This window comes from Taudactylus pleione, unplaced genomic scaffold, assembly GCF_031769625.1.
Source record: "Taudactylus pleione unplaced genomic scaffold, aTauple2 ptg000016l, whole genome shotgun sequence".
Lineage (NCBI taxonomy): Eukaryota > Metazoa > Chordata > Amphibia > Anura > Myobatrachidae > Taudactylus > Taudactylus pleione.
In genome coordinates this window covers 29,534,542-29,822,899 of record NW_028284418.1, presented here as the reverse complement: position 1 = coordinate 29,822,899, position 288,358 = coordinate 29,534,542, and the positions used below count along the sequence as shown (strand labels likewise).

Here is a 288,358-nt window from a genome sequence, read left to right as displayed (position 1 = left end):
ACTCTTGAACCTGCCCCGCCATCACCTGAAGCAAGAGGTTGTGACACAGTGGAACTCAACCCTCTATATGCTTCAGAGGATGGAGGAGCAGCAAAAGGCCATTCAAACCTATACATCCACCTATGACATAGGCATAGGAGGGGGTATGCACCTGACTCAAGCGCAGTGGAGAATGATTTCCGTGTTGTGCAAGGTTCTCCAGCCCTTTGAACTGACTTCACGTGTGGCAAGTTCGGACACTGCCAGCTTGAGTCAGGTCATTCCCCTCATCAGGCTTTTGCAGAAGCAGCTGGAGAAAGTGAAGGAGGAGCTAAGACGGAGCGATTCCGCTCGGCATGAGGGACTTGTGGATGAAGCCCTTCATTCGCTTTGCCAGGATTCCAGGGTGGTCAATCTGTTGAAATCAGACCACTACATTTTGGCCACCGTGCTCGATCCTAGGTTTAAAGCCTATGTGGTGTCTCTCTTTCCGGCCGACACAAGCCTGCAGTGGTGCAAAGACCTGCTGGTGAAAACACTGTCAGCTGAAGCGGAACGTGACACGTCAACAGCTCCTTCTTCATTTTCTCCCGCAACTGGGGCTGCCAGGAAAAAACTTAGGTATCCTAAGCAACCCTCTGGTGGTGATGCAGGGCAGGCAGGACCAAGTTTGGACATCTGGTCCGGACTGAAGGACCTGCCAACAATTTCTGACATGTCTACTGTCACTGCATATGATACTGTCACCATTGACAGAATGGTGGAGGATTACATCGGTGACAGCATCCAAGTAGGCATGTCTGTCAGACAGTCCGTACCTGTACTGGCAGGAAAAAGAGGCAATTTGGAGGCCCCTGTACAAACTGGCTCTATTTTACCTGAGTTGCCCCCCCTCCAGTGTGTACTCCGAAAGAGTGTTTAGTGCAGCTGGGAACCTTGTCAGCGAAAGGTGTAGGAGGTTGCTTCCACAAAATGTGGAGAAGATGATGTTCATAAAAATGAATTATCAACTCTTCCAGGGAGACCAGCCTCCAGAAAGTACAGAGGGACCTGTGGTGGTGGATTCCAGCGGGGACAAATTAATACTCTGTGAGGATGAGGATGTACACAACACTGAAGAGGATGAGGAATCGGTGGATTAGGAGGATGAGGACGACATCTTGCCTCTGTAGAGACAGTTTGTGCAGGGACAGATTAATTGCCAGCTTGTTTTGTAGGGGCCCAAACGAACCAATCATTTCAGCCACAGTAGTGTGGCAGAACCTGGCGCTGAAATGATTAGTTTGTTAAAGTGTGCATGTCCTGTTTATACAACATACCCAAGGACAATTCCATCTTGCACCTCTTTTTTTTCTTTGCAGTATGTACTGTTTGGGGCCTAGTTTTTCAAACTGCCATCCTGTCTGCCACTGCAGTGTCACTCCTAGATGGGCCACATGTTTGTGCCGCCCACTTGTATCGCTTAGCATAGTCATCCAGCTACCTCGGTGCAACCTTTTGGACATAAAAACACTATTGTGAGGTGTTCAGAATAGACTGGAAATAAGTGGAAATTAAGGTTATTGAGGCTAATAATAGCATAGGAGCAGAAAAACCCACAAATTCTGTGATTTTAGCTGTTTTTATGCTTTTTTAAAAAAAAATACAGATCCAAAACCCAGAACCCAAAACACGGAAGGGTGGTTTTGGCAAAACCAATCCAGATCCAAAACCAAAACATGAAAAGTGGCCGGTGCACACCCCTAGTTAATAGACACTCTAAACTGTCTTTAATGCTGTAAGTATTGAAATTACTGATGCAATAGAACAATAGCTTGCACTCTGCAAAATAGCAAATGTTATTTCAATGGGAAATAGCTAATATGTTGTAAAAGTGTTGGAACATTTGCATATATACCTTTTGAATGGTATTAAAAGATTCTTTATGCAAAATAAGTTGTTTTACGTTTAAAGGGCTTGTGCATCCTATGTCCCCTCTGAGCTGTGCTCACTGCTTGGTGACTGTAGCATAATCAGTACTTCATATATACAAGGCCACTGAATGCTTTAAAGCCGGGGTGGCCAAAACATCGATTGCAGTGGACGTCCGGGAGCAACCAGCAGCAGCCAATAAGAGCCAGGCAGATTCTTATTGGCTGCTGCACCGAAGCTGAAGCCACAGCTGACATGTCAGGTGTATCACCAGCAGCCAATAAGAATCACCCTGATTCTTATTGGCTGCTGGCGGTACACCTGACTGCAGATGTTACATGTCAGTGGTTACTGCTGGATGAAGCGTGATGCATCGGTCAGTGGTTACTACTGGATGAAGCGTCGGTGGTCACGTCAGTGATCATGTGCATCAGCACCGGCCACTATGACTACTTGAGAGATTTAAACACGTTAGCTGAATGAAGCACCCTTGTAACACCACACTTAAGGTACACTGTGCCCACTACTCTATGCTGGAGCCTGATATTTCAAGGCAATTTATAATTCTGTGTCTACTGCATTATACATAAATAATGAGGAAATTAAAATGTAAATTCTGTTACTAGGAATAGATCAGTATTCTGTGTAATGTATTTTTTTTCATGTGAGGGACAATGTTTTGTTTTTTCCTGTGGGAGGACATGGTGTTTGGGGTTTTTGTTGAAAGGGCCAATGGGTGTGTAGTATTTATCCCGTGGGAGCCAATGAGTGATTTCAGCAGGACACTCCCCATGCTCCTTGCTGTGAGGTCACACCCCCTTTTTTGCATGTCATGTCCCCTTTTTCAGGAGTGCGCCTATGGCGAGAGCAAATATAGATATTTTGTAGATGACAGAAAATGTTTAGCTTTAAAAGTAGATCACCGAGTCCAAATGTCTGGCCACCCCTGCTTTAAAGAATGAACAGACAGTACACACGAGCCTTCAGAGAATGTATGTGGATAGGCCATGATTGGAGAATATCCTTGTGTCTTGCATCCTCCTGCGCTCACTATCACGAGAACTAGCTACTGTTGCCAGTCAGGAGGTGTCACTATGTCGACCTCACTGTGCCAGTAGCCCAACACAGGTGAATGGCATTTTACCACTACGGGCGATATAACACTAAACATGCACCCCAGCATGTTTAAAGTTATAACACCCACACGGGTGACTGGTGACGTTGTCAGTGTCAACCTCCTGTACCTAACCACTATTATAAAAATTTTGGAAAAAACGTTTTTAAATTTTCATCAACATGACATTATTTTGCTTGATATTAATATAATTTTACTATTTTAATAAGTTGCATACAGTATATTTAGTTATAGTAAACTACACGTATTGCTAACATCATGACTATGCCACTGGCGCCCTCATGTGGCAGCAGGGGAGTAATGCTCAATAGTAAAAAATAAAATAATAATATGGCGTTTCTCAAAAAAGATACTGCTTAGTACGGCCCTATTTATGGCTTAAATATTGCAAGTGATTGTGAAGTCCTTTAACATTTTAAGGAGACCTGATGGGAGGAGAAGGGCAGTTGCACTCACCACCTTTTTAGAGTAGGGCTAATAAGTTCTGGGAAAGACACTAGCCCTACACTGACCAGCCTGAGGGGAGATGTATCAAACCTCGGAGAGAGAGAAAGTGCCAACCAATCAGCTTCTAGCTGTCATTTTTCGAACACAGCCTGTAAATTAGAATTTAGAAGCGTATTGTTTGAGATGTTTACCTCTCTCCAAGGTTTGATACATCTTCCCCGGTGTCTAGTGTTCCTTATAGCAAGGGGAACCCAAAGTTTGTGGCCTCCCTGTTGTAATGGAAACCTGGTTTACTAGCACTGTGGCTTGTTGAGGGGGCTAACATATGCTAATGCAGCAGGAGGCACCTGGTGTAAATAGACGCCTCCTGCATGCTTGTGTGATCTGCAGCCGTGCCCAAGGATACAACCATTAAATCACAAGACCATCGGCCATCTAAGTAACCTTCAGAAAATGGGAGTGTGCCGGGAACGCAAGCCGCCCTCTCCCCCACCCCCAAACAGCCACAGCCTGCCAATCAGGCTTCGGCTTTAGGGAACTGCGAGAGATCTAGCAGTAGAAGACCATCGCATGCGCAGCACAGATCCTGCACATGCGCCTATCTCCTAACATTGGAGTAGTATGCAAACCATTGGGTTTACTACTCTGAATCAGGCCCATAGTGTACCCTTCATCCCACTATAACTTCACTCTGCAGGATAAAACCTTGCTCAGCACTGCTCAGCAAAATTAAGAGCACATTGACGTATTTTTTAAACTTTAGTGGAAACGCATTCACTCAGCCCACTCATGCTCGGTATAGAGGTCGACATTTCAGTCCAAGAAGGACCTTTCTCAAGACCAGTGAACGTAGCAGAATAGCAAATCCACATTTCACCATCTTACCTGAGATTCCTTAAATAGCCCTGAGCACGCTGGTTTCCCTGCAACTCAACCAGCTACTGGAACTTCCTTGCATTTCATCAGACTGCGGACTGGAAGTGAACTGCATTCCATCACTTATTAGAGGGAAATCACTCCCACAATTGCTGCGACTAGTAGGCGGCTAAAGAGGTTGGAGATCCGGCACCACCCAATACAGGAAATGCAATGTGTTCCAACACACAGGAGATCCCTGCATCCCACCAACTCGAAGGGGATGTGCAAGCCCTCTGTTAGCAAATAAGGGGAAAATAAGAGCCTTAGGGCGGCCGCTTTTTTGTTTTTTCCCAGCCTCCTGGCCACTCGCTAAGCTGTGGGTGACCACCCACAGCTTTTGTGAGTGGTCAGGTGAAGGTCGCGATGGTCATGACCATTGAGACCATCGGGCTTGCGACGAGACCCTTGTGGTAAGGTCTCGTTCCCGCAAGCCCCAGTGAGCTTCCTACTCCAATAGAGCAGGAAGCTCACTACTGCCGAGTAATGTCAATAGGGCCGCCCACAAACGTCAGGTGTTCCTTCAGGAATGCCTCCATTTGACCAGTCACCCCCCTCCCCGCCTACAAAATGGGGCGAGCTGTCGACAGCCACCCTGTTTGTAGTGAGCCCCGGAGTGAGTGAATTTCTCACTCGCTCCGGGGCTCACGCCGCACGTGCGCAGTGCCCCACCATCGACCCGCTTGCAAGCGGGTCTGAATCAGGTCCTTAGTGCATAGAGAACTTATAATAAACACCCCACAACAAACAAAACTCCAGACTATTTTAAAAAGGGGACAATTGTGATCCATGTAAGGCAAACAGGAAACATGATCAAATCATCTCAATAATCTTAAAGGGTGCAGCACCCTCTAGTGGATGCTGGTCAGAACCCACTATTCAGATTAATATGTACAGCTCTCCTTATAAATGCCAAGAAATCTCAGTATATAATAAAACACTAAAATAATCACAGAGCAAAGTTACTTTAAGGAACCCCAAGTAAGTCTTACAAAAATTCAATTAATACAATACTATCAAGTTCCAAAAATACATGCATACACACAAATACAAAAAATACAAAAATTGAAAATGGCAAAAAATAAAAAAAAATTAATCCAATTAAAAAAATTGGAGACAACAAGCCTGTAATAAGATATCTGAAAAATACATTGAGGGTTGTGTTCATTCAAGCTTCTTGGGGCAAATGTGTTGAGATTATGAATCAATCAGGACTCCAGACATCTCGCTATCATTGCGTGATCCCCAGCCCTGGGCACCCAATCAATAATGTGACATTTAAGGGAAGATATTTAATATCCCCATGACACAAAATACATAGTCACAGGCTTATCAGCTGTGCCTGTAGCAATAGACTGTTTGAATGTACTGCGATGATTTGCCATTCTCTCACGGAAGGTGCAGGTCATCATGACAACACATGTAAGGCCACAAGGGCAGACCAATTGATAGATGACATGATCTAACAAGCAATGCAATCTAAAGGGAATCCTGATGGCTCCCCTTGTATGAGGATGTAGGAATGTAGGGCTAGTCAGAAGAGACCTGCAAGTAACGCAGACGGGTTTAGCTCATTAGCTTTGAAATCTCTCTTTCTGTGGTTTACTAGTCTGACAGGGGCAGTTGCTTCAGTTTCTGTCATTGACAATATGCCATCAGTGGGGGTTCATGTAACTCATTCTTAAAAGTAGGGTCTGAAGACACCAATGTGCCAATTGTCACTCAGTACACTTCTAATGTCATTAGAGGTATGATCAAACTAACTCACAAATGTCATCCTTTTCTGTAGGTTTCTAGCATGCTTTTGGAGCAATCTCTGTCTCTCTCGTGCCAAGCATCCTTCAATAATACGGTGAGAGTACCCTCTTTCCTTGAAATGTGCCTTCATCTCTTCAATTTGTTTCTTCATCCCTGAGAGGATTTGAGTTGTTTCTCAGGACACTCAAAAATTGGGAAATAGGTAGACTGTTATATTACCCAGGGGGATGGTTACTAGTGGCATATAACATAGAGTTCCTTAGCGAAAAATGGTAATATCAAGAAAAAATTTATAGGTGAATCTCACAATGGACACCAAAGAATTTAAACACTGAACCATCTGCCCTAAAGACTCCTCTTTGACCCCCCCAAATCAGGAACACATCATCAATATATCATTTGTAATGGAGAATTTCACTCTCAAATACAGATATGATGTGTCTTTTCATATACATGCATAAATATATTCCCATATGCTGGCATTAGGTTTGAACCCATCGCGGTCCTCATGACTTGCAAATAGAATTTGTCATTATACATAAGTGGTTATTCTTCAATACCAGGTTAAGGAGATCAATAATTCTATTTAAAAATGTGAATTGTCTCAATTCCGGCAGCTTCAAAACACGCCTAACCCTGAAAAACATTTAAAAAAGTGTCAACCAGTTTTGTGTTGACCATGTCGACCTTTTGTACTTGTCGACATTTGTCAATGTCGACCTTTTCTGTGTGAACATTTTGTCCCTGTTGACCTAATGCCTGTCTAACATCTGTTGTCTATCTAGGCATTGTTGCCCTTTTTACTGTCTATCTATTGACTGGAATACCTGTCATATTACTGCCTCATACAGATATGTCCATTCAACAAAAAATCTTCTTGAATATATGAAAGTATATTAACCACTCCATGATCAAAGTTACTTTTTGTTACACTTTTGGGGTCTTATTTTTATTCTTCACAAGCAAGTTAAATATTGCTTTCCCAGCATTTACAGTGCTTTCTCTTAGTAGCATATTAGGAGATATATTAACTAAAGGAAGAAAATACCTGGGGCTCACTAAAGGCCCAGGCTTGCCATAGAGGCATAACATAAGTTTTCTTTTCTCTTTATTCTGAACCTGGTCAGTTCTCCAATACTTGTAGCAGGAATTCAAGACCTTTTTTTAACTCCTACAAGTAGGTGGATGCTGCTGTGGTACCCTGGGTATTGTAGTGGGCACAGATAAGTTAGGTGTAGATGGTACCTTACAGCTGACACCACATCTCCAGTGCATCTTCCTTCTCCTTAGGCAATTGCTCCTAGAGCTTTTCCATCTCAGTCTATAGTAGAGAGGCTAGGCCCATACACACAGTAAAATCACATAACCTGACAGCCTTGGTAAATAGAATAGGTAGGTAGATTTATTAATTGGAGAAGGGGAAGGACATAGGTCCTGGGCAGGTCACTGTATAAAAACAATAATTACCATAAATATAACAGAATGGGATTTAGCAATTTCAACATAGTAGTTAGCAATACAGTTATGATTAGGCAATGGGCATTCACTTTTTCCAATAGTTAAATGGACTTCTTTATTGTAGCTGCTGCAGCACTTCTTTTGCTATAACTAGGGAAAATGCAATTTCTTGGTTGTCTCAATACATTATACTTTAAACACAAACTTTTGTCATTGGAGTACTCTTGCTAGATGATCGCTGACCTATAACATGCATGTATTTGTAATCCACAATTGGTTATACCAATAAGATTAGGATCTAATGCTGTTCTTTCTTAATTCCAGGGAGCAATAGATTTGGCTTTCTAATAATAAGGAACAATAAGCACAGTTCTGCTTGCAATATATCACAATTAACTTCAACACATAACAGTAGCAATGACCCAAAGTGCTCTTTAACTTGGCTTAGTATTCACACAAAATGACTGCCACTCTTTACACTGTAAACTCATTGAACTTGTTTGAGCTACTAGAGAAACCATGCCTATCATGCTGTTTACTCAAACTCAGTCTCTTGCACAAGTCAGGATTACATAGTATTTATATAGCAGATCTGATCTCTCAGCAATTCCCTGTATATGTCAATATCTGTCAATAATTCTCAGTATCTCTTATACACTCCCACAATAGCTCTGAAACAGTTCTCAATAGCGTCTCCCTTTGTTGCAGCAGCACTACGTGGATTCTGTCACCTAATTTTTTAAGCGATAATGCTTAGTCCAGTCTCTTGTATCTCACAGAAGACTAGCAGCAGCTCATCCTGCTTTTCACTTCACTCCTCTGCATCTCCAGGTCTCAACTGCGCATGTGCAACCACAAACACACTGTCCTGTTGCTGGCTTTTCTCAGTTTTGCTAGAAGGGCCCTGTGGGGCCTGGATTCGGTGCCACCCCCCCCCCTCCCTCACAGCAGCTCAGCACACAGCTTGTGCTATGCTGCAGTGCGAGCAGTCTCCTATGGCTGTGGGGGGGCGATCACACTGATCGCGCCCCCTCTGCTTAGCGCCGGGCTGGGGGGCTTACAGTGCCCCCCTCCCCAGCGCGCAGCAGTGCTGCAAAGGTGATTTATTTTTTACTTTTTTGTCAAGGAATCGTGGCCATGCCTCCTTCGATTAGGCCACCCCACCTCCTTTACCTGGGCCCAGCCGGGCTCTCTACGGCCCTGATGGTGTCACTACACATGGTGTGCCACTATGAACCCCTTGTCGCATGATAGGGGGCATGGCCTTGTGACTGCATAGCTATGGCCCTTTCCTGTCTAGGTTTGGGGGCATGGTCTTGTGTTCACAAGATCACACCCCCTGTTCTGTGCAGTTTCAGGGGCGTGACTGCACGTTGCCTCCATTCACATCATGCTAGGGGCTTTCCCAGTGCTCTGGGAGCTGTTGGGCAGCCCCCAGCCTCTTCTGACACAGGGGGGGTTGTAATGGATAATGCTCACAGGCATGCATCATCCATAACTGGTGCTTGCTGTTCGGTGACACCATCCGACGAGGTAACACAGAAATAACAGAGCAGCTCTGCTGTTTTAATGTCACCTCCTTGTCAGCTCCTTGTTCTGGTACACATATACGAGAGTAGTGGCATTAGCAAATGTTTTGGCACAAAGTGTGGTCAAGGGTTGTACCAGGGGTCTGGTACACAAATGAACAATGTAGTTAAGCAAGGGATCAGACAGCATGGTGACCAGCCATAGCAAAGATCTGTTTCACTAGGCAGAGCGAGATAGAGAAATGAATAAGGAGGTTTCCCAAAGAACGCTTAGGCTCACCAGCTGGCTACATTGTCCTGCATGGAGATGTGAGCAGTTTATAGATACTGTATATCCACTAAATAGCTGCACTACTATGGAGATTACCAGCAGCTGGAGGGACACTGCATTTCTGCTTTATATCACACAGAGGACTTTTTATAGGAGCTGAATTTATACTTTTTCTAGGTTACATTGCCTGTCCATGAATGGATACCGAGTTGGATTGGTAAATAAATAATCTCTTCAATTAATCAACTAACACCAGGATTACTACATGTAGACACTAATTTGCTTTTTAAGTGACTTTACTAATCCTAATATCTTCCTGTATATGGACAATGAACTTATATGTTTGTCTCTATTTTTATGAAGAATTAGTTATTAATCTATTTTTATTGTGATTTAATGAATTATTCCAGCCATTGTTATATTGTATTAATATAATGTGTATATTAAAAGGAAATTTCTGCTATCCAGCACTTTTTAATTCCTATTTTTCTGTAAACAGTATAGGGAGCAGCCAGATAGCTAGGAACTCACATTACTTATGACCCAGGTGACATAATGTCCATGTGCTGGTGGCCACTATCAGGGAAGGATTCTTCAGTTCACTTTCCAGGGATTGTGGAATTGTAGCCAAAAGGCTAGAATAGCTAAAGATGTTTAATAATGGCATTAGCTATTGAGCAGAAGCCACAGAAAGTTATGCTTTACAGAGCTTGCTGAATTCTAACTCATACAGCCCCATAGAATCCTATGTGGACTGTTGTGCCATGTGACAGCAGCAGATATTTCCTATATTTGCTGCAGCCTCTGTTCTTACTAGGGGTGTGAATCGGCCACTTTTCGTGTTTTGGATCTGGATCTTTCTTCGTGTTTTGGATCTGGATTGGTTTTGCCAAAACCACCCTTCCGTGTTTTTTGTTCTGGGTTTTGTGTTTTGGATCTGGATTTTTTCTTAAAAAATAAATAAAAACGCTAAAATCACATAAAATGGGTCTTTTTTTGTTCCTACGCTATTAATAACCCCAATAACATTAATTTCCACTCATTTCCACTCTATTCTGAACACCTCACAATATTGTTTTTAGGCCAAAAGGTTGCACCGAGGTAGCTGGATGACTATGCTAAGCGACACAAGTGGGCGGCACAAACATGTGGCCCATCTAGGAGTGGCACTGCAGTGGCAGACAGGAAGCCAATCAGCGTTATGGTGCCCATTTGCATGTAGCACGAACCCGGGAGATCCGTGCTACATACATCTGTGTCATTGACACAGAGCACTGACGGGTCCGTGAGACCCGTCTGTGCTGCTGTGGTAAAAAAAAAAAAAACCTGTGTAAAAAAAGAAAAAAATGGCGTGCACCCCTCCAAAAAAGAGCAACCAGCCCCGGGCATTAGTAACCCAGTGCTGGGTGTGCTTAAATACAGGGGACAAACGACGTAGGGGTCCCCCGTATTCTGCGCAACCAGCTCTGGGCTCTGATCCGGTCCTGGTTCTGGAAATACAGGGGAAAAAAATTAGTAGGGTTCCCCTGTATGTTCCAGAACCAGCACTGGACTTTTTCTAGCGGGGGGCTGATGCCACAGCCAGGGGAGCCCTTTCACCGGGCCCCCCAGCCGCAGCATCAGCCCTGACCGCTAGTCAGCCCAGGCCGGGGATCCCTGGAGAGCTGGGGACCCCCCCAATAAAGGGGTCACCCTCTCCAGGGCACCCCAGGCCCAGGCTGATAGCCCGGGGCTATCCCCGCCACCCCTGGTGGCGGTGGGTGGCGGGTTGATTGTGTGGTGTGGTGTAAATAAAGAATATCAAACATTGTCTTTACAAGTAGAACTGCAAGTCTCAGCTAGCCTGCCCCGCATGCTGGTACTTGGAGAACCACAAGTACCAGCATGCAGGGCATTAAGGGCCCACTAGTACCTGTAGTTCACCTGTAAAAATTTTTTTTAAAAAAACACAGGACACACACACCGTGACAGTATGTTTATTAAACATACATACATACACACACACACACACACACACACGTACACATACTCACCTATGTAACCTGTAGCATCGGTCCACTTGTCCGGTAAAGTATCCATAGGGGACCTGTGAAAAAAAACATACTCACCATCTCCTATGCGAGGTTCTGTCCTCTTCGTTCCAAAGTAGGCATCCCCGGACTTGGCAAAAAAACAAAACGAAAACGCGATCCACGAACTTAGTACCGTTCTATAGAACGGTACTTCCCGAATGAGAGCTTAGCGGCGGGGTATCACCATGGAAACCCCGCTGCTAAGCGTTCATTGGCTGAGAGAGGCCATCTCCCGTCTCTCAGCCAATGAACGGCTCCCTCCATTGTAGTCAATGGTGGGAACCGCAGGGTAAACTTTAATAACCTTGCGGCTCTCACCATTGACTACAATGGAGGGAGCCGTTCATTGGCTGAGAGACGGGAGATGGCCTCTCTCAGCCAATGAACGCTTAGCAGCGGGGTTTCCATGGTGATACCCCGCCGCTAAGCTCTCATTCGGGAAGTACCGTTCTATAGAACAGTACTAAGTTCGTGGATCGCGTTTTCTTTTTTTTTTTTTGCCAAGTCCGGGGATGCCTACTTTGGAACGAAGAGGACAGAACCTCGCATAGGAGATGGTGAGTATGTTTTTTTTCACAGGTCCCCTATGGATACTTTACCGGACAAGTGGACCGATGTTACAGGGTTACATAGGTGAGTATGTGTACATGTGTGTGTGTGTGTGTGTGTGTGTGTGTTTATGTATGTTTAATAAACTTATACTGTCACGGTGTGTCCTGTGTTTTTTTTAAACATTTTTTTACAGGTGAACTACAGGTACTAGTGGGCCCTTAATGCCCTGCATGCTGGTACTTGTGGTTCTCCAAGTACCAGCATGCGGGGCAGGCTTGCTGGGACTTGCAGTTCTACTTGTAAAGACAATGTTTGTGTGGTGTGGTGTAAATAAAGAATATCAATCAACCCGCCACCAAGGGTGGCGGGGATAGCCCCGAGCTATCAGCCTGGGCCTGGGGTGCCCTGGAGAGGGTGACCCCTTTATTGGGGGGGTCCCCAGCTCTCCAGGGATCCCCGGCCTGGGCTGACTAGCGGTCAGGGCTGATGCTGCGGCTGGGGGGCCGGTGAAAGGGTTCCCCTGGCTGTGGCATCAGCCCCCCGCTAGAAAAAGTCCAGTGCTGGTTCTGGAACATACAGGGGAACCCTACTAATTTTTTCCCCCTGTATTTCCAGAACCAGGACCGGATCAGAGCCCAGAGCTGGTTGCGCAGAATACGGGGGACCCCTACGTCGTTTGTCCCCGTATTTTGGCAACCAGCGCTGGTTCTGACTAGCCCGGTGCTGGTTGTGCTTAAGTACAGGGGACCCCTACGTCATTTGTCCCCTGTATTTAAGCACACCCAGCACTGGGTCACTAATGTCCGGGGCTGGTTGCTCTTTTTTTTTTTGGGGGGGGGGGGGCACGCCATTTTTTTCTTTTTTTACACAGGTTTTTTTTTTTTACCACAGCAGCACAGACGGGTCTCACGGACCCGTCAGTGCTCTGTGTCAATGACAAAGATGCAAGTAGCACGGATCTCCTGGTCCGTGCGTGCATCTGTGTCATTGAAATACACAGCAGCACAGACGGGTCTCACTGACCCATCTGTGCTCTGTGTCACTGTCAATCACACAGATGCATGTAGCACGGACCTCACGAGTCCGTGCTACATGCAAATGAGCACCATAATGCTGATTGGCTGAGAGCCATGACAGACGGCTCTGTCAGCCAATCAGCACTTTGCCCATTAAAGGCAAAGGCATTTTTTTTAAAATGGCCGCTCGAGGCAAAACCTCGAGATCCGACAGCAGATCTCGAGGTTTTGCCTCGGGAGAGGGATCCGGGGCAGACAGGGAGATCCGAGCTTGGGCTCGGATTGCCCCGGATCGCCGAAGTTCGGGTGGGTTCGGTTCTCAGGGAACCGAACCCGCTCATCCCTAGTTCTTACATATGTAGATGTGTATAGATGTGGTAAAACCTCAGAAAACTGCATTTTTTCTGGAGATTTTACTGCAAAATGGCCATTATACATCCTGTAAGGTCACTTTTTTTTACAGCATTTACATAATTCCCCCATATTTAAGAAAAGAGTCTGCAGCAAATATAGTAAGCCCCATAAGATTGTATTGGGCTGCGATTTGGCCACATGTATCAAGCTCTAAAAACGTAACTTTCCAGAGCTTGTGTCCTCTAGCCAACGCCATCATCGGGTGGCTTTGGCTCTAGAAGTGTATTGGTTTCTTTTTGCAACAATCCACAGAGAGGACAATGGTCAAGCATACGCATTTGAACCAATAGGCTTTCCTGGCATAATACATAAGCAGTGTCTGCATTCTGGATGCAATGTAGATAAGCGATGTGGTATTGGAGTTATAAATTGGAGCTAGTTGGATGAATAGCCTTGGACGCAGGCAAAATGTATGTAGCTGCTTGAGCAGAGGGGGCTGGGACATGACCCAGACCATACATGGTTAAAGTTACTAACGAGATGAAAGATCCAGTCTCAGAGGAGGAGAAGTGGGAGGAATCGGGATCAACAAAAGACAACGCAGAGGAGGATGCTTTCTCTTTTTAGGTATGAGGGATTCCCTTGTGCCTACTTCCTGGTCTTTTATGCACTCTTATATGACCATCTCTGATATCCCATTGAATAAAGAGACAACACACTATAGCTGGCGGAAGAAGATCCAATTTATTTAACACTTCCATACAGTTGGTGGGCCAGGAAAAAGCAATTGCTAACATACTACTCAATTTGTTAATTGGGGTGGATACTCCTACCCACCCCCTTCACAGTTGGGCCCATCTGAACCCACCCAGTTCCAACGGACTGGGTTCTCCAATTCTATTGACCGTGAAGCCAAGACCTCAGTCACTCCTCCCTCACTAGCGGGGTGGTGGTCCGAGTTTGGGCCTAGTGTCCCCGCTATGGTCAACTTGGGAGGAGCCTTCACGTCCCATCATCTAACAAAAGGGGGCCATGACACTACTAGCAGCACTGCTGCCCACATCGGCACAGGTGTCATACACCGACATAGGTGTGTTCTGCCCATCATGAGGCAATCCATTCCAGGAAGCATGCTCAATCACTACACGGCCCCGAGGGACATATCATCCTCCATCATGTCATTGACAACGTACCTTGATTATCTTAAGTTTGCAATTGTGTGTCCCACCACAGCTAGGCCTAACCACGTCCTAGCCCACATGAAAATGCTGCATTCCGGCTGAAAGTTCCATAGGTAAGTATGTGAATATGTTATAAATGTGATCATTAATATATCTTAACCTCAATGCTTCAACCCCTAAACTTGAGTATTGAGCAACTAACTAGGTATGCATAGTGATAGTCCTGGATCTGCATTGTATACACTTTCAGAAGACACAAATGTATATTACTTTATCCAACATTACCATATTTATACACTGAGAAAATATTTTTATTTATTTTCTCTGTTTAGTATATATTGGTATTATACTATTTTGTGTATGAAAATCACGTCTAACAAGCTATTTTGACTTAATTTACAAATGTGGCTGTTTTATTTTTATTAGCATCTTTAAACTGAAGTGTAGTTGCTAAATAAGTGCCGTTTGTTGCATTAAAAGGATTATGTAAATGAATACTGGATTCCACTTTTACTGTTAAAACAAGTTGATTGTATTAAATGTTTGATCCTAATCGGCAAAATCCCTCCCAGAGCGACTGGGTGTTGTGCTAAATTCCAAGCAAATGTTTTACTGCATCTCCATTAGAGCAAAGTATAGTATAAAAGGACATTTATTAAGCAACGCTTCCTAGCCTAGAGCTTCAAAGAAACGGCATGACCGTTATGGCTAATTGGATACGCAGTGAACACTTAATACTTGTGAAGATTGCTTTTAAATATTTTTATTGTGACCTGTAGGAACTTGTTGGGAAAACATTAATGGCTTCTACACTATGAAACACAACTTTTTTGAATGAGCATAGTTATATATTTTGATTGCTGCTCACTACTCCTCTGCATGTCACCTGTACAATACACAAAAACAGCAGATACAATGACTATGCAGGAATAATAGACAGCAATGCAAAAAAAATAAAAAGCATACAGGAAGTCACCCAACAGCATACCTTTAATGGGGGGAACTATCTGCTCAATGAAAAAGTTACTATCTAGAGTTACCACCTTTTTTAATTTTTTAAATTCCTGGACGTGGGGGTGGGCAAAGTGACAACCCGCTGTAGGGTTGCAACTTGCAAACATTTTATGTTTCAGATTTCAGACCTGCACATGCCCCTTTATATGCCATGTACTTCACATGCACTGTATATGCAATCAGAGCCCCTAAATGCCCCTTTATATGCCTCATAGCTCCTTTTATGCTTTTATATGCCAGCCCAGCACACTCTCATACCACTATATATGTCTCAGAGCCACCTCAGGGACCTTTATATGCTATCAGTGACCCCTTGGGCACATTTTACATTTTATCGGTACCCGCACATGACCCTTTTATATGTCATCACTGCCTGCACACGCCCTTTTATTCAATCAGTGGCCCAAATATACATTTTCTATGTCTTCAGTGACCATACAGACTCTTAACATACCTTCTCTAAGACAGTGAGGCAGAGTCCCATTGCTGGCGCTGGCAGAACTGGGCTGGTTGCAGAGGTTCTTGTAGCACTGCACTGAGCAGCTTTAGCCAGATGGGATGAAGTAGCCTTTAGATAGACTTGTGCTGTCTGGGGTAAGTATACTGTAGCATTCCTCCCAACATTCTGTGATCCAGAGTCTAGACCTCCGCACGCCCAAAAAGGGGCATGGCCTGACTGTAAAGGAGGCGTGGTCTGATGACATGCCCCATTTACATCACTAATGGCGTGTGTCCGGCTTCTTCCCCCCCGTACAGTGAATATCTATTCTCGCTGTGCATACCCGCTGCTCTCCTATGCAGAGCAGCGGTGTATGCTTCCCCCAACTTCCCTCCCACTGTGGGACACTGAGGCCCGCGGGTGAGACAGTCCCAGAGAAACGGGACTGTCTCGCTGAATGTGGGACAGTTGGGGAGGTATGCTGTAGGTAGGATACACTGAACTCCACTGCAGCAACACACCATCACAAAGTGACTGCAGTCCAGACAGACGTAGGCAGGCTCTAAGAGAAGGGTTAGAGCTGGATTAAGGGGGGAGCACAGGGGGTAAGTGCCCCCTTGCCCCCCCTCTCTCAGAAGCCCATCCAGCCTTTGATTGCAGCTACAATGTTTAGTAAAGAGCAGCAATATGAAAAAAATTGATGAGAGGAATAATGGAGGTGAAGTCCGAGTAGGGGGCGGGGCTACACAGCACTGCCTGAAGTCAGGGCCAGGAGCAGCATGGATGGGAGAACTGAGGGGAGGAGCAGCAGCTGCAAAGTTAAAGGTGACTGGGAGAGAGGACACTATGGGGTCTATTTACTAAGCTGTGTTAGGAAAAAAAGTGAACGGAGGTAAGATACCAGCCAATCAGCATCTAACTGCCATGTCACAGGCTGTGTTTGAAAAATGGCAGTTAGAAGCTGATTGGCTGGTACCTGATCACCGTTCACTTTATCTCCTAACGCAGCTTAGTAAATAGACCCCTATTGTCTGTATGTACTGTAGATTTGTGACAAGTGTGATGTCAGTATGTATGTGTGACTATGTGATGACTGTGTGTATGTGACTGTATACATTACATGTATGTATGAGTATATGTGTGTAACAGTATGTATGTGTACAATTGTGTGACTGCATATGTGTGTGACAGTATGTATGTGTGTGACTATATACTTAAGTATATAAGTGTGGCTATGTGTACAAAAGTACAGGGGCAGCTGGGGTTAAAAGCACCAAGTGTTAAATGCACAAAGTGTGATTACATAACAGTTAATCAAACAGTTATCCTGCATGAATATGGACTAATCATCTGTTTATTTCATTTCATCCCTCAGGTATGTGACTGTCTCATCCTGCTTATTGCACCTATATTCTGCATAGAACCTCATGCTTGCAATCCTGTGTGGATTTAAATGTATGTGACTGTCTCATCCTGCTTATTGCACCTATATTCTGCATAGAACCTCATGCTTGCAATTGTGTGTGGATTTAAATGTATGTGACTGTCTCTCTTGCATAGATTTTTTTTTTTTTTTTTCCTTTTATAGTCTGTATTGGTCAGTGAAGCATAGTTTATGGTATATATCTGGCCTGGTTTTTGCTCCAACTCAGAGCAAGTTATCTCCTTTGATCAGCAGACCAATTGAGTCAGTTGTAGCCTGTCTTAATCAAGGGATACCACTCCTTTATATTCAGTCTAGGGGCAGCTGGGGCTGTTTGCAGCTGGGGTTAAAAGCACAAAGTGTTAAAAGCACTAAGTGTGATTACATAACAGTTAATCAAGCAGTTGAACAAACATTGACCAACATCTAAGGTAATTTCAGATTAAGAAACTGATTGCTTTAAAATTTGTCTAAAAATAACAAACCTAAAACTCATTAATCCCTAAGTCTCCCTGCATCTCACCTCTCTGGGCACACTGCCGCCCTATTGAGTCACTCAGCTCCTCTAAAAACTAATGCGCTTTCTTTTCATCAAAAATTGACTATTACAGCCTCATTGTGTCACTATAAAAAACTTTTACACACCTACAACTATATCTACTTCTCCATCCTTCTGCTTTTATTATCTGGTGACATATCACCAAATCCCGGCCCCACACACACACACAGCGGTTTTACTATGGAATAAATATCCTGCAAACCTCACATCTCCCATCACCCTCCAAATCAATAAATGTGCCTTATAGAATTGACACTTGATCACAACTTATTATTTTACATCTAAACATCTCTTTACAATAACTACTTTCACCAATTTCTTCATTTACCTAAGACTGCTGGTTCACACGTTAACCAAACGCTCTAAATAGCCCTTCATGAAGTGGCTTCAGCTACCCGTCAGACTTCACGTAAACTGATATAACAGCCATGGCTTTCCACAGACACCTACAAAAACTGCCTCTTAAAGTAGAATGTCAGTGGCGTAAATCTTAATTCAAATGACTTCCACACATACTGTAAAATAGGAATCCAGCCATCTGTCATCCTAACCCTCTGTCCCATGCTCACTGTCTTCCCCATCCGTGTCACCCCTGTCTGTTTGCCCATCCCCTCTAGAATGTAAGCTCTCACGAGCAGGGCCCTCTTTCCTCTTGTGCTTATCCTTTCTTTACTTATATTATCTGCTTTATACTCAGTCACCTAACCCGTGAGTTTTGCCATCCTGCTTCTGTTGCAGCTGTGTTTATATACCATGTACTTGTCTTGTAGTGTCTTAAACTGTATGACACTGTTTTCTTGTTCTGCTCAACTGTTTATGTACTATGTTTATGTACTATGTAAGGCGCTGTGGAACCCTTGTAGCGCCATATAAATAAAGGATAATAATAATATGTAAGTGTATGTTTGACTATATACTGTATGTATGTGTATAAGTGTGGCTATATGTACAATAGTACATATGTAAGTGTATATGTGTGACCATATATGTATGTGTATAAGTGTGGCTATGTGTACAACAGTATTTATGTAAGTGTATATGTGTGTGACTATATATGTATGTGTGTGACTGTATATGTATGTGTATAAGTGTGGCTATGTGTACAACAGTACAAATGTGTTTGACCATATATGTATGTGTAGAAGTGTGGCTATATGTACAACAGTATTTATATAAGTGTATATGTGTGTGACTATATGTGTGCCTATGTGTACAACAGTACGAATGTAAGTGTATATGTTTGACTATGTATGCGTATAAGTGTGGCTATGTGTACAACAGTATGTATGTGTCTATGTGTGTGACCATATATGTATGTGTACAAGTGTGGCTATGTGTACAATAGTACGTAAGCAAGTGTATATGTGTGTGACTATACGTATGTGTATAAGTGTGACTATGTGTACAACAGTATGTATGTGTCTGTGTGTGACTATATATGTATGTGTACAAGTGTGGCTATGTGTACAATAGTACGTATGTATGTGTGTGACTATATGTATGTGTATAAGTATAGCTATGTGTACAACAGTATGTATGTGTATATGCAGTGTAGGTGTGCATAACCCCCAACCATCACGACTGAGATGCGACAGTCCTGTTTATTGGGTGCTGTCACACCTGTAGGCTGGAGGAAAGGTAGGGAGGGCACTCCAGCATCTAGGAAAGCAATGTGCATGCCCCCAGCATGAAATTAATTGGGGACATGCTATGTGGCCATACGCCATTTTCATTAGCGTATCCAAGGTTTGCACACAAGGACTTGATCCCCGTTTCCCAAATGTGGCCCTCTAGGGCCCCTAGTCTTAAGTGCCCCGGGTCCCCCAAAGCCTTAATCCAGCTCTAGGCAGGGTCACTGGCGGGTCACATCACAGACAAGCAACATCGCAGCAGACAGTGAGGGTGAATTCTGCAGAACTCGCAAAACACACAAGCAGGCAACGCATGCTCAGATCTGCAGAAGACAATATGAACATATTTTCTGGATTCTGCCTGTGCAAGATTACTGTCAGTACGGACTCAAGACAGATGTCCTGAATTCAAAACTGTCCAAAGTAGTCCCGGAGGGGTGGCAATCCCATTACTATCTCCTATCTGCCTACTTGAAAACTAGAAATGGAAATATCCCTTCAGTACCCAGCCACGTAACAGGGCTTCAGTGCTCCATGTGCGCTGTCGACCCCTTCCACTGAGAGCATGCTGTCATAAGACTGTTCCCCAAGGGGTGGGTAGGCGGGGGAGCCATTGCCAGAGCACCACATCACTAGTTGAAGCGTCCTCGGGACACTCCGATCAGCTGTACAGGCTGTAGAGTGCGTAACTGGAGCTCCTGAAGAACGCTTTGACTGGCACTGCAGTACTGATACTGGCTGCGGGGTGCCATTTAAGGCACCCTGCTAGCCAGATGCAGGTGCTGAGGGGCTGTGACGATACTGCCCCATGTGTAGGTACCGGTCGCACCGCCCTACCTACAGCCCTGCTAACTCCGCCATTGTGACATCAAAAATACAACCTTGGCTCTTGATGTTACAGTGCTGGTGTAAATCCTTCCCTTTCAATTACTTGCATGTAAACTTTTAATGGATTAAGCACAACACTCTGAATATTTTTTGTTTGGTATGTCTTTCCCCTATCTTGACTAATATACACAAAGGGCAAAATTTTACTAAGCGGTGGGTTCTAAACCCCGATGGCGGGTTCTATTCTGTTCTAAACCCCAGGGTTTCTATTCTAAAATGTGTTTTGACGGCGGTTTTGCAGCAGTTTTGGCCTTAGTAACTCTGCAGATAGCAAAACCGCCACCAATCCCTCAGGGTTTAGAACCTGCCGTCAAACAGCCACTTAGTAAATTTTGCCCATAGTCTTGACCGGACACTCCATCTCCAGAAATATTTAATGCCCAGGTGTGCAATCCATAATGAATCCAAACATGTATCAAATAAGAACAATACTACAGGTTTTCTTTCAAATAGATAATGTGTTAGAAGTACATCATGATTATACAGTAGTGCAATTTCCAACATTTCTGTGCGGCATGCGCACCATTTTCAAGGCAATGCACCCACAAACATGTAAACAGGTTGACAAACACAGAAGCATAACTCACAACATGACCCTCTCCAGGAGGGACACAATGCTCTGGTCCTGGACTTCCCTGGTAATTTATGATTGGTGGTGGCTCCAGGGTTGGGGCTGCAGCACAGACCAAAATTCAAATAGGGGAGTCACACCAACTGCCAGTGAGTCCCAGCCAGTGATGTTTGGCAGCGTGTGAAATGACAGTTGGTGTGGCTCCCCTAATTGAATTTTGAACTGCGCTGTAGCCCCGCCTCTTACCAGGGAAGTCCAGAACCAGAGCATTGTGTCCCTCCTGGAGAGGGTCATGTTGGGAGGTATGCAGAAGTAAACTTACCATAAGGAGCTGTTGACTGCATGTGCATATCAGGTGCTGGGAGAAGTGGACACAGACTGATGATGTCAGGACATGTTGTCTAGGTAACCTTCCAAGCGTCCAGTCTGGGTGCCCCCTCCTCCGTCACTGTCATGCTGTGGAGAAAAGAAAATACAGCAGACTGAAAGGAACCTGCTGGTAAGTCCTAGATAAATTTATATAATGTGTCAGTATTAGGGATGTTAGGGACCCACCTGATGAGGTCACCGTGACGTGGTAGGTGGGCAAACGTACTAAGAACCTCAATAGAATACCATGTTAATTGATAATTTATTATATATAATTTGATATTTATTATTCTTGGTGCTCAGAGTGTGCATCTGCAGCCTCCCCTTTTTTCTGCATTAGAACTACAGGTCTCAGCATGGTAGCACCTCTTATTATGTTTAAATTAGGATGTGCAGCCCAACCCCACCCCCCTTTTCCTATGTATGTGTGTATTTAAGGTACACTTGAAGGTGTGAGACCCCTTCTCCTGGGCTAGCACTTCTACCTGCCCCAGGTGATTTTAATTAGTATGGGCAGGGCAGTTTCTAGGGTCTGAGGCTCCCAGTGCGAGCAGTCAAAATGCGCCCCCCCCCCTCGAAGCAGTAATATTGTGGAGTGGGCGTGGCGTCATCATGAGGGGGTGTGGTATCACAGTAAGGGAGCGTGATCTAGAAAGACCACAGAATGACAGCCACCGTGACTACTGAGTACAAGGATGTCTAACCTGTCAGAGGCAAAGCGCTGAAAAATATATGTAGCTAAATAAAAGATAGACAGCATGCGCGCGCCGGAGGCGAGCGCTCAAAAAATGAGGTGTGGCCTAGCTGTCACAAGTCCACGCCGCATTTCTGTGTGCATGCCTGTGGTGTGACATTTGCAGAAGTATGACCTTGCATCACACCCGGTTTTAGTCGCGTTGGGAGCGAGCCCAGCCAGATCCACATAAAATACACTGCAACAAACCACTTCCACATAAAATATATTGGAAAAGCCAGAGGCACATAAACTACGTTTTAAAACCACATCCACCTCAAATACATTATTAAATCCAGAACCACATAAAACACATTGAAAAAACATGATTCACATAATACACACTTCATTCCAGCCCCCTCCCTTACCATTCCAGCCCCCTCCCTTACCATTCTCTACCCTCCCTTACCATTCTCTCCCCTCCCTTACCATTCCAGCCCCCTCCCTTACCATTCCAGCCCCCTCCCTTACCATTCTCTCCCCTCCCTTACCATTCCAGCCCCCTCCCTTACCATTCTCTCCCCTCCCTTACCATTCCAGCCCCCTCCCTTACCATTCCAGCCCCCTCCCTTACCATTCCAGCCCCCTCCCTTGCCATTCCATCCCGACAGGTCTTAGGCTTCCCCCCCACTGGCTCTCAGGCAAAAGTGCCCATTATGCAGTGCCCCCTGTAGTTGTCCCCATATGCAGTGTCCCCTGTATTTATGCCCCTTATGCAGTGCCCACAGTGGTAGTGTAACTTATGCAGTGCCCCCTGTAGTCATGTCCCCTGTAGTCATGCCCCCATCAGTAATGCCCCCAATAGTAATGGTTCCTGTTGTAGTGCCCCAGTAGTAGTGTCCCCAGTTGTATTGCCCCCAATAGTAATGCCCCCTGTACTAGTGTCCCCTTTATAAATTCCCCAGTATTAATGCCCCTGTATTAGTGCCCCTGGCCCCTGAGTAATGCACCCAGTAGTGGTGCCTCCTAAGCAATAACCCCAGTAGAAGTGCCCCCAGAGTAATGTCCCTAGTAGCTGTGCCCAGGTGCCCCCAGTAGTGGTGGCTCCCCCCAAGTATTGTCCAGGCTGCCTGCACACACACACAAAAAAAAAAAAAACCAGTAACACTTACCTTCAGCCCCGCTCTGGCCCCAGCTCTGGCGTCCGCTCCGCTCGGCTGCTCCTCTCTCTGCACTATGGGAAAGACGTCATGACGTCCTCCCATAGTGCACATTGTGGGAGCCGGAAGCCAGAGCCTCCGTCTCCGTCTCCGGCTGCTCTGCTCTGCCGGGCGCCCGCTGGTAACTGAATCTCAGCGGGCGCCCGGCAGTTAACATGCTGTTTCTACAGCAGGGGTAGGAGGCAGCGCGCCCCGTGCGATTGCACGGGTTGCCTGCCCCTAGAAACGGCCCTGAGTATGGGTCCTGTGCATTGCAGCACACACATGTAATGGGCACTATTTCAGGTAAGTCCTAGATAAATGTATATAATGTGTCAGTATTAGGGATGTTAGGGACCCACTTGGATGAGGTCACCGTGACATGGTAGGTGAGCAAACATCTTTGGCCAAACATGTACTAAGAACCTCAATAGAAAACCATGTCAATTGATAATTTATTACATATATTTAGTATTCTTAGTGCTTAGTGTGCATCTGCATCCCCCCTTTTTTCTGCATAAGACATTTGAAATGGACAGGGTAACAGATTTTCATAAATTGGACGTAATTGCTTATCGCGCAGTCATCCACTACCTCAGCAATCTATGACGACATGGTTATGACACTAAGGGAGGCTGCTCCTTCTTACAGCATGTTTAAGAAATGGGCAGTAGAATTAGAACGCGGAAGGGAGAGCCTTGAAGATGATTCCCGTCTTGTGAGGCCAGTCACCTTTACCACACAAGAAACCATTGACAAAATCCATGACATGATATTGGAAAACATCTGTGTATCTCCCAGGAATGTGATCATGCTGTTATTCACATTGAACTCTGAATGACAAAGGTCACAGCTCGATGGGTCCCAAAACTTCTTAGTGTTGATCACAGGCGGGAACGTCTCACCATGGCAAAGACCAATCGAGCTCTGTTTGATGCAGATCCCGAGAGGTTTCTTCAGTAATTTGTAACCATGGATGAGACTTCCAACCAGAGACTAAAGAATCAAAACAGTGGAAGCATCAGGGATCTCCTGCTCCAAAGAAGGCAAAGTCAGTGCTGTCTGCTGGAAAGGTGATGACCTCCATCTTTTGGGATGCAGAATGAGTACTGCTGGTGGATTATCTTGAAAAGGGTAAAACTATCACCAGGACATACGACGTTGATCTTTTGAAGCAGCAACGACAAAAAAAATCAGAAGAATCGATGTGGGAGGTTGACAAGAGGGGCACTATTCCACCAAGATAATGCTCCAGCTCACAAGTCACTGGTGGCCATGACTACCATCCAGAATTGTGGATGCCAACTGCTTGAACACACTCATTATTCACCTGATTTGGCACCCTCTGACTCCTATGTCATTCCCAAATTGATGAAAGAGCTTGGTGGTTTATTGTGAGCCAGTAGACTCTTAAAGTACATTTTTAAGTTCATAATTTATTATTTGAAAAATGATGCTTGCATAAGTATTCAACTCATGTGCTGTGGAAGCTCCAAGTTTAAACAGATGAAAAATATTGCCCCGAAAATTGTCTTTCATTTACCTGTGAATTACAAAAAAGTCAGTGTTTTATGGCTAAAAAAAATCCCTAAGTCAGAAAATGAAAAAGCTACAAAATAGTATTCAAGTGCCTGGATGGATATAACAGTGAGCACTGTTGGATCAGTTGTGAGGAAATGGAAGCTGCATTATACCACCGTGGCACTGCCTAAACTAGGCCATTCCTCAAAATGCTGCTTCAGAGCAACAAGGAGACTTGTGAGAGAAGAGACAGAGGTCAACTGTCACTTTGAAGGAGCTACAGAGTTTAGTTGCTGAGACTGCAGTGAAGGTGAACTAACCAACCATATCAGAGCTCTGCATACAACTGACCTGTATGGGAGGATGTCTAGAAACTAAGATGCCATTAATGAAGAAAACCCACATCAACACAAATCTGGAGTTTGCCAGAGAATATCAGAGATACACTTTAAAATGTGGGATAGGGTTTTGTGATCAGATGAGACAAAAATAGGTCAATTCAAAACGCCATGTCTGAGGCACACCTAATACTGCCCATTCCTCAGCAAACGCCATCCTAACAGTGAAGTATGAAGGTTATAATATCATGCTGTGGGGGAGTGGACATCAACAATGGATGGTGCAAAATTCAAGACAACCTGCTTCAATCTACTAGAAAACCAAAGTTTGGGAGTAAGATCCTGATTCAGAGAAGGATGCAGTGTTTATGTTTACAAAATTGAGTGATGTTTTGCTACTGTGCATGCATTAAAACTAGGGGTGAGCGGGTTCGGATTTCTGAAATCCGAACCCCCCCGAGCCCCCCCGATCCGAGTCCGATCCGAGTCAGGCTCGACTTTTCCCGCCTGACTCGGATCTGAAATCGAGGCAAAACGTCATCATCCCGCCTTCCGAGTCTCGCGGGTTTTGGATCCTATATAAGGTACCCGCGTCGGCGCCATTTTCTCACTCGGCTGTGGACAGCGAAGAGGGAGGGTGGGAGTTAGGGCTGTGTAGTGTAGTGTAGTGTAGTGTAGTGTAGTGCTGCTGTTGTCCACTACTTCAAAGTCCATAGGGGCTGGCTGTGTTGTGCTGTGCTGCTGTTGTTAATAGGGGCTGTGTCCACTACTTCAAAGTCCATAGGGGCTGGCTGGACTGTGTTGTGCAGTCAGTTCTCCATAGGGGCTGTGTCCACTCCAAAGTCCTGTGCAGTGTCCCAGTCCTAAAGGAGTGCTGTAGTGTTGTCCAGGGGGTGCTCTGTCCATCAGGGGTGCTCCCCCCAAGTGCTAAAAAAATAATATATTTTCTGTGTTTGTGAATTGTGTGCGCAGTAGCCGCACGTGCATCAACAAAGTAGTGCCAAGCGTGCGCCTGTGTCATAAGTAAAGGGCCGGCTGGCTTGACCGTTAAGGGTGCTGTAACCCCCGAAAGTACACTCCAGTCCAAACCAAAAAAAAAATTATTTTCTGTGTTTGTGAATTGTGTGCGCAGTAGCCGCACGTGCATCAACAAAGTAGTGCCAAGCGTGCGCCTGTGTCATAAGTAAAGGGCCGGTTGGCTTGACCGTTAAAGGGTGCTGTAACCCCCGAAAGTACACTCCAGTCCAAACCAAAAAAAAATTATTTTCTGTGTTTGTGAATTGTGTGCGCAGTAGCCGCACGTGCATCAGTAGTGCCAAGCGTGCGCCTGTGTCATAAGTAAAGGGCCGGCTGGCTTGACCGTTAAGGGTGCTGTAACCCCCGAAAGTACACTCCAGTCCAAACCAAAAAAAAATTATTTTCTGTGTTTGTGAATTGTGTGCGCAGTAGCCGCACGTGCATCAACAAAGTAGTGCCAAGCGTGCGCCTGTGTCATAAGTAAAGGGCCGGCTGGCTTGACCGTTAAAGGGTGCTGTAACCCCCGAAAGTACACTCCAGTCCAAACCAAAAAAAAATTATTTTCTGTGTTTGTGAATTGTGTGCGCAGTAGCCGCACGTGCATCAACAAAGTAGTGCCAAGCGTGCGCCTGTGTCATAAGTAAAGGGCCGGCTGGCTTGACCGTTAAAGGGTGCTGTAACCCCCGAAAGTACACTCCAGTCCAAACCAAAAAAAAATTATTTTCTGTGTTTGTGAATTGTGTGCGCAGTAGCCGCACGTGCATCAACAAAGTAGTGCCAAGCGTGCGCCTGTGTCATAAGTAAAGGGCCGGCTGGCTTGACCGTTAAAGGGTGCTGTAACCCACAAAGTACACTCCAGTCCAAACCAAAAAAAAATTTATTTTCTGTGTTTAGCCGCACGTATATATCAAATCGATATAACATAAATGGAGGACCAAACTTTCTCCGATAAAAATAAAATAGAGAAAGATCAAGAACCACTTCCTCCTAGTGCTGAAGCTGCTGCCACTAGTCATGACATAGACGATAACATGCCATCAACGTCGTCTGCCAAGGCCGATGCCCAATGTCATAGTAGAGGGCACATACAATCCCAAATGGCAAAGTTCAGGAAAATGACCTTGAAAAAGACATTTAAATCAGCTGAAGAGAAACGTAAACTTGCCAATATGCCATTTACGACACGGAGTGGCAAGGAACGGCTAAGGTCGATCCCTAGTATGTTCATGACTAGTGGTTCAGCTTCACATGACGATGGAAGCCCTCCTCCCACTAAAAAAATCAAAAGAGTTAAGCTGGCAAAAGCACAGCGAAGAACTGTGCTTTCTAAGAAGATATCACAAATCCCCAAGGAGAGTCCAAGTGTGGTGGTGGTTGCGATGCCTGACCTTCCCAGCACTGGACGGGAAGAGGTGGCTCTTTCCACCATTTGCACGCCCCCTGCAAGTGCTGAAAGGAGCACCCACAGTCCACTTGCTGATATGCAAATTGAAGATGTCACTGTTGAAGTACAACAGGATGAGGATACTGGTGTAGCTGGCGCTGAGGAGGAAGTTGGCGAGGAGGATTCTGATGGTGATGTGGTTTGTTTAAATCAGGCTCCGGGGGAGACAGTTGTTGTCCGTGGGATGAAAAAGCCCATCACGGTCATGCCTGGGCAGAAGACCAAACATTCCACCTCTTTGGTCTGGCAATATTTCTATCCAAATCCGGACAACAACTGTCTTGCCATATGTACCATATGTAAAGGTGAAATAAGTAGGGGTAGGGACGTCAACCACCTAGGAAAATCCTCCCTTATACGGCACCTGCAGCGCGTTCATAAAAAGTTACTGTCAAGTTCAGAAACTTTGGCTAAGACCGTAAGCAGTCCAGGGACACCTAAATCCCATTGTCCTGTTGTATCCAAGCGCCTGCAAACCACACCGTCAACTCCCTCCTCGTCAATTTCCTCCTTAGTCAGGATCGGAAGTAGTCCTGCAGGCCATGTCACTGGCATGACTGACTCTCCTATCCGGGATTCCTCTGGAGGATCCTGCATTGCTACGCCTACTGCTGCCGCTGCTGCTGTTGCTGCTGCTGGGAGTCGTTCATCATCCCAGAGAGGAAGTAGGAACACCACTACTTTTACTAAACAATTGACCCTCCAACAGTCCTTAGCGAGGAGGATGAAGTACGACAGCAGTCATCCTGAAGCAAAACGTATAACTGAGGCCTTGACTGCTATGTTGGTGTTAGACGTGCGTCCGGTATCCGCCATTAGTGCAGTGGGATTTAGACAATTGATGGAGGTAGTGTGTCCCCGGTTCCAAATCCCGTCTAGATTCCACTTCACTAGGCAGGCGATACCGAGACTGTACAGAAACGTCAGAAAAAGTGTCCTCAGTGTCCTGAAAAATGCCGTTGTACACAATGTCCACTTAACCACGGACATGTGGACAAGTGGAACAGGGCAGACTAAGGACTATATGACTGTGACAGCCCACTGGGTAGATGTATCACCTTACGCAGCAACAGCAGCAGCGTCACCAGTAGCAGCATCTCAGAAATGCCAGCTCGTTACAAGGCAGGCTACGCTGTGTATCACCGGTTTCAGTAAGAGGCACACCGCCGACAACCTCTTAGAGAAACTGAGGGAAATCATCGCCCAGTGGCTTACCCCACTTAGACTCTCCTGGGGATTTGTGATATCTGACAATGCCACCAATATTGTGCGGGCATTACATCTGGGCAAATTCCAGCACGTCCCATGTTTTGCTCACACAATAAACTTGGTGGTGCAGAATTTTCTGAAAAGCGACAGGGGCGTGCAGGAGACGCTTTGGGTGGCCCGAAAAATTTCTGGCCACTTTCGCCATTCAGCGACTGCGTGCCGAAGACTTGAGCGCCAGCAAACACTCTTGAACCTGCCCCGCCATCACCTGAAGCAAGAGGTTGTGACGCGGTGGAACTCAACCCTCTATATGCTTCAGAGGATGGAGGAGCAGCAAAAGGCCATACAAGCCTATACATCCACCTATGACATAGGCAAAGGAGGGGGTATGCACCTGACTCAAGCGCAGTGGAGAATGATTTCCGTGTTGTGCAAGGTTCTCCAGCCCTTCGAACTTGCCACACGTGAAGTCAGTTCAGACACTGCCAGCTTGAGTCAGGTCATTCCCCTCATCAGGCTTTTGCAGAAGCAGCTGGAGAAAGTGAAGGAGGAGCTAAGACGGAGCGATTCCGCTCGGCATGTGGGACTTGTGGATGAAGCCCTTCATTCGCTTTGCCAGGATTCCAGGGTGGTCAATCTGTTGAAATCAGACCACTACGTTTTGGCCACCGTGCTCGATCCTAGGTTTAAAGCCTATGTGGTGTCTCTCTTTCCGGCCGACACAAGCCTGCAGAGGTGCAAAGACCTGCTGGTGAACACACTGTCAGCTGAAGCGGAACGTGACACGTCAACGGCTCCTTCTTCATTTTCTCCTGCAACTGGGGCTGCCAGGAAAAAACTTAGGTATCCTAAGCAACCCGCTGGCGGTGATGCAGGGCAGGCAGGACCAAGTTTGGACATCTGGTCCGGACTGAAGGACCTGGCAACAATTTCTGACATGTCTACTGTCACTGCATATGATACTGTCACCATTGACAGAATGGTGGAGGATTACATCGGTGACAGCATCCAAGTAGGCATGGCAGACAGTCCATACCTGTACTGGCAGGAAAAAGAGGCAATTTGGAGGCCCCTGTACAAACTGGCTCTATTTTACCTGAGTTGCCCCCCCTCCAGTGTGTACTCCGAAAGAGTGTTTAGTGCAGCCGGGAACCTTGTCAGCGAAAGGCGTAGGAGGTTGCTTCCACAGAATGTGGAGAAGATGATGTTCATCAAAATGAATTATCAGCTCTTCCAGGGAGACCAGCCTCCAGAAGGTACAGAGGGACCTGTGGTGGTGGATTCAAGTGGGGACGAGTTAATACTTTGTGAGGATGAGGATGTACACACTGAAGAGGGTGAGGAATCGGTGGATGAGGAGGATGAGGATGACATCTTGCCTCCATAGAGCCAGTTTGTGCAGGGACACATTAATTGCCAGCTTGTTTTGTGGGGGCCCAAACGAACCAATCATTTCAGCCACAGTTGTGTGGCAGACCCTGGCGCTGAAATGATTGGTTTGTTAAAGTGTGCATGTCCTGTTTATACAACATAAGGGTGGGTGGGAGGGCCCAAGGACAATTCCATCTTGCACCTCTTTTTTTTCTTTGCATTATGTACAGTTTGGGGCCTAGTTTTTCAAACTGCCATCCTGTCTGCCACTGCAGTTTCACGCCTAGATGGGTCACGTGTTTGTGCCGCCCACTCGTGTCGCTTAGCATAGTCATCCAGCTACCTCGGTGCAACCTTTTGGACATAAAAACACTATTGTGAGGTGTGAGGTGTTCAGAATAGACTGGAAATGAGTGGAAATTAAGGTTATTGAGGTTAATAATAGCATAGGAGCAGAAAAACCTACAAATTCTGTGATTTTAGCTGTTTTTATGCTTTTTTTAAAAAAAATACAGATCCAAAACACAAAACCCAGAACCCAAAACACGGAAGGGTGGTTTTGGCAAAACCAATCCAGATCCAAAACACGAAGAAAGATCCAGATCCAAAACCAAAACACAAAACACGAAAAGTGGCCGGTGCACACCCCTAATTAAAACCCTTCATGTGTCCATGCGAACCCATGTCCTATGCCATTCACAATTGCGAACGGTATCGCTAACACTTGAGAAGGGTGGAGACTGGGAAGTGATTTAAATGGATCGCAAGAATATAATAAATTTTTAAAAAATAAACTTTAATTCCATCATTAAAAAAAAAAAAATCCCATCTCAGTTTTTACATATTTATCAAGATTTTTACCTTGATACATCAAATAACTCTGTTTTTAGGTTGTTCTTGTATTAATTACAAAAATACATATCTATTAATAAAGAAAAAAATGTGAAAAGGACTTAAGGTGCCCATACACAGTACGATATATAGCAGCCAATCCGATGGATTGGTACGATTTCACCGCTATATTGTACCATGTATAGGCATGATATCGGCCAGTGCGTGCACCCGTTGGGTCGTACATCGCACCTCCAGATCTTATTGCAGGTTCATTTGATCTGGGGATGCGATGTGCGATACCGATAGCAATGTGTGTGGGGACCGCCCGATATGTCGGCCGGCGGATCCCCTGTTGCGTTGTAATGTGCATATCGCATCATGCATGGGCGGCTTTAGAGTGATTAAAATTGTTGAATGTATTACCCTCACTGTTCCTTATGTTCTTATTTTTATTTCGAGAGCATGTGTTAGGGTTTTTAGGTGGCACTCCAGTTATTGTTGTGAGTAAACATGTCACCTTGTGCGCTTCTGTGATAAAGGGGTAGAATCGTAACAGAGGTTAATGACAGTTATGATACTGCAGTGTTGGCTATAGAGCGACTACCTCCCTGATCTTAGTAATGACTAATAGTTCCATCCTGGAATCATTAGGGTCTGAGCACTTTAATACGAATGTCTTCTGGATACCAAGAGGTCGTGTCATGTCATAGAATTTATTGGAACGCTATAATCATACTTGCCTACCCTCCCGATTCGGCTGGGAGCCTCCCAAAAATCGGGTACCGCTCCCGGCCCCCCGGAAAGGCAGGCAGGCAAGCCTCCAGTTACACTATAAACCCGGGTAGCGTAGGGGCAGGTGACGCGATTCGCGCTGGATCGTGTCATCGTGACCCCGCCCCCTGCTTCACATTGACGTTAATATTGGCATTGAGAGGAGGGGGTGGGGCCACGATGATGCGATCGCGCTATCACGCCCCCATGCCGATCCCCTTTTGATGCGACACGCCCCCCGCAGTGGAAGCCCGACAGCTTGCCCCCGGAAGGAGGAAGCTAAAAGTCGGTAAGTATGGTTATAATGCAAACTCTATGACAGGACATGACCTCTTATGTTTTCTATAATATTTATTATTTGTATATTTATTGAATCATTATTTAGTAATTTCATTTATTTAGTTGAGTAATAGTAAGTAATTTATAAAATAGTGAGTTGATTTTTTTTTTTTTTTTAATTTATTAAATTATTTTGTGCATTACATGTCTTGTTGTTTTTTTATATTATTTGTTCTGATGTCAGACCAGGGCCGAAACTAGCATATCTGTCACCCTGTGTAAGGTAGTGATTTTGCGCCCCCTCCCTTCTTGTACATGGATTTTGTCCTTGCTCCTCCATAAGGCAGTGCACTAGTCAAACGTCCCTGGTATAGTGACTTACATTATTCCACACACCATAATGCCCATTACACATTATGCCACACATTGTAATGCCTATTACCAAAGTGCCACTTACATATTTCCCTGACACCATTTTATGCCCCACAGTAAGGCTTCTAATTACTTTAAAATTACCTGCTCGTTGTCAGGGGTTTTATGCTCGTTGCCAGGGGGTTTCATGCTCGTTGCCAGGGGGTTTCATGCTCGTTGCCAGGGGGTTTCATGCTCGTTGCCAGGGGGTTTCATGCTCGTTGCCAGGGGGTTCCATGCTCATTGCCAGGGGGTTCCATGCTCGTTGCCAGGGGGTTTCATGCTAGTTGCCAGGGGGTTTCATGCTAGTTGCCAGGGGGTTTCATGCTAGTTGCCAGAGGGTTTCAGGCTAGTTGCCAGGGGGATCCATGCTTGTTGCTATGGGGTTTATGCTCGTTGCTATGGGGTTTATGCTTGTTGCCATGGGGTTTATGCTCGTTGCCAGAGGGTTTCATGGGAGAAGATGCAGCTTTCAGCATCTTCTCCCGGCCCTTGCGCTGGCCTAACAGACACTAGAGGTGCGCATGGAATCTGCTGAAAATGACCATCCAAAAATGGCCGCCGCCAAGGAGGAGACAGACACTAGAGGTCCAGTAAGGACCTCTAGCATCTGTCTCCTACTTGGCAGTGGCCATTTGTGGATGGCCATTTTCTGACTGCAGCCCCCCAGCCACCGTGAGTCATCCCTTTTTCACCCCCTGCATTCCGGCACCCAGTGCATGTGCACCTCTAACCCCCCCCCTAGTTGTGGCCCTGTGTCAGACTTCCAGCAGCCTTATAATGCCCATCGCCAGGGCTATAGAGAGCTTTCCAGGGGGAGTGGCCTAATGTAAGTGTGATCGCTCCCCCCCTACATTCTGCACAGCCAGAGGAGACTGTTACTGCTGCTGATCAGTGGCAGCAGCCTCCCTGGTCCCACCACAGCCCAGCACACAGCAGGGTGTGCTGGGATGGGGAGACACAGGCTGCTGCTGCTGACAGGTAAAGGAGGGGTAGGATATGCAGGCCAGACCCTCCTTTTTTTCCTCTGTGTATGTGTGTATTTATTTTTAAGGTACATTTGAACTGAAGGTGAGAACCTTCTCTTAGGCTGGAACTCCTCTTACCTGCCCCAGGTGATTGTAAATGGTATGGGTCCTTTACATTGCAGCACACACATTTAATGGGCTTTATTAAAGGTAAGTCCTAGATACATTATTTAATGTGTCAGTATTAGGTATGTTAGGGACCCTCCTTTTGAGAATTACAGGTCTCTGCCTACTCTCCCGGGAGTTGCGGGAGGTTCCCCCGGGAGAGTAGGCATATCCTACATAAGCACAGCCCCCCCCCCCCCCTTTTTAATTACGGCAGTCTATAGAGACTGCTTCTGCTGTCAGAGAGAGCACAGCAAACGTTGGAGATATCTGCTGCGGCCACTCCATTGTATATGCAAAGGATCCTTAATATTTATTGGTGCCCCCTAAAAACTGGTGTTTTCGGGGGATATCCCGCAAATATTATTTGATAAATAGGTCCCTTTGCCTCAGTGCCACACAAACACAGGACATGGTATAAAACATATACTACATTACCTGCTGTTCATTAGAGGGGATTCTGTTCTGCTATCAGAAGTGTTTCAGGCTATATACATTTTGTTCCACCATTAGCAGGTTTACGGCTAGTAGATTTACTCAACATATTTTGTTAAAAGTCTAGTACTGCATTAATATAAGACCATGTCAAAGATGTAGCAGTAGTTGTAACTAAAAAAAAATTATTAGAGATTATTTACTAAATTTGCTCAAAAGCGCAATTGTTTGTTAATCCATAGCAGCCACTTTTGCTGCCATTATGTAAGCTTTGGGTATGGTGCCGTTTTTCGCCTTTTGGGTTTAGTAAATAACAGTCATCGTGGCTTCATTCCAATAATCTAACTGTGATTTACTGGTGCACAATGCAGGCCTGATCAGTCATACATATTGTTACTTTCACACTCTCTTGCATGATTTTTGTAAGCCAGAAGGTGGCAGTGATGGCAATGAAATAACAGTCATGCAGTAAGTCATAGCCTACAGGTATTAATTATTGTTTTCACGCTCAGTACATCAAGCTGCTGGAGGACCATACAGAGTCGGGAAACAGAAATCTGACACTATTTATGATTAAGGCATATTTCACTGTGCAATCCAATATTAGTCTGTATGCATTTAGCAGACCCTCCAACATGACCCATTCCAACCTGTACAAATGCTCTTATCATGAACGTCCCAACTAATTTGCTATTTTGTTACATTGGTTGAATTAATTTGCTGATTTTTAATTTATTAATTCAGCACAGCTAACTGCAATAGGGTAAACGTTCAATAATCTTTTGAAAATCGTTTGCAGATTGTTTAAAAAATTGGTCTTTTAGACATCTATCATCATGCAAACATGCTGGTCAACCTGACAATAACGTCAGGTTCTACATGTTTGCGGATGATTGATTGTGCCTACACTGAACGACTGCTCGTTCAGTGTAGGCACATCACAGACTGACAAACGACTGCACGATTACAATGTCATAATCGTGCAGTCTTTTGCCTGTCTTCTAGTGGATAGGCACCTTTAGAAACAGAGCATTTTGTCCTGGCCAGGAGGGGTCATGGTGGTTGGTCTGTAGCCAACCGAGTTCCAGCTTCAGATTATCTGATTATTTTTACATTTAGTCAATGTCCTTGCTTAGTGTATGGATCTTTGCATACAGTAACTGTGCACAGCCTGCAGTTGCATCTACATACAATCAATACACCCCCACAAAAGCCTACATATGAACACCCATTTACCAATCAGTTATGCCCATTCAGCCCCAAGCAGAAACTGTGATGGGTACTGCTCACCCGTAGGTGCCTATATATATATATATATATATATATATATATATATATATATATATATATATATTGATACAGATACTGATCACAGCGCTACACCAAACAGATATATAGTCCCAGAGCATCGTCTCTGTATTGCAACTCCACTTTATGACACTACTCCCAATTCAAAAGGCGGCTGCTCGAGGTTCCCCTGTTGTGGCCTTTGTTGTACAGTCCTCAATGATTCTTACAAATATAAAAAAGATGACACTATGAGGCGCTTGTTTCCATCTTTTTTATTTTTATATATATATATATGTGTGTGTGTGTGTGTGTGTGTGTGTGTGTGTGTGTATATATATATATAATATATACATGTAGCAGGCACAGCGCTAAATATCTCGAGTTCTATCTCCAAAATAGACTTGAGGTCAACTCTGAATCAGCACCTACAGCAGATCTGGCCTAGCCATCCTGTGGCTCTTCAGCTGTTGTGAAACTACAGGTCCCAGCATACTCTCCCACCGTTCAGCTGGAAAAGCATGCTGGGACTAGTATTACAACAGCTGGAGAGCCACAGGTTGGCCAGGCCTGACCTAGACCTTAATCTTTCCCTCTCAGCACAGTACAACAGGACATAGCTAGCCTTTATTTTGGAAACTGTATTCCTCTCAAATTGTACTACTCTTTTTTTTTTTTTCAGACAGCAGGGTTCACACTAGAGGAGAGATGTATCAAAGCTTCAAGAGAGTTATTAGAGATGTTACCTATAGCAACCAATCAGCTTCTTGCTATCATTTATCTAGCACCGTCTATAAAAAGACAGGAGCTGATTGGTTGCTATGGGCAACTTCACTTTATCTCTTTTGAAGATTTGATACATTTCCCCCTAGGTAGTCAAAGCATTCAAATTTTTAAAGTCCTGTAATAATAACACTAGTTGTGGTCAAATTGCAATATACCATCTACGATGGGCATAGATTACTCTAAGGCTGGGATGTACTAAAGGAAAAATGCGGTAAAACCCCCGTTTTCTGAGTTTTTACCGCATTTCCATATTTATTAAGCCCCGGCCGCCCTATTATCGCTGTAGAGGGTAACGCCAGAAAAACTTGGCTTTACCCTATAGAAGCCTATGGACTTCTTACCGCACCTGACGCTTCGCTGCCGCCCCGCGGACGCCCAGCACTGGACCCCACTTACCTGCTCTCCATGGTTGCCGTCGCATGCTCCTGCTGGGTCCTCCGCCTCCTCCTAATCTTCTTCCGGGTGCAGGGAGGAGGAGGAGGAGCCCCGGGCTTCCTGCACAGGTCACCAGCAGATATTATCCGTATGTTACATAGATATACAGTATGTATTGGGACTGAATAGAATCATGCACCCCAATAACAAAGCGGTGTAGCTGACAGGAATTGGACCTCCATATCTCAAGTAATGGGGAGCAAGGAAGGTAAGTTGTAATTTTTCCAAAATTTGCACTATAAAGGTGGAAATTAGCCTATGCATTTAATAATTTGTGTAAGAGAATAATAAAGTATTTACATGCCGTAGTTTTGTCATATTTGTTTGGTGAAAACAAACAAAATAACTCCAATTGTTGCGTTATTTATTATACTGAAATTGTAAGGTAAGGCCTATTAAAACTAAAATTCAAGATTCTTTATATAATAGAGGTACTAAGAACATTTTAAAATATACATATTAAAGTTCCCACCTCTTCAAAGGACTTGATCGTAGACATTATATGCTGTTCTCTTGAGTGTGTGATGTCAGCCATTTTGTGTGCAGAAAAGCACATTGAGAACTGTTTCTGAACCATATGCTACATGAGATTGTTTGTTGCTGCTGCTGCTGCTCCTTCCAGTCATCAATCCTTATATCAGGGGTTCCCAACCACGGTCCTCAAGGCACACTAACAGTCCAGGTTTTAAGGATAGCCAAACTTGAGCACAGGTGACTTAATTAGTATTCAGTTATTTTGATTTAACATCTTTGCTCAACCATGGATATCACTAAAACCAGGACCGTTAATGTGCCTTGAGGACCGAGGTTGGGAAACACTGCCTTATATAATGCAGAAACCTCAGCTCCATTAGTAAATTATCTGATTGACAGTTACCAAGACTGTACCTCACCTAAGGAGGAGGCTGACAATGGAATTATTACATTATGTTCAGAATCATCTGTCCATCATCTGTAACTGACAGCCACTTCGGCAATCACGAGTGGGAGGTGATTGGTAAGTGAATAACCAATATCACTCCACCAGTTACAGAAGTTCATTACTGATACTTGGAGGCAAGGTCTCCAACAACCCCACCCCTACTTGTTACTAGTGCATGTAAATGAAAGTGCACTTCCTCTCATATTCCACAGGAAGCACGTGGGCAGACTACAAAGACTAGGTGCCCTAAGCAGAGGGCTCCACATCTTTCACCTGGCACCCATAGGTGAACGCTTCTATTGCTTCTAGGACTTGCACCTTTGATGAGCACAACAATGAGAGCAAAGATAAAATAAATTCTATATTGCTAACCTCACTTGTACACTTCTCAAATGCTGGCTGGTCAGTGAATGACCCAATCACTGTTTACTTCTGCTGATGATCACCCACTTCCTTCTGTCCAGTGTCGGACTGGGGAATGAAGGGCCCACCTGGAAAATGCAGTGATAGGGGCCCATATTTAGAGACATGGCCAGCCTCCACAGAGAGTGCATGGACTGGGCTCCTTAAAAATGTATATATAATGAATACTTCTAGTGCATGCATGATAATGTACAGATTAATAACAGCATGACATTGTAGAAAATACACCATAGTCCTGTGCAGTACAATGTAACATATGTATAATGTATAGCTTAAGTGCACAGTCTTGAACCTGATCCCTAGACGTGGGGATGGCCCACAGGCAGTGGGGCCCACCGGGGAATCCCCTGTGCCCCTGTGGGCCAGTCCAACCCTGCTTCTGTCTGTGGGGGAAATGTATCAAGCAAGAGTGGAGAAGTGGTCAAGTAGAGAAGTTGGCCATAACAACCAATTAGCATCTACCTATACTTTTATAGAATCTACTTGATAAATTCTACCTCAAAGCTGATTGGTTGCTATGAGCACCTACTCTATTTTTCCACTTCTCCACTCTTTAGAAGGCTTGATAAATGTCCCCCTGTGTCTGGGAATTGGAGGCACCTATCAGTTACTACTGGCTAAACCCTGTAGTGTGATCTGCCTCCTGGTCTGACTGCTATGTGTTTCATTGGGATTTCTGAAAAAGTCTGCTGTAAGAAAATGTCACCTCACAAAAAGTTTGTATCAAATATATTTATTTTAATCTCCTGAAAACCTTAAATGTACACTTATGAATATTATTAGTAGCTATTTAAAAACTTGTAGGCTTATGTATATGTCTCTAAATTATAGTACTATTCATGATCTGCTGGTCAGCAACTAAAATGATTATACTGTAACCACAAAGGCAGGCTGACGGAAATTCCTATTGTGGAAAGGCAGCCCTGAGTAACCAAGATTGAATGTAATAGCATGTAATGTGCATTCACCAGTTGTACTAGGTCTGGGACCAGATTCCACTATACCTCAGAGCTGTCTTGTTGTACAAGGCTGGCTCAGGAGTACAGCTCATAAAGAGCACATTGGATTTAATATTTTCTCCGGGATGAAGAGGGTCATGTAGGAAAACTCCCATTGCTTGTGTTCAGTGTTCCATATTACTTTGGGTTGAAAGTTCACAAGATTAAGGATTTATTGACTGTGGGCCTGATAGTAATAGCAAGTAACTATCTACACAGACAAATCATGTTGCAATGCAACAATTGCAAATACATCCTTTTTTTTTGCATGTGGGGTAAATACTGGCTGCATTTGCATATAGCCCACAAATACTGCACAGCTTTATTTTTACACTGCAGTTTAGATTTAAGTTTTAACACCTCCCTCCCAAATCTACATCTCTCTGCACATTTTAAATGTGCTCCACCTGCAGTGCAGCATGGTTTTACAAAGATACACAGTTATTTGCTCTTTCTTACAAGATTCCCATTTCTGAATCAGACCCTACAAGTGCTGAATTAAAAGTGTAGTGATGAGATGTATCAAAGTTTGGAGAGAGATAAAGTTCAAACCAATCAGCACCTAACTGTCATGTTACAGGTTATGGACTCCATGAACTAAAGTCCCGTACACACTGGACGACGTGTGTATTGAGCGATATCGGCAGCATCGGGTGTGCCGGCATCGATAAGTGCATACACACCGATGTCGACAACGACGAACAATGACGGCGGGGGGGGGCATCCCCAGATTGAGCTGCATGTACAGACGACTGGTGGTATAGTTAATGACCCGTGGAAGCAGGCATCGTTCATCGCTTAGTATATACACACTGAATGATTTGAACGATATATCTATCAAAGATGTCGTTATTGTTCAGATCATTCACAAATATCGTCCAGTGTGTGTGGGGATTTAGGGCCTGATTCAGAGCCGCTCGTAAGCGGCCGCTCGTTCGCTCCGAGCGATGTTCGCACAACTGCGCATGTGTATGGGTTGTAATACGCATGCGCAAACCAGTCATTGCGGTCAGAAATTGTGTGCTCGCAAAATAGCGAATGCCTGCTAATTTGAGTGACAGAATGAGGCGTTTGTGGGTGGTAACAGGGGAAGGTGCTTGAAAACGGGGAGTGGTGATCCAAACGCAGGCGTGCCAAACGGTCAAAATGGGCGTTTTAATGGTGTGCATAATTAACAAAGCAGCGTCATCGGCCACGTCACTTGGTTCTCTTTTAGCCTGAACTGCTCGCATGATTGCGGTAGGAAAATCCTACCACAAGCACTGCGAGCAGTTCATACGCCTTTCGATGTACTCGATTAATCTAATAAATACCGGAGATGACGTAGGATGCGAGCGGCCAGGGGGCGTTTTTTACAAAATAGCGAGCGCATGTTTCGTTCGCTCGTTCAGACATAGAGGCGTCAACAGACCGCAAAGAACGAGCGCTCTATTTAAATATCCGGCCCCTTTTTCTGAACGAGCGAGCGCAAATAGCGTCCAGCTCTGAATCATGCCCTTAGATTCCACTTAACATGGAGAAAAAACCTCTCCTGCTTTACCTGTTATCGTGGCAAAGCAGGAGCTGGCTAATGCACTGTGTACTAAGAATAGTCCCGCCAAGGAGAGTGAATGATAAGTCACCACCGCGGCGGTGTCAGCAGACAGCGAAGACTGTGGACCTCCCCCCGTCTCCTATTCACCTGCAGCAGTGACTGCCAGTGACACTATTATTTTCCCAAAACTTTGACAAGCAACCAAAGTGATAGAGAGGTCACTTCCTGCTTTTCCAGCGAGGAGAGGCAGATAACGGCAGCTAGAGGTGATGAGGCCGGGAAGACAGCTGACGGGAAGTGACCTCTCTCCTTCGTAACACTTGGGTCACTTAGCGCTGCCATAGGTTCCTTGCTCTTAGCTCTAGCAGGCTGAAGACAAAGAAAACCCTTTAGTACATATCGAGAAGCAATATGCATACCTCCCAACTGTCCCGAATCCAGCGGGACAGTCCCGTTCTTCTGGGCTGCAGTGTCCCGCGGTGCGAGGGAAGTTGGGGAGAGCACAAACCGCTGCTCTGCAATGCTGAGGGAAAATAAGTTACTTATTATGGTGTTAATGGTCCTTTAAAAAATACCGTGTGGCTGTTGTGTTAAGAATATAACATGTGGAACTCAGCATTGGGAAAGTACAGTATACTATTATAATATGGTAATCTTATATTACGCTAGTATCTTCATAGCCGAGTAAAACACAGTAAGCAGGTTTCAAAAGCAATAAATCAATGTATAGAGCCAGTGCTCTGTATGCCTGATATTGGCTTGTCTTTGTCAGAGACATGTCGCATTTTATAAATGTCACCGTTTGTTTCTAGATTTTTTTAAAAAAATGGAAACAAATTGCTACATGTACAAAAGACTATATTTAAAATAAACAGTAAAATGAGCAAACATAAAAGAGAAATCCCTTAATTTTCTTCTCCGTACTGTTGACAGTAAATGTACCTTATCAGCTGGTGTGCCACTCTTTTAGGTAGTGTGGCTGTGTTCACAGTATTAAAGCTGCAGGGGTCTGATTGTCTGGAAATGAGGTGTTGAAAGTAGATGGTTAAACATATTTAAGGAAATTGTTTGTTATATATATTAACTGAAGCAGCCACAGTTGTTAAACGCTGATTGTAAAATCACACTGCAGACTTGCTGAGGTCCGTAATTCAAACTATATTCTGAACCTTTTGGCGTTGCATTAAAAGTATGTTATAATATGACAGCACAAAGGTATTGCAGTCTGTGTCTAAATATTGGAGATACTATATGCTACAATGGTTAGTTTCATGGAATTGACCAAACTGACCAACCACGCTCGCTCATTGTAATTTTTTGCGTTGCATTAAAAGTATGTTATAATATGACAGCACAAAGACATTGCAGTCTGTGTCTAAATATTGGAGATACTGTATGCTACAATGGTTAGTTTCATGGAATTGACCAAACTGACCAACCACACTCGCTCATTGTAATTTTTTGCTTTCAAGATTTTGACTAGTAGAGATCAATGAAATATCTTCACTCATATTATTGTCACTTGTATTCTGGTTAGGGTTCATGTTCTACCATGCTGTGACTAACATTAAGGCTTAGCTGCTAACAGACAATCCAAGGTTTTGAATATGTCATTATTTCTAGTAGTTTTTGTCTGTGGAAACTTGCATTGTACCACTTCACCTAATGTTATTCTATATGGCGAAATTGAAAATAATACATCTGCCATGCTTCAATCATTGCATGAAAGCATTTCCTCTTATATAGTGGCCTCAGACCCAGTAGTGGTTCCCCCCCATGGAGTGCCCCTTATATAGTGCCCGCAGTAGTCCCCCCTTATGCATTGCCCCCAGTAGCCCACTCCTATTCAGTGCTGCCAGTAGTTGTCCTATGCATTGCCCCCAGTGCCCCCATGAAGCGACCCCCCCTATGCAGTGCCCCTTACACACACACACACAAAAAAAAAACACAACTTACCCGAATCCCCGCTCCTGACGCGACCGCCGCTGTCCGCTCCGGCTCCTCTTCTCCTGCAGTATGGGAGAGATGTCAGCGTCATGACGTCACTCCCATCATCACCCGGGGGGGAGCCAGAAGACGGAGCTCATAAGTGAGCTCCAGCCGGCTCCCTCCGTTGAAGCAGCAGCCAATGAGAGTCTGTGTAACTCTCATCGGCTGCTGTAACAAACACACAGTTGCCGCCGGTCGCTGTGTGTATGTCACTGTGTAGTGTGGCCGCTCTCACTGCCCGGTCTACACTACACTAGCGGCGGGGACACTAGCGGCGAGTGAAGCCACCAGCTGCACCGCTGCTAGTGGGGGCCCCTCTGTGTATGGGGGCCCAGGGACGACCGCCCCTGTCGCCTCCCCCTTAATCCGGCCCTGATGCTAGATAAATGACAGAAGCCAATTACTACATCTACCCCATAGTGAGAAATGTAAATCAGTGTAGCCTTAATTTTTTGACACTTTGTGACTATGGCCAGCAAAGGCTCCCTTGGTGGCCCCCTTCCGATTGGAAGAGGTTTCCCCCCCACCCCATTATTCATTGCTAAAAAAAACAACCCCACTTAGGTTCACTTAGTGGTAGATCCAGACCTAATGATTACTTATGCATATTGTATTTTTAATTTATATATAAATATATTTTTATGACTATAAAATAGTAGTATAATCAGGGGCGGATTGGGATAGAAAGCACCCCGGGAAATTTCTCAAGCAGCCCTCAATGGGAGGAGGTGGAGTCTGTGAAGGGGGCGGGATCTGATGGCACATCTACAGTAAATGGATCTGATGGTATATAAGGGGCATGTGGAGCAGAGAGAGCATGAGATGGTGGAGGGAGGAAGAAAGAGACGAGAGAGAGAGAGAGAGATTAAAGCTGTTTTATTCCTCATAATTTATCAATGTACTGTCCCCTCTCCTCTATATAATAATAATGCCACATATCAGTGTGTGCTGGGAGCTGTTATTCCTCCTCATATACAGTAGCTGTACAGTTCTCTCCCCCTATATAATACCACATATCAGTGTATATCGGGAGCTGTGTTATTCCTCCTCATATATCACTGTACTGTCCCCTCTCCCCTATATAATAATATAACATAGTGTGCTGGGAGCTGTGTTATTCCTCCTCATATAACTGTACTGTCCCCTCTTCTCTATATAATAATACCACATATCATGTGTGCTGGGAGCATTTTTTTCCCACCTTGTATCACTGCATAGTCACTTCTTGATATAATAATAATACCACTTATCAGTGTGTGCTGGGAGCAGTGTTAATCCTCCTCATATATCACTGCATCATCCCCTCTCCTCTATATAATACCACATATCAGTGTGCTGGGAGCTGTTATTCCCCCTCATTTATATATCACTGTACAGTCCCCTCTCTCCCCTATATAATAATACCATATATCAGTGTGTGCTGGGAGCTTTGTTATTCCCCCTCATATATCACTGTACAGTCCCCTCCCCACTATATAATAATACCACATAGTGCGTGCCAGGAGCTGTGTTATTTCCCCTTATATATCACTGTACAGCGTACTTGCCTACTCCAGGGATTGTCGGTAGCCTCCAGAAAATTAGGTGGCGATCCCGGCCCCTTGGAAGAGTGGGCAAGTCTCCCAGCTGGCCGCAACCACCCACAGCCCCTTGCCGTTCGCTCCCCCTTGTAATTGGCCATCTGGGGGAGTCGATGACGTGATTTACGATGAATCGAGTTTTCGTGGCCCTGCCCCCGGCTGCAAATTGCCTGTAATCTTGGCCTTTTGTTGCGGGGGCGTGGCCGCTTTGACGCGATCGTCCAGTCCCCCCATTTCCCCCCCTGCGCTGACAGTCTGGCTGCCTCCTCCCGGAAGAGGCAGCCAGATTGTCGGCAACCCTGCTCTACAGTCCCCTCCTCCCTATATAATAATGATACCACATATCAGTGTGTGCCAGGAGCTGTGATTTTCCCCCTCATATATAACTGTACAGTTCCCTCACCCCTATTTAATAATAATACCACATATCAGTGTGTGCTGGGAGCTGTGTTTTTCCCCCTCATGTATCACTGTACTGCCCCCTCTCCCCTATATAATAATACCACATATCACTGTACAGTACCCTGTCCCCTATATAATAATAATACCACATATCAGTGTGCTTGGAGCATTTTTCCCACCTCATATCAATGCAAGTGCATAGTCCCTTCTCGATATAATAATAATACCACTTATCAGTGTGTGCTGGGAGCAGTGTTAATCCTCCTCATATATCACTGCATCATTGCCTCTCCTCTATATAATACCACATATCAGTGTGCTGGGAGCTGTGTTATTCTCCCTCATTTATCACTGTACGGTGCCCTCTCCCCTATATAATAATAACACCACATATCAGTGTGTCGGGTACCCTCCCCCTATATAATAATAATAACAACACATATCTGTGTGTGCTGGGAGCTGTGTTATTCCCCCTCATATATCACTGTACAGTCTACTCTCCCCTATATAATAACAATATCACATATCAGTGTGCTGGGAGCTGTGTTAGCCCCCTTCATATATAACTGTACAGTCCCCTCTCCCCCTATATAATAATACCATATTTCAGTGTGTGCTGGGAGCGGTGTTATTTCCCCTCATATATCACTGTACAGTCCCCTCCCCCCTATATAATAATAATACCACATAGTGTGTGCCAGTAGCTGTGTTATTTCCTCTCATATATCACTGTACAGGTCTCACAGCCGCCCCCACCCACCGCACCCCCTTGCCATTCGCTTCCCCTTGTAATTGGCCATCTGGGGGAGCCGATGACATGGATCGCGATGAATCGCGTCTTCGTGGCCCTGCCCCCGGCTGCAAAATGCCTGTAATATCGACATTTTGTAGCGGGGGCGTGACCGCTTTAATGTGATCATGCAGTCCCCCCCATGCTGCCCCCCTGCTCTGACAGTCTGGCTGCCTCCTCCCGGAAGAGGCAGCCAGATTGTCGGCAACCCTAATGTACAGTCCCCAGTAATAATACCACATATCAGTGTATGCCAGGAACTGTGTTATTCCACCTCATATATCACTGTACAGTCCCCTCCCCCCTATATAATAATAATTCCACATATCACTGTACAGTGCCCTCTCCCCTATATAATAATAATACCACATATCAGTGTTATGGGAGCTGTGTAATTCCCCCTCATATATCACTGCCAGATCCCCACTACTGTAATTAATAACAATTAACCCCCATTTCCGTGTGTGCTGGGAGTTGATAATTAACACTCCCTCCCTATACCAACCCTAGCAGTCTTCAGTCTGCCCAGAGGGTCACTTACCAGCTGTTTTCCAATGCTGGTCTCACTGCTCCCACAGTCACAGCATGTCCTTGGTGAAAGAGGAGTGGTTTCCTTCTGCACTTGGAGGGAGGAGAGTCTCGCTGATGGTTCCTCAGTGTCTCGACTGCCGTGTTCTGACCGAAGAGCAGGAATAGTCCGGTGATGCTGCTATGCTGTCTAATGATGAGGAGGTTGCATTGTGATGAGTGTCAAAAATGGGCTCTGGTGGTGGGAAGAGGCAACTAGTAGGCAGTGTGTCTGGCAGCTGTGAGAGACTGTGCTGCCTCTACGCGGCCCAGCCAGCCCCAGTAACATGACATTTCCAGCCCTCTCCGCTGCTGCTTACACATATATGGTTGCACAGGCATCGCTCCGAGAGCGGTGCCCTATGCGCGGCCACGGCATGAAAAATGACATTTTGCTTTGTTCTGAGATCCAAACTTGTCAGGAAGATCCGAGCCAAAACCAAACTGCTCAACGCTAATAGATACGCTAATAGATACGCCACTGCATGCAAGGCAATTAAATACTATAAGCAACATTGATCAAATGACCAAAATCACTGCACTGTTGTTATTATAAATTACTTGTGCAGAACAGGTGATCAAAAACTATTACAAAGCGAGCAGTTGCAGTTAAAACCATGTTGCAATGCAGGTAGGGCAGATTTACATGTGCAGAGAGATATATAGGGCCATATTCAATTAGAGGCGAAAAGTCGGTCATCCTAAGGACATGCAGGTGCGAAAAGTCTTTGTAAAAAAACGGGGATAAGTTCTCACCACTGTTTAGGTGGCGAAAAAAAGTTAAGAATTGGGGTTTTGGGGTGCACAATAAAAAAAAAATAGCCTGCAGCCTTTGGAATGTCCCCTTAATGTAATGTGTTTAAAAAAAAAAAAAGAAAAAAAAAATCCTTAAGACACCCCAAAAAAGATACTTTCTTTTTGGGGTTGAAAAAAAAATGTTGGGAAACAAACTTTAAAATTGGCGAAATTGAGTCAGGGGGGGGGGTCCCCAAGTATGCGGCAGGTGTTTTCTAGAATGTGGGTGGAGCGGCAGGTGGATTTTTGAAGATTTTTAAAAAAATGACTTTAGGGACTTAAATATGCCTTCATGTACCCCAAATTTGAGCGCTGGGTCGATGTTGCCCTAGTGCGCATGCGCACGACGGAGGGAGCTCCGTTGTGCGCATGCGCAAGACCCGAATAGCACCAAAGGGGTCTCGCACCAAAGGGGGCATGCTGTCGATGGTGAGTGACAGCACGCCCCTTTTGGTGGGCGTGCTGGGGGCGTTGCTGCCCAGACGGAAGCGTTCCCATGGGAACGCCTACCGTCTGGGTCCGGGCCCCACTGACATCACTAGTGATGTCAGTGGGAGTGCTTTTGGCTCTGATAGAGCCAAAAGCACTCCTGGGCTTGCGGCAGCGAGCCCCTTATGCAGGGTCTCGTCGCAAGCCCGAAGGTCGTGATGGTCTTGACCATCGCGACCATCTTTTTGGCCGCTCACATAAGCTGTGGGTGGTCACCCACAGCTATGCGACCGGCCAGTAGGCCGCTCCAATAATAGGTAGGACGGCCCTGATTCAGAGCAAGCGCTCTTGTCAGAGCGTCCGGCTCTGAATCAGGCCCAGAGTTCCCAGTAATGCACTGCGCGGGTGACGTCATGACGTCACCCGTAATGTGAGGAGCCTGCTGGATCTAGACAGATCCAGTCAGGCAGAGGCAGTGGTGCAGCGGGAGCCAGCCGGAGTGGTAGCAGCATGGTGAGGTAAGTACTGGGCGCATGGGGTGGGCACTACTTAACGGGCACTACTTTAGGGGGCCCTGCATATTGGGACTGCATAAGGGGCACTATTTTAGGGGGACCTGCATATGGGTCAAAACTACAGCGGACATGCCATAAGGGGAGCTGCATTTGGGGCAAAACTACTGGGGGCACTGCATATAAGGCACAATACAGATACACATAACTAAAAATGGGGGTGTATCACACATATATATATATAATATGTATGCATATATGTGTGTGTGTATATATATATATATATATATATATAATTTGAACCCCCCCCCTAAAAATCCTGCATTTGCCACTGTATCCCCCATGTCAGGACATCTTTTGGGGGGTGACAGCATGATTTCCCAAAAAACTGACAGGACTTTTCGATACCTATCTTTCCGCCAGGTCCCGTTTTCGCCGGATCCTAATTGAATATGGGTATAAGCGGCATGCGCCCGATACTTTATCCTTGAAAAAAACAGCGATGATGGCGAAAAGTCCGACCTCGGACTTTTCGCCTGAAATTGAATATGGCCCATAGTTGGGAAGGGCCATACTTTCCTACTCTGTTGGGACTTCTGGGAAATTCTCAAATTTGCAGGGAGTCCCCTGGACTCCCTGCAAAAGTGGGTATCTCTCCCACACCCTGGCCACTTCCTAATCAAGTTGGCTGGATGGGGGTGGGTGGCAGTTGGCATAATACCATGTATCATCGGTCTGTGAGAAGGGGATGGGGCCTATATGACTTGTTTCTGTGAGAATGGCCTGGCCCCACCCCCATCTGTGGTAATTTGCATTTCCCCTCCAGACGTATCCCGCAGGAATGAAATCATATCTAGGTAAGTATGGGAAGGGTGTGTCCGAGCTTAATTCTAAATTTCAATTTAAAAATAAAGCTGCCCATTATTTGTTCACTACATTAAAAGGCAATCACTATTTTCTGTGCATGCAGAAACAAAACAAAAAATGCATTTGCATCCCTTGCATTGCTAAATGGTTTGTTCCAGGAGTAACTTGCTCCTTCCTTTTGAATTCCTACTAACCGAATCTTGCCCTGTATGTCTTATAGGATGTATAAATTTAATTTGACCCACTGTTTGGGTCAAATGGGATACGTTAAAATAATTTGATCATTGTATGTTGTACATAAGGGATCAGTAATCTAATTTGGTAGTGTATGTCTTACATAAGAGATAATTAGATCCAATTTGAACATTGTATATCATACACATGGGCTAAATAGATATACTGTATTTAATCTGCATGCTTATTATAAATGTGATTTTGCATTTCATAGAAGAGTCAGCAAACTGTCTAATGCAGAACTTTCAGCAAAATATAAATTGTTGGACTGTTTCCAAAACATTTCTTCCCAACTGTGTGTGACGATACATGGCTCCAATGGCCTTTTATTTGGATTTAATATGAAACCATGGTGGCTATGCATAAAAATCATTAATTTGAATGCAATGGATATACAAGTACTATTTCCTGGAGGAACTGAATAACCTCTTATACAAATGCAAATGTGTTATTTCAAACACTTCTTTAGTTCCTGCTACTTGCATCAGCTCAATCCTCCAAGCATAATTGAGGCAGAATATAATTGAATCATCAGAACAGGACGATACATCTGGTTTTGCATTTGCATGAGGTTCAAGTAAATAAATTGTATACCTTCAATATTGTACTTTTTACAAAATTGTTTATTTGTGTCCGAGTTATTCCATTCCAAATCAACACAGGGTTTCAACATGACCATTTCAGATTGTAATGAAATTTGATATATTAATTCATGCCTTTGGTGCAAAGAAACCCCCCAAAATCTTTGGTTGATAAGTACACTGGTTTTGAAATTATATTTCTTTAAAGTGGCTTTTTGTTAATGAAAAATTTGCTATTAACATTTGTTTTAATACTATTGCATCTCACCTAATTGAGCTAAAGAGTTGGACAAGGTCTCATTTTAAACCTCTTTTTATGAGCTTTCATATGATATATGACATAGCAGTGTGTTTCAATAAAAATGAAAAATGTAAAATTTTCAAAATACATTTTTTTGTTTTCTCAAAAAGCCAATTTTTTACATTTTTGAAAAAACTCTCAAAAATTGTTCATACTGTTGTTAATAAATCCACAAAGTTTTATTTTGGGATCATGATGGGATCATCTGCTACAAGAGGTTATAATTTGGGCTGTTTGTTAAAATAATGAAAATAAGATCTAGGCCTGTTCATTACTTATAAATTATCTCCTTGAACAATCCTTTTGATGTATATTATGTACAATGACAGAGTATGTTAATACTAAAATATGTAAAACTTTTGTGATTTTATGTTTTTCACATATTAGGGGAGACGTATCAAGCCTTGGAGAGAGAGAAAGTGGAGCACTTGCCCAAAGCAACCAATTAGCACATAGCTTTCATTTAAAACCCTACGCTAGATAAATCACAGTTGGAAGCTGATTGGCTGCTTTGGGCAACTTCTCCACTTTTCTCTCTACAAGGCTTGATACATCTCACCCATTGTAAGAGAGCTTATTCCAGATCATTACCATTTGGTGCTGCTGCCCTGGATGGATGGATCACCTTGATTGGTTGTAACTAGCTGAATGCCTCATTTGTTTTTAGACGGCAGTGACATACCCTCTATGGGACTATGACGACAGCTCTGTTCGCTTAATCAGAGCTCAGTGTGCAGTGCAGCTGCTTGCCAGGTCAGGGCTGTTTTGACTGTGTCGGTGGCAGCTAGAGGTGGCGGGAGGGTTATTGGTGCCTACCAGTTACTGGGGCAATGCACTACTGGGAAATAATTCCCATGAGACTCTGTTGAGAGGTGAGAGGAGCATGTTCTCAGCTTTGATTGCAGGAGCCCATTACATTCTCCTCTGACCCATGTAGATCAGCAGCAGCCCCATGGTCTGTGCCTTCTCTGCCTGGCCGGGTGACTGAGGCTTCTTTTTGTGAGTACAATGTTGCTCCCAGTCTGCTGTGTCCCTCCAAGCACTCCTTCTCCAAGTTGCTGTTCCTACCTGCTCCCAGCACACATTTGCCCAGTCTGATACTCCACTGTAATGAAACAGTCCGCTTTTTCAAATGTGACACAAATGGTCCAGAGACAGGTTAGGTTTGGCTGGGCTTAAATTAATGACCATGGGGCTTTTCTTCACTAATTAAAGCCCACCCAAACCTAACCTGTCCCTGGACAACTTATTGTGGTCAAATGAAATGTAAAAGGAGGCCTATTCAACACAATTGCAGTGTCTTTCCACATTGAGGGGTCTAGTTACTAAGCAGTGTTAAGAGACAGAGTGAAAAGTGATAAGAAAGTGAATAAGGTGCCAGCCAATCAGCTCCCAACTGTCATTTTTCAAACACAGCTTGTGAGATGACAGTTGGGAGCTGATTGGTTGGCACCTTATCACTTTTCACTCTGTCAATTAACACTGCTTAGTAACTAGACCCCTGAGTATCTTTCCACTTAAGTTTGAACACCTGCACAGAAGTGGGAGCAGGCGCTGTCTGTAGAATCTCGTCCCCAAACACACCTGAAGTGGAATGTGCATTCCTCTAATGAAGTGAACTAGAAAATTTTTGAATTTCTCAGATGTGTAGTGTCTCAATAAATACAATTTTCATGAATCATTCAAAAATAAACGCTCTTATAGCAAGTGAACCCATCATGATCCCAAAATAAAAATTTTGGGATTTATTAACAACAGTATGAACAATTTTTGAAATTTTTGTCAAAAATGTAAAGCATTGGCTTTCTGGGGAAATCTAAATTTTGATTTTGAAAATGTTAATTTTTATTGAGAAACATACTGCTATGTGGGATGCAGTTTATAGACTGGCGGATTAAATGCCGCCGGTCTATGTCCCAACATGAGAAGTCCGATAGAGACTTCAGATAGGCGTCAAAATACCGACGCCTATCTGAATCCTGATGTCGGAACGCCGAAGGATGACAGCCCAAACGAGGTAAGTCCAGGGTGTCCTTAGCGTTAGCCGCAGGGGGGGAGGGTTAGTTTTAGGGAGTGTAGCTTGGTTAGGTTTTGGGGGGAAGGTTAGGGTTAGGCACCCCTAGGGGGAGGGTTAGGGTTAGGCACCCCCTAGGTAGGTTAGGGTTAGGGACCCCCCGGGAGCTTTAGGGTGTGGGAAGGAGGGGTTAGGTTTATGCACCCGGGGGGCACTTACCAGCCAGTGTCGGGATTTGAGAAAGCCGCCGGTATTACATACTGATTCCTGCTATGTTATATATTATATAAAAAAGAGGTTTAAAATGAGACTAAAGCTGGCCACACATCTAAAGATTATCTGTCCAACCAGCCAACTAGTAGATTGGTTGGAATGAAAATCTGGTAAGGAATGCAATCAGCAACTTCCTCCCAGATGCTGAAAAATGGACCAAAACTGTTGTATAAACAAATAGTTTAAATCAAACATTTAACAAACTTGTCTGACGACCATTTTCATCTGTTTTCTGGCATTTAGGAGTAAATTTCTGATCATCATTTACTCCAATTCCTTACCAGATTTTCATTCCAACCAATCAACAAGTTGGCTGGTTGGATGTAAGTTGTTCTAGTGTGTGGCCAGCTTTACTCCCTAGCTCAATTAGGTGAGCTACAAGTGCAAGTTAAATCGTTAATAGACAATTTTTCATTAAAATATTGCAACTTTAAAGGCATATAACTTCAAAACCAGTGTAGTTATCAGCCTAAGATTTGGGGGTTTTCTTTACACCCATGACAAAATGTATTATACCAAATTGAATTAAGATTAGAGAATGTAAGATAGAATTTGTTCTGAAATTGTGTTGATTTGATGCGGAATGACCCATCCTTAATATTACCTTTTCTCTATTTACAGGGAGACGTTTAAGAAAATAAATTATGGTAATTGGAAAATCGTTCTGCACTTTATATCAAGAAATCAAAAACAATTTAGGTTGCTATCTTTAAAAAAAAAAAAAGCATGAAAAATGTACTGTGTAACCCATAGCAACCTGGATAATTATTAGTAGGAAAATAGTTCAACAAAGTATAAATCTACATGTGGCTGCAACTTATTTTAGTTTATTTCTATAGCACCACCACTTTTGTAGCGCTTTATAGAGAGGATTTGTCATTCACAACTCATTCAAAGTGAAACACTCCAGGGCTGACATCTGTTAGCAGGGAATCCTTCATTGAATTGGAGGCCAGACTAATACCCCTTTTACACCACAGCTAAAACCCGGGTTATTCCCCTGATTAACCCGGGTTGCTGCTATGTGTAAAAGGGGCCAGGGTTGGATTCCCGGGTCAAATGACCCGCCAATCCAACACTGGTATTTTGCAGGGTTTAACATGGGAACGAACCATGTAAACCTGCAGTGTATACGGGTCACCTGGGTCCCATTTACAAGATAGAGAGGTCTGGAACTTTCGGTGCTCAGAGATGATGTCATCTCCAAACACTGGCAGGCCAGTTCCACTGCACCCGTGTACACTGAGAATGGCGCTGACCCAGGAATAACCTGGGTTGGCGCCGCAGTCTGTAGGGGATCTGTCCGGGGTCTTACCCGTTTTTAAACCTTGTTCCAAATACCGGGTCAGGTGTTAAAGAGGTATAATTAACTTAAGTATTTCCAAACACATTTCTTATACATGTAGATCTAATTCAGTGGATCTTGGAAGGTTTTCCTGTAGACGCCAATGTTGTGAGAGTCACACTTTAGTGGTCACATGATACATTTAAATATACAAATAAATGAATATAAGACAGACTCAGAATCTAATGTATTTATTAAGTAAAGAAATGCAGTAGATTTAATTAAAAAAAAATCTTTCAGAATGGCAATGTATTTTTATATCTTCTGGTCCATTCAGGAAAAACAGCCATGAGGAAATCAGTTTTGCAGAGTATTCACAACACAATGACTAAAGTACACATTGCTAATCCATTTTGCAACATGTTGTTTCTCTGTAACCCAGGCCCCTGCATACAATGCATGTAATCGAGCTCCCAGCTAAAAATCAAAATATAGCATGGATGTGTTTGTGTTCTTTATATGTGAGAAGATGCAGGACAAAAATAAAATAGATGGCATGCCCTCGTGTACTCAGATACAGATCTCAATTTCCTCACCTGACAATGAAATTGTTTACTTGCAGGTCAATTGGTTTATTGATGTAATGGTGCGCAGGCAAGAGATCTGCATTGGGATTACTCATTGTGCCAAGGCAAATCTCTATTTCCATCATTAAATAAGTAGACACTATAAAGCAGAGCTGGAATTGGGGGTTGGGGGCACAACAACACTTTAGATCTAAGCAGAGTACTGGCCTTATCTCTGCTACGTTTCATCAATTTGTGTGACCTGTCAGGTGAAATGGAGACCGCAGCTTGTAACCAATAAATCCCAACCACTCAAATGAATAAGCGATCACACTGTTATTTTTGGTATTGAATGGATCCGGTTATGCTGTTGCACTCCCCCTTATAAGCTACTTAGACATGTGTTATTATAGACAATAACAACTTTTTATACATGGCTTATTTTCAAATGGAAATTTAGGGCAATTTTTTATTCTTTGGCTTTTGGTTGGAGTGGGGTTCTGCCAAGTTGTGGACTGTTGCTGAGCTTTTCTTCTTTACTTGACCTCTATATAAACAGCAAATAAATGTGATATCTACAGGCTGTAAGAAAGTGCAGTAATTATTATCTGTACTGTGGATTCCCTTCTAAATTTTAAGATGTAAGAGGTGTTTGGATAATAAAAAAAAAAAGATATTTGGCATAAGACACTGTAGTAACCAGTCAAGTACTAGTTTGACCAAATACACTTTTAATACAGGGAAATATAGGGCCTAATATATATAATTAAAATGTCACACATTTTACTTTCAAAACATGGGTTTCCTACACTTGCTGAACTCGACAAAGGTCATCTAGACAATTGTACTATAGATGCTTCTTCCCTGTTTGAGCTATACAGCGATCATACATATTTCCTAACCATCGCTTTATTGCGAGTCCTTTCTGTTGGACATAACGGATGCAAAGGAAAATAATTTTTCCCAGCCAAGCCTGTACCAAGACACTTTACTGTGGAAAGAAATCAAAGAACACAGCTTTAACTGTGGGTTTTAACTAGAGATGAGCGGGTTCGGATTGCAGAGATCAATGTAGTATATAGGGGCCCACGCAGCGGATGCCATTTCACTCCGGCTGTGGAGACTGAATAGGGAGGGTGGGTAGTGTAGGGCTGGGAGAGTTGCTTGTCTTGCTTGGTGTTGTGCTGTCTGCTGTGTCCTGGGTTGGTGCACTGCTGATCCATTCTGGGCTGATGGTGGCATAGGCAAACGCAAGGGGGGTTTCCATCGGCCTGGAAACGCCCCTCCCCAACCCACACAACCACAATAGAAATAGTAATTTAATTGAATTTTATTAGTGCTGCATATTCTTCAAAGTATCACAAATTAGATAATCAGCACAACCTGTGGATCTTTTAACATGTATCAGTCAGTAATAAATAACCTGTGCACCAACTAGGAGATTTGGAAAACATTGTACATATATGTCCAGGGCAGTGCTAGGTTCTGCTGCTGCTCCCCTAGACTCCTGGACTTCCTCTAATGCTCTGGAATGGTGAAACATCTAAAAATAAAAACATTCAGCTCAGACAGAATGGCCTTACTGCCGCATCTAATGGCTTACTGTGATCGCTGGTCCTGTATATGCTGGAATTATGGGGTGACACTTAATATACTTTGTATGACGCATATTAAAGCTGGTTAAGTGCTAATTCTACCCTCTTCATGGACTGGCCACACTCACTCTAAAATCAAGCATTTGGAAACCCCCTCTAGAAATCCTGCGTTTGCCACTGGGTGGTGTGCTGTCTGCTGTGTCCTGGGCTGGTGCTGCTGATCCATACTGGGATGTGCTGTCTGTTGTGTCCATCTGGGCTGGTGCTGAATACATCTGGGTTCTGCTGCGTCCATCTGGACCCAAGTTCTGGACTCAAATAAAAAAAAAAAAAACCAATAAAATTGTCTTTTTGTGTAATATATTTATGTGCGTGCGTGTTAGGCTTAACTGCACAAGATCCAGCCAGCAATGGAAGTTGCAACCTAATGCTGCCCAACTCCAGTCGTGATCAATCGGTGCTGTGGGCTCAAGTTCTGGAGCTGAAAAAAAGTAGAAATCAATTGTCTTTTTTTTGTCTAATATTTTTGTGTTTGTGCACGACTGCACGTGTGTGAATTTTGTAACCGCACCTTGGCTACACTATTGGTGCTTGTGACACTGCTTCAAGACCGCAGAAAATATGGAGGGCTGTCACATTACAGGAGAGCAAGGCCAAGAACCACATGTTGTAGCTGCCGCCAGCAGTGCAAGGCTGTCAACTTCCTCGTCCTCTATGAAGGCCCATGCCCCAGGTTTTAAGTCACGCCATCGATATGATAAAACAAGTTTTACGGAAGTTAAGAAAAAAAAATTGAAAGGAAATTTGCCTTTAGATAAACAAAAAATTGGCAATATGCCATTCACTACACGAAGTGGCAAGGAAAGGATAAGGCCTTGGCCTTTCTTTATGAAGACTGCTGATTGTGATAGCCCTTCTGCTTGTAGTGGTAGTGGTGGTGGTCCAATTAAAAATTTGAAAGTTGTTAAGACAGCTCCGGAAAAACCAACTATGTGCCCTGAGAAATCAAAATCACAAATCCCTGAGGGGAGTGCAAGTGTGTCCGCGGTTGCCATGTGTGAGCCAGACCTAAATACTAGTGTACTGGAGGATCCTCCAAGTTCCATCATTTGTGTGCCCTCTGTAAATGTGGGGAAGGGCAGTCAACATCTTGCAGACATAGTCATTGAGGATGCTTCTGTGGAATTGCACATGGAGGAGGATATTTTGGTAGTTGAAGGCGCTAAGGATGATGAGGATGTTGATGATGAAGATGTTGGTGATGAGGATGTTGATGCCGAGGATGTCCTTTGTGTAAGTAAGGCAACAGCTGTTGCCCATGGGTTGAAAAAGCCAAAGCCCATTGTTGTCATGCCATGGCAAAAGACAAAAAAATCCACTTCTCATGTGTGGAATTATTTCCACCCCAATCCGGACAACAGTTGTCAAGCCATATTTAAATGTTGCCTAGCAAGAGTGAGTAGAGGGAGGGACCTGAACCAACTAGGAACCTCCTCCTTGTTAAATCACTTTGAGCGCAGTCATCAAATATCAAAGTGTATTTCACCAAGTTCCAAAACTCAAAATGTAACAAGTCCTGTGTTCCCTACCTACTCCCTCTCTGTGGGATCCAAGCGTCTTCGATCTCCAGCACCAACACCTGCATCATCAACATCCTCATTAGTCATCAGGAGTAGTCCTGCTGCATCCAATGTTGTTATTGGAAGCATGATTGACTCCTCTCCTATACGTGATTCCTCAGAAGGATCCTTGATGACTACGCCTGTTGCTGTCAGTGGATCTTCATCCCAGAAGGGAACCAGGAGGAAGACTACTTGTAGTGTATCCTCCAAAAAACAATTAACTGTCAAACAATCGTTTGCAAGGGCAAACAAGTATGACAGCAATCACACAGTTGTACAGCAGATTACTGATGCCATAACAGCTATGCTGGTATTAGATGTGCGTCCAGCATCCGCCATTACCGCAGTGGGGTTTCAACAGTTAATTGAGGTCATATGTCCTTGCTACCAGATCCCTTCTAGATTCCACTTCGCTAGAACAGCAATTCCAAATCTGTACAAGGACATTAAAAAAAACCTTATTAATGTCCTCAGAAATACCGTTGTACCCATTGTCCACTTGACCACTGATATGTGGACAAGTGGGACAGGGAAAACTAATGATTACATGACTGTGACAGCCCACTGGGTAGGTGTATTGCCTACAACAGCAGCAGCAACATCTACCAAAAGACAGCTGATACAGAGGCAGGCTACTCTTTGTATAACTGGTTTCAGTAAGAGGCATACTGCTGACAACCTCTTAGAAAAACTCAGGGAAATCATTGCTAAATGGCTTACCCCACTTGGACTCTCCTCGGGATTTGTGATTTCGGGCAATGCCACCAATATTGTGAGAGCATTACATCTGGGCGAATTCCAACACGTCCCATGTTTTGCTCACACAATTAATTTGGTGGTGCAACATTTTTTTAAAAATGACAGGGGCATGCAGGAGATGCTCTCGGTGGCCCGCAAAATATCCGGACAGTTTAGACATTCGGCAAACGCTTGTCGAAGATTGCATGACCAGTACTGTTAAATTTGCCCTGCCATCAGGTGAAGCAAGAGGTAGTAACTCGGTGGAATTCTACCCTCTATATGCTTCAGCGGATGGAGGAACAGCAAAAGGCCATCCAGGGCTATACAACGGACTATGACATAGGCCGTGTAGGGGGAATGCACCTTACTCAAGTATAGTGGAGAATAATTTCCGTGTTGTACAAGGTTCTCAAACCCTTTGAACTTGCCACACGTGAAGTTATTTCAGACACTGCCCGCTTGAATTAGGTCATTCCCCTCATCAGACTTTTGCAAAAACAGCTGGAGAAACTGAAGGAGGAGCTGAACGGAGCGATTGTGCAAAGTATGTCGGACTGGTGGATCAAGCAATTGATTCACTTCACCAGGATCCAAGAGCCGTCAATCTATTGAAATCTGAAAAATATATTTTGGCGACCATTCTGGATCCTAGGTTTAAGTCCTACCTTGTGAGTTTTTTTCCAACAGACCGAAATCTAAAACTGTGCAAAGAGATGTTGGTAAAAAAATTGTCAGCTGCAGCCACACGTGAAATGCAATCATCTCCTCCTTCAGTTTCTGCAGCTGCCAGGAAAAGACTAAATTTTCCTTACAGAATGCCTGGTGGTCATGCAGATTGTTCACAAAAAATTACATCTGGTCGGGCCTGAGAGAACTGCCTACTAGTGACATGTCTTCTACCGTAACACTGTGTGATACGGTCTCCATTCACAGAATGGTGTAGGACTATTTCAGAGATAACATCCTAATAGGCATGTCAGACAGTCCCTTTCAGAACTGGCAGGAAAAAGAGGCAATTTGGAGGCCCATACACAAACTGGCTTTGCATTACTTAAGTTGCCCACCCTCCAGTGTGTACTCCGAAAGCGTTTTCAGTGCAGCTGGCAACCTTGTCAGTGATCGGAAAATATGATGTTCATTAAAATGAATTACAAATTTCACGAGGAAGACCTCTACCAACAATTACATGAAAAAATTACAGAGGCGCCTATGGTGGGTTCCAGCGGGGGCAAATTAATATTGTGTGCAGAAGAGGATGTACACACTGATGGGGATGACAAGGATGAGGATGACGACAACTAGTAATGTAAAATCAGTATGTGTATGGGATCATTTTCATTTCCATGTCCATATCACATTGGCAGCTTGTTTTATGGGGGTCCAAACAAACCAATAATTTCAGCCACAATTGGCAGTCCTTGTCGCTGAAATGATTGGTTTGTTAAACTGTGAATGTCCTGTTTCGTGTACAACATAAGGGTGGGTGGGAGGGCCCAAGGATTATTCCATCTTGCACCTTTTTCCTTTCCATTATGTGCTGGTTGGGGCATTGCTGCCTGACATTTTAAATTAATGTTATGGTTGGTTTAGGAGCCAATGATTTGTTTTCAAATTAATTTATTATCAATTTTACAGCCAGGGACTAAACCAATGAATTTCTTTTTATTATTCAGCCAGGGGCTGCACCCAATGAATTGTTTTTTACTTTTTTAATTAAATTATTATTAATTATACGGCCCGGGGCTGCACCAATGAATTGTTTTTTAATCAATTTATTATCAATTTTACAGCCAGGGGCTGCACCAATGAATTTCTTTTTATTAATTATTCAGCCAGGGGCTGCACCCAATGAATTGTTTTTAAATTAATTTATTATCCCTTTTACAGCCAGAGGCTGCACCAATGAAGTTCTTTGTATTAATTATTCAGCCAGGGGCTGCACCCAATTAATTGTTTTTTACTTTTTTAATTTATTAATAATTATTCAGCTTGGGGCTGCACAAATGAATTGTTTTTTCATTCATTTATTATCAATTTTACAGCCAGGGGCTGCACCAACTATCAACTATCAATTCTTCAATCATCAAGGGTATCCCAACCATCATCTTTGCACAGTCCTCAACTCTATTAATAATTATATCAATCAGTTTTGAGCCAGCAAGCTGGATGCAACCTTTTGGCCCTTTAACTAGATGAAAAAAATCAATATTGTGAGCTGTGAGGTGGTCAAAATTGACTGGAAACGAGTGGAAATAAATGTTATTGAGGTTATTAATACTGTTGGAACAAAAAAAGGTCAATTTTATGTGATTTTAGCTGTTTTTTGTATTTTTTAAGAAAAAATCCAGATCCAAAACCAAAACACGAAAACAAAACACGGTGAGGTTTTGGCAAAACCGATCCAGATCCTAAACCAGGGGAGATCCAGATCCAAAACCAAAACATTGGGGTCGGCGCACATCTCTAGTTTTAATACATTGCTAACACAGGCTTCAGTGCTCGTTCCTTAATTGTGTAGCCTGTTATAGGCGATTCAGTGCTGTAGCAGGTTGCCTCTTTGCTCTGGGCCAATACACCACTGGCACACAACAAGATTAGGGCGAGTGCCTTATGGACGCACCACGCACCTTTCCATGATTCAGAGTGCCTCTTCAAGCACCCCACAAGGTGGATAAGAGTGGCAGGCCATGCCATATCAAGGTGCTCTCAGGGCAGCAACCATCCTGCCTCCTCAACTTTGCACAATGGGCGGCACCAGTCATTTAACTATGTCCCTGAGAATTATATTTTTGTTACTGAACCGCCCTGTGCTTTTTTCATCATTAGATTTTCATTTGCAAGCATTAATGATAAATGCTGTAGCGTAGTTCCTCAAGTCAATGGGAGGAATCCTATTAACTGAAGGGTTTACCTATATACCTGTGCCGGACAATTTAATCAGCGGGGTTCATACAGCACATTAAACTACAGAGGTGCACTCCAGAAGCTGCATGGAAAACTCCATGAGAAAAGGCACCCTCTGGGTTTTAACGCGTGGGGAAAACTCATTGATTCCTCTTCTTATGCAGAATCAATGGCTTAGCGTCCATTATATTCTTGTTTACAGTGCGGGGGAAATGCTATTTAATTGAATAGCATTTCCCTGTACACAATCATATAGCTGCTTGGCATATTCGCAGCTAATTGAATTCCCCCACTATTGTACAGATTAATGTCTGTTTTATGAATTTTTATAACCATTTTAATTTTTTTTTTTTTTTTTTTTACGCAATCACGGGTAAATACATTTGTATAGATATTTGATTAGAGGATTAACAGCTGAGTCACTCACTGCAGTGCTGTATTTTGTGTGGGGTAATTAATCTAATTTACTTGTCAGTAATAGCTTTAAATATTCTTGCAGTGGAAACTACAGTAGCAACTAAGAAAACCTGATCTATTGAACTGGCCGGTTACTTGAACCACTGTGGAAGGATGGAGCTACAGTTTGCTGGGATAATTGTGTTTGGAACTATGTAGGCTGTTGCCCTAAGCCATGCTTTTGCCTAATAAATTATCCCAAGGTCATTGGGCCAGATTCAGAGTTGTACGTAAATCCAAAAATGCATTTATAAGCATACGTTGAATAAAGCAACTATAGACTGCACATGCGATGCAACCTGACATATCTCAGGGGAATAAGTTCATACCAGGCACCCGGAGGCAAAATAGATGGTGGTGCCCCCCCAGGTGGTTCCAGCTTGTTCTGTCCCCCCAGTGTCTCTCTGGCGTCAGTCAGCCCCCTTCTGTCTCTCCAGCCAGCACACCAATGTCTCTCCATCCAGCCCCCCTGTCTTTCAAGCCAACTCCCCTCTGTCTCCCCAGCCAGCACCCCACTCTCTCCAGCCAGCCCACCATGGTCTCTCCAGTCATCCCCCACTGTCTCTCCTGCCAGCATCCCCAGTGTCTCTCCAGCCAGCCCTTCTGTCTCTCCAGCTAGTGCCCTTTGTCTCTCCAGCCAACCCTCTGTCTTTCCAGTCAGCCTCCATTGTCCCTCATGCCAGCCCCCACTGTCTCTCAAGCCAGCCCCGTTTCTCCTGCCAGTCTTGCAGTGCCTTTCCACCTCCTGCCCCCACATCCCTCCAGCTCCATTTACTTTCTCCTGGGTCTTCTTGCTGTGCTTGCCTGCTCCTCTACATGTCACAGTCCTCTGCCTGCCACGTTCCATATTTCAGGTACTGCCGGTGGTTGGTGCAATACCAATTTTTTTGTTTATTGCAACTTGCAATAAACTAACTTCATTGCATCAGCCGGCGCCGTGGTGCCTGAAGACAAACAGCGGCTCCCTGGACCCCACAAATAGATCCATCTATAACTGCCGCCTGCACTGCAGACAGTGGTTACAGATGGATTTATCTGTGTGCCCTTGATGCCCCCGACAGCCGGCACCCAGAGGCCAGTGACTCCACTGCCTCCGTGAGTTCCGTTTCTATGTAAATATATGCACACTGAAGTGCCAAAAGTCATGGGATAAATGCCTAGTATTGTGTAGGACCCCTGGAGAGATGTTGACCCATACTATCAGGATAGCTTCCCACAGCTCCCTGATATTTGTAGGTGTAGAATATTTGGTGTGAATAGACCTCTCCAACACATCCCATAAATGCTCAATTGAGATAATGTTGGGCGAAAGTAGTGGCCACATTCCTCTGAACTCTCCAGAATGCTCCTCGAACCAATTCTGGACAACTTGGGACCAATGACACGGTGCGTTATCCTGCTGGAATATTCCATCGTTGTGGGGGTACATAAAATCCATGAAGGGCTGCAAATGGTCATCAAGCAATGCAATGTAGCGGTTACTGGTCAATGACGTGTTCAGACAAACCAGCGGACCCAACCCATGCCACGTGTACACACCCCACACCATTATGGAACCACCACCAGCCTGCACAGTGCCTTGTTGACAAATGGGATCTAAGCCCGATCCCTACCATCAGCCCGAAATAACTGCAACCATGACTTATCAGACATGCCACATGTTGCCAGTCCTCCAGGGTCTAATTGGCACATTACAAGCCCAGGTGAGGCCCTGCGTCCGGTGTCATAGTGTTAACAGATTATGTGTATATATATATATATATATATATATAATTGTAAAATGTGTAAAAGGAATATGTAGTGCAGGCTATTCATGTGGTGCATGATATGTGAAATGTTTTACTGTCAAAGCATGCCATATTTTCTTAATGATTTCTATTTTTCCTACCAACAGAAAGATTACATTGTGACAAGGTTTAACTGACTGTCAGTACATTTACTGAAGATTTGCAACCATGTTACCAGAGATAAACCGTACAGTAGCTGTTGTCAAGTACTAGTGAAATGTATGGCACAATCCCATACAGTATTATGGTTGAATGATAAAGCTGCAGGTCATTAATGCATTGAGTCTTTAGTTGGAAGTAAAAATATATAGCTGCCCCATTTTTATAATGAAAATCTATTTTAATACATACAAACTGTCTCTGTGCATCAAACTGATTATTTCCAGTGAATGCTGATGGCAATGTTTTAGCTAGTGCTACCAGGGCTGAATTAAGGGCCACATGGACCAGTGCTGTGTGGGTGTGGTCATCACCATGTGGGCGTGTACATAGGCAGATTCAGGGAAGGGGGGAGGAACCAGGGCATGTGTCCCCTGGCATTTTTGGTGCATTTGTTCCCAGCCACTCAAGGGCTCGGTGGCTAGGGAATTGGTAATATTACAGACCACAGAGGTGTCAAGTAAGTTCACAGGGTCCATCAAAGTGTCTGGAAAGGGCTAAAAATTTGACAGACTCCATATGGGGGAGATGTATAAAACCATGGAGAGAGATAAAGTGAAGTATCAACTAATCAGCTTCTGTCATTATTCCAACAAAGGCTGTAACATGACCGTTAAAAGCTTATTGGTTTATACTTTAACTTTCTCCACTTTATCTCTCTTTAATAAATGATGTTTGCTATATCTTGTTTGTTTATATTCTACAGAGTGGAATATCATAAAACTCTGTTTAGCATATACAGTATATTCCTCTGCACTTGGCACAGATTAGTAAAGTATGTGTTTGCTGTTACAGTCCACAAAAACATTTTTTTTGTTTGTTTGTTTCTTATAACTGCCCGGCAGTAATCCTCATATGCCTCTCCACACAAAGTAACAGCTGGATGCATCAGTACCAGCTATGTATCTGGTTGCTTAGGTTTTCCACTCAGAGTCCAATCTTTGAAACACATGATTAGAAACCATTGGTGCTGGACACTGTTAGCGAAGGGGAAGATGGCATTATTTTAATTTATTTTATTTATTAATCCTTTTGCCAAAAACATTTTTTAAATCATTTTAAAGGAGGATGTGTTTTCAGTTAACACTATTCAACCAACTTGTTATGCATGAACTTTGTTTTAGAAAGGTGCATTTGATGCCACAAACTTCTGCAGCCATGACAGTTATTACTCTGTGCTATTTGGGTTCCTGCTCCTAGCACTATTAAACTGTCTTCCATTATGACATCACATGCAGTCCTGTACTCACTAATATACCAGCGGCGTATACAGGTCACTGCCTCCCACATGTTCACCATGAGTACACTAATTTCCTGCTGACGTCACTATCCCAGTAATCTGATTGTCAATAAACTGATGGATATTTAGGTGTACTCTGTTTAAGTTTGAATACAACAATGTGCTCAGTTCACTATAAATGGTGTGTGCTGCATTTCATATGATTATGATTACACCATGACAACAGTAAATCTATATAGCCTAGAGCTGCCGGTGAAGTATAATACTGCTTTTATACCTGAATTCCGGGTCTGACCAGGAGGTTGAAACAGGGTTCCAATCCAGATCTGACCCGGAATTTCCCTGGCGCCGACCCAGGATATATCTGAGTTAGCGCCATTCACACCGGAGCCAGGTCTGCAGTGACCCCGCTTTTCCGGCGTTGAAGTGGATGATTGGAGACGACATCTCCAAGTGCCACTGAAGCCGGCCAATCGGCTGGCATTCAGCACGATCCAGGTTATCATGACCCGGATCGCGCCGTTTACACTGCAGGGTTTCATGGGTTATTCCCGTGTTAAACCTGCAAGTTACCTGGGTTGGATTGCAGGGTCACTCGACCCGGGAATCCAACCCTGTCCTCTTTTACACCAAGGAGCTAGCCGGGTTAACCCTGCAATAACCCAGGTTTTAGCTCTGGTGTAAAAGGGGTATAACTGTACAATGCGCATCTGTATGATGCTGTGGCTTGACTCACTGAGGGAAAATTGATGCCTTCTCGGCTTTGCATGTCCCCCATTTCCGGATATAGGTTATGCCATCTGAAGATGGAATTAGCTAGCTGCGAAAAGCAAAGTACTGTAGGCTATGGGAAATTGGTTTGTGGAAATACAGGTGACACAAGAGAACTCAATGATTTCTCTGCAGTGTCCCTGTCGCTAAATGCCTTTCCCTGGTAAAGAAACACTTTCTCTGACTTCTTCTTTTTTTATTACTGTTTCATAAATAGAGCCTTTCATCTAAGTATCCTGGAACTTATCTGGAATTTATACTATTACCATACAATTGAAGCCTCATAGTGACCATCCAGGGCCAAGCTGTTTTGTGCCCATGGGCGTAACTACCATAGATGCAAGCACGGCCGGCCCGAGCCCAATTTTTTAGGTAAGCGATTATCATTTTTGGCGCCCCCAGCGGTACTGTTGCGCACACCCGAAAAGATAAAGGAATGGGATGGGGTAAGAGAGACAGCAAGAACATGAGGGTGGAGGGTGGATAGAGGCAGATAGATAGAGTGGGGGTGGTGTAACAGAGAAAATGGGGAAGGTGCTGTAGAAAAGAGACAGATATCAAAAAATATAAAGCATTTAAAGTAAACTAGATTAAAAATATTTTACAATGTAGTGAGTAGAAAAAATGGGTAGCTGAGTTAGGGAGTTACAGGCACAATTATGGCACCAACAAACATAGACATTTATGAGCTTGGTGCTGCACAAAGAAGTTGACAACAGGACAGCATGCATATTTACAGCCAGCAGAGGCACATACCTTCCCATCTCTGTGACAGTGCAGCTCCAGCTTCTCCTTCTCCCTCCCACATTCCCAGGGCTGGGGAGGCCATTCACCTAAGCAGGGGACGTTGAAGTAGCGTTCCTCCATCACCGTGGCTGCCCCATGCCCAGCTGCAGCCCTATCCATGCTCTCTCCCATCTCCCCCCACCTGAGAAACGGAAGTGACAAAACTGGAAGCTGTGTGCTCAGGGCTGCCAGAGGCTCCCAGTCAGAGCAGTCTCCCGGGAGGAGGAGCTATGAGTGCAAAGCCTCTGAATAGCGGAACAGCTGTCCGCCTGTCAGAGGAGTCTATCAGCGTCCGGTGAGGGCGCCTGCGAGACCAAGTGAGTAACAGTGACTCACTGTATGTGACTGCCGCGGCACCCTCCTCTGTCTGGCGCTCTATGCAGCCGCGTACCTGGTGTAATGGTTGGGCCGGCCCTGGATGCAAGGGGTGCAGCTTCTATGGGGTACAGAGCTGAGGGGGGCTCATCTTCCTTGTTAAAGTTACATGTGTTATATGCATTTTTCACCATTGGGTGTTACATAGGAGCCCTTACAAACTTTTCCTATTAATCCTTAGTTACGCCCCTGTTTGTGCTTTTATACTTACTTGTGTTCCCAAACTTAGTCCTCAAGGCAACCTGGACCGTTAAGGTGCCTTGAGGACAGAGGCCCTGATGCAGAGCCGGACGCTCTGACAGAACGCTCACTCTGAATCAGGGCCATCCTTCTCTTTTTTTCTCTGACAGAGCCAAAAGCACTCCCACTGACATCACTTGTGATGTCAGTGGGGCCGGCCCTAGACAGTAGGCGTTCCCATGGAAACGCCTCCGTCTGGGCAGCCACGCCCCCGGCCCGCCCACCAAAGGGGGCGTGCTGTCACTCCACATCGACAGCACACCCCCTTTGTAGCGAGACCCGGAGCGACGGCTTGCCCGTTGCTATCCGGGTCTCGCACATGCGCACGACGGAGCTGCCTCCGTCGTGCACATGCGCACTGGGCCAATATCGACCCGATTGCGAGCGCTCAGCGCTCGCGAGCGGGTCTGAATCAGGCCCAGAGTTTGGGAACCCCTGACATAGGCAATGACCTATGGGAGACCCCATGCTGCATACTAATCAGCTTAAGCTAGTTATTGCAGGGCATGTTCCAGTAGGTTGGGTACAGGATGCGGCGCTCAGGATCCCGGTGGTCAGAATCTCGAAACCGGCAGCCCATCAGGATTAAGATACAGACACCTGTCAGTAAGTATCATATCCCTACCCCTTAACCCACAGGTTCTCAAACTCGGTCCTCAGGACCCCAAACAGTGCTTGTTTTCCAGGTCTCCTCACAGAATCGCAAGTGAAATAATTAGCTCCACCTGTGGATCTTTTAAAATGTGTTAGTGATTAATGAATACACCTGTGCTCGTGCTGGGTGACCTGCAAAACATGAACTGTGTGGGGTCCTGAGGACAGAGTTTGAGAACCACTGCCTTAACCCAATACTTACTGTCGGGATGTTGGCGGTTGAGATGCTGGTGCCAGGATTCTGACTGGTGTTGGTATTCTGTCGCGGGCATTCTGAGCGCCAGCATCCCTACCGCCGGGATCTGTATCCCGTTCCAGCAACAGATAAATGCTGCGTGTGGCTTTGGTTTCTAAATAGAAAATAGCATCAGGATTAGCACTAGGTTACAACAATACCTTCCTTCTGGAACTAACTCAAAGGTCTTTTTACTTAATAACTCAGGTTAGGGGTAAATTTACTAAAGTGAGAGTTTTTAGAAGTGGAGATGTTGCCAATGGCAACCAGTCAGATCCTAGCTATTATCCTCTAGAAGGTGCTAGTTAAATATTAAGTAGAATCTGATTGGTTGCTATGGGCAACATCTCCACTTATAGTAGTAGAAAATAATGAATTGAACATAACCTGAAGATTTTTAAATAAATGGATGCAAATTAAAAATAACAGCACTACACAGTGTGATAAATAGGATAAGTGTAGCTATTAAATGGAGTTTGCTCAACTTTGTTTTCGATTTGCTTGTATTCAAAAATAAAATCATAAAGTAACACTGGGTGATGGATAGGAAAGTGAGTGCAATCGCAATTTTGCATTTAAATATAACATTCTATAAACTGTAAACACCCCTATGATTTTAGGAACAGAATCTGACATTTAGCAAATCTTTATGTTTACAACATTCTATCCTATACAGCTATATCTCCTTCTCTCAGCCCTTAGAAGAACACATTCAGAAACATTTCCTCATTTCCAGTGAAAAAGACCAGGTACTTTAGTATGTCAGTGTGAAATATTATGAAAAATGGGTCACTCGGTGATCTAAATGAACTTACATCCGCTTTACTTTATGTGCACTGCCTTGATTTCTCACAGTACTAACAAGAAGTGTCATAGTCACATGATTTTTCAATTGCAACTATTCACTGGCACAAAATGCCTCCGCTGGGTCATTATGGAGCAAAATATCCTCCATTTTTGCACTTCGGACAACATAGATCTCTCAAATTATGTGAAAACAAAACATTTAACTAGCAGAGGCAACCTAATGAAATAATCTTCTTTTCACCGGTATAAATGCCTCGCATACATTCAGAAAGGTCATGGGCATTCTTAAGAGAAAACAAGGTTAAAGCAGAAAAGAAAAGAAAAACTATTAAGCACTGCTTAATTTATCCCAGTTTGTTCCTACAAGTTCAAAGAAAAGCACTCCTGAGAAAGTGTTTACACGACCTAACTAAATGGCTGCCATTATGATGCATTGGCATCAGCAAAAACATCCTGGGACAGCCATTCTAACATCGGGAAGCAGAGGCTCTATGTAATGCTCTGGCAATGTTTTCACAATAAGTACATGTTTAATGCTTCCTCTGGTATTTTGTGAGCTGGAATTAACATATATTCTTTTCCATACATGGATCCTTGGAATTTTCTAAACATGATAGCTGAAGCAGCGGTGCTGTAAATGTTTTGTAATCCCGGAAATTAGTGTAAGAAACCCAACGCAAAATAAGGAGGTCATTTTTCCTCAGAAGTTTTTGTCCCATCCTGATAGCTCATCTGGTGGATCTTCTGCTTCAGGGAGAAAACTGTCAAAATAGCTGTGATCTGTGATTCCCTTGATCTATATTTAAAAAAAAAAGCAAATAAATAATGATCCTACTGTATCAGTAATAGAGCATACATATGACATTGATATGTTGTTACTTGTAAATAATTAAATATAATTCTACCATTATTAGTATTTAATACCTAGAGACCCACTATCATTTTTAAATATACATACATAAATGCGTCAGAAGCTCATAAGGGAAAATAAAGAAATGATAGTGAGAACACATCAGTCTTCCTATCTGTAATCCCAGTGTATAGATGCCTCCGCTACCACTATGAGGCAGTCATCATCATCTGCATCCAGCTTGTTGACACACAAAGATACACATCTTAAAAGGTGCATTTAAAAAAATGTGTGACTCTATATAGGATGCATCTCCAAGGAACCTGGTAAACTGGGACGGTTTTTGGGGTGGGCTAACAGGGCCGTCGCCTGGAGCGCGGGCCCCTAGAGGCGCTGCTGAATCCTCCTGTCATTTGCAGGCTTTTTTTTATTTCATTATAATTGCTGGCTACTGCTGCTACTGGCAGATGGATTTATATTGCAGCATACTCGGAGGCTGAGCCTGAGAAGCTTCGCCTCCTCTGCTCTCAGTCAGTGCTATGCTCTGGGAGCTTCCCGCCCGGGCATGACTGCTTACGAGTGTGTGGGAAGATGACAGCAGTTCAGACTAGAGAGCCAACTCGGACCGGAAGACTACCATCAGGTAAGGATTTTTTTTAAACTAGTGTACTGTCGTAAGTGATGCTGGGGTGTTGGTAAGGGGGAGAAATGTGCTGCTGGTGTGATGGTAAAGGGGGGGGTGTGCTGCTGGAGTGTTGGTAAGGGGGGGAAGTGTGCTGCTGGAGTGTTGGTAAGGGGGGGGGAGTGTGCTGCTGTAGTGTTGGTAAGGGGGGGAAGTGTGCTGCTGGGGTGTTGGTAAAGGGGGGGAGTGTGCTGCTGGAGTGTTGGTAAGGGGGGAGTGTGCTGCTGGGGTGTTGGTAAGGTGGGGGGAAATGTGCTGCTAAGGTGTTGGTAAGGGGGGAAAGTGTGCTGGTGGTGCTGGGGTGTTGGTAAGGGGGGGGAATGTGCTGCTGGGGTGTTGGTAAGGGGGGGAGAGTGCTGCTGGGATGTTGGTAAGGGGGGAGTGTGCTGCTGGGGTGTTGATGAGGGGGGAAGTATGCTGCTGGGGTGTTGGTAAGGGGGAGTGTACTGCTGGGGTGTTGCTAAGGTGGGGTGAATATGCTGCTGGTGCTGGGGCATTGGTAATGGGGGGTGTGCTGCTGGGGTGTTGGTAAGGTGTGGGGGGAAAATGTGCTGCTGGTGCTGGGTGTTGGTAAGGGGGGGAGTGTGCTGCTGGGGTGTTGGTAAGGGGGGGAGTGTGCTGCTGGGGTGTTGCTAAGGTGGGGTGAATATGCTGCTGGTGCTGGGGTGTTGGTAATGGGGGGTGTGCTGCTGGGGTGTTGGTAAGGTGTGGGGGGAAAATGTGCTGCTGGTGCTGGGTGTTGGTAAGGGGGGGAGTGTGCTGCTGGGGTGTTGGTAAGGGGGGGAGTGTGCTGCTGGGGTGTTGGTAAGGTTTAGGGGGAAAATGTGCTGCTGGAACTGGGTGTTGGTAAGGGGGGGAGTGTGCTGCTGGGGTGTTGGTAAGTGGGGGGAGTGTGCTGCTGGGGTGTTGGTAAGGGGTGTGTGTGCTGCTGGGGTGTTGGTAAAGGGGAGGGGAGTGTGCTGCTGGGATGTTGGTAAGGGGGTGTGTGCTGATGGGGTGTTGGTAAGGGGGGGAGTGTGCTGCTGGGATGTTGGTAAGTGGGGGGAGTATGCTGCAGGTGCTGGGGTGTTGGTAAGGGGGGGAGTGTGCTGCTGTGGTGTTGGTAAGTGGGGGGAGTGTGCTGGAGGTGCTGGGGTGTTGGTAAGGGGGGCAGTGTGCTGCTGGGGTGTTGGTAAGTGGGGGGGAGTGTGCTGCAGGTGCTGGGTTGTTGGTAAGGGGGGGAGTGTGTAACTGCTGCTGGTGTAAGGGAGTGCGAATGTAACTGTTGCTGGTATTAGGGTGGTGATTAAGGGGAGAGCAAGTAATGGAGGCAGGCTCAGAAACATACCCAGACGGGTACCCCTTACCGCTGAGAGGCATCCATATACACCTGTAGCCCTTATCACTGGGGGGGCATCATAACCAAGGTACTCCTTACCCCTGAGGTAGTAGGCTCCTCCACATACCCAGGTACCACTCACCACTAGAGGCAGTCTCCTCCACATACCCAGGTACCACTCACCACTGGAGGCAGGCTTCACCACCTACCTCTATATCTTTTTCTACTGGAGGCAGACTCCTCCACATTCCCAGATACCACTCTCCACTAGAGGCAGGCTCCTCCACATACCCAGGTACCACTCGCCACTACAGGCAGGCTCCTCCACATACCCAGGTACCACTCACCACTGGAGGCAGGCTTCACCACCTACCTCTATACCTTTTTCTACTGGAGGCAGAATCCTCCACAATCCCAGATACCACTCACCACTAGAGACAGGCTCCTCCACATACCCAGGTATCACTCACCACTAGAGACAGGCTCCTCCGCATACCCAGGTATCACTCACCACTAGAGATAGGCTCAAATGGACTCTTTTGCCCTAGCTCCACAATGTCTACAACCGGCCTTGGTGGTAAACCTGCATCTACACACCCTTACTGTAACGTATTTACACACGAATGCTCCTTACTCGCCACTCCAAGTGCAAGTATAAAACACAGGTGCAGTTGGTGTCTAAGCACAGTGTGACAAATTATATGAAATTGTCACGTAAATTGACTTCCATACAACTCCCAAACATAAAATAATATAAAACACTATACTCTCTATATTCAGCTGACAATAATACACAAAGTGAATACAAATGCTTAGAATACAGTAATGATCTAGGGGGATATCAAGTTTTTGGTGCTTAATTTTGAAATTTCAGCAAATTTGCTATATAGTCAATTGTGTATCAGCCAAAGCAATGCAATAAAATGTAAGAGTAATTATCCTTATGGCAGTTAGAAAAAAAAAATTCTAAACTTGTTAAACTTTTGATTTATTCACAAAGTAGCATATCATGTTTTTTTCCATTTATTAAATCTACAACTGTCGAAAGTGAGAGGTTCTCATATATAAAAGATTAGGGGTGTAAATGTAAGACCCACCTCTCTTTTCAATGGAGAGAGCAGTTTACGATTACGCATTCCTTCCCAGTTAAAGCCTTGGAACCACCTGTAAATTAGAAGATATTTTTATTACTGTACTATATATGTAATTTAGGGCCATTTACAAAGAACATGTTATATTATTATTCCTTAGATAGCATTAGATAAGGCATTTGTCCCACTGTAACACGTCTTTACATGTGTATCTGTACATTCAAATTGGCCACACTCAAAAGTACTTGCGAATTGAGGAGTAAAGGTGGTAAAGTTTAATTTTTTGCATTATTACTGTATATAATTATATAGTTTAATATGTTTTTTTCATGTATAAATCATTATGCAGCCGTTTCAGGTGCATTGGTTTGCAAAAAAAAATTCTGGACCGGGCATTAAAGAGTTAATACCATCATATTTGTTTAGTATGATTTGCAGACCCTCACTCAGTTTAATACAGCAGGTGTTACATGTGCTCAATAAATGGCTATGTACAAGTAAGATCATAGGGCCTGATGCAGAGGTGGACAAAGATGCATTCGCAACTGTGATTGCCAGGGCCGGATTAAGGCTTGTGGGGGCCCTGGAGCAACTAAGTTGTGGGGGCCCGCACCAAGCCACACGGAGCCTACCCTCCCTCCCCCGCCACACAGAGCCTACCCATACCTCCACCCTCCCTGATAACTTACCTTCTGGCTCTGTGTTCTGAATGCAACAGCACAGTCAGTACTGCTGTATAGAGCGCAGAGTGGGTACTGAGGCCTGACATCAGTAATCAGCGTCGGGGATAGGATGTGTCATGTGCAGGGCCGGATTAAGGGGGGGCTACAGGGGCGGTCGTCCAGGGGCCCCCACACACGGGAGTGCCCCCACACACATACCCGGCTGGCGATGTGGGGACTAGGGGCACATGTGGACTGCTGCCTGTGCTGCTGCATGATCAGCAGGGTGCAGGCAGATACCTGTAAGGGGACAGGACAGTAAGGGGATCCGCGTTGCTTAGTAACTTTATTGAACCGGCGGTGTCAGTGGCCGGTGCAATAAAGTTTTTTTTGTTTAATCAGTGCAAATGTGTATACTGTAAGTAAATAGGCATTTAAAAGTCACCTGTCATTTAGTGAAGTCTTCTAATTTTCATAACAATGCATGGTGCGTCACCAAGGCGCTTTACCTATCAATTCACTAGGAACCTCTAAGATTATTTCAAGATTTTTTTTTAATGAGAACAAATACCATAATCATGGGTGTATTAGCGTCAGGGGGGAAGGGGTCCTGTATCACAGCACCCATGCCCCTTCGTGTAGCCCCCCCGCCCCCCCAAGTGTACCTGCTTTGGATAGCGCCATCTTCTAATATTCTGATATTTGGGAGGTGGCTTACACTGCGCAGCACAGTCTTTCAGAAGATATCACTGGAAATATGATACTGCAGCACACTAAATATGGGGAGGGACTTACCACACTAGTGCTGAGTGTTTGGTGCTAGCCCTTGTGCACACGCTACACCCATTATAAATATGCCTGAGAAATTAATGAAAAAATACTGGGTACCAAACATACAAAGGGTTCACTTTGCCCTGCTCACAATCTTACAATCCTGTAAATGAGTGCGCTGCCTACTTCATAAATAATGTGGTTCAGCCCACAAAATGGTTGACTCCACTGTGTGTAGGTAGCCATTTTGTGCTCTTTAATAGTGCAGAAAGATTGTGTTTTCTTGTCAATTTAACAATTTCATTCCTTGTTACCCCCATCAGGAGACAGGAGTACTGTACATCCAGTTATTCCGCTGGCAGAACTGGGAAAACTGCATAGATTATTTAGGTTTGTGAATCGAGAATAGTTTATTAAAGTGGATTCCTTACAAAACTCATTTACTTGATTTATGTCAGGTGAGACCACAGTGGCAGCATCAGCAAGTTCAATGCTTTTATTGTTGTTTCTGGGACCAATTATAGCATTATCTGTCTAACACTTTACACAAGAAACTGTTCTAGACTGTAATTACCAGAAAGGAGTTTCTTTCAGTTTGTATTTATTGCATTATATACTTTTCTTTCTGCTCATCCTAAGCTTTAGAGGTATACCAAATGCAAATAATACATGTTTATGATTAATGTGTGCTTTTATGTACATATGATCTGTGTTTCATGAAAGAAAACTGCAACTTCCTTTCATTAGTTTTTTCCCCCCAAAGCCCTACTCACATCAACTAAATTAACTGAAGTAGGCCCTATGCCAAGGATGCCTGTAGTACACAAAATATGTATGCTTTACACCGCCTGCTAGCCATCTTCTCCCAGCTTATCAACCGAGAGAATTCTGAGTGTGAGTAATAAATTGTTTAAGGAAGCTCATTGGGTGAACTAAGGCCAATGGATACTGTTTTACAATTTGACCATAATGCAGTAACAATGTAACTACTAAAACAGTAAATCTGTCTAGGCATTAATTAAGACTAATCTCTAACAATATACAATCATACTAGGTGCTAGCATTAACCAATATATACAGTACATAGAAACATGGACATACAGAGTCAGCTATATCAAAAAGCTCCTCAGAGATAGCCAATAGAAAGCAGCTCATATCCAAAAGGGGACAGAATTAAAGGTCTCGTGCTCTCCCGACCAAATGACTCTACTGCTGCGACCTGACCTGACACTGCTTTTTCTACTCTCTATCAGGTGACAAAGGGACACAGGACCTCATTTAGAGTCGGTCGAAGCGGCCGCACGGTCGTACGGAAAAAGGGGCCGGATATGCAAATGATTCCCTCGCAAGTTGCGTCCCTAAGTTCGGATCGGTAGTTGACCGACCAAGGGGAGGAAGCGGTCGGAAGACAAAAAAATACGCCCCCTTCTCGTACGCATTGCACGTCATCTCCGGGCATATAAGGATTAATCGAGACCATCGGAACTGGTCGTAGAGCTTAAGGTTGACCATACCCTCTCTTAAGCTCTACGATCATGTCAGTGTAAAAACCTCCCATGTCACATGTGCCATGACGCTACTTTGTTAATTATGCACTCCCATAATCCATATGCACTCCCATAAAACGCCGTTCGCATAATGAGGCACGCCTGCGTTTGGATCTCCACTCCTCCATTTTCAAGCACCTTCCCCTGTTACCACCCACAAACGCCTCCATCTGTCACTCAAACTACCGACCTGGCTGTGTTCAAGGAGAGAGAAATTGCTGATCGTAGCGGCTAGTTTGCGCACGCGCATTGCAAACTTTACGCATGCGCAGTATAGCGAACATCGGTGGCGTACGAAAACGACCGACTCTGAATGAGGTCCACAGTGTTTTCCTTTTTTACACATGCATAGTGCATAAGACTCAAAAATAACTTGAACCCGAGCTGCAGTGGCATATTAACAATAGATACAGGTTGTGCAGTACACATGGGCCCCCAAGCTAAAGGGGGCCCTGTGCCGCCCACCCCTGCACCCATTACTTTCCACTGTAAAGAAGAACAGTGAAACAGGCAAGTGTTCAGTGTCTTCAGACCGCTACCACATTAGTGCAGCATTGCAGGTTCAACCCCATGCTGTGTCATCAGAAAGCCTGTCTGTCATCCCACAGGTATCACTAACGAAGTTCATCCAGTAGCTGCATCCAGAAACACACATGATTCACTCACTAGCATCATGGAAACACCCCTATGCCAACTAAGAGCACTTCTGACAAGGTGTTATGAACTCAAAACCTGGGTACCTTAGCGGGAGCAGCTCCTGGTGCATGTCCCTGAAAATTAGAGACCAAAAACCTCTGTAGGAGCCTTACAAAACTTACACTGTCTCAACTACACTGCACATCAAGAACACTGAACTAAGGTAAGTACTACATGCAGGTGCTTTTACACAACCAAACAACAAGATTCCTATTCTCTTTAAAGGTTGTTGAGGGGGAAGGGGGTGGCACTGTGGTGGTCATTGCACACAGGCCCACTAATTTCTTAAACACCCCCTGCCAAGATGAAATGTTCTCTTTAATTTTCATCAGAAATTAATATTGAAGTAAAAAAAAAATTCCCATATGTGTAAAAGTCTAGAGGGAGCCTAATTACTGGAAATAGTCCACATACAGAAAGGATCTGAGTCCATTGGTTTCGTGCAGATATTTCCAGATTTTAGAACATAGAAAATAAATATATACTTACTTATGTTTTCTTACGTCACTGATGCCATTTTTACGATTTCCAAGTCTCTCTGCTGGATTAATCCTAGAAATATGAGAACAAGTATTTGAACATTAGACAGTGCATACAATTGCCAACCTAATAAATGAGTCCGAAGTTAATATTTTGATCAATTAATTATTTATTTTACATTCAGCCCCTATTAACACTAAACAAAGAATTTTAACAAGCTTGTGAGTTCCATCAGCTATACTGCCTGAAAGTATGCATGCGGGCATATTCTATACATAACTATACATAAAATGACATAGGTACTGGACCCAAAAAATATATTGTATATATTTTGCAAGATGTCAGTCTAAGGAATTCTTCAATTTATGCTAGGTTTATCCCAAAATGCAATCACAGCCTAAGGTAATCGGTTGCTGCAAACCAAACATTCCCTCCATAAATCCAATCCAGTGGGATGCGACTGCAGCCAGCTGGGTTACATTGACATGCGACCATGCCATCTGCATCCGTCCCCTGGCTGTTACTAAGGAAACCATTCCTTGCATGTGCACAATGGATTTTCTCCTGTTGCTCCGGCTGCATGGCAGTTATGTTGCAGTCTATGGGCCTGATTCAGACCCGGTCCCAAGCGCTGAACGCTCGCAACCGGGTCGATGGTGGCCCACAGTGCATGCGCACGACGGAGCCGGCTCCGTCGTGTGCATGCGCGAGTCCCGGCTGGGGTCAATCCGTCGCTCCAGGTCTCGCACCAAAGGGGGTGAGCTGTCGACGTTGAGTGACAGCTCGCCCCCTTTGGTGGGCGGGTCGGGAGGGTGGCTGCCCAAACAGAGGCATTCCCATGGGTTTCGTCGCAAGCCCGATGGTCGCAATGGTCTTGACCATCGCGACCATCATCATGGCCGCTCGCAATAGCTGTGGGTGCTCACTCACAGCTATGCGAGCGGCCAAGAGGCCGATCCCCCCCAAAAAAAGCCCAGCCCTGATTCAGAGCGAGCGCTCTGTCAGAGTGTCCAGCTCTGAATCAGGGCCTATGACCCCAGACATCACTGCTGAAATCGCATGTGCCTGTAGCAAAGTGGGAGAAAGGGAATTTAGTTCCCCCCAAAGGTATACAGTCGGGAAGCCGGCAGACGTAATCCCGACAGCCGGCTTCCCTACTGTCATATACCGGCGAGGGTTAAATGACCAGAGTCTAAATATAGACGCCTGTCACTTTACCAACGCCAGGAGACCGGCCCCCGGCATCCCGATCGAAGGGATATCGGGCGCCGCTGCGGACAGCTGCGGGGGGGGAAGGTTTAGGGCTCCCGGAGGGGAGGGAGGGTTAGGGTTATGCACCCCCGGGGTGGACTTAGGTTTAGGTGGCGGGGAAGGGGGGGTTAGGTTTAGGCACTGGGTGGGGGGAAGGTTAGGGTTAGGCACCCTAAAGGAGGGTTAGGGTTAGGGGGTTAGAATTAGGTTAGTATATACTTACCTTCGACGATCGGGATTTCCTCCTCTGCCAGCCTCCTGCTGTCGGGATTCCAACCGCCTGGCACGGGTCTGGCGGTAAATAATACAGATTCTCCCCCAAAACCCTGTTAGGTTGATGTATGGAAGTGTAGAGATCAGCTGCCACAGATGGGACTGATGATCAGTCCCCACTGACACATGCTCCACTGTGCTCTGTATGATACAGTAGATGAGGGGATGGCTAATGCCACAAAGAGAAACACCACTCAAAGTGTACTAGGGGCACTTTAACCACACAGGAATTAGGGGTCTATGTACTAAGCAGTGATAAGTGACAGAGTGAAAAGTGATAAGTCTGTGATAAGTGCCAGCCAATCAGCTCCCAACTGTCATCTCACAGGCTGTGTTTGAAAAATTACAGTTGGGAGCTGATTGGCTGGCACTTATCACAGACTTATCACTTTTCACTCTGTCACTTATCACTGCTTAGTACATAGACCCCTTAGTTTTAAACACGCACAAAATCACAGCTGAAGCACAACGGAACTTGGGAGCTCATTCAGACCTGCTCGCTAAGATGCATACTCTCGCTGCTGCCGATGGTATGCATTGTGTATGCATTGTGCGCATGCATCGCAGTGAGCATGCACATACGTTAGCGAAAGTTCACAATCCATTTGCTCACTGAGCATAGACAGCCCAGCAGAGTGAGTGACAGGGGAAGCCGTTTGTAGGTGGTAACAGGGGCTGGCCATTAAAAACAGGGGAGTGGTGGTGCAAAAGCAGGCGTGCCTGAGCATCTCAATGGCGTTTTAGAGGTTTGCATAATTATGACAGCATCATAGTACACGTCATCTGGCTTGTTTTTACACTGAAGTGCTCCCAGTGCTTGCGGCAGGGTATGGTCAACCTCAAGCGCTGCGATAGCATCCGATGTACCGATGGTTGCATACACTTCCTGGACATGATGTGCACAAGTGGGCAACTTAAAACAGGCTGGTGGGTGTCTGCATACACTATGTGATCGCTCTTTAAGAAATACTGGGCATGCTAATGCATTGCTGTGCGATAGCACTGCCTACAAAATTTGCATACACATCGTGCGAGTAATCACAGCTAGCAAGCGGCTCTGAATCAGGCCCTTGGTGTGATAAACAGCCGTGGCCGCTGTATCGTAGCACTTTGTATACAGATTCAGACTCATTTGCACACAATGTACAGATATTGCAGTATCATATTGATCAGTGCAGTCTAGCTAACTAGTTTTGTTGCTTCTATTTGTTTTAGAATTTTGAGGGAATCAGATGCTAGGTGCGGCCAAGTCGCTGTGGAAGCCACAGTGTATGAGGATACAACTGTAAGCAGAGCCGGATTAAGGAAGGAGGGCACATGGGTCAAGTTTCCCTCCCCACCTCTTCTCATGGTGTTTCCATCTTTGTTTTCAGCTTTCTTTCTGGTACCCTGTGCGTGTGCAAGCAAAATGGCCATGGGAACGTGTCCGTGCATCAATCTCACATTTCTTGCCACTATAGGGCATGTCCAGTGCTCCAGGAGCTGATGGACTGCCCCCAGTCACTCCCGGGCCGGCCCTGGGTCTGTCTCGCCTGGTCACTCGTGCTGAGTGCTGTGACTTGCTTGGCGGCAGAGGTGTGCAGCTAACTGCAGGACCATATCTGTTAGTGGGCATAAGGAAAGTACTGGAGGTTCTTAAAAGGTTTTAAATGGCTGATTTTTGCACTTTTTAATAATGGTTGAAAAATTATAGGAAGCAAGTGTTTTTCAGCAAATTAAAGTCTTTCCAGCATATTGGGTACAGAAAAATGTGTTTAAATTAGTTTTCCAGTGTTTTTATACTAGGTTTACAGAAAGTTGGAATAAATACTTTTACAATACCTCTCATCTGCAAATTCAAAAACCCCTCTCCCATCAATACAAGACCTCCACATTCCTTACCCACATCATTTACACCTCCACATACCTGTCCCACATCATATACACATCTACATACCTGTCCCACATCATTTACACCTCTACATACCTGTCCCACCTCATTTACACATCTACGTACCTGTCCCACATCATTTACACCTCTACATACCTGCCCCACATCATTTACACCTCCACATACCTGTCCCACGTCACTTGCACCTCCACATACCTGTCCCAAGTCACTTGCACCTCCACATACCTGTCCCACGTCACTTGCACCTCCACATACCTGTCCCACGTCATTTACACCTCCACGTACCTGTCCCACATTATTTACACCTCCACGTACCTGTCCCACATTATTTACATCTCCAATACCTGTCCCACATCATATACACCTCCACATACCTGTCCCACATCATTTACACCTCCACATACATGTCCCACCTCACTTGCACCTCCACGTACCTGTCCCACATCATTTACACCTTCACATACCTGTCCCACCTCACTTGCACCTCCACGTACCTGTCCCACCTCATTTACACCTCTACATACCTGTCCCACCTCATTTACACCTCCACATACCTGTCCCACATCATTTACACCTCTACATACCTGTCCAACACTAGTTACACCTCCACATACCTGTCCCACCTCATTTACACATCTACGTACCTGTCCCACATCATTTACACCTCTACATACCTGTCCCACATCATTTACACCTCTACATACCTGCCCCACATCATTTACACCTCCACATACCTGTCCTACATCATTTACACCTCCACATACCTGTCCCACATCATTTACACCGCCACATACCTGTCCCACCTCATTTACACCTCCACGTACATATCCCACATCATTTACACCTCCAAATACCTGTCCCACCTCATTTACACATCTACATACCTGTCCCATCTCATTTACACCTCCACATACCTGTCCCACCTCATTTACACCTCTACATACCTGTCCCACCTCATTTACACCTCTACATACCTGTCCCACCTCATTTACACCTCTACATACCTGCCCCACATCATTTACACCTCTACATACCTGCCCCACATCATTTACACCTCCACATACCTGTCCTACTTCATTTACACCTCCAAATACCTGTCCCACCTCATTTACACATCCACATACCTGTCCCATCATTTACACCTCTACATACCTGCCCCACATAATTTACACCTCTACATACCTGTCCCACATCATTTACACATCTACATACCTGCCCCACATCATTTACACCTCTACATACCTGTCCCACATCATTTACAGATCTACATACCTGCCCCACATCATTTACACATCTACATACCTGCTCCACATCATTTACACCTCTACATACCTGTCCCGCATCATTTAGCCTTTTATTGAGCTTTTAAAAGAAATTCACCTGAAAACTGCCATGTCTTTATTGGCCAAATTATGCTAGTTAAACCCCTCCAATACCAGGATTATTCAATGGGAGAGGTTCTGCACTGTGTGCCGATAATTTTACCTTAAATTAAAGCTTTTCTCTACCTCCAGTTTTCACCTGCACATTGGGGGTGCGCATAAAACAAAGAAAAGGTTCTCTGAAAAAAATCAATGCAAGTTTGTAATTGGATTGTAAATGAAATTCACTGTGCGAGTTCGCCGTCAGAACGGCTCACATTCCCAACTCGCACCTAATTCTATTGACCCCATATATGTGTATACGTTTTTGACTGTGTGTGACTGGATGTAGTCGGCATCCTGGCGGTTGGGATGCCGGCAGTCAGAATACCGGCGCGGAATTCTGACAGCAGTTGGAATCCTGCTGCAGAATCCTGACCGCTAACATCCCGATGGTAAGTATTATGCTTAGGGTTAGGTTTAGTGGTTAGGCACTAAGGAAAGGGTTAGTGTTAGGCTGCGGTATGGAGGGTTAGTGTTAAAGATAGGCTGCGTGGGAGGAGAGATTTAGAGTTAGGCTGAGGGAGGGTTAGGCTGCGGGAAATGTGGGTTAGGGGGGGTTAGAGGTCAGGATACCTACCTAATTCTGCCGGAATTATGACTGTCAGGATGCCGCTGATGGTATTCTGACCGCCGGCATCCTGTAACCAACCATGTGTGACAGAATGTATATATGTGTATGTGTCTCACTGTGTGTGTGTGTGTGTGTGTGTGTGTGACAGTATGTATGTGCACAAGTGTGTGACTGTATGTATGTACTGTACCACCTGTGGGCTGTAGGAAAGCTAGGGCATGCTACCACCTGCTGTGCTTATGGGATTGAGGGCAGCCCAGCAGCTGGGCAACCAATGTGCACACACCCCAGCGTGAAGTGAAATAAAGTTGGGGAAATAGAAAACAGAAACTGAAGATCTGCACATGCATACTATTTAACATGATCTGCTGTCTGAGGGAAATCTAGAAGTTTTGCAGGTAGATCCTTAAAATCTTTTTACAACATATTTCATTGTTTTTTTTTAAACCGTTTTCTTCATAGGAAAGAATGAGAACAGCGCTGAGATATACCCGAAAACTATTTAAAATTATCAATACTGAATGAATAAATTTAATGGAAAATTAAACTAATAGAATGAGCTATGTCAGTGGATAAAAATCTATTTAGTTGCAAAAATACATAAAGTACAATATATCAAACGTCATTGGCCAATGAAACACATAAAAAATACAATATATGATAAAAAATAACCAATCGATGTTGATCAGTGATACAATGATACACAATGTAGCTAAAAATCATAGGTTATTTGAATCACCACAATGCTTATATCAAGTTATAATCAAGTGCTGGTTATTGAGAGTACTGGTATAGACACCCCCTATATTAATAGATTCATACTTTATGATGATATCTGTAGTGTGTTGTAAATCAGTCGGGAAGCGCAGGGCTTTAGCTATTTTAAACAGACTAGGAGGTCTGTGATGTTCCTTTTAAGCTGAGTCCAGGTTAGAATAGTTTATAGACCCCGAAAGTTAATGAACATGGGGGAAAACCGATACTGCACTGTTAAGTGTAGACAAATGATCCTCGATATGTAAATGTCCCATATAATGGTGATATTACATCACTCGCCAGCACCATCAGCAGGGGCCATGCATTCACTTACAGTCTCGGCTTATAACTCCTTGTGGCAGGCAGGTATTTGGTAAAGCAGTGTCTTTAATGGCAGCAGACACTGCACTTTAACATACACAGGCTTAGGCCTGGACACACAGGCACATAAAATAAACAGGTGAAAGTAAAAGTCCCAGCACTCCCAGTGCTTAATGGTTAGTCTGCTGCAATTGCCTGCAGCCACAGTCTACCATGCTCTACCAGCATAGCCAAGCTCATCAGTCCCTGGCACTACATAGCTTTGAACTACTAACTGGTCGCTTGCCGGCTTCAGTGCCCAGAGCACTGGGTGTATGATAGTTTTAAACTCTTTCTTTCTCTCAGTGATGAGCTGCAGCTGGGCCTGTGCAACTGTGAAAACCCAGAGTTCCAAATCTCCATTGCTTCTGCAAACTGCACAGGCTTCACTCTAGCCTTCCTTGGAGGGACCTGATCCCACAGGAATGTGGGCAATTCAGGTGAGAGACAACCCCTCTCACCACAGTTTCTTTCTGGTTCTGGAATCTAGACAATTACCTAGGGTCCTTTGAGCTCTTAACTGGGTAAAAAATGGTTAATTCCGCCTGGGTATAACTGATTAAACAATTATAGTATGGCAACAGCAGGCATCTGCTGTATACTGTATATGTGTTCTCTATCAAAATGCTTTAACCGCTGGTGTGCTTTAAAAAAAACAAATACAGTACACATCATTTTCATAATTACCCTGATTAGGCTATATTATAATCATGACCTGCAATACTATCTATGAAACTATACATCCTGCCGTCCTGCACGTTTATATGTTCATGCTTTTTCTTAGGCTTTATGTTTTCTATAATTGAAATTTGCATACAAAATACTATTTACTCAAATTTTGCTCTCAATGCTCTTTTTCACAGGCTTGTCATGTTGAATTCCTTTTCCATATAGATACAACTTGCCCATTAAAGTAAAATTAAGAGATAAATTAATTATTTTCTTTATACATACATTTTATATGTACAATATTTATAAATAAAATATAAACTGCTGTAATTTAATGTAAACTAAATATATACGTCATATATGGAGCAGTGAAATCTTATAATAAAAATGCATAATTCTACACCAATATTCTCCATGAGTTTCTGCAAGATTCTAGTCAACATGGCAATAAATTATTTACGACAAGCTTGTTATTTGTTTGACTCTATAAGGGTTATTGCACGTATATACATCAGTCTGCCCCATTATATTTTTATAATGATAAAACCAAACATATTGTTTGAATATATAACATAACTATATCTGTATCTGTAGAGTGTTGATGTCACTTCTGTAAACTAAACCTTGTATCTGGTGACCACTGATGTAACTTGGGTCATGTCACTCTGCTTGAAAGTGTTCTGTGATTGGATGATTAGTGTCAGAGACCACAAAACACACAAAGATATGAACATTGGGCCTGAAGCAGAGCCGGACGCTATTTGCGCTCGCTCGTCCAGAAAATAGGGGTGGCTATTCAAATGAACCGTTCGCTCTTTGCGGTCTGTTCACGCCTCTATGTCTGAACGAGCGAACAAAACTTGCGGCCGTTTTTTGAAAAAATACGCCCCCTGGCCGCTCGCATCCTACGTCATGTCCGCTATTTATTAGATTAATCGAGTACATCGACCAGCGTATGAACTGCTCGCTATTCTTGGGGTTGGTTTTTGCTACCACACTCTTGCGAGCAGTTCTGGCTATAAAATAACCCAGTGACGTGGTCAATGACGCTGCTGTATTAATTATGCACACCCATAAAACGCCCGTTTTGACCTTTAAGCACGCCTGCGTTCGGATCTCCACTCCCCGTTTTCAAGCACCTTCCCCTGTTACCACCCACATACACCTCATTCTGTCACTCAAAATAGCAGGCATTCGCTATTTAGCGAACAATAGATTTTCGGCCGCACTGACTGGTTCGCGCATGCGTATTACGATCCGTACGCATGCGCAGTTGGGCAAACATCGCTCGGAGCGAACGAGCGGCCGCTTACGAGCAGCTCTGAATCAGGCCCATTATCTCTTATGGGGGAGATGTACACTAAGCCCTGGACAGAGGGAAGTGGAGACAGATAAAGTACCAACCAATAAGCTCCTAACTGCCATATTATAGTCTGTGGGCCTGATTCAGAGTTGGGAATAGAGTAAGAAATAGCAAGTAACTGTGGGCCTTATCCAGCAAGGAACACAGGTTCCTGATTCAGAGCCGGACGCTATTTGTGGACGGTCGTTCCAAAAAAGGGGCCGGCTATTTAAATTGAGTGCTCGCTCTTTGCGGTTTGTTGACGCCTCTATGTCTGAGCGAGCAAACGAAAAATGCGCTCGCTATTTTGTAAAGACTCCACTTTGCCGTTCGCATCACACGTCATCTCCGGTATTTATTAGACTAATCGGGTACATCGAAAGGCATTTGAACTGCTCGCAGTGCTTGTGGTAGGTTTTTCTTTCCCCTAATACTGCGAGCAGTTCAGGCTAAAAGACAACCAAGTGACGTGGTCGATGACGCTCCTTTACTAATTATGCACTCCCATTAAACGCCCTATTGACCGTTAGGCACTCCTGCGTACGGATCTCCACTCCCCCGTTTTCAAGCACCTTCCCCTGTTACCACCCACAAACGGTACATTCTGTCAATCAAATTAGCAGCCCCTCGCTGTTTTGCGAGCGCACGATTTCCGACCGCAATGACTGGTTTGCGCATGCGCATTATGACCCATACGCATGCGCAGTTGTGCGAACATCGCTCAGAGCGAACGAGCGGCTGCTTACGAGCGGCTCTGAATCGGGCCCACAGTTGCTTATACGCACGCAATCGGCCGTTTGTTGTGTTCTGCGCATGCGTATGCATCACAGTTCGTGTGCGCAAACCAGTCAATGCGATCAGGACTGACTATGCAGACCAATCGCAGAGTGACTGACAGGAAGTGCCGTTTGTGGGTGGTAAATTATCCACTGCGATACCATACACAGCCTGAGGCCTCATAACGAGCGCTGAGGTAAGAAATTCCTGAGTGAGATCTGACTTGCCTTAACTGTGCGTATGGGGCCGATGGTACTCGATTGTACCGATGTTTTTGCAGTCTTGCTAACCATTACGGATGTGCGTGTAAGGTAAAGTGGTAGTGTGTGCTGGGCCGGGGAGACACAGGCTGCAAAAACTCTAGAGGTTTTGCACGTGCGCAGTAGCAAACATCGTTCAACTCCTCCAGCTATGTGACATGTCTGTCCTTACTGATATATGGGTTTATAAATTGAGATCCCTCTTCTATTCCTATATTACATCCTATATATAATTCTGCATCCTAGCTTTTCAAATATATGTTATATGTAAATGTATGAAGGGGCACCAAGACCATGGAAAGGAGTACATTTTCTGTAACACGTTTTTACTAAACAGCGATATATCCTAATAAATTGTTTAATGCAGTTATTCAGCATCTATGTGACATGCTATTAATAAACCCAACTAATACAAACATTTCCACACCAATTTAGGAAGACCTGTTCAATTCTACAATTCTCATTAAAACATATACGCAGCACAAAACAAGGCATTCAACAGTCTGACAACATGACAATGAGTCAGACGCAGGAGCAGAAATTCCCATGGAACTTTGGCCCTCATTCAGAGCCGTTCGCTATTTGCGGTCGTTCGTTCAAAAACAAGGGGTGGCTATTCAAATGATCCGTTCGCAAATTGCAGTCTGTTCACGCCTCTAAGTCTGAACGAGCGAGCAAAACATACGCTCGTTTATTTATTAAAAACGCCCCCTGGCCGCTCGCATCCTACGTCATGTCCGCTATTTATTAGATTAATCGAGTACATCGACCAGCGTATGAACTGCTCGCTATTCTTGGGGTTGGTGTTTGCTACCACAAATTTGCGAGCAGTTCTGGCTATAAAATAACCCAGTGACGTGGTCAATGACGCTGCTGTATTAATTATGCACACCCATAATACGCCCGTTTTGACCTTTAAGCACGCCTGCGTTCGGATCTCCACTCCCCATTTTCAAGCACCTTCCCCTGTTACCACCCACATACGCCTCATTCTGTCACTCAAAATAGCAGGCACTCGCTATATAGCGTACAAACGATTTTTGGCCGCACTGACTGGTTCGCGCATGCGTACTAAAAACCGTACGCATGCGCAGATGTGCAAACATCGCTCGGAACGAGCGTACTGCCGCTAACGAGCGGCTCTGAATGAGGGCCTTTGTTACTTAGCAGTTGCACACTGATTGCTCATTATTCATGTTGCTATGACTCATGTTTCTAAGTTGTGTCATCTATCGGAAACTTCTGCTTTCCTAAATGAAAAGACATAGGTGTATGGTTAGGGCTACCCATACATGCCTACACTCCCGGTTTTCACGGGAGGCTCCGATTATTCGGGTAACCCCCCGCACCCCCGGAATGGTAGGCATTGCTCCTGCATTCTGCCCACTTCCTTGTGAAGTGGGCAGAATGAGGAGAATGCCCGCACCGATCGCGGCTCCCCGTTTAGGGGGCGGGGCTTAATGATGCGATTCTACATGAATCACGTCATTAGACCCCGGCCCCTATGTAAATTCTATCCAATCACGGTGATTTTACCATGAGGGGGTGGGGCTTAATGACACAATTCATCAGGCCCCGCCCCCATCACCACCCTCCTGCTTCTCTTACCCGAGCTTGTGCCAGGAAGAGAAATTACAAGGTAGGCAAGTATGGGGCTGCCAACTGCAGCTGAAAGGGAATGATCTGAAGATATAGTAAGCTCTAATTACCTGATATGGTCAGAACCGCTATATACTGTACAATAAGTCATTTTATATAGGTGGAAATAAATACTACTACTATACTTCATAGCAGACTGTGGCAATCAATCTAGCTAGTCTTGAGGACTGGTAACTTGGCTAGATGCAGCCTTTGGGCCGAGTAGCAGCCTTTAGGGCTGGTAAACTTGACTAGATGCTGCCTTTGGGCTGAGTAGCAGCCTCTGGGCTGTGTAGCAGCCTTGAGGGCTGGTAAACTTGGCTAGATGTGCTAAGTGCCGCCGGGATGACACTAACAGCAGTCCACAGGATGGCGTACTCAGGATGCTGAGGTGCGCTAAGTGGCGCCGGGATGACACTAGTGGCAGTACACAGGATTGCGTACTCAGGACGCTGAGGTGCGCTTAGTGCCGACGGGATGACACTAACGGCAGTACACAGGATTACGTACTCTGGATGCTAAGGTGCGCTAAGTGCTGCCGGGATAACACTAGAGCTAGTACACAGGATTGCGTACTCAGGACGCTGAGGTGTGCTTAGTGCCGTCGGGATGACACAAAGGGCAGGTAGGAAATATGTGGACCATGCTGCCTAGATGACACAAACTGCAGGGATAACAAAGCTGACTGGATCATTGGAAACTCGACTGGATACAAGAGACAATGCCAGAACTGGAAACATGTGAAATGCTATCACCGGCATTGGAGCAGCCTTCGCACCAGGAGGAAATAGCCGCAGGAGCCAATCCAAAACAAGCCAGCTATTATGGACACTTGATGGAGAGGAGTTCAGCGAATGATCGCCAGGTGTCACTTCGCCCTGCGTTCACAGTGCGGTGGTTTGTGACAGTACCCCCCCCCCCTTGATGAGGGGTTATGAAACCCCCTAAACCCTGGTTTGTTAGGGGAATTCTCAAAAAACCACTTCTTCAGAGTGGGAGCATGTAAAGAATTTTCATGAATCCAGGAGTGCTCCTCCGGACCAGGAATTGAAGACCACCTCAAGAAATTCTGGAGTCAAGGATCTTTTCCACAACAAATTCCTGTTGACCTTGAATGAGCACCGGTGGAGGCCTGACTGGACACCTCGGGGAAAATCTGGAGGAAAGGAAAACCAGTTTCAAGAGAGAACAATGGAAAGTGTTGCTGATCCTGAGAGTCTGAGGTAACTTCAGTTGGAAGGTCACAGGATTCACTTGAGAATTAATTCTAAAAGGGCCAATGAACTTGGGACCCAACTTTTGTGATCTCTGGTGCAGGTTAATGTTTTTGGAGGACAGCCAAACCATGTCTCCCACTTTGAAAAAACAGGGCCTATGATGTCTGTCAGCCAAGAACAACCAGAAGCTTGAAGAAGAGAATGGTGTACTTTCCTCCAGACAGACCGGAACCTGGAAACAGATGAAGCAGAAGGAGTTGTGGTAGGCGTAGTCTCGAAGGAATTACTCCAAGGATGAATCCCAAAATTACAGAGAAAAGGCGACACTGATGAAGCAGAATGGCAGGAGTTGTTGTAAGTAAACTCGGCAAATGGCAAGAGCGTAACCCAGATGTTTTGGCACTTGGAGATGAAGCAGCGGAGGTATTGCTCCAGAGACTGGTTGGCCCGCTCCGTCTGTCCATTGGGCTTTGGGTGGTAACATGATGACAGACTGACATTGATGCCCAGATCTGCAAAGAAGCACCTCCAAAACCGAACAACAAATTGGGAACCACAATCTGAGACAATATCTGATGGAAGTCCATGAAGTCTAAAAACATGATGGATAAAGAGTGCTGCCAATTCTTTAGCTGAAGGCAATTTGCTGAAAGGAACAACATGCACCATCTTCGAAAACCAGTCCACAATGGTCCAGATGACCAAACAGCGAGAAGATGACAGAAGAACCACCATGAGATCCATCACAATATGTGTCCACAGTTTAAGAGGAGTAGGCAGTGGACATAACAGGCCAGAAGGAGTAGTCCAGAGAGTCTTGTTTCTGGAACAGACTTCACAATCCGCCACAAACTCACAAATATCATGAGACATGGACTGCCACCAAACAGAACAGGAGAGTAGCTCAAGAGTCCTCGCGATGCCTGGATAACCAACAGCTTTGGACGAGTGGAAATTGTTCAGGACTGCCTTATGAGATCTCTCCGGGACAAACATCAACCCTGGAGGCATCTCAGGAGGAGCTTCAGACTGATACTGCCTAAGAGAATCAGCCAAGGTTCTTGTCAGAGCTAGATGAATCTGGGATGCTGGAATGATGGTTTTCTTCTTCAACACTAGGACAATAATCAATGGGAAGCTACGTGAAAGGGCATCTGCCTTCACGTTTCTGGAATCTGGTTGATAGGAAATGATAAAATTGCAGGTGAAAAACAGCATCCAACTTGCTTGTCTAACATTCAGTCTCTTGGCAATCTCAATGTAGGCCAGATTTTTATTGTCAGTCAGGACAGAGACAACATGGTTAGCCCCCTCTAACCAGTGTTTCCAATCTTCAAATGCCCACTTAATGGCCAGAAGCTCTCGATTGCCCACATCGCAGTTTTTCTCCACCGAATCAAATTTCCGAGAGAAGAAGGCGCACAGGTGTAGTTTGTTATCCTCCAAATCTTTCTGAGATAGAATGGCTTTAACTCTGATCTCAGAGGTGTCCACTTCAACCACAAAAGGGAGATCTGAGTTAGGGTGTCAAAGAACAGAAGCCGACACAAAAACAATCTTGAGGGAGTTGAATGTGTGAATGGCGCTGACAGACCAATTATCAACATCAGCCCCTTTCAACTCCACGATGGGTGAGACAATTGAGGAGAAGGATCTGATGAAACTGCAGTAATAGTTTGCAAACCCAAGGAACCGCTGAATGGCCTTTAGTGATGTGGGTTGTTCCCAATTTAGGATAGCCTTCACTTTATTAAGATCCATGAAGAAGCCACGAGAGGAGATGATGTAACCTGAGAAGGAGGCCTCTTCCACCTTGAACTCACATTTCTCCAACTTGGCATACAAATCATTATCAAGGAGCCTCTGCAGCACCAGTCTTATGTGCTGTTGATGCTGTTTCACAGATTTAGAGTAGATGAGGATGTCATCTAGGTAGACAACAGCAAAGACTCCCAGGAACTCCCTTAAGACCTCATTAATAAAATCCTGGAAGACGGCTGGGGCGTTGGAGAGACTGACCGGCATAACTAGATATTCAAAATGCCCTGAGTGGGTGTTGAATGCCGTCTTCCATTCATCTTCTTTCTGGATGCCGATAAGGTTGTACGCTCCCCGCAGGTCAATCTTCGAAAAAACAGAAGCTTCCCGCAGTTGATCGAAGAGGACTGAAATGAGAGGCAGAGAATACGCATTCTTGACCGTGATCTTGTTCAATCCCCTTAAGTCAATACAAGGTTGTAGTGATCCATCTTTTTTTTTAACAAAAAAGAAACCTGCTCCTACCGGGGACTTGGATGGTGAAATAAATCCTTTTTCCAGTGCCTCCTGGGTATACTTCTGCACAGATTTATTCTCAGGAACAGATATAGCGTAGAGCCTGTCTTTGGGGAGTCTGGAGCCCGGTAAAAGATCAATGGTACAATCGAAGGACAGATGAGGTGGTAGAACATCGGCCTTCTTCTTAGATAACACCTCAGCCAAGTTACGATAAAGAGCGGGATTTGACAGAGAGACTCTGATGGTATGGCCGCTGCTAGACGAATAGAACGAGACAGACAACGGGCAAAACAAGAGGACCCCCACTGCAATATTTCACCAGTTTGCCACTGGATTACCGGGTTATGGTTTTTCAGCCAAGGTAACCCCAGTACAACGGGTAGCAGCGGACATTGGAGAAGAAGAAATTATAGCTCTTCCTGATGCAGAGCTCCAACAGTCAACTGTAATGATGGAGTCCGGAAAGCAATCGGAACCTTGCAAAGATTTCTGCCATCTAGACCAATGACTGTGACTGGACTAAGGGTACACCTGAACCGGGCCCCAAGGCTCAGAGGGCCCCGAAGTACGTAGGGGAAAAATGGGACTGCGAGATATAATTGTAATCTCTAAAGTGATCAGCGAGGTGACCGTCACTGCGCAAGTGGGCAAAATTAAAATACTCTATCAAGCGGCAGCAGGCCAGCCTCTCCTGGCCTCTATTCCCGGTCACCTGTCACATCACATGGTCCGGGGGCATATGCATGACATTGCAACGTCATCACATTGCTGCTGGGTCCTTTGCCGTTCCTTTCTGTCAGCAGCCGAAGTCTACCTACGAGGAGCAAGCAGCCTGATAAGAACCTCCGGGCACCTTCAACAAGCTACAAGTAAGAGAGTCTCTCTCTCTCTCTCTCGCTCTCTCTCTTCCCCCCCTCAGGTGGCTGATAGATTATATCTCTTAATTGTGTTTGGGGCTAACTGTATTTGACAAAGAAAAAGTTGCTTGGTTGGGGGGGCCCCAGAGGTATGCGTGTACCACGCCCCAAGATTTCTGTTGCCGGTCCTGTGTGTAGCAGCCTTGAGGGCTGGTAAACTTGGCTAGATGCGGCCTTTGGGCCGAGTAGCAGCCTTTGGGCTGTGTAGCAGCTTTGAGGGCTGATAAACTTGGCTAGATGTGGCCTTTGGGATGAGTAAGCAGCCTCTGGGCTGTGTAGCAGCCTTGAGGGCTGGTAAACTTGGCTAGATGTGCTAAGTGCTGCCGGGATGACACTAACAGCAGTACACAGGATGGCATACTCAGGATGCTGAGGTGCGCTAAGTGGCGCCGGGATGACACTAGTGGCAGTACACAGGATTGCATACTCAGGACGCTGAGGTGTGCTTAGTGCCGACGGGATGACACTAACGGCAGTACACAGGATTACGTACTCTGGATGCTAAGGTGCGCTAAGTGCTGCCGGGATAACACTAGAGCTAGTACACAGGATTGCGTACTCAGGACGCTGAGGTGTGCTTAGTGCCGTCGGGATGATACAAAGGGCAGGTAGGAAATATGTGGACCATGCTGCCTAGATGACACAAACTGCAGGGATAACAAAGCTGACTGGATCATTGGAAACTCGACTGGATACAAGAGACAATGCCAGAACTGGAAACACGTGAAATGCTATCACCGACATTGGAGCAGCCTTCGCACCAGGAGGAAATAGCCGCAGGAGCCAATCCAAAACAAGCCAGGTATTATGGACACTTGATGGAGAGGAGTTCAGCGAATGATCGCCAGGTGTCACTTCGCCCTGCGTTCACAGTGCGGTGGTTTGTGACAGTACCCCCCCCCTTGATGAGGGGTTATGAAACCCCCTAAACCCTGGTTTGTTAGGGGAATTCTCAAAAAACCACTTCTTCAGAGTGGGAGCATGTAAAGAATTTTCATGAATCCAGGAGTGCTCCTCCGGACCAGGAATTGAAGACCACCTCAAGAAATTCTGGAGTCAAGGATCTTTTCCACAACAAATTCCTGTTGACCTTGAATGAGCACCGGTGGAGGCCTGACTGGACACCTCGGGGAAAATCTGGAGGAAAGGAAAACCAGTTTCAAGAGAGAACAATGGAAAGTGTTGCTGATCCTGAGAGTCTGAGGTAACTTCAGTTGGAAGGTCACAGGATTCACTTGAGAATTAATTCTAAAAGGGCCAATGAACTTGGGACCCAACTTTTGTGATCTCTGGCGCAGGTTAATGTTTTTGGAGGACAGCCAAACCATGTCTCCCACTTTGAAAAAACAGGGCCTATGATGTCTGTCAGCCAAGAACAACCAGAAGCTTGAAGAAGAGAATGGTGTACTTTCCTCCAGACAGACCGGAACCTGGAAACAGATGAAGCAGAAGGAGTTGTGGTAGGCGTAGTCTCGAAGGAATTACTCCAAGGATGAATCCCAAAATTACAGAGAAAAGGCGACACTGATGAAGCAGAATGGCAGGAGTTGTTGTAAGTAAACTCGGCAAATGGCAAGAGCGTAACCCAGATGTTTTGGCACTTGGAGATGAAGCAGCGGAGGTATTGCTCCAGAGACTGGTTGGCCCGCTCCGTCTGTCCATTGGGCTTTGGGTGGTAACATGATGACAGACTGACATTGATGCCCAGATCCGCAAAGAAGCACCTCCAAAACTGAACAACAAATTGGGAACCACAATCTGAGACAATATCTGATGGAAGTCCATGAAGTCTAAAAACATGATGGATAAAGAGTGCTGCCAATTCTTTAGCTGAAGGCAATTTGCTGAAAGGAACAACATGCACCATCTTCGAAAACCAGTCCACAATGGTCCAGATGACCAAACAGCGAGAAGATGACAGAAGAACCACCATGAGATCCATCACAATATGTGTCCACAGTTTAAGAGGAGTAGGCAGTGGACATAACAGGCCAGAAGGAGTAGTCCAGAGAGTCTTGTTTCTGGAACAGACTTCACAATCCGCCACAAACTCACAAATATCATGAGACATGGACTGCCACCAAACAGAACAGGAGAGTAGCTCAAGAGTCCTCGCGATGCCTGGATAACCAACAGCTTTGGACGAGTGGAAATTGTTCAGGACTGCCTTATGAGATCTCTCCGGGACAAACATCAACCCTGGAGGCATCTCAGGAGGAGCTTCAGACTGATACTGCCTAAGAGAATCAGCCAAGGTTCTTGTCAGAGCTAGATGAATCTGGGATGCTGGAATGATGGTTTTCTTCTTCAACACTAGGACAATAATCAATGGGAAGCTACGTGAAAGGGCATCTGCCTTCACGTTTCTGGAATCTGGTTGATAGGAAATGATAAAATTGCAGGTGAAAAACAGCATCCAACTTGCTTGTCTAACATTCAGTCTCTTGGCAATCTCAATGTAGGCCAGATTTTTATTGTCAGTCAGGACAGAGACAACATGGTTAGCCCCCTCTAACCAGTGTTTCCAATCTTCAAATGCCCACTTAATGGCCAGAAGCTCTCGATTGCCCACATCGCAGTTTTTCTCCACCGAATCAAATTTCCGAGAGAAGAAGGCGCACAGGTGTAGTTTGTTATCCTCCAAATCTTTCTGAGATAGAATGGCTTTAACTCTGATCTCAGAGGTGTCCACTTCAACCACAAAAGGGAGATCTGAGTTAGGGTGTCAAAGAATAGAAGCCGACACAAAAACAATCTTGAGGGAGTTGAATGTGTGAATGGCGCTGACAGACCAATTATCAACATCAGCCCCTTTCAACTCCACGATGGGTGAGACAATTGAGGAGAAGGATCTGATGAAACTGCAGTAATAGTTTGCAAACCCAAGGAACCGCTGAATGGCCTTTAGTGATGTGGGTTGTTCCCAATTTAGGATAGCCTTCACTTTATTAGGATCCATGAAGAAGCCACGAGAGGAGTGATGTAACCTGAGAAGGAGGCCTCTTCCACCTTGAACTCACATTTCTCCAACTTGGCATACAAATCATTATCAAGGAGCCTCTGCAGCACCAGTCTTATGTGCTGTTGATGCTGTTTCACAGATTTAGAGTAGATGAGGATATCATCTAGGTAGACAACAGCAAAGACTCCCAGGAACTCCCTTAAGACCTCATTAATAAAATCCTGGAAGACGGCTGGGGCATTGGAGAGACTGACCGGCATAACTAGATATTCAAAATGCCCTGAGTGGGTGTTGAATGCCGTCTTCCATTCATCTTCTTTCTGGATGCCGATAAGGTTGTACGCTCCCCGCAGGTCAATCTTCGAAAAAACAGAAGCTTCCCGCAGTTGATCAAAGAGGACTGAAATGAGTGGCAGAGAATACGCATTCTTGACCGTGATCTTGTTCAATCCCCTTAAGTCAATACAAGGTTGTAGTGATCCATCTTTTTTTTTAACAAAAAAGAAACCTGCTCCTACCGGGGACTTGGATGGTGAAATAAATCCTTTTTCCAGTGCCTCCTGGGTATACTTCTGCACAGATTTATTCTCAGGAACAGATATAGCGTAGAGCCTGTCTTTGGGGAGTCTGGAGCCCGGTAAAAGATCAATGGCACAATCAAAGGACCGATGAGGTGGTAGAACATCGGCCTTCTTCTTAGATAACACCTCAGCCAAGTTACGATAAAGAGCAGGATTTGACAGAGAGACTCTGATGGTATGGCCGCTGCTAGACGAATAGAACGAGACAGACAACGGGCAAAACAAGAGGACCCCCACTGCAATATTTCACCAGTTTGCCACTGGATTACCGGGTTATGGTTTTTCAGCCAAGGTAACCCCAGTACAATGGGTAGCAGCGGACATTGGAGAAGAAGAAATTATAGCTCTTCTTGATGCAGAGCTCCAACAGTCAACTGTAATGGTGGAGTCCGGAAAGCAATCGGAACCTTGTAAAGATTTCTGCCATCTAGACCAATGACTGTGACTGGACTAAGGGTACACCTGAACCGGGCCCCAAGGCTCAGAGGGCCCCGAAGTACGTAGGGGAAAAATGGGACTGCGGGATATAATTGTAATCTCTAAAGTGATCAGCGAGGTGACCGTCACTGCGCAAGTGGGCAAAATTAAAATACTCTATCAAGCGGTAGCTGGCCAGCCTCTCCTGGCCTCTATTCCCGGTCACCTGTCACATCACATGGTCCGGGGGCATATGCATGACGTTGCAACGTCATCACATTGCTGCTGGGTCCTTTGCCGTTCCTTTCTGTCAGCAGCCGAAGTCTACCTACGAGGAGCAAGCAGCCTGATAAGAACCTCCGGGCACCTTCAACAAGCTACAAGTAAGAGAGACTCTCTCTCTCTCTCTCGCTCTCTCTCTTCCCCCCCTCAGGTGGCTGATAGATTATATCTCTTAATTGTGTTTGGGGCTAACTGTATTTGACAAAGAAAAAGTTGCTTGGTTGGGGGGGCCCCAGAGGTATGCGTGTACCACGCCCCAAGATTTCTGTTGCCGGTCCTGTGTGTAGCAGCCTTGAGGGCTGGTAAACTTGGCTAGATGCGGCCTTTGGGCCGAGTAGCAGCCTTTGGGCTGTGTAGCAGCTTTGAGGGCTGGTAAACTTGGCTAGATGTGGCCTTTGGGATGAGTAAGCAGCCTCTGGGCTGTGTAGCAGCCTTGAGGGCTGGTAAACTTGGCTAGATGCGACCTTTGGGCCAAGTTGCAGCCTTTGGGCCAAGTTGCAGCCTTTGGGCTGAGTAGCAGCCTAGGGGCTGAGAAGCAGCCTTGAGTACTGGTAAACTTGGCTAGATGTGCTAAGTGCCGCCGGGATGACACTAGCAGCAGTACACAGGATTGCGTACTCAGGATGCGGAGGTGGGCTTAGTGCTGCCGGGATGACACTAGCAGCAGTACACAGGATTACGTACTTAAGACGCTGCGGTGTGCTTAGTGCCACCTAGATGACACAAATGGCAGGGATAACAAAGATCCTGGGAACTCGACTGGAAACAGGAGTCAATGCCAGAACCGGAAACACGTGAAACGCTATCACCGGCATTGGCCAATCCAAAACAAGCCAGGGATGATGGACACTTGATGGGGAGGAGTTCAGCGAATGACCGCCCAGCATTTGCCTCGCCCTGCATTTGCAGTGCGGCGGCTTCTGACAATAACCACCTATCTTCTTCTTAGCTTGTAGATACATTGTACATTGGGGAACACATCACAGTTATTACTTGAATAATGTTAAGCTAACATCCTTTATTGAAACTGCACTTAGAACGTGCAAGATGCTATTCTCAATGCTATTCTACTCAGTTGTTCACTTCCTTGATTTGTTTTGATAACAGTAAACCACCGCCTCTCCTGGTTCATTCACTGCATTGCTCGGCCTGAGTTCTGAATGCCCCTGTTTCATTCAGTTATTCATTGGAGCCAAACTGGACTTTTATCTTGACAAGCTGTGTCTATATGGCTATCCTTAATCTGTCCATGGGTGTGTTTCAGTGTTCTGTCTCCATCTAACACGCTACAGTACATTGGTTAAACTGGTGTACACTATCAACTTGACCAATATTATATAAAGTTCTTCCTGCCCTCATCTTGTCAGCCTCTTTGGCATCTCAGTATGAATGGGAGATCTCAAAATTAACATTCTGAAACTAAATTGTTCATTATCCCACTCAAGCAATCTTCATAAATATATTTCCTTATTAGAATCAATAATAGAGTGATTCCACATGTAGGGGTGAGTCAATTCTACACAATGACCACAAAGTGCATCAGGTGAAGGCACTTTGCAGCAGATAACATCTCTAATTTCCCTTGCACCCCAGACAGCTGCTCAGGAAAATTCATGGAGTACCATAATATAATAATTGTAGAAGATCTGCCCCAACGGCTCCCACTGCCAGGGACACGGGACAGACCTAGAAGAGGGGGATCAACCACCGGGAACACAGTGAGGATGGGAGCTGTGAAAGAGGGACTGCATGATGGGGGAAAAGAGGGGTTGTGGCAGGACGACGGAGCATCAAGGGGATTGGTGTGGTGGGATGGAGAGACTAGGGGGTGTAGGGACCGATCAGTAGGGGTGAGAACAGTAATGAAGGGCAAGGACGGACAGAGTTGAGGGTGGGACGCGGCAGAGACTGAAGTGAATAGTGCAATACACTACAGTAGTTCTATCAAAATGTGCTCAGCGGCTCATCACGGTGGCATATTGCGGAGATTCTTCACTGTCATTTTGATAACACATACAAACAGGAGCTTCATCTTGCCATTCCTCCTACGTCACATGGCAAAAGTACAATCTGTTTTTTATTTCTCCACGACAAAAATGGTACTGTAAAAGATCTTGCAAGCATCCTCAGACCATCCCCTTCTCTGGTATCTGTTATTATTTTGCTCCAGTCTATGCTTATTCCTATCCAATTTTTAAAAAAACTCATAATCTTAATGGTATAATTCAAGTACCCACTTGCATCTTCAACTTTACACCTCACTCAGGGGCGTATCTATAATGGGTGCAGGGTGTGCGGGTAACACAGGCTCTTGGGTCCAGGGGGGGCCCCGCACCGCACACCCTGCACCCATAATATTACTTACCTCTCTGGAGTCCCACGTCGGCGCGGGGATCCAGCGCTGTAAAATGACTGGAAAATGGCCACGGCGGCCATTTTCCCGCTGGCCTGTGCAGACACTATAGACTCTGGGCACACTCTAGTGGCCAGAGTCTATAACTCCGGCGCTGGTCGCACACAGCTCAGTGTGCTGCCGGCCGCCGGGCGGAGAGGAGGGTGCCTGGGTCAGAGACTGCACATGGGCCCCCTCCTCTTTAGAAACACCCCTGACCTCACTCTTTAAAGTATTTTGTGATTATTTATCATCATATCTTCTATATTAAGGCTTTATTTTATTGCCCTATATACTACCACATATTTCTGGAACCTCTTACATACAATAAAGGTTGTTTTTATTGGTGGGCTATTGAGTGCCAAAACAGTTTGCTCATAGCAATGGATCACCAGGTGGCCCCTAATAATTTCATTTTATTGTCAGATCAGCCAACAAATGTAGAGGTTAATTACATTTGCCATAGAAACAAGAAAAATTAGGAGGCGCTAATAAAAAAGGTATTATAATTATAAATGGATAGCAGCAAAACAAATGAGCCTGTGTAAGCTCAATATGACTAATAATAGTCGCTACAAGTACAAGAAAAGTTTTGCGCTAATATAAGTATATATTCTTAACCAAATATATTGGATGAGGCAGAAAAAAGATCAAGACACCAAAGCTTATAATAACATGATTTATAATATATTAAAAAAGCAATACAATATCATTGATATAGAAGCAATTTCTAAGATCAGAAAATATATACAGTATAAAACAATATGCTTTGGAAAAAATGCATAAAACAGCTATAATTCAGTGTCCCATAAACTCCATGTCCAAACCCTTGATGGATATAATCACAAACCGTCTGTCCACATTTGGAATCTCACCCAGTCTCGTCACATGCAGACTGCATATATCCAATCCTCCACACGCAGGGATCCAAAGACTGCAGCGGCTCAAAGCCAAGCTGCGGCAGCGCTGGTGTAAGTGACACTATGTATCTGTTTGTTCTGGCAGCTTAGCGGGTTGTACTTTAGTCAGCTCATGACAACCCTGTAGGTTGCTGCTTGTATAGGCAGTCCCAAACAAGGTACGCATGTCCAATAGCACCAGGAGCTGATGGTAAAAAGAAGGCACTTGCAGTGCTGTACAAACCTCCGGTTAGGTCCGTTGTTAATATAACGCAGGGATATATGTGGAGTAAAAGCTTGGTTGTCACTTTTCCAATAAAACCCACTGACGCGTTTCGCATCCCAATTGCAAGCTTTATCAAAGAGCGTGGTAAAGCTTCCAATTGGGATATGTTGTACTCATCCATTGTTCATCACGTTGTCCCATCTGCTGTGGTGCATGGCAGATGGGATGACTTGATGAACAATGTGGTGCACATTGTATGGTGCATGCAGCAGTCTTCTTCTGTAAGATCTCTCACAGTTCCCCATGGGGTGGGGAGTGGGCGGAGCCTGCCTCTGATCCGGGAAACTAGAGCGTGTCGCCCCCGTTCTCTGGGAGTTCCGAGGTCAGAGTCTGCCTGGGACAATCTGAGTATCTTCAGGGTTACTCAGATTGCCAGTGGTCTCGCAGGAGATCTAATGCTGCATCTTAGGGAACAGCACTGGGATCTGTTGTGGTGGCAGGAGGCGTCTTTTTTCCTCAGATGCCTCCAGCTGCATTAGCATATTAGTTGTATGGTATTGCACAGCTGCTTCCCTATGGCTGTGCAACATGTACAACTCTGAATCAGACCCTACTGTATATCGTGTGTTGTTGGAGTTAGTGAAATGGGGACGATTATTGCATCATTTGTCACATTGTATAGTGTGTACCCAGCTTTACATAATTTTAACTATTAACTATGTTATTTTCCATAGTTGCAATCATTGTAGGTTGATGTCATAGACAAAAGCCGGTATATGACAGTGGGCCTGATTCAGAGCCTCTCGTAAGCGGCCGCTCGTTTGCTCCGAGCGATGTTTGCCCAACTGCGCATGCGTACGGATCGTTATACGCATACGCAAACCAGTCAGTGCGGTTGAAATTCATGTGCTCGCAAAATAGCGAATGCCTGATAATTTGAGTGACAGAATGAGGCGTATGTGGGTGGTAACAGTGGAAGGTGCTTGAAAACGGGGAGTGGAGATCTGAACACAGGCGTGCTTAAAGGTCAAAACGGGCGTTTTATGGGTCTGCATAATTAAAACAGCACGTCACGTCACTGGGTTATTTTAAAGCCAGAACTGCTCGCAAGATTGTGGTAGGAAAAACCAACCACAAGAATAGCGAGCAGTTCATATGGTGGTTGATGTACTCGATTAATCTAATAAATAGCGGACATGACGTAGGATTCGAGCGGCCAGGGGGCGTATTTATCCAAAAAACAACCGCAAGTTTTGTTCGCTCGTTCAGACCTAGAGGCGTGAACAGACTGCAAAGAGTGAACAGTTCATTTGAATAGCCACCCTTATTTTCTGGACGAGCGAGCGCTAATTGCGTCCGGCTCTGAATCAGGCCCAGTGTTCGCAAATAGTGCATATTTTACTCGGGATTGCAGACAGGAGACTCACTTTTAAAAAGTGGCCGGGTCCCCGGGGATGCGCTGTGCTGTGGACAATCCCTGACAGGGTGTCAGAGATTGGCTGCAGCACATCACGTCCTCAGGGACCTGGCACACCTGCCCTGCAGATTAAAAAAAAAAACAGCGCTGTCATTCAAATAGAAGCCGGACGCAAGCCGATTAGAGCTCGCAGACTGGCAGCCAATCATCATCAGCTGCAAGTACGCGGGCTCTGATTGGCTTGCGGTTGGCGCCAGGTTAGAATGATGGCGGCGCTATCATGAAGTGGTGCTCTCTGCTGCCTGGACTCCTGGAATCTCCACACCAGTCAGAAGCAGCAACCAACGTAGGAACCGGAGCGATGGTTAGTGACAGTGGGGAGCCGCAGCAGCGTCTCATGGGATCGTATCAGCCCATGCAAGAGCCTGCAGGATGGGAGTCTCCCATTGGTTGCCAGCCTTCCATTGGTTGCCAGCCTGCCAGTCAACCCCGGGGGCGGAATTCTTCCTTAATGTAGCGTGCGCTCCTGCGCGCAGCACCCGCCATCTTCACACTGCATGGTCAGCCATATCCCAGCAGCAGATCCTGGTCACCCGTTCCATAACAATGACAGGGTAAACACATTTGACATCTATATCTGCATATATCTATGTAATGATAACATCCAGCCAGCTATACAAGGTTTGCTTTCTTTGAAATTGAGGTGTGGTCACTGTTGTCCTCTCCCTAACCATGCTGCCTGCACCTCTGTGGCTTGATGCATTATACTGCCAGTTACAGGAAAGTAATGTTTGCAGGAGATACCGCCTATTGGAATATATAAGGGACTAGTATTTGACCAGTCATTTCCCAGGTCGTTATATAGTTTGGCCAGTGCTGCAAAGTAGCCCTTTCTGCCCTGGCTGCAAACTTGTCTTGTCCGTCTGTCACAGCAGTGGGAGCCAATGGTGGGACGCTCAACCTGGCTACCACTGTGCATGATGGAGACAGGAAAGGCCAAAGCGGATTTTCATATAGACTAGTATTATGTACTCTGCATATGATGTGTCACCCAAGCCTTAATCCCAGACGCTGCAGGGCTCTCATTTGCAGGTCTATCCACTCACCACTGCGGCAGCAAGAGCCGTTGGCGGTGCATGTATGTCTTTCCTGATTTACATGTCGATCTCAGGATATTTCATAGCGGATTATGATTCTCTCTGCCTTTACCCCGAGCTCTACCTCAACTGCTACCTGCCCATAGACCTGTCCCAACTGCTGCCTGCCCTCACCCCCCATAATGTGTCATGGGACCCAGAAACAGACGTAAAACCCCAATTTTTTAAAGTGAGGGGTCCCCGGGACACGCAATTTTTTTTGCTCAGCGCGATCACTGATATGATAGTGAGCACCAGGGGTTAAAGTAGACCAGAACAGGGCAGAACTGTGTTCCGTCACTTCTATTTGGAGACAGGACCAGTTCCATCTCCCCAGTCCCACCTAACCCAGGAAGGCTCCATTTGCCGGGCGCCCGCTGAGATTTTGCGCCCGGCTCCCTCCCCGCAGCGCCAGCGGAGGCCGGAGGCTGGAGCTAACTCATGAGCTCCGGCTTATGGGTCCCACTGTGTGCAGTGCACCATGGGAGAGACGTCATGACGCGTCAACCATAGTTCACACTGAGGAGCAGCCAGGCGGACCAGACGGCAGCGGACGCGGGCGCGGGGCTTAAGGTAAGTATAAGTTTGTTGTTGTTGTGTAAGCAGCTTCACAATAGGGGGCACTACTACTGGGGGCATTTCTCATGGGACATTACTATTAGGGGCACTACTACTGGGGACATTACTATTGGGGGCACTACTACAGGGGGCATTACTACTATGGGCACTACTATTGGGAGCACCATTAAAGGGGGATTATTAATGGAGGTATTGCATAGGGGGCACTGCATAAGGGGCACCACTCCTGGGGGCATTGCATAAGGGGGGCTCTGCATAAGGGGCACCACTACTGTGGGCACTGCATAAGGGGCACTACCACTATTGGGGGCACTGCATTAGGGACACCACTACTGAGGGCACTGCATAAGGGGCACTACCACTACTGGGGGCACCACTACAGTGGGCATTATGTGTAAGGGGCACCACTATAGTGGGCTTTATATGTAAGGGGAACTACTGCTGTGGGCATTGTATAAGGGGCACTACTGCTGTGGGCATCGTTTAAAGGGCACTGCTGGGTGTCATACATGAATAAGACACTACTATGTGGTGTAATGTGAATCAAGAATGTGCTACTCTGTGGCGTAATTTGTATCGGGAATACTATTATGTGACCACATCCCTTTCTTTTGAGACCACGTCCCTTTTTTCAACGTGCGCTGTCCCTTTATTGTCATTGCACCGAAGGGGGGCGGTGAATTCCACCACTTCTCTAGAACCGCTTTAAGCACTGGTGAGCACTAATGCATTTTTACACAGTAGGGATATGTCTTAATGTAGGTATCATCACGGCATGATTATTACCTGATTTTATAATACTGAACAGTTATGGCTTGAAATTTTGGATTAGCAATGGTTTAGAGGTCTATTTATGATCGACAAAAAGCAAAGAATCCTGTAAAACAGGAATGCCTATTTATCAACTTCCCCTGCTGGTAAGTACGACTGCGAGCTATGGCAGGCGGTAACCTCCTGCAATTCACCCCCCTGTGCAAAGAATGGGAAGGCCTATTTATCATGCACAGTGCCAGTACTGCCACCGTACTTTGATAGCTAGCACCAGTCTGGATGGCGTGAGCTGGGGGTACTCACAGGAAACAATTCTGTACTTACTCTTAAATAAAAGTATTGTTTGCTTTTGTAAATTAATTAACTAATATATATATATATATATATATATATATACAGTCAGGTGCATAAATATTGGGACATTGACAGAATTTTCATATTTTGGCCTCTATTCACCACCACAATGGCTTTGAAATGAAACAAACAAGATGTGCTTTAACTGCAGACTTTCAGATTTAATTTGAGGGAAATTACATCCAAATCAGGTGAACGGTGTAGGAATTACAACGGTTTCTATATGTGCCTCCCACTTTTTAAGGGGCCAAAAGTAATGGGACAAACTAAACAATCCTAAATCTAACTTTCACTTTTTAATACTTTGTTGCAAATCCTTTGCAGGCAATTACAGCCTGAAGTCTGGAACGCATAGACATCACCAGACGCTGGGTTTCATCCCTGGTGATGCTCTGCCAGGCCTCTACTGCAAATGTCTTCAGTTCCTGCTTGTTCTTGGGGCATTTTCTGAAGCATTTTCTGAAGCATTTGACTGAATATGAGCATATAATATTGTCCGAAACACTTCAGAATTCATTCTGCTGCTTTTGTCAGCAGTCACATCATCAATAAATACAAGGGAACAAGTTCCATTGGCAGCCATACATGCCCACGCCATGACACTACCACCACCATGCTTCACTGATGAGGTGGTATGTTTTGGATCATGAGCAGTTCCTTTCCTTCTCCATACTCTTCTCTTCCCATCACTCTGGTACAAGTTGATCTTTGTCTCATCTGTCCATAGGATGTTGTTCCAGAACTGTAATGGCTTTTTTAGATGTTGTTTGGCAAACTCTAATCTGGTCTTCCTGTTTTTGAGGCTCACCAATGGTTTACATCTTGTAGTGAACTCTCTATATTCACTCTTGTGAAGTCTTCTCTTGATTGTTGACTTTGACACATATACACCTACATCCTGGAGAGTGTTCTTGATTTGGCCAACTGTTGTGAAGGGGTTTTTCTTCACAAGGGAAATAATTCTTCTGTCATCCACCACAGTTGTGTTCCGTGGTCTTCCGGGTCTTTTGGTGTTGCTGAGCTCTCCGGTGCGTTCTTTCTTTTTAAGAATGTTCCAAACAGTTGATTTGGCCACACCTAAAGTTTTTGCTATCTCTCTGATGGGTTTGTTTTGATTTTTCAGCCTAATGATGGCTTGCTTCACTGATAGTGACAGCTCTTTGGATCTCATATTGAGAGTCGACAGCAACTGATTCCAAATGCAAATGTCACACCTAGAATCAACTCCGGACCTTTTACCTGCTTAATTGATAATGAAATAACGAGGGAATAGCCCACACCTGTCCATGAAATAGCTATTGAGTTGATAGTCCCATTACTTTTGGCCCCTTAAAAAGTGGGAGGCACATATAGAAACCGTTGTAATTCCTACACCGTTCACCTGATTTGGATGTAATTACCCTCAAATTAAATTTGAAAGTCTGCAGTTAAAGTACATCTTGTTTGTTTCATTTCAAAGCATTGTGGTGGTGAACAGAGGCTAAAATATGAAAATTCTGTCAATGTCCCAATATTTATGCACCTGACTGTATATATATATATATATTTTTCTGGGATTTTTGTGGAATCCAGACCCGGAAGTCTGAGCTTCCAGTTCTAGTGTGCATGTGGGGCCTGTAAGCCGGCATACACATGCACTCCATGACACCTGACTGGTCTGGGAAGCAGAGAGACTGCCGACCAAAGCAGCCAGGTAGTGGAACATCACCCTACTGACCCTTTGACTTGATAAATTGGCCCGAAAGAGATTTTTTATTACTACGATCATCACTAGCGATAGAAAATCTGTTTGTTTTTGTTTGGCCCAATTTGATAAATAAGCCCCTAGATCACTGAAGTTGTCTACTCCATATGTAGAGAGGAAACACAATTACACATCATTATACAAGCTACTATACAGTATTGCTGCCATGAGATGAAAAGATTGATGTCCAGTTCTTGCCTAAGGAAAAAATAAAATAAATAAAAATAGATCATAAACAATAGTATAGTACTGAAGTGGCTTAAAAAATGTAAAAAAAAGCTGCTCTTTGAGTGAGAAATAAAAACCATTCATACGTCAGACTGTATAGGATCTTCATGGCTGTTTTGAAGATAAAACATAACTGAACACTGGCTCATTCTTCTTCAAAACAGTGTATTGCTAATGGATAGATGCTGGTAAAGGTCCCTGGAGTCGCTGTATCGCTTAGAGGAACCGCATAAGATGCACTCAAAGGAGAGAATAAAAGTAATTTTGAATTAACTGAATTTAAAAAACATGTATAGAAATGTAATGTTTAAAGTGAATGAAAAAGAGTGACTGAAAAGTTTCAGATTAAAAAAATGTAATCAGTAAAACCATATTAGGTAAAAGTAAGTGCAGAGCTGAACATACCTGCTTGTATAGTGTATTTCACACTGAGCATGCTCTTATAAGCAGGGGTGCCGAGAGGGGGGGGTGGGTACTAATTACCCGGGTCTGGGCTTGCTGGGGGGACCCGGCACTGCTCCCCCTCCCTCTTACGTCACAGCAGCCCAGCACACTCTGCTGTGTGCTGGGCTGCACTGCGTGACTGCTCATGGCTGCTAAAGTCTCCTATGCCTATGGGGGGAGCGATCACACTGATCGCGCCCCCCATTGGCGGTGCGCAGGCTAAGGGGCACACAGCACCCCCTCCCCAGCGTGCAGCGCCAAAAATTAATTAATTTTTTGTTTCTAAGGGGGCATGGCCATGCCTCCCATGATTAGGCCACGCCCCTGTTACCTGGGCGCGGCTATCGGCGACCCTGCTGATAAGCGCTCGTAAATACGCTTCTGCAGTGGCTTTCTCATGGAGTTTAGTGAGGACACGTTGGATCATACTTGCCTACACTCCTGGAAGTCGCTGGAGGCTCCCAATGTTTCCTTGTAGCCCACGCACCCATGGAAGTGTAGGCAGATCTCACACATCCTGCCCACTTCCTAGTGAAGTGGGCAGGATGGGGAGAATTACTGGGGAATTAGTGCCTACGTGAGAAGGTGGGGCTAAATGGCGCAATTTGCATCATTTAGCCCCGCCCCCTCCTCATGGACCCGCGAACCACGGTCTTTTCCCAGGAAAGAGAAGGGGCCTAATTATGCCACACCCCTGAACCAGCCTGCGGCAGCAGTTCTTTTGGCTGCTCCCGCTAAGGAATCATACAAAGTCGGTAAGTATGTACTTGTGTACTCTCCTTCCGCTCTTTGCCGCCCGGAAGTGGGCAAGTCTCCCAGAGCGGGGTGCCACCCTTCTTCAGCCACCCACTTAGCAAGCGACAGTGGGAGATCCGGGCGGCTGATGATGCAATTTGCGTTGAAACGCATTGTTGTGGCCCCGCCCTGTGCTTTACAATGCCAGTAATTGTGTAAAGGGGTGGGGCTATGACCACCAGCCCACCCACTTTACTGTGACCCATCCCCCTCATGAGCCCGGAGGGGGCAGCCAGGTATTCGGCCAGTATGGAGTTGCACACAAATGTGGGCCATGCAGACTTGCACATGAACATAGTCAGGTGCATAAATATTGGGACATTGACAGAATTTTAATATTTTGGCCTCTATTCACCACCACAATGGCTTTGAAATGAAACAAACAAGATGTGCTTTAACTGCAGACTTTCAGATTTAATTTGAGGGTAATTACATCCAAATCAGGTGAACGGTGTAGGAATTACAACGGTTTCTATATGTGCCTCCCACTTTTTAAGGGGCCAAAAGTAATGGGACTATCAACTCAAAAGCTATTTCATGGACAGGTGTGGGCTATTCCCTCGTTATTTCATTATCAATTAAGCAGGTAAAAGGTCTGGAGTTGATTCTAGCTGTGACATTTGCATTTGGAATCAGTTGCTGTCGACTCTCAATATGAGATCCAAAGAGCTGTCACTATCAGTGAAGCAAGCCATCATTAGGCTGAAAAATCAAACAAACCCATCAGAGATAGCAAAAACTTTAGGTGTGGCCAAATCAACTGTTTGGAACATTCTTCAAAAGAAAGAACGCATCGGAGAGCTCAGCAGCACCAAAAGACCCAGAAGACCACGGAAAACAACTGTGGTGGATGACAGAAGAATTATTTCCCTTGTGAAGAAAAACCCCTTCACAACAGTTGGCCAAATCAAGAACACTCTCCGGGATGTAGGTGTATATGTGTCAAAGTCAACAATCAAGAGAAGACTTCACAAGAGTGAATATAAAGGGTTCACCACAAGATGTAAACCATTGGTGAGCCACAAAAACAGGAAGACCAGATTAGAGTTTGCCAAACAACATCTAAAAAAGCCATTACAGTTCTGGAACAACATCCTATGGACAGATGAGACAAAGATCAACTTGTACCAGAGTGATGGGAAGAGAAGAGTATGGAGAAGGAAAGGAACTGTTCATGATCCAAAACATACCACCTCATCAGTGAAGCATGGTGGTGATAGTGTCATGGCGTGGGCATGTATGGCTGCCAATGGAACTGGTTCCCTTGTATTTAATGATGATGTGACTGCAGACAAAAGCAGCAGAATGAATTCTGAAGTGTTTAGGGCAATATTATATGCTCATATTCAGTCAAATGCTTCAGAACTCATTGGACGGCGCTTCACAGTGCAGATGGACAATGACCCAAAGAATACTGCAAAAGCAACCAAAGAGTTTTTTAAGGCTAAAAAGTGGAATGTTATACAATGGCCAAGTCAATCCCCTGACCTGAATCCGATTGAGCATGCATTTCACTTGATGAAGACAAAACTGAAAGGAAAATGCCACAAGAACAAGCAGGAACTGAAGACATTTGCAGTAGAGGCCTGGCAGAGCATCACCAGGGATGAAACCCAGCGTCTGGTGATGTCTATGCGTTCCAGACTTCAGGCTGTAATTGCCTGCAAAGGATTTGCAACAAAGTATTAAAAAGTGAAAGCTAGATTTAGGATTGTTTAGTTTGTCCCATTACTTTTGGCCCCTTAAAAAGTGGGAGGCACATATAGAAACCATTGTAATTCCTACACCGTTCACCTGATTTGGATGTAATTACCCTCAAATTAAATCTGAAAGTCTGCAGTTAAAGCACATCTTGTTTGTTTCATTTCAAAGTCGTGTTGGTGGTGAATAGAGACCAAAATATGAAAATTCTGTCAATGTCCCAATAGTTATGCACCTGACTGCACATATGCCTTTTACTGTATGAGGCATATATATAACACGTAGCACAGGGCAGGTGCACATACATGTTGCGGAAGATGACTAGTAGAAAGGCAGGCAGATATGCTGCTCACGCAGAGGCGGCTGCACCTGGAGACAGCTCTGCATACTGTATGTACGCTATATTTCCATGGACATTACTTTTGAGTTCTGTATGCCCAAATTACTGCATCAGCCTCTGCTGTACATGTATAACTTTTCTATGTATGAATCACTCTATCATCTGTAAATTATATTTGAATGAGAAAAGCCCCCCCACTTTGCCTATCAGCCACTGAAAGGTGCATATGAAGCCACTCTATGTTGAGAGATTGTATCATGACATTCAGGACAGAGCAGGGGAGAAACTTTCCAAGAGGACTATTTATCAATTTGTGTGATAAAAGGTGTTACATAACATTCCTACTCTACATGACTTGCAATGAGAAGAAAATCTTTTTCAAGCAATTTCTGATGGCTTCCCAGCCGGGGCAGCTAATCTGAAAGGCAGCTGTCCCGACTTTTGTCGCTACCAAGTCCTTTAGGTCATCCATGTGCACCCGAGGAGGCAAGGGGAATCTAAATGGATCCCTCTTCACACTGTGGAATCTTTTTACACTGGAAAGAGAGTGCCAACACCATCTGCAATTTACGTTAGCTGTTAGTCAAGCTGAGAATTAGTTTTTCAGTTTTTGGAGCTTGATAAATAGCACAATTGTAGTATCAAGAAGGAGAGTTGATATCCAATAAACACAAGCATAACAAGGAAATTCTAGAGCCCTAAACTGATCACAGAACAGTGAAGACATACCCTCAATTACGGAAGAGCATTTTATTAGTGTATGTTCTAAATCATTTATTATAATTTATTATAGGTAGCATGTATGCCCTTGTAACAGACAGAGCTCTCATTGTGATGCATCTGTATCCGTCAACCACCAGCAGAGGACTTTCATAAGAAGGGAATTACTATACACTTCAAAAGAAAGCAGTTATAGTATGTAGACACATGTAAGTAGTAAGACAACACAGTTCACAGTGTAATCCAAAAATAGTTTGCATCCCATGCTGGGAAAGCTGTGTATATGGTTACACTCCTCTACATCAGGGGTTCTCAACTCCAATCCTCAAGTACTATTAACAGGTCATGATTTGTGGATTTCTTTAATCATGCACAGGTGAGTTAGGGGCTAATTCCGAGTCGCACGGTGCTGCGACCGCATTAGTGCCTTTTGCTGTAGTAGCGGCTGCAACTTTATGCCAATGCTAGTAAAAGCTGTTCCCCTGTGTGCAAACATGTGTCTAATGTACAAGGGCTGGGATGCCCACTTTCAGTTGCTGCAGCTTTGTGCAACTTTAGACGCAACCATCAGTCACTTCATCGAAACATGCTCCAGCCCCATGCTTGGTACAGATTCTCCAAGTATGGGCAAAAATGTGAGCAATTAAGCGTCTGACACGCCCATGACACTCCCATAAGATGCTCCGTCTCTGTGAGTCTGCAAAGAAACCTCCCAGTCACCAGCCAGGAACGCCCAAAACATTTCCAATACATTTCTGAGATTGAACGCCTCAATTGCTACTGCGACTTTGTGCATAGAAACATAGTTTAACGCATGACCTGTTAGGAAAACTTGAGGGTTGAGGGTGAGAACCACTGCTCTTAATGAAACAAAGTTCATACATCCAAATCATACTTTCTTATTATCCTGAACAAAAAAAGTTTTTTGTAATCCCCCCTCCCCAAATATAGCAAAGCACTGATTTAAGAAGAACTCCAACTTCAAGGGATCTAATGTGTCCTTTGAACGAGGTACAAGTCATCCCCTGGTGGGATGTGGTCTCCAATTACTATGTCAACATTCATAATGTCAAACCACAATGTCGACCGCTATGATATCAACATTGTTAAAATGTTGACAGGCAACGTGTCGACATTCACAGAATGGCAACTTTAGGGATAGGCTGCGGGCAGGAGGGCTAGGCTGTGGGAGGAGGTTAGGAATAGCACTAGAGGGAGGGTTAGGGGGTAGGGGTTAGGGATAGTGGGGAAATACTCATTTGAATGCCGGAGGATCGGAGATCTGACCCCAAAGTCACAGTCACATGATCGCAAGGACCCAGAAGATGCAGATGGAGCCGCTGCAGCAGGTAGGTCGTCACTGGGCCACCAAGGATAATATGTCAACAGTCTAACATGCTGCTATTTCATTACTGTCTACATGATGACTGTCAACATCGACATTCTCATGTCGACATTATGACCCAACTCCACCTGACATTCCTGTCCATGGTGAAGTTGTTAGGGATAGCCAATCATAAAAAGAATATCTAAAATAATAATGCTGGCAAAATCTTCCAAAAAGAGCCCCACATTTTTAAAACCTTTTGTCACTGCAGTGTGACATTGTATTTGTCACTTTCTTATGTGTCCCTAAATCCTTTCCTTTTTTTATGATGACCCACTGAAAACAGTCTGTGTGGAACATTTCCAGATCCCTTGGCTGAATTTGTCTTCACCACCTCCTCAAAGAGACTCTTTGAAGCAACCATTAAGATTTCTTTAGGTGGCACCTTGTACAGTATTTCCCATGGGTGTTACATCCCCCTCCAGCCTCAGTACACACAACAACAACTAATGATCATTACCTGCACAGCCTGCGGATCAGGTCCTCAGAACGCCGTCCAATGCGGTGCGGAAAGTCTACTTTCTCAATTCCTTTCAACACCATGTTATAAATTTTGATGGGATCTGTTCCAGAGAATGGAGGACTAACAATATAAAACACACTTGTCAGAAATGCAGCTCAATGCAGAGATTTATTTTCTAGAACAAAAAATATAAAATTCCTACCTGATTAATAGCTAATTCTATCCCCCTAGCTGTGAGCATCTGAATATGTGGATGTGTGTCTTGTAAATGAAAAGCGATGGCTTCCTGTCTGCTTTATTGCGTGTAAAGGTATTGTCTGGTACTAGTTATAGATGATCTGCATATGGAATTAAATTAAAATGTACTGTATGTACAGTCGTAGAAGGATCAGAGATTCAATTGTCCAAATTAAGCATTTTTGTTCCAGACAAATGTTGTAATGCCATCGATGACAGTGTTGAGATATTTCTTCCAACCAGTGGAGGCTCCAGAGGTGGGGCTGCAGCACAGTCCAAAATTCAAAAAGGGGAGCCACAGCAACTGCTAGTGAGTCCCGGCCGGTGATGTTTGCTAGCATTTGGAAGGGCAGTTGGTGTGGCCCCCCTATTTAAATTTTGGACTGTGCTGCAGCCCCACCCCTGGAGCCGACACTGCTTCCAACCATTCTTAGTAAGGAAACATAGTTGGATGTGAAGCACTGGTTTAAATAACCACACAAATTATAATAACAGTAGATTTATTATATAATATAATTGCATATATCAAACAATAAAATATAAACATATAATATATAAAAAAAGATGATACAGTCCAGTGCTATAATCTGTTCAAGCTCTATAGCTGATAGTTCCCCAGATTCCTTTCTTAAGGGGATAACTTCAAAAATGTACCACATAGTAACATGTATGGATTGATTAGTAATCCTCCGTTAACTCAGTCCTCGTTCTTAATAAATGCACACATGAGCATGAAGGTCCCAAATGACAGTCAAAATTTTAAGTATACACTTCAAAATATTGGAATGGGTATGAAATACCGCCGGCCGCATTCCCGTCAGTGGCAGCCCGACAGGAGCAGAGTGCGACGCAGCGGAAGCCCGACAGCGCTGGAAATCCCGATCGTGGATAGGTAAGTATCCACTAACCTAACCCCCCTAACCCTAACCCTCCTTAGGGGTGCCTAACCCTAACTTCCCCCCAAGTGCCTAACCCTAATCCCCCCTCTAAGTGCCTAACCCTAACCACCCCCTTCCCCGCTACCTAAACCTAAGTCCCCCGGGGGGGTGCCTAACCCTAAGTCCCCCCGGGGGTGCCTAACACTAACCCTCCCTCCCCCTAGCCTAACCCTAACCCTCCCAGGGGGGTGCTTAACCCTAAGTCCCCCCCGGGAGCCCTAAACCTAACCCTCCGCCCCCGCGGCTGTCCGCTCGCGGCGCCCGGCATCACTACGATCGTGATGCCGGGCGCCAGTCTCCCGGTGTCGGGGAAATGCGGGCGTCTACATCTAGACGCCCGGCATTTCACCCTTGCCGGGATAAGACAGTCGGGAAGCCACCTGCCGGTATATAGGCAGTCGGCTTCCCGATTGCTTCCCCAAAATATTGGACTTATCCACTCTTTATGCCGTATTTGGGACATAAATATGCAATGTGGAATCGGTAAGTGATATTGTGTACTCACTGATAGAGGTCTCACACAGGTTTGCTCTCAACCGCTCGTCGGCGGGAGTGCAAACAAGTTCTGGATCCACTGTGCAGTCTGGTAGAGCCGCTGATAAACACAGTCAGCAGGAGTGCAGACAAATTCTGGATCCTCTAGGTAGTCCGGTAAAGCCGCTAATGGACACAGTGAATAGGAGGGTAGCAACGGCGCCACTGCTACCCCAGACTGTGAGGCATTACAGATGTACATAAGCAGTAGTGGGCGTCTCTATGCTGGCTGAGCAGTTGCAAACATTAGCATATTTTCTCAGCAGAACTGTGTGCGTAATCACAGCTGCCATCGCTTTTGTACGCAGTGGCTGTGCTAAAATATGCAAAAGCTGCAGGAGGCGTCTTGTGTTGAAAGACTGCCCGCTTATGTGATCCCATAGCTGCATCCAAAGATGCAGCAACAGATGCGTGAACAATGGGCGGCCATCGGACATTTGAGTAAACCCCCAGGTTACTCAGGATGCCTGACAAAATCATGCTGCCTGTACCAGCGAAGCTGCGTGTGAGGATGCAGCCACTGGCTTCAGCACGCCCAGAAAACTGAGCCTGACGCACCCGTTTTCTGAAATGACTCCCGTCGCCACCCTCAAACGCCATCAGTATATCAATCATGGCATGGCTTTCGGGGCGCTGCACCTGACAGAGCAGGACCAGATCTGCACATGAGCATTGGGCTCCTGCACATGCGCAGATCACAAAATATTGGAGATTTGCGTGAACATTGAAGTTCCGTAAATCTTTGAATCAGGAGCTTCACACCCAAGTGGATTCTGCACAACATACAACTACTGTATCACCACATTTTTCCATTTTTTGTTTATAAACTTTATTTTATTTGGCTAATCCATTTTATTTTAATAAAAAAATATTTTAAACAAATTTCCTAGTTCAAAATCCAGACATTGTTGAATTTTCAGCAACTGTATAGTGTTTAGTACTGCACAAACTAGAATGTCAAGAGACTGTTTTGACCTCACAGCTAGTACATAGTAAGGAAGCCATTCTCTTAAATGAGTCACAGCTCCTGGAGCCTGAAAGTAGTTATTACCAGGGCTATAGTCATTTTGTGAAAACATTTGGGGGTAATCATGTTCCATTTTTATTAAGCCAAATACATGTCCAGGCCATCATTTTTTAGAATGCCTGGAAGCCTGGTCTCTTTATGAATATGGTGCCATATTGAATGCATTTAATTATAGAGATCAGAACAGGCACTGCAGCTCCAGTACAAGGTACTAGAAGGCTGCCCTATCACTGTATAACCACAACTTCATCAAGAAGCCTTCAATAAATTATTTGCTACAGAACCCAAAGCTCAATCCCTGATTGTGATAGCAGATGGCATCAAAGTGGGTGAATGGGGCAACCCCAGTATGTGTAACATGATGGACAATGGGGGTTTATGTCATCTGCTGTACAACTGATTAGAGGACTAAGCAATAGGGTAAGTATGATCTTACTCTCCAAGTAAAAGTTTGCTTGATTTATTCAATCGAATAGCACAAAAAGATCAAAAGATTATTTTGTTTTATCCATACATGACAACCTTTAATTCAGAGTTATGTAGTCTGTGTCCTTCTGGTTTTGCTATTGATCAATAGTTGGACAGCTACAATCATTTACTGATATTATAGTAACATTAGTCCTTGTTGCTAAACCAGTAGTGTAGAATTAACATATTAACCATATACTATTGAAACCCAGGGCCATCATTACTTTCAGAACATGAAATAACTACTCATATCCTCACCTTCCTGTCAATAGTTCATAGATGAGTATTCCAAGAGACCAGTAATCTGCCCCAAAGTCATGTCCTCGGTTCATGATGATCTCTGGGGCCACATATTCCGGAGTTCCGCAGAACGTCCACGTCTTCTTTCCTGGCCCAATCTTTTTTGCAAAGCCAAAGTCTACCTAAAGGACAACAAACACAAAGATTCTCTATAACGGAAAGGTTTGTAACACTAAATCAGTGCTTGACACATCATCTAATACAAGCAACAAATCTAAATTGGAATTTGTTGCACTGTAATATTATTATGTACTATTTCTATACCAAGCTTACATATTTAATGCACACCATTCATTATAAACCGAACTGCCATTTCATGGCCTTGGAGCAGCATGGATAAACTAATCATGTTTCTTTCTGGGTGGCCAGGTAGAACTACAAAGTCTATAACATTACTACATACACAATACCTAGCAATGCATTAAAAATTCATGTGAGTGGACATACCTCCAAAGTTGAGAATTTATTCAGCTCTTTACATGATGCAGTAGCTATGTTACAAAATATATCAGTAATGCAAGTTGGTTTATAACTGTGAAGTGATTTTGATCATGGGAGGCTAAAATAAAACATTTTATAACCCACCATCTTGATGTATCCTTCAGAATCGAGGAGAAGATTCTCTGGTTTGAGGTCTCGGTAGACAATTCCCCGATTGTGCAAGTAGTCAAAGGCTTCCAGAACGCAGCCAATGCAGAACCTGGCGGTCCCTTCTTCAAAAGAGCCCCTGAAGAGATATCAGAACGAAATGCATCTATCTTTTTTCCGTATAAATACTTGGAGTAAAATCCATTTATCCATGACCCTTTGATATGCTAAGTGCCGTCATTATAATATTTGTAACATCGGGCATATATCATCTGTTTGATTTTGAAAGTTAAATTTATTAATTTGTCATATACTGTATATTAGAAAACTATTGCACAATACATAAAACAAATGCATGTGCATTAAATGTGGGAAAACTATATCTAGGCAACAAATATAATCCTTTTCCCAAGTACGGCATTGAAAGCTTTACCAACTATGATGTTTTAATGCTAATGATCACCTGCAGGATATGTGAAATTATTTATAAGATACTGTAAGTATATTTGTGCCTCTTTGCACTGTTTTAGAGCACTGACACCTTAATATTACAGTACATATTGTTTTTATGAATATATCAGAATATAGTGTATATTCTCATTGGATTCAACTTGGGGACCATCATTTTGGCCGCTCGCTATAGCTGTGGGTGGTCACCCACAGCTATGCGAGCGGCCAGGAGGCCGCTCCAAAAGGTAAGAGGGACGGCCCTGATTCAGAGCGAGCGCTCTGTCAGAGCGTCCGGCTCTGAATCAGGGCCACAGTTTTTTTTTAGGGGGGGGGGGCATAAAGTACATGGTTTTCCACATTTTACCATGTTATTTAATAATTCTTGAAAGCAAGGAGTGAAATAGGAAACAATTAAATTTTCACTTCAATGAGTTTAGTATGTTACTAATTACCAGCCTGATGGGTGGGCGTAAATGTTCCTTTATAGCTGTTTCATAGTAAAGTACACCCCTTTCACATCCATATACTTGTGACATGAAGACAATCAATTTGTGTTTGACATACAGTAAGTGGAAAAAGATAAAATAGTTCTTAGACCTTCTGCCTGCTCCTCCTAAAGCTTTCAACTGTCTTTGTTCATTTTATAAGTTGATGTAACTTATAATAGCTTTCATAGAGACTGTCCCTGTTTTACTGACAGTAATCAGAATGCCTGCTGTATATTTAGCAGAGCTCTGAAAATGCAGCCTAGGTAATTGGGGAGATAATACATGATAATACATGCAGGTAAGTACAATTTTAACAATGTCTCTCAACAAATTAAACCAGAAGAAACTTTGTTTTAATTATATGGAGAAACATTATAACTTTTAACAGACTAGTCATAATTAGGTTTTGAATAAAAACACCTGATTTCCCAGCAGTGGGATGAGGTGTACCATGGACCAGCCCCTCACCGTGGGCTTTAACTCTGTAAGAATGCTGCCAATTGGTTCATTATGAGCCTCCACCTTTTGTTTCCAACATGTTCACCTTAATCTAGTTCGCAGGTTCTCAAACTCGGTCCTCAAGACCCCAAACACTGCATGTTTTCCAGGTCTCCTCACAGAATCATTACTGAACTAATTAGCTCCACCTGTGGATCTTTTAAAATGTGTCAGTGAGTAAGGAATACACCTGTGCACCTGCCAGGAGACCTGGAAAATGTGACCTGTGTGGGGTCCTGAGGACCAACCACTGATCTAGTTAGATTTATGTATAGATGTGTCATAATGAATCCTGAATGCTCCTGGTACTGTATTTGCATGTTACAGGAAATAGTAGCAATTTATTACGTCTCAATTTCATATGTAATTCACATGTGAATCAACATGGGAACATACTTGCCGACTTAGGAAAAAAAAAACCCTCTGGGAGAGTCCCGTATGGGGCAGCCATGCCTTAAGTGCGGGATGAGAGAGGTGCGAATGGAACTGGACACTGCATCACGTTATTCCACAATGACTTTACCAGACATTCCGTGAGAGTTGGTAAATAAAAACATGCGTCTTACTAGAAAGCAATGCCCTGAGGGAAAATGCAGTTGAACACTGTAGTGGGCAGGGTCAGGGGCTTATTGCCATAAGGGCTGGGTTGCGGTTCCATTAAAGCATTTGGGGCCAAACTGATGTTATCAGAAGTGGACTGGATGCAGGAAGGTGACGTAGTACCTAGCTACCGTCTGACATGGCTACCGCCAGCGATACTCAGTGACAGCAATCGTCTTCGATAACCTTTATAAAATAGCAAAACAGAACCTACCTCCGCTGAAAACAGATAGTTTTGACAATATGGCTAATTGGAGCTTTATTAATAAGCCCCTAGGTCACTATAACCAATTTATTACAGTCATTTTTTTTTATAAAAAAATAAATAGAAAATGTTGATTTTGTGAATTTCCCCGCAATAAATCATTTTATGAGTATAGAACTGAGCAAAATGTTCTCAAAGGATTTGGTGAAAACAAGATGCAGATTTCTTAAAGCTGTACATTGTATGGGCTGTCCTTAAAAGGATGAGATAGAAACAAAACAGTTTAACCCTTTACAGGGCAGCTTCATCAACAAAACATAAAAATAATCAATACAACTCTAAACCCTCTGAGTAGGTAGAAGTGTCCAAGAATCCATTTCTGAATTTTACAGCATTAACAGTTACGGTAATTTATTACAAGTCTTATATATTACTTGTATTCGTTTTTCATGCAATGCATTCATTGAGTAGTTCTGTAGTAAGGTCTGCTGTTAATGTCATACTCTTTTATACCAAGCTGTGTAACACACTGTAATGAATGCATAAAACTTGGAACAACATAAATATACAACCTCAAGAACCAGTCAAGGAAAGTTTTCAGAATATTTGTGACTACAGCTGTCATTTTTATCAAATAAGCAGAAAAAGCAGAAGTTTAATCTATATTGTTATTATAACATAATATGAAACATGCCCTGAGATCAAAGATTATTCTTAACAATCTCTTGTTTACAAACACATGACAGGACATGAAAGCCTTATAGTTATCTCTGTACACACAACAACAGATTAATGCTTACTTTTGATCATATTTTTAGTCTTACAATGTTTGACAGCAACTTCTCTAATATTGTGGTTCTTTAACATTTAATATTGATTAGTTTGGAAATATTTAGCAGATAATAAAACACCAGACAAAATAACACTTGTAGTCTTTCAGTAGATACTACTTTGCATTAAGAGCAATTTTCTTAATACAAACTATATATATTACATGAACACTGACAGAAAAACACTTCTTACAGGCTTTTAATGAGCCTTCGAAAATAAGTTTATTTATCAGCAGAAAGAGATGTACAATGGTGACTTAGCTGGTGCTTCAGGTAGGATGTAGCTTAAATCCTGCCTGTCTGTCGGGATTCTGACAGGAGGGTTAGGTTTAGGCTGCGGGGGTGTTTAGGTTTAGGGAGGGTTAGGTTTAGGCTGCGGGGAGGGTATCCTAACCCTGTCGGGATGCCGGCATCAGGATTCTGACCTCCGGGATCCTGAGCGACGGCATCCCGAGTCCAACCTCTTCAGGTACTTAATAAGAATATATTATTATAAAAAGAATGAGTGGTTTACCATTGCTATTCAGTAGTACTCTGATACAGTATATTGGGAATGCTTAAATTCTAAGTTATGACTTTGGAAATTCCAAACTTTCATTCTACAACACGGGCGCTGCCTCACTGCTGTTTGTGGGTGAATTTTAATTACAGCACAGCAGAGGTTAAATGTGGCAGTTCTGATTCTTATTTCAAGCATTTATTATTAAGGATCTTTGTCCAGAATAACATTTTTCATTTTAAACAATATTATATAGTAGAGTGATTGTAGAGGAATTATATTGACTCATTGCCATTATAGACTATCTTTAGTTAATATTTTATTACATAATAGTATATTTATTATATTGTGGGTCACATTACTTCACATTTTGTTTAAGCACCTGTTATACCTTTATAAACTTTTTTTTTTTTAAACATGGAGTTATTTCATATAGGCCTATTTCAAGCAGGGACTTAGTAGGGTGCTTTGACGGCGCACCAGAGCAGAGGTAAATCATGGGCCCACATTCAAAACAATAAAATGTCATGTGCTTATTTTTTTTCATACCCAAAGCCTTACTTTAAAGCTTCATCTATCTATAATTGGCCTATACTATTGGCTGTCTCAGAGCACACAAGGCCTGATTCAGAGAAAGACACAAACCCTGAATGCGATTCTGTACACAGCAGACTTGCAAAAATATGCTAATAACTTAGCTGCTGTCTTGTAAACTGAGACCCCAATTCCAGTGTCTGACATCCGCCGCTCATGCACAAAAGTGGGAAACATTGGTTACACATCAGTCGCACATTGAACTTCTGAGTAAGCTTATGCTGTCCGAGACAGAGCTGCTCTCCAACCACGCTGGGGCCTCTGAAGCTCTAGACAAATTTTCAGAGCCTGAATAGAGCACGCCCAGAAAATGGTCCTGACACGCCTGCGTTTTTCTAACCACCCCCGTTACCTCCCCAATCGCTGACTGCCATCACTAATCCATTGCTGCGATTGTGCAGAGCAACTTTAATGCATGTGCAGTGACAAAAAATCGCTCCAAGGTGATCTTGCATCCATCTCTGACCCACAGTCACTACACAGACACAGCTGAGAGGCACAAAGGAACCAGTTCAATTCAGGGCAATGTGTTGCCATACATCACTGTGATGTTCGGCTGAGCACATATTTACCCATTACCGTAGTTCAACATTGCAATTTTTTCCTGCGCACCATTAGGGAATGCAAGGGAAAAATATGATGTTACCGTGCCAACGTAGTCATCACATTTAAATTAATCACCCAGAAAGAGAGCAATACAATTAAAAGCTATGCCCATGATGCATTGCAGGTACAACAGTGCTCCATTAACCTTGCACCCCTACAGGGGTGCCCAGTAAAAGTATCAGTGTTTCTCTGTGATAATTATCCATTATATGATATCTGTGATAATTAAATTGCATCATTAGTACCATAAATAATTAGCAATCAAACGCAGGGCTCCTAAGCAGAATACCATAAATGAGTATTATGTATTAAAAATCTGTATCTGAGGCATAATCTCTCTAACATGAACTCACGTGTCACGTAGGATACTCCAGAGTTCCCCTCCGAGACACACCTCCAGGAGCATGTACACGTACTTGGCATCCCTGAAAGTTCTGTAGAGCCTACAAAACAAGGAGAACAAGCCTGACATCTGTCACTGAAATGAAGCTGCCAAGAAACGAAATTAGCAAAGTGACGTCCTGTTTCAAGTCAGTAACAGCGTGCTGTCTGTGGTATTCACAAGCCGTCTTGTGTATTTACTGTAGCAGATTACAATTATTAGGGATGTCTATTGAAAAAGAATATGTACGTGCTGAAAGTCAATAGATCCTGCTCTCAATAATCTAACAACGCTTGTGTTTGGGGAAACAACATTTTCCAGCACTTTTGTTACATTGTTGCTTAACTGTCCGATCACCTACATAAAATCATACTCTATGAAACACATGGACAAATAGGGCAGCACAAAGATAGCTAAATGTTTAGTGTAATTGTTGATAACATTTGTAAGATTATTAAAAATGGAGATTATAAACACAGAATGCATGCAAGGGCTGGTCCCCCGGGGGACCCCAAGACAATTACAGGCCGTCTGTGCTGTAGAGAGGTAATGCACCTAGGACGTCCCCACTGTATGTTGTCATGGCATCACAGAGTCACAGAGGAGCAGAGTTGGACCAGGAAGCTGAGAATGCACCAGCCGGCTCTTCAGGCTGCAAGCAGGGCCGTGTCTACCTATCACCACCGATCAAACATCGTTTTTTTCCTGTAAATGACCTGTTTTTCTGCCGATACCCAACACCTCCCCTCCCCCCGGCACAGCCTCCACCGATAACATCCAATCCCCCGGTAGAGGATTGTTTAATAGGGGCCTAAGTGCATTGCTTTGCCCAGGGGCCTGCACTGCTGTTAAGACAGCCCTGTCTGCAAGGTGACATTCCAGGCCTTTTTCCCTGGGCAACATCATCACTTGCACACAGCACACTCCTACCTATGGCCCTGGGTCTTTATTGCTATTTTTGTGAAATCATTAGGGCCAAATGTAATAGACAGTGGGGTGCGGGAACCGGTGCAAGATAGTCACTAGACTTAAAGTGGCAACCTGGTTTTGCCATTAAACTAATTTCTGCTTTAAATCTAATGACTATCTTGCCAAAATCGGGCTTGTTCCCACAAATCACAGGCTATTACATTTGACTCTTAGGGGGAGCTGTATCAAACCTTGGAGAGAGATAAATGACCAACCAATCAACTTCTAACTGTCATTTTACAGGCTGTGCTTGAAAAATTACAGAAGATGATTGGTTGGTACTTCTTTCTCTCCACTTTATCTTTCTCCAAGGTTTGATACATCTCCTCCTGTATCTTTTTTTAAAGCGTACCTTTTGTTCACAGTGCAGAGGCAGCCATTTTTGACTGAATATTCATGAGAATGCAGCTTCCTAATTCAATGGGAACCAGTGACAACACTGAGACATGGGCAGCTAGTGAGCCTCTAAGCTACATGCTGGTCCAGCCCATAAAATGTCAGCCTTCACTGTGTGTAGGAAACAGGTACTCTAATATGGAGGAAAGTGTAGAAAAAGTGCACCATGCAGTGGTGGAACTACTGCATGTGGTGGTTATGGGCCACAGAGTTTAGGAAGAACCCAGTTATGCCAGTATACAGTATGTGCTGAAGGGGACTTAGCTGTGCTCATGTAAAACACACCACCCATGGTACATCGGTGCGTAAAATATGGGGACAACGGTCAACCAAATATAGACATTAGTTTTCAGTCATTACAAACATATATTTCCATTCTGTTCCATCTGTTTATAGGATATCCATATGTGGGCAGTATATTACTATTACTAGCAGTAAAACCTCTATGTGCTATACCTGAAAAAAATTCCTTTATTTAATGGATGACGGTGTTATGACCTAGGGATCATAGACTACCAACATTTAACATAACATTGTTACTATTTACTGACATGTTTTGTGGATGAAAGTGCTATGTCCAATCAATGCTTAAATTCTAATAATTTATCTTTTACTGTAAATATATCAGTTTCTACTAAACGTAACATAACACCTTCATCCACTCGCCTCTACAATTGAAGAACATTTTAAACTGATAAACTGGAAATGTCTCTACATAAATAGGCTTCCCATATCATTCCTTTAATTCGGGACACATACGAACTACGCAGGTTCTGTGGCTGTCTGACTTCAAATCTGCATTTCACCTGAATTAATCAGCCACAGAACCTGTGTACTCCATGTGTCCCGAATGAAAGGGATGATATAGCAAGCCTATACAGTAGAACGTCAGTGGCGAAAGTCTCGCACTCCAAGTGACTTCCTCACATATAAGTCTATCTACAACTCTTATCGTACTGCTCTGGACACTGCCAAGCAAATATATTTCCAATCTCTAATCTCTGCTCAAGCCTCTAACCCCAAGCGACTTTTTAATACATTTAAACTGCTTCTTACCCCTCCCTCACCCAAGCCACCTGCTACTATCTGTGCACAAGATCTTGCTTCCTATTTCAAGGACAAGATTGATAATATCCGAAATGAAATGTTATTCTCTTCCTCAGCTAGTGACCTACTCAATTCCCTACCTGAACCCTCTGGCACATTCTCTTCATTTGACCCCACAAATGAAGATGAAGTATCTACACTCTTCTCATCCTCCTACTCTATTACCTCTCCTCTAGATCCTATACCCTCACAAATTAGTAAAGCTCTGTCTCCTATGCTCATCCCAACCCTAACTAAAATCTGTAATCTCTCTCTTTCTACTGGCATCTTTCCATCACTGTTCAAGCATGCAGTGATTACTCCCATTCTGAAAAAACAAAATTCTGACCCTAACACTCTCTCTAATTACCGTCCTATCTCCCAGCTCCCATGCCCCTCCAAGCTACTGGAGAGACTTGTCTACACCCGCCTCACACACTTTCTTAACACCCACAACTTATTGGACCCACTTCAGTCTGGCTTCCGTTCCCAGCACTCCACAGAGACAGCACTGACTAAGGTAGTAAATGATTTGGTCACTGCCAAGGCTAAAGGCCATTACTCACTTCTAATTCTTCTAGATCTCTCTGCTGCTTCTGACACTGTTGACCACTCTCTTCTCGTACAAACATTACAATCCCTAGGTCTTAAGGACACAGCCCTTTCTTGGTTCTCTTCCTACCTATCTGATCGCTCTTTTTCTGTTCGTTTTTCTGATTCTGCCTCCTCTTCGCTACCTCTATCAGTTGGAGTACCGCAAGGCTCTGTCTTAGGTCCTTTGCTATTCTCAATCTATACCACCTCTCTTGGCAAACTATTCCGCTCTTTTGGATTTCAGTACCATCTGTATGCGGATGATACTCAAATCTACCTATCCTCTCCAGATTTATCACCATCTGTATTGGTCCGTGTCACTGAATGTATTTCTGCCATTTCATCTTGGATGTCATCTCGCTACCTGAAACTTAATATTTCTAAAACAGAATTAATTATATTTCCACCGGCCAATAACAGTTACCAATCTGATCTCTTTATCACTGTTGATAACTCAACAATCCACCCCACCCCACAAGCTCGCTGCCTTGGTGTCATCCTTGATTCTGAATTGTCCTTTGTTCCCCACATTCAATCTGTCTCAAAATCATGTTACATACATCTAAAAAACATATACAAAATTCGACCATATCTCACACAAGACACTGCAAAAACTCTAATCCATGCACTCATTATTTCCCGCATTGACTATTGCAATAGTCTCCTTACTGGTCTTCCCAAAAACAGGCTATCGCCATTACAATCCATTATGAATGCAGCTGCGAGGCTTATCTTCCTTGCCAAACGTTCATCGTCTGCTGCCCCGCTCTGTCAGTCCCTCCATTGGTTGCCGGTTTTCTACCGTATTCAATACAAAATACTGTTACTTACACATAAGGCCATTAACCGAATTACACCAACATACATCTCTTCACTCATCTCAAAATATCTCCCAACCCGACCTCTCCGCTCAGCACAAGAACTGCGTCTCTCATCCCCACGCATTACTTGCTCCCATTTACGGTTACAGGACTTTCTTCGGGCTGCACCCACTCTATGGAATGCCTTACCACACACAATAAGACTTACCTCTACTCTTCAATCCTTCAAGCGTTCCCTGAAAACTCACCTCTTCAGACAAGCTTATCAGATTCCAGAACCGACCACATAACCTTCATAGCTTCCATGTCTTATCACATCCCCTCTCACAGTTCACACATAACCTCACATATTGTCTTTCTTTCACATACTCCTGACATTTTGCCGACATTCCTGTGTGACTGGATCATGCAGCCCACCAAGAAACTCTGCATTCTGGCCAGACCAAATTGCAATATATATAGCACCTATCCTTGTGTATCAATGCCTGTTTCCCTATAGATTGTAAGCTTGCAAGCAGGGCCCTCTTACCTCTATGTCTGTCTGTTATTACCCTGTGTTGTTCTATCAATGTTTCCAATTGTAAAGCGCAACGGAATATGCTGCGCTATATAAGAAACTGTTAATAAATAAATAAAATAAATAAATAAATAAACACGGTTATTATAAAAACGATTGGACAGATCTCCACTGCTGCATTCTTTAGTTTTACACCAGCATAAAACAAGTACCACCTGCTGTAACAAATTAGTTTCTCCCCCCCCCCCCACACACCAGATGTATATCAGTCTTCTTACCTGATGATAAAAGGACAGTTGATCTGCTGCAATATGTTCTTCTCCCAGTACACATGTTCTTGTTGGTGTGTGTCTACAATATGTTTCTTCTTAATGCACTTTAGAGCAAAGGTCATATCTTCATCCTTTAGTTTTACCTGAAAAGTACATGAGTATTTTTCATTTTTGTATTGGTGACAGTACATGGACTATTCAGGTGTCTAATTAGCAACTATATGATGTTCAGTTAGATCACAGTTAATTATTATATTATTCTCCAGATGCTGTTAACTCCCATCTTTCAGAATGCTTCTGCAAGATAGTTTTGACTGCTGAATATAACTAGAGCATGCCCGTCTCTACTGTTTCCTGACTACTAATGTCGTTCCTCAGAGATTGTGTCAGGGACCACAGTAGGTATCCCTGAGTTTGCACTGTCTATGGTGAGCGACAGGAATTGAATTCTCCAAACTGTATCACACTGGTCAAGGCAGCAATCGTGCAGATCCCAACGCCCTGATATAGCGAAGGCAGGGCCGAATCCAATACTCACACTGAATATTATAGCTCTCTGCTTTTTGTACCAAACACCTATTTACTTCCACCACCCGTAGAAATTAAAGAGGCCACTCTATCACAATTGCACAGGCTCGGCGACACAAACTATAATGCAATTAGTCTGGTCTCCCCCTGCTTCTAGCAGCAAATAATAGATTTGGCATGACAGTTGTAGCGTGCACTCTATCACAATCTTTAGAGATTGGGTTATTAGAACACATGCTGATCATTCTGGGGCACAACTTTAGAAAGATAATAAAAAATGATGGTGTTACAGCTAGTATACGTTCAATACAAATCTGTTATAAGCATCAAGGCTGTTGTGATGAAAACAGGTTGCTACTTTGTGAGCAAGGAATAAATCATGTTATCATTTTTAATAATAGAAGTGTGTTAGACGTCTCCAAGCTATGGCTTCTTATGGCAGGTCCACATGGATTGTTTCAAGGTCATGTGGGTTATCCTTCATGGCATTAGTTGCAGCATATATGCAGAGTCTAAACCACCCATGACCATCTAGTTGCACTTGGATTACTATTATGTTAGGTCATCGCCCTTTTGCATTAGATTCAAGCTACTAAACAATCAATAGACAAACAAATATATTTTTTACATTGATCATGTTTTCCTATTGAATGATGTAGGCAAATGGGACATATTAAAGGCGTCACACAAGACTACACATAATAATACATTAGTACAAACTAAAGTTGAAACTTGGCAGAGGCATAATTATCCTCAGGTTTTGGGACAAATATAAATATTCTCAAATGACCTTCAAAATGTTTTGGAAAGAAATTGAACTTCTGTCTTTTTCTAGAGTAAAACGTGAATTTAGCATTTTGTTCTTTAAAGCGCGATATTGTCAAATAATGTTTATATTTTATATTTTTCATCGGTCAGTGTTGTGTTAAAGACACATTGATTAATATTGCCATAAAACTAAAGCACATAATTGTTATCACAATGGAACATTGATTTATTTACCCCTTTTAAAGTGAGTTTATATCTACACATCTAAGTACAGAAACAAATTTACCAGCTCAACACGCCCGAATCCTCCGGTCCCAAGTGTTGTGATAACATCCAGGTAACGGAAAGGGGAGGTGCTGGAAAATCTGGATACGAGCTCTCTCAGCTGGTTGACCTCTGAGTTATCTCGTGAAACTGAATGATGAAGGCTCTTTCGCCTGCAGAGAAAAATGTACTATTGAGAATAATTTTCCCTTCATTTTAGAAGAAGCCAGTGTATTTATCTATCAGATAACATAGACAATGTCCTTGCTGGCTGCAGTTTTACAGTAAAATATTCCTCAAGTTTAAGTTGTACATTATATTTAAAAGAATTTTACAAGAAATTAGAGGATTTTTAAAAGTTTTTTAGAAATATGTGAGCCCATGCATCACTAGAAATATTTTCTGGTTATATTAGGAAAGTAAAGGCTACAGATAAGTGATTCTCCAGTAATATAGTATTTAGTGTTCACTCTAGCACCCTGCACCTGTTAAAACCCATGCAGTCCCTCTTTCCTGCCGGAGGTATCACTATCTGCTCTGTTGCTTATAACACACAAAGGGGCCTATTTATCAACGAGTTTTATCATATGCAACGAGTGATAAAACTCGTTGCATATGATAGATGGTGCTCCAGCCAATCAGCTCTCAACTGTCATTTTTCAAACAGAAAACAGTTAGGAGCTGATTGGCTGGAGCACTATTATCATACGCAACAAGTTTTATCAATCCTTGTGAGTGATAAAACTCATTGATAAATGAGGCCCATACTGCTTAATCTCAGCAGTTTGTTACATCAGCTGAGTGTGCTAGAAGCACCAGAGCAGAAAGCAACATCCCTGGCAGGATAGAGAACCTGCATGGGTTGTGACAGGTGCATGGTGCTAGAATAAATGCTACGTAGTATTACTGCAGAAATGATAAAAACTATGACAGGAACCTATACTGTTGATTTTTATATCCATATTAATACTGGTAAATGAGCTGTGCGGCGTCCCGCAGTGTGGGTCACTGTCACCAAAGGGTGGGTGTAGTGCTCCACTACACTCACTATAGTGATCAATAGTCAATCGCAGCGAACATCGCAATGCTGCCTTCAAATGTAATATTTAATTCCATTGTAAAATAAACATTGATGGTCATCACCATCACCTATAAATTTCCATCTCTATTTCTATTTTTTCAGCATTTTTTATGCACATACAGTATAGAAAATCCTCAGGGAATCATTTGGAAATAATTAGGGTATTAAAAGTGATTTCCTTAAATGCACATATGCATGCCCACCTTGAGCATCCTTAAGATGTGTGAGCCTCCTTAATGAATACATCTTGGAGTAATGTATGAGACACTAAATACCATTCCCCAGTGTAGAACATTTAAATTGCAATTTCCAACACAAAATGTGCTAGATGTAAAATGAAGCACAACACATGACAGGAATATTAATGGATTCATATTGTAGCTCCAAGGGGGTCCTTATAAGAACACTACATGTCATAGTACATACTGAGCTATTAAATGAGACACTGGAATACAGCCCAGCTGTTACTAGTGGCATAATCCTCAGACTTTTGTAATCATCATACAAGTATTAAGATCCTTGTGCCCCCAACCAAAATTGAGGTTGCAGAAAAATGTATAGATTATCTACTTCGTATTTAAAAGTTATGAAGAATTTCTTATATTATTTATTTTAACATTTAAATGATAGTGGCTAATGCAGAATGGCACACAAGTTGGCCCTTATTACTCCCTTATTGCTGCACTTATGGTCAGATTCAATTCAATGCAGAGTGCCACTGGCAGCTCCCATGGAACATTTATCTGCTTGTTACCCTAGGCTGATTCTGCTTGCACCTCCATAGGCTGTAAACAGAATCTGTCTTCTGGCGTCTTCCAAACACAATTCAATCTGTCCCTTAAGGTGCATACACACTAGACGATATGCTCCCTGAGCGATATCGTGTAGTGTGTCCCCGGCAGGCTGTGCTCAATGTCGTTTATGACATTGAGCACAGCCGCTGAACGATATCATTAACGATATCGTTCAGCGCCGGGCTCTCTCCCCCATTCCCCGACATGCAGCAACCTGACGAGATCGTCAGGTTGGCCTGCATGTCAGCCCGATGAACGATGATGACGAACGACCCGCGGGAACGCGCGTCGTCGTTATCGTTCATCTTTTTGGGCTTAAAAATGGACGATAAAGTGGACGACGTCCACTTTATCGCCCAGTGTGTACGCACCTTAAGTTTAGTAGCCGTCATCATCATCATCATCAGTGCACACCAGCTCTAAATCATGTGCAAATGATAATCCGGGAAACAGGCGTACATTTCCGTCCAACTCTGCATAGCCCTCAATTCCATCAACACACTTTCTCTGAACTTAGTCTATGTGAGAATGCCCAGTACTACCTAGTTCCTCTTCTGATGTCACACGGATGCGACTGAATTACATACACTCTGCATTGCCTACACTCCACAAGATACACTCTGCAAACGGGCGTACATCAACACTGCACCGACCCAAAGACTCTAAAGTATCACAAATTTGCATACATAATATTAAAGGAAAAAGTTGAAATAAATACAACTTTCTTTGACACATCAAGAGAGTGTGAGGAATGTAATCCGAATACAGAGTTTTAACATGTCTGTTGGATGCGGTGTGAATGGACAGTGGTGAGGGAGCAGCACTAATTGGTTCCTGATGTAACAGCCAGATATATACGTGACTGTGAAAACATAGAAGCTCTCAAGATGTAATTTAGGTAGCAGAGTGTTACAACTCTCTATGGGAATCATAAAACCATTTTACCATAACAGAATATATAATTGATGTGAATTTCCTTCTTTCATACATTAAAAGGTGTAAGAACATTACAAGAAAATATCATATTACTTATGCTGGGCATACACTGCCAGATAAAATGTCTGTCAGACCGACAGACATTTTATCTGGCTGCCTGCCAGCCGCAGATGTCGCCGGCATACACTGTGAGAGAAATCTCACAGTGTATAGCCCGACATCCGCGCTCCGCCCCCGGGGGAGGAGACATTTCCCTGTTCCTTCCGTAGGAAGGAACACAGGAAATGTCTGTCTGTCGGCCGCGCTGGGCATACACTGCCCGATGCGGCCGACAGTTTCCCGGGTAAATATCGCATCGGACGGGCATGCTGGACAATCCTGCATGCCCGACCGAGCAATATTTAACCCTCGGTCGCCCGCATACACGCTGCAATTATCGCAGCGATCCGCCGATATCGGGCGGATCGTCCCGATAATTGCAGAGTGTATGGCCAGCATTAGGGATGCTGGAAAGCAGATATATGGTGTGAAATTAGAGACATTGTTACTCTATATCACTTAGAATGGAAATGAAAGAGAACAGATCACCTCAATTTACATTGTTTTTATGTGTCCATCACTACCTCTCTTAGGGATAAATTTACTAAGAATTGTGTCTGGTTGAGATGTCAATCACGGGTGTGTTTGGCCATTTTTTAAAACTCTGAAAACTCCTAAAGAGAAACACAGGTGCAAAACACAAATAGAAATAAGTACACAATTGGCCAAACTCACAAGTACTTTGCATAGACAGGAATACATCACTGGAATTTACAAAGAATCGTGATCGCAATCACGGGTGTAAATCAGCTAAACTCGGCCCAAAAATAGAAGTTTTAAATAGATCCCCTAATGATCAGCATGTTTATCTGAAACATACACAGATCAGTGTGATCGTGTATGTTTCTGCCTGTAATAAAGCAAAGAAAGGGATAAAATAAAAAAATAAATGACGTGGGGTCCCCCCTCAAAAGCATAATCATCCCCGTGCACTGTGAGCCAGTCCTGGTTCAAAAAATCAGTTTGACAAAATGTGTAGGAGTCCCCTGTACATAATGAACCAGCACTGGGCTCTGTGAGCCAGTCCTGGTTTAAAAATATTGGGGAAAAAGTGGTGTGAGATTCCCTATATTTTTAAAACCAGCACTGGGCTCCACTATCTGGGTTGTAATGCTGCAGCCAGGGGACCCTTTGACAGGGTCTCCCGGACAAAGTATTAACACCTCAAACTAGTAAGCCCAGGCTGGAGATCTTAGGGGAGGTGGTGACCAATAAAAGGGTCCTCTCTCTCCTGAGCACCCCAGGCCTGGGCTGAAGCCTGGGGCTCTTCCCTGGACCCCTGGGCAGTGGGTGCAGGAGTAATAGTGATAACAGTGGGACTACAGGTGCCAGCGTGCCTGCCCTTAGTTCTACTGGCACCGGTACCCTCAGGGCTATTTCACACACAACGATTTTCACTGGCCGGCAAAAAAACTGCTGTTTCTTTTGCCATGTAGTAAATTTATGTAAACGATTGGGTCCTTTCAGAAGTCATGGACATGGCACGGTTGCCGTGTTACAGCCAGGAATATGCACTGACAAGGATGGCTGCTGTGCCATGTCCGTGCTGTCACTGCAAATCAGTGAAGCACAATGAGAGGATATGTGCTCCACGTTAAGTAAATTATAGCTGCTCCATTAGAGAAGAAGATAGCAATAAGTTTATATGGAGCGCTTGTAATGAGTGTATGCAATGTTGAAAACACATAAAAGTACTTAAAAAAAATATAGTAGAGCTTTGTTTTAATAAACAAAAATAATGTTTATGGATCCTTTTGAGCAAGGTGTCGGGACCCGGAGGTGGGAGGTGTAGATGGAATGTGCCCGTGGAGGTGCAGGTAAGTTACTCACTAACTTTCCCTAATCCTACCTGTCTCCTGGCAGTAGTCACATCCTCTGTGTTGCAGCTTTCTTCTCTCTCCCGCCGGCACTTGTTCGGAGTACCAGAAGTGGTGTAGCGCGGTACTTCCGGTTTCAGCGGATGTCTCGGATCCCAGTAACCAACGCGTTTCGTGCTGGCAGGCACTTTGTCAAGGATACCCTTTCCTGTTTATGGTCCATATTTATAGGCAGTGCTCAGATAAAACTTTATTTACATTTTGATTAAAACGGTTTGATTAAAAAGTTCTTTGCCGGATGTTGTTGTTTTCTCTAATAAAAAAGGCGGCAAGCACACTTTATGTGCTTATTAAAAGTGTTCAGCATTGCAATGGAAAAATTGATGTGTATATAAATTATGTGTTAAATGTATACATAATGCTCATAGTATATATTTGAATATGGCAGGTATATTGAAAATTGGTTAATGTATTGTTGGGAATCCGGTTGGGATAAAATAAAGAATAATAGGTAAATTTGAAGATTCCACTGGGAAGATATAAAAAGAATTCATCAGTTGCGGTGCAGATTTTGGAATTTTTGACATATAAAAGGTACGATCTTAGTCAAATTTTGTTAAAGACTGAGATAAGGCAGAAGAGATAAGATGATTCAGTGTGCTCAGAAATTTTATAGGAAAACATTTAGTTCTATATCGATGTTGAGGCCCTTGGGTTTTAATGATCTTAGTTCAAATATCCATCTTGTTTAATTTTTCTTTAGTTCAGTCACCAGATCTTCTCCTCTCCAATGGGGGGTGACCTTTTGTATTGCTGTGAATTTTATTCCACTGGGATCCTTTCCATGGTATTCTGCAAAGTATTGGGATCCGCTGTGTGTATTGAGACCCTTTTTAGTGTTGTAGATATGTTCTGCCAGGCGGATTTTTCATTTTTCTTTTTGTCTGGCCTACACACTGTAGGCCACACAGGTATTCAAGAAGGTAGATTACCCCTTCTGTGCCGCACGTGATTGGTTGTTTTATTTAGTATGCTTTTTCTGTTTGATTTGAATTAAATTCCAAAGTTGGCTTGGTGGTTCTTTGTCCTGTTATTTTACATCCCACACATTTCAGGCATTTATGAAAGCCTTTCGTCTCTTTTGTGTTGTTGTTGTTGCGGTGTTTTTTTTAGATGAAGCTGGATGTCAGTTCTTGCTTTAAATTTTTTGCATGTTTGTAGATAATTTTTGGCCTTTCTGGAGTAATAGATTTAAGGTCCTCATCCAACTTGAGTATGTGTCAGTTTTTTCTCAGTGTGGCTTCTATAAAGTTATGATTGGAGTTGAATTGTGTGATGAAAGCTAGTTGGAGGTCATTGGTATTATGTTTTTCTGTGTATTTAATCATATCTGTTCTTTTTGTTGCTGTTGTTTTCTTTAATTCTTCTTCCAGGAGGTGTTCTTTATAACCTTTTTTGAGGAATTTCTGTTTCAGATTTTGACTTTGTTCTTCGAAGGTTTTTTGACTGGTACAGTTTCTTTTAATCCTTCTACACTGTCCTCCAGGAATGTTATTAAGCCATTTTCTATGATGGTTGCTACTATATGGTAGTATATTGTCTCCATCAACTTCCTTGGTGAAGGTCTTTGTGGTGATTTCATTATTTTCTACATTTATTTCTAGTTCTAGGAAAACTGCCTTTGTTTTGCAAGTTGTGGTGGTGAACTCTGAGCCTAGGTTGTTCTCATTCATGTTTTTGGTGAATTTTTCCAAGTCAGATTGATTACCATTCCATATGAAAAACAGATCGTCAATATATCTGTGCCAGCATATTATGTGATCTTTGTATATATTATCCTGCCAGACCGGCTTTTCAGAGCTTGTACCCGCCCACAACACCATCCTGCTACTGCTGCACATGCCTACTAAATTAAGATAACTAACCACAACATTAAAAATGTCTCAAAGCCATTGCATGTCAAAGAACTGATTGCCGGCAAAGAAACAGCCTGCTTTGGACAGTTTTTTGCTGGACGGTGAAAACCGACGTGTGTGAAATAGCCCTCACTGTAAAAAATTTTTTTAAAATAAAGACAGGACACACACCATACTTGCCTACCCTCCCGATTCGGCCGGGAACCTCCTGAAAATCTGGTGCCGCTCCTGCCCCCCCCCCCCCGGAAAGGCAGGCAAGCCTCCAGAAGGAGGGAGCTAATAGTTGGCAAGTATGATACACACCGTATAAAGTTAATTACATACTGTACACTCACACTATACTCACCTTGTCCCTGTTGTCCAGTCCTCTTCTCCAGTAGCATCCCAGGGGTTGGATTAATTCATTCTCACCTACCCCTAGATGCAGGTTGGTCCTCTTGTGCAGCAGCATCCCAGGAATTAAAAACAAAAAAATGCAATGTCCCGAGCCATTTGGGACTGAAGGGCTGTATACTGTATGTTTACACATACAGCTCTTCTCCGGTAAGTGACGGGTCGACCATACACACCAGCAGATGACTGACATATCTTTAAGATATAGCGGCCATCTGCTATGCTGCAGGGTCGATCCGGTATGTCTGTGAATGACGTCGTTCACAGACATATCTGGTATACACATCTGCTGAAGTACTATAGATATATTGGCCATTCAGTGGAACGGCCGATATATCTACAGTATGTGTGAATGGGTATGAAGTTCCAGGAGCTAAATAGCCGACGGTTCATATCCCGACGCCGGCAGCCTGAAGGGAGAAGATACCGACAGGGCAGGTAAGTACTCTATCCCTACCCCTATCCCCCCCTAACCCTAACCCTCTCTTAGTGGTGCCTAACCCTAACCTCCCCCCTAGTGCCTAACCCTAACCCCCTATCTTAAGTCCCTTGTCGGGTTCCGATGACGGTATTGAGAGCCGGTTTCATAACTATATCCCCTGTCAGTGTGTACCCAGCTTACACCTTTGGTAAGGATCGCATCTCAAAGCTGATAACATTTGCCAGGTCTGAATAAACACTGTAATTATCTAATAACATATATGATGACTGGTGGAGCTCCCTTGTTGTGTTATGACTTGTTACCAAAAAGTATGAGTTTGTTTTTGTAAAATGATAGATTTCTGTAAGGTTTTAAATTAACTAAGCATAGAAAATAAATAAATTACTAAAGGAATAAGTAATGGTTCACATTTGGAATGATGTGTACTGTGTGATTACTTTCATTATGGTCAAGCAGTTTTAAACTGTGTAATTATTCTCTAGGCAGCATTGTTCTACTGTGGGCTATGGTTACAGCCTGCAATTATTTTAATCAAATAACGCAATGCAACATCTCCAAATCATAGTAAACTCAAATATTCAAATAAACACTGTGATTGCAGAGATAAATCAGGGCTAGATTTATACTTTAAACCATCAAGGTAAAGTACCTGTCATGTAACATAACATTGTACCTACAGCCTGAGTAACAGCCTTAATGTGGATGCTATATATTACTCAAAATTTAGACAGGTACATTATTTAGACAACCAAAATGTTGACATGGATTATATGTCCATGTAGACAGTCAAAATGTCAAAAGGGACATAATGTAGACATGGACATAATGTAGACAATAATTTAATGTAGACAGGTTGAAATGTCGACAGTTAAAATGTAGACACAGTCAAAATGGCAACATTTCAATTATAGAAAAAAGCATAAGGTGCAGCACAGATGGTGTAATGGTTAGCATTACTGCCTCACAGCACTGAGGTCATGGTTCCGATTCCCACTTCGGCCCTAACTGTGTGGAGTTTGTATATTCTCCTTGTGCTTGCGTGGGTTTCCTCCAGGTGGTTGCTTTGGTTTCCTCCCACCATCCAAAAATATACTGGTAGCTTAATTGGCTCCCAACAAAAATTAACCATAGTGTACTGTATGTGTGTGAGCATGTGATAGGGAATATAGATTGTAAGCTCCGCTGGGGCAGGGGCTGATGTGACTGGCTAAATATTCTCTGTAAAGCGATGCGGAATATGTGTGCGCAATATAAATAACTAATAATAATAATAAAGTGGACAACAAAATATTGACAGTCATAATGTCGACATAGATAAAATACTTAATAATGGTGACCAGTCATAATGGACAAATGTACAAAATAGTGTACCATTGAGAGGAGTGCACCTCACATGCGCAAACAATGATCCTGTAATGTCCCTAGATGCGTCATAGTAAAACTCATTGGGCCTGAATCAGAGTTGAACGTTATGCCGATTTTCACGCAAATTAATTGTGATCGAGCTCGCTGTGAGGGTTCACTCGCAATTGATTGACAGGAAGAGATCATTTTGTGGGTGGAAACAGGGAGTTCCAGGCGAACTGCAGGAGTGCCGGGGCTGTTTCCTAGGTGTGTACTAGCCAGCATCTGCGATCCCGCATGCAGAGAACAAAGCTCCAGTGTCTCAGTTACCGTGGCCATTCTTAGTGACCATAGACTCACTCGAGATGTCAATGTTTTTAGGATCTACGATCAATGCTGCATTTGTGTATGCAGTTGTGGGCAGCTATGAGGACTCCAGAGGGTGTCTCAGTACAAATTCTGCCGGCTGATGCATTAGCATATTTTAGCACTTGATGCGCAAATGCATTTGCATTAACGTACGTCTCTGAGTCAGGCCCATTGTCACCCCCCCTTTGTCCGACAACTGCGCACAGACTAACTGCTTACTCGTTATGTGCCTCACCACACATTACTTGCTGTGGCTACTGAACCCCATTATTGTAGCGCTAATCCCCATTATTGTTAATTCTCCGCATAGCTGTGCTAAATAGATGACAAGCAAAGCATGTACACCTGCCTATATTCTGACTGCAGGTTGCACTGTGACATCTCAATAGTAACAGTCTTTCTGCAATGTCTGGTTACTAACACACACGCCATTCTTCAAAGAAACAAATGCAACAGTAGAACTGTGCCCTTTCCTCTATGTCTAGTAATTCCTGCTGGAATGCCTTGGGCATTACTGGAATGTGCTCTTAATGCGGGCTGTTTTGCAAAGCGACACTAATCTCATGTGATCATTCAGAGCTGATGGTCGCTAACAGACTTTGGAAACTTTTTAAAATATCACAGCAAGCTTTTTAACAACACATAAAGCATGCCGGTACACGGGCTGCTGAAAATATCTTTCGTGGCCACCTTATGGCTTTATGCACAGGTGCACAGGCTCAGTCCCCAATCTCAGCAGGGCAAATTAACATCCCGAGTTTAAGCATTCTTGTTTCTCTCTACATTTGCTTAGACTCTCCTGCATACGGATGATGTTTTTCATTTTTCTGTTAAGTGGCCGATGTTCCTGTGACTGTACTCAGCCAGGTCCAACATCTCCTGGTTTAAAGTCTGTGGTGTTAGTCAGAAATACAATTATCTTTAAATTCCCTATAGTGACCTACAGATTCAATATATTGTTAGAGAGGAGTATGCCTCCTTATTGGCTTTCCCTACAGCGTGTTCTGGCATTTTCAATCATTCCAGACACCCAGCATTTTCCAATATTGTCGTTTTCAGTTCTTTCTATTTAATACAATGGCTTTCAGTTGCAAGCAGAAATATGCCAGTTGTACATGTAGTAGAAACTGTTCCTGCACCCTATTTAGGCTAGCTGGTCCCTTTAGGAGTTTTTCTCTGTGTGATAGGAGTATATGAATGTTTTAGACTTTTTAGGAACATTTTACAGGATACAGCCATAGAAATGATGTCTTATCACCTGGGAGGAGGATATATGAGCAGGGCCGTAACTAGGGCAGTGCGACCAGTGCCATGGCACAGGGCATCACAGGTTAGGGGGCGCTGTTTGGGCCTGTCAATTTTTTTTGTTTATTATCATTCTCACTTGTAGCTTTCTCTTCCTTTATCCCCAGCATCTCCTGGCCTCCCCTATCTCTTCCCTGGCCCTTCACCATGAGGCCATGGCCCTTTTACAGGGGCACTATCCTGTCTCTATTTTAAAATGGGGGGGGCCATCAATGATGCTCTCTCTGGCACAGGGCACCAAAAAGTCTACTTACGGCTCTGTATATGAGAGGCTCCCACCAAAGAACGTATTTTCCTTATGAATACAGAACGAAGGCTGCCTTCTTGAGACGGGACTCCAGAGTTTTTTTTAGAATTCATCCATTTACACCTGTCTGTTGGATGTCAGAGATTATGGCTTCAATTACTAAAAAGAGAAATCCTACTTCAAAATGTGAGCATCAGTAAGTGAATCCCCTATATCAGAGAGAAGAGCTTCAGGGATGCCATTCACCAATATTTTTGGTGAAGAAAGTATCAGGTGTCTCAGACTTGTTTTGGATCTAATATACCTGAACAAATCCATTAAAGTAAGATATGTTAATGCGATCCTTGGAAATTGTAATCGCTGTAGTAGTAATCAAATTGGTTAGAAATACTAGTGTCTTTGCTAATATCTTGGCACATGTTGAGAATTAAACATGGATTAAACCCTTATTATTACTAGTCTTATCTCCTTTTCTCTGGTAATTTGTCTTTTCTGTATGGCAGGGCAACCTACCCTTATACATTATTGGACAAGATGTGGTTGATTTATGTAGGCCAGTTCTTTGACACTTTTTCTAAAAAGCCTATTACTTTTTGGCTCATGATAGAGAAACATAACATCACTGGCCCTTTCCAAATGGCATTTCTTCAAGCCCAACATTATGAGAGCCATGTGACTTGCATTATACTCCCCACTTGACTGGCATAATCCTTTTGACTCTTTACTCTTCCCACCTACTCATAATATAGTTACTACAGCCTGAGTAACAATTTATCTATATCCATTACACTTTTTGAGGATTATAAAAAAAACTAAGACTGGCCTCATACAATGGCTGGAGTACTTCACTTCCTTATCCCTACTGTATATTTATGGCTACACTTGTACTATGTTTATATTCTAAAACATATTTAACCAATAAGTGAAGAATGCTGTGCAAACTTACAAATTAACATGTTAAAACTTAACTTTTATTATATTAAAGTGTTTTTTTATTCATTTGGAAAATGTCATCATAAATGTTGTAGTATTTTGTTTATTTTGCTGTTTTTGTTCATCGTTCAAGATGCTTTTTCCTGAAGCACTGTATGTTTATTTTGTGTTCTCTTTTTATGCTTTACCTAATATAAAAATGATACAAAAATAAATCAGATTGGTCTAAATTAACCTGCCAAATGCTTTTCTCCTTATGCTCAGGCGTCCTTCTGTTTTGCTGGACAGGATATTCTCCAATTCAGATACCTTCCAAATAGGTCTCTTCAAAGACATTTTCAAAAGTCCTTTCAACTTTAGTTGTGAACCTGATAGAAGTATCTAGATTATATTCTCGTGTTAGTAGGCAGTCCGACTCCGAGACACAGAGAGATTGTGTCATACTGTGCAAGGTTTGCAGCAGGCTGACATATTGACCTTGAAAAGATCCAAACACAACCCTCCAAAAATCTCACTTATTTGAGTAAATAAATACAGGTTGAGTCTCCCATATCTAAAATGCTTGAGCCCAGGTGTATTTTGGATATCGGAATATTCCGTATTTTGGAATATTTGCACAATATAATGAAAAATCTTGGTAAAGGGACCCAAGTCTAAGCACAGTATGCTTTTACGTTCTATATACACCTTATACACAAAGCCTGCAGGTCATTTTATACAATATTTTCAATAATTTTGTGGCTCAAACAAAGTTTGTGTACATACATGAAATTAATTTATGTTTCATATACACCTTTTACACAAGCCTGAAGGCAATTGTATGCAATATTTTTAATAATTTGTGCATTAAACAAGGTCTATGTACATTGAACCATCAAAAAGCAAAGGTGTCACTATCTCAGTCATGCTAAAAAAAAAATCTGTATTTCGGAATATTTGGATATGTATCCTCATTTCCAGACCAAGATAGTTAAACCAAATTAGTAGATATTGGGGAAAATGTATCAAACCTTCGAGAGAGCTAAAGTAGAGAAATTGCCCATAGCAACTATTAGCTTCTGTAATTTTACAGATTGTGCTAGATTACGATCAGTTAGAAGCTGATTGGTTGCTATGGGCAATTTATCCACACTCTCTCTCTCTCTCTCTCTCTGGCTTTATACATCTCCTTTTTTATGAAAAAAAATTTGCTATCATTATGAGATACATAGGGCTTTTTGCCAGCCACAACTGCTTTGGGAAGAAGGGCCTGGTAGCATAGCATACAGAATAACATTAACTCCACAAATAAATATCAGTCTCAGGTGGTGGAGAAAGAGAATAGGTCTGCAGTGCCTGGATGTTGCACGACTCTTAATTCATATGCCAGCAATCAGGGCCGGGGAACTTATCATCTGAAAGCCTAGGTCCAAGGAATAAGGCCCAAATAGCTGGAAATTTAATGGGTATAATATAAGAATAGCCATCAGACATTTTGTTCCGCTTAACAAAAGATACTTAGTGCAAGAGAATGATGAAGGTGGTTGTTTTTCTTGCACTGCAAGAATTTCTGAAGTCAATATGTCCTGGGCTAAAAAAAATTTCAATTGTCTGACAGTCATATACATTTCAAGATAAAAGAAACTTCCATTTAAAAGTTGGGTTGCTGCTGCATGGACTCCCATAAATGTTCTCTGTATAGACATTGCCTCAGTCAGAGAGTACAAGCATCGGGAAAGCTAGAATTAGACCAGATGGCAAATATGAGCAACTGTAAGCCTCCATGCTTCTATTTCTCTATTTTTGTGCCAGTAGCCTGATGAGACAGAAGTTAACAGGGTTCCAAACCGGATCAGCCCTGGAATTTAGCCGGCGCTGACCAAAGAAATTCATCAGCGCCGTTCACACCAGAGCCAGGTCTGCAGTGACCCGGCTCTTCCGGTGTGGAAGTGGACACTTGGAGATGACATCATCTCCAAGCGCCACTGAAGCTGGCCAATTGGTCAGCATGCGGGGAGCTCCAGGTCAGCATGACCCGGATCTCGCCGTTTACAATGCGGGGTTTCACAGATCATTCCCGTATTAAACCCTGCAAGTTGGTTGGATTGCCGGGTCACTCAACCCGGGAATCCAACCCTGTCCCCTTTTACACCAAGGAGCTACCTGGGTGAACCCTGCAATAACCCGGGTTTTAGCTCCTGTGTAAAAGGGGTATTAGTTAGTTAGTAGGTTACATATACTGTATAAAATTAATATAACTGTTGTATGTAGCATTCTCTGCATAAAATAAATATATTAATGTCAGTTTTAATAAAGAAAAATTAAAGGCAAATGTATTTTCCGTTTAAAGAATTTTGATCTCTATAGTGCCTCCCTATTTTATGATTCAGGGTTTCTCACATAAATGAGCTTGCTTTTCAGTAATATTGCTGATGAGGTTTAATGAGAAGCCAAGTGTCAGTTAATAAACAATTCACTTGTGAGGCAATTTAGGGCAATCTGCTTGCTCTGAAAAGAGCACTTATTAAAGCTTTAAAGTGGAAAAGAGATGGAGTTTGTTGCCATGTAACTGGACGTTGGGTGTTGTGCAATGAATTTTTAATGCTGTTCATGGAGACACATTAAATCACATGGAACAATCATGGCCAGCAATAGAAATGAAAATCAGTTGGCAGCAATTGAAAAGCCAGTTTTGTCCATTTACCTGAATTCCAAATGTGGGTTGTGGGAAATAACCATCAGAAAATGGAATTTAATTGAAAATGTATTTCTTGTGCATTGTTGATTGTTCTTTGATATGAAAGCTTAGTATCACCAAACAACCCAGTCAATGAGATATGTTTGTGTCTCCTCTTATTTTATATCATGTCCCACATATCACAGCAAAACTGATTGTTATTGAGGTTCCCAGTCACAGAATCTTCCCATGTGAGTAGTACCCCTATCTCATCGGTATGCCGGGTTGCACCCGGGATTTTGTTCACGTGCCCATCCCTGGTGTGACCCGGCTATGACCCCTTTCAGACTTGTGGCCCTACCCAGCACTAATGCCGGGTCAATGACGTTACCGCCATCACATGCTGAGCCGACCCTTGGAGATGATCTCATCTGGAAATGCCGGCTCTTCCTATGCAGTGAACAGGACCCAGGTTGAATCACACTGCACAGCGAGCCGGGTTACACATGTGTTCAATCCTTCTCGTGACCAGGGTTGAAATGCCGGGTCTCTCAACTCGGCTTATTTCAGCCTGTCCCTTTCAATTTGCACAGTAACCCGGGTTGCTGTGCGTTCATGTGCAATTACCCAGGCTATTCCTTCTAGTGTGAAAGGGGTATCAGACTGTGGTGTGCACAATAACGTAACCCATTTGCAAAACTCCTTTTTAAACCAAAACATTGTGAAGCTGTACTTTAATCACACAACAGGCCTTATTTAGAGTTTAAGGTAAAGCTGAATTGTTTGCTCATTAGCAACTCTGCACACTTGCATTTCCAAATCTGTATTTAAAGTTACACTCATCTTAATACTGCATACATGCAGCCTTAGAACATAGGGATTCTTCAAGAGGAAAGATGCTATAATCATCATCAACTACAAAATTTGCACCCTGTTTTTGTAGGTGCAATAATCACAGCTCGTAACTAATGCTTTTAAATTATATCTCTTTAACTTAAAATAAGATGCATCTCATCAGGGATGTGATTAGCTTACATCTGCACTTCCTTACTCTACTCCATAGGGCCATCAACAGTTCTACCATCGATGGTCTCTATCAATAGTGCCATCTGTGATTTACATTGTTGGCAGGCAACCATCTACGGGAAAGCATCGATAGGTTACCCCATTGATGGCCATCAGCAGCGGCTGGAGGCATGACTTGGAGGGCCAATCGGGGTAGGGGGCAGGGTTTTGTGGGTCACATCGGAGGTGAAGCTAAGCGCTGTGGCCCTGGTGCTGGATGTGGAAAAAAATAAACCATGCAAAATCATGGAGCATCGTCGGCAAACCATTAATGGTTGTTAAACATTGATTATCATCCCTACTACTCCATTTGTGCGGTTCGAGCCACCCCTCCAAGCACAAGGGCCATAAGGGCACGATAAGTGGCACTAAATACAGATACAAGTGATGTGCATGAGCAAATGTACTTTCAGGCTCCAACTCAGGTTCTAGACGGCAGTATGAGGTGGATAATTTAGGGTTATGACATTTTTTCAAATGTAAGACATACTGTGGCATCCTGTGACATTAACTTTGTTTAAACCATAAAATCCACCCCATACTTTTCATTAAAAAATCATTAAGAACTGAAGGTAAAGTTATTACTGTAAGACACATATCCACTAGTATCCATACATACCTTAGAATTCACCCTTTCCTCTGGGCAGCACTGTTTTTTAGAATAGATTAGTAGGTGTTTATTTTGGGTGGGTGACTATGTAAGTCTCTTTGGTACACACACAATCCCTACAGCATTCTCAAGATAGATTACAGTCTTCTGTATATTTCCATCTCTGTGAGATTTCTCCCTATATAAGCATCTTTCTCCTGAGAGTAACATAACAGCTATGACCTCCTAGTAGTTCACTGGGGAGAGGAATAAACATTTATGCCTTGTGTCACATCACTCTCCATCAGGCATGTGATCTTATACCTCTAGATAGGAGGGGGGCTTGGGAGAAACACTGTCAATTCTGCAAAGTGTTCAATTAACAAAACATTGCAGGAGCCTGGCTTTATAAGGTGCTCATCATGAGGCAGTAATACAGTGCCCTCCCGCATTGCCAGGCTTCCTCTTTTGTTTCATCCCTAAAAGGGTGTTTAAGCAAATGTGAGACGTACCATAGTCAGTGTGACTGATGCCAACTGATCTTTAGCGTTGTTGCTGCCAGGGAGCAATTACTGAATTGTGGAGGGTTCTCAGCTCAGGACATACATTTCATTTAGAACTTTACATTGCTTTTTCAGACAGACAAGAAACATTTTTCAAAATATAAGTACCCCAGTCTCTGTATGTATTACAGATATTTGTCTCTACACTGTCTGTTTAACTGAAAGAGTGTTTGCTTGTGATCTGTGCCGAACCCCCAAACTAATATCTATAAAGCCCCATGGTTTTTCGCTGTTTCCCTGCCACCACCTTCTCTTACCCTTGTTATTAATGTTTTACTTTGGAGATTTTAGTTCAACTGTTTCCCAAAGAACAGCACACCTTGAGAGGAAGTATGTTTGCTAGTGATATGAATTTGTGTCTCTAGCGAATACTAAGTATCATCCAACAGAAAGATGTATTTTGGCACTCCTAACACAATAAACCAAAACACATAGCAGGGAAATAAGGGACTAACTGCTTTTAAGAAGTTTATTGTTTTATATTGCGACCCATATATCATACCTGGCATTCCTTCTGTCATGGTCACTAAGCGCAAGCTGGAACACATATTCCCGCAGGTACGTCTGTAGCTCCTGGTATGTTCCAACCATTTGATTGAATGTGCTGTAATGAAAAGTAAAAATACAACACAGGTACACTGGGTATCATAACAAAATGGAAGCAAATGTCAGTTTTGGGGTAAAGTCTATTTAAAAAAGCCCAGTGATGAAGATGTTGTTCTGTCTTCTTGCATCAAAGCCAATCACTACATTCAACAGTGATTGGTCTGGATGTATTATTTTATTTTAAAGGTGGGCAGCACCCAGGACTATAGAGGGTGATTACATATGAGCTGTGGCCAATGCCGTATTACCAAATAGGCAGAGTAGGTGTCAGCCTATGGGCCCCAGTGCTTTTTAGGGGTCCCGCTACAAGGATCAAAATAATATTGATTTGATCTGGAAAGAAAATTACAATCGAGCTTTCTTAAATTGTTTCCAAAAGATAGAAAAATTAATCAACTCAAAGAAACAAACACTTTACATTAAAGACTCTAAGAAAATACTGTATTATTGTAATGTACCCATTAACAACTTAAAGTACATAAAACATAGACATCAGATTCACATTACAATATGTCTCTTAAAAGCTCATCTTCTATCAGTTTGTAAAAAAATTTTGGTGCAATTTACGTACAGTTTATTAAAATTGTTGGTTGGTAAAATTAAAAAAGCTTTAAGAGATCATTTGTAAGGGGGACACCAAAATGTTGACTGTCTAGGGGCCTCCACAAGGCTTAATCCAGCACTGGCTGTGGCTACAAGTCATACCCCTCTTTCTTTGGTTTATATGCTCACTTTTTTTGATACAAAAGAAAGCATGAGAAAATAAAAATCTGCTTTAATACAGGAAGGTAGAATAACTCCTTTAAGTTATCTATTAACTGCCTGCATGTAGACGCTAAATTCAGGAAAAAGTATGAAATTCTGTGAATCAAAGTTGTGCCATGTCTCTCACACCATGTGGCGCAAAAATAATAGGTGAATGAGTACACATCTGTAATATACTGTACATTAGTACATATGATATAGTAGCCAAAAACATACATTGGCCCCCATTTACTAATGAGTTTTATCACCAAATGGTGCTCCAGCCAATCAGCTCCCAACTGTCATTTTTCTAACAGTTGATAGTTGGGAGCTGATTGGCTGGAGCACCATTATCATACACAGTGAAATGTATCACTCGTTTTGGTGATAAAACTCGTTAGTAATTGAGGCCCACTATATTGTGAAACATATTTGACATAATGAAAAGTTAATTTTACTAGTGTGTTTGTTGAAATATACCTGTCATGTACACAAAGGGTGGCCATTTTTAGGACTGAGCAAATTATCAGAAAAAAGTACAGCCTGTCAATTATTTTCTGCAATATCCTGTCTTAATGACTAGCACCTAATTAATTTCTAGCTGCATTCTCATTCCTGGTCTAGTCCCAAAAAGTGGCTTCCTCCAGTACCCGAAGACAGCGTGCACATTTTCAGCACACTAAGGAGTATTCTGTGGCCCAAAGACGTGTCCTCTGATAAACTGAGGGAACAGTCTGAACGTGGGAATGACAAAAATAACCATTTCACATAGAAATTGTATAAAATTCTCTTTGTAGGCACATTCTGAAACCACTGCATCATTTTGTATTGGCTCAGAAGCACAAATGACCTCTAAATCACCAGTGACCTCTGCATCATCAGATATAGATTTAGTGCTACTTCAATGCTTCAATTCATTTATCAGTAAACTAACGTCCAATACTACACTATAGCACTACTACTATGTTGTAGTAATAATCAGATGAGCTATATACAGTACAGTACTAACAGGAGATATAAAAGACAAATAGACCAGACAGCAAAAAGAGCATTGTGCATTATTGTTCATTGGGCCTAGGGATTTTTCATGCTTATGTGTAAATTATACTTTGCCATTTAAACTATAACTGCGGAATTGAGACCTCTCCTTTAGCAAGTCTATAAAAACTGTAATTCAGGAAACAATGCTCTGATAAACAAGAACATGCAGAATGCAACATTAGTGGTAAATGCACAGTACTCACTCTCTGTCAATGACAAGGCAATGCGTGTCATCCTCCTCAGCTATGATGTTGGCAGAGCGGACATCCTCACTAGAAGAGAAGATCAGCATGAGTAATCAGGCATTAGACATTACATTAGTTATGTTTCACATCCTTCAATCATACTATTATTGATCAAATGAGAGCAATGCAGCGGGGAGAATTTGATTTGCCAACTGCATTATAGTACTGCTAGTAAAACCCAAATTGCATAACACCGTAAATGTGATTAATTCTATCTACATCCTTGAGTTATTAACTCTTCTGTAATAGATATGACATCACAGTGCTTAGCACAATTCAGGTCATTAGGCTAAAGCATTTGGTCATTTACTGAGGAGCAACTGACCCTTTTCCTTTGCAGGACTCTGGTTTTATATAATTAATGATATAGAAAAAAAACCTTCTAGTTCTCTAACCGTCTCAATCAATCCACTGAATTTACAGCAGAGAGAATGTTCTCGGATACTTGCTAAATTATCTACAATTTTTACAGTGTACGTTGTTTATTTAATTAAATTCTCAATGAACAAGATGATGGGGCTTATGTAACAGGATGCAAGCTGGCACTGCTGCAGGAATTTATGCTAGTGTTCCCATATCTCTAAAGTGGCAATTATTTTAAAGGTAAAACCAAGTTGGTTCTGCCTTTAAAATTATTGCCGCTTTAAAAATATGGGAACACTCACATGAATTTCCGCAGCGGCACCAGCTTGCACCCTATTACATAAGCCCCAATAAATCATTTGTTATAGTTTGTTGTATCTTATGGTAAATACTCCTTAATCTGTGTCTCAATGCCACAAGCCTTCATGACACTAAAGTCAATTGCAGATGCATAAATATAGTGGGTGTGTACAATCAGCTTTCATCCAGCCTTTACTTACTGGTCCATGTATCACCATGGAAAGACCTTGGGGCTATTTATTAAGCTGCAATTCCTGTGAAAACTGGTGTTTTTGGGGGATTGTTGCCTTTTGAGCATCTGATGTATTTAGCAAAGGGGTACCGCAGCAGATATCGGAGGTCCTTTGTTCCAGAATAATTGTATTTGTGTACCATTTCATATATATAGTGTACATTTGATGCAAATGTAAGTCTGTTTTGAAACAATAAACATAATTTCCAAACTATTATATAATTTATTTACAAAATATGAACTTTTTTTTAAAAGAGAGAGCAAAATAACGTGACCTGATTGAGCTAAATGCATTATATTTTTTAATTCACCATCCACTAAATATAAAAGATCACCTATGAAAACCTTGACCTCAGGAAAGCTAATTGCGTTATATTTTTTAATTCGCCATCCACTAAATATAAAAGATCAGCTATGAAAACCTTGACCTTATGAAAAAAAAAAATCAGAACACAGACGAGTGAAGATACACTTTCCTTACCTACTATTCGAAATGAAAACAAATTGATAGCAATACTATATCATTCTGACATTGATAGCAATACTATACCATTCTGACATTGATAGCAATACTATAGACATTGATAGCAATACTATACCATTCTGACCTATCTGTCCCATTCTTTAAATAAAGTTAACTTGTACTGCCATGCTTAAAACAACATCAGGCACTTAAATGTCAGGAGCTTAACAGACTTAAAAGGTATAGAAAGCTATGATTATTATGCATGGGTTGGGTACAGGAGGCCGGCGCTCAGGATACCGGCGCTCACAATCCAGACACTGGCATCCTGACTGGGTAAGAATGCTGACAGCTACTGGTAAGTACCCTAACCTTAACTCTACCCATAAACCTAACCCTCCCTCTCCACAGCCTAAGCCTCCCCCCTCACAGCCTAAATCTAACCCGCCCCCCACAGTCTGACTCTAACCCTCCCCTCCTATAGGCTAACAAATAACCCTCGCCCTAGGGTCTAACCCTAACCCATAACTCTAATCCTCCCCATAAGCACAATTCTTACCGTTGGGATGTGTCAGCGGACGGGAAGCTGGCGCCGGGATTCTGACTGGGATGCTAACTACATCCCTTATGGACTATATTTTTAATTCAAGCAGTACTGACACCAAATAACAATGCAGTTGGCCAAGCCATTTGAGCCTATGCAATAAGCACCCATCACTGTGACAATAGGTGGCCAAATTTGATGAGATCAAGCCATTGCGTGGTCAAGTTAAATTGACGAATCTGGCATAAGCAGATCACAGCCATCTGCCTGCCAATTATCTATTTTTTGGGCTATGCACAACGCAGACGCCTAATATTGAGCAACTTTTTTTGTCTACAGTTACTGACAACAGCGAGTAATAGCTTGTGGTTGCACAGAAATTTTAAATACAAGGTAAAATATTTTAAGATCAGTTTTGGTTAGATGACACAAATGTCTATTTGTGAATGTTATTATAGCTTTTATTTGTTATTTGTACAGTATATTAAGTTTAGAAGAACATACAATTAAAAATTTGTACCGACGATGCTTTGTCAATCTAGCACAAGAGATTCGCCACATGCCCCACTGAATTATGGAATCACAAGACAGTCACTTTTGTGTTGCTATAATTGCACTGGGCTCAGTCTGACAGCGGTACCGCCACAGGGGATTTCCACTCTTTGCTATGTTATGTGAAATGTGCCAGTTTTATTCGTCCATTTCATTTTATTAACTTGAGTAGCACATTTATGTACAGTATGTCAGATTAAGATGAGAAATGTTTTTAAACTATCATTAAAATATGCGGTTTAGCTTTATATACAAAAAGGCGCAAGGTACTATATAATTTTGGACATTTTTATTTAAATATTTTTTCCCTTCTCTAGCCTTCGATTTCCCACTTGCAAACTTGGCATGAGTGCTCATGTTGCTGTAACATGGGCATAACATTTCCAGCAGTACAGCAATTACTTCATAGAAATAATTGACTAACAAGGAGACATCTAAATGGAATCTGTGTATATCCAACTACTATTCTCTTCCAGATCTGCACAGTTTGAACGTTGATAGCAGGAAGCATTAAAGGAGAAACTGCACTTAGAAATCCATGTTCTCCTATTAAGTCTTTCTCCCTCTAGCTAGTAGAACCATGGGGGTCTCAGGCATTTCCGTCATTACTGATGCTGCCAATGTCAGTCTTACCAGGCTAACAGAAGTTTGAAAGTAAATAGACACTAAAGTGCGGGTTTTTAGAAATGGAGATGTTGCCCATAGCAACCAATCAGATTCTAGTTATTATCTTCTAGAAGGTGCTAGATAAATGTTAAGTAGAATCTAATTGGTTGCTATGGGCAACATCTCCACTACTAAAAACCTGCATTTTAGTAAAAATATCCCCTAAGGGTGCTTTAGAGTCGGATGTAAGTCTATTTCTGTGGCATAACTATACGTATCTCCCCACTGTGAGTGTGCAACAAAATACTTTCCTATATAGATTTGAACATGTCGTAGACCTGCAGCTTCTTACGTTTGGTAAGATGAAACAGAACAGTTAAGCACTGAGTACAGTAAGGGCCTGTTTCTGAGTTGGACACAATGTCGATGTTGGACGTAGTTGAGCAAATTTTTCTACTACGTTTTACGTCGCATTGCGCAAGCATTCAGAGTCCGTGCACACAAAGTCACGGAAGCAATTCAGATGCACGGTCTCAGATATTTCTCTGAAAATTGTTATTATTATCCTTTATTTATCTGGTGCCACAAGGGGTCCACAGCGCCTTATACAGTACATAAACCGAAACAGTATGATAAAACAAGAAAATAGTGACTTGCAGTAAATAACATTGCAGGACATGTACATGGTATAAACACTGTATCAGCAGTCATAATACCCAAATACGTAGCAGGGCAGCAGGACCCAATGATTTGGTGCCATGGAAGGTGTTGGGGAGGAGAGAATGGTATAAGCGAGAGAAGGAAAAGCACATGAGGGAAGAGGGCACTGCTCATGAGAGCTTACAATCTAAAGGGGATGGGCAGACAGCCACAGATGACACAGAGAGGAGAGCTAGTGAACAAGATGCATGGAGCAGTGGATTATGATTAGAGCTGGGAGTCCTTGATAAAGAAGTGGGTCTGGAGAGCCCATTTGAAATTTTGCAGAGCAGTGGAGAGTCTCAAAGGGAGGGGGAGAGAATTCCAGAGGTAGGGAGCAACATGGTCAAAATCTTGGAGGCGGGAGTGGGAGGAAGTACTCATTTGTGGAGTGAAGTGGGCGAACGGGAGTGGGAAGGGAGATAAGGTCAGAGATGTAAATAGAGAATTGGCCGAGGGTTTTGTAAGTGATACTCATGTAAGGACTGTAGGGCACAGCAAGAACCTAATATCAGCACAAGTCTTATAGGTCTGCTCATGTAACAGAGCATGAAACTTATGCTCATTATGTTACGTTCCCAAAATCATGGCAGGTCAACTATAACAAAGGAGGGGCAGTTATACAATCACGAACTGGATGCATGAAGAACACTTACATGGCAAAATATCTTCATATCTGTTCTCATTAGCATTCAGAGTCCATGTTCAGAAAGTCACAGTTGAAACACATGGCCTCAGAAAGGTCTTGAAAATGTATTGGCATTCCTGGGCGATGAGAGGGAGGTGGCCATGCTGGCGTACGGAGATGGTTCGTCTTTTGGGAGTGTCGCAGGTGTTTGTGAACTGAAACGTATAATCGCTTACATTGGAGGCCATACTCTGATGGACAATTTGCACCTAGCATGGGGCTGGTGCACGTTTCAATGGTGCAACAAATGGTTGTGTCTAATAATGTCCCAAGCAGTATTTGAGGGTCTAAAGACACTTAAAGTGGGCGTCTGAGTCCTTGCACATTCAGACACATGATTGTACACGAGGTAAGGGCTTGTAGCAGCATTTGCATAAAGTCGCAGAAGCAAAACTGGCAAAAAACGCACACAGACACTGTAGCATTCAACACAGAATCAGGGCCTAGGCAATATCTTGAAATACTCAACATAGCAGCATAATATAATGAGCTTATTAATTGCAAATTGTTTCAGAATGTGGCTTGCTGTGTGTTTAACAAAAAAAAGGAACTGTTGGGTCATTGGCTACAAGAGAAGTATGTGGATTCACAGCTCATGACCAAGTGTCAGGGGTGGCTGAAATCTACTAGTGTATTTTACCTAATCAATGCTTTCTCCCCAAAGTAATCTCCAACCCCGAGAGTTTTGATTTCATGTGGTTCCTGGGACCCTTCCACAGCTTGTGTCACACAAACCTGGAGAAAGAGATTACAAAACCAACAAGACGGTACAACGTTATGAGTATTCAACAAGTGCCCATCCTATGTCACACATAATATCAGTATGGCTGCAGTAGTTGCAGAATACTAATTTCAAAATAGCAGCTTAATATCATTACAGTTATGAGACTCTCCCAGCCCACTTGTTACCATCATCAGGTCTCCAAGGCTGCTGCAAACCCCAGGTGGAAACATGACAAAGAATCATAGACAAGTCGTTTAGGTTTTTGCTGCCCTCTGCTCGAATAGCTGTTTTGTTCTCTAATGAACAGATTTTATATTTACCTCTCAAGAAAATCAGTTTCTATCAGAACATAGAAGCTGCCAGATGAGCAAGCAACATATTGTTTACAAGGACTCCCGAGAGCCTGCACTTGCAGGTCTGTTCATGCCTATTTGGATCCTTTATTCTCATATAGAAAACGCATCATATGCAACCATACTCTTAATGACTTAAATGAGGAACTGGCATATCACTGGCAAGTGAGAATGCCAACCACATTTAATTTGTGTCAACACCAGAAGGGGCTGTGTCACAATAAGAGCAGCTTTTAAAGCCGATTGTAATTCCAATCACTGCCAACAAATAGGTCTGCGGGAAAGGAGGAGATGCATCTCCTCCATTGTAATAATGATTAGCACGGCCGGGGATAATGTTTGTAAACAAGCAGAGGCTCTAGCTGATGATTTCTGTTGCTCCTGCGTTTGGATTTGGATTCAATTTCAGTGGATATTCATGGATTCAGTTAACAGTAGGAGAGACGCTGGTGAGAAGTCCATATCCATATCTATGTATATCAATCTCCCGGCAAAGACATACAGTAACTGCCATACATACTGCATATGAATCTGCTATTTGGCAGTAGTCCAAATAGGGCCACACATTGTCCATACCAGAATTTTTGTTAATAAAATAATGTAATTTTCCACCACTATGTAACCCACAATCTGGGCTGTCTACACAAAAATGGGAAGAAATAACTTATTATATAAAATATTTTTATTATTGGTGCAGTGAGATTGATCTATGTGATTGTAAATTTAGAAAATGTATAAATGCATTGAGGTATTACTGATGTTGGAAGCCCACTCTCTATATCCGATGTTCTGTAACTCTGTGGCACAGAATAAGGAATTATTTGTTCTGAGTAGATGAAGGGGGATGGTGTTACCTTGACTACCATTTTATTTTATTTTTTTATTTATTTTATATGCAATCATCATTTATTCCAAAAATAAAATATTTTACAACATTCATTGGGTATAAACTCAGCACAGACGGTGTAATGGTTAACAATACTGCCTCACAGCACTGAGGTTGCGGGTTCAATTCCCACTACGGCTCTACCTGTGTGGGAATTGCGTGGGTTTCCTCCCATACTCCAAAAGTATACTTGTAGGTTAATTGGCTCCCAGCAAAATTAACCCTAGTGTGTATGTGTGTGTGTACATATGGTAGGGAATATAGATTGTAAGCTCCACTGGGGCAGGGACTAATGTGAATGGGCAAATATTCTCAGTAAAGCATTGCGGAATATGTGTGCGCTATATAAATAACTGGTAATAATAGTAATAATAATAATAAATAAAATACAAATTAAGCTCAATAACCATATCACATCCACAGTATCCTAGTTAGATAGAACATAGTGTGATGGTATGCATATAAGGATAGGTAAAATAAAGAGAAAATACATTATGGGAGAAGGGGGCAAGGGAGTATAAGTGGAGGGGATAGGGTTGGGACATTCAACGGGGACTTGTCTGTAAAAAATCCTCTGGTGCAGATCACCCAAGGGAAAATAAGCAAAAATAAAATAAAGTAAAAACTGACTATCATTCTCATTCAATATAATAACATATATTAAAATTTAATAACATCAATAAATTATAAAACTGAATATCATATAACAAAAAGAATACAAAAAAAAAATGCAAAGTAATTTTAGGGATACATGGGTATAATGATCCATTTACTTTATTTCCTTTAATTATTGTGAATTTTGTATAAAAACTGGTAATGTACACTTAATGCATTATTCTTCGGATTAATAAATTGTTTACATTTAATATTTACTATGTATATAGTATAGAGAGTACCAATATGGAGGTGCTCTCCCGGTGTTCCAATAGAGTTAGTCAGTCTCCCGGTGACACCCATTTCCCACCTGACGTTGGTGGTCGGGAGATGGGATGACGCAATTTGCATTGAATAGTGTCATCCTATCTCTGACTCCCAATATAAAATATATATATGTTGTATATAGGCACCAGAGTCTTTGCTGTCTTCAGCACATATGACTGCGCTATATTTACAGCGCTCTCTTCTGAGGTGGACACGGGACTAATCAGTGGCCGAGTCTCAGGCAGAGAACTGAACAATTGTTTAAAAGATCTTTACCGGCCATAAGAAATCAAAAATGGTCCATAAGCACTTTCTAGTTTTCTAGCTATAGCCATCGACAGAAAAACCATCGATAGGTGAGCCACCAGTGGTCCTCGGTAGCGCATGCATAGACAGTAGCTGCCATCCGCAACTGGACCTCTACCACTGATATTCACCATCGGTGAACATCCATCCATGGCAAAACTATTTGCAATAGGTATCAGACCATTGATGGTTGCCTGTGAAATAAAGGAAATAAAGTGAATGGGAAAATGATCATGTGGCCCCTTTTACACATTTTGGGACAGTGACTGAATTCCAGGACATCTGGTGCACGTATCACGAACTTTATTAAAATCAACAGCAGTTAAAACAGTGCCTCTGATTCTGAAGGGGGTAACTTTGCTTTATCCATGATGCACTGTTTTGCAATGTATCACCATATTGTACCTCCCAACTGTCCTAAATATTGGACCCCAAAGGGGAATCTTCTACAAGAAAGCGGGGGGCATTTTGCCCATAAGTGGGTAGATTGGGTTGGAGCTTATTTTGTGTCATTTTTGCATGTCCAAATGTTGGGAGGTGTATATAATAGACATATATAAATAACCCCAACAGAGTCCATGCTACCGCTATAGCTTCTAGTTTTATTTATAAAGGTCATTTTACTGCAAACATGAGTAAACAAATTTCATTGTAGTTTTATTGAGATTAAAGTATTGTACATTATTATAAATGTAAAAAAAAAAAAGACAACATAGCAGCAATCAGCATTAGCTTTAGATGGCATATTTTATTCATTCTATAAAACATTTTATGAAATGCTATATAACCTAATATTGTATTAATAATAATAATAATAATAATAATAATGTTTATACTATATTACTATACTTTTCAGCATAAATATTCAAAAAGGTGTATATTGAACATCTAATTGATTTCTAGCTTGCACTACACAGTCAGAGGTCCACAACTGCACAACACAGAAAATCGACTTGGCATTTACTCTGCTTTCCAGTATTAAAAAGAACCTGGGGGAGGGGACACATGAAAGAACGGACAAAGTGGGCCAAGGGTTGTTTCTAGGTAATTGGTCCTTACCTTTCCTTTGGCGAGTATGAAAAATGTGTTGCCCTCTTCTCCTTCTCTAATGATATAATCCCCTTTGTCATAGAAGTCCTGTGGAAGGAAAATATTAAGGTTTGAGTCAGAGATTTGCAATCAGTGTGTCTGTTATAATCAGCACAATGTAGGTTTTCTATGCTGAGTTTTAACCTTTTACCCTAGACCATCCAGGAGCTCGGTTCTAGACATGATTCAGATTATAGTGCACCAGGTGGCGATTACCTCCAGCTATCACTACATGTAATTACCTCCATTACAATTCTCTCCTATTACAATTTTTTTTCTACAAGATGTGTCTTTCATAGTTATTAAAACAAATTGTCTATACTTGGAATTTAGCTGTTTTGAACATGTACATGTATAATCAAAAAATATCTCTATAGTGATTCTTTAAACCTAATGATAATGCATCAAATTGTTTGTTTGTCTATTCTGATTATTTAATAGCCCTATGATTGCTGTAGTCCTGGCTTTTTAAGTTTGGGAATAACCCTTACCAGTAAAATCCAGCACGAATATATGCAATTTGCATTAAGATAAGATGCTGATCACGGCAATAAGAAATTAAGGATCACCGGCATTTACCATAGTTCACATCCAAGGGCTCCTATAGGACCAGGTTGCCCTACTGTGCATGTGCGGTCTGCTGACTGCGCAGGTACGAGAGGAAAGTGCCACGGAGGCCCTCTACTGGTAACTTTTAAGGAATGTAGCCAATAGATGGCACTAGCTACTGAGTCTAATCTCTGGAATGCTTTGCCCCTATAGGGTTTGCTTTTGCGATCGAAAACGGGAGATCTCTGCCATGGTCCCCCGTACATTCATGGGATACTAAGGGGTAAATTTACTAAGAATCGTGAAAGGTCATCGCCATAGCCAATGAGCGGCTCCTCCACGTGGGTCCCAGCCAATGAACTAATGCCATCGCCACTGATTGGCTGGTGGCCGGGAGACTAAACTCATTAGCCAGACTGTAACAGCATGCTGATACATGCTGTTGCAGTGTGTCCGCCCACAGAATTGGATATCTGCGGAGAACGTCGCGGGACATAAGGGTGAGTATTGGCTTTTTCTTTCAGGTTTTTCGCTCGGATACTTTACGCTGACAAGGGGACGTGAACATCTGCCAGCAGGTAAGTCTGTGTGTGTATGTATGTGTGTAATAAAACTTTAACTTCGCGATGTGTGTAGTGTTTTTTTACTCATTTCTTTACAGGTGAACTACAGGTGCCAGCAGGCACTTAATGCCCTGCATGCTGGTACTTGGGGGAGGCTTGCTGGCACCTGTAGTTCGACTGGAAAGACAATGTTGATTTTTCTAATTTTACACAACACCGACACTATCAACCCGCCATTCACCGTCCAAGGGTGGTGGGGATAGCCCCGGGCTATTATCCTAGGCCAGGGATGCCCTGGAGAGGGGTACCCCTTGATTGGAGGGGTACTCAATTCCCCAGGGATCCCTGGCCTGGGCTGACTAGTGGTCAGGACTGATGCTGCGGGTGGGGGACCCGGTGAAAGGGCTCCCCTGGCTGTGGCATCAGCCCCCCCGCTAGTAAGGGTCCAAGGCTGGTTTTAAATATAGGGGTACCCCTATGCAATTTTTTTGCCCCTATAATTAAAACCAGCCCTGTCCCTGCTGCCTGGTGCTGGTACCTAATTTATGGACGAACCCTATTTATTTTGTCCCCCGTAATTTTAGGTACCAGGACAGGCTGCCGAGTCTGGGGCTGGTTGGTGTTTTGGTGGGGACCTCACGTAATTTTTTCCACAAAATAGAAAACATATAACAAGAAAAAAAGAGATTTCTGCATGTTTCTGCAGGCATCTCTCCCGAGATTGTAATTTCGATTCTTGGTAAATTTGCGTGATTAATTTTTTTGGTGAAAAGTACTTACGAGTTTGGCCGATGGTGAGAAGATTTGTGTTTGCAAACTCGCCCGAGTTTTAAGAGTGAATGAACTCTCTCATAAACAAACCCGAGTTTGCCTTTAGTAAATTTGCGAATGAAAAACATGCCTAAAAACACCCGAGATTGTCATCTCGACCAAACTCGATTCTTAGTAAATTTACCCCTACGTATTTGCAGATAACCTGCAAATATTGTTTTAGAAATATGCCCCTCGGGGACAACAGTTTAAATAATCACTAAACCCTAAATTGAAATGTTTAAAAATGAATTAAGAAGGAGAAACACTCTGTTCAGTGTACCCAACCCTTTAGAACAATGTCAAAAAGATTGCAGTCATTTAGAATGTTGTGATTCTGGTGTATTCAGCAGGGGGCACTGTTGTATGCTTCTTGCTTGTGAGACTTGTACTAAGCACAAAAACAGCTGATAAATGTTGATGTTATATAAAAGGCTGATATTCTAGCACTCCACACACAGAAAATATGCTTGCTAATAATAATATATTCCAATTGGAGCTGCAACTATTGCCTTTTTCTGTCTTTAATTAAATTACCAAGAAGAAACTGTTACAAGCAGCCGAAGTGAGTTAAGCTGACAGGCCAAAAACCCAAGTCAGGTCCAATATGTCTGGCTACTGGGGTTAGTCCATCTTATTTGTTGAAGAGAGATCATCCTTTAATCCAGTGGTTCCCAAACGTTCTTGAATCAACAGTTTTATCATGGCACCCCTAGGCCAAAAGTTTCTTATACCTTTTTACACCAGAGCAAAAACCTGGGTTATTGCTGGGTCTACCCTGGTCACAGCTCAGTGTAAAAGGGTCCCTGAAAAATAACCCAGGTCTAATGAGGTAGCTACCAGGGTCGGACCCAGGATGGGCCTTGCTAATGGTGCAGTGCAAACAGCGCAACCCAGGTTATCCGACCTGGGTCATGCCTAAAATTAGCTCATTAGTGGTTGTGGAGCAGTCACCTCCCACAATTTATTACCTCACAAGTTTAGCAGGGTAGACCCAGGTTTAGTGTGAATGGGGCTGACCTGAGAATAACCCAGATCGATGGTGCTGTATAAACGGTGTGTGACCTGGGTTGGAACCATGTCTGAAAACACAGGTCGGACCAGGGTTTTTGGTGAAAAAGAGGTATTACTGAGAAGGTAAAAAAAATTCAGTAAATTGTGCTTATCTATCATCCTTAGGTTCAGTTATGTGGTGGTGGACAGGACTGTGCTTCTATTTGTCCACATATTTTGTGATTGGCAGCCAATAGCACTGGTTTTGCCTATTACATTGACCATAAATTGATTTGGTCCTGGACCACCAACCCGTGGCACCCTGCAAATGCCCCAGTTTGGGAACCACTGCCCTAACATAAACCTCACCTAACATGTTCTACACATACTGTATGTCTTCCTCTAAGCAATAACTTAGAATTAGCATGCAAAGGATAAGGGCTAGGGGTGTACTACCATCATCCCCTCCCCTGGGATATAGACTTACACACATAACCACAGGCATGTTTAGAATCCTGAAAAAACGGCTGAATTGCAGTTATCTTATACATAAAGCCCAACAGCTTTCCACCATAAGATGTTGCCGAACCTTCATTAGAGGCCAATGAAAATGCAACTGAGCCTCAGTGTGTACATCCAAGGCTGCCTGCATTACCAGTTCCAACATAATTTGCAATATAATAAGTCTGTGCTAATAATGAGTTAATTTTAAACTTTTTGTTGTAACAGTGATTAATTCACAGGTTACTGTAAATGGAATATAAGTCATAAGAATGGAAGCAAAACATTAAGGGTCATAACCCTCCCCAAAAGCCCAGACTGGACTCTGTACATTCCATAAAATAAGCAAAATAGTCCATCCGAAATGGCTGGAACTATTTCTAGATTAAATATTGTTCTGCATAGACTTAATATGGGATTTTCTCATGGTTTGGCCTCAAGTAACTGTGAGAAGGCCCCACATTAATAAATGCAATGTTAAAGTATAGGGCTTTCAGCAGCATGAAATATTTCTTTAACTGTCGGACTGTACCTGGTTTACCCACATTTTTTTTTTACGGTGGGGTTCCCTTTGGACTACTAAAGAAGGTTGGGACTAGGTACGTAATGAAAGATTGTTTAGAACTAAAACAGTATCTAAATTTTTATTTATTAGTGTTTTTTTCTTAAACAGTCTGTGTATTTACATTTTTCTTTGGTGAACTACAGGTCCCAGCTTGCCCTGGTGCTAGAACAACCTGGTAAGTGTGATTCCTCAAGTGCCAGTGTACTGTGGCAGCAATGATTAAGCCATGCTGGACTTCTGGGAAACTCATCACAAATCTCGAAAGGTTCTCTTGGATGTCTGGAAAAGTGACAGCACCCCTGGAGGCCACATAGGGCCTCCCACTTCCTGAGTGAAGTGGGCAGTCTGGTGAGTAGATAGAGAACCTCTTTTATTCAAACTTAATTTGACAGGTACCATGCCCCCAACCATGCCCCTAACCCCTCCCCTTGAGACTCCCAGTTTCCCTTCCCTTTTTATAGTGTTTGATATAAATTTGATATCGAATTAATATTAACTTTATATAATTTTTATATACATTTTATATGAAGTTGATATTAATGTGATATCATCTTTATATAAATTTTATAGAAAATTTGTTTTCATTGAAATAATGTGTTGTTAGACAAACAGCCAATGAAAAGACCATATGAACAATCAGTATAATTTGAATATAGCTATAAAAGTAAAAAACAGAAATCTTTTTTCTAGTAGTCTGCTATGCCTACAAACAAAAGATCCAGTGTGTTAAACCGCGCGACTAACTGAAAAAAGTGGATGAAAAAGGCGTATTACACTGTTTTAAACCTCTGCAGTTATATCGGCATTGATAAATATTATAAGGCAAATAAAGGTGCGTTTAAAAGGTCCGATATTAAAAAATGGCTACAGAAACAAGATAGCAAGATACATTACATAAACCAGCCAGGAAAAACTATAAAAGGAGTATGATCTGCGTATCGGATATAAATCAGCAATGGCAATGCAACTTGGTCTCGCTCATAGACCTTGAGAAGTACAACGATGGTTTTAAGTATATATTAACCATTATCGATATATTCAGTAAGAGAGCGTGGGCTGTAAGCCTAACGACTATGAGCGCTACAACAGTCGCTAACGCTTTTGAAAAAATATTCCAGCAGGGTTGCATACCAAAGAAGCTGTAAACTGATCACGGTAAAGAGTTTCCAAACAAAATCCTAAAAAAGTGTTAGAAAAATACGATATACATCATTTCACAACTAATAATGATGTGAAAGCAGCTGTTATAAAATGCTTCAATAGGACTTTTAAAACATGGATGTGGTGCTATTTCACAGCTCAGAATACTAACAGATATATAGATGTTTAACAGGACTTCATATTCAGCTATAATAACACATACCATAGAACGATTAAGTGTATGCCATGTGAAGTGAATGCCTCAAACGCTTTGAGTATTTTACATAGGGATATGCGCATTGGGACTTATTGCACATATCCCTCTGTGGTTTACCAGGCTGGCAAAGCCCAGTGCTGGTTATCCTGAAAGCGACAGTGCTGGTTATTCTTTTGTAACATGCATATCTGAAAAGGGGTCTCAAGTGCCCAGTAGGGTTGGATGTCTGTGACTTACTTGTTTAATATTTCAGGAGAAAGCCCGCCTTTTGGCATAGTATGTCTGACTTTGTTTGAGTTACCCTTAAGGTGCATATACACAGTCAGATTTGGCAGATGTGTCAGATGAATGATTTGAACGATCTGAACAATTTGATAAACGATTGGAACGATTTGAACTATGAATGATTTTTGACTGCATTAAAATGACTGGAATCGTCCAAAACTGACTGCAAACACATCAGATGTCAGATATTGTTATCTGACCATCGGGAATGAGCATCGATCATCGTTCAAACATGTTGGATACTGTATGTCAGATTTTCCTTCAGATATGAACGATTGAATGATTTTTAAAATCGATATCGTTCAGATCTGAAGAAAAATCTGACCATGTGTATGCACCATTACTGCTCTGCGATTAATCACAAAATAAAAAACACACAGAAGTGGCGCTAATAAGTCTACACAATTATATTGAAAAAAATGCAAGCCTTATAGAAACCTTATAAAAAAGAACTGGCAAGAGCCATATAGGTGTCAAACATTAAACAAGATTTTTCCTCATACATTATTCACATATAATATTAAAAATGCATATATCATAGATCACAATTTAAAAAGAAACGCTTGTATAGCCAAATAATGTTTTTAAATACTTAACGGTATTCTAAAACTTAGAACTCCATACAAATGCTACAATCTTGACACAAAGTAATAATAAAGTTGCTATTTGAGTAGAATCAATATTAGCTGCAATTGTAGCTAGCAATAAAATAACCAGAGATCACACAAGAGGTTTAGTGTATATTTAGCTTCATTTTGTCTGATGGTTATGGTGTTTGAAGTGGATAAACTGGGATGTATTTATGAGACTGACAGCTCCATGGCTGCCGGTCTCAGTTCTGACAGCGGAATCCCGGCAAAGGATTTAACATAGGCGTCGAAATACCGGCCGGGAGGGTTAGGTTTAGGGTACTGGAAGGGGGGGGTTAGGTTTAGGCACTCCTGGGGGGAGGTTAGAGTTAGGCACTAGGGGGGGAAGTTACGGTTAGGCACCACTAAAGGAGGGTTAGGGAGGGCACTGGCGTCACTAGGGGGGTGTGGGCCGCACTGGGTGACACGATCTGAGGGGGTGATACCAAAATAGCGGAGCTGCCCCTTCGGATGTTGTCACCGTGAAGCCAAGACATGGAGACAGGCAGGGAGAGACTGTGGGCTGCCCCAGCAGCTGCAGGAGTGCTGGGGAAGCCCACTGTGTGCCGAGAATGGGAGGCGGTAATGCCCCCAAATCTCCCCCAAAAGTGGGCGTGGCTTCATGTGTCCCAGCCACGCCCCTTTTCGTGAAGCTATGCTAATTCCCAGCAACGCGCGTATTTGGTGCGCAAAAGGACACAGGAGACCCGCACCAGGTTTCAGTAAGGTAAGTGACGCCTCTGAGGGGAGGGCTTTTGCTGTTGAGATTTGAACCACCAGCATCTCAATACCATTCCGGATAAATTTAGTCCACTGAAGATGTTATATTGTCTGACTTGTAGATAAATCTTTTTTGGTAGGATATAGTCCCCTATTATAGTCTGACAGCACGAAGGATGTCAAAGGAGCTGCACTGACATCCTCCGTGCTGCCAGATTGATGTCGGGTTGTGGGTGAGTTGGAACACAGACACCACCTGACAGCACTTTTTTCTGGAGTGGGACACTGTACTAATGCACTGATAATACCAACATCGGCGCTGGGAGAGACACATGCTGATCTCATCCAATATCATTGTTCAACTTACCTTAACACAGCTGTAGGATTTCGTATTCACGGAGTTTCAGACAATACTAGGGGACTATGGACCTCATTCAGAGGCGGTCACACGGGAGCGATAGGTCGCACCCAAAGTGATCGAGAATATGCAAAACGAGTGCTCAGTCGCAATGCACATCGTAAGCGCGGAAACACCCACAACAATGAAAGCACACCCCTATCTCTACGGCCTAATTCAGAGTCGGTCGCAGGCGGCAACCTATGTCAGCACGATTAACACCTGTTACACTGTTAATTGCCTACAAACATCGGTTGAGGCAGAAACTATCGCCAGCACTCACAATGCTTAAGGTAGACCCTGGGCTACCCTTAGCTCTGCGAGCAGTAGCGTCGTTATTGCGACGAGATGATGTGTGTGATGACTCACTCAGTAATATATGCACGCCCTTAAAATGCCCTTTTTAAGGTCAACCACGCCTGTGTGCGCACCACCACACCCCCGTTCACAAGCACCTTCCCCTGTAACCACTCAAAAACGGCACGAAATGTCAATCACAGCTACGACCTCGTAGTGACTAGCGAGCAAGAGGATTGCGGTCGGGAAGACAGGCTTGCGCACACGCACTGCCATGTACACGCATGCGCAGTTGAAAAAAACATTGCTCGCTACGACAAATCGCTCCGTGCGACAGCCTCTGAATGAGGTCCTATATCCTACCAATAAACATTTATCTACAAGTCAGACAATATAACATCTTCAGTGGACTAAGTTTATCCACCTCAATCTCCCACATGTAACCATCAGACCAAATGAGGCTAAATTTACACTAAGTGTGATCTCTGGTTATTTTATTGCTAGCTACAATTGTAGCTAATATTGATTCTACTGAAATAGCAACTTTATTATTACTTTGTGTCATGATTGTAGCATGTGTATGGAGCTCTAAGTTTTATACCGTTAAGTGTCTAAAAGCAATATTTGGCTTTACAAGCATTTTTTTTTTAATTGTGATCTATTATATATGCATTTTTAATATTATATGTGTATAATAAATGAGGAAAAATCTTGTTTAATGTTTAACACCTATACGACTCTTGCTAGTTTTATTTTTTATAAGGTTTCTATAAGGCTTGCATTTTTTTCAACATAATTGTGTAGACTTATTAGCGCCACTTCTGTGTATTTTTTATTTTGTTTAGATACCAACCAGGAGACTATCTTTTTTTTATTTTCTTTAGAGTCTGCCCATAAGTACTACATGATAAATTGTATTTCTATTGTATATATTACAACCATTTTGTGTGTCTAAATATTTTATATATTCACCTCTGGAGTGCCCATATCAGCGCCCCTTATATCAAACCTTCCTTTCTACGATAATCATGTCTCGGTTACGAGATGTGGGAAAGGCTACAAGAGGGGATGATGTAGACCTCACTTGTCAGGTAGACAAACAATGTAATTGTGTTTGTTCGCTCTCAGAGATAACTGTGAGTAGCGAGACTGCACTTGTCAATTTAACCAATGTGGCCAGTAACAGAGTTTCAAGGAAGAGGTCTAAAACTGCTGAGAATATGATTTTAGCTTTATCACTAATATTAATGGCCAATCAATATAGATCAATAAAATCTTTATAAATAACCTACTTATTGTAAAATGAATTCCAGACACACCAAAGACAATATCTAAGAGTTCCAAAATGTAAAAAAATTGACTCGGGCCAAGTCACCTGGAACAAGGAAGAAATTAGCGGGTATAAGAAAAGCATATAAGGTGCTATTAAACAAAATCCTTGTAATTGTCAATACCTAAATATGTAGAGGAAACACTTCATAGATTCTGCTAATAAACATGTGTATCAGATAAAGACTGTCATTAGTATTCAAATAACATGTATTTTACTTATTAGAATGTGTTGCAGTATGTAATACTCGTATATTCACAAGATTAAAATAGAATAGAAATGTAGACTACAAGATGACACATAAAAATATGAAAAATACCTGAAATTCCCGATTTACAAGGGCATAGAGCAAGTTACGTCTAATGAAAGTTGGGCAGGGGATGTTGTCATGTCACATCGTGAATATATATATATATATATATATATATATATATTGCTGAGCCACTGGCAAAGTGCTAGCTGGGGAGTGGCCATGACAACTTGGGGGAGCAACTGCACCTCTTAAGCTGAGTACACATCATACTACGGAGAGACCCCGTGATGGTGCTATGCGATGTAACGATACAGTAGGTGCCGCACACACTACACGATCCTTTGTAAGACAACTCAATTTGTCATTACATGATGCATATAACAGGACAACATCGTTCATTGCATCATCCAATCTGGCGTGCAGAATAGCAGATGAGATGATGCGATGAACGACTGCTGTGAACGGCGGATCGAGCATACACACTATACGATGTGTATGATATATTGTTACGATCTGCATCGGTATGATCTATCGTATGAGACATCATATATTATGTGTACCCAGCTGAAGGCTGCGTGGGCCCCAGGACAGTCCAGGTGTTTTGAAACCAACCCTCCTCTCTGTGCCCCGATTATTCAAATCATTATAGAGCCAGAAACTTTTCTGTAATACAGTAAAATACCAGAGTTAGACAACCGCCTACTTCTGTGCTGAAAATCGTTCAGTTGGTGGAAAAGCTTCCAACTTTCCACCTACATTGGAACAAGAATTGGCTGGTTGGGTTGGTTAAACCAAACATGTTTGATTTAACTAACAAGTTGTAACAACAATTTTATTTATTTTAATTTTTTAAATTCAGTATTGTCACACTAATGGACAATTGTCATTCAGAACCTTTCAACTTAAGGAACGACTGCACAATATGTCGTTCACCAGCCACCTCCACAAGCATGGGGTCGTTCATCAAATTCACAGAATGAACAGCATGTAGGCTTGATCTGTTGATGCGATGAACGACCCTCTGGGAGCATGAATGGTCGGTCTTAGTGCATACACACGTGCCCTCATGGACAATATGGCAGATGGATCTGCCGGATTGGGCGACATATCATTTAGTGTGTGCCCAGCTTATGAAATCACAGTTAGAAGCTGATTCTTTACTTTGGACAACTTCTCCATCTTTCTAAAAGGCTTGATACATCTCCCCTGTAGTGATGTATAAATACTCAAGACATTGCATATATATTATTTAGCTTAGTAATACACAGTTTTGGCAGATATTTATGTGAAAAAGTGATGGCTGCGTGGCGAGGTTTTAGTGAGTGAACAGAGCAGGCCACACACATTAGAATGTGGTCTTAAGATCAGACTAATCGAATTGTAAGAAAATTAAAATGTAAGTGTGTGACAATAGCTTAACTACATATGGGGCAGATGTACTAAGCTCTGGAAAGTGATAAAGTGCAGAGTGATAAACGACCAACCACTCAACTCCTAACTGTCATGTTACAGGCTGTGTTTGAAATATGGCAGTTGGGAGCTGAGCGGTTGGTCATTTATCACTCTCCACTTTATCACTTCCCAGAGATTCATACATCTGCTCCACTGTCTGAATTGAGTATACAGTTAGGATTCTTATAATAATATACTATGTGATATGATCATTTATTCCTAACCTGAACGTTTTTGAATAAAATATAATGGTAGCATGAAAACTTGCGGTACCCATGGCTGGCCTAATAGCTACAGGAGGGATGGGCTGAGAAAGTCCTTTTATCTTTTCAAACTCATTTGATAAACATCTGCTGAATACTGCTTCAGATTAGTGAATGTGTGAAACTAGCATTACTGTGATATTCATCTCCAGGCAGCAGGAAAAAAAATGCAGTAAATACTATGTATTTATTTTATTCATTATTTCAATAGATAAGTCCCTTTAAAACTGTGATAGAAGCTTTCGCATACATGATTTGAATATTTTAGAAACTAATCTATTTTATCTCGAACATTTCTCACATCCACTGTGACATAAAATAAAAACGTTGCATTTATATTTACAAATATATAATATAATTGTCCAGCCCCAAGTACGTAACAAAGAACTATAAAATATACAGATCAGTAACCCATTCATTGGATTATTTGCATGTGTCTGATAGAGAATGAATCATTTGCTCAGTGAGAGACAAACAATTAGTCAAGCAACACTGCTCTCACCAGCTACTAAATTGTGATTGCTCTCTTTATTCTTAATGAGGAGTTTGCTGGTGCAGTGCCATGTCAGCAGAACCTCGCTTCTCCACTCTACCAGGACTAGAACTTTAATCACACTTCTTCCTACAGTATCTTGAATAGGATAATGGACTAATGACTAATGGACTAATGACTTAGGGACTACTGAGGGCTACAGCTGGCTTGATCTCACCCAGAGAGAGCAAAGGCATATTTAAGCAGTGATGCCATTCACAGGGGAATTGTGGTGCTACTGACCTTTAAATACCAACATAAACAGTGTGTGTGACAAGAAGAGTTTTGAATAGTATCCACAAGATGTCTCTAAGCAAATTTAAAGCATTGTGTATTTGTAGGGCGTAAAGCACTGTACTCACATAGTGTTCGCTCATAGACAAAACACCTTAGTAAATTATGTGTATCAGTTATAATGCTTAAAGTCACATACTGGAGATATAAATATGTGCTTGGCTGACAGAAAAGTCAGTAACTTTGGAAAGGGGTTGATCATATTGTGACTGAATCATGTAGAGTAGGAGGAATGAAGGGTTCAGGGTTTTGTAAACATGGTTCCATGTTGGGGATCGTACACATGGTGGTTGAATAATAAAGCTGGTTAAAAGCAAAGACAACACCTTGTACTTTTCAGTAGGTTAGTGTGTTCTCAACGCTTCCCTGCATCATAATTTACTATGTACTTACTGGACACTCTCATAAAATGTCATGTAGTTGTACTGAGCGTTAACACTAATAAATACAGTGTTAACATTTACAAAATGGGGTCAATCCAATTAGGTGCATAGAATGGCATAGAAACGTCGCCAGAGGCACCGCAATTTGACCCCCTCGTGGGCTGATCTCACTCCTGACATGTACAGCGGTACCGTAAGTGCGGTAATTCATGTTTATTTGGATTTGACCCCAATGAAGGGAACACTTGTCAGAAAGTGTGGCAAATACAGGTGTATATTTTTTGGCATTAAAGCATAGTTAATAGGCTTTTTGTATGTTAATGAACATGCCTGTGTAGAACCCTTATTTTTTTCTTTTCGTGTCTTTTGCTGGGATACAAGTCCAGATAAAATGCCCGTCAGACCGACAGGTATTTTATCTGACAGTCTGATATCATGGCCATACTATGTGATATATCTCACAGTGTATGGGCCACAATATGTGCTCTCCTCCCAAGGAGAGGAGACATTTTCCTGTTCCTTCTTGCATGCCCAACTGATCGATATTTTCAGATTGATCGCCTGCATACACTGTACAATTATCTGGCCGATCCAAAGATATGGGACGGATCGGCCATATAAGTATATATTGTATGCCCAGCATTGGTTTACATTTTTAATGTGATGTCTTAACTATGTCATTCAGGAGGGGCTGCGGTAAGGCTGGGCATGATTGCGCAAAGTGAGCCCATACTAATGAAGAGTGCAATCATTCTCAATGAGCTAGGATAGCAGAAACTCAAATTACAGCTCATAGAGGTCTACATGGAGGAGATCAGCCACAATCAGAGGATGAGCATATCTCAGTATTGTAATAGTATTTACATTCATCTGACATTCAGGGTAAAACAGATGAGTTATTGAAGATCACCTGTCTGCATAATATCACGCTTAAGACATGAGAACCCATTTTCATCAGGCTTCACTCTATACAGTGTATTGTGAAAGGCCTCTTGTTGAAAAATGTTAATGCTTTAATTTAACCCTCTGGCAGTGGCAGATGTCCCCCTTTTAAAGTGGCTTCTCCCCACCCAAGGTGCTTCTTACCTTAGGAGAGGGTAGCAGCATCTCCTGCTTCAGACTGGGATTGTGACGCCTAACTGATTCATCATCAAGCGCCACACTCCCAGCATAACACTGACATGTAGGAACATCAGCCGACAACTTCACAGCTAATAAGCAGCTGGCTGCTTCCACTTCATTCAGCATCTGGTGCTGCATGTGGGGGAGCCATTAATAACAACGCTGGATGTCACTAGTCTTTTAGGAGACCCCTTAGCAATGGTGCCCTGGGCAACTGCTTAGATTTTCCTGATGGTTGTGGCAGCTCTATGTAGGACTTCTGAGTTTTTAGAGATATTCACATCATGACACTTACTCAATAGTCAATTTGCTTGGTGGAGGACACAAAAGAAATTTGAAATTCAAACACTTTGCTGTTTTCTTGTGTTGAAATCAATTAGTGGATTGCTGATAAAGATCAAAAATTCAAAACTGACCATTGAAACTGGTTATTGAGAATCTTACAAATGGGTAGTGTTATGTGTTGTACACACTTGAACGACAAATGGTTACATTAGTCGACTTACTGACCAATCTAACAATTTGGCAAGATTATGCATAAACGACCTTGTGTATACACACTTACCAGTTGGCTGCCTGGTATGTCTGGCCTGTCATTATCGCTGGTTCCTGTGGCCAGCATACGGGTTAGTTGGTCTGTTAGTTGGTGCACAAGCATTTGAGAAAGCTATAACTTTCAGATATATTGCATCTCTCGTGCAGCACAGCCTATGCAATATATCTGTGAAAGACATCATTCACAGATGTACTGTATTGTGTGTACACATTGCCAGATGGACTGAAAGATATATCGTTCATTGGCAGTACGAATGATATATCACCTAACGTTACAGATACTGGGCCCCAGCATTACAGATATGGCACCTGCCGTGGATGGTTGGGTGTTACACTGTCATTTTATTGTGGCACTTAAGCTGCTTACACATTATATGATGTGCAAATGATGCAATATTGTCAATAATTTCCCTTGAACTCCCGGACAAACGCTACAGTGTATACACACTGTGCAATCTTGAAAGTGATGGAACGATGTATCGTGCATTGTTTGGTGGTTAAATTGTTTACTATATAATGTTAACATATCGCCTGGTCGTTCGGTAGAGCTTACACACTGAACGATGTGGTAAAAATTGTTAACAATATTCTCAGATTGAGCAACATGTAGGGCCAACCAAAAGATGCGATGAACGACTCACGGGAGCGTGCGATACAGCAAAAGTTTTATATGATGTGATCGGCAGGGGATAGTCCAACCCCTTTAAGACACAGTTGGTCTAATTCCATAAAATTACACTAAGCTATATTATATATTAATATATTAAATATATTATCCACACACTGAATGCTCTACTTTGAGATTCCATAATTTCAGAGACTTTTAATCTATTAGTCATGACCAAAGAAATTTGTCCCCATGCTGTTTAAGACAGGTCACCGTGACCCTCTATTTCTAAAACTATTATGTACTACTAATTCGTAAACTCAGTATTACTATTTAAATACTGTTGTATTCAAGTACCTGGTTAACCAACAGTCCCCATTTTGTAATATAGTATAATAACATACGTAAAAGGATATACTGTACAATATTTTAAAACTGGAGCCGGGATCTAAAAGTCAATTCTGAAATGTAATGTGGATAATAGAGTATGAGTCCCAGAGCTATTTCCCAGTGTTTATGTAGATTTTGAGCCAAAAAGGTTAAGAACATCTGACTTAATGTAAGAACAATGCACTGCAGATTATTGCTGTATATATTACAACCACATGCTGTACAAACAACCACAGTATAAGGAAAAATATACGCACGACTTCCAGGCAGTCTACTATCTTGGATAGCTTCTCTTCCGGTAAATCTTTCAGTAGTGAAACACTGAAAAAAAAAATACATTTTAAAAGAAGTTATATTCCTGGATTCAGCATTTCAAATATACTTTGACAGCTCTGTAATACATTTCCCACTCCTGTCTCTGTTAATATAGATTTTCTCCCACTCTTTCCCAGTAATGGAAGTTGCCCACACTTCTTAATGACTTCCTTAGAGTCAGTTCAACTGACTGAGAGACAGCGTTATATCTAATGGCACATGACTTTTCAAATGTAATAGGCCCTTGTCCCAGATACATAGAGATTATCCATAGTCTTTCTCTGCCCAGCATGCCCTTTTTAATTCAGTGCATTGAGACTATCTGCAGAGGGTTTTGAGAATTGTTAATTTTGCCTGTAGCAGTCATTTAAGTAAACGACTTGCCACTCAGTGAAAACTCTATTCCTAAATGAAGGGTTGCTTAGGTGTGCATTACTACAGCAATAATACAATAAATCCCCCCTGTGAGCCTGGCATTGCTAATTTCAAAAACCTGTGGTATCATTAATATCTCATCTGACATTTCACAGATAATGGGAGGGGCTGGGCTGCACATCTTAATATTAAACGTGATAGTAGGTGCTACCATGCTGAGACCAGTAGTTCTACAGCAAAAAGGAGAGGGGGGGGGGGGGAGGAGCAGGTGCACACTATAAGCACTAAGAAAACAAATAATCAAAAATATCTATAATAGACTGTAATAATTAACATGGTTTTAAATGTAAGGTTTCTTAGTACATGTTTGGCCAAAGATGTTTGCCCACCTACCACGTCACGGTGAACCTTATACAGGTGGGTCCCTAACATCTCTAATACTAACACACTAATTAATTTACCTTACATTTAAAACCATGTTAATTATTACAGTCTATTATAGATATTTTTGATTATTTGTTTTCTTAGTGCTTATAGTGTGCACCTGCTCCTCCCCCCCCTCTCCTTTTTGCTGTAGAACTACTGGTCTCAGCATGGTAGCACCTATTATCATGTTTAATATTAAGATGTGCAGCCCAGCCCCTCCCATTTCCTGTGTGTGTGTATTTAAGGTACACTCTGAAGGTGAGACCCCTTCTTTGGGCTAGCACTTTTCCTGCCTGCCCCAGGTGATTTTAACTGGTATGGGTCCTTGCATTGCAGTACACACATCTAATGGGCTCTATGATAGGTAAGTCCTTGATAAATTAATTAGTGTGTTAGTATTAGAGATGTTAGGGACCCACCTGTATAAGGTTCACCGTGACGTGGTAGGTGGGCAAACATCTTTGGCCAAACATGTACTAAGAAACCTTACATTTAAAACCATGTTAATTATTACAGTCTATTATAGATATTTTTGATTATTTGTTTTCTTAGTGCTTATAGTGTGCACCTGCTCCTCCCCCCCCCTCTCCTTTTTGCTGTAGAACTACTGGTCTCAGCATGGTAGCACCTATTATCATGTTTAATATTAAGATGTGCAGCCCAGCCCCTCCCATTTCCTGTGTGTGTGTATTTAAGGTACACTCTGAAGGTGAGACCCCTTCTTTGGGCTAGCACTCTTCCTGCCTGCCCCAGGTGATTTTAACTGGTATGGGTCCTTGCATTGCAGTACACACATCTAATGGGCTCTATGATAGGTAAGTCCTTGATAAATTAATTAGTGTGTTAGTATTAGAGATGTTAGGGACCCACCTGTATAAGGTTCACCGTGACGTGGTAGGTGGGCAAACATCTTTGGCCAAACATGTACTAAGAAACCTTACATTTAAAACCATGTTAATTATTACAGTCTATTATAGATATTTCACAGATAATGGCAGCTTTTAAAAGCTGTAGCTTGTAGACAGGAAAAGAAGTAACGCATGACTTGTAGTACAGGCATCAATATCAGAAGCTAAAAAAATCACGCTGCCGGGGCCAGTGAAGCTGCGTCCAAGGACACAGCCACTGACTTTGGCATGCCCAGAAAATGAGGTCAATGCCCGTTTTCTGGTACGCATCCTATCACCGCCCCTTATCCATCCCCAAACAGCCGTGGCATGTCAATCATGCTGTGGCGTATGGAGCACTGCGAGTGGTCTTGCAGACACTGAGCAGCACATGCGCAGTACGTATACGGTGCATGCGCTGATCTGCCAGCTTTGGAGTTGAACGAAAACCATCAGGTTTGTGTACAACTCTGAACAGGCCCATAGAGAGCTTGTCCGAGCCCCAGTTATTTTCAGGGGCATGGCCTAATTGTGGGGGGACGTGGCCATGCTCCGTTAGGAAAAAAATATTTAAAAAATTGTAGCAGCGCTGCGTGCTGGAGTGGGGGGTGTTGTGAGCCCTTCAGCCAGGGGCAAATCCAGAGAAGGGGGGATGCGATCACTGTGATCGCTCCCCCAAACCCACACACAGGCAAAGGAGACTGCCGCTGTTGCTCAGTGGCAGCAGCCTTCCTAGACACACTGGAGTCCAGCAAACATCAGCATGTTCTGGGCTGGGAATAGAGGCTACTGACAGGTAAGAGGGTGGGGAGGAGGCGGTGAACCCGGACCCTCCCCTGCCCTCTTCCTTTCTAGGCGCCCCTAACTCTGAATCAGGCCCAATGGCCTGATTCACTGCTAGTGGTTATAGCTCATTTACAAAAACTTAATTTTATTATGAATAAATATGCTATACTTTACTGTGTAGTACTTCATAATACAGAAACCTTGCCAATGGGCCACAATCCTCTTTAAATTATTATATAGTCGTCTTTGTGTTTATCTAAACTGAATATATCGATCAAATATATCGATCCCTTCCTTGATCCCAAATGTATAGAATTCTTATTTTAAGTCTGTACTGTAATATTTGTATTGGTTATACACAACCTCTGGATCATTATGCACAGTGGATTTTGTGCCTTTATAAAACTTTATGGCAGCCATAACGTATGGGTTATCTCCTTAGTCAGCTGGCTAAAGTCAGGAAAACGATACAAATAGTGACTCCTCCTTCCTTTTCTGTATTTCAGCTGATTGAGGTAAGTTTGGGATATGACATTAAACCTTGATGTTGAGAATGTTCTACTTCAACATACTAACAAAATGCTGTAGATCGGTAATACACCATCCACAACTTCTCTAGAAGAGTCTTTGTGAGGATCACCAAAGAAAAGGCAGAGTGTTTCTAGAATACCATTATTAACGGTATCATTAGTAAAGAAAGGGAATAGATTGATAGGACTAATTTTAAGACACTAAAACGTATGTATCTTATTCAAAATGAGGTCGCTTCTTAGTGCCTAAAATTGTTGTGGAGAAAGAATACTTTCCCACCTCAACTGATATATATGATGCGTATCTCCATATTCCTATTTTAGCTCAACATCAACTTCTCAGTTTTTTTGTATTAGGCCATGAAGTCCATTACACATGTCTACCATTCAGACTGTCTACTTCTCCAGGAACTTTTACCAGGGTAATTTTTATGGTCACTCCCAGAAAAGAAGGAATCATGGTATGGCTTTATATGGATGACATTCTTGTAACAGAAAACTCAATGCACATCACCAGACACAGAACAGCTCAAACAGTGAAAATTACTACAGGAACATGATTGTATAATCAACACAATGAAAGGTTATTTGAAGCTTTCTTAACAGCTGTTCTTAAGAGTTCAGATAAATAGAAAAAAATCACAAAAAGAGTCTTTATCAGAAGGACAACATGTCAAATTTCAGCCTCAAGCATATCATCTTGTCTTTGAAAATGGTTCCAGTAAGGAATTGTGTCCTTCTCCTAGGAGTGCTGTCATCCACTCTAGGTGTTCATCCATGAGCAACATGGAATATATGAGATCTTCAATTGGACCTACTCAATCAATGGGATGACAATCCAACTTCTCAATATCAAATTATCAGACTTACAAATATTACAAATAAACCCCATAGATGGTGGCAGGATGCAATGCTAAAAGATCATGGAGTCTGTCTCTTACAACCAGAATGAATTGTGCTCACCAAAGACTCCCGGCCTCTCACTAAGGGCGAGATTTATCAAGCAGTGTCATGAGTGGAGGAGTGGACCAATGGAGAAGTTGCACATGTCTACCAATCAGCTTTGAGCATTTATCAAGTACATTCTATAAAATTATAGAAGATGAATGGTGTCAGATGATATAGAGTCCATCCAGGGTTATGGAGATTGCATGGAGCTCAGGTGGCTGCTCCTAGTGGTTTACTCAACAGTCTGATTAATTTATTTTTCACATTTTCAAGCAGTAAAAAGAATTACACCTTGTATCAAGCGTTTTATAGTGCATTGAGATCTTACTCTAGTAATTGTCACATGTAACAGCAGCTGGGGTACTGCAGCAGTGTATTTTTGAAAAGTTGGATCCCATTGGCTGGTAGCTATAGGGTTAAACAATGCAAACGTTGGTATTTGGCACACAGATAATCAAATAGAAGTCCAAAGCAGGGTACCATAGGGATGTCCAAAAAACAGCCAGGAAACAATGCCAGGGATTAAGAGCCAGAGAGGTAATCAAACAAGCCAAGGTTAAAAGTCAAAAAGATCCAAACGTAGAAACAGACACCGGAAGCAGCTGGATTAGAGTGTGCAAGCACAATCAGCAGGTAATGGTTGAGCCTCACTTACATTTCTTCCTACCTTCCATAACTCTGCACAGGATTGGCTGAGGCCAGAAAGTGGGCAGATAGAAAACATGATGCAGAAAGTTCAGATAGTACAGACTCTTGAGTAAACCACAATGACAGTAGTTTAACTGGCTCAATAACAGGTCCACAGTGCATGAGGTCACAAGTGAAGTATTGTACCACAGGGAGTTCAGCATCTTTTCTTGTGTGATTGTGATGGTAATAGCTGCTCTAACATCTGATCCTTTTGCGCCATAGCAAGATGTTTCCCCCAAGTGGATCACACTTAAAATGTTTTTTTTTTTTAGTTTTTTCTGGTGCCAATCTCGTCCATCTGTCAAGTGGGAGAACTTCACACTGTATGGAGTAAGGAGTCTTTTTTGAACATATACGGGATACAGACAAAGTGATGTTGTGAAATAATCCTACGGATTTCAGCAGATGATTTACAGTATGAAAGGCAGTGGTCATCTCTTCATAACATTATCAGACATTATATTTTGCATGTGACATCTTCTGTTGATGCTCAGTTTGGAAGGAAATAACTCAGTTATTCAATAACAATTATTTTGTTGCACTTTTACTTAACCCAGCTTCATTATTTATATATTGCTTGGGTATGTCACATGTTATGGGTGTCATGGAGTTGAAAATAAAAGAGTTATTACTGTTAATTTAATTTCTTTGAAATACTCCATGGTGGCTGTGGTATGATATGTTGACAGTCATCATGTAAACTATGATGAAATGTCAACATGTTAGAATGCAGGAATGCCGTCCCTGGTGGCCCAGCGGTGACTTACCTGCTCCCGACAGCTGCAACGAGTCCAGCGTGGTTTCCAGGTTCCGATGGTCATGTGACTTCCGAGTCAGAGCTGTGTTCAATCGGCGTTCCAGTGAGTATTTATTCCATACAATAATCTCTAGCCCAAAAAAATTAAACCTCCTTCTATTACCTAACTGGAACCCCCCCACAGCTTAACACTAACCTACCCCCGCAGCCTAACCCTAACCCTCCCATCTGCAGTTTAACCCTAATGTCTACATTCTGACAATGTTATGATTTCACCAGTCAATATTCTGAGAATGTCAACATGTTGCCTGTCAACATTGTAACAATATTGACATTATAACTGTCAACACTGTTGCATCGACATTATGAATGTCTACATTATAATTGTCAACCTTTTGACTACATCCCCTCCATGGTAGCTGGATATTTCTATCTATGTTGTTGGTTTATATATTGTAGGACAACTTGAGAAGATTGTAAAGAACACCTAAGGGAAGGAGACCGTATTCTACATACCTTCCGGATGTGTATCTTTGTCCTGTCTCTGCTCAGCTGACTAAGGAATTAACCCATCTTATTGCTGCCATACAGTATTTCAAGGGCGTGAAATTAATGGTAATAATAATTATACTACTTCATGTTCCTGGGTCCAGACATCTGTTAATATATGTTTCATATTAATTACAATATCATTTTATATACCCCTCTTTGTACACTTGTATTACTATGAAAGATTACATTTTTGTCAGCTATGAAAAAATCTATGAGACTAGTGAAACTAATTTGTGCCCCATTTATTGTAGCTGACTTTTAATTGAGACTTCAGATGTCCATTATTAAGAGTCTGCTTGTGTATTCTTTTTTAACCAAAGAGTAGTATTATTGGTTAAACATTTAAACAAAGAGGTTAGTTTGTACAAAATAGAGCAGCGAAGCCATCATGGCACATATAAGGAAAACCACCTATTAGTATAATTAGGTGTTTGTGTATGAGCAGGGACTGAACAATCTTTGGTCAATCAGATCATCATAATCCAAGCAGTACATAGTATTTCATCTAGTGGGAAGCAGTGACTAGTCACGTGTATGACTGTAAAATGAGGACATTGCTTGTTTGGCAGGGGTAATGTCAATATGTGCAGGCATAGGAGAAGGCCCTGTGGATGCTTCAGGACTCCCAATGCTTGGATTGCCACTAACCACTTCTATGCATGGCTTATGGTATTACATTCAGCTTATTACTACAAATCCCTTGTGTGGTCACAGGTTAGTAAGTGATCCATGGGTGGTTGCATAAATGCAAGTTCTAATGGGGAATGTATCAAATTACCTGCGGAGAAAGCTGAAGTATTCCTGATGCTGAGCCTGTGCTGAACTCATCATAATGTTCTGGAAAACCTGCCTGTCCAAGACCCAGATCTTTGAGTCTTTTACAGCTGTATAGGAATAAATAAATAAATGATATCTATATCATCTATATATCATAGAACCACATATTGCAAGACAATACCTTTGCAAGGCAAGAAACCTCATGATAGTTCTTGAAAACTGCTTTACTACTGTAAGTCCTTCATGGAAAGTCAAACATGTACCACTATGCTAGTCTGGATTTCAGTTGGCTTCTTACTTCTGTCATATCAGTAGAAGAGAATACAGCCAGTCTTCTTACATTGCTACTGAAGCCGTATGTTGACGGTAGATGTGCCAACATTGGAAGCTAACTAAAACAGCTGGCCCATAGCCATAGTCGCAAACCGTATATTATTTTGGGCTGTCCCAGACAGGTAGAGCTACTCTCTGCTACCTGGAACTTATAGTTTCTGGAAATTCAGATTTATTGAAGGAGATGGGCTACATTGTAATATATTGCATTACAAACATGCTGCCATATTAGCCACAGGGATGTTTAATAAATGGGCAAATAGACTTCCTAAATGTTACATAGTATTAGCATTAATCCAAAACCACAGTCCCAACATTATATCAAATAGTACATATAGAAAAATCCAAACTAATCAAAGGTTTAAACTGCAAATATTAGGTCAAGTCTTAATTCAAGTGTACGCCCTAGTTCATTCTGTAAAATTACTGTATGCCAGATCCTTAGTAAGCTAGCATCGCACATCTCATCGATATTCAGTCAGTGTAGAAAGTGGCTCTTCACTCTGTGTAGTCACCATGATATTTAAATGATTAACATGGTATCTGTGACCTAATTATCACAGATACACGAGTCACTGTTTCCAGTCTTTCCAGTAAAGAGCAACTTTATTAGTACAATTACAAGTTGCTTAATAATAGAAATGCATTTTGCAGCATCTTCAGATTACTGTTACTTTTTACTAGCGAACTGAAAAACATGTTCAGATAAGGTTAATTAAAATCAAATAGGACTTGATGAAATATGTTATGGGAATTGTAGCCTAACGCACAAAAGGATAACAGGGCATAGATGTTCCTGATGTATTATTTATTGTTTTCTCTGCTGTATACTTACATAGCCGTGATAATGACTCATACCTTTCACAGTGGCTGTTCTTTTGCAGTTATACAGAATTGCTAATTCCCCAAAAGCAGTGCCGGGATGCATCTGCCCTAGCAGCCGGCTATTTTGAATGACATCAAGCAAACCCTCTGCAAGAATGAAAGAATTACATTAACCACAATGTATCTGTTAACCACAATATGATTTCAACTAGAGTATCTACATGCATGAGTAAACAGGTAAGTCTTGAAGGATTCTTGAAAGGAGACTCTTGAACTGTGCGTGGAAGTGAGTACCATAGAGTTGGAGCTGCAAAGCTAAAATCACAACCTCCAAATGAATTAAGGGAGATCTAGGTACTGCTAATAGTCCTTTGTTTACAGATTGCAATTAGTGAGTGGGGCAGTAAGGAATCAGAAGCTTCTTCAGGTACCTTGGACCTGGTTGGAGTAGAGAATGGGTGTTATGTGCAGGCTCGGACTGGGCCACCTGGGAGTTGGGGAGATCCCCGGTGGGCCCCACTGATTCATAGCCAGGTGACAACACCATTCAATCTAGCAGGGCGCAGGGTACAGCACAGCTGCTTGCCGGGTAGTCATCAACTGTTTTGACTGACCCCGCGGCGGCAGCTACTGCACTACTCTGTAAATGCCATGACACTGTGCAAAGCGTTCAGAGGAAAATGTGCTGAGCTCTGATATGGGGGGCCCATCACCCATGGAGATCAGCAGCACAACCTCAAGGGAGTGACTTTGTGTGAGTACATGCAGGAGGGACTGGGAGCTCCTCTCTCTTTTCTGCTACGAACAGGTCAGGTAAGTGTTTTGTGGGGTGGCTGGAGCAGGCCAAAGTGTTTTATTTATTTTTTTACTGTGGGGGCCAATGTGTCTTTGTTTATTGTTTATTCTGTGGAAGCCAATGTCTTTATTTTTTCTCTGTGGGGACCAGTGTGTTTTTTATTTTTTCTGTGTGGGCCAATGTGTGCTTTTTTTCCTGGGGAGGGGGGCCAATGTGTGTGTGTGTGCTTTTCTCCAGTGAGTGCCAATGTGTGTGTTTTAATGACTGGTCATTTCTCTGTGCTAAATGGCCACACCCCTTCCAGCAACTGCCCATACCCCTTAGTGGGCCTCTGTGATTGCATTCCTCTTGTGGGCTCTTCATGCCCAAGTCCAACACTGGTTATGTGGCTGGAGCAAGGCTGGTTAGTTAACAGCTTGGCTGCTGCATTTTGTACCAGCTGCAAGTACATATAGAGGTCTATTTACTAAGCAGTGTTAGGAGACAGAGTGAAAAGTGTTAAGACAGTGATAAGGTGCCAGCCAATCAGCTCCCAACTGCCTTCTCACAGGCTGTGTTTGAAAAATGACAGTTGGGAGCTGATTGGCTGGCACCTTATCACTTTCTTATCACTTTTCACTCTGTCTCCTAACACTGCTTAGTAAATAGACCCCTTAATCTTATAAGTGTCTGCAATGTCTTTTGCTGCATTACATGGTACTATTGGGGAAGTTAGTAGATATATGCTCTGCAATGCCATGTAACCAAGGACTCTATCAATGTATTATTATTATTAGACCTATAGCTTACATCAATCTTTTATATAAAATTAATTTGTCTGTTTGTTTGTCTGGTTATGCATTTGAACACCCCTACACCGATTGGGATGAAACCAACGTGAGGTGGTTTTGTTGGATCCTGGCCAGGTTTCAAGGGGGTTAGGGTCCCAGTTAGACTTCCCGTTAGTGTACGCTGGGCACAACTTGGACCCAGGGAGCCGGTTCTGAGTCTTTCACTGGATGGATTTGGACTAAAAACTTCACAGAGTGGTAACATTGGATCCCAGAAGACATGCTTGGGGGTTGAGGTCCCAGTCAGACCTTCCGTTGGTGTAAGCTGGGCAGAACTTTGACCCGGGGAGCCTGTTCTGAACCTTCCACTGGATTGATTTGGATGAAAACTTCACAGAGTGGTAACATTGGAACCCAGAAGGCATACTAGGGGGGTTAGGGAGCCAGCCGGACCTCCCATTTGTGTATGCTGGGCAGACCTTTGACCTGGGGAGCCTGTTCTGGGCAGTCCACTGGATGGATTTGGATGAAAACTTCACAGAAGTGTGGCAATTGGTCTGGGATGCCTAAATTAATAACTTGAAGATTTAAACCCGGTGTCAGGACTTTGACTATTTCAGTACATAAAGATAAACTACAGTTGCCGAAGTTCCATTGTGGTTGTTGGAGGATCTATCCTGGTTGCTGGCGTTCATCACATGCAGTGTGCAGAGAGTTAAAGTGATCATCTGTTTCTTAGGTGTCGTCAGGTTGTTGGATTCCTTGCTTGCTTATTATTCCAAACCTGATTCTATTTGGGTCACATGTTTTGAACTTCCTATGGATCACAGACCTCTAGTATAAAGCCTGTTACTAACTATGCCTCATTGTCTGTGCAACGTTACTTTCAGGTCTTCTTTGGACTCCGGCCAGATCCCCGCTGTGCCTGGTGTATGCTTTGGACCTCGCTACATTCCTGCTCGTGTTCCGGTTCCGTGTTCCGGTTCAAGTTCTGATACAGGTTATCAGCTGCACTACAGAGCTCAGCATTGCCATTGTCTTTCCGTTGTTATCCTGCTCTATTACTACTACTCCATTCTACGCTACACTATTTGGTTTACTTGTTACTATTGACTCATACGGACACTGGGGTTACCGTTACAGTCTATCCTTACCGGAACCCCATTATGCCGCAGGGCTTAACCCTGATCCAGACCTTCATCACATCGCAGGGCTCAACCCTGCTCCGGACCTTCATCACATCGCAGGGCTCAACCCTGCTCCGGATCTTCGTCCTGCAGCAGGGCTCAACCCTGCTCCGGATATTCTTCCTGCCGCAGGGCTCAGCCATGTTCCGGATCTCCATCACGTCTCAGGGCTCAACCTGTTTCCGGACCCTCATCACGTCTCAGGGCTCAACTGAGACCCTCATTACGTCTCACGGCTCAACCCTGTTCTGGATCTTCAATATGTCTCAGGGCTTAACCTCGTTCTGGATTTTGTTACATCTCAGGGCTCAACCCTGTTCTGGAACTCCGTCACTCTACAGGGCTCTTCCCTGTTATTGACCTCCCTTCTATCCTGAGGCCCTAGCCTCATGTCGGACTCAGGGTTTCACCCCACATCAGTTCAGTGTGTACTTTGAACTTTGTTTCTCACAGGGGCATACCCCTGCACCTGTTAGTGCATGTCATGAACTTTGTGTTATTGAGATTTAATGTGGAACTTTGCCATACAGTTTTTGTTCTTGAATAAATTCTATTTACTTTTATTTCGTGCTAGTGATATTTCATGAAAAGGTAATTAATAAAACCACCTCAGTTCATACTACCTAGTAAGCCTGACTCTTCCCAGGAGTCTCAAGTGTCTGTAGCCGTGACACCCTGGCAATGCCGGGTACTTCAGCTAGTCAGATATAAAATTACATAAAATACATACATTTTTGAAAGGAAAGATCAATTAGATGTAATCAATGCTTGTTTTCTATGAAAAATGGTAGCTGTATTCACCTAACGATACAAGTTGATGCAAGATTTCAGACACTTATTTTATTCATTTCCGAAATTATTTCACTGATTTCTTCCCATTTCTGACACTAGGTTAGAGAATGAAATATTGTACCAAACAAAATGTGCTGGTACTGTGCACCATTGTGTACTATTAGGAACAAAGCACTGGATGCAATGAATAAAGAGAGTGGAGTAATCTTTCTCACAGCTTTACTTATTCCCTGCAAAATGATAAAAAACACTCTGTATTTAAAACTATTGTATTTCTTCGCAAAACAATCATGTGGGCAAACTGTACGTGGCGTTTCAAAATCTAGAGACACTGTATAAGGTTATCTCTGTTCAATCTGGCTGGTTTGAACGAATATCTGGTAATGTACTGTATGGGCAGGGGCATCTTAAGAGAAGAGGGGGCCCGTGTGCATTCCCCGTACTGGGCCCCCTCCTCTCTCCCCGGTGGCCGACAGCTGACTGACGCAGCTGGCCGGCCACCGCAGAGTCAGTAGACTCTGGGCACTAGAGTGTGCCCAGAGTCTACTGCGCATGCACAGAACGCCGGAAAAATGGCGGCGGCGGCCATTTTCCGGTGTTCTGTGCAGCGCAGACACCTGACCTGGGACCACGGACATGTGGGTTTAGATAATATGGATGCAGAGTGTGCGGTGCGGGGCCCCTCCCATTATAGATACGTGTATTATAGTGTATGGGAGCAAATGACCAACAACCATTTTTTCCATGGAACACAACAAAAATGGTCATACAGACAAATTCGTTAAGTCCGTTTGTATGTTTTGGCAGATTGGCATGAATTGGGGCATTACTCGTGTGGATCATTTGCTGGATTAATTTGCTCTGATTTTGCTATTTAAAGTATGTGGAGGATTGTGAGTAAATGGGCTGGTTCATGGTCAATGTCATCACATGGTTTTTACAGATGTCGAGAGGTAAAGTTTAAAGCTGACAGATCCAAAATGGATAGCATGGGAAAAAGCTGCATTACTGGGGACACATGTTCAGTGGACATTACCTGTGTAGGATACAAGGAAAATCCCATTCTCAAAATGCAGTATAGCTTATTATAGAACTTTATATTGACGTTCAAGTTCAGAAGTGACAATTTGATGCTATTGGTATTTAGGCTTTAATGAAGGTATTACTGGCTTGCTGCATATTGAGTTTTTCTTTTCTAGATATCCCCTTCCTTTCGAGCACCTTCTCCAGCTGATACATTTATTTCAGCTACTTCCATTTTGTTTGTCATTGTGTGAGAAGCATATGTGGGATCATTAGAGCGTGTTGGTCAGAGCCGTAACTAGACTTTTTGGTGCCCTGTGCCAGAAAGAGCATTGGCGCCCCTCATTTTTCAAAGGGACATAATGCACCCAAAAAAGGGCCATGGCTTCATGGGGAAGGGCCAGGGAAGAGATAGGAGAGTCCAAGAGATGCTGGGGATGAAATAAGAGGAAGCTACAAGCAAGAATGATAATAAACATACATTTGACAGGCCCAAACAGCGCCCCCTGACCTGTGGTGGTCTGTGCGATGGCACCGGCACTACCCTAGCTACGGCCCTGGTGTTGGTCCTTTTAGTGCCATATTAGGGACTCGTGGAGTACCTCTAGCTCTCAGATTAAAAGCACATGAATCTGTGGGCCTGATTCAGAGAAGGACGGATTTGCAGTGCTGCACTCAAGCGGCTGTACAAATCCGTCCATCTCAGATGCAAATGCAGAAGGAGAAGTCAGACACCTCTTTGCTGCATTTGTGATCCCAGCACTGCGATCGACGTAACAGGCTGGGATCACCATCGCGACCATAGCGACTGGGGTTGCGATTGTTGCTCCTCTGGTCAGGCTGCGGGAGCTGTAGCTTCCCGCAACCTGGCCGGTGCCTGATCACGCAAGAGGCTAAGAATCTGCGTCCGCCGATGCAGACCTTGGCCTCGTCCCTCCCGGAAAACATAGGTGTTACGCCCTGTTTTCTGGGAACAGCGACCAGGCACGCCCCCGCTACGCTGCCCAAAAGCCGCAGCATGTCAATCATGATGCGGCTTGGGGGGGTCTGCGAGCGATATCGCAGGACCCTTTCTGCACATGCGCAGAACGGGTCATAGTCAGACGCAGATCCCTAACCATCGGAGATGTGCGTTTGTCCGCGGTTGAACGTACATCTCTGAATCATGCACCATGACTCAATAGAAGAACTTCGGCATTTTATTTACCAAAAACAAATGTGCCTACCCCTTACCTGCCAAGACATAAAGATGGTTTCCCGCCGCACCTTCCTGAATGACAAGTTGTGATTGGCTGTACAGCCGCTCATACATACAGTCCACCATCCTCCGTACATGTGATGCCTCCAGCTGCCTTAAGAAGTCATTACTCATGATTGCTCCAGTGATTAGCTTCTTGGCACTACAGATAAAAGTAAACAGCTAATTTCTGCTTTATTCACACATATTAACAGAATAATTATAAAATTGCCAGAGAAAAGCAATAAAAAAAGTGTCATCTGTTTAATATATGAGTAATAAATTTAATAGAGGGACTATAACACATTTCTCTGCAGAGAATGTAAATATTTGTGCTGTACTCTCACACAGCCGAGAATAAATGTCATTGTGAATATAATTTTCACAACAGTCTGCCTCAGGATGATACATTTGGATGTGCCTCCATGTGGGAGACTGTACCCAGCAATCATTTTAAGACAAAGACACATATGTTCTCTGCCATATATTTTACCGGTATGAGAAAATTTCTTTGTAGACGCTGGATTAATTCCAAATGGTTTCCTCATGGGAGTCTGACTTTATGGCATTTTGGAAGATAATCATTAAAGTGATAGCAGAAATGCACAGTGGTACTGTAACCTTTTAGCAAGAGGACTAATTGTTTTTCAATTGGGCGGTTGATGGTTTGACAATGTACGATGAGAACTGATGCTGGTAAAAGGGCGACTTAACATTTGTCACAGACAGAATAGAATTTACTGAACGTTTCATTTGTTCAAATCTACAATATTTTTTGTTAAAGGGGAACTAATGCAGTAAATAATATATACACTGGTGAAAGCTCTCTTTGTTTACAAAGCAATGGTTTTCATGGCCCGTATCAAGCAGCATGTACATTCACACAGCCCAAACAGTAGATACACCAATGGTTTGCCAGTCACACATGTGAGAAGATTAGCTAAATACTGTACCTGGCAAATATAATATAGGTTGAGTCTCCCATGTCCAAATATTCCGAAATACAGAAATTCTTTAGCATGACTGAGATAGCGAAACCTTTGCTTTTTGATGGTTCAATATACACAAACTTTGTTTACGGCACAAAATTATTTAAAATATTGTATAACATTACCTTAAAGCTGTGTGTATGAGGTGTATATAAAACATAAATGCATTCTGTGTTTAGATTTGGGTCCTATTCCCAAGATATCTCATTATGGTATGCAAATATTCCAAAATATGGAATATTCCACTATCACAAATACCCCTGGTCCCAAGCATTTTGGATATGGGAGACTCAACCTGTATGAGCACTGTGTGACAATGCAATCCACAGGAGAACTTAAAAAATGGAACTCCTCTGGCCAGGAGAGCCATAGTTGACCCTTCTAAGGAACACACAAGTGGCCTTTGGGCTGCCAATTAAAAGATGAACTGTAAAATTCTTTACAGATATTTGGAAAGAAAAGGGGAACTGAATTTTTTAAGTAACTTTGATACAGTACACTATGCACAATCTCAAATATAATAACCATCTGCCTGAGTGAATAATGCGGGCCATACATTTAAGCGGTGATTCCCAGATTCCCTGATGCCGATTGACATTCTGATTTGCGAACTCTGATGATCGGCAATTTCTCTGGGGATCCAGAAAATACAACATATTAAAATTCCGTGACTCACTGATTCCGATCATTTTTAGGTCGGAATCAGCGAATCGAGATTGTCCATCATATTGGATTTTGACAATCACCCAACCCAGGCATTGGTAGAATGGGAATTAATTGCTATTGTATAGCTAAAACTCAAGTTTTGAGGATTACCCACCCCTGGCTTCAGTTCTGGCAAATAGAAACACATGTGCAACAAAAACTGGCCCAGTCTGTGCTTTAATTTTTGGTGCTGGAGCATTGATAAAGCATGTGAAATAGTTAAACAATCAATGCAAACATGGCAGGGTAATTTTAGCTACTATACTTGTAACGTTAGGATAAATTCAAGCTAGCTGTCAGGGTAGTTTTAAGTTCGTTATCCAGCAGGTTCAGTTTTAGTGAGCTATGTCTACATTGCAGGGTAAAGTTAAGCTAGCTATACTGGTATGGCAAGTAAAAGTAATTTAGCAATGTTTGTATGACTATGTGAAATTGCTTGTTTGGAACAGTAAATGTAACTAACTAAACTTTTATGGCAGGCTACATTTAGCTGCTGTGCTTGCAATGTCATGGCAAATTTGATTTGAGCTATGCTTGAATAGTAAGGATAAATTTAAGCAAGCTATGTCTTCAAGGCAGGGTAAATTGAAACGAGCTATGCCTGCATGACATGGTGCAGTTTACAAAATGACTGTGCTAGAGTTCACATCTGTTCTTACCTAGAGTCCTTACGGATGCAGGTAACATCAGGGTTCTGACAACTGGGACTGTAATAATGCCGTGAAGTTGGCTCTGCTGAGACCCCTTCCTTAGCTTTCTGACGTCGGTGGGCCTCTGGTGCTTTCTCATTGTACTGGGCAGGTCCTTGGTTTATAACACTTAGGAGCTTCTTCTTCTGACTACCCTTCGGGGAAAGCTCGACGTTATTGTACCCGATAGCATCCTGCAGCTTGTCAATCTGAATGGATTTCGTTTCCAGTTCCTTCTCCAACTGTTTGATTTTGTCATCCTTTTCTTGCAGCTCTTTCCATTTCTGTCTCAGCTCCTCTTCTAGAAGCAGCACTGTCTCCTGCAGTTTAGCAAAGGCCCCAGAGGAATGTTCTCTCCTCCTAGAGGAGAGGCAGCTATCCTCCCCTCGTGGGGCTCTAATAGTTCCATTTCCCATGCTGTTCTGATTGTACATCCCGAAGGAAAGGTACTTTTCTCAGTAATGGCTACTTAGATGTATGTTCTTCTCATGATTCTATTTTAAAACTCTCAGAATGTTGGTTAGAACAAAGAATTTATCCAGATCAAATTTTCATTTTGATATTGACTGTTAAATTTATTCATAACCTAAAAATTATAAAAAAAACAAAACGATATTATTTCCAGTATTGATGCATACATTTCAGTCTACTAAGGAGTGGACATTGCAGGCCCAATTGTACCATTATACTCAGTATTCCAGTACTACTATTTTTTTTTATTATAATACTTTATTAGTTTCATGCATTACTTTATATGTCTAGATAAGAGAAGACCTAATATAACACCATCAGAAATATCATTGTTTTTTATATATTAATTTTGTTCACATATTTAAATTTGTTCGAGCCCTGTCAGCTAATTAAAAATATCATTTTTTTCTACAAAAGTTTAGTAAAGGTTCTTCAACTAAATTTTCTATCATTCAGTTTATATACTGTTTTTAGACATTTATAAATGTACAGGACATTATGAAAACTAATCCCCAGGTAACTAGGAAGAAAAGGTTGTGCTGCCCATAGCAACCAATGAAAGGCTGGAGTTAATTTTCTACACTGTGGTAAGAAATGACAGGCAGCATCTGATTGGTTGCTATAAGCAACACCACCTTATCTTCACTGTTAGCTGTCAAAAAATGTTTAAATAATAATTATAACAGAACACTTATTTGGCAAAATAGTACAAACCAAAAACTAAAATAAAGCAACACTAACATGAGTACCATTGTATTAATCACCAAGATTAGCCAGGCAAAATCACACATTATTCAGAAATTAATTATTCATTATAATGTATCTTAAGTCTGAATCACAGAGGACAAGAAATTAAATAGTTATGCATGATAACTTCTGTAACATCCTGTTATTAATTTAAGGTGCTTTCTACCACAACACCCTAAGGCAGTACAAATTTTGAAAATATCCCTGACTATGCACATAGCCCTCAAGTCATACTTGGCTTGCATACTCTCTAAGGATGTCTGGGAGATTCCCAAATTTCAACAAGTTATCCTGGACGCCTGTGTGTGTAGACCACTTGGGACTTTCTCCAGTCACATAAAACATTACACCTTACTCAAATATTTTATAAAAGTCCACTTGTAACCAAAGACATGGGGTTATGCAACAAAATAATAAAACAGTGAAACATATCAACATATCAAATATATTCCAGTCCACATTTTCTCAGAAACACATTACAGTAACAATCACTTTGTTAACATACTGTATCACCAACATTATCGTCCCTTGCTACAAAGGTAACACTGATAGATTTCTTCTCCACTAACTCACAAATTAAGTGATGTCTAATAACAATGTGCTTAGACCATCCATGGTGCTTGGTGCTATAGGACAAGTCAATTGCACACTTGTTGTCATGCAAGAGTCTGATCCTGACTCAGAAGATTTAATTCAAACAAACTCTCTTTAGAGCATAAGGCTCCCTTGGCATTCTCTGTAAGTGCCATGTATTCCACCTCAGTGGTGGATAGGGCCACAGTGGGTTGCTTTCTACTTGCCCAGCTGACGGCTGCACTTGCCAGTACAAACAGGTATCCCATATATGAACGGCAGTCATCATCATCTAATCCCCAGTCGGCATCACAAAAAGATTTCAATTCAGAATTCCCTGATTTTGAAAACTCTAACTTTAAGCAAGTATTTCAGGATATTTTCAGGTTACTCCATGAAATACAGGATGCAATACATAAAAATCAAATTGTATCACAGCAGATGCCAAGAAATTGTCTACTTATTTTTTTTCTACTGATGAACTTAATCTGTCACAGTGACTTCAGATGATGTAGTTAACGGTTAACGTGAGATCAAGGACATAAGAGATAGTGAATACTTAGTGAGCACAATGGAGCAAGCTGGCAGCAACTGGAAATGGCTATCATCACCAGATTAAATATTTTATACATCTTCACAGTTAATCTGGAAGATAAACAGGCCTCCAGTACATTGATTAATTCATGTGGATTCTACAGGTTTGAGTAATTTGTATCAGAGCCTTTTGACTGGGGACAGAAATGTAACATGAGTCACATTTGTATGTAACATGAGTCACATGTCAAAATTGATTTTAAGTATAGTTTGTTTAACAATAGTTTTTTTGTTTGTGTGTCAATTATAAGTTCAGGACTTTATAAGTGTATAGTATAACAATCATATTGTAATAATAATAAGGAGAGCAGGTTTAAATAAATATATGTCCCCTTAGTTCCTATGTCCATTCTGTTGTAACATGAGTCACGCATATAAACAATAAAATGTAACTACTAAGAGTGTACATTTTTGTGTGTGGTGCATTTAACTTCTAAAAATTAACATGAAATGTAACGTCAGTCACATGGAATGACACTTTAAGTATTTTAGGATTCTTTTAACTGCAGTCCAGTGTTGTTTTCCAGGATTCATCGCAACTTGGCTGGTCTGGCTCACAGCATGTGAGATGTCTTGACAAATCCCAATAATTGCATTAAACCTCCAACAGTGCTCTGATAAGGAACTTTCTTCATATCCTCTATCTCTGCTCTTGTTGGTAACTAGGTTTTTGTGAGTTTAGTGTCTTTGTCAATGGGAGTACTGACTTGTTTTGCATCTGACATTGCAAGACTTAGAAAGTATTGCTTCAATATATCCCTACTGATTGATTGTGATAGCCCCTGCACTCAAATTATGTAAGATTCTCAACAGGTGATGTGTAGGTATTTTAACTTCAATTTCTGCTCTAACATATGCTTGACACTGGTTATATTTCTCCTGACCTGCTAGCAACAACAGGTCATACACATACATGACTATGAGAACAACTTTTGCTCTTTTGTCCTATGGTATAGACAGTAATCAGTCTCTGAATGCACAAAGTAAATTTCTAATAGTACAGTATCTATAAGCTTAATGTCGCTGAGAAGGGGGCGAGTACAGATTACAAGGGCCCAGGAATTGGCATAGGGCCCGTAGCACTATTTTTTTTTAAAAAAAATCACCTTTACTAAACCACCATGGGCGGAAGTTCGGGCGGGTAGGGAGGGGGTGTAAGTGGGGGTTCTCTGTCACCGGCCGCACTGTCTGTGTGTCAGTGAATGTGACAGTGTCACACACTTGCAGGAGTGCAGCCGCGCCGCTACGGAGCTGATGATGTCATCATCTCGCGAGGCTCTCTCCCATCACTAGCAGACACCAGTTCCAGCCTGGGAGGGATTGCAGAAAGGCAGGTGAGTGTGACTGTGGAGCAGATACTCAGTGTGAGTGAGTCTAAGGGTGTGAGACTGCAGGGCCACCAACGGGGGGGACTGCCGGGACTGGAGTCCCGGGCCTGGACCCTGGCTGAAAAGGGGGGCACCCGCCGGCTCCTACCGCCACTGCCCAGCCTGCTGCAGCCCACACTACCCCGCCGCTGACCCGGTTCCCATTAATTATATGAAGGAGGAAGCCAGGGTCCGCTCGGGCCGCTCCTCCATCAACATACAGGACACTCCTAGCCCCTTTGTTAAATGGAGTAGTCTCTCATGACGTCATGACCCGCCGGAGGGAGAGGTCGGAAGAGCCGCAGATCATGAAGAGCAGCCAGCAGCATCTGCCAGGGAAGGAGAGAAGCAGCCAGGTGAACTTGGAACTAAGGTAAGTGTGAAAAAGCGGGCAGGGCAGAGATGACTTCACGGGATTGTGAAGTCTGGTGATGTCTATGCGTTCCAGACTTCAGGCTGTAATTGCCTGCAAAGGATTTGCAACAAAGTATTAAAAAGTGAAAGTTAGATTTAGGATTGTTTAGTTTGTCCCATTACTTTTGGCCCCTTAAAAAGTGGGAGGCACATATAGAAACCGTTGTAATTCCTACACCATTCACCTGATTTGGATGTAATTACCCTTAAATTAAATCTGAAAGTCTGCAGTTAAAGCACATCTTGTTTGTTTCATTTCAAAGCCATTGTGGTGGTGAATAGAGGCCAAAATATGAAAATTCTGTCAATGTCCCAATATTATGCACCTGACTGTGTGTATATATATATATTGGGTAGTGTTTGCACACTGGTCCCAGCTCTTAATCAGTAAGTCTTATAAACCGGTGAGTTCCAAATTACCAAGTCGGAGTCTTCCCCTTCAGTAATCCCGCATCCATCACAGGTGGTATAATCTCTAGAACGTTAAACAGAAACAAGGGGGCGTTCCATAGTGCATATAAAAATAACAAGTTTAATTTTGAAGTTTGTACAATAAGAAATTAATCACGTACCACTAGCAGCGGTCAGACCACCACAAGCTGTAATCATGTATTAAGCAGACAGTGTAAAATGAATACCGTGTTCAGCACACACAGCTATGCAATTCGCGCCTGCATCTACGTCAGATCCCAACACTGTGCCAGGCCACGCCCCTACACGTTTCGTCACTTGGACTTCGTCAGAAGGCTGGCCTGGCATAGCACAGCCTCTAATCTTATTTGGGATACTATCCAATCATTGCTCGGTGTGTGTCTGCCCATTGAGATTCATATATTAAACACATCTGTTTGTTAAGTCAAGACAATTTATTATAACAAAAGGTACAAAACCACACATCTTAAAAAATATTCAACATCATTAGACACAATTATATTCAAAATATTTTAAAATAATGAGAAGGCTAAAAACATTGATTTGCAAAATACAATTCCGGTTCTCACACCATAGCTAGATAATTGCCAATATTCTAAATAATTAATCTAAACATAATTTCAAATACATCGCTAAACATTTATCGGGTATAGAAATGCTATGAAGATGATAGTACTAATAAAACGGTTAAAACAACTAGATCTAGTTAAAACAAATTATAAAAAACAAATTATAAAAGAAGGGGAGTATTATAAAAACGGAATAATATCGTACCCTTCATTTAAACCATTAGGATACATGGTATTCAATGTTACTATCTAATAGGTCTCCTGTTTGGACAGCAATTTTAACCTGTCTCCACCTCTAATGTCTAAAACTACATGTTCAAGTCCCATGAATTTCATTAATTTCGGGTCACTTTTCTGACAGGTTTTAAAATGACGGGGGACGCTGTGGTTATCTATATTATTTTTTTATATTCCTTAGTTGTTCTAATATACAAGTTTTCAACATTCTCTCTTTTTTTCCTACATATCTTTTCCCGCACCCGCATATTAAAAGATATATTACAAATGTTGTGTTACAATTAATAAACCCATTTACTTTAAAATCCTTTATTCATTGTTGGTCCTCCACTTTGAAGGTTTTCTGCCCATTTAAACTATGCGAGCAGACTTTGCAACTGCCGCATGTAAAAAAAAAACCTTGAATTTTCTTAAAAGGAACCAATCCCCTTTGTTGGCCTTTAGTATCTTTAATAGAAGGTTCTGTAGTAGGCTTGGTGATAAAAAGCTTTTTAAAGTATTTGCTCTTCTAAAAACAAGTTCTGGTTTGTCAGACACAAACGAGGACATCAAAGGATCCATTTTTATAATATACCAATACTTGTTTAAGATTTTTCTCAACTCTCCACTGCAAGCATTATACTGAGTGACAAATGGACAGCTGATTTTATTATCTTCCTTTTTATCTTTTTTTATCTTTCTTTTTTACACCATCTTCAGCTGTCTGATATTTAATTAAATCATCTCTCTCTAGGCTTTTAGCTTTTTCTACTGCAGTGCATACCAGGTCTCTCGGATAGCCTTTTTCAGCGAACCTTGAAATATATACCTTTGACTGCTCATCAAATTTTTCCATGGTGGTACAATTTCTTCTTAAAGGTAACAGCTGTGAAAAAGGAAGGCTCTATTTCCACTTATTATAGTGGCAACTGTTATATTCTAGATAATTATTACTATCTACAGGTTTAAAGTAAGGTGGATGTATTGATTTTTTGATCATGGCAGTCCTTTGAACTTAAAACTAAGTCAAGATATTCTATTTCATCAGATTGAAGATTAGACATAAAAGTCAGATTAAAATCATTTATATTAAGATAATTAACAAAGTCTTGAAATTCCTGATCAGACCCATGCCACGCTATCAATATATCGTCTATATAACGTTTGTATACAACTAATTTATTCAAAAAAGGATTATTAGTATTAATATATTATAAATATTTTTTCTTTCCCATTCATCCAGATAAAGGTTGGTGAAATTTGGGGCCCAAATCGTCCCCACTGCCGTACCGCATACCTGGGCAAAAAACTCCCCCCAAAAAGTAAAATAATTTATGTTGCAACACAAAACGGATACATCGGACAATAAAACTCTATTAATGTTTGCGGCATATCTGGATCTCTTTCTAAAGTGTCAAAAATACAGTTTAACAATATATATATATATATATATACATATATACAGATATAATGCAAGGTCCGGCATTCACTGTTTTCAATAAAGCTGCTGCTTACTGTGTGCCCTCCATACTGCTGAAATAGATAAATACATTGGGATGGCGGCACTCTGGATTAGATTAGTAATGCTGTTCCTGACAAAGGCGCAATAAAGCGCTGAAACATTGAAATCTTGTAACGCTGCAATGAATCTCTATTTCTAATCTGGAGTGCTGCCATCCTACTGTATTTATATTATTATTATCATCCTTTATTTATATGGTGCCACAAAGGTTCTACAGCACCTTACACAGTACATAAATGAGCACACAAGAAAAACAGTTATTAGCAATACAATACAATGGAGGACAAGGACATAGTTTATAGACATAGCTGCATAACACAAGCAGCTGGGCATCCGCAACCAAGTGTTAGGTGCCGTATGGGGAGTTAGGAGTATATGATCAAATAAGTAGGGGAAGGAGAAGCACGTGAGGGAAGAGGGCCCTGCTCGTGAGAGCTTACATTCTAGAGGGGAGGGGCAGACAGACAGACAGACAGAGGTGACACAGATAGGGAAGATGGTGAGGAATGAGCATGGAGCATTGGGTTAGGATACAGTCAGGTGCATAAATATTGGGACATTGACAGAATTTTCATATTTTGGCCTCTATTCACCACCACAATGGCTTTGAAATGAAGCAAACAAAATGTGCTTTAACTGCACACTTTCAGATTTAATTTGAGGGTAATTACATCCAAATCAGGTGAACGGTGTAGGAATTACAATGGTTTCTATATGTGCCTCCCACTTTTTAAGGGGCCAAAAGTAATGGGACAAACTAAACAATCCTAAATCTAACTTTCACTGTTTAATACTTTGTTGCAAATCCTTTGCAGGCAATTACAGTCTGAAGTCTGGAACACATAGACATCACCAGACGCTGGGTTTCATCCCTGGTGATGCTCTGCCAGGCCTCTACTGCAAATGTCTTCAGTTCCTGCTTGTTCTTGGGGCATTTTCCCTTCAGTTTTGTCTTCATCAAGTGAAATGCATGCTCAATCGGATTCAGATCAGGGGATTGACTTGGCCATTGCATAACATTCCACTTTTTAGCCTTAAAAAACTCTTTGGTTGCTTTTGCAGTATGCTTTGGGTCAATGTCCATCCGCACTGTGAAGCGCCGTCCAATGAGTTCTGAAGCATTTGACTGAATATGAGCATATAATATTGCCCGAAACACTTCAGAATTCATTCTGCTGCTTTTGTCAGTAGTCACATCATCAATAAATACAAGGGAACAAGTTCCATTGGCAGCCAGACATGCCCACGCCATGACACTACCACCACCATACTTCACTGATGAGGTGGTATGTTTTGGATCATGAGCAGTTCCTTTCCTTCTCCATTCTCTTCTCTTCCCATCACTCTGGTACAAGTTGATCTTTGTCTCATCTGTCCATAGGATGTTGTTCCAGCACTGTAATGGCTTTTTTAGATGTTGTTTGGCAAACTCTAATCTGGTCTTCCTGTTTTTGTGGCTCACCAATGGTTTACATCTTGTGGTGAACCCTCTATATTCACTCTTGTGAAGTCTTTTCTTAATTGTTGACTTTGACACATATACACCTACCTCCTGGAGAGTGTTCTTGATTTGGCCAACTGTTGTGATGGGGTTTTTCTTCACCAGGGAAATAATTCTTCTGTCATCCACCAGTTGTTTTCCGTTGTCTTCCGGGTCTTTTGGTGTTGCTGAGCTCTCCGGTGCGTTCTTTCTTTTTAAGAATGTTCCAAACAGTTGATTTGGCCACACCTAATGTTTTTGCTATCTCTCTGATGGGTTTGTTTTGATTTTTCAGCCTAATGATGGCTTGCTTCACTGATAGTGACAGCTCTTTGGATCTCATATTGAGAGTCGACAGCAACTGATTCCAAATGCAAATGTCACACCTAAAGTCAACTCCAGACCTTTTACCTGCTTAATTGATAATGAAATAATGAGGGAATAGCCCACACGTGTCCATGAAATAGCTTTTGAGTTGATAGTCCCATTACTTTTGGCCCCTTAAAAAGTGGGAGGCACATATATAAACAGTTGTAATTCCTACACCGTTCACCTGATTTGGATGTAATTACCCTCAAATTAAATCTGAAAGTCTGCAGTTAAAGCACATCTTGTTTGTTTAATTTCAAAGCCATTGTGGTGGTGAATAAAGGCCAAAATATTAAAATTCTGTCAATGTCCCAATATTTATGCAACTGACTGTATATGCTGCGGAATGTGTGTTATAAGATGACCTTATGTTATGTCAAAATTAAGTTCTTCGTTCATCTTTCTCTATAACAACAAATAGATTTTATTTATGTGTTATTTACATGAGAAATGTACAAAATAACATTGTTGCACTTTAATTTATATACAGCTAAAGATGCAGATATTATGGGACTGTCATGAGTGATTTATCCATCATAGTTTTTATTTATAATGTTGCTATAAAAAGATGTTTTCCTTACTAGCGTAATTACACATATACCTAATATAAATGTAATGTCCAAAACCTATGAGTAGCTTGAAAGCGATCACTGGTGTATTATAATAGATGAGAATATGAGGATACTTTTATATTTTAAAACTACTGCATGCGTGGGAAGCGCAAAGCGCGAGTCTGCAATGACATGAAGAAATGCTTTCAAGGCAGTCGGCCAGCACAGGAAAATGTCAGGCAGTTTAACACTGAGACACAGTGATATTAGAATTAATGTTCTTGAAGCCTGGTCTGTTTCAGTACCTGTCCTGCCCATTGAATTTCATCATTTTCGTATGAAGTATTTATAAGGTGAAAAGAACATTAGTCAATTAATTAATTTTGTATTTTGACTCAAAATACAAAATTAATTAATTATCATAGTGTCTTACACACTATTATTATCCCTTATCTATAGTGTAACATATTCCACAGCAAACTTTGGCAAAGATCATCAATCCATGAAATTCAGCTGAGCCCAGTCCTGGTTGTCATTTGACAATCAGGACGGCTCTGAAAAGTCCGGTGCTGGTTGTGCTAAATACAGGGGACCCCTACTTCTTTTGCCTCTTGTATTTTGACAACCGGGACCAGCTCTGAAAAGTCCAGTGCTGGTTGTGCTAAATACAGGGGACCCCTACGTCGTTTGTTCCCTGTATTTTCACAACCTACACCAGCTGTGAAAAGCCCGGGGTTGGTTGTGCATGGGGGAGGGGTATGAAATTTTTAAATATTTTTTACACTTTTTATTATTTTTTTTTGCATAGATGCTTGCACGGATCTCACTGATCCGTGCATGCATCTCTGTGTCTCTGGCAGCCCATTACATATCGCGCACGATCTAAAGATATGCAAATCTTTAGATCGTGCACGATACATTGTTGGTCAGATTGTGCAGTTTATGCACCATGTCGTATCCTGGAGTGTCGGGGAGTTGCCGGGAAGAGTTCATGGGAAGTCACTGATGACACTGCATCATTTGCAGGTCGTCTAGTGTGTAGGCTCCTTACAATCTAATTTCCCTGCACACAAGCACTTCAGAGCCAGTTTTGCACCAAAAAAAATCACCCATTTCACTTGTATATTTTTGACTATGGTTTGTATTTAGGGTTCCCAAATATTGTTCCGACTTTACTTTAGTTTCAGAGTTGATAATCCTATTATATGTACAGTATGTAATATTCTTTCCACATAACTGCTGGCATTTCTACCAACTATTTATACACCAGAGTATTGGGTTACAGAAAGGAGAATAATCAGTCTGTCATATTGAGATGATTTATTTTAGATAATATTTGTTATTAATGTTGTCAGATTTGTGTTAAGCCACCAGAAAAGTACAAGTTGTTACTAAAACCATTTTAGGCATTTGTTATTAAAAATCATTTTTATATGGAAGGGATCCTGTATCAGCTATTTCTGGCATCCTGTATTTCATGACTTTTATGGTCATATTTTAGTTTGCAATATCACCATTAATCTCCAGCCTACGTAGGTTATTTTTTTATGAATTAACAACTGCCTATATTGCGTGAATGTAAAGCTGGCCATCCACTATACAATTATCTGTCAGATATCTGTCCAATCTGGCTGGTTGGAATGAAAACCTGGTAATGTATGGGAGCAAATGACAGTCATCCATTTGCTCACAAACACTGGAAAATAGCCAGAAATGGTTGTTCAGACAAATTGGTTAAAACACACAAATGTAACCACTTTGAGCAATTTTGTTTGTCCTTTTTTTCAGTGTTTAAAACCATATGATCGACTGTCATTTGCTCTCATACATTACCAGGTTGTCATTCCAACCAGCCAGATTGGACAGAGGGCCTGATTCACAGCCGCTCGTAAGCGGCCGCTCGTTCGCTCCGAGCGATGTTCGCACATCTGCGCATGCGTATGGGTCGTAATGCGAATGCGCCAACCAGTCAGTGCGGTCGGAAAACGTGTGTTCGAAAAATTGCGAGTGTCTGCTAATATGAGTGACAGGATGGGGCGTTTGTGGGTGGTAACAGGGGAAGGTGCTTGAAAACGGGGAGTGGAGATCCGAACGCAGGCGTGCCAAACGGTCAAAACGGGCGTTTTAAGGGTGTGCATAATTAACAAAGCAGCGTCATCGATCACGTCACTTGATTGTTTCTTAGCCTGAACTGTTCGCATGATTGCGGTAGGAAGATCCAACCACAAGCACTGCGAGCAGTTCAGACGCCATTCGATGTACTCGATTAATCTAATAAATAGCGGAGATGACGTAGGATGCGAGCGGTCTTTACAAAATAGCGAGCGCATGTTTCGTACGCTCGCTCAGACTTAGGGGTGTCAACAGACCGCAAAGAGCAACCGCTCAATTTAAATAGCCAGCCCCTTTTTCTGAACAAGCGAGCGCAAATAGTGTTCGGCTCTGAATCAGGCCCAGATATCTGACAGATAGTTATATAGTGGATGGCCAGCTTAAAATAATAATAAATAAAAAGTACAGTACTGCAGCCAGTCTACAATTATCTATCTAACTCAGGGATTGAGTCGTAGACATTCAGCTTCTAAGGAATATGTCTTTTAGCTCAGCCATAGTCTGTTGATTACCCTCTATGCTTCACAGAACCTGATTATTAGATCATTTGTACATGCAGCTTTCTCAAACTATCAAATGTGTGATCAGCATTTACAAACACCTCTGTTTTCCCCAAGTAGTTGCTGTATATAATTTTCGGTACCTTAGTTAACTGAGCACCATTACCTGCTACTGAATTACTGTGTACCAACTAAGCTTGTATGATTATGAGCCTTATTCTATGCCATTTTATTGTGCTTTCCATGTTGATCTTGGACTGAGGGCCTAATTCAGACCTGCTCGCGAGCGCTGAGCGCTCGCAAACGGGTCAATGTTGGCCAAGTGCGCATGCGCACGAGGGAGCCACACGGGCAAGCCGTTGCTATGGGTCTCGCTACATAGGGGGCGTGTTGTCGATGGTGAGTGACAGCACGCCCCCTTTGGTGGGCGTGCTGGGGGCGTGGCTGCCCAGACGGAGGCATTCCCATGGGAACGCCTACCGTCTGGGGCCGGCCCCACTGACATCACAAGCGATGTCAGTGGGAGTGCTCTCCAGGGCTTGCGGCAACAAGACCCTACCACAAGGGTCTCGTCGGAAGCCCGATGGTCGCAATGGTCTTGACCATCGTGACCATCTTCCTTTTTTCTGGTTAAAGTAATAGCGTACCACAACTCACTGGTGAATGGTCACTGTAAAATAAATAAAGGTATCTTTGATGGATATAGTAGGCGTACCAGTACTCATGGTAAAGTAGGATATGTAACACATATCATGGTATCTTTTTATCCACCATGAAATGGGATCTCTCTCCGTAGTAAGAAACAAATAGGAAGATGATGATGATAATGTGAAAAATATATATTACTTTATTGCTCCAAAAATTCTTTAAAAAATTAATATAAAAACAACAGGATCTAGGCAGTTCCGCTGACCTCAATCCGGATCAGACGATGGGAAGGATGAGCCGGCGGAACGTAACTTTCTTCTGTGGGTGGATGGCTGATAGGGGTGGAGTGCTGCTCAGACCAGTGCCGGATTCCAGGGGGGGGCACTCAGGCACGTGCTACCCCTGTCGTTTACAATTTTTTTTATGGTGCTTGTATAACACAGAGGGCTATGACCCAAAGAGTCACAGTGCTTATATACAGTACACAGTGGGATACAGCACAAAAAAAATGTTTTTTAAAACTTAAATTTTTTTTTACTTTTTAAAAAAATATTATTATACTTTTTTCTTACACTGGAGCAGATGGGCATGAGTACAGCGCAGCATACATCAGCATGCCTTGTACACACAGCCACTTGTGAGTCTGGACACAACCACTTTAATCAGCAGAGTAGAGCAGCATACATCAGCGTGCCGTGCAGTGTGCCCCCTATATACAGTCACTTAACAGCACAGCTACTTGTTGTGAGTCTGGACCAGTGGCATAACTAGGGGGGTTAAAGTGGGACTCGTGCCCTGGGCGCCGTGGCAAGCCCAGCAGAGGGGGGCACCGCCGCCAGGACATCGTACCCGCATGCCCGCCCTCCCCACGCCACCATTGTGTCCTGACTTCTTTAATGGGCAGGCATTGGCAAGTGTGCTGTGCCTGCTAGCCTGGTGCTGTCTAAGCTGCCTGTAGTAGGAGCTGCAGTGGAAGCGCGCAGCCCCTCCCAGGCAGTCTTCTTACCAAGCTCTATCCTCCTGACCTGCTGAGACTAGAGCTGCCGTCTGTGCCAGGTGAAGAGTGATTCTACCTTCCCTGTGCTCTCTGTCTCCGCTCGTCGCAGATGGGTTATGAGGGAGGGAGGAGGGTGGGCTAAGCTGCAGCAGAAGGGAGGGGGCTCACCGTTGGTGTGTGTTAATTTTTCATGTGTGGGGGGGCTGCTGTCTGTGTAGGTTTTCAATGTGTGAGCGTGTGTATGTGTCAGTGTGTGTATATATGTGTCAGTGTGTGTGTATATATGTCAGTGTGTGCATATATGTGTCAGTGTGTGGGTATATGTGTCAGGGTGTGGGTATATGTGTCAGTGTATATGTGTAAGTGTGTGTATATATGTCAGTGTGTATGTGTATATGTGTCAGTGTGTGTGTGTGTATATATGTCAGTGTGTGTGTATATGTATCAGTGTGTATGTGAATATATGTGTCAGTGTGTATGTGTATACAGTATGTGTCAGTGTATATGTGTCAGTGTGTATGTGTATATGTGTCAGTGTGTGTGTGTATATGTGTCAGTGTGTATGTGTATATGTGTCAGTGTGTGTGTATGTGTGTATGTCAGTGTGTGTGTATATGTGTCAGTGTGTATTTGTATATGTGTCAGTTTGTGTGTATATATGTCAGTGTGTATATGTGTTAGTGTGTATGTCTATATGTGTCCTGGTGTGTGTATATGTGTCAGTGTGTGTGAATACAGTATGTCAGTGTGTGTGTATATGTGTCAGTGCGTATTTCTATATGTGTCAGTGTGTGTGTATATATATATATATATATATATATATATATATCAGTTTGTGTGTATCCGTGTCAGTGTGTGTGTATATGTGTCAGTGTGTGAGTATATGGATCAGTGTGTGTTTATATATGTCAGTGTGTGTGTATCTGTGTCAGTGTGTGTGTGAATATATGTGTCAGTGTGTGTGTGTATATATATGTCAGTGTGTGTGTATATGTATCAGTGTGTATGTGAATATATGTGTCAGTGTGTATGTGTATACAGTATGTGTCAGTGTGTATGTGTATATGTGTCAGTGTGTGTGTGTGTATGTGTGTCAGTGTGTATGTGTATATGTGTCAGTGTGTGTGTGTATGTCAGTGTGTGTGTATATGTGTCAGTGTGTATTTGTATATGTGTCAGTTTGTGTGTATACATGTCAGTGTGTATATGTGTTAGTGTGTATGTCTATATGTGTCCTGGTGTGTGTATATATGTCAGTGTGTGTGTATACAGTATCAGTGTGTGTGTATAGGTCAGTGCGTATTTCTATATGTGTCAGTGTGTGTGTGTATATATATATATCAGTTTGTGTGTATCCGTGTCAGTGTGTGTTTATATATGTCAGTGTGTGTGTATCTGTGTCAGTGTGTGTCTGTGTGCTGAGAGACAATGCGGGGGGGAAGATGATGGTGTGACTGAGAAATGACACAGGAAGGAGCAGATCGCATGACTGAGAGACGATGCAGGGGGGAGCTGATCGCGTGACTGAGAGACAATGCAGGGGGGAGCTGATCACGTGACTGAGAGACGATGCAGCGGGGAGCTGATCATGTGACTGAGAGACGATGCAGGGGGAGCTGATAGCGTGACTGAGAGACGATGCAGGGGGAGCTGATCGCGTGACTGAGAGACGATGCAGGGGGAGCTGATCGCGTAACTGAGAGACGATGCAGGGGGGGAGCTGATAGCATGACTGAGAGACGATGCAGGGGGAGCTGATAGCGTGACTGAGAGATGATGCAGGGGGGGAGCTGCTCGCGTGACTGAGAGATGATGCAGGGGGAGCTGCTCGCGTGACTGAGAGATGATGCAGGGGGGAGCTGAACGCGTGACTGAGAGATGATGCAGGGGGGAGCTGATAGCGTGACTGAGAGATGATGCAGGGGGGAGCTGATAGCGTGACTGAGAGACGATGCAGGGGGAGCTGATAGCGTGACTGAGAGATGATGCAGGGGAGGAGCTGCTCGCGTGACTGAGAGATGATGCAGGGGGAGCTGCTCGCGTGACTGAGAGATGATGCAGGGGGGAGCTGAACGCGTGACTGAGAGACGATGCAGGGGGGAGCTGATCGCGTGACTGAGAGACGATGCAGGGGGGAGCTGATCGCGTGACTGAGAGACGATGCAGGGGGGAGCTGATCGCATGACTGAGAGACGATGCAGGGGGGAGCTGAGCGCATGACTGAGAGACGATGCAGGTGGGAGCTGAGCACGTGACTGAGAGACGATGCAGGGGGGAGCTGAGCGCGTGACTGAGAGACGATGCAGGGGGGAGCTGATCGCATGACTGAAAGACGATGTAGGGGGAGCTGATCATGTGACTGAGAGATGATGCAGGAGGAGCTAATCGCGTGACTGAGAAATGACGCGATGGGAGGTGATGGTGTGGCTGAGAGACGACACGGGAGGAGGTGATGGTGTGCTGAGAGACAATGCAGTAGAGAGATGATGGTGTGCTGAGAGTTGAGGTGGGGGGAGATGATGGTGTGCTGAGAGTTTACACATGGGGGTGGTGATGGTCTGCTGTGAGACGACGCAGGGAGGGACATGATGGTGTGGCTAAGAGACGATACAGTGAGATGATGGTGTGGCTGAGAGACGCAGGGGGAAGGAAGTTACTCAGGGGGCACGAGTCTGGTTGAACCGCTGTTGTATGATTATGACCTTGTTAATATTCCAGCACAAACAGGCATCTTCCGGACGATGTGACCTACATGAATATTGAATACCGACTGAAGACGCCGTTGTCCCAGGGAGGATACATTTCTTCAGAGGTTCCACATTGTGAGAAACCACTGTATAGGTAAGGTGCATATGCAATGTAAAGGAATGTGACAAGAAATGGGTGGCGTGTCATATTGGCATGCCCCATTTTCAGTAGCCACGCCCCTTCTGGTATGTGACCATGCCCATTTTTTGACGCGCGCCTTAGGCGTGCAAAATATGTTTTGCTGTATGGTGGGGGCACCAAACTTAAACTTTCCCTGGGCTCCGAAGACCCTAGTTACGCCACTGGTCTGGACAAAGGCTACAGCTACTTTAATTAGCAGAGCAGCGCAGCATACATAAGTGTGCAGTGTGCCCCCTATACACAGTCACTTAACAGCACAGCTGCTAGTCTGGAGTCTGGACACAGCCACCTTATTGCAGAGCAGTGCACAGCGTGCGTACCGAGTAAGAAATGGTGCCGAGTCCCGGTCGCAGCGCCCTATATAGAACAAAGTCTCGCAAGAATCTGACATTGGGAGGATGATCCAAGTCAGGCAACCTTGTATGTTTTTATACTGCAAATTTGTCAAAGTGATGTCACGGGAAGCGAATGCTCGCCAAGGCATAAGCACGCCCACCATGTCTTAGCGAGCGGCCTGGACTTTGTCTGAGCGTACCCCCAATTGCACAGGCAGAGCTGCCCACCAGCACACGTCATCTCCAGGAAGTGTATTAAAACATTAGTACATCGAGCACCATCGGATGCTAACGCAGTGCTTGCGGTTGATTTACCCTACCGCAAGCATTGTGAGGAAATCAGTGTAAAAAAAAAGGCAAGTGACGTGTACTATGACGCTGCCTGTTAATTATGCATGCCTCTAAAACGGTGTTAGAACATTCAGGCACGTCTGCGTTCGCAAATCCAACCCACCGTTTTTACTAGACTGCCCCTGTTACTACCCACAATCGGCCTCTCCTGTCACTCACTCTGCTGAGCTGGCTGTGCTGGGCGAGAGGTCTATGAACGCATTGTGTAGTTCGCGCACGCGCACTGCGATGCATACGCAGATTAGCAAACATCGGCAATAGCGAATGCACTATGATAGCGACCGGGTCTGAATCAGGCCCAAGGTTTCATATCAATGTCCTGAAGATTTATCCTTCTTTCCATATCAATAAAACCCTGGACACCCATCTTGCTGGACTTCATGACTGGTTTACCAGTCTGAAAGGATTTTAATTCATTTGATAACAGATCATTTTTCAAAATGCATTTCTTTCTTCCCAATATCTTCATAGAGGACATTTATGTAACAAAGGAGAACAATTTGTGGTAATGGAGAAATTAGAAGTTAAACTGATTTTTTCTTGGCAGTTCATTAACAAACCAGCAGCCAAACCAAAAGAGTTAATAAAATACTGGAGCAATTTTTAAAGGTCCTATATTTCAGTACACCAGACAGAATAGTCTGACTTGCTACCATGAGCTGAGTTTGCTCACAATAATAATACTTATGACTCCACTGGCAAAACACCCTTTTCCATAGTACATGGTACCTATCTTGAACTCCTACATTTATTTCCTTCTTCCTCTGGAGTATCAGCAGCCAATACTGTACAGTGCAACGAACACCATAACCAATATTCTCACTATTAGGCTGGAAGCAGGATCTCCATGACAAACTTCAAGCCTCAGAACTTTAGAGGGCGTGACCAAATATCTGGGGGAGTTTCCACATGTGTTTGTGAATATCAGTATATGCTGCATCACTGGAGGGGTTATGGCCACAATATCCTGGCAGGTATTTGTACCCTCTCCAGCTCTTCACACCCCTGGTCAAAAGTGACTTCACTGACAAAGTTACAGTACTTCCTGTCAAAAGCAAGTAGCTGATATGCACCATAGACCTATACCTCATTGGTGTAACTAGGGCAGGGTCGATCGGGCTCGTGCCCTGGGCGCTGTGGGTCCGAGGGCGCAGGGAGGTGCCGCCGGCCATGGTACAAGCCCGCCCTATTTAGCCAGTGTAGTGCAGACCGCAGTGAGTGCGGTCCGCACTACACAGTTACACACACATCGCCGCCAGTGCTGCAGCAATGTGTGTGTTTCAGCAGCCAATGAGAGTCAGACAGACTCTCATTGGCTGCTGCACCCACTGCCAGAGCCAGACTGCAGCTCACTAATGAGCTCCTGCCAGGGGTGTCTTAAGAGAGGAGGGCACCCATGTGCACTCCCCGTGCGGGGCCCCCTCCGACTGATGCAGCTTGCCAGCCACCGGAGCCTTAGTAGACTCCGGGCACCGGAGTGCGCCCGGAGTCTACTGTGCAAGTGCAGAACGCCGGAAAAATGGCCGCGTGGCCATTTTCTGGCATTCTGTGCATGCGCAGAAGACTAGGGTGTGCCCGGAGTCAACTGCACATGCACAGAACACCAGGAAAATGGTCACGGCGGCCATTTTCCAGTGTTCTGAGCACTGCTGACACCCAACGCGGGACCACGGACAAGTCTAAGATAATATGGGTGCAGTGTGTGCGGTGCGGGGCCCCCCTGCTCCCGGTAAGTCAGTGTCAGTGTTTTCTGTTTTGTTTGTGTATGTCTGCGTGTGCTATGTAAGGGGCACTACTGGCACTGTATCACTACTGGGGGCACTGAATAAAGGGGACCACTACTGGGGGCACTGTATAAGGGGCACTAATGGGGGCCTGCATAAGGGGGACCACTACTGTGGGCATTGCATAGTTTGCACTGCATTAAGGTGCATATGGAAAGGAATGTTCCCAGAGTGACGAGAAAGGGGTGTGTATCATGTTGACATGCCCTATTTTTCAGTGACCATGCCACTTGTGGTATGTGACCATGCCTATTTTTCGGCGCACATAGGGGGGGCTCCATTTTTCATCTTGCCCTGGGCTCCAAATACCCTAGTAACACCACTGCTGTACCTCAATTAAGACCAAGAGACAAACTGACTTTCTAGAAAGAACAATAAAAACTAAGGGCCTGATTCAGAGCCGGACGCAATTAGCGCTCGCTCGTCCTGAAAATAGGGGTGGCTATTCAAATGAACAATTCGCTGTTTGCGGTCTGTTGACGCCTCTAGGTCTGAACGAGCGAACAAAACTTGCGGTCGTTTTTGGGAAACTACGCCCCCTGGCCGCTCGCATCCTACGTCATGTCCGCTATTTATTAGATTAATCGAGTACATCGAACAGGGTATGAACTGCTCGCTATTCTTGTGGCTGGTTTTTGCTACCACAATTTTGCGAGCAGTTCTGGCTTAAAAAAAACCCAGTGACGTGGTCAATGACGCTGCTGTATTAAATATGCACACCCATAAAACGCCCGTTTTGACCTTTAAGCACGCCTCAGATCGGATCTCCACTCCCCGTTTTCAAGCACCTTCCCCTGTTACCACCCACATACGCCTCATTCTGTCACTGACTGGTTCGCGCATGCGTATAACGATCCGTACGCATGCGCAGTTGAGCAAACATCGCTCGGAGCGAACGAGCTGCCGCTTACGAGTGGCTCTGAATCAGGCCCTAAGTTTCTTATAACTTTGCTCCCAAAATGATTGATCCCTGTCAAGTTCTCAGCCGAGTGACTCCAGTAGCTTTTCATTCAAAGCTGTCATCTTCCTTGAATGTATACTATGTTTCCTACAGTGCATCACTTTCTTAAGCATTTGTATTGTGATAGCAAAATGGCTACTGACAGCCATTTCTATTCATGGTTCTTATGTGTGTATCAGACATGAGTTGGTGTATCAGGCATGAAATGGTACAGGAATGTGGAAGCAGACAGGCCATAAATCCACAAGGCATTGTCTACTGCGATGTACGCTTGCGTAAAGTTTTAGAAAGTACTTATCAGTAGTTGACCAATAGAGTAATTTGAAGTAGGTTTATGCCCATATTAGTAAGAGTTAGATGGCTATGCAAGTAGGATACTATATAAACAGGAGACAAAGAAGATTCCATTGGCCTGCCCTAATCCTGGACCAGAGACTGCAGTTGGTGGCCAGGATATTGTTCATTCCAGCTCTCCATTCTGAGAGACGAGGCTACTGGATCGTGTAACCATTTATATTCCGAAGCTAAGTAACTATTATTCTTTTATATATTGTCATTTGTTGTAATAAATTATATCTTTTTTCAAGATACTGTTTTGTGTGGCTTAATTAACCTTCTGTATCCGAGAACCTTATTCCGTTCCACCGGGAACAGCATTTGAATATCAATTACTATTGTTTACAAATTGTTTAACATAAACTTTCATCCACCGACAATTAAGAGAAATTTGAAATATAAGTTACTCTCCCGAGCATCTCATGGACAACTTCAGTATTTGGTGGACTGGAAAAGTCCTGGTCCTGAGGCATGATTTAAAGCTTCAATTGTTCTTGAATTAAGCCTGTCAGGAGGCGCTTGATGGTTGATATAAGAAGGTAGTTATTGTATGATACATGATCCAGAAATGTAACTGTAGATAATTTGTATCTGCAGGTCTCTCCTGACCAGTCAAAGACATAGGGGCCTATTCATCATTACTAAAAATTAGATGAAGGTAATTAGGTTTAGAACTTGCATGGAGTTTTACCTAATTACCGGAGGAATTCATCATCCCCCCTCTCCATAGTATCTATTCTGAAAAGCTGTCATTTTTGCAGTGACAGCTTTTCAGAAAATAGATTCTTTTCCCTCTCTACACTACCTTACCGCAGCTGTAATCAGTGCTGCACATGCGCCGTTACGTTCACAAAAGCGGCGCATGCGCAGCACTGATTACAGCTGCGGTAATTCTGTATCCGTCCGCCTCCCCAACCACCCCCCCTTCGCTCCCCTCCCGCACCTACCTCTCCGCCTGCCACAGGCTGCAGCCGTGGACCCCAACCTCCCGCCCAGGCAACGGTCTGCAGCGGACAACACGGCCAGGCAGAGGGGGCGGGCTGAAGATTTATTTATTTTTCAAAACTTTACTGTGTTCTGGCGGGAGAACACACAGTCTGTGTCAGAACAGCAGCCAGAGCCGAAGGAGGGACCAGGGAGCGACGGAGGGAGACGAGGAGGACCTGCTCACGCTGAAAGCAGGTATCACCCGCTGTACGCCACCTGAGAGTGGAGTGTAGTAACACCCTCAAATTCCAAAAACACATAATTTTTGGAATTTGATGAATAGCCTAATTTCTACGTGTGTGGAAATTAACGCAGACGGAGTTAACCAGGAGATATCAGTGATATCTTCTGTGTTAAGTGTGTTAATGAATACCAAAAAAAGGGTAATTAAGACAAATGTCCTTAAAACCGTTATTTTAGTGTTGATGAATAGGCCCCATGGTCAGCATTTATAAATCCCTATGATTCTTCCATTCTTTACTTGTACAATACTACACTGCCATGTCATTCCATTTTGAATCTGTCCTTGAGCTTGTATTAGACTCTGACTTAGGGGTCTTCACACAGCCTGTAAAGTGACAGTTAGAAACTGATTGGTTAGTACTTTATCTCCGTCCACTTTATGTCTCTCCAAGGCTTAGACCTTAACTGCCTGCAGTGACTTCTGCTTGCTTCCAACTTTATTGTATTAGTAGTTACTTAGCAAGACTAGCCTGGAGCGACAGCCAGTGGGTCCACATCAAGACTGTTTCCTGACACAGTCAATAGGATTAATATGATAAATAAAGTGGCTAAGCTTTTGCAGTAGTTCAACTTTTAAGACCTCTGGTGGCATTAAAGCCAAATTCAAATAAATGTTTCATGCAATATGCCAGTGATTTACAATATGTGTTGTGACACATCTACTTGTCACCATAGGGTTAAAATGGTAAATGGTGATTTCTGCATGACTAGCAGATATCTTGTATGAGGACTGATGAAGGAGTGAAAGCATTTTTGTACACATAACTGTAACAAAATGCAAACTGACCTTGAAAGTAAAACAATGGGGGACCGTGTTATGTATTTGTTCGTGTGTGTCTGTAGCATAGTGGCACATGCTAATCATTATTGCTCAATAATGACACCGTTTACAACTAGGGAAGAGCAGTTTGGTTTTGGCTCGGATCTTCCTGTAAAGTTCGGATCTCAGAATGAAGCAAAGCATAGTACTCTGAGTTGGTGACTGACCATCAAGTTTCTGAGCATCATGTATGAAGTAGGGGTGTGCACCGGCAACTTTTCGTGTTTTGTGTTTTGGTTTTGGATCTGGATCTTTCTTAGTGTTTTGGATCTGGATTGGTTTTGCCAAAACCACCCTTCCGTGTTTTGTGTTCTGGATTTTGTGTTTTGGATCTGTATTTTTTAAAAAAAAAGCATAAAAACAGCTAAAATCACAGAATGTGTTGGTTTTTCTGCTCCTATGCTATTATTAACCTCAATAACCTTAATTTCCACTAATTTCCAGTCTATTCTGAACACCTCAGACCTCACAATAGTGTTTTTATGTCCAAAAGGTTGCACCGAGGTAGCTGGATGACTATGCTAAGCGACACGAGTGGGCGGCACAAACACGTGACCCATCTAGGAGTGATACTGCAGTGGCAGACAGGATGGCAGTTTGAAAAACTAGGCCCCAAACTGTACATAATGCAAAGAAAAAAAAGAGGTGCAAGATGGAATTGTCCTTGGGCCCTCCCACCCACCCTTATGTTGTATAAACAGGACATGCACACTTTAACAAACCAATCATTTCAGCACCAGGGTCTGCCACACGACTGTGGCTGAAATGATTGGTTCGTTTGGGCCCCCACAAAACAAGCTGGCAATTAATCTGTCCCTGCACAAACTGGCTCTACGGAGGCAAGATGTCATCCTCATCCTCCTCATCCACCGATTCCTCACCCTATTCAGTGTTGTGTACATCCTCATCCTCACAGAGTATTAACTCGTCCCCACTGGAATCCACCACCACAGGTCCCTCTGTACGTTCTGGAGGCTGGTCTCCCTGGAAGAGTTGATAATTCATTTTTATGAACATCATCTTCTCCACATTTTGTGGAAGCAACCTCCTACGCCTTTCGCTGACAAGGTTCCCGGCTGCACTAAACACTCTTTCGGAGTACACACTGGAGGGGGGGCAACTCAGGTAAAATAGAGCCAGTTGGTACAGGGGCCTCCAAATTGCCTCTTTTTCCTGCCAGTACAGGTATGGACTGTCTGACATGCCTACTTGGATGCTGTCACCGATGTAATCCTCCACCATTCTGTCAATGGTGACAGTATCATATGTAGTGACAGTAGACATGTCAGAAATTGTTGCCAGGTCCTTCAGTCCGGACCAGATGTCCAAACTTGGTCCTGCCTGCCCTGCATCACCGCCAGCAGGTTGTTTAGGATAGCTAAGTTTTTTCCTGGCAGCCCCAGTTGCGGGAGAAAATGAAGAAGGAGCTGTTGACGTGTCACGTTCCGCTTCAGCTGACAGTGTGTTCACCAGCAGGTCTTTGCACCTCTGCAGGCTTGTGTCGGCTGGAAAGAGAGACACCACATAGGCTTTAAACCTAGGATCGAGCACGGTGGCCAAATTGTAGTGGTCTGATTTCAACAGATTGACCACCCTGGAATCCTGGCAAAGTGAATGAAGGGCTTCATCCACAAGTCCCACATGCCGAGCGGAATCGCTCCGTCTTAGCTCCTCCTTCACTTTCTCCAGCTGCTTCTGCAAAAGCCTGATGAGGGGAATGACCTGACTCAAGCTGGCAGTGTCTGAACTGACTTCACGTGTGGCAAGTTTGAAGGGCTGGAGAACCTTGCACAACACGGAAATCATTCTCCACTGCGCTTGAGTCAGGTGCATACCCCCTCCTTTGCCTATGTCATAGGTGGATGTATAGGCTTGTATGGCCTTTTGCTGCTCCTCCATCCTCTGAAGCATATAGAGGGTTGAGTTCCACCGCGTCACAACCTCTTGCTTCAGGTGATGGCGGGGCAGGTTCAAGAGTGTTTGCTGGCGCTCCAGTCTTCGGCACGCAGTCGCTGAATGGCGAAAGTGGCCAGAAATTTTTCGGGACACCCAAAGCGTCTCCTGCACGCCCCTGTCGCTTTTCAGAAAATTCTGCACCACCAAGTTTATTGTGTGAGCAAAACATGGGACGTGCTGGAATTTGCCCAGATGTAATGCCCGCACAATATTGGTGGCGTTGTCAGATATCACAAATCCCCAGGAGAGTCTAAGTGGGGTAAGCCACTGGGCAATGATTTCCCTCAGTTTCTCTAAGAGGTTGTCGGCGGTGTGCCTCTTACTGAAACCGGTGATACACAGCGTAGCCTGCCTTGGAACGAGCTGGCGTTTCTGAGATGCTGCTACTGGTGACGCTGCTGCTGTTGCTGCGTAAGGTGATACATCTACCAAGTGGGCTGTCACAGTCATATAGTCCTTAGTCTGCCCTGTTCCACTTGTCCACATGTCCATGGTTAAGTGGACATTGGGTACAACGGCATTTTTCAGGACACTGAGGACACTTTTTCTGACGTTTCTGTACAGTCTCGGTATCGCCTGCCTAGTGAAGTGGAATTTAGATGGGATTTGGAACCGGGGACACACTACCTCCATCAATTGTCTAAATCCCACTGCACTAATGGCGGATACCGGACGCACGTCTAACACCAACATAGCAGTCAAGGCCTCAGTTATACATTTTGCTTCAGGATGACTGCTGTCGTACTTCATCCTCCTCGTTAAGGACTGTTGGAGGGTCAATTGTTTAGTAAAAGTAGTGGTGTTCCTACTTCCTCTCTGGGATGATGAACGACTCCCAGCAGCAGCAACAGCAGCAGTGGCAGCAGTAGGCGTAGCAATGCAGGATCCTCCGGAGGAATCCCGGATAGGAGAGTCAGTCATGCCAGTGACATGGCCTGCAGGACTACTTCTGATCCTGACTAAGGAGGAAATTGATGAGGAGGGAGTTGACGGTGTGGTTTGCAGGCGCTTGGATACAACAGGACAACGGGATTTAGGTGTCCCTGGACTGCTTACGGTCTTAGCCAAAGTTTCTGAACTTGACAGTAACTTATTATGAACGCGCTGCAGGTGCCGTATAAGGGAGGATGTTCCTAGGTGGTTAACGTCCCTACCCCTACTTATTCCACCTTTACATATGGTACATATGGCAAGACTGTTGTTGTCCGGATTTGGATAGAAATATTGCCAGACCAAAGAGGTGGAATGTTTGGTCTTCTGCCCAGGCATGACCGTGATGGGCATTTGCATCCCACGGACAACAACTGTCTCCCCCGGAGCCTGATTTAAACAAACCACATCACCATCAGAATCCTCCTCGCCAACTTCCTCCTCAGCGCCAGCTACACCAGTATCCTCATCCTGTTGTACTTCAACAGTGACATCTTCAATTTGCATATCAGCAAGTGGACTGTGGGTGCTCCCTTCTGCACTTGCAGGGGGCGTGCAAATGGTGGAAAGAGCCACCTCTTCCTGTCCAGTGCTGGGAAGGTCAGGCATCGCAACCACCACCACACTTGGACTCTCCTTGGGGATTTGTGTGCTTTTGCCAGCTTAACTCGTTTGATTTTTTTAGTGGGAGGAGGGCTTCCATCGTCATGTGAAGCTGAACCACTAGTCATGAACATAGGGAAAGACCTTAGCCGTTCCTTGCCACTCCGTGTCATAAATGGCATATTGGCAAGTTTACGTTTCTCTTCAGATGATTTAAATGTTTTTTTTAAGGTCATTTTCCTGAACTTTGTCATTTGGGATTGTATGTGGCTTCTACTATGACATTGGGCATCGGCCTTGGCAAACGACGTTGATGGCATGTTATCGTCTATGTCATGACTAGCTGCAGCAGCTTCAGCACTAGGAGGAAGTGGTTCTTGATCTTTCTCTATTTTATTTTTATCGGAGAAAGTTTGGTCCTCCATTTATGTTATATCAATTTGAAATATACAGTACGTGCGGCTAAGGCGCATACAAACACAGAAAATATTTTTTTATTTTTGCTGGAGAGTAGTGCACTTTGTGGGTTACACCACCCTTTAAGAAATGAGCCAGCCGGCTCTTTACTTATGGGACACAGGCGCACGCTTGGCGCTGCTCCTTTGTTGATGCACGTGTGGCTACTGCGCACACAATTCACAAACACCGAAATTATTTTTTAATTTGGTTTGGAGTGTACTTTGCGGGTTACAGCACCCTTTAACGGTCAAGCCAGCCGGCCCTTTACTTATGACACAGGCGCACGCTTGGCACTACTTTGTTGATGCACGTGCGGCTACTGCCCACACAACTCACAAACATAGAAAATATTTTTTTATTTGGTTTGGAGTGTACTTTGGAGGTTACAGCACCCTTTAACGGTCAAGCCAGTCGGCCCTTTACTTATGACACAGGTGCACGCTTGGCACTACTTTGTTGATGCACGTGCGGCTACTGCGCACACAATTCACAAACACAGAAAATATTGTTTTATTTGGTTTGGAGTGTACTTTGGGGGTTACAGCACCCTTTAACGGTCAAGCCAGCCGGCCCTTTACTTATGACACAGGCGCACGCTTGGCACTACTTTGTTGATGCACGTGCGGCTACTGCGCACACAATTCACAAACACAGAAAATATTTTTTTATTTGGTTTGGAGTGTACTTTGGGGGTTACAGCACCCTTTAACGGTCAAGCCAGCCAGCCTTTACTTATGACACAGGCGCACGCTTGGCACTACTTTGTTGATGCACGTGCGGCTACTGCGCACACAATTCACAAACACAGAAAAAATATGTATTTTTTTAGCACTTGGGGGGAGCACCCCTGACGGACAGAGCACCCCCTGGACAACACTACAGCACCCCTTTAGGACTGGGACACTGCACAGGACTTTGGAGTGGACACAGCCCCTATGGACAACTGACTGCACAACACAGTCCAGCCAGCCCCTATGGACTGAAGTAATGGACACAGCCCCTATTAACAACAGCAGCACAGCACAACACAGCCAGCCCCTATGGACTTTGAAGTAGTGGACACAGCCCCTATGGACAACAGCAGCACAGCGCAGCACAGCACAGCACAACACTACTCTGCACTACACTACACTACACTACACAGCCCAGCAAGCCCTAACTCCCACCCTCCCTCTTCACTGTCCACAGCCGAGTGAGAAAATGGCGCCGACGTGGGTACCTTATATAGGATCCAAAACCCGCGAGACCCGGAAGGCGGGATTATGACGTTTTGCCTCGATTTCAGATCCGAGTCAGGCGGGAAAAGTCGAGCCTGACTCGGATCGGCCTCGGATCGGAAGGGCTCGGGGGGGTTCGGATTTCAGAAATCCGAACCCGCTCACCCCTAGTATGAAGAGTATTTTTTATCACTTGTAATTGATTTTGTTTAGTTATCATTCTATTGAATTGCATGCTTTTTCTGTTAACATCATTTATATGTACCAATAGATTGTATTTCTATATCATTATGTAACACTTAGTCTCAGAATATATTGACATAGAATCATTTGACTGACACTTGTCAAACAAAGTGGAGAAGGATTACGCGACTGACATAGCTACTAAAAAGAAAATTCAGACACAAATGTTAAAATAATAAATAGTAGATGTTAAAAATACTTAGTAGTAAATTAAAACCAGAATCACAAATATTGATATATTTTAAAATGAAGGTAAATTATGGTAAATATGCCATATGCAATTAAGACTTAGGGCCTGATTCAGAGAAAGACACAATGGCGATATTTACGCAGATCAAGTAATGGCTAGTGCATGTGTATAAGCCGCAACGCGCACTCAGCGCAATTGGTTTACAATGACGTTCGAATAGAGGATCCACTCGCAAAGACAGTGACAGATAGTCAGCATTTGGGGGTGGTAAAGGGGGGTGGTCAGAAAAAAGGAGGCGTGTCTGATGATTTGAACGCCATTTTATTGGCGTGCATAAATTAGCCTGTGCGATTTCATTCACAGCAAGTGAGCTCTCAGCGTGCGAGGAGAGCTGCAGTGTTTGCGTCTGGTCAGACCTTCCGCAAGGGCAAGATGGCTGCTCGATGTGAGTCGATGTTACCGATATTTACGCATATAAGCAACTTTGTACGCAGATGAGAAGGCAGCAGTGGGTGTTCCTATGCTTGGGTGATCTTTGCAACCATTTGTATATTTTCGCAGCTGCGTTCTGTAGGCAATGGCATCGCGATCGCATTAATGTCCATCTCTGACTCAGGCCCTTAGTTCATATAACTTCTCTATTGTATATATACTGTAGCATATGTTCCCTTTTTCTCAGCCTGGCATCTTAGGATACAAATCTATTCTAACACACTGTTTGGAAATCACTATGTGTAAAAACACAATTATCAACCAATCTATACAAGATCAAGCCCTTACTATGTCAAAAATGCCACTCTACCACCAGCATACAAATCCAGATAAACATTTGTCAATATTACCAGTAGAGATCACAGAATTTTAATGTGCCTGTACAGTGGTAAGAGATTGAGGGGTCTATTTACTAAGCAGTGTTAGGAGACAGAGTGAAAAGTGATAAGGTGCCAGCCAATCAGCTCTAACTGCCATCTCACAGGCTGTGTTTGAAAAATGACAGTTGGGATCTGATTGGCTGGCACCTTATCACTTTTCACTCTGTCTCCTAACACTGCTTAGTAAATAGACCCCCTAAAGATCAGTTGGCATCAGTCACACTGACTATGGTACGTCTCATATTTGCTTAAACACCCTTTTAGGGATGAAACAAAAGAGGAATCCTGGCAATGCGGGAGGGCACTATATTACTGCCTCATGACGAGCACCTTATAAAGCCAGAATCCTGCAATGTTTTGTTAATTGAACACTTTGCAGAATTAACAGTGTTTCTCCCAAGCCCCCCTCCTATCTAGAGATGTGATGTTATACCTCCCGTGTACTCTATTAAAGCAAGTGTCACTTTATCTGTTACTAGACAACGATTACAATAGTAATAATACTGAACATATTCAAGAAAAGAGGCAAAAGACGATACACTAAACAATAAACTCTATTTGGGGAATTCAATTGTTTTATGTGGCACATTAACTATATGGGCACGCTGCAAAGCATTTCAATTGTTGCTACGATCGGATGCCAATACAGCAGTAGGACACATTTCTGCTGGCACCCTCCTGAGGTGACAAGCAGAATTGTGTGAAAAGTCCTGGTTTTGGGCGTGCTAACCAGGACTTTAGAAGGGTTTAGCCATTACCGCGGCTAAACCCTGTCTATTAATGGGAACCCAGAACTACTGAATTGCTCCGTTGGGCGCCTATTAATTATCGTGGCACAGGAAACATTTGAATTCCTCCTTATATAATCAGTTTAAGCCAGCAGGGCTGTGACTAGTGCTGAGTCAGAGGGTCACCGCCCAGGGTGCAAATCTGAAACGCAGTAAAAGGAATTAATAGTTTGGGTTAATTTGCTTACAACTGAGAGCTTGGGCATCATCAAAGGCTCTGCAAGCCTGTCGTAGCTTTATTCAGCACAATAATCATCAACAAAAGAAATACAAAATGATGGCCATTTTTGTCCAATTACCAATCAAAAAGAGCCATGATAAAAGGTCTTACTTTTAAAGCTGGTAGCAGGTAATACTACCTATTATGTTTTCATCACTCAGCTTCAGACTGAAACTGCTGTAATTACACAGTATGAATAGCAGGTTACTCCGTTACACCTTCCAATCTCTAACACCCACATATTCCTCACTTTTGGTAGTCATTAAAAAATACTGTCACTCTCAGCAGTAACTACACACACACTGAGCTCAGTAATAAAAAAAATTTACAAAGGCATTTGCAATATTACACAGTATTTGCTTTAATCAAAGGCAAAGCATTCCATACCACAGTTAGTAGTCGTTAGTCGTAGCCTGTAATTCCAAATTAAACCTGTAATTCCAAATTATATGTATGGAAATTTCCTTTGAGAGACATAAATACAGATAATTTAGAATAATTAGTGCTTCATTTGGAGTAGGTGCAAATTCAGCTTAAGGGTGTAAATATGCACCTGTGCAAACGATGTTGACATGTGAGGTGTGAGATACTGTTTTATTGTGCATGCAGGGAATCTGACACTTTTGCATGTAGCACACAAATACGTGACGGGTTTATTTGTACAGTGCAATTTAGAAATGAGCTATGATAACCCCTCAACTATAGCTCTCCCTGCACACTATAAATTTACCTTTACTGCAGCGCTACATGGTATTGTAAGGGTACAACATTTTACCTATTATCAAGGGTACAACATTTTACCTATTATCCAGGGTACAACATTTTACCTTTTATCAAGGGTACAACATTTTACCTTTTATCAAGGGTACAACATTTTACCTATTATCAAGGGTACAACATTTTACCTATTATCAATGGTGTACAACATTTTACCTATTATCAATGGTGTACAACATTTTACCTATTATCAATGGTGTACAACATTTTACCTATTATCAAGGGTACAACATTTTACCTATTATCAATGGTGTACAACATTTTACCTATTATCAATGGTGTACAACATTTTACCTATTATCAAGGGTACAACATTTTACCTTTTATCAAGGGTACAACATTTTACCTATTATCAATGGTACAACATTTTACCTTTTATCAAGGGTACAACATTTTACCTATTATCAAGGGTACAACATTTTACCTATTATCAAGGGTACAACATTTTACCTATTATCAATGGTGTACAACATTTTACCTATTATCAAGGGTACAACATTTTACCTATTATCAAGGGTGTATAACATTTTACCTATTATCAAGGGTACAACATTTTACCTTTTATCAAGGGTACAACATTTTACCTATTATCAAGGGTACAACATTTTACCTTTTATCAAGGGTACAACATTTTACCTTTTATCTGGACTCTTAACTGTAAACTAGGCTTTTGTGTTATTGATGACAGTACAGATTTACGAACACTATAATTACTACGGGCCTGATTTAGAGTTTGTGCACAACTCCGATGGTTGCCGATCAACTTATTTTCAGGATCTGTACTGCGCACTGTGCCAATCGGTGTCTGCGACTATGGTCACAGTGCCCCCTAAGCCACAGCATGTTTGGGAGCAGGGAATTGGCTGCAACGGGGAGCATTTTCCAAAACGGGGATGTCGCCCCCATTTTCGAGGCATGCAGAGGCCAGGGTCTGCATCTTCTGACGAACGCAGGCATGACAGACCATTGAAACGACATTTGTAGGACATGCATAAATTAGCCTTTACGATCCATCATGTAGCAGGACAGTTCTAAGTGTGACTGACATGTCGCTGTATTTGAGGCAGGTTAGACTTACTCAGCAGCTCCAGCGCCGGCCAATCTGCCAAGATGTTACCCATTTTCTCGCCGTTAGAAGACACTGGATGGACATGTGAAGGCACTGGGAGGCTTTCTTATATACGCGGGCCCCAGCAACTATTAGCATGTTATAGCAGATGCGTTCTTTGAAAGAATGCAATTCTTTCAGCCACTGCTGAATCAGGCCCATCAGCATGATTTGGCTCTAATGCTGGGTACACACTGGACAATATATCGTTCATACAGCTGACAGCTCATGTGTACACCCGATAGTGCAGCGCGGCAGGTGCGATATATTTTGCAGATGGGTTCGGTATGGGATCTGGCGCTCGGGATCCCGGCAGTCAAAATCCCGACGCCGGCTTCCTGACAGGGTCAGGATACCGAATTGAATTTAAAAATTATTTATGTAATATATATACAAAGTGTGACCTGAATATCAGGATACTATAATATATATATATATATATATATATATTTATCAAATATACTCATGGCTCTGTGCCTTGCCGTTCGGTTTGTATCCTAACCCTCCCCCTCTCCCTACCACTAACCCTCCCTCCCCGATGCCTAAACCTAACTTCCCTCCAGTGTCTAAACCTAACCTCTATGCACCTTAAACCTACAGTAAATCTCCCCTGTTAGTGCCTAACCCTAACGCTCCACCTAATGCCTAACCCCAACCCTCCCCCTAACCTCACTACTTCCCTTCAGGATACCGGCGTCGGGATTCTGACAGGCGTCGGGATTCCGACGCCGGTATCCCATGTGTCGGAATATTGACCATATCCCCTTGCAGATATACCGTGTACATCTGCTGGAGTGTACACACGACCAACCCATATACTGGCCACAAAAAGCAGTTCAAATTATGTCAACACTGCTTCTTCTGGCCAGACATATTGGTTGACCAAATAGTAAGTGTATATGCTTAAGCACATACAGTACTTACCAAATTGGTCAGTCAGCTGGACAGCCTAACCGTCTGCCAAGTGTGAACCCCACATTATTCCTTGGATATGAGGAAGAGATATGATGCAGCCATTCTAACTTGAAACTTTAGAGCTATAGTGTTAGATGTCACCTGCTACAGAGAAACGAGCAACTCTGAAGGAAATGGCATAGACCCCCAACTATATACCAGGGCATCTGGTCAGAATGTCAACGTTCAGAATGCTGACATGGGCGTTAGGTCAACATGTAAATGTCAACATTCACAAATGTCTACATGCTCATAATGTCGACAGTTAACGTCTTTTAGTGTTATTTTTAGGTTTAGGTTAAAATATGCAAAAATTTGAGTTGGTCGACATTCTGGTATTGACATGTTAAAGGTCGACATTATGAACATGTCCGCATTTTGTCAATGTCGACATTTGTAAATGTGGATATTTTTTCTGTCAACCTAACGCCCATGGTAACATTCAGACTGTCGACAAAACGTGTCAACATTTTGGCGTCAAAATTCTGAATGTCGACTCTTCATACTACACCCATATACTGCATCAGTCCAGGGACCCTGCAAAATACAGTGACTGGTGAGGTCTCATGGTAGAGAATACAGAATTATTATTGGGAAAATATTTAGTAAAACTTATATTCAAATTGGTAAACCCCTTTTAAATTTTAGCAGCTAATATAGTTGTCAGGAGTATGCTTCAACAGATCCCAGTTACCAGACCTTTGGCTGTTCAGTGTATGGCTGGCAGTTTTTGGTCCAGTAACAGTAGAGATAGCACAGAGCCATGAGTATGTTTGATAAATATATATATATATATATATATATATCCTGATATTCAGGTCACACATTGTAGAAATATTACATTGGTAATTTATTAATTCAACTCATTTTCTACCACTCACTGCATGAAGATCTGGAAGAACTCCTGGCATAGACGTTACATATTGTTAATTGGTAAGGGGCCACTTCTAGCACATGGGTAGGTGGAAATTTTTCCCAACACCCCAGCATATGGCATATCTGCAAAATCTGTAGGATTTTTTTTCTTTTCCTATTAATCATTTTAGGGGAGATGTATCAAACCAATCAGCTTGTAATTGTCATTTTATAGTCTGTGCTAGATAACTGACAATTAAGCTGGGTACACACTATACGATGTATCGTACAATATATCGTGGCGTGGATCGGAATGATATATCGCACACATCGCATAGTGGGTTTCAGAGATGGATGGATTTGCAGAGCCGCAGACAAGCGGCTGTACAAATCTGTCCATCTCAGATACAAATGCAGAAGGAGATGTCAGACACCTCCTTGTTGCATTTGTGTTCCCAGCACTGCGACCGACGTGACTTGGCCTTGGCCCTCCCGGAAAACAGGGTTGATATGCCTCAGTTTTCGGGAACAGCGACCAGGCATGCCCCCCAAACACAGCAGCATTTCAATCATGCAGTGGCTGGGGGGGGGGGTCTGTGTGCAAGATCGGGCAGAAAGGGTCCTGCGCAGATGCAGACCCCTCAACGTCTCTGAATCAGGCCCAATGTGTATGTCTGATCCTGCCGTCGTTCATTGCATTGTCCCATCTGCTATTCTGCACATCAGATGGACGTTGCATTGAACGATATACAGGTGTCCCTTTTAAGAATGTCACAGCAATGTAATTGCATAAGCAGTTTCTAAACACATATATTACATGAGCACAAGCTCAAAAAACGCTACAATAGGAATACAGTATATTTATATTTCAGTAGACCCTATCTTACTGTGCACCATAAGCGCTCATTGTTAAGATAGGTACAAACTATGCAATAAACAAGGCGATCAGACGATTTTCAGCTGCTCTGTCCAATAATTTCAGAATGTGTACACAACACCTAGGGCAAATTATCATTCCAACCGTAGTCAGATCGGATGATTGGATCTGACCTGCTGCATGACATTTGGTAAAAACGATGAGCCTAAATTGTGCATATTATGAAATGTGTATGCACTTCCGATCATCTGTCCAACATTTCTGCCTGACATATCTGCCCAGAGTTCATTTAAAAACGTCAACTTTGTTACAAGCTTCATGACAGAAAATTGTTTACATTGGAATGATAAATCACTACTGTGTACACTAGAAATCAGAACATCTCAAGCTAAAGTTGGTTGGATCATGAGTGAAATTGTTCACGAGGGTACCTAACATAAGCAATGAATGAGCTGTGATAAAAATGCTATATAAAGGGCCAGTATGCTTCTACCCTTAGTGTTATTGAAAAAGGTTATACGTTTATGGTTGATTAAGTAAACTATGTTGTTTCAGTGGTGTTTCCCCCAAGAGTTATAGTGGAGTGTGTTGATGCGTTAAATTCTGAAGCAATAATCGCCATTTAGTAAATAAACCCTTAAGTGTTGTTTTCCAACCATATTTCAGCATAACAAAAGTAATAAAGGTCTCTGCATATCAACTTATTATTAATTGGATGATATGAATATGAACAATAACATTTTGTGAACATCATATGGTTACATAAGGTTTGTAGCAACAAGGGCATGTGCCCAGGGTGATGGAGCCAGAGCTGCAATCCTAGGTGAGATGAGATATATATTTAAACAAGGAAGCAGGGATGGAGGGCATATGTATAATAATAATAATAATAATAATAATAATAATAATAATAATAATATCCCCTCCAGGGGCCATACTCTGAAGTTCCCTTCTGATGGCCACACCTCCTCCTCCTCATAGCCTCAGCAGGACCTACCTGGCTGCTGTTCTTAAACGCTGTTTGGCCACAGCAGGAGGAACATATGAGATCCCCAAAAGGTAAACTGTTAGGATTTAGGGAGGAATGAGTATAGTTTATGGCGGGTAATATAAAGAACAAGGGGGGCGGGTTAATACTTTATTGGGATCAAATAAGACAAAGGTTTTTTTATATGAGACTGTGGAGTCTATTTACGAAGTAGAGAAAAGCCCTATTTAACTGCAAACAGGACTTTTCACTGCTTCATTCTATACAGGAAGCAGTTTCCATGGAGAAGTTAATGATTTTTTAGCGGTGCCCGCGCTCCCTGTTTGGATTTATAGAAGAGTGATTTATAGATGAATGGAAAGCTCAGCTTCCCGTTCCGCTGCTGTGTAGAGGTTCGCCATCTCGGGATGGCATAATCTGTACTTCCAAATGAAAAGAGCATGGAAGTTGAATATTTCTCTGCTCTTCGTCCGTCACCAAGCACTTGTTCCGCCCCCTTTCCTTGACCAGCCGCTGGCACATGAGCAGACAGGGCCTGCTTTCAAGAAGCTGGCGCATGAGCACACAGGACCTGCATACCAACTCCATAGAAGCTCTGAGGACCGAAACTGAAGATAGGATCGCCGGAGCCCTCGCTTTTGCTTCGCCGGAAAGGTGGCTATAGTTGAATTATTACTAAACACAGCTATATATTGCACTATGAAGCTCTGGGGTGGGTGAGGTAGTGTTATACAGGCAGCGATACTTACCTTTGAGTATTGAAACAGTGGAGACTGAATGCTCCATTTAAGTTAAGAGACCCCAGTACAATAGAATAAGTTAAGTAGGCGCTGTCACCCTAATGTAACGGGACTAAAAATCGTTTTTGCCCTCACCCTACAAACATTTCAGTCTTTCTGTATTCAAGCACAACAACAATGACCACTAATGGATGGGGAAGGCACCGAGCTGAGCCTTTGTTGGGTGACAGAAAGCTTAGCCTCACCCCTGTGTTACAGTACATACCTCCTTTCTAACATTCTTGTTATCTGCAGAATAGGATATACTTTATTTTGTTGATTTGATAACTTTTTGTCCCTGTAATGTCTAACTCATAAAGGGGTCTATTTAGTAAACAGTATTAGGAGACAGAGTGAAAAGTGATAAAAAAGTAATAAGGTGCCAGCCAATCAGCTCCTAACTGCCATCTCACAGGCTGTGTTTGAAAAATGACAGTTGGGAGCTGATTGGCTGGCATCTTATCACATTCTTATCACTTTTCACTCTGTCTCCTAACACTGTTTAGTAAATAGACCCCAAAAATTTTAATTTGCTACCTCAAAAACAAATAAAACCCAATCTTTTGATTTGATGGTTTTTAGCATATATTTAGTCATATCTGTGCTGCTACTGTACATATGAACTAGGTAGAAAGATCAGGAAAGCATGGACGTTTGATCCTTATAGATTTAAAGTAGCCACAAGTACGCAGCCATGAGTGAGAAGCTTATTTCTCTGCTAGCAAACTTCAATTCCTGAATTGTTACACTTGATGGGAAAATGATGCAGTCTTCCACACTGATACAAAAGTACTGCATACATATGTAAGGCTGCACTGACCTATTTATTAACCAAATAGGATTTCAGCTATGCACACAATGATTGTTTAATTAATTATCTCAACGCTACTAAGCAAATTAACTTGTGTCCATTGCTGATAGCATTATTCTAACTTAGTGTGTGCAAACGCCCAATTGCCACTAGTTTTAGATTGCAGTTCTTGTGGTGTGGGCTCAGTCATTTGTAGAAAAGGGTGCTGTGAGGCTTTGGAAGATAAAATTCAGCCATTTATTTATTACTTCTAGATAAGGCAAGCTATTATAGTTTTACAGCTCAGCAGGCTTTCTGCATCCTCTCTGGAACATTCAGCACTCAGAGACAGTCTTATGCTGTTAACAGAATTATATATACCCAAAACTGACTCCGGGGTAAATGAATGCTACACTGTAGGGTTAACAAATGGATCATGCACAGAGGGGCTATGGATAAAAGCATCTAATTGTTAAGTCAACTATATTAAAATATAAGCCAAAGTTCTAAAAAATAATTTTGAATACATTATTGCACAAATATATATATTATATATAGATATTGGCCCTCATTCAGAGCCGTACGCTCTGAGCAGAGCGCACGCTCTGAATGAGGGCCGGCCTCCATGAAAATGGAGCGCCCTCCTGGACGCTCGTATAGCTGTGGGTCACTACCCACAGGCTATACGAGCGTGCATTTTGATGGCCGCGATGGTCGTGACCATCGCGACCATCGAAACTGTGAGCCGGAGCCTGCGGTTGAGGTTTTCAACCGCAAGCTCCGGAGTGATTTTGGCTCTATCAGAGCCAAAATCACTCCCACTGACATCACTAGTGATGTCAGTGGGCCGGCTTCTGACGGGAGGCGTTCCCGTGGGAACGCCCCCGTCAGGGAGGCACGCCCCCGGCACGCTTACCAAAGGGGGCGTGCTGTCAATCAACATTGACAGCACGCCCCCTTTGATCAGACACAACGAGCGAAGGACTTTCCTTCGCTCGTCGCGTCTGGCGCATGCGCACGACGGAGCTCCCTCCGTCATGCGCATGCTCAGTCCAGAACATCGACCGACTTGCGAGCGGACAGCCGCTCGCGAGTGGGTCTGAATCAGGCCCATAGTCAGGTGCATAAATATTGGGACATTGACAGAATTTTCATATTTTGGCCTCTATTCACCACCACAATGGCTTTGAAATGAAACAAACAAGATGTGCTTTAACTGCAGACTTCCAGATTTAATTTGAGGGTAATTACATCCAAATCAGGTGAACGGTGTAGGAATTACAACGGTTTCTATATGTGCCTCACACTTTTTAAGGGGCCAAAAGTAATGGGACTTTCAACTCAAAAGCTATTTCATGGACAGGTGCGGGCTATTCCCTCGTTATTTCATTATCAATTAAGCAGGTAAAAGGTCTGGAGTTGATTCTAGGTGTCACATTTGCATTTGGAATCAGTTGCTGTCGACTCTCAATATGAGATCCAAAAAGCTGTCACTATCAGTGAAGCAAGCCATCATTAGGCTGAAAAATCAAAATAAACCCATCAGAGAGATAGCAAAAACATTAGGTGTGACCAAATCAACTGTTTGGAACATTCTTAAAAAGAAAGAACGCACCGGAGAGCTCAGCAACACCAAAAGACCCGGGAAGACCACGGAAAACAACTGTGGTGGATGACAAAATAATTATTTCCCTGGTGAAGAAAAACCCCTTCACAACAGTTGGCCAAATCAAGAACACTCTCCAGGAGGTAGGTGTATATGTGTCAAAGTCAACAATCAAGAGAAGACTTCACAAAAGTGAATATAGAGGGTTCAACACAAGATGTAAACCATTGGTGAGCCTCAAAAACAGGAAGACCAGATTAGAGTTTGCCAAACAACATCTAAAAAAAGCCATTACAGTTCTTTAACAACATCCTATGGACAGATGAGGCAAAGATCAACTTGTACCAGAGTGATGGGAAGAGAAGAGTATGGAGAAGGAAAGGAACTGCTCATGATCCAAAACATACCACCTCATCAGTGAAGCATGGTGATGGTAGTGTCATGGCGTGGGCATGTATGGCTGCCAATGGAACTGGTTCCCTTATATTTATTGATGATGTGACTGCTGACAAAAGCAGCAGAATGAATTCTGAAGTGTTTTGGGCAATATTATATGCTCATATTCAGTCAAATGCTTCAGAACTCATTGGACAGCGCTTCACAGTGCAGATGGACAATGACCCGAAGCATACTGCAAAAGCAACCAAAGAGGTTTTTAAGGCTAAAAAGTGGAATGTTATGCAATGGCCAAGTCAATCCCCTGACCTGAATCCGATTGAGCATGCATTTCACTTGATGAAGACAAAACTGAAGGGAAAATGCCCCAAGAACAAGCAGGAACTGAAGACATTTGCAGTAGAGGCCTGGCAGAGCATCACCAGGGATGAAACCCAGCGTCTGGTGATATCTATGCGTTCCAGACTTCAGGCTGTAATTGCCTGCAAAGGATTTGCAACAAAGTATTAAAAAGTGAAAGTTAGATTTAGGATTGTTTAGTTTGTCCCATTACTTTTGGCCCCTTGAAAAGTGGGAGGCACATATAGAAACCATTGTAATTCCTACACCGTTCACCTAATTTGGATGTAATTACCCTCAAATTAAATCTGAAAGTCTGCAGTTAAAGCACAACTTGTTTATTTTATTTCAAAACCATTGTGGTGGTGAATAGAGCCCAAAATATGAAAATTCTGTCAATGTCCAAATATTTATGCACCTAAACCTACCCCCCCTTCCCCACAGCCTAATTGTAAGTCTCCAGGGGAGTGTCTAACCCTAACACCCCCTTCCCCTAATCTAACCCTAACCTACTGGGGGATGCCTAACCCTAAGTCCCATCGGGAGCCCCTAACCTAACCCTCCCCCCGTCGCGGCTGTCCGCGCCTGGCTTACCTTCGATCGGTAAGCTGGGTGTCGGGCTCCCGGGGTAGGTCTAATGACAGGCATCGGGATTTTGATGCATGTCATTAGACACTTGCTGGTATTAGACAGTCGGGATGCTGACGGTTGGCATATAGTCCGTCGGCATCCCGACTGCATCCCATATATATAGTTTATATACTAACTGTCGGGATGCCAGTGGTATCTATTTGTTTAGAGGGAGGGTTAGGAGTTAGGCACTAGGGCAGGGGTGGGCAATAAGTGAACCTCCAGTTGTTGCTGAACTACACATCCCAGCATGCCTTACAACAATTTTAGCATGGCCAATAAGCAAAAATGTGGCAGGGCATGCTGGGATGTGTAGTTCTACAACAGCTGGAGGATCGCCAATTGACCACCCCCACACTAGGGGGAGGGTTAGGCTGTGGGGGGGAAGGTTAAGTTTAGGCTGCGGGGAGGGAGTATTAGGTTTAGGGGTAGGGTTAGGATACTTAGTGACAGATGTCAGTATCCTAATCCTGTCAGGATGCTGACGTCAGAATTCTGTCCATCAGGATCTGGAGCGCCAGCATTCCGTACCCAGCCCATATAGTATAGTATATGGTATGTGTAGTGTATTCTGAGATGAGAATGACAAATAATCATAATCCTTTATTTACTAATTAGTCTAAGGGGTCTATTCATCATCACTTAATTTCTACAAAAGCAGGTGAAAATTAATATTGTCACTTAATTTGTATAAATGAAGTGTCTGACTCATGCATTCAGCATTCTTGTAACGCATGTGTTACTGTATCTCCTGGTTACAATTCTACCCTGATAATTTCCACAATCTCCATACTTTAGCATGGAGATGTAAAAATTATGCGATTCATCAAGTTCCAAAAATGCTTTATTTTCATAATGTGACAGTGAAACTGTACGCCATCCAGAGATGGCATACAGCCACCGAATGTGTTCACAAGCTGCTGTTTACATGGCAGCTTGTGCATTAGAGGGATCTGTTCAGATCCCTCCCAGCTGTGTTCTTGTCTGATGTGGCTTTTAGCTCCTTCTTCCTCCTGGCTCTTCTCAACACTGCTGCATGTGGTCCTGTTCCCATTGCTGCCACTGCTGCATGCGGTCCTATTCCCATCACTGCCACTGCTGTATGCGGTCCTGTTCCCATCACTGCCACTGCTGCATGTGGTCCTGTTCCCATCACTGCCACTGCTGCATGTGGTCCTGTTCCCATCGCTGCCACTGCTGCATGCGGTCCTGTTCCCATAGCTGCCACTGCTGCATGCGGTCCTGTTCCCATTGCTGCCACTGCTGCATGGGGTCCTGTTCCCATCTCTGCCACTGCTGCATGCGGTCCTGTTCCCATCGCTGCCACTGCTGCATGCTTCGGCCAGTCCCTTAATGCTGCGGCTGCACGGACTCCACTCCGCACAGCAACCTCCATCTCCAAGCAGGTGCTGCGGATGCGCAGCTTAAAAAAAGACGGCTGGAGATAGCTCTGCAGGGGAAAGTATCTAACTTTTGAAAAGCTGTCTCTGCAAAAAGAGTAGCTTTTCAGAAGTGATACTTTTCTATAGGATGAATGATGAATGGGTGTAATTTTTACAATGAACACGCAGCGAGTTCAAAACTAATTTATCTCTTGATACATTTTTTTCATCATGAATGAACCCCGAAGGGAGAAATGATGGCTCCAAAAAACTGCATTTTTAAACAAATGCTAACGTCAACAGGACGTATTTAATAAAATAGCACACAGACTGTTATTATAGCTTGTTTTTTTATAGAGCCCCCTTTTTGACACACACAAATTTACAAAGCAGCGGCTTCTCGGTGAGTTGGAGCTGAAAGACCCAAGGAAACACAAGGAGAACATTAAAACTCCTCACAGATAGGACAGTGGTTTGAAATTGAACTCATGACCTCAATTCTGTGAGGCAGCAATGCTAACCATTGTGCTGCTCAAGAGTATGTGCTTTAAACAGTAACAACCTTTCAGATTTCATTAGCCTGTTTACCCTTTATTGCTGAAAACTGTTATCCATGCTTACCTATTCTCCGGGAATGTTGGGGAGACTCCCAAATTTCGGGGAGTTCTATCAAACCATCATCCTAGATGCCATCCACTTCCCCAGTGATTATGTGATACAAATTCCCTCCCACCCTCCCGAATCCTTGCATTTCACAGTGCCGAGCCTTGATGATATGATGCCTGACACTAGGAGCCTCGCACCTTCCACATACCTGTATCTCCTGGAGAGAGGGGTGAATGAGCTATATCATTGCTCTATGCATCATGTTATTAAATAAGCACCAAAACCAATGGTTAATGATAGACAGTACATAAAACAGCACTTCAACCCTGGCATTCTAAGCTCATTCGCTACCTTTAGGAATGTTCCGGTACTGCTGAATGGTCATGGAGAAGATCACACTCTTACTTTTCTCTATTTCAAATTAATACTCTTCTCCTACATATCTGACCTAACCCACTCTAAGCAGTCCTTTAAGTCTCTCATCTCCTCCCAATTGTTAAACCCTTGCTGTCTCTTTATGATCCTCATTACCTTCCTTTGCCTTCTCATTCCTTCCTTAACCTCCTCCTTTTCTGCACATGACTTTGTCACCCACTTAACTTCCAAACTGACAACATTCACAAAGGAAATCCTCCCTCCAATCTCCTCCTATTATTTCCCCTTCCTCCCCTACATCCCTTATTACATTTTCCTCCTTCTTCCCACCACTGGAGAGGCAGTCTGTCATAATCTTCTCCCCCTGGACCCCATTCCCTCCTATCTTTCCCACTCTCTCTACCTCTAGAACCTTCCCTATCTGCCTCTGATTTACTCTCTTTCTTCACCTCCAAAATAGAATCTATCTGGCAGCCAATGTCCTCTTGCCAGACCCTTCCCCATCCTCTCCCCCAAGTTCCATATTTCCTAGTATGAGGATGGACCAAACTGATAGAAAATCTCTGGAAGCAAAGCAGGGGATTATGGGAAAATGCACTCTATTTACAGTTAGTTAGATATATAAACTTAGTCCTGCAACATTTGTATAAATGTATCTATTGAAATGATCAGAACATCAATTTAGTGGTTTCGTTTAAATACTGCACAATACAAATAAGATTTATTATGCCGTGGGGACCATACTCTATATATTCATCCTAATTGCATGTGATATGTACAAAAATGCCTGAGCAGCAGCATAGTGTTCCTGGAAATTACAATCAAATGTTGGTAGCTATTTATTTATTGTTTATTTATAAACCTACGCCATATTATGCATCACTGTACTGAGAATATTTAATCTTTCACATAAGGTTCTTCTACAATGGAGCTTACAATTTAAATTCTTTACCACACATACACACACTAGGGTCTACTCAGCAACCAATTACCGTACAGTGCAGTGCAGTGGTGGTTTAAGAGTGGAGAAGACCTGTGTTCAGTCTACTGTGCATGTGCAGCACTGCAGGAAAATGGTGCTGGTGCCAGTTTCCAGGTGATCTCTGCATCAGCAAAGAAGTAAGTATAGTGTATGCAAGATGGGTGGTGTGCGCCCCTCAGGACCTAGGTGCCCAAGTGCATGCATTATAGATACACTCATACTATAGTAACCATATGTTTTTCGACTGTGGAAGGAAACCAAAGTACCAAGAGGAAACCCATGCAAACACAGTGAAAACATACACAACAGATAGGGCCCTGGTCAGATGCAGCAATGCTAACCACCCTGCTACTATGTATAGCTTAATTTGCAGTGACAAAAATGACCCTACAAAACATATAAACAATGAACTAAGGGCCTGATTCAGAGCCGCTCGCTATTTGCGGTCGTTCGTTCTAAAACAAAGGGTGGCTATTCAAATGAACCGTTCGCTAATTGCGGTCTGTTCACGCCTCTAAGTCTGAACGAGCGAGCAAAACTTGCGGTTGTAATTTTGAAAAATACGCACCCTGGCCGCTCGCATCCTACGTCATGTCCGCTATTTATTAGATTAATCGAGCACATCGAACAGCGTATGAACTGCTCGCTATTCTTGTGGCTGGTTTTTTCAACCGCTATTTTGCGAGCAGTTCGGAGTAAAAAAAAACCAAGTGACGTGGTCAATGACGCTGCTGTATTAATTATGCACTCCCTTAAAAAGCCCGTTTTGACCTTTAAGCATGCCTGCGATCTAATTCCACACCCCCGTTTTCAAGCACCTTCCCCTGTTACCACCCACATACGCCTCCTTCTGTCAATCAAAATAGCAGGCATTCGCTATATAGCGAACAAACGATTTTTTGCCGCACTGACTGGTTCGCGCATGCGTATTAAAATCCGTACGCATGCGCAGATGTGCGAACATCGGTCAGAACGAACGAGCGGCCGCTTACGAGTGGCTCTGAATCAGGCCCTAAGTCATACTTTTTCATTCTGAAAAAGCCATAACAAAGCAAGCAGAGTCTGGAAATAAAATTAGCGTTATAAAAAGTCTAACAAAAAAAAAGATGCACTTGCACAAATATGAAACTAAAATTGATGAAGATAATATGTGCCCTGACTGTCCAAAACCACAATTGGGGAAATCAATACCGTTCATAGCTATAGCTTTACATTTCTATATGTATGAATTGACTGCCCATGGGTATATTTTGATGTAATTGAGACAAGTGAGCCTTTCCTAAAATGAAGGCATTCCTCACAGTTTGAGATCAACAGCTGTACGCGACACTGCAAGGTGCCGTTTAAGCAAAACGGCCTCTGTTGAATTACAAACCCATTTGAAACTAGCTTTCTATTTACTATACATAGAAAAAAGCATGGTTGATTGAGATTCTATGATGCAACTTTTCAATTATTTTGAAACATTGCTGCTCTCTTGGAGAAGTTATAACAATAGTAACACCTGTAGAATCAAGGTCTAAACTCATTAAATATGTAACAGCAGATAGAAAGCAATCGTTCCTATGTATAGGCGAGGTAACACGACAGAATCTCCAACCAACTTGTGAGTGAGATTTAGCAAAGCTTGGAGAGAGATAAAGTACCAACCACTCAGCTCCTAACTATCATTTTTTAAACAAAGACTGTAAACTGACAGTTGGGAGCAGATTGGTTGGTCTTTATCTCTCTCCAAGTTTTGATATATCCCCCCCACATACTGTAGTGTAGTTAGTTGTACTATACAGGATTAGAATTATTAAACCATGTCACTGTATGCTATCTACACACTGCTTTTCAATTTTTTGTGTGTGAAATTTTTCATTACACTGCTGAGAAAAATGCGCTTTTTCACCCAAGCGAAACACACACGCGTAAAATGGATCCCATTAAGCTTAAAGGACAAACACAGTCGGTCAGCTTTGAACTGGTGCAAATGTCGAGTCCTTCTGCAAAGTGAATATGGTCATGCGCCCCTTCACATATCATGGATGACTTCTATAAATTCACCCTCTGAACCGCTTAGAGGTCTATTTACTAAGCAGTGTTAGGAGACAGAGTGAAAAGTGATAAGGTACCAGCCAATCAGCTCCCAACTGCCATCTCACAGGTTGTGTTTGAAAAATGACAGTTGGGAGCTGATTGGCTGGCACCTTATCACTTTTCACTCTGTCTCCTAACACTGCTTAGTATATAGACCCCACAATCTTGTATTAATAATCTCGCTCCATAATACGTAATTACATTTCTACACAATTTTACAAAGTGGCATCTCCAAAGATACACTTGTGTAACAGAGGCACAAGCTGCCACCATTTCACTGATTGTGCATTGCAGCTTGGCCATGTTGTATTTAGTTGATTACTTCAACTGAATGTATGAAGGTGTGTTCCATCTGCATTATTGTTCAGCGCATTGGAGGCAGTCAAATATGGGGATGGAGCCTGGTACTATGGTGGAAGATGATGTCAATATTTGAAGAAGTGAGAAGATGAAGGTGTTATGTAATACATTTCTGAAAAATGACTTTAGAATGGAGGAAGGTGTTATGCCCAAGGGATTCTAGTAACAATGTTATTGTAAATGTTGGTAGTATAGTTACTGATGTTTTTTTTAGTGGATAAAAGTGCTATGTCCTATTCATGTAAAACTTATCTTTAACTGTAAATATCTCAATTTCTTCTAAACATGACATAACACCTTCACCCCCTCACCTCTTCATATATCCTTTGATGCTGGTATAAAGTGAGTGGCAGCACCACAGCAGAGGCTGGTTATTATGGAGCCTGCTATGAGATGGCGGGGGTACTTGCTATTGTGAATTGTGTGGGATTCACTGTTGATTGTAGCGTGTAACTGGGGTTTGGAGCAGGACAATTTAAACTACTATTCTGCCAATGGCCACATTTACTCTGCCTCTGATGATGTTTAATGATTATGGAATAGCTCATAAAATAGTTTGGAAATCTTACAAATTTTCCAGGAAGGTTTCTAAAATAAATCCTGAGTAACAGAGAGATAGCTCTATAACATTTTTTAAATTTTCCAAATATATGTATTATATACTAGTATTACGGACCTGTCTTCTTCCCCCTACCACTTCTCTCCCTCTCTTAAGGCGCATATCCACTACACGATAAATTGGACGATTTGAACGATAACGATATCATTATCGATCAGCGTCCGCAATATCGTACAGTGGATATGCCGTCAACGCTGGTCGTTGACACCGTCGCTCATCGCCCGAACCTGCTGTCCAACCTGATGATATCGTCAGGTTGTGCAGGTTCGGGGATGAGGGAGGGAGCCCACACTGAATCAGTTATCGTTCAGTGTGGGCTCAATGTCTACTGTACAATATAATGAACGATTGAATGATAACGATATTGTTATCGTTCAATCGTTCATTAATTGGGTAGTGGATATGCAGCTTTACCCCTTCTCATGTCTTATCCCATCTGTCTCTCTCTCTTTCCCCGGTCTCTCTCCCTGACACTGGTCTGGACTGGCATGGTTCACTAGTGATAGAAAAGAGGATGTTGTGTCTGAGCCTCAGGCAACTGGTGAGGGGCGGGTCCTTTAGTGAGGGGGAAGGGTTGCTTGAGGAGCCAATTCGTGAGACCTCCTGCTGCAAATGGGGAGGGGGAGGGAAGACCATGGCTCCACCTGGTCTGACCTGCTGCTTTCCATTTTAAATGTGGTGCTCCATCAGGGTCATGCCCCAGCTCTCTACTTGACTTGAGCTAGACACACGCTCTAGCTCGTTAAATAAAATATACTTTGCAATATCGATTAGCTATCTTCATCCTTTCTTATTTTATTTTATCCTATTATTGTATCACTGTGTATAGAATACTTAATAGGTAGTTATGTTTGACCTGTACGAGCTTTTAAAAGGCCAATTTTTTCATCTTTTAAAGATACTGTTTAGATGGTGGATGTGAGAGAATACACGACTTTGAAGACAGACATGACTGTTGGTAATGAACCTTAGAAATGGACCATGGGTAATCGTCTATTTGATAAAAAGGTTATCAAACGATCACATACAAAACTCTGCTAAAACTGCACAGTTAACTGGTTGCCAAGCAACAGCATGGAGGCCAGAATAAAACTATAATACTAATATTCAGGGCAGAGGTGGACTGGCAAAAGGTACAGCAGCATTCTGGAAGAACATGTCTTCTCAGATATCTTAGTGCTAACTTATAAACTTTGTTTTCAATTCGTTTTGCATACAAGCAGGGTCAGTGATCCTAAACATACATTTCTTGAAATATGAACGGCATATATAAATATCAAGAAATGCAAACAAACTCTTCCCTTGGTTTATTATTTCAATTATTGTTTACTGTTCATACATGTTATATGTTATATTTGTTATGGTGAAAACAGATTTTTACATCAAAGGGGGATGTGTAGCCCTACTGAAAAATATCAATATAGCAAGAGTAACAAATAACTTTCAAAATGTTAAAAAACCCAGCCAAATGAAGTAGCTTTTTTTTATTCTGTAATTGGCACATGAGGCCGGCTACCACTTCACCTGTACCGAGCTGACTCCCTTCTAGGATCCCTGCCCAGCAACAGCAGCAACACCAAGCTCCCGTTGCCTTGCAGGGATCTTGCGGTAGCCAACCCATAGGCAAACACAGGGGGGGGTTTCCATCTGCCTGGAAACCCCCCTCCCCAGCCCACACCATGACCACAATAGTAATAGTAATATAATAGAATTTTACTAGTGCTGCATTTTATTCTCAGCATCACAAATGAAATAATTAGCACCACCTGTGGATCTTTTAACATGTATAAGCTAGTGATAAATAACCTGTGCACCAACCAGGAGATATGGAAAACATGTACTGTTAGGGATGCACTGCTATAGAGCCCAATATGTACATATATGTCCAGGGCAGTGCTAGGTCCTTCTGCTACTCCTCCAGACTCCTGAACTTGCTCCAATAGTCAGGAATGGTGCCCACATCTAAAATTAAAACATTCAGCTCAGGCAGGATGGCCTACTGCCGCATCTAATGGTTTACTGTGATTGCTGGTCCTGTATATGCCGGAATTATGACACACACTACACTTTTTATGACACATATTAAAGCTGTTTAAGTACTAATTCTGCCCTCTTCATGGACTGCCAAACTCGCTCTAAAATCAAGCATTTGGAAACCCCCCCTCTAGAAATCCTGCGTTTGCCACTGCAACCATCTGCTGGGCTGCTGTGGGAGGGAGGAAGGAAGGAAGGGGGTGCCGGCAGCTACTGGAGGAGGGTGGAAAGGGGGTCCGTGTGCTGCTGTGTTAGGGAGTAAGGGGGGGTCCACCAGGTGAGCTTCAGCAGTGAATTGTGGGCAAGGACCCATATGCTGCATCCTCCAGCCGGCCCATAGCGCTCGTCAGCTCTAGATAACAGCAGCTGCGGCGGGGAGAAATCCAAATAAGACAACGCTCGGTAAGTTCAAATTACTGCTCATTGGGGTAGATGTATAATAGCGGCACTTCACGTGCCGCTATATCGCTTCCTGCTTCGCCTCTTTACCGAGGTGAAGCAGGAAGCACTACCGGTGAGATGTAAGAACATCTTATCGGCCGGAGAGGAGGAGCGTTAACTCCCCCCTCCAGCGCTACCCGCTCTAGACAGCAGCGCATCAGCCTAGTGCTGATGCACTGTGTCTCTGTCCCGGCCGGCTCCACTGTGCATGCGCGGGATCTCACAAGTATCGGGAGATCCCCGCGAGCAGCCCTGGAGCCGGCAGCAGCCGCAGCAGGGACAGCACTGTCCCTGCTTTGGTGGTAGGCTAGCGCCTGGCTGTAGCTGTCGATAACGATAACGGCACTAGGGTTGGGTTTAGGGTGCAGGGAGGGGGAAGGTTATGTTTAGGCACTAGGGGGGAGGTTAGGTTTAGGCATTGGGGAGGGTCAGGGTAGGGAGAGGGTTAGGATACCGACCAACAGGTGTCAGTATCCTAACCCTGTCGGGATGCCGGTGTCTGGATTTTGACCACCGGGATCCCGGGCGCCGATATCCCGGACCCATTCCCTTTTTTAACTAGGCAACCATGGTGAAGATGGGTATTGATTTGAACTTAATTTAATACTTTCAATTTGTCTTTGCATCTTTTTCTAATTTCCTGTTAGATGGCAGATGAGACTATTAGTTATAATTTAGCATTTGTAAAGCCACATCAGTACAAACCAGGCGCATATAACTGTGTTCAATCCAGGAGTCAACTAGATACATACTGTATGTTACTCTTTTCTGAGCTGGACTCATCCTGCATACACGAGCAGTTCTACAAGCTAAGGAAAATGTGCTTTTCAGGAGGCATTTTGCGCTTGCAATTTAGATGCAAATTCCGTCCCACTCAGCTTCAGTCCCATATTCAGGTGTAACCCAACGTATAGAAAAAGTAACTTGATATTTGCCACTGGAAATCCACCTTACTTTTTTTCTGAGTTAAATGACAGAATTGAGGAAATAGCACATCATCGGAAGAAAAATGGAAACGGTTTAATTATTGCGGGGACAAGACAAATATAATAGTTTGCCTGCTGCACTGCGCTGGGGTTGTATGTTTCAACTTCAATTCCAAATTTACTGATAAATTAATTGTCTTCTATCAAAAAGAAAAAAAAGTAGGGAATATGGATTGTAAGATCCATTGAAGCAGCAACTGATGTGATCAATTAAATATTATTTGTTTAGCGCTTAGTAATATGTAGGCACTATAAACATAGCTGTTAAAAATTAAATAGTGTTTGAATCAATATATACCACGAATAAAACATTACTTTTACTTAGCTAAAAAAAAAGCACAGGACAAACAAAACACATTAACATGAGTTGTAATAAAAACTGTATCCCAGAAAAAATAAATATGTATTTTTGTATAATGGTGGCTACCCATTATGTAGAGCTGAGATAAATCACAAGAGATCCACATGTGTACGTAAATCTCAATTAGCACAAATCTTTTATACTGAGCAGAAATTAGACATAAGAGATCCTCATATATATGAAAATCTCAATCACATAGCCAAAGTATGTAAATTGAACCAATTCCAGATGTCATATATATCCAGATGGGTAATATTGGTACCAAAGAAAGAAAGAAAATTAATTAAACTAATTAGTGGTACCTTATCACAACATAAATCTTAAATATATCTCAAATTACTGTAGTATAATGCTTACAATTCCAAAATACATAATATATAGCCATATAATTATGCAATAACTGTCACAACCCAGGTCTGTTTCCCCTGTCACCGGTTCACTTACCGATTCTGCCAGCGTTCTCTGTCGCATCCCAGACGCACAGGCTGCAGTGTTTCTCGGCCTCAAGCAAGATCTAAGCCTGCTACAGAGTACTGCAGTGACAAGTCCCGATCACCTGTCTGCAATAGCCAATCAAGTGATAGCCTGAGCCTCACCGTACCACCTGTCCCTACTCAGCCTATCCCAGGTAACCCAGGGGTATATATCCCAGCTTCTGACTCTACCTAATGGCCAGTACAATGTCTAATCTCAGTTCCTACTGAGTGAGCAATACTGAGCACCTGTTGCTTACTTGTATCCTGTTTGTGCAGTTTTGCTTCCCTTTTGCTACACGGACTTCTGCAAGTGATCTAGACATGGGGCAGCTATTCCACTGGCTGCACAGAGAATCTCAGCCTGTTCCTGATATCCGAACCTGCCACTCGCCTGTGTATACCATTCTCATTGCATGGTGAGCGTATCTGGTTCCTGCACCACTGATGCCGTCCCTGGTATCGTCATCCACTATCCATTCCGGTGTCTGGTCTGAATCCGGTTCTGTCTATGCCTGAGGCAGCTATCCCACTAGTTGCACAGTGAATACCTACCTGATCCTGTGATCCGAACCTACAACTCTCCTGTGTATACCATTCTCACTACTTGGTGTGTGTTCCTGGTTCCTGCTCCACTCGATGCCGTTCCTGGTATCATCACCTACTACCCATTCCGGTGTTTTGTCCTTATCTGTTTCTGCTACCATCTGAGTGCTCCTGGATCCTGGACTACAGCGACAACCCATTTTCAGCCTGGTCAATACGTTGTCAAGATCTACCACTCCAGCATAAGAAGAGTGTTTTTATTATTTATCTACAGTACTAATCCAGTATCAGCCTGGTCAATCTACTGCCACATTCTCCTCTGATTGCACATAACAACTTGTCTTCAACACCGATGTCCCTGGTGGTCTAGTGGGTACGACCCGGCGTCTCTCCGCCGAGACCCGGGTTCGATTCCCGGTCAGGGAAGTGTTCTTCACTACATGCTAGGAGGTCTCCTTAGGCCTGCCAGCTTTCTGTACATGCCTCCAGACACCAACACAGACTAATATCAGACACCGGGTTCACAAACAAATACTAGTCTGACAATAAAGATGGGAAATGTGTGTGTGTGTGTGTGTATATGTATGTATATATCTATCTAGCTGGGATAGCTGGCATTGCCCAGGTTGAAGAAAGGAGCTTGAAGTACATCTGTCACCTTCATTTATTTACTATACATTGTCCTCGCCTATAACCCCATTCCATTGATCATGAAAAGGACCCCACTATTTGCTAACATGGCTTTAGCCCTGAAAAGGACCTATCTATCCATTTATATAGAGTATTTAGACTGTTACCTCAACTCTGAGGTATAAACAATGTTTTTTTTTTTCATAGGAGCTAGAATGATAAGGTGTCCATTCATTTATTGTGACAAACATGATACCTCTTATGCTAAGCTTAACTTCTAAAAGAAATAACCACACTGACAACAACTGCTTGGTTCGAATTAGAAATAATATATTTATTAAATTGCAAATTTATTTTAATAAAAGAGGGTGGCAAAAGAAGGTGCTACCACTACCCAGCTCTAGCCCAAATAACTCTTACCACAAAACATTGGGGACGACTAAAACGTCCCCACCTCTCAATATGCGTAACCTGCGCTGTGCAAGTCTCACAGACCCTTACTTTGGCACAGTCCAGACACTTCCGCAAAGAAAGTGCCCAATTGTCCAACTCGCATAGGTAGGACCCACTCGCCATCCTTCAAAGGGACAAGTGCCTCACAACGACCTCTTACACCACATATGGCCGCTGGTTAGTAGCGCGTTCCCGTCAACGCCAGGTTCCATGAACTGCAGCCTGCCACCCAACAACAAAACCAGCTAATCAAAAGCCGAAAAACTACCTTTATGGAAAAATCCCATCCCCAAAGGCGTAAATGCACCCCCTCTTGCCTAAAATAATTTGAACTCTCAAGAAACAAAAGAGGGTGCTTGATCACAACACCCACCGGCAGCCATCACGAACTTAGCCATTGCAATGTTTACCTTCTTTGTCCAAAGCGGCTAAATCTCTGGACCCTCTCCAAACAAAATGGGGTACAATCTCCGACCACACTCCCGGCCAATTGGACAACACCCTATCCAAATCTTCTTTAATTCTAAGGATCATCTCAATGCCCTTAATGTGACCCACATCATTTCCTCCGACAGTGTTCTGTAATCCCAAAACCATGTAAATGAATGAAACATGCAACATACAATATTATTAATACATAAACCCAGGTGAAGAAAACTTAAAAAACCTCCTGTGAACCTCTTCTGTAGCCAATTAGAATCAGGGCCCCTCGGAGGAAAAATTAAAAATCCCTTCACACCCCCAGTTTTTGAATGCTAATCATTCAAAAACTGACAGGTAAGCAATGTTTCTGGGTTAACGCAACAGGTGCAACTTAAAGCTTATCACGATGAACATAACTCTTGAAGGCATTGGAATTCCACCTCCCAATCGCCTGAATAGCGGCTGCAGGCAAACCTTCAGCCGCTGTGCATGTAGCAGCATCAATACGAAAAGAGTGGGTACCATACTCCTCGCTCTTAAGGCTTAACCCACGCACAGCAGCGGCTCTAGAGCCGGGCCGTCGCTCCCGGAGCGCAATTAAATCCGGCGGGCGCGGAAAATGCCCTCCCTCCCGTGACTATAGTGATAATGTAGCTTCAGGGGGAGGGAGCGGAGGAGGGAAGGGGCGGCAACACAGGATGGAGCCCCTTTCATAGTGACCCCAAACAAAAGCTATCAAGCAATCTTCCTGAGACTTACCCGCATCCCCATACTTAGCCCTGTAAGCCTCCCAGTCCTGCCATGCAGATGTTTATGCCCGTAAAGTAAATGGTGCCAAAGACTTGCCTGCTCGATAATCTGCCAGACCTAAGGAGGACATGTTAGGCCAATAGGGGCACCCCCAGGCACCAAAGCGCGAAATCTAGTAAATTGGAAAAGTGACAAGGCATCCGCTATGTCATTTTCAACCCCTGGAACGTGCTCTGCTGAAAAAATTTATGTTAAACTGCAAACACCTCAGCACTAAATGCCTCAGAAGCCACAAAGCCAGAGGGGAAGAGGAACGCTGATTATTAACAGCGTGGAATACCTGTCACACTGAAATACCACGCTCTGATTTGCCAGTCTGGTGGCCCAAAGCTCCACAGCCACAATTATTGGGAATAGCTAAAGTAACAATAGATTGGCCGTGAAACCCTGTGTGAACCATGCATGCGGCCAATGCAAAATGCACCATTCCCCTTGAAAAAATGCACCAGAACCGGCAGCATCGGTAAATAATTGCAAAGTGTGATTAAAAACCGCACTAGAGGGCCATAAAAGTTCCCGATTCAAATTTAACAAAAAGGAAAACCACACTCTAAGGTCATCCATGATTTCCCTAGAGAGGCGGACGGTATGATGCGGCTTTACCACACCCGCCGTTGATTTCTCTAGCTTACGGCAAAAATTTTGCCCCATTGACATAATCCGTCAACCAAAATCAAATGAGCCTAAAAGGGACTGCACCTGCTTCAACCTGAGCCTTTCTAGCTGCAAATTTTCCTCGATTTGCCCCAAAAGCTTCTGGACCTTATCTGCTGGGAGCCCTCCATCTTGTCCTGCGCAATCGGAACCCCCAAAACATGGAACAATGAGCTAGCTGAAAAACAAATTTTTTTTGACAAATGTTGCTGTTACCTGGACCTATAAAGAGAAAATCGTCTAAATAATGGGCAACACCATGTTGATCTGTGCCTGCGACAATGCACCAGTGAAGAAACATGCTGAATTATTCAAAATAGGCACAGCATACAGAACACCCCATGGGCAGACACTTATCAACGTAGAACTTACCCTCCAACTTAAAACCCATATAGCGCATGGAATCGGGGTGCAATGACAGTAGCCGAAAAGCTGATTTGATATCTAACTTTGCCATTAATGCCCCAGGGCCAAAGCTGCGAATCAAACTCAGGGCCTGATTCAAACCCGCTCGTGAGTGCTCGCAAGCGGGTCGATGTTGGCCCAGTGCGCATGTGCACGACGGCGGCTCCGTCGTGCGCATGTGCACGACGGCGGCTCCGTCGTGCGCATGTGCGAGACCCGGATAGCGACGCTCCGGGTCTCGCACCAAAGGGGGCATGCTGTAGATGTTGAGTGACAGCACGCCCCCTTTGGTGGGCGTGCCGGGGGCATGCCTGCCCAGACGGAGGCGTTCCATGGGAACGCCTACCATCTGGGGCTGGCCCCTCTGACATCACAAGTGATGTCAGTGGGTGTACCTTCGGCTCTGTTTGAGCTGAAAGCCCTCCAGGGCTTGCGGCAACGAGACCCTACCACAAGGGTCTCATCACAAGACCATCGCGACCATCTTCCTGGCCGCTCGCTATAGCTGTGTGTGGTCACCCACAGCTATACGTGCGGCCAGGAGGCCACTCTAAAAATGAAGAAGGACGGCCCTGATTCAGAGCGAGCGCTCTGTCAGAGCGTCCAGCTCTGAATCAGGGTCTCAGTGCGTCACCAAACAGCTGATACAGCACACGGCAAAGCTCATCAAGAATGGCGTCATTGACAGAGCACCCGAGGAGATGAGACAGATGTTAGATTAAACGGAATTTGCCGGGGACTTTCCTGGGCACCACCCCAAGGGGGAAAATGCATAAACCCGGCAAGGGTTCCACATCAAAAGGACCGCACATATGTCCTAATTGAACCTCCATATCCACCCTCTGCCGCACCACCAGCGGTAAATCTCTCGCCAACTTGAGAATCCTGCAGGCAACTACTTGGAAAGAACAGGAAATGGGCAAACAAAAACCTAAACTAAAACCTTCAAACAAAAACCTTGCATCATCCCGCTTAGAATAGCGCGCCAACCACTCACCTAGTTCTTGTAATATAATATGTGTTGGCACCATATTTAGTTGCCCCAACGCTCTCCCTCTACTCTGAATGGGAAGCACCACCCCCGCCCTTGCAGTCCTAGGCTGGGTGTCCTCCCCCACAATTGCGACTGGAGTGGCGAAAATGACAATTTGCCCCTCTAGTACATTTCCCATCATTGAAGGCAAAGCACTTACCTTTTGCCATGTACTCCAAGCTGACATTCCCTACTACGTTTGGTTTTCTATATTGACTCTCTGATGAGTTTTTATTATGTTGGATCACCTCTAGCCACACCTCTACGTTCTTTACACCTAAAGGCATGACCAAATTCCCCTCCTGCTTACGACGACATTTTTCGTCATAATCCCTCCATACATAGCCCCGGGAATTCAAAAACATCTCATGAACGAGGTAAATATATTTAAGCATGTTCATGTGCTCCCCAGGCCTAGTTTCAAGGTAACAAGCCGCAAAGACCAAAATACCCCTCATCCAATGATGGAAAATGCGAAAAGCATTTTCCTCAATGCCACCTGTCTTCTTGGCCTCCTCAAAATCCTGGCTCATGTCCTCCGTGAGTGTAAACATATCGATATATTTCCCCTTTCTTATCTTTTCCCTGATTCTCTTTCTTAGACCCCTCATTATAGCCGCATTGGCGCAATGAACCATATCGGGATACGGTGGCACTTCAGCAGGTGCAGCTGTTTTGTCCGTACCCTTGCTCAACACTGTTTTCTTGACTATGCGATGCGCAATCAATTTTGCCAATTTCTGCAGGCACTTGGGGGACCCCGATGCTGCTAGATGAGTCAGATGAAAAACTGTTATTAGAAATTTGCACAGGTATATGCTCACCGGATCCAGAAGGGCCCGGAAGCTACAAATCCCCCGATACAACTCCTGCAGGCACAGAAGGAATGCTCCCAGATGCCACAACTTCTTCCAGAGGCACCTGTCTTTTTCTTCGGAATACCGCTTCTGGCCCCGTAGATGCCGCTGGACCACTAGAAAAAATATCCGTTGTAGAAACAGACATGTTTAAAACCACGGAGGACACTGTTCCATCAACTGGGGGTGGTGGAGGGGGGTCGGAAGTATGGGCAGTGCCTGAGGGGCAGTGACCGGAGCTGCCTGGAGCAAAGGGGAAGCAGGGCTAAAAGAAGCTCTGGGAACTGCCGGGGATGAACTGCTGCAGTGCTCTTGGCAGAAGGTGTGCTGGTAACCAAGTCCTGAGTGAAGCGTAAGCTGCCAGACAGAGGCTGGGTGGCTGTTGTGACCCTGAAAAAAATTGGCTGACCATAGGGAAAATGGCTAAATGCGATCTCCGGAGGGGTGTAGGAGGGATAAGATACCGCCATAGATGAGAAAACGGGATTCTGGGGCAAAACATGTGGTGCGCATGATGACCATGTGGGTTGCGTGGCATGGGGAGAGGAAACCACAGCAGGCACGGCAGTAAAAGGAGGGGCATTAACTTGAACATTAAACACAGCATATTCCAAAGAACAAAAAAGAAGTAACTCGCGACCACAGACCGCTGCTGTGTCCTATCTAAGGTATACCCAAAACCTAAATATACAATTTCAAAACAACAAGATAGTGTCACTAGCACAGTCTGTATGGAGAGGTCTACAAGGTATCCATCTTCGTCTCACAGAATGTCTTCACCACTGTTTCATTTCAAGATACGGAACCATATTCTGGATAGAACTCACCACTGGCACTCTATTACCGTTCACTGAAAGGTTTCTTTAACACCTCCTTTTTCTTTCAACACATCATACTTCTTAGGGGTCTATCAACAGACACTCACCATAAATCCACCTTGGTTCATACGTATAAACGTTTCTTGTTACGACTTCCCTTATATATCCAATTGATGAAAAAATGTATCTATTTTCTTAAAACAATTCTTTATTCCAAATCGGAACCATAAAAAGTGAAAAATAGTCACATCACAAAAAAAAGCACATATAGCAGTATTGGAACTACAGGTGGCAATAGGATATTCACAATATGGTTTTAAAACCTTTCTGATGACCCGGGCATAATCAGAAAAGGTAATCCAACTGGATGACACGTGGAAGAAAAAACCATTTAGAGAAATATCCAAAAAGAGATGTATAATACCGCCTGTTGTCCAATTCCTGCTGCTTACTCCACCATCTACGCGTTTCGGACTGATTGTCCTTCCTCAGGATGTGGAGCTGTAACCCAGGAAGGGCTTAATATACCCCTCCTCTAAATTAAAAGACAATTAACCAATTATACTAAAAATCGCAAAAAAAACCTCAATAGACCACATTGTGAAACCTCCTATTACCATCTGAAGTCCCTTACAGGATATAACCTTACTTCAAAATTCATAGACATGATAATCTCCCATAGAGTATCCAAAATAACATAAAAAAGGATATAAAAAAAGGATAATATGCATCAATTCAGCGTCAACAAAATCCTGGAATGTAATCCACCACCCACCATAGGAAAAAGACTGTGGCTCCTGCTTATTGCCACACCGCTTCTTCCAGTCTGCACAGCGGAAGTCCTTATAAGGTAATACCCCTCTGTAATACTTCCCTCATAAGTCCTAAAGCCCATATATATGAGCCAATACTTCCGCAGTAGTCGACTACCACACCCGGAAGTGAAAACGATCAGGCGCTCCATCCGCCCCCTCTAACACATAAACCATGTGATTAGAAGCGGTCACGCATACTTCCGGAAATCTCTATACGATGCGTCTCACGTCCACATCCGGAATCTGACCCGCAAACCCGGAAGTTGGTTTCAAAGGAATTCCTCCCCATGGGCTCGCTTATTTAGTTCCACAATAGTTATATGCACATATGTGAAATACCACGAAGGTCCACTCCGTTCATAGATTGATATATAGAGTTCTGGAGATATGCAGCCAGATCCTTAACATCGCATCACCATGGGGCAGTATATATTCCAAACATTCTGAATTAGTACTTTTCCATAGTACCAAATAAAATATCCTCCGTTGTACATGTAAAAAGGGGAAAGTAAACACCATTAGAGAATAAACATAACCCATAACAACCATATAACAATAAAAAATATATATATGTGTACACGGCTTCTACGTTCTTACAGAAACCATTTTGTCTCGAAATCTATATTAAGTCCTCTCAGGGTTAGTGTTTTTAACATATAGATTTTTTTCATTTCCATTTGTGCAAGACGTTCTTCCATATTATTTTTCCTCCAATTAGGATGGATAACCTTAATACCACAGAAGGATCTAAGTTCTGTGATATTGCACTGATGTTTCTGCTGAAAATGTAAGGAAACATTATGTGTACTCAATCCTTTTTTAATGTTCCTGGCGTGTTCTGCCAGTCTAATTTTTAACATACGGGTGGTCCTGCCCACATATTGTGAACCACATGTGCATTCCAGCAAATACACACAATATCTGCTATGACAGGTTATAAAATCATCGATCTTATAACTATGATTAGTTTGAGTAGATTTGTATTCCTTTATATGAGATACTTCACTTTTACATAATCTACACATAATGCACTCTCCGCATCTATAAAAACCTTTTGATTTATTCATCGTTAGGTCCCTGGGCTTTGATGTTACACTTTTAACAATAGCATTCTGGATGTTGTTAGCTTTCCGATAAATAAACATCGGTCATTCTTTAATATATCCCTTTAATACAGGATCTCTAAGTAAGATATCCCAATGTTTAGCTATGATAGTTTCAACTTGTTTATATTGGCTATGATATTTAGAGATGAATGGTATACCCCTATCCTCCCATTTTTTTATAGTTCCATCATTGTTAAGAATATGCCCCCTCTCGAGATCACTGGCCTGAGTCATAGCTTTGGTCACTAGCTCCTTTCCATATCCCTTCTGTATGAATTGATGACTCAAATCGATTGCCTGCACATCAAATACCTTTTTGTCTGTACAATTACAGTTAATACGTTGAAACTGGCTGTAGGGTATACTCCTTAGCCAGTTAGCATGGTGGTTGCTGGTGAAGTCAATGAATGAGTTACAATCAGTCGGTTTATTAAAACTCTTGGTTATCAATGTATTCCCTTCTATATATATAGTGAGGTCTAGGAAATTCACCTCTACATCACTAATACAAAAACTGAAATTGATGTTATATACATTTTCATTCAAATAGGCACAGAATCGTTCCAAAGACTCCTTGTTACCCTTCCAAACAAAACAGACATCGTCAATATAGCGCATCCAGGACACTAGACTGGCACCAAACTCATGGCCACTCCACACTGATCTATGCTCCCAGAGGGCCATGAATAAATTAGTGTAACTAGGTGCCAGTCCAGTGCCCATCGCCGTGCCTGACGTCTGTAAATAAAACGATTCCATAAACCAAAAAAAGTTGTTCTTCAGAACCAATTCTATTCCCTCCAGCACAAAGTTTTTATAGGATTCTGTGAAAGACTCTCTATCTAAAAAGAATCTAACAGCCTCCAATCCAAATCGATGCTCTATAATTGTGTAGAGAGATGTAACGTCGGCGGTAACGAGCCAATAGTCATCTCTCCACACAATCTCCTCAAGCTTATGAATAGTAGCTATGGTATCCTTAAGATATGCCGGGGTCTTCTTAACCAGTGGTTGGAGTATAAAATCTAAAAACTTCGAAAGGTTAGATAATACAGAATTTGTGCCAGCTACTATAGGTCTACATGGGGGGTTATTTAAGGTCTTATGGATTTTCGGGAGGCCATAGATTACGGGGACAGATGGTTTTTCAATTTTAATATATGATTTCTCATTTTCATTAATAACCCCTTTGCCTGTATATAATACAAGGAAAGTCTCTCATTTTTTAGTAATCCCTGCACTGGGATTCCCCCATAATTTTTTATAAGTGGTATCATCACAAAGTTGTTTGATAATCTCTGAATTAAAAAGCAAAAAAAATATATTAGGGACAAACAGGATTTTAAATTAGGCAGACAGCATGCCATCACAAGAAAAGAAAAAATTTTTTTAGAAATAAGGAGTAATGAAACACCGCAAAGGACTCAAGATTGGATGACAGAAGCATTAAATCGCACAGAGGATAGAGGATTCACGAGGAAGAGTGAGAACGTTAGGGATGTAAGAAAGAATTTGGGGACAAACTATACCAACAGGCAGACCAGAAAAACGTACAAGGAGGATAGATGGAAGGTAGAAAGAGATGGATTAGATGATGATTATGTTAGAAGGAGGCATCAATGGAAGAGGGATTACCAACAGGGGGAACCCGCATTTCGGGATGAATACAAACTTAATAGGAGGGATAGATATAATATAATGAAAATAGATTTGCTCCCTTAAGGTATGAGGAAAATTTTTTAGGAAGAGATCGTCATTACAATTTAAACACGTGAAGAGAAAAAAGAGGGGAAAAAGGGGCAGTGGGATGACCCACCGCCTCAATAAAATAAGAAGAAGGAGAAAGAAAAGAGGAATTGTTAATAATTATGTATCTGTGGATTCTGACCCTAATAAGGTAGAGAAGGGATTACTACTTACACCAGGGATTACTACCAAAACGGCAATCTACAATTTAAGCAATCATGTTCTTTCTGATGAGGAAAAAAAAGTCCCGAAAATCCATAAGACCTTAAATAACCCCCCATGTAGACCTATAGTAGCTGGCACAAATTCTGTATTATCTAACCTTTCGAAGTTTTTAGATTTTATACTCCAGCCACTGGTTAAGAAGACCCCGGCATATCTTAAGGATACCATAGCTACTATTCATAAGCTTGAGGAGATTGTGTGGAGAGATGACTATTGGCTCGTTACCGCCGACGTTACATCTCTCTACACAATTATAGAGCATCGATTTGGATTGGAGGCTGTTAGATTCTTTTTAGATAGAGAGTCTTTCACAGAATCCTATAAAAACTTTGTGCTGGAGGGAATAGAATTGGTTCTGAAGAACAACTTTTTTTGGTTTATGGAATCATTTTATTTACAGACGTCAGGCACGGTGATGGGCACTGGACTGGCACCTAGTTACGCTAATTTATTCATGGCCCTCTGGGAGCATAGATCAGTGTGGAGTGGCCATGAGTTTGGTGCCAGTCTAGTGTCCTGGATACGCTATATTGACGATGTCTGTTTTGTTTGGAAGGGTAACAAGGAGTCTTTGGAACGATTCTGTGCCTATTTGAATGAAAATGTATATAACATCAATTTCAGTTTTTGTATTAGTGATGTAGAGGTGAATTTCCTAGACCTCACTATATATATATAGAAGGGAATACATTGAAAACCAAGAGTTTTAATAAACCGACTGATTGTAACTCATTCATCGACTTCACCAGCAACCACCATGCTAACTGGCTAAGGAGTATACCCTACAGCCAGTTTCAACGTATTAACCGTAATTGTACAGACAAAAAGGTATTTGATGTGCAGGCAATCGATTTGAGTCATCAATTCATACAGAAGGGATATGGAAAGGAGCTAGTGACCAAAGCTATGACTCAGGCCAGTGATCTCGAGAGGGGGCATATTCTTAACAATGATGGAACTATAAAAAAATGGGAGGATAGGGGAATACCATTCATCTCTAAATATCATAGCCAATATAAACAAGTTGAAACTATCATAGCTAAACATTGGGATATCTTACTTAGAGATCCTGTATTAAAGGGATATATTAAAGAATGACCGATGTTTATTTATCGGAAAGCTAACAACATCCAGAATGCTATTGTTAAAAGTGTAACATCAAAGCCCAGGGACCTAACGATGAATAAATCAAAAGGTTTTTATAGATGCGGAGAGTGCATTATGTGTAGATTATGTAAAAGTGAAGTATCTCATATAAAGGAATACAAATCTACTCAAACTAATCATAGTTATAAGATCGATGATTTTATAACCTGTCATAGCAGATATTGTGTGTATTTGCTGGAATGCACATGTGGTACACAATATGTGGGCAGGACCACCCGTATGTTAAAAATTAGACTGGCAGAACACGCCAGGAACATTAAAAAAGGATTGAGTACACATAATGTTTCCTTACATTTTCAGCAGAAACATCAGTGCAATATCACAGAACTTAGATCCTTCTGTGGTATTAAGGTTATCCATCCTAATTGGAGGAAAAATAATATGGAAGAACGTCTTGCACAAATGGAAATGAAAAAAATCTATATGTTAAAAACACTAACCCCGAGAGGACTTAATATAGATTTCGAGACAAAATGGTTTCTGTAAGAACGTAGAAGCCGTGTACACATATATATATTTTTTATTGTTATATGGTTGTTATGGGTTATGTTTATTCTCTAATGGTGTTTACTTTCCCCTTTTTACATGTACAACGGAGGATATTTTATTTGGTACTATGGAAAAGTACTAATTCAGAATGTTTGGAATATATACTGCCCCATGGTGATGCGATGTTAAGGATCTGGCTGCATATCTCCAGAACTCTATATATCAATCTATGAACGGAGTGGACCTTCGTGGTATTTCACATATGTGCATATAACTATTGTGGAACTAAATAAGCGAGCCCATGGGGAGGAATTCCTTTGAAACCAACTTCCGGGTTTGCGGGTCAGATTCCGGATGTGGACGTGAGACGCATCGTATAGAGATTTCCGGAAGTATGCGTGACCGCTTCTAATCACATGGTTTATGGGTTAGAGGGGGCGGATGGAGCGCCTGATCGTTTTCACTTCCGGGTGTGGTAGTCGACTACTGCGGAAGTATTGGCTCATATATATGGGCTTTAGGACTTATGAGGGAAGTATTACAGAGGGGTATTACCTTATAAGGACTTCCGCTGTGCAGACTGGAAGAAGCGGTGTGGCAATAAGCAGGAGCCACAGTCTTTTTCCTATGGTGGGTGGTGGATTACATTCCAGGATTTTGTTGACGCTGAATTGATGCATATTATCCTTTTTTTATATCCTTTTTTATGTTATTTTGGATACTCTATGGGAGATTATCATGTCTATGAATTTTGAAGTAAGGTTATATCCTGTAAGGGACTTGGTAATAGGAGGTTTCACAATGTGGTCTATTGAGGGTTTTTTTGCGATTTTTAGTATAATTGGTTAATTGTCTTTTAATTTAGAGGAGGGGTATATTAAGCCCTTCCTGGGTTACAGCTCCACATCCTGAGGAAGGACAATCAGTCCGAAACGCGTAGATGGTGGAGTAAGCAGCAGGAATTGGACAACAGGCGGTATTATACATCTCTTTTTGGATATTTCTCTAAATGGTTTTTTCTTCCACGTGTCATCCAGTTGGATTACCTTCTCTGATTATGCCCGGGTCATCAGAAAGGTTTTAAAACCATATTGTGAATATCCTATTGCCACCTATAGTTCCAATACTGCTATATGTGCTTTTTTTTGTGATGTGACTATTTTTTACTTTTTATGGTTCCGATTTGGAATAAAGAATTGTTTTAAGAAAATAGATAAATTATTTCATCAATTGGATATATAAGGGGAGTCGTAACAAGAAACCTTTATACGTATGAACCAAGGTGGATTTATGGTGAGTGTCTGTTGATAGACCCCTAAGAAGTGTGATGTGTTGAAAGAAAAAGGAGGTGTTAAAGAAACCTTTCAGTGAACGGTAATAGAGTGCCAGTGGTGAGTTCTATCCAGAATATGGTTCCGTATCTTGAAATGAAACAGTGGTGAAGACATTCTGTGAGACGAAGATGGATACCTTGTAGACCTCTCCATACAGACTGCGCTAGTGACACTATCTTGTTGTTTTGAAATTAAACACAGCATAGCCAGCTAAAGCCCTATGGGAATTTAATATAGTGGGCTGAGTTTGAAAACTATAAGCTGCTGACCATGAGCTTGCAGCGCCCATGGCCTGCACATATGCTGCAGATGCAGCAGGTGGCGCTCTATTCACATTCAAGTTGGGCCCAGCCATCACAGGAGCTGCAGAGCTCCCTTCTGCAGCCCCCAAAATGGCACCTGTGGCAGTTGTCAAAGGCCCTGAGACCTCCGCAAGGAGGCCAGGGGTCCCAGGGGTCCCTGTACCAATGTACCGCCTCATAAAGGGGCCTGAGCGCAGCCAGGGAATTCCCTGTCCCCGACTTGCACGTGGTCACGTGACCCCTTTCCGGCCCCGACATCCAACGCAAGGCCCGCAAGGACACCTGGGCCGCACAGGATGCCAGGACCGGCGGTAATCAGTGCGGGTGTTGGAGGAAAATGCGGCCGGGGATTCTCCGTCCCCGGCGCGTGCAGGCTCAGTGCCTCTGTCGACAGGCCTGGGAATGCGCCCATGGCTCAAAAGCCACTGGCCCCTGCCACCGCTCAGACGAGCGGCAGGAGCATGACCAGGGGATGCTGGGGAACCGCCTCGCCACCCGTTGGAGGAATGGGCTGGATGTCAGCGAGCTCCCTGGGAGAGGGAGGCCGCGCCTAAACCACAGACCGGCGGTAACCTGTGGCCGCGAGTGGACGGGCCATGTCTGCCAAATGGTAGGAGGGGGGACAGAACTTTTTGGACAGGGCATGCCGGCAGGCAAGGGGGGTGACAAAATGGGGGAGTTTTGATGTAAGAACAGATATAGAGAGAAGAAGGGAGAAAAGAGGGTAGCAAGGTACAGAAAGATAGCTGAGAAGGGGAAGAAATGACAGCTAGACAGTGGTGAACATAAGAAATTGAACTAGAAAGATAGTAAGGTGACTAAGAGGTGACAGGATAAAGGAATGGAAAGAGGGCTTAAACAGTGAATGACAGAAAAACTGACACAACTCCTGAGGTAATACAAGAGTGCTACAGATTCTACTTAGCTTCCAACTGAATAAGAGGCTGAAACTATTCAAATTCAGCCTTAAATAGAAAACCTAAATGAACCCGCCCCATCAACCCTAATTGGCTAACCATGAACTAATGAAAAAAGACCTCACAAACTAGAAAACTACCTAGCAACAGAGGCCCTGATTCAGAGCCGGACGCTCTGACAGAGCGCTGGCTCTGAATCAGGGCAGTCCCTCTGAATTTTAGAGCGGCCTCCTGGCCGCTCGCATAGCTGTGGGTGACCACCCACAGCTATAGCGAGTGGCCAAAAAGATGGTCGCGATGGTCAAGACCATCGCAACCATCGGGCTTGCAACGAGACCCTTGTGGTAGGGTCTCGTCTGCCGCAAGCCATAGAGTGCTTTTGGCTATCAGAGCCAAAAACACTCCTACTGACAACACCTCCGTCTGGCCAGCCACGCCCCCGGCACGCCCACCAAAGGGGGCGTGCTGTCACTCACCATCGACAGCATGCCCCATTTGTAGCGAGACCCATAGCGACAGCTTGCCCGTCGCTATCCGTGTCTCGCGCATGCACACAACGGAGCCGGGTCCGTCGTGCGCATGCGCACTGGCCCAACATCGACCCGCTTGCGCGTGCTCAGCGCTCGCGAGCGGGTCGGAATCAGGCCCAGATTCCCTAAAGCTACCCATCACAAAAAATTAGAACTCTTATATAGTCTCTTGCTTATGCAGCCTTCATCTAGTCAAAGGCTGTAGGAAGCCCCCACTCTTGAACATGACACATACAACTGCCCATGGAAAAAGCAGCTCAATACCTGCTACCTTCAAAGACTGACCTTTGATGGTCATTGCAAAAGAGAATTGGATTGAAAATTGCAATCTCTTGAATCCAAATGGCATGTCTGTTGGTATTAGTGGAATGCGAGGAATGAACACATCCTCTTCTGTACCACATTCTGTTACTATAGTGACTTCAATGGCATGGGCTTTGAGAGAGTTTTTGTGCTAAGTTTTGTACCATCCAGGTTTCTCAGGAGCATGATGGTTTTGTGCAGAGGCATACCTGGTGGTCTCTGGCAGTTTAGAAATTAGGGGGTTTATTTACTAAGCCTTGGAAGGAGATAAAGTGAACGGAGATAAGGTACCAGCCAATCAGCTCCTATCTGCCATGTCACAGGCTGTGTTTGAAAAATGACAGTTAGGAGCTGGTTGGCTGGCACCTTATCTCCGTTGACTTTATCACCATCCAAAGCTTAGTAAATAGACCCATCAGTTAGATAATGCACAGACCATGGCATATGAAATTAGGTAATTAGTCAGTGCAGGTGCAGTGTGACAGTTGATCCTCCAACTCACTGCTCTTCCATTGGAGCTCTGCCTGCCCCCCACTGGTACATATCAGCTTGTGCCTTCAAATCAGTGCTGTTTTAGACCCGGGAAGACATCCTGAGCGAACTTGCTTAAACCAAAATATCAAATCAGACTCCACGGTCTACTTCGTGAGCTCCATGTAGCCCTCTGGCTCTGACAAACTTAGCCAAACACCTAATCCTGGTCAAGCTACACCACCATACCAAAATTGGTGGAGCTAGGTACAAAACTCTGGCCATGCATAAAGGCCAAACAGACAGACACACACTTTCTCGCTTATTATAAAATGTGTGTCTGATTTCTGCTATTAACCGCTTGTCTGCTTATTTGAGACAATGACCAGACAATAAGAGCCAAATTAAGATAATAGGTAATTCACAACCACAAAATAAATCTCAAGCAGGTCTTAAATTACCATAGCATAATGTATGCAATTTCCAAAAGACTTATAATATTATGCTATCACTCCTATAGGAAAATTGTAAAGATGGAAATATATATACCATGTGTACCAGGTTTCTGCTATTTACCACTTGTCTGAGACATTGACTGGAGAATGAGAGCACCTTATAGCGCACAGAATTAATTACTAAGTACAGTGTAGCTCTGCATCTGCTATTAACCCTGGTGTATTTCAAGAGAGGAGATCACAAATGGTACAGATGAAGATCTTGTGGGTCTGCTACAATGTAGCTTTATAAAAATGTAATGAATACTATACTATGGGTGTGGGTCTACTCAAATTTTACTTTGTAACAATGTAATGGATGCAGTACTAGTAGAAAAAAAAAGAACCTTACATAGAGATAAGGTGAAATAAAGAACAACAATCATGATTTCTAGTGGGTATAAATACGCCAATCTACAATGCATCTTGGACTAAGTTATCTAATAAATGTGTAAATACAAAAATAATGATAATTCAAAGTACACCTCTTGCAACAACAAAAATGTGATATGTAAAGTACAATGTGGAATGGAAGTTAGATATAGCTCCTTTCCAAGCGTGTGTCACTTGGACAGTGGATGGCCAATGAGAGTGTCCAGTACAGGTCCCAGAGCATAGTGTGCTTTCACTTACAAACACTGCAGTGTTAGCATGGAAATGCTCACAACCAATGAGAGGACACTGAAAGAAGAAAGGGGAGAGAAAGATATCTCTTACGGGGCAGAATGCTGTGCATCCCGCCACCCTTCAAATGCATGCCGGCGTTAGCAATGCCGGTATGCATGAAGAACACCGCAAAGGCCCACTCTGTTGGTAAGAACATCTCTTTGCAATGGAGGAATTTCTGGGTCTATGACCCATAAGCCCCTCTGGCATCCTTCTGTGCATGCCACGGAGGCTGCTGGGAGCCCATAGGCTTCTATAGGGTAACCATAACCAAGCCCCGGAGTGCATCGCATTTTGAGGCTTGGTGTATATGAGAAATGCAGTCAAAACTCGCATTTTCGGGGTTTGACTGCATTTCTCCCTTTGATGCATGCCGACCATGGTGTACTTGAAGTGGACAAAACAAAATAGCAGAGAGGGAGAACTGTATGGCAACTACATTGGTCCCATAATCTGTCTGACATACATTTTGCCATGGACTGGCCTGGTCACAGACTGGCTTGTTCAATTATTCTATTGCATACCTCCCAACATGACCCTCTCCAGGAGGGACACAATGCTCTGGTCCTGGAATTCCCTGGTAAGAGGCGGGGCTGCAGTGCAGTTCAAAATTCAAATAGGGGAGCCACACCAACTGTCATTTCACACGCTGCCAAACATCACTGACTGGGACTCACTGGCAGTTGGTGTGACTCCCCTATTTGAATTTTGGACAATACTGCAGCCCGGCCTCTGGAGCCACCACCAATCATAAATTACCAGGGAAGTCCAGGACCAGAGCATTGTGTCCCTCCTGGAGAGGGTCATGTTGGGAGGTATACTATTGGTTTATGATATACTGGTTTCAATGAATATCACTGTCTCATGAAAACCAGTGCACCTACCCCTCCCTATTTTTCTTAATACTTATCTTGTGTAAGGTAAGAACATTGATTTGTGCTATGGTTACTGAAGTTATGTGGTACATCTTGCCCAACTACCTCCCTAATTACTGTATTATGAAATCAGAGACTCATAAGAAGTACTGTAGTAAAGTGCCCCTGAAAATGAAGTTCAGATTTGGCAGTTGTTGCAATTTCTGAACCTGTTATGGTACTTTCAGTATAATAACTATGTTCTGTTAAAGTAAATGGGATGAATTTGTAACATGAACATATGTCCTAATTTAAAAAGGACAATCGTAAACCACAAACCTAAAATGGATGGAGTTTCATTACAAAATGAGCATTTGGGGCAAGTGGGGGTAGGGCTAATTTTATAATGTTTTAATGTTGGGAGGTATGTGTAAAATATTCCTTTTAAAGTGTAGCTATTGCCTTAGGCATCCATATTGTGGGCTGGCCAATCCTTTAATAACAAAAAGAGAGACCCTAACAAAATAGCCATGGTCATATACTTATTGCACTAAATTTATTTGAAAACAGCTATTTGCATAATCTTCTGATAAAAGCTGTCCTTTGTGGTGTGGGGACTTCTAAGTTTATGACCCGGGAGTCCTTCTGAACAGGTGGGAGCCACTTGGGACCCTGGGAGGGATGCTATTGGATTCCTTTCTGGGAAGTCTGCGATAAGAAGCCCATTCGCTTCTATTAGGCAACGCCTCTATAGATGGGGTTCCTATCTGGAACCTGCTCCGGAAAACTTTGTTTTCTTGAGCTTGGTGCATACAGCGAATGCAGTCAAACCTCTGAAAACAACATTTCTGGAGGGTTGACTGCATTTTTCAGTATAGTGCATCCTGCCCATAGAGAGATATGCCTGACAGAGTCCAGCGCAGGGTCAGCCAATGCTCTGGACCTGTACGTGATACTGAAATGGTCAGTGCAGCAGGTTTGACACCAGATATTGCTTATTAAATTAAGCTTGGCATCCTATAAAGCTCAGTACATTAGGCTAGATACAAGATATTGCACAGTACATTATGTTTCACACCTGGTAGAGACCAGTACATTAGGCTAGGCACCAGATATTGCACTGTATCTTATGTTTCACACCTGGTAGAGACCAGTACATTAGGTTAGCCACCAGATATAGCTCAGTTCATTTGGATAGGCACCAAATATAGCTCAGTACATTAGATTTGACACCAGGTAGAGTTTAGTATATTAGGTTGCCACTAAATGTAGCTCGGTAAATTATGTTTGGCACTAAATACAGTTGAGTACATTATGCTTTCCAGTACATTAGACTTGGTGCCAGATATAGCTCAGTTCATTAAGCTTGGCACCAGATATAGCTTAGTACATTAGATTACTAATAGATATAGCTCAGTACATTAGACTTGGTGCCAGATATAGCTCAGTTCATTAAGCTTGGCACCAGATATAGCTTAGTACATTAGATTACTAATAGATATAGCTCAGTACATTAGGTTTGGCATCATATATCTTAATAGTACATTAGGCTTTGTACCAAATATAAAGCTACACATTAGTGATGGCACTAGATATAGCTCAGCATGTTGTACTTGACACTAGATATGATTTTGCAAACACCTTGATGTGGAAGCAAGCTTACCATTACTTGGAATACATTTGTCTACTAACTACACCTCATTACTTTTATTTTTTTAGGTTCTACCCAATTAGTGTATATGATAGCTAAACCTTGTTCCTAAACATGAAATAGCTGCATCCACTGTGTGTAGAAGACAGGTATACTGTATCTCCCAGTAGATTTTTGAAAAATGGGTATGGCTCTGAACAAAAGTGGGTGTGTTTATGTGTTATCTGATCAGAATTAAAACAAATCAGTTGGAATTTGGGTGGATAGGGATGAGGATTATTTTCTCCTGATTTTGCACTTTTTAACTGTTAGGTATGCATGACATGGGGTGATGCAATTCGTCGAAAATCTTATCCCCATCCATCACTGACTAGTGCCACAATTTGAAGCTTTGTACAACAGTAGCCATGATGACGAGAATCACACTGCACCCCTCCTACCCACATGAACTTCAGGTGCAGAGGATAGTTATACACTAAAGGAAAGTAAGGGTAGCTGCATACTAGAGCTTTCTGCACCAGCGTGCATAGGGCAGGGACATGCGGTCAGGGTAGGCAGGGGAGACAGAGCCTCCCATGTCATACTCCTGAGATTTGATATAAAAATGATTAGAATAATACAAAGAAGATATTTATAACTTATAAACATCTTCTTTGTTTATTATAATAATTTTCATAGTTTACACTCACAAGCTTTGTAGAGCTCCCTGGGACTGAAGGGAGATGAGAGATGAGGCAGCAACAGCTCAGTCTCGCTTCTGTATAGTCAGACACTGCTTGCAGAGCTGGGGGTGGGGCCAAAACCTGGGCAGTAAGCTGCAAACAAGGAGAGCTAATACAGGCATGCCTCTGAGTATGAGGGGCGTGCCTTGAGCACTGATGGACACCTTGGATGTGTCATATGACCAGGAAGTGCACTGCAGTGTTAAGAGATTGGAGCTCAGCAGCAGCAAGAAAATGCATTGCACAGTGATGCAGGTAGGAGAATCAATGGAAACTGAAGCTTAGTGTAGTGAGGGAAGAGTTACAGTGGGTAGGGGGTGAGACAGGCTCCCAGCTCTCAGACCCATCTCCATGTGTGCCTCCCCAGCCATTGACTAAACCACACATCACTGGCATAGGGCCCAGGTCCCTTGTGTTTCTGCTTCCTTTACCTCACATATCTGGCAGTGTAATGATTGAATTTCTGTCACACTAACATTGATCATCTCTAAGAATGCTGCTCCCAGAGTTTATAGCGCATATCAGTGCTAGTGTGACAGGAACAAGACATTCTTACTGCTTACTGTGTGCAAAGAGATGATAAATGCTGGACTGCTGTGGCCAAAATATAATCTCAGAATAATTCTCAGATTATTGTTTACTAGTTTAAAATAAGGAGACCAGGTCACACAGGAACGCTGCTTACATTTCCACAGGGATAGCGGATATGGGACACGTTAAAGATCACATTGCTCTCCACATGTTTATTCATCTACGTGGCTATGAATATGTCTGATATTCACATATGTCTAGATAGATACATTTACTTTGCCTTATCTCTTTTTTAGCAGACAGTAATTATTTTTCAGCCACTCCATTCATACCCTCTGCTATTTTCATTTATCTCCATTGTCACTGTATGTCTATAGTAATATTGGTAATGGTTACCACAGCAATATAATATTGATATTATTGCAATCAAACTGACTTTGCTTTTCTGACTGCCTGCATTATTTACCTCCTAATTCTAGCCCTCTTGGAATGCCTGAGAACCCTGTCATATTGCCTAGCCAGAGGGGGAATTCACCTTGGTTTGTTTGACTCTGTCTCCCTTAAAGCAAAAATGCTCGAGGTGGCCAAATGGATGTGCTATGTTGCATTATAAATCCAGGTAATGGATATTTCCCTTGGACAAATCCATGCATATCAGTATACTGACTGCTCTAACTGAGGTTTGTAACCTTGGTCCATGCTTCAACAGTCACCTTGACAACAAACACCACAGGAATTATTTACCTCATGCACTTAGTTCCCGCACTTTCCTTTGCAGCTAGTAATGAGCTCTGTGATAAGAGTTTTCTTCCCATTAATTGAGCTTTTTCTATGAACTGTACTGACACTTTTTTCTCCTGCTTCGTCTAACAAATTGAAAACTGTTGGCCAAATAATATAAATTGTTAAAAACAACCACAGACTAACAGGAGATGGCTCATTTACCAATATAAAAAAAGACAAGTAATAGAACACATAATATTTCACACGCTTTACAGACTTGAAATACAATGTTTACGAGTCATATTTATAATAGCACAACAACAACATAAAAGGTTACCATCTTTTTTTTTTTAAAGTCTAAAAAGTAGATTAAGAAATTTCCATCCAATGTGCCTTTTGCACTAGTGTGGCAATAACTTTTGCCTGCATTGGGATTTTTTTTTTTTTAAAGCTACATGCAACTTGCAAGTTGAGAAAGTTGTGCTTTATGTCGTGTTGTAAAGCTTCACCACCAGCGTTGATGTTGTCATTGTCACTGCACTTCATAATAGTCACAAGCAATGGACACAAATCTGTACCAGTCAAATATAAATGTCTTTCTAAATCGTTCCTCTTTGTGATCGACTTAAATTTCAAGTTCAGTTTTATAAATTTAGACAAATTTACACAAATTCTATAAAATGTATCCATATATGGTATGCAAAAAACATATCCAAAACCACTGACTGCATATCATAAAAGTATAAAACAGACATGAATCAGAACTAAAATGGGGATTTTATATAGGATAACACGGGACAGGCAATGTTTGCTGGGTTAAAATTCCTGATATTGTCTGTGAGATTATCAGGGTCCAAAAATGTGACTGTTAAACAAAGAACATTTCTTTCTAGTACTGTTTATTAAAATCTGAATTATTAATAGCAATTTTTCCCCACAACACAGACTGCCTTATACACAAAGTACACACTACACACATACGTATGCGAATATACAGATTCAATATTAATCAAGCATTATGCAACATAAACAATTCTAGAATAAAGAGAACATTATCATAATAAAATGCAAATATTCTTTTGCTTTGTTTAGGTGGTTTATTTAAAACAATCTAGAAGTGCACTCAATGGCTTTTAATTATTTTATTTCATTATGTTATCTTATTTAAAGGGTGAAAAATCAAAAATTCTAATAATTAATATATTGGTATCAAAAGCAATCCCAGAGAACAGGCAGTTAGTGGAAGTCGGTGAGCATGACCTTATCTTGTACAGACATACACATAGCGTGTCAGTTGTACTAGACACTGGGTGCACTCAAAATCTAAATATCCAACAAACACATTGTCACAGAACAAAATGCATGGAGGCAGCAGAAACAGCAGCAGCACAGGCTTCTGTGTGTAATCACTTGTCACACATGAAAAGAGATGTGTGCAGTGTCTGCCTGTGTCATTGTGCCTGAGAGACAGGGACACTGCAAGTTGCTCAATGCAGAATGAGAACTATGGGATGAACCTGACAGACTGCATGGCAAACCCACCTCTGACTCCTGGAACCAGATGGAATTCCAGCCAAGTGACAGGTGCAGGGGTCACTGCATTGAGCCCAGCAGGAGAGAAGCCCCTTTGGTGCTGATGTTTATGGCTGCAGGTCCCTCTCAGAAGATTGCACTGAATGGACATTCCTGGCTCTTTTACATTTTTGCTTTCAGGATAGATCCACCTTGGCTGGTATTACTGTTGTCACCCCTGGACAGCAGGCTGGGAAGCAGCAATGGACTGGTACAAACACTGGTTTTATCCTTAGCATTTTCTCTCCCCCTCTGTGACCAATGTAGTTACTATCAGGGCTTCCAGCTACTGGAGTGGTTTCACAGCAGCTGTGAAAATATGAAAGGCAGAACAGGGGTGTATGGGATGGGGAACAGAGACTGTGAGTGCCATCTGCAGGGAAATACAGGCAGCAACCCCAGTCACTATGCCTGCAATACTCTTTTATGAAAAGTGTTAACCATTTGCAACACAATTCATTCTATACACCTAAAATGAGTATTTTGTATGCAGTACATAATATATCTCCTCGGCTGTTGTTTCCCTGCAGCTGTTGTACTTGAATCATTGGCTGGCAAAGGATGGTGGGAGCTGTAGTTCAGCAACTGGAAACATGGCACTTGCCTCCTACTATCATATGGCCAAAGAGACATGTAAAACATTTTCTTTAAGAAAGACGCATTTTTTCTGTGTGCTTAACAGATGTAACTTGATATACTTTCACATTTCCGTTCCCAAAAAAACAAAATGCTAATTATACAAGTTAAAACACAATAATATAACCTACTAATAATAACCAGAGGAGTAGCGTGGAACCATGGCGCCCGGAGAAAGTGCATGTCGCAGTACCCCCCCCTCCCTGTACTAAACTGTGCCAGCGGGGTATGGCCAGCCTGCGGGGGAATACTGAAATGAAGAAGAAAAACAGTAAACAGTGGCAGTATTATGCTGGGCATTGAGGTCCCATTGGGGAATAAAATGCTTCGGTGATCTGACATTAAGGGTAGCTCCTTTGGCACTGCTTTATTTATGTATAGCACCTAGGATCTGACCTATCTCATTTGAAGCATTATTAGTCAATAGAGGAGATTGTATTATATATTCTGATCATTTAATTTAAATTGACAGAATACATGTGCAAGAGTGAAATTACACAGGGTGCAGAGCTTATTACTGCAATTACTGCCCCAAGCAGCTATCACTGGAGTGGGAACACCTATGGGAAGCTCCATTCTCAGCTATGCTCCTACATCGCATATATACATTGCACCTATATAATGTGAGTAAAACTAACCATGTTCTGTCTACCACCATTATTTCAGGTCTCCTAATACAGTATTTTTTAAAAGACCTTTCAAATAACACTGTGTGGTCATGCCTAGGAACACCTCATTACTTTATATAGCAAAGCAGTGACTTTTTTTTAAACTCATACCTGTCAATAAGAAAAGGAGAGGAAAGGGGAGGTTACAGAAGCCAATAAGAAAGGAGAGGAGAGGGACAAAGAGTTGATCAGAGAGGCGTGGTGACAGAAGCCAATAAGACAGGAGTGGACAGGGACAAAGAGCCGATCCCATGGTAGATAGGGGAGGGAATTAAAGAGATGAGAAGTGAATGTAATCAATCTAATAGGAAAGGGAAGGTGACAGAAGATGATCACAGTGGAGGGAGGGCTGGAGGGGAGACAATCTGGGCAGCTTGAGGGAGCATGAAATATAGAAACGGATCTCAGATCTGTAACTTATTTAGGATATAGAGCAAACAAACCGAGAAAAAACTAACTGGCAGCCGTCATAACGTGCTGCTCCCCAGTAATTCCAGAAATCTGGATGGCGCCCTCTGTCCATTTTGGCACCCGGAGCTCATGCTCCACTAAAACCACCCTTGCTACACCCCTGATAATAACCATATCTGCAATCACATATGTTGTATCAATTCCAGATATCTAGTGAGCCAATGGGGATTGTGATCCTCCAACATGACTACTTCCACTAAACATGACCACTTCCACTAAACATGACCACTTGCACTATACATGACCACTTCCACTATACATGACCACTTGTACTATACATGACCACTTGTACTATACATGACCACTTGTACTATACATGACCACTTGTACTATACATGACCACTTCCACTATACATGACCACTTCCACTATACATGACCACTTCCACTATACATGACCACTTCCACTATACATGACCACTTGCACTATACATGACCACTTGTACTATACATGACCACTTCCACTATACATGACCACTTGTACTATACATGGCCACTTCCACTATACATGACCACTTGTACTATACATGACCACTTCCACTATACATGACCACTTGCACTATACATGACCACTTGTACTATACATGACCACTTGTACTATACATGACCACTTGTACTATACATGACCACTTCCACTATACATGACCACTTGCACTATACATGACCACTTGCACTTGATCCTCTAACATGACCACTTCCAATATACTCTGCTCTTAGACTTCACACTTATGATTACAGTCACCCTTGAAACACCCTTCTCATAAATTAACTAGTGCATCACAGGTGGCTGCAATCATAAATTAAGAGGGAAGTCCAGAAGCGGAGCATTTTGTACAAGAAGTCATGTTGAAGGGTCTGCAGGCCCCAAAGAAAGACTATCCCTCTAACACCCTTTTTACACCGCAGCTGGGTTATTGGCGGGTTAACCCGGGTTGCTGCTCAGTGTAAAAGGGGCCAGGGTTGGATTCCCGGGTCGATTGACCCAGCAATCCAACCTGGGTAGCTTTCCCTGGGGAACCTATTTAATAATTGGGCAATTATCCTGAATGTGGCTATATAGGCCCTCATTCAGAGCCACTCGCTAGCGGCAGTACGCTCGTTCCGAGCGATGTTCGCACATCTGCGCATGTGTACGGTTTTTAGTACGCATGCGCGAACCAGTCAGTGTGGCCGAAAATCATTTGTACGCAATATAGCGAGTGCCTGCTATTTTGAGTGACAGAATGAGGCGTATGTGGGTGGTAACAGGGGAAGGTGTTTGAAAACGGGGAGTGGAGATCCGTTCGCAGGCGTGCTTAAAGGTCAAAACGGGCGTTTTATGGGTGTGCATAATTAATATAGCAGCGTCAATGACCACGTCACTTGGTTTTTTTTAACTCAGAACTGCTCGCAAAATAGCGGTTGAAAAAACCAACCACAAGAATAGCGAGCAGTTCATATCCTGTTCGATGTACTCGATTAATCTAATAAATAGCGGACATGACGTATGGTGCGAGCGGCCAGGGGGCGTTTTTAAGAAATAAAAGAGCGTATGTATGAGGTGTGAACAGACTGCAATGTGCGAACGGATCATTTGCATAGCCACCCCTTGTTTTTGAACGAACGAACGCAAATAGCGAACGGCTCTGAATGAGGGCCATAGTTGCAATAACACAGTATTTACTAACAAGCCAGTAACACTGGGCAAAAATAAAATAATATTGGGACCAGCACACCATTCCAGACTTTCAATAGTGCAAATTATTTCTAAAAATATATTATAGCCATATACTATTGCAGAAATGTCAGTATCATAAAATATTTATTGCTATAAAAGCATCAATTATATTTTCAATAAACTGCATCAATACATATCATATAAATGTCTCTTGAGAAGCCAACTTTGAGAAAAGTTATATAATTTATGCTGGAACAGATTCAAAACTTAACCCCTTAATAGCCAAAAGATGCAGATACATTATTAGTCCACCTTGACTTTTACCAATGAATTGTAGCAGATTTATTAGTATTCGATCAATCCAACCTGGGTAGCTTGCAGGGTTTAAAGCTAGGTGCCACCAAACTATGCAGTGTTGTCAACGATTAGGCTTTAACTCCCAGATAAACAATCTAGTGCATACACACTGTGCAATATAACAAAAGACCAAACAATATATCTTGCATCGTTTGGTTTTTAGATCGTTAACTATATAATGTAACCATATCGCCTGGTCGTTTGGTAGTGCATACACATTGAGGGGAATTGTTAATGAGATTAGCAGATCTTCCTGCATGTACAAAAGATCTGAAGATACGATGGACGTCACCACAGAAGTGCGCAAAGTGCGTACACACTTGACGACTGGAACGATTTGTCATTCCGATGCGATGGAATCGACCAAATCGTTCAAAATATCATCTAGTGTATGCCTAGCTTGACACAGGAACGACCCATGTAACCCTGCAGTATAAACGGGTAAACTGGGTCGTCCAACCTGGGTCCCGTTTACAGCATGGGAAGATCCAGATTTCCCGATGCTTGGAGATGACAAGCGCCGGCAGAAGAGTGCCACTGCACATGGGTGCAGTATGAACGGTGCCTACCCAGAAATAACCCGGGATGGCGTCACAGTTTGAAAGGGGTCTGTCCTGGGTCTGACACAGTTTGGAACCATGGCCCTCATTCAGTCCCACTCGCGAGCGGCTGTCCGCTCGCAAGTGGGTCGCTGGTCTGCACTGCGCATGCGCACGACGGAGGGAGCTCCGTCGTGCGCATGCGCGAGATGCGCCGAGCGAAGGACTTTCCTTCGCTCGGAGTGTCTCATCAAAGGGGGCGTGCTGTCGATGTTGACTGACAGCACGCCCCCTTTGGTGGGCGTGCCGGGGGCATGCCTGCCAGACGGAGGCGTTCCAAACTGGCTGATAGAGCCAAAATCACTCCTGGCCTTGCGGTTGAAAACCTCAACCGCAGGCTGTTGCTCGCAGTGGCGATGGTCGCGATGGTCAAGACCATCGCGGCCATCATCCTGCACGCTCGTATATGCTGTGGGTGGTGACCCACAGCTATACTAGCGTCCAGGAGGACGTTCCATATTAATGGAGGTGGGCCCTGATTCAGAGCGAGCGCTCTGGTCAGAGCGTCCGGCTCTGAATCAGGGCCCATTTTCCAAGTCCCGGGGCAGATCTGGAACTTAGGTGTAAAAGGGGTATAACAGAGCCATGGGACATCCCTGTGTGTAGGAAGAAAAATAGGCTGATGTCGTTTTTAAGAAAAAGACAGTACTATAAATGAAACTATTGTATGTCAATGATTAGTCACTGAAAGTTACTTGGAAAATTATGAAAGGAGGGTGGAATAACTCATCAGTTGCTGCAGCTTTCATTCACATGCTGCAATTGCAGAAGATGCTCCCTCTTAAAATTTCCCTGGGGAACCTATTTAATAATTGGGCAATTATCCTGAATGTGGCTATATAGGCCCTCATTCAGAGCCACTCGCTAGCGGCAGTACGCTCGTTCCGAGCGATGTTCGCACATCTGCGCATGCATACGGTTTTTAGTACGCATGCGCGAACCAGTCAGTGTGGCCGAAAATCATTTGTATGCAATATAGCGAGTGCCTGCTATTTTGAGTGACAGAATGAGGCGTATGTGGGTGGTAACAGGGGAAGGTGTTTGAAAACGGGGAGTGGAGATCCGTTCGCAGGCGTGCTTAAAGGTCAAAACGGGCGTTTTATGGGTGTGCATAATTAATATAGCAGCGTCAATGACCACGTCACTTGGTTTTTTTTAACTCAGAACTGCTCGCAAAATAGCGGTTGAAAAAACCAACCACAAGAATAGCGAGCAGTTCATATCCTGTTCGATGTACTCGATTAATCTAATAAATAGCGGACATGACGTATGGTGCGAGCGGCCAGGGGGCGTTTTTAAGAAATAAAAGAGCGTATGTATGAGGTGTGAACAGACTGCAATGTGCGAACGGATCATTTGCATAGCCACCCCTTGTTTTTGAACGAACGAACGCAAATAGCGAACGGCTCTGAATGAGGGCCATAGTTGCAATAACACAGTATTTACTAACAAGCCAGTAACACTGGGCAAAAATAAAATAATATTGGGACCAGCACACCATTCCAAACTTTCAATAGTGCAAATTATTTCTAAAAATATATTATAGCCATATACTATTGCAGAAATGTCAGTATCATAAAATATTTATTGCTATAAAAGCATCAATTATATTTTCAATAAACTGCATCAATACATATCATATAAATGTCTCTTGAGAAGCCAACTTTGAGAAAAGTTATATAATTTATGCTGGAACAGATTCAAAACTTAACCCCTTAATAGCCAAAAGATGCAGATACATTATTAGTCCACCTGGACTTTTACCAATGAATTGTAGCAGATTTCTTAGTATTCGATCAATCAATGGCAAAGAAAGAGACATATGTTTGCCATTTCATACTACTCCTGGAATATTTATCCTGTCTGTATTTCTACTGCTTACGTATTACCGGCCAATTGCTACAAATAGGTAAAAAATAAACTGAAGTAGCATGCTCACCTTGCTGATTTATAATCAATTGCTGTCAGCCTTTAGAAATATAGTTTTAGTAAGTTTCGATTATATTTCACATGCTGACAAGCCAATTCATCCATGACCTTTAAAGATCTTGCAGCAAAAACTGTTTACCTAGTGCTCTTGTGACTTCTGGTGCACGGATTATAATTTCACCATCAAAGGATTTGCATTGTTAAATTATGTGCTGCCATGGACCTATAATAGTACAGTACATTAAAGAGTTTTTACATTTTTGGAAATTCTACTTTATTTTACCTTTGCCTTTACCTACTAGTTATACTTCTGTGGGGAACAACCCTACAATCACTAGAAATAGATAAGTGCTACAAGCATTGCAGCATCACACCCATCCATTGTATTGTGTGCTACAGAAGGGAGGAATACTAATGAATCAGACACCTGACAGAACACACCTTCAACCTGGGCATAATTGATTTATACCCTAACTAAGCTCATGCAAATAAATGTCTTAATTCTCTTCAACATAAGCATTAAAAGGGTTGTGCGGGTCAATGTTGAAAGGTAGGTAGTTATGCCACTTGTTTCCGTTGGACCTATCACTAGGCTGGGTAGAAATTAGACAATATATTGTCCGATATACTGATTTGAGGCGGATCAGAAAGATATAAATTTTTGAGTTTACTGTATACCCACGTGGCATCAGCGAGGTCGTGTGATTGGCCATACTACAAGCAGTGCAGTGCATATTAATGAAGGACGGAACGTTAAATCTTCTAGTGGGTACTGGCAATCTTGTATGGTCCGGGGTTGAAGGGTAATCGACCAGACTGTCGGCAAGATTGCCGGATTGTGCACACTTCCTCCCTTTGGGCCTGATTCACAGATGGACGCAAATCCATTTGCGACTGCGATTCCGACACAGTGGACTATATGCTAATGACTTAGCTGATGTCTTGTGCACTGAGATGCCCACCTCCTGTGTCTCACATCCACCGCTTACGTACAATGCGGGAACATTAGTCGCACATCGGTTTCACAACTAACTTCTGAGTAAGCCTATGCAGCCTTAGACAAAGCACCTCTCCTAAGACACCAGGTTCTCTCCAGCTGTGAGCGAATTTGCAGAGGCTCACTAGAACACACCTAGAAAATGGCTCCAATACGCCTGCGTTATGTCCCCCAAATGCTTAATGTTCGTCACTTGCTTTGCAATAAATCCTCTCTGTGTCCACCGTCGCTAATTCATTGCCGCGCGCACAGTGTGTCTGTGACTTATGCACAGTAGCAAAAAATGTATCCACTGCCACCAACATCGACATTGCGTACTTTGGGCCTGATTCAGAACTGCATTGTGTGTTCAGAATTAAATGTGAATGTATTCAGACTTGGTCACATCTATGCGACCACACTGGTCCAATAAATCCACCTGTGGCGCTGCCGGCCCCATCCTCTCTGAGCTACGTAATGATGATATGCGCCCAATGTCATTATGCCCTGTGAGTCCACTCTGGGGCATCAAAGGACTAGCTCATATTCAGCAACCCCCCAAACTGCCCTTTTCCACCTATCACAAGTCGAAGAAAATTAAAATGCAATCGCCAGCATCTTCCAGCACTAACTTGCTGCCTTGTACATAAAACAGGAATAATTGTGAAAAAATATGGTTATTATATAGTAGTTACATAGGGGAAAGCACTTGGTGTGGGTGCAGTAATGGGACGTGAAAAAGAACACTGCAGGCCTAGATTACAGATTGTAATGCGCTTATAATGGCCTTTACCTAACTCACCACAGGGCTAGAGCCGGTCCTGCCAAATCATTAATACTACTCACTATAGACATGTTCCACAAATACTGTGTTTCATTACACTGGAACCTGGGATTTATTTAGTGTTATTAGCAACATTTTATGAAGTTCTCTGAGGTATCTAGGCTGTGATCTTTTTTATTGATGCCAAACATTCAATTTAGGTCTAACAGTAGATGTCCTCCCAGTGAAGCAGTACATAAAAACGTGAGCCTTATGTGATACAGTAAAAGGATTTTTTTCTCAGAACTTGAAAGAGAGATATAAGACTTAAAAGGTGGTTCTTTAGATTGGTGCTAGTGCCTGTCATATCAGTATCATATGGGGTCTATTTACTAAGCCTTGGATGGATATAAAGTACCAACCAAGCAGCTCCTAACTGTCACTTTACAGGCTGTGTTTGAAAAATGACAATTAGGAGCTGGTTGGCTGGTACTTTATCTCCGTTCACTTTATCTCCATCCAAGGCTTAGTAAATAGACCGCATAATTTGTAAGAGCATTGCTTCTTTCAATAATTTACCTCACAAAATCTAATCTACATTTTTAATATCTTCAGCAACTACTTTCTTTCTTTACTAAAGGCGGATCAGCTCCTGTAGAATAGGCTTAAATAGGATGAGGTCAATGTCCCAACAGTCAGGATGCCGACGCATAGAATGCTGCCGCATTAATCCCGACACCTGTCGGAATCCCGACCGCCAGCATCCCGACGTTTAATACTGGGGTTAGGGAGAATGTTAGGCAGTAAGGGGAGGGTTAGGCACTAAGAGGGGAGGGTTAGGTTTAGGGCGAGGTTAGGTTTAGGAATTAGGGGTGGAGGTTAGGTTTAGGCATTGGGGATGGAGGCTTAGGGGTAGGGAGAGGGGAAGGGTTAGAATACTGACCAGTGGCAGATTTTACCTAGGGGCTGTGGGTCTGAAGCCCCCAATAACATCCACCACCTGCAGGGACTGCCTAGGCTGGCAACAGTGGTAGTGACTTCCCATTGGAAGTCACTACCACTGTCCCTGCTGATCACAGGCAGTCTCAGGGGGAGGCGTTTCCTCCCCTCTGGAAATGCCAGTCCGGGTTGCAATAGCAGAGAGAGTGCTTCCCATGCAGCCTCTAAAAGCCAGCCTGTCTGCCAGCCTAGCATCAGGTCTGGGCTTAAGCTACGCCCTTGATTTAGGCCACGCCCCATGGCTACATACTTCAGCTCCACCTCCTGGTGACATCAGCTGTCAATCACCGGGATGGCAAGGGAAAATAAGGATGATGAGCACTGCAGACACCCCAGCCAGACAGGTAAGGAGCCCCCTGCCGATACTGACCAACAATTGTCGGCATCCTAACCCCGCCAGAATCCCGCCAGGATCCCGAGCACTGGCATTGGGTGCCTAACCTGGTTTAAATAGTTAAGATATCCTACCTTAAACCATGGGTGTTTCAAGAGTGGAGGGAGCCAGTGTGCAGTCTCAGTCACAGGCCCCCTCCTCTCAGTCAGGCGGCCGGCAGCGCACTGGGCGCCAGCGCCACATTGATAGACTCTGGGAACTAAAGTGTGCCCAGAGTCTATAGCGCATGCGCAGGTCACCGGGAAAATTGCCACTGCGGCCATTTTCCCTGTACTGCACAGGTGCAAAACGATGGGAAAATGACCAAGGTGGCCATTTTCCAGGTGTTTTTATAGCGCTGACGTGAGGCTCCGGAGAGGTAAGTATAATATGGGTGCAAGGTGTGCGGTGCAAGCCTGTGTGCACCGCACACCCTGCACCCATTATAAATACGGCCCTGCCTTAAAGTCTTCTAGTTATGTGCTCAGGAGTGGCAGCCATTTTGTGCCATAAGTTCCTCCTGCCTTAATGATTCCAGTCTGGTTTATTTTAGAGATGAGCGGGTCCGGTTCTCTGAGAACCAGACCCACCCAAACTTCCACATCCGAGGCGAGAACTGAGCTAGGCTCGGGTTTTCCTGCCTGACTCGGATCTCAAAATGAGGCAAACACCATCCTCACGCTGTCGGATTCTCGCTTGTTTGTATTATATAAAGGGCCCCATTCTCACTCTGGCTGTAGAGAGAGAAGCTAGCAGACATAGTCAGTCACTGTCAGTCACTCAGTGTGTGTGTCCAGTGTGGGTCTTGGCCTAAAGGCTTCTGCTGTGTTGTCCATAAAGGGACTTAGGCTGCAGTATATAAAGGGGGGCTTCCTTCAGTGGGTGCTGAAGCTGCTGTGTCACTTGTCCTGTCAATTAACTGTGGCAGCTGCTGTGTTTCTGTCCTGTTCATCAGGCTAGGGCTGCAGTCCATAAAGGGGTGAAGTGTTGTCCAGGGGGGGGGTGCTCTGTCAATCAAGGGTGCTCTTCCCCAGTTTTTTTAAAAAAAAGAAGCTTTTTTTTGTGTGTGCGTCAGCATCTTAGCTGCGCTTTTATTGTATGGTGACACTGCCGCAATTTATCGTCCACGTATTGTGACTCTGCAGGTGGTCTGTCCGCACTCGGCAGGGGTGCTTTGTTGTCCATCAAAAAAGCGTGCTGTCTGTGTTGTTAATCAAGGGGCTGCTGCCTCATTCAGGGGTGCTCTTTACCAGTGTAAAAAAAAATATTGTTTGGTGACACTGCCGGTCAGACCGCAGTATGAGTCTGATGATATGGAGGACGATCAAATAAGAGGAGAGCAGGAACGACTTACCAGTCTTGCAGCTGCTGCCAGCAGTCATGATGATGACGCAAGGCCGTCAACGTCATCTATGAAGGCCAATGCCCAAAGGCTTAAGTTAAAATAAAAAAAGCAATGTTTTACAGTGCTAAAGAAAAAAAAATTAAAAGCTAAGTTAGCTGCAGAGAAACAAAAAATTGGCAATATGCCATTTACTACACAAAGTGACAAGGAAAGGATAAGGCCTTGGCCTTTATTTATGACTGGTGGTTCTGCATCTTATGATGATGTAAGCCCTTCTCTCTGTAGAAGTGTCAAAAAATTAAAATCACTAAGGCACATGAACCAACTGTGTGCTCAGAAAGGTCACAGATCCCCGAGAAGAGTCCAAGTGTGTCCACGGTTGCCATATGTGAGCCTGACCTTTCTTATACTGTACTTGAAGAGGATCTTCCTTCCACCATTTGTGTGCCCTCTGCAAATGTGGGGATGAGCAGCACAAGTCAACATGCTGACGTAGAAATCGAGGATGCTTCTGTGCAATTGCACCAGGAGGATGAGGAGGATATTTCTATAGTTGGAACTAACAAGGATGATGAGGATGTTGATGATGAGGATGTTGATGCCGAGGATATGGTTTGTGTAAATCAGGCAACAGTTGTTGTCCATGGTAGAAAAAGACCATTGTTGTCATGCCAGGGCAAAAGACAAAAAAAATCTACTTCTCATGTGTGGAATTATTTCCACCCAAATCCGGACAACAGTAGTCAAGCGATCTGTAATGTTTGCCAAGCAAGAGTGAGTAGAGGTAAGGACCTTTACCATCTAGGAACCTCCTCCCTGTTATGTCACTTGCAGAGCATTCATCAAATTCAAAAGTGTTTTTCAAATTCAAAAACTTTGGCTAAAAACTTAACAATAAGTCCAGTGTCACCTAGCTGCTCCCTTCTCTCTGTTAGATCCAAGCACCACCATCAACATGTGTAATCATCAACATCCTCAATCATGATAGGAAGTAGTTCTGCATCCAATTTCATAAGAATGACTGACTCCTCTCCTATCCGTGATTCCTCAGAAGGATCCTTGAGTGCTTCGCCTGTTGTTGCTGCTGCTGCTGTGAGTGAATCTTCATCTCAGAAGGGGACCAGGAAGAAGACTACTTTTAGCAGTTTAACAAAACAATTGACTGTCAAACAATCCTTTGCATGGAGGAACATGTATGACAGCAGTCACCCAGTTGCACAGCGGATTACTGACGCCATAACAGCTATGCTGGTATTAGATGTGTGTCCAGTATCTGCCATTAATGAAGTGGGTTTTAGACAGTTAATTGAGGTCCTATGTCCCCACTACCATGTCCCTTCTAGATTCCACTTCACTATAACAGCAATTCCCAGTCTGTACAAGGACATTAAAAAAAAACTTATTAGTGTCCTCCGAAATGCCATTGTGCCCACTGTCCACTTAACCACAGATATGTGGACAAGTGGGACAGGGCAAACTAAAGATTACATGATTGTGAAAGCACACAAACAGCAACAGCAGCAGCATCTAACAAATGCTAGCTCATTCAGAGGCAGGCTACTCTGTGTATCACCAGTTTCACTAAGAGGCATGCTGCTGAGGACCTCTTAGAAAAACTCAGAGAAATCATTCCAAAATGGCTTACCCTGCTTGGACTCTCCTCAGGATTTGTGATTTCTGACAATGTCACCAATATTGTGCAAGCATTACATCTAGGCAAATTCGAACACGTCCTATGTTTTGCTCATGCAATTAATTTGATGGAGCAACATTTTGTTAAAAATGACGGGCGTGCAGGAGATGGTATCGGTGGCCCAAAAGATTTCGGGTAATTTTCGACATTCAGCAACTGTGTGTCAAAGATTGCAGCACCAGCAAGTACTGTTGAATTTGCCCTACCATCAGCTGAAGCAAGAGGTAGTAACTAGGTGGAATTCTACCCTTTATATGCTTCAGCGGATGGAGGAGCAGCAAAAGGCCATCCAAGGCTACACAATGACCTATTACATAGGGAAAGGAGTGGGAATGCACCTTAGTCAAGCACAATGGTGAATAATTTCCATGTTGTGCAAGGTTCTCAAACCCTTTGAATTTGCCACATGTGAAGTTAGTTCAGACACTGCCAACTTGAGTAAGGTCATTCCCCTAATCAGACTTTTGCAAAAGCAGCTGGAGAAACTGAAGGAGGAGCTGAAACAGAGTGATTCTGCTAAGTATGTCAGACTTCATTCACTTCATCAGGATCCAAGGGTCATCAATCTCTTGAAATTAGATCACTATATTTTGGTGACCATACTTGATCCTAGGTTTAAGTCATACCTGTGTCTTTCTTTCTGATGGACATAAATCTGAAGAGATGCAAAGAGCTGTTGGTGAAAAAATTGTCAGCTCAAGTGGCACATGACATGACAGCATCCCCTCCTTCATTTTCTGTGGCTGCCAGGAAAAAACTAAATTTTCATGAGACCCACTGCTGGTGATGCAGATCAGTCAGTAAAACCTAATGACATCTGGTTGGGTCTGAAAGAACTGCCTACAATTAGTGACATGTCTACCGTGACTTTGTCTTATATGGTCACCATTCAGGGAATGGTGGATGATTATTTTAGGGATAGCATCCAAATAGGCATGTCAGACAGTGCATTTCACTACTGGCAGGAAAAAGAGGCAATTTGGAGTCCCTTACACAAACTGGCTTTGCTTTACGTAAGTTGCCCACCCTCAAATGTGTACTCTGACAAGGTTCCCGGCTGTGCTGAAAACTCTTTCAGTGATTGGTGTAGGAGATTACTTCTCCAAAATTTGGAAAAGATGATGTTCATCAAAATGAATAACAAATTCCATGAGGCAGACCTTTACCGGCAATAAATACAAAGAAATAGGCGCCTGTAATGGTGGATTCCAGCGGGGACAAATTAATATTGTGTGAAGTAGAGGATGTACACACTGATGGGGATGGTGATGACGATGACAACATCTGATCTTACCTAGGTTGTAAAGCCAGTTTGTCTATGGGATCATTGCCACCAATGTCCACTGCGCATTGGCAGCTTGTTTTGTGGGGGGTTCAAACAAACCAATCATTTCAGCAAGAAGTGGCAGTCCCTGTCACCGAAGTGATTGGTTTGTTAAACTGTGAATGTCCTGTTTCATATATACAACATAAGAGTGGGTGGGAGGGCTCAAGGACAATTCCATCTTGCACCTCTTTCTCTGCATTATGTGCTGTTTGGGGCATTGCTGCCAGACATTTTTAATTTTATGGTTTATGAATGTCCAGAAATTGTAATGGCCACAGACAGCATCTCCTGCATGCCCCTTTAATTTTTTTTTTCAATTCTGAACCATCAAGTTGATGGGGTGGGAAAATATGAGCAGCAGCACAGAGCATCTTCCTGCCAGGATGTGTGCAATAAAGTGCAAATGCATTTAATACAAAAATTAGTTGTGTATATTGGTCACATACATACATATTTACATGGTACATGTAAAGCAGGCTGAGGTAACCTGAAGCACACCACCTGTTGTTGACAGGCCCAGCAAACAACACAGATGCTGGGAGTTCTAGTTCAGCCGGAGAACTACAGGCTGCTTTCCTCTGATGTAAACAGCAAGTCTTGGTCCCATTATCCCTAACAACCTCCCAGAGTACAAAGTAAACATCTGTTTACAGTATGTTCTAGCAGCACCTCCACAATCAAGGCCACCTCATATCTATTAGATATATAAAAAATTATAAAACTTCCTCCAGATAAAAGATGTCTTTTAGCAACTGAAGAACTTGATCCTAGTTTGATCTTCCCTCATAAAATGTTTTAATAATCAAATCATTAAAATAAATAAATTAAAAACTAATCAATCCTTCCGTCCTTTCCCTGTCTTCAGTCCATAAACATATTCCAACTCCGTCGGGCCTCTGACCTAGTTAAGGAAAACATTCTTGGTTTTTAAAATTCCTAGGGGTCGTATAGTTTATTAAACTGCCATCCTGTCACTCTGTGCCATTTTGGAAGCTGAACTGCCACATGTTAGTGCTGCCCACTGCTGTTGCTTAGCTTAGTCAACTAGCTAGCTGGATGCAACCTTTTGGCCCTAAACTAGATGAAAAAAAAATCAATATTGTGAGCTGTGAGGTGGTCAAAATTGACTGGAACTTACTGGAAATAAATGTTATTGAGGTTAATAATACTGTAGGAACAAAAACAGGCCCATTTTATGTGATTTTAGCTGTTTATATGATTTTTTTTTTTAGAAAAAATACAGATCCAAAACCAAAAATCAAAACCAAAACACGCAAGGGGCGATTTTGGCAAAACCTTATCCAGATCCAAAACACAAGGAGATACAGTACCTCATTCAGAGTTGGTCGTTGCGGCCGCATGGTCGTAAGGTAAAAGGGGCCGGATATGCAAATGAAGCACTCGCAAGTTGCGTCAAGATGTGATCGTTAGCTGGACGAGCGAGGGGAAGATGCGGCCGTAAGACTAAAAATACGCCCCCTTCTTGTTCGCATTACACGTCATCTCCGGGCATCTAAGGATTAATCGAGACCATCGGAGCTGGTCGTAGAGCTTAAGGTTGACCATACCCTCTCTTAAGCACTACGATCAAGTCAGTGTATAAACCTCCCATGTCACATGTGCCATGACACTACTTAGTTAATTATGCACTCCCATAAAACGCCGTTTGCATAGTCAGGCACGCCTGCGTTCGGATCTCCACTCCCCCGTTCACAAGCACCTTCCCCTGTTACCACCCACAAACGCCTCATCCTGTCACTCAAACTAATGACCTGGCCAAGTTGAAGGAGAGAGAAATTTGTGATCGTAATAGCTAGTTTGCGCAAGTGCATTGCGAATTTTACGCATGCGCAGTTTAGCGAACATCAGTGGCGTACGACCGTGCGGCAACGACCGGCTCTGAATGAGGTCCACAGATCCAAAACCAAAACACGGGGGTCGGTGCATATCTCTAGTTTAATTAAGAATGGTAAATGCTGGTTCATGAAGAACATTCGTTCATCTCACAGAATGGCTCCTTACTTCGAGTCTACTGTAGGTGACAAATTGTCATTAATAAAGGTGGATGTTCAGGTGTGCTCTTCTATTTCATTGTCGAGTGCTGCCAAGGGCTAAGAAGGAATATGGAATAGACACCCAGCATATTTTTTTTTCAGAAAAGACCATGTTAAGATTTAAGAAACAGATTTGAATATTATTTTAGAAAAATAGCTGGCACACATACAGATCTGCCCAGCTACATTGTTGTCCATAGCGCAGCAAATTGCGCTATGAGTGGTGCAAGATGGACTCCCACGATCGGAGATGCGCATTCGGATATAACTGGAGACACACTCCCGCGATCGGGGACGCACTTTCGCGTCTCCATAGGATTGAATAGAGATGCACTGCAGCGATTGGGGATGTGCCATAGCGTAGCGTGGCACATAGCGCGATTCGCGGGCACGTTTGTGCAGCGATCAGCCACAATGAACGTGGGCGAATCTGTATCTATAAAAAAGAAGTTTCAAACTGCTGATTTTTGACAAAACTCCTTATGTACTGCTTGTGTACCTCTAGTGTTATTATTATGTACAATGATTGACACATAATCCCGGTGTCATATACCGCTATCTTACTGTTCATTTCCTACACGTCAAGTCACACAAGTCATTGTGCAGTAGTGACACTTTCAGCAAAGCTTCTTAATTATACCCAAACTGGAAAGCACTGTGTATACAAATTACGAGAGCAATGTTCCTAAGCCATCTATCCTGGAGAATGTTTAAGTGACTTGGACAGCAATACTGCAGGTATTTACAGGCAGCATTCTTCAAGTTGTGTTTGCACTTGACATCTCCTTAGAGCTCTCTGGCAAGAGGCCCGGGAAATTTCGCAGCAGGCTTCCATCCGGAGACAAGACAATTATATGATATCATAGATTTGGCTGGAAGCTTCCAACATGGGGAACCAATAGCGTCCATGGTTCTGTACTCTGCTTTTGCAGGACAACTGTGGTGAGTGACATGGGGCACACCCGCCCCCACCCTTAGACCTGCAACCTCAATTAGTTGTTATTAAAGTAAACTTTTAAGTGCTATATTGGGAAATAAAAATAAGACTGATTGTGGAAGGAAGAGTCTGTGTATTGTACTTAAACTTAGTACTAATACTTCGAAAAGTTTATTCAAATGTAATTTATATCCAACGGAACAGCAGAGACTGGAACAAATTCTCACTCGGAACACTTTCAGGATTACTTTTACTGATCTGTCATATTCCATTATCATAAAGCTTTGCCCTGACTGGCTAATCAACCAAGGGTGAGGAACTATTTGTTTGTAAAACTGCAGGTGACATAAGATGGCAGAAAAATATACCACACTGAGGGGCTGATTCAGACCTGAAGCTGTCCTGATGTGGTCGCTATTGACCGATGTTTCCGGGACTGTGCATTTGGCGGAGCCACAGTATGCATGTGCTGCTGTGGCTGCGGTCACTGGATGCCGTAAGGATATCCCGACACTTACATCCCAACACGGGACTAAAGATAGGCATCAAAATCCCGACGCCTATCATTAGCCCCACTAAGGAATCCCGAAACCCGGCAAACCGAATGAAGGTATGCCAGGCGTCTTAGTGTCTAGCCATGGGGGAGGTTAGAGTTAGGCAGTAGGGGGGAAGTATGGTTAGGCACCCCTAAGGGAGAGTTAAGGGGGGAGGGCAGGGTTAGGGTACTTACCTTCAGCTGTCAGGATTTCGACCCACAAAGGACACCTCCTACCGCATTGACACAATTTCCTAGATCCGCTGAGGCCGAAGGTGCAGCACCAATCACTTCTGCGTCCATGTTTGAATCGGGCCATGAAATTGCAATCAGTGAACAGAGGAGCTCATTCAGACCCGCTCGCTAAGATGCATGCTCTCGCTGCTGCCGATAGTATGCAGTGTGTATGCATTGTGCGCATGCATCGCAGTGCACATGTGCATACCTTAGTGAAAGTTTACAATGCATTCGCTCACTGCGCATAGACAGCCCAGCAGAGTGAGTGGCAGGGGAAGCCATTTGTAGGTGGTAACAGAGGCTGGCCATTAAAAACGGGGGAGTGGAGGTGCAAATGCAGGCGTGCCTGAGCTTCTCAACAGCGTTTTAGAGGTGTGCATAATTATAAAACAGCATCATAGTACACGTCACCTGGTTTGTTTTTACACTCACAGTGCTTGTGGCAGGGTATGGTCAACCTCAAGCGTTGCGATCACATCCGATGTACCAATGGTTGCATACACTTCCTGGACATGACATGGACAAGTGGGTGTCTTAAAACAGGCTGTGAGTGTCTGCATACACTATGTGATCGCTCTTTAAGAAATACTGGGCATGCTAACGCATTGCTGTGCAATAGCACTGCCTACGCAATTTACATACACATCGTGCGAGCGATCGCATCTAGCGAGTGGCTCTGAATCAGACCCAGAAGCCGAATCCTCTTTTGTTTCACCTTGGCTAAATATATTAAATTTGTATTATTTTTACCTAAACTTTGTGTAATTCAGCAGCTGTCGAATGACATTTTGCTTTTAGTACCTTTATATCACATTTGTGATACACATTTTAGCAGTGTTTGCATTTGATTGCACATTCATTATATGACTTGCAGACATGAATGTGGACAGTGTGGCACAAGACAGCTCACAATTCCTTTGTGACTCATCTACAGTAACACGAACAAGGCGCCGTACACCTCTGCCGCACCACACAATATAATGACCACAGAACATTTTTAAGACACTGAACTATGCAATTAAATGACACATAAGAACCATTTTTCCCTCCTTCCTTTTAATTTATAAGTTTAAATCTGGTTCAAGAGAATCTACACACATTTATTTTTACAAAAATGACACTATTAGGTGCGTCAGGGATTGACTAGAACCATAATTACCACATAGGGCTAAAATATGAGAACGGCAAATACAAAATAATAAATAATTACAACCTTAACTATGCTAGAAAATCAAAGCAAAGAAAAAAAATGCATACAAAAATAACAGAAATGCAAACTAGTAAAGTCAGGAAATAATGGTGATTGGGATGCAGGTAAAACATCAGGTGCAAGCGCCCAATGTTTTACCTCTGCGCATACGGCCATGATGCACTGCACATGCATCCTGGTGTTTACCTCCGAGGGACACAGATCGAAAGTGCATGGAGATCCATGCAATTCTGATAGGCGTTTCTGGATTATAATGGGGGCTGTGGCTACAAGTTTCGTGCGTATCGGGGACGCATTGGTGTCAGCAATTGCGTCTGACGCAGTCCCACTGACACTGGTGGCCATGGTGAGTCGAACATTCTGCACATGCCATAGGCAGGTGTCATGTCCAATGGGCAGGCCAATGGTACACCGGTAGTGCATCTTTTAAGCACATTGGCGGAATCGTGCCGCACCTGGTGGGTGTCTCAATAGGATTCCCACTGGCAACATCAGCCTTATTCTCACCTGTGTTGCACCAGCCTCAACCCTCATCTCTCCTGCCTCATTTTCGCCTGTGTCACTCCAGCAACGTCCCTGTCTCCTTCCCCCGTTCCTCTAAGCATCATTATCCCCCCATCCATCGATCAGCTTCATCCTCCCACTCCATGACTCTCAGCTTCACCTGCTCCACCGTGTCTTTCAGCCTCAGTCCCCACCCTCTCAGCTTCTCACCCTGTCAATGGGGGTCATTCAGACCCACTCGCAAGCAGCAGTACGTTCGCAAGTGGGTCGATGGTCCCCACTGTGCATGCGCACGACGGCGGGAGCTCCGTCGCGTGCTGTCGATGGTGACTGACAGCACGCCCCCTTTGGTGGGCATGCCGGGGGCGTGGAGGCCAGATGGAGGCGTTCCCATGGGAACGCCTACTGTCTGAAGCCGGCCCCACTGACATCACTAGTGATGTCAGTGGGAGTGATTTTGGCTCTGATAGAGCCAAAATCACTCCAGGGCTTGTGGCTGGGAAACCCGACCGCAGGGTTTCCCTCGCAAGTCCGATGGTCGCGATGGTCAAGACCATCGCGACCATCTTTTTGGACGCTCGTATATGCTGTGGGTGGTCACCCACAGCTATACGAGCGTCCAGAAGGACGCTCCATTTTAATGGAGGAGGGCCCTGATTCAGAGCAAGCGCTCTGGTCAGAGCGAGCGGCTCTGAATCAGGGCCTATGTCAGGACTACGACTATTTCTGTACATAAAGATAGACTACTTTTGCCAAAGTTCCATTGTGGTCGTTGGAGGAGCTATCCTGCTTGCTAGTATGCTTCTCATTCAGGGGATACAGTGTTAAAGTGGTCATCTGTTTCCCAGGTGTCGTCAGGTTGTGGGATTTCTAGATTGCTCATTATTTCAAACCTGATTCCATTTGGGTCACATTTTCTGAAACTTCCTATGGATCACAGACCTCTAGTATAAAGCCTGTTACTAACTGTGTCTCAGTGTCTGTGCAACGTTGCTTTCAGGTCTTTTCTTGGACTCCTGCCAGATCTCTGCTGTGTCTGTGGATTGCTGTGGACTTTGTTATATTCCAGATGAACTTCTGATGCCAGTTATCCACTGCACTACAGAGCCCAGCATTCCTATTATCTATTGCTTTTTGCTCCATCATTGTGCTTTCATCATTTTGCTGCACTTTACCTATTGTCTTTTCGTTCCTGTGGATATTGAACTCATCCTTGTTACAGTTGTCAAGTGTACCGTTACAGTGTCTTCTCCGCATCACGGGGCTTAACCTTGCTCCAAACCCTAGCCACACCACAGGGCTCAACCCTGCTACAATCTTCTCCGCATCACGGGGCTCAACCCCGCTCCGGTACTCTAGCACACCACAGGGCTCAACCCTGCTACAATCTTCTCCGCATCACGAGGCTCAACCCCGCTCCGTACTCTAGCCACGTTGCAGGGCTCAACCCTGTTCCAGAATCCCATTGTATCACAGGGTTCAACCCTGCTTCAATCTTCTCTGCATTACGGGGCTCAACCCCGCTACGAACTCTAGCCACGCTGCAGGGCTCAACCCTGTTCTGGAATCTCATCGCCTTACAGGGCTTAACCCTGCTCCATCTTCACTATACCACAAGGCTCAAGTTTGCTTCATCTCTCACTGCACTATAGGGCTTGGCCCTGTCCCAGAACTATATTATTCTGCAGGGTTCGTTCTGCTCCGGATTTCCAATACTGCAGGGTACTACCCTGTTCAAGGTCCTCAATGCCATCCTGAGGTGTTAGCCTCACACTGGACTCGGGGTTCCCTACCACGTTAGTTCTTATATGTTAAAGGCTGCATATATATTTGGGATTCTCTTCTATACTTATTGTTGCATATATGAATCTCTGTGCTGTTTGAGACTTTATATGAGACCTTGTTGATGATAATTCTTTTATGAATAAATTCTATTTTACTTTTATCCTGTGCTACTGAGTTTCATGGAAAGGTCATTCCTAAAGATCACCCCAGTTTATTGTGCCTAGTAGGCCTGCCTCCCTCCAGAAGTCTCAAGTGTCAGCAGCCGTGACAGTCTCTCATCTTCATTTCCCAACCTGTCTCTCATCTTCATTCCCCAACCTGTCTCTCAGCTTCATTCCCCAGCCCCTCTGTCTCTCAGCTTCATTCCCCAGCCCCTGTGTCTCTAAGCTTCATTCTCCAGCCTCTGTGTCTCTCAGCTTTATTCCCCAACCAGTGTCTTATAGGCCGGGATGTACTAACCGTGCAGTGTAAATTCCGCCAGTCATCGCACCGATACTAATCGCATATGTACTAATATATATGCAAGAGCTGCCCTTTGTGAAGCTGCTGCCACTAGGTGAGTGGGTCTCCACATGTCTCCACCCCCTCATAGCCCATGGAGCTTCCTGCTGGTGACCTCTGCAGGAAGTCCTGGGCTCCTCCTCCTCCCTGGACCTGGAAGAAGAATAGGAGAAAAAGGAGGCGGGGGACCCAGGAGGAGCATGGAGGAGGCTGAGGTGAGGGGGGGCTGGTGCTGGGCGACGGCGAAGCATTTTGAGCAGGATGTGGTAAGAAGCCCATAGGCTTCTATAGGGTAATGCCAGAAGAGCCTGGCGTTACCCTCCACATCAACCCATGTCTCTCCAGTCCAGTCTAGCTAACAGTTACCTGCTGCCTGCTGTTCTGTTTCCTGGCGGCTTGGCCCTGCTCCTCTCTGACTGGCAGTGCGTGACATCACACGCACTGCCAGTCTCCCTCATTTTGCCTGTGCCCTGCTTACAGCAGTTGCAGAGGCAATGTGGGCACATGAACTGGGCCCTCGAGAATCTTGGGCCCAGGTACATTCCCTTTGTACGCCCTGTCACCGGGCTTGCTTGTTGACATACTTGGGCTGATTCAGAATGGTTGGGCAGATGTAAAATATTCAGAGAGATTTAGATTTGAAAGACATGTCCAAACTCAACTCCAGATTGCAGTGTAAAAATAAAGTTGTCCTGCATTTATAGGCTACACGCAAAGTGGACAGTATTAACTCTGCATGAAAACAAAAAATGCATTTGCACCCCTTGCAGTTCAACATGGATTGCCCAGGTGCAAACTTAGCTACTGTATCTAAGGAACAACATACAAAAGTGCAAATACACTGCCCGTGGAGGTAGTTTATGCTTTCAAGTGGATGCCTTTAGTAAATTATTTAAGACCTAAAAGAAGGATAACAGAGCATGACTTTAAGGGTAAATGTGCCATTTGAGTCAGACCCGCAACCAGGCCTGGACTGCCCATCTGGCACTTCTGGCAAATGCCAGAAGGGCCGATCACCAGATGGTCCGGTCCAGCGTCAAGTCCTGGCCAAGCAGCTCCGCCTCCCAGTGCTCTGCTCGGCCGGGATACTGAAAGATGGGGAAACCTTGGGAACATACAGTAGGCCCCTATGCTCTGACCAATCAGAGCTGTCACATTCATTTCTATGAGAATGTCCATGAGTAACCTCTCATTAACATCAGGCTCCCATAGGGAGAAGTCATGTCGTCTGTCATGTTTTTTTTTGCCAAGTATGTGGAATGCTTAGATGGAATGAAGAAGGGCCTGCACTTTTTTTGCCCCCCTCTCTCCCTTTGGGTTTGTTGAAACTATGGTGGGGGAACCCACACACCTGTATTCTAAAGTGTGGCTTCTCTGCAGTTTCAAGCTTATTAAGTCTGCGGTATGCAATCCAGCTCGGAAACCACAGCAAACCCAGCAGGATTTCAAGCCACCACTTAGTATATTTACCTCTTAGTTAGATGACATTCTGGGATCACTGAGTCAAGTTTGTAAGATTAGCAACACAGGAGAGAAGGGAGAAGTGGTTAATCTTAGGAGCTGAGCCAGGATCATTGCACAGAGTTACACGGTTGGTGTAGCAGGCAGAACTGGGTAGACAATAAGCAGAGCCAAAGCTGGTTCACAGGAGTCACACTTACGAAGGAGGAAGCAGTCAAGGAGCAAAGTCAGTGTTGATACACTAGAGTCATAGAACAGGATGGAGCATGTAGTCCAAGAGTGAAGCCAGAATCAATACTTTAGGCGGGATGTATTAAAGTGTAAAATGCCGTAAAACCTCAGAAAACCGTGGTTTCTGGAGGTTTACCGCAATACACATGGATTACCATATGGTTTGCAGCAGATATTGGACAGCACAGCAGTACCAGGGGCAAACGCAGAATTTTTACAGGGGGTTTTACACACACCACACACACACACACACACACATATATATATACTGTATAATATATATATATATATATATATATATACTGTATATATATTTATATGCAGGTTGTAAACCTGATAAGGATGGGACCCGGCAGGCTGGCCCCATGTCATTAGGCCCCTCAATCGGGAGGGGGCGATGCCAAATAATGCGATTCTAATGGAATCATGTCACACTGGCTCCACCTGCTCCCGATTGACCCGCAAATCTCTGCAAGGGGACAGGGCTTAAGAAGATGGTGCCTGCTTTCCAGTCTGTCGGGGGGGGGTGTCTGGATACTCAGAAACCCCCCTTGTGTGCGCAAGTGAGTTCCAATAGCATACTCCTTCCTCTCTGCCTACCCCATCTGTGTCACACCTGTTTCTCTGCCCCTCCCCTTTAGAATGTAAGCTCCTATGAACAGGGCCCGCTAGGCTCTTGTGCTTCTCCTTCTCTACTTTCATCTACTTCTTACTCCCCACTAAGGTACCAAACACTTGGCTGGTATGTTCTGTTGCTTATCTGGGTGTTATGGTCGCTAATGTAGCAATGTATATTATCCATGTTCCTTGTCCTGTATTGTATTGTACTGTAAGTCACTGGTCACCTTACTTGTTTATGTACTGTGTAGGGAGCTGCGGAACACTTGTGGCACCATATAAATAAATAATAATAATAGCATATGCTTGCTGATGGCTGCACATGCGCACTAGGACTCCTGGGTCATAAACATGGAAGTCAATACTTAGGACAGCATTATATCAGAAGAGCTGTCCTGGTGGATATATATTCATGCAAACCATCAATAAGAAATGCTAGTATGTATGCGAATAGGGGCGGGAAGTATCGCAATGTATTAGGTAATACTGTAATACTGTACATCCCGCCCATAGTAAGATAAATTAGAGCATGGATGCAGGAACAGGTTACAGACACACTAGCCATTACCTAGAATTTTGTGCTAGTTTATGCCCCATGCGCTTGTACAGATTCACTCTCCAGGCGTCAAGACACCAACCCTGGAACCTGCTGCTGGATCTTATCCACAATAAATTTGAATCTTTCAGAGGCATAATGTTTGGAAATTTAGCATCTTTAATCATAAGCCCAGACATGTAACCTGCCTTTACGTCCTCCTTACAGGGCGACTTGCAGGCACCCCTGGCCTGTCTAGAGAGTCTGTAAAACTTACCCTTCCATTTAATTAAAAATAAATGGTTATTTTCGTATCCGTTTGGAGTTTAAGCTTTTCTCCACCACATATTCCTGTTGTCCCTGAATAATAACAGGTAGTACAGAAGAAAAAGTCACAGAAAATGAGGCAAATTTAATTTGTGCAATATGAAAAATGGGATGAACCTTAAACAGATTGTGATAATTGTAGTTTTACAATGGTTCAAGCTTGTACAGGACTGACAGTAAATGGACAAATAAGTGTAAATGCAAATTTAGCTGAGGGTTGCGCTATGTTGAGGATGTAGTGCGCTACAGCGAATGCACCATGTTGGTTCCTCCGGGGACATTTCAAACCCTTATCAAACCTGGTCACAATCTGTAGTTCTACGCATGCACAGCGTCATCTTGTCACTTTTAGAACGCCACAGTGGGATACGGACATCTTCCACTTAGCTCCTCATAGACTCTGTGATTTTTGCCTAGCCAACCCTGCCTATAATTCGCTGATACCACTTGAATCCTGCACCGCTAGTCACATGCAGTCACTGGCTGGAGACCTGTATGCTCCTCTCCAGCTCCGTTCCATGCAACTCCGCTCTGTGCATGCATAACTGTGAGTACAGTTGTATCACAACATTGGCACTAAATAAACCACTGCACTGGTTAAGTACTGGACAGTTTGGTGTCTCAGGGCATCTGCTGGTATGTACATACACCATACACTCTGCCATACCACCAAGATGGAATCGCTATGAAATACCGATAGCTGAATAGCGGCCGGTTCTCATATTGATTTAAGAAGCCCGAAGGGAGGATATACCGAAAACGGGCGGTAAGTACTGTAACCTTCCACTAACCCAAACCCTCCCTTCCCCCCCTAGTGGTGCCTAACCCTAAGTCCCCACTGGTGGTGCCTAACCCTAAGTCCCCCTTCCCGCACCCTAAACATAACCCCCCCCAGGGGGTGCCTAACTCTAAATCCCCATGGGGGTGTCTAAAACTAACCCTCTCCCCCCCCCCTGCAGCTACAAGCTAACTCTCCCCGGCTTATCTCTTACGGGATGCCGGGCGTCGGGATTTTGGCATGGGGCTGAAGATAGGCATTGACATTTCAATGCCTATCTTTAGTCCCGGATTGGCCTGCTGATGGGGGGATTCCGCCGGCCGGCATTCTGGGTGGCGAGAATTTAACTGCATCCCCACCATGACCTGTACACACATATTCCAAGTAAAGAAGTGTGCCGAACCATTTTTGCTGGTTTTGTTTTTGATTCTAGTTCATCGGCCGCTTTTGCCAAACTCACATAATTTGAGCCTTCTTTGTTCCTGGAGTATTATTAACCTGAATAACATTAATTTCCAGTCATTTACAGTCAATTTTGAACATCTCACAACACACAATATTGTTTTCATCCAGTTTAGGCCAAAAGGTTGCACCAAGCTAGCTGGATGACTAAGCTAAGCGACTGCAGTGGATGGCACAAACATGTGGCAGTTCAACTTCAAACATGGCACATGGCTCACACTGCGTGGAGTCACAGGGCTTAAATATGCATGTGAGGGATGTAGTTAATATCCCGCCAATCGGGATGCCGGCTACTGGAATTCCGATCACTGAGAGAACATCGGCGCCGGAATCCCGACATGACTGGGGATGCCGATGTCAAAATCCTGGCAGCTGGCATCTCGATCGTAAGAAGAGCGGGGCAAATATCATCCGCAGGGAAGAAAGCTTAAGCTTAGGCACCCCAGGGGGACTTAGGGTTAGGTTGCAGGAGGGGGGAAGGTTAGGCTACAAACAGGGGGGTTAGGTTCAGGCACCACTGGGTAGAGGTTAGGGATAGGCACTAAGGGTGTAGAGTTAGGGTTAGGCACTAAGAGTGGAGGGTTAGGTTCCGGGAAGGTTAGGGTGCCGGGTAGGGAGGGTTAGTATTAGGGATGTGCAGGCTCGGATAGGTTCGAGTTTGCACGTTGAGTTCGGATTTTTCCTTCCAAAAAAACGGAACTCAGAAAGAGGCTAAACGTCATCTTACATGGACGAACATCATCATTCCTGGACAAAAGTCCAGGAATGATGATGTTCGTCCATGTAAGATGACGTTTAGCCTCTTTCTGAGTTCCGTTTTTTTGGAGGGAAAAATCCGAACTCAACGTGCAAACTCGAACCTATCCGAGCCTGCACATCCCTAGTTAGTATGAGGGTACAAAAAAGGAGGGTTAGGATTTGGGGGTAAATAGGACAGGGGAACATTACTTACCGTTCCTCTGTCAGGATTCCAACCATGGGGATGCCGCTGTCATTGTATTGACAGCCGGCATCTCCTCTGTCTGTATTTCATTCTGATTCCTGCACACTAGTACAAACAATAGAATTTTGCTATCTATTTTTTTTATTTTTATTTTTTAATGTCGCAGCTCAATTCAAACTGCGTGGAGTCACAGGTGTTCTATATGCACATGAACGTCTTTACTGATTGACACAGCTCAGCCAATTTACAGCAGAGTACAGTGCAGCATACAGCAGCGGGCCCCCTATACGTACTGACTAAGAGCAGCACAGCCACTCAGGGGCGGATTTTCCACAAGGCAACATAAGCGGCCGCCTAGGGCCCAGGGGGTCCCAAGGGGCCTGTGGCCAGGCCCAACAAAACTAGACATCATGTAGTCGGAATCACTGTTCCTGAGTTACTGTAAACTGTTCCCAGAGGAGCACAGCGCTCACCGCGTGACGTCATGACGCCATGCGGATCCGGCCTGCACTCCTACAGTGTCTGCACTCTGCATTGTGGGTCTGCAGTGCATTGAATGAGGGGAGGATGTGGCTTCCCGGCTCCAGCCAGCTCCATGTGGCCCACTGAGGGACCCTGCTGCAATAATGTTGCTGGTGCTCTGTGCGGAGACCCACTCCAGGAATCACATTACCTGGACAGTCAGAAGAAAGAGAAAGATTACATTAAGGAAGCCTTAAGACAGCTGGAGGATAAGAAATTCTACAGAATCCTTCCAAGGGATCCCACTTCGAGTTTTAAGGCTGAATTAGAATTGGTTTTGGATTCAGCATTGGATGATAGAGTTATATCCAGGGAAGAATATCACTTTTTGCTTCCTTCTTTTCCAGTTATTCCCATTTATTATCACCTCCCAAAAATTCACAAATCCCTCACATCACCCCCCGGACGCCCTATTATTTCTGGTGTTAATTCTCTTACTTCTTCACTTTCGGCATATGTTGATTCCTATCTCCAGCCTCGTGTCTCTCAGTTAAAATCCCATATACGGGATACTACCCATTTTCTGCAGTTGATTAAAGATGTCGTATGGAAACCTACCTATGCTTTCCTTACCCTGGATGTACAAAGTTTGTACACTAATATCCCACATGAGTTGGGAATCCAGGTGATTGGAGACATTCTTGATCGTGATGCAGATTTAACCGAGAGACACAGACGGTTTCTTCTGGAATCTATTTCTTTTATTTTGACTCACAATTATTTTTTTTTTCTAACACATTTTATCTTCAAACATTGGGCACAGCCATGGGGACCAGGTTCGCACCGAGCTACGCCAACCTCTACATGGGCCAGGTCGAAGACCAGCACGTGTGGGGGGGCGGGTTTGGTGGGAGCCTGGTCCTCTATGGCCGTTTCATTGATGATCTATTTATTATTTGGGATGGGGATTCTCACACAGCT

General features: G+C 43.3%; 2 protein-coding genes across 5 annotated transcripts; both read right to left on the bottom strand.

Moving 5' to 3' along the window:
- Positions 1 to 67,687: 67,687 nt before the first annotated feature.
- On the bottom strand, positions 67,688 to 266,650 carry LOC148541907 (cGMP-dependent protein kinase 2-like). 4 transcript variants are annotated; one of them, XM_088473410.1, is made up of 19 exons: positions 266,605 to 266,650; positions 186,184 to 186,799; positions 183,827 to 183,993; positions 178,059 to 178,172; positions 176,869 to 176,974; positions 170,082 to 170,145; positions 154,948 to 155,025; positions 151,339 to 151,433; positions 146,210 to 146,278; positions 144,118 to 144,219; positions 127,089 to 127,239; positions 125,513 to 125,649; positions 120,823 to 120,912; positions 115,697 to 115,838; positions 115,070 to 115,233; positions 111,605 to 111,727; positions 76,156 to 76,218; positions 71,997 to 72,063; positions 67,688 to 68,845 (listed from the first exon to the last, which is right to left on the bottom strand). In XM_088473410.1, exons 2-19 carry the CDS (start codon positions 186,645 to 186,647, stop codon positions 68,750 to 68,752), a joined length of 2,292 nt encoding a protein of 763 aa, XP_088329536.1. In that variant the 5' UTR covers positions 186,648 to 186,799; positions 266,605 to 266,650; the 3' UTR covers positions 67,688 to 68,749. The 4 variants fall into 4 exon arrangements, with proteins under 4 accessions (XP_088329536.1, XP_088329517.1, XP_088329527.1 ...); XM_088473391.1 differs by having other exon boundaries at positions 266,332 to 266,633; XM_088473401.1 differs by lacking the exon at positions 266,605 to 266,650 and adding an exon at positions 259,977 to 260,268.
- LOC148541908 (uncharacterized) lies at positions 241,776 to 244,492 on the bottom strand. The gene is made up of 2 exons (XM_088476641.1): positions 244,402 to 244,492; positions 241,776 to 242,686 (listed from the first exon to the last, which is right to left on the bottom strand). The coding sequence occupies exons 1-2, from the start codon at positions 244,490 to 244,492 to the stop codon at positions 241,776 to 241,778; spliced, it is 1,002 nt and encodes a 333-aa protein (XP_088332767.1).
- Positions 266,651 to 288,358: the final 21,708 nt, after the last annotated feature.

Coding starts and splice junctions, on each gene's coding strand:
- LOC148541907 (XM_088473410.1), bottom strand. CDS start 186,647: ATGTACAATCAGAACAGCATGGGAAATGGAACTATTAGAGCCCCACGA. Junction 127,240..144,117: donor CATGACAGAAGGAATGCCAG/GTATGATATATG, acceptor TTTTCTCTGCAG/GCGAAAGAGCCTTCATCATT. Junction 115,234..115,696: donor CTGAAGGATACATCAAGATG/GTGGGTTATAAA, acceptor GTTGTCCTTTAG/GTAGACTTTGGCTTTGCAAA.
- LOC148541908 (XM_088476641.1), bottom strand. CDS start 244,492: ATGGGGAGGAATTCCTTTGAAACCAACTTCCGGGTTTGCGGGTCAGAT. Junction 242,687..244,401: donor TCGTATAGAGATTTCCGGAA/GTATGCGTGACC, acceptor TATTTTTTCTAG/TGGTCCAGCGGCATCTACGG.